At 39.9% G+C, this 288,358-nt stretch overlaps 4 protein-coding genes across 19 annotated transcripts in view; 2 read left to right on the forward strand and 2 right to left on the reverse strand.

Moving 5' to 3' along the window:
- Positions 1–981: 981 nt before the first annotated feature.
- Positions 982–11,718, reverse strand: LOC137033028 (uncharacterized). Of its 3 annotated transcripts, XM_067405086.1 has the most exons (3): positions 11,605–11,718; positions 10,114–10,157; positions 982–10,005 (listed from the first exon to the last, which is right to left on the reverse strand). In XM_067405086.1, the coding sequence occupies exon 3, from the start codon at positions 7,052–7,054 to the stop codon at positions 5,408–5,410; it is 1,647 nt and encodes a 548-aa protein (XP_067261187.1). In that variant the 5' UTR covers positions 7,055–10,005; positions 10,114–10,157; positions 11,605–11,718; the 3' UTR covers positions 982–5,407. The 3 variants fall into 3 exon arrangements, with proteins under 3 accessions (XP_067261187.1, XP_067261185.1, XP_067261188.1); XM_067405084.1 differs by having other exon boundaries at positions 982–10,157; XM_067405087.1 differs by lacking the exon at positions 11,605–11,718 and having other exon boundaries at positions 10,114–10,216.
- A 536-nt stretch (positions 11,719–12,254) lies between these two features.
- Positions 12,255–168,133, reverse strand: chst10 (carbohydrate sulfotransferase 10). 8 transcript variants are annotated; one of them, XM_067403665.1, is made up of 10 exons: positions 167,925–168,133; positions 77,572–77,712; positions 77,307–77,413; positions 76,926–77,160; positions 76,655–76,760; positions 45,853–48,232; positions 31,519–34,102; positions 29,035–29,102; positions 28,693–28,762; positions 20,954–23,313 (listed from the first exon to the last, which is right to left on the reverse strand). In XM_067403665.1, the coding sequence occupies exons 2-6, from the start codon at positions 77,669–77,671 to the stop codon at positions 47,683–47,685; spliced, it is 1,098 nt and encodes a 365-aa protein (XP_067259766.1). In that variant the 5' UTR covers positions 77,672–77,712; positions 167,925–168,133; the 3' UTR covers positions 20,954–23,313; positions 28,693–28,762; positions 29,035–29,102; positions 31,519–34,102; positions 45,853–47,682. The 8 variants fall into 8 exon arrangements, with proteins under 8 accessions (XP_067259768.1, XP_067259766.1, XP_067259763.1 ...); XM_067403667.1 differs by lacking the exons at positions 20,954–23,313; positions 28,693–28,762; positions 29,035–29,102 and adding exons at positions 12,255–13,705; positions 19,822–19,904 and having other exon boundaries at positions 32,705–34,102; XM_067403662.1 differs by having other exon boundaries at positions 20,954–28,762.
- LOC137032497 (uncharacterized) lies at positions 113,380–116,756 on the forward strand. Its single transcript, XM_067404257.1, has 5 exons — positions 113,380–114,479; positions 114,583–114,702; positions 115,232–115,366; positions 115,481–115,549; positions 116,664–116,756. The coding sequence occupies exons 1-5, from the start codon at positions 114,189–114,191 to the stop codon at positions 116,754–116,756; spliced, it is 708 nt and encodes a 235-aa protein (XP_067260358.1). The 5' UTR covers positions 113,380–114,188.
- A 115,687-nt stretch (positions 168,134–283,820) lies between the features above and the next one.
- The window catches only part of LOC137032195 (MSL complex subunit 3-like), a 435,464-nt gene continuing 430,926 nt past the window's right edge, over positions 283,821–288,358 (forward strand). For 6 of the 7 annotated variants that reach the window (XR_010896663.1, XM_067403838.1, XM_067403837.1 and 3 more), the window contains exons 1-5: positions 283,821–284,000; positions 284,851–284,933; positions 285,087–285,182; positions 287,899–287,999; positions 288,114–288,208. Coding sequence is in view for 6 of the 7 variants with exons in the window: in XM_067403838.1 (XP_067259939.1) it covers positions 283,902–284,000; positions 284,851–284,933; positions 285,087–285,182; positions 287,899–287,999; positions 288,114–288,208 (474 nt within the window). In the remaining variant the exon portion in view is untranslated. The remainder of the gene's footprint in view (positions 284,001–284,850; positions 284,934–285,086; positions 285,183–287,898; positions 288,000–288,113; positions 288,209–288,358) is intronic. The other variant, XM_067403839.1, reaches the window with a different exon arrangement.

The raw sequence follows: 288,358 nt of genomic DNA on the forward strand, positions 1-288,358 counted from the left end.
TACAGAATATTGGTCTTCTGTCCTGGAGGTTGAGTGGAGTGTCTGAGTTTGGCCACTTATTTGATAATGGTCAAATGAGGTCATTCCAGTCATTAAAGAGGAATTTAACCTGCCCAGTAATGATTTTTATAAATTTCGTCAATTACAGCACTTTTTAGAATCATACTCAAAAGAAGGTAATATGATTTGAAAACAGCTTCTCTCTTCTTTTACTCTTAAGAAGAAGATCTCAGAGTTATATGCTCTGCTATCTAATGTTGGTCCTTCAACTTTTGACTCTGAGGGTGATATGGGAAAAGGACTGTTTGTACATGTGTTTTCTCTAAAGGTGTCTCAATTTCGGCCCACGAACAAAATTATAAATTTATCCACAGGACTTATCTAACTCCAGTTCGCCTTCATAAAATATTCCCCAATTCTTCTCAATTATGTTTCAAATGTAGGACAGACATTGGCATAGTGATGCATGTGTTTTGGGATTGTGATAAAATCAAAAGTTACTGGAAAGAGACCCATACGATTATTCAAAAGATTATTGGAAGGACTTTTGCATTATCTCCAAATGTTTACCTTCTGAACTGTAAAGCTGGTCTGTGCCTTGACTATGACAAAGAAAGTGTACTGAACTTTTGTATATATTTAGCAAAAAAATGTATATTATTACTATGGTCAACTCCTCAGTTACCCTTAGTTAATATGTGGATAAGTCCGGCCGCTACTCTTTTACCTCTGTGTAACGTATATAAATATTGAAATGGTAGATGAAAATAAGGGACCAATATCAGAAGAACTAACCTCAACTCAGGGAGGAAAATGGTGTGTTCAATGAAACAAAGACACGGTTGCAGTACTCAATGGTGAAATATATAACAATGAAATAAGTTGACAACATTTACAATATTTACATATACACATAGATAGTATTGAATTCAAATTTATTAATGGACAATTCACATGATTCAAAGATTCAAGTGCTGCAATTGTATATATACCACACACAATGAAAAACTAACTTACGGTCTGCATCAAAGATCAGATGTTTTTTGGCGCACTTGGTCTTTGTGGAACTTTCTGGAAGATGTTCAGTGACTGATATATCCTTTTAATTTTTAGTGTATAAAATAACCCTGTTATTTACTTTGATATGCTCTGTTGTATTATTTTTATTATTATTATTTATTATTATTTTGTTTTTGCATTTTATATGCCTATGTATGAACATGTATATCCAAAGATTGTATGATGGTATGGCTTATATGGCTGTATGTGCTGTTATGAGATACCAGTACCACTGTGTTGTGTTATTATAATAAAATAAATAAATAAATAAATAAAATAAAGGAAAGGGTGATAAGAGATGCTGATGCAGTGACTAAAAAGTTGATAATAAGCTGATTCTTAGTGTATGTGGATGGAGCTTAACGTTTGATAAATATTAGAACTAGGGTGAACAGACCCAGCAAACATTTGGACGTTTGATTACCGTTGAAAAGATCCCTCCGATACGTCCCGTCATGGTTGAAAAATAATTCCAAAATGAAAGTTGAACCGAAGTCTTTGACATCATCTGGCCGCAAATTCCACATCTTTTCTGCGCGTCCCTGGACGTCTAAATGTGTCATATTCTGGATGTTTATAAGGTGCGTTGCTGCATAATTTAAGTGTATATATAAGCCTGCATATAAAATAATCATACACCCATTCTATAACATAGTAAAAGGCAATCAATTATGTCTTAAGGTTTACACAACTGAACTTGACAAAGATCAATCACAAAAAATAACACATCATTTGTGGACTTAAGCAAAAAAATAGAGTGATCTAATTTAGCACAACATATTTTATTGTGAATATTACATTTTTGAAAAATGTCTCCCATTTGTTAAACAGCTATTATTCAAACAAGAGAATAAAAATAGTAGAATGTGGATAATTCTGAGTCTGTGGCAATGGCATTTTAACAGCTTTATATTAATGTTAAGCAGCCGTTAATCAAACAAGAAAATAACACACATACAGGATGATAGTTAAAATGTAGCTAAATATAGCTAAAAATAGCTAAATAGTTAAATATTTTTAGAGTCTTTAAAAAAGTTGATAATAAGCTGATTCTTAGTGTTGGAGTTTAACGTTTGATAAATATAAGAACTAGGGTGAACAGACCCAGCAAACATATTATTTGAAAATATTTGAATTACTCTCATTTTCTTGGTACACGACCACCAGCTCTTCCAGAAGTGATTCATGTGTTCCACCATTGATGCATGGAAGTCAGAGCCGTGGCAGTACTACATATTTTTCCAAACAGTCTTACATTACTGTTAAACAGCCATAAATCAAACAAGTAAACAACAAAATTATGGTTAACACAGTAGAGTCTGTGAAAATTGTTTATGGTTCATTTTTTGTACCCTCAGCTCTTCCCAGAGCATGCTTCAGGTGTTGCTGCATCAATGCCTGCGTCTGTAGCATTTGGGCTTAACCTCTTCACAGCATCTGAGGGAAGAGAAAATGATTATTTAGTAAAAAAAAATGTAGGAAAAAAAAAAATTGAGGTAAATGTCATGCACTTATTTTGAAAATGTCTCTATGGTCCTACAACTAAATTTAAAATACAATGGAACAAGTTGTGTCCATTTCACGAATTAAGCATTAGAAAAATGTTATTGTTACATGTTATTTTACTGTACAATAATCTTATGTCAATAAAAGTTGTTCTGCATTAAATGTGCGTTAGATTAGTGAAAAAATGTACTCGGTTACTAACGTAACCTCAGTTCACTGAGATACGGAACGAGTACTGCGTATGGGGGAAAGGTCTCCTTTTTCCCCATTACTGAAGCCTTTTTCAATAATGCAGTGTAACTGCATCGTCATTGGTTCACTCATAGACAAGTTGTTGAACCAATGACGGCGCGGCATAGCTGCGCGGACTATGGCGACAAAGCGCGCAAATATTCAGGCCGAAATGGGTGCTGTTTAGGGCTATACAAGCAGGAGCTTCGCCATAGGATTTCAGGTCATTCGACTGAAGCGACAACACTGAAGCCGCAGCCTCGTGGCATGGCATGTAACGCAGTACTCCTTCCGTATCTCAGGGAACTGAGGTTACGTCAGTAACCGAGTACGTTCCCTTTTGATACTTCACTTGTACTGCGTATGGGGAACGAATTCAACCGCGTGTGCCACAGCAGAGAATGACTGGACTTGTCTTGGACACCGCCAGGGAACCAGAGGACAAGTGAGGAGACCGGAGCCGTCGAACCCTTGTTACACTACCAAAAGGGGAGTTAACTCCCAGAGTGGCATGAAGCGGAGCTCGATAGAGGCCACTGGATCATACCGAGAGGGCCCGAGCTTGTAAGGTTGGGACATCCAAATGATAAAATCTGACAAAAGTGGACGGCGAGGACCAGCCGGCCGGCCGCCTCACAGATGTCTTTAATCGAAACTCCACTAGACCAGGCCCAAGAGGAAGCCATTCCTCTAGTGGAGTGAGCTCTAACTCCTATGGGGCAGTTGAGACCCATAGAGGAGTAACAAAGAGTAATAGTGTCGACTATCCAATGCGCAAGACGTTGCTTTGAGACCGAAGACCCTTTGGTGCGGCCGCCAAAGCAGATAAAGAGCTGATTGGATTGCCAGAAAGGCTGTGATCGCTCAACGTAGGTCCTTAACGCCCTGACGGGGCAGAGCAATTCCAGCTCTCGCTCGTCCGACGAGGGAGGAAGCGCTGAGAGGGAAATGACCTGTGCTCTGAATGGAGTTGAGAGCACCTTAGTGACGTAGCCATGCCTAGGTTTCAAAACGACCTTGAAGTCGTTGGGCCCAAACTCAAGTCATGCAGGGCTCACGGAGAAGGCCTGCAAGTCGCCAACCAGCTTAACCAATGCTAGTGTAAGTAGCAGAGTGGTTTTGAGCATCAGGGGCCTGAGGTCAGCTGAACACAGTGGCTCAAAGGGAGACCCTTTGAGAGCTCTGAGGACCAAAGAGAGGTCCCAGGTGGGAACGGTGAGAGGACGAGGTGGATTCAATCGCCTAGAACCTCTCAAGAAACGCACCACAAGGTTGTTTCGTCCCACTGACTGGCCAGCGATAGGAGCGTGAAACGCTGCGATGGCTGCTACGTAAACTTTGACCGTTGAAGGGGTGCGACATAGTTCTAAAGGCTCCTGGAGGAAAGACAGTATCTGAGTTACATCCACTGGGTCTATGTTGCGTGCAGAACACCAGCCAACAAGGACCGACCATTTCTGGGCATAGAGGCGTCTTGTGGATGGAGCTCTCGCCTGAGAGATGGTATTCAGCACGTCCCCAGGGAGGTTAGCAGGCTCCCATCGAGGACCAGAGGTGCATAGCCCAGAGTTCTGGCTGGGGATGCCAAATCGTCCTGTTCGCCTGAGAGAGGAGGTCCCGTTTCAGGGGGATCGGCCACGGAGCATTCATGGAAAGCCTGAACAGCTCTGAGGACCAAATTTGGCTCCTCCAGAACGGGGCCACCAGGAGGACTCTGTGCTTGTCTTCCCTGATTCGTCTGATGATCTGCGAGATCAGAGCGATCAGGGGAAAAGCATAAAGGAGGGTGCTGGGCCAGACGTGAGCCAGCACATCGTCATCCTTTGAGAAATAAATTGTCTTCAGAGGCGAAGAGGTCTACCTCTGCCTTCCCTAAGAACTGTCTGGGGGTGGAGCATCCACTCGTCTGAGGGGACATTGCTCCGAGATAGCATATCTACTCCCAAGTTTGTTCTTCCGGGTATGTGAGTCGCTCTGAGCGACTGAAACCTCGGTAATGCCCATTCCAGAAGACGCTTCGCCAGAGCGCATAAGCGGCTGGACGAAAGACCTCCTGGGTGATTTATGTATGACCCTAGTACCACTGTCATGCTGTCCGATTGGACTAAGACGTGGCGTCCCGTCAGGTGTGCCTGAAACGCGTGAAGGGCTTGAATCACTGCCAACATCTCGAGGCAGTTGATGTGCAGATGGCTTTCTTCGTGAGACCACGAGCTGAACGTGAGCACCGTCCTTCTGGACACCACCTGTAGGGGTACACCTTGACTGAACCATACAGGGTTCATCCAGGGTTTCAGAGCTGTCAAACAGGTCTGATTGACCCTGAGATGCAGGCGGCCATGCCGCCAGGTGTGAGGAGGGACCCGGAACTTCAGTCAGTATTGCAGAGGCCGCATCCGCAGAAGGCCAGGCTGCAGAACTGGGAAGGCGGAAGCCATCAGCCCTAGCATCCTCTGGAAGAACTTCAGAGGGAGATAGGCTCTGTTCCTGACCGATGCCGCAAACTGCTGAAAGGCCAGAGCGCGCTCTGGTGAGACTACAGCAGTCATACAGGCTGAGTCGAAGACTGCCCCCAGGAACCGGGCAATCTGGATGTGAAAGTATGCATCTTTCATGTCCAGCGAGCAGAACCAGTCAAACCAGGGCAAACCTGCGTGAGGATCTGCTTCAGCGTTAACATCTTAAAATTCCGTCTCATGAGGGAGAGATTCAAGAGTCTGAGATCTAAGATGGGTCTGAGACCGCCATCTTTCTTGGGGACTAGAAAATAACGGCTGTAGAACCCTGAATTGCTCTCTGAGGGGGAAAGTATTTCTATAGCTCCTTTCCTCCGAAGAGACGTGACTTCGGCTTGGAGGACATGAGCGTCGTCCGTGTTGACTGAAGTCTGAAGCACCCCGCTGAAGCGCAGGGGCCTTCGGGCGAACTGAAGTGAGTAGTCTCGACTTATGGTCCCCAGGACCCAGCTTGACACTCCGGGGATGGCCTGCCAGGCCTCGGCCCACTTGACAAGGGGTTGAATGGTATCGGATGACGGGCCGCCGATCGGGGACCTGTACACCGGAGAGAGTGGAAGAGGAAATTTGCTCTTTCTTTGAGAAGGTAAAATATTTATAGTGTTCGCCATGAGAACGGCGTTTGGCATGGATGCAACACTTTTGGGCCCAGTTAGCACAACACTGAACATATCTCCCACGCCCGGAACTGAAAGAGGTGGAGGGGAGACAGAACGAAAGAGCTTTTGGGGTGGTCCGGCTTTGGCGAGACTTTGCCCCATCCTCTTCCTTCCTGAAAGCTCAGGAAGGCTTAGGAGGCGTCGGGTCCAGCGAAATCTTCGTCCGGGGTCCCTGACGTTGCCTCGGGAAGGAGGAGCGCTTTGCGGAGCTAGAACGATGACACTGTTCTGAGAGGTAGAGAGGGCAGGCTTGTTCTGCTGAGCCGGCGCAGACTTGGGGCGGCTGGAAGCAGACATAGAGCTGGAGCGTTTAGGCAGGAAGTGTTGCATGGCCTGGGACGACTTTTGTGCTGTGGTGAAGCATTCCGTAAAGCCCTCTACTGCTGGCCCGAAGAGACCGGAGGGAGAGACCGGGGCGTCCAAAAAGGCCGTCTTGTCCATCTCCTTTATCTCGGTCAGGTTGAGCCACAAGTGGCGCTCAAGCACGACCAGGTTGGCCATGGATTGTCCAATGGCCTGGGCTGTGGCCTTTGTGGCATGCAGGGCTAAGTCAGTGGCGCTGCGGAGGTCACGGAAGGCAGGTGCGTCAATGCTGGACTCGTCCAGAGAACAGAGGAGCTTCGCCTGAAACACCTGGAGAATCGCCATGGTGTGCAGCACTGAGGCAGACTGGCCCGCGCATGTGTAAGCTCCGCCAGCCAGGGCAGAGGTGGTCCTGCAGGGCTTGGATGGAAGGGCCCTCTTCGTCTTCCAGCCCACAGCCGTGGGGGGACAGAGGTGAGCCACCACTGCTTCGTTCAGGGGCGGTAGATGCTCGTAACCCTTCTCTTCAGAGCCATCCACAGAGGTGAGGGCTGAATAATGTGTAGTACGTAGGCAGGCAAAATACAGGGCGCGCCACGACTTTGTCAGCTCATCATGAACCTCTGGGAAAAATGGGGCAGAGCGTTGGCGAGGGGCCTGGCGGTGACCCGGCAGGAACCACTCATCGAGCCTGCTTCGTGATGGCTCCTCTGGTGGAGCCCATTCGAGGTCCAAATCCTCCACTGCCTTCGAGAGGATGCGGAAGAGCTCGGCATCCATACCCGGCTTGCAGTCAATGGGCTCCAGAGAGGGAAGGCGGGCGGGGTCCTCTTAACACTCTGAGGTCTGAAAACACGCCGGCGCGTTTTGCAGGTTTTTTTTCACATTGCAGCAAAACAGACTTAAAATACTCCGTCATTTTTTGTCATAGAGACATAAGTAATATATCAATTGAAACTATAGAATATCTTCTTTTATTTGTATACACTCAGAGTAAAAACAAAATGTTGTGCTTTTTGTAAAATAAAGAAAACTAATATGATGCGTGATTTCTCCTCTCCCTCTGAACAAAGTCCAATCTGATAGTTCTCAGAAAATTAACTGTAACTTAGTGAATACTAATCACAGAAAAATTACAAAAAAAATTACACTCTAAAAAAACGTTAAGATGTCAGGTTTTAAATCATGTAAGTCAAATCGAAAACAAACCTTCTGTGTTTATGTAATCTGTATGAAAAGAGAGCCATGTCAGAAGTCCGTGATTCAGTCATTATCTGCTAATGCGGCCATGCCCACGGAGCCAGCGCTATTCAGACGCAAATTCAGAGGCAATACATGCATTCATCATCTCAATCGTGTATTTATTGTCTTGAAAAGTGTTTATCTGGATGTAAAAGTCATGGTTAGCGAGCTCTAGAAGACATGCAGTTAGTTCCTGTTTTCTTTTCTTCTATAGATTAATTTTAGATGAGTTTTTGTTTCTTCAGCGCCCTCCTGCTGCTGTATGAATTGGAAACTCCATTCATGGAATAGCCTCTTCTTCTTTTAGATGAATTTGTGGACTAAAAAAGCACAGAGCGCCCTCCGACTTCAAGGATGAATTGAAAACACCAGCGCTCATAGTAATGACAGTGAATATTAAATAAAAATAACTCCTCTGTATAGAAAATTGACAAACATATGAGAATCCAATATTTCTCCAAATGTGCATGCTTTTAAACTAAAAGCCTATATTCAGACTCTTTGCATCACAGAAATACATTATATTTTAAAGTATAATATAAAACCATTACTTTATATTGTAATAATATTTTTCTGTATGTTTAATATATCATGATGAGCTTGAGACATCACAGAAGGTTTTTTTCACAGCCTACCTGACTGAAATGCCTCATTAATATGCAAGTCATTTCAACTCATTACTATCCAATTCTTTTGTCTTCTCAGGTGAGAATGGCCCATTTTCAGTGGTGATTCACGCCTCCTCGCATACTGTGTTTCTTGGCAAAAAGTGTCTTACAAAAACTAAATCAATATATTGTTTTATATGAAGGAATAGGCAGCATAATGTTCACATAATTTTGAAGCAAAAACTCTAGTCTACAACCTCCAATACCCAGAAGTCTTGTAAACACAGATTTACTATACTTTTTTTGGCCTTATTTCAGTGACTTAAGTTTTTTGTTTTTTTCAATAACCATGCATAAATGTTATTCCTTCAAAAAAACAAACATGTACATACATGTTCCTCACATATTATTGTAGCCTAGTTTGTGCTGAATACAGTGTCATGACACTTGTCATTAATATGTTTATGAACAACTGAAAAAAGCACAAATGTCAGGGAATGTCAAAACTTCTTCAAGCCCCAAATCAGCCTCAGACACCAGAGGGTTAATCACCGGCCCATGCTTCAGTTTCAGAGGCCGCGAGAGACATGGAGTCATCAAGTGGCTCGTCCTCAGAACCGCCGAAGGAGATGAGGTCGCTCGCTTCTGCCGAGGGACGCAGCTCAGGGTGGGAGAACAGGACGGGGGACTGCTCTCTCGAGGGAGAGGGTGAGGCACGCGGGGGCTGAGCCGGCGTGATCTCATCCAACTCCGTGTGCTAGTTGCTACATGGCAGTGTTATCTCATAACGTAAACTGACTAGGGGAAGCACAAGGTGTTAGCATTAGCAAACCCAGCTCACAAGATGATATAATTATTCTGGCTTTCGCTGCGGTGTACAGAGCTCATGTGGATTCATTTTGGCTTCAACTATGAAAAAACCACAAGGAGATTGACAAGAATCATGTTGTTTGCAAAATAGACCATGTTAAATCCAATACTCGGGAAACGCATTGAATCTAAGAGCTCACTTAACATCCCGACGCCATTCACGCTGCTGAGAGGCATTTCGATAGAATATGTAACATGTACTGCACACTTCAAAATAAACAACAAAAATGACAGCAGAAAGAAAGCATCTGATCATAGCGATGTGGATATGATTGCACCAGCTCTGTTCAGCACTTCAGTGAAGGCACATTTATTTTAATAGCACTTTATACAAAAGACTGCTTTAAAGCAAGAAGCTTTACAGTATTAAATATGAAAAAGTCATGCAGTCATGGAATGGACTATGCACTTTATGTTGGTAAATACTTTAGAAATTAAAAACTGATACAAAGCTATTCTGTGAACCTTTAAAACATATACACCTAAATAATCCTGCAGTCACTTTACTATTTTCCCTTTACTTATTGCACAAAATAGTGATTTGTGATATAAATGCAAACAATACTGTCTTGATTAAATAAAATGTATGCATATGCATATGCGTTTTATGCATATGGTGGTGTGTTCTTTATGACAGTTTTTTTCTAAAATTAGACCCTCTTTTCTCTTTCTTTTCAAGTTGGCCACCACCCCTCATATTGAATTTCACCATTAAGACATTTGACATGATTATTTGAAAGAAATTACTCAGGATTACTTCACCTCAGAAAAATTTCCACGTAAGGTCAATATTACAATTAACAGAAATGTGCAGCGTGGCAATTACATGCAATGTTAAAACATACACTTTCACAACCACTCATCTATGTAACAAGTACTAAGAACTTTGTCTTTATCCATGTACACAGTTTTTGTGACAAGTAATGACTGTCATTCATGACTTACACTGGAATTATATTTTGACTTCTTGTTTTCAGTCTAGCTTCAGTCATCTTGAAAATTCTGAACATCCTGAATTCAAGTAATATCAAAGGCTGGGTTTATTATTGTAGCAATTATAAATATTTTCATGAAATATTATGCAGCAATACACACAAACAATGCAAGGTAAATACTTACCTGTTCATGACAGAAGACCCACCAACTCTGGACATTTGCTGAACCTAAATGTGACAGCACAAACGAAATACTGTAATATGATATTTTAAAAATAGCACAGTTCTCTCTCTCTCTCTCTCTCTCTCTCTCTGTGTGTATGTGTGTGTATACAGCATCTCACAGAAGTGAGTACACCCCTCACATTTTTGTAAATATTTTATTATCTCTTTTAATGTTACAACACTGAAGAAATGACACTTTGCTACAATGTGAAGTAGTGAGTGTACAGCTTGTATAACAGTGTAAATTTGCTGTCCCCTCAAAATAACTCAACACACAGCCATTAATGTCTAAACCGCTGGCCACAAATGTGAGTACACCCCTAAGTGAAAATATCCAATTGGGCCCAAAGTGTCAATATTTTGTGTGGCCACCATTATTTTCCAGCACTGCCTTAACCCTCTTGGGCATGGAGTTCACCACAGCTTCAGAGGTTGCCACCGGAGTCCTCTTCCGCTCCTCCATGATGACATCATGGAGCTGGTGGATGTTAGAGACCTTGCACTCCTCCACCTTCCGTTTGAGGATGCCCCACAGATGCTCAATAGGGTTTAGGTCTGGAGACATGCTTGGCCAGTCCATCACCTTTACCCTTGGCTTCTTTAGCAAGGCAGTGGTCATCTTGGAAGTGTGTTTGTGGTCGTTATCATGTTGGAATACTGCTCTGCAGCCCAGTCCGAAGGGAGGGGATCGTGCTCTGCTCATTCATGGTTCCCTCAATGAACTGTAGCTTCACAGTGCCGGCAGCATTCATGCAGCCCCAGACCATTTCTTGTGCATCATCTTTAGAAGAAACTTCCTTCTGGGACGACAGCCATGCAGACCAATTTGATTCAATGTGTGGTGTATGGTCTGAGCACTGACAGCCTGACCCCCCACCCCTTCAACCTCTGCAGCAATGCTGGCAATACTCAAACGTCTATTTCCCAAACACAACCTCTGGATATGACGTTGAGCACGTGCACTCAACTTCTTTGGTCGACCATGGCGAGACCTGTTCAGAGTGGAACCTGTCCTGTTAAACTGCTGTATGGTCTTGGCCACCATGCTGCAGCTCAGTTTCAGGGTCTTGGCAATCTTCTTATAGTGAGTCACATGACACCAGGGAGAGAAAATGGCTATCTGGGCCCAATTTTGACTTTTTCACTTAGGGGTATACTATTTTTTTGTGGCCAGCGGTTTAGACATTAATGGCTGTGTGTTGAGTTATTTTGAGGGGACAGCAAATTTACACTGTTATACAAGCTGTACACTCACTACTTTACATTGTATCAAAGTGTAATTTCTTCAGTGTTGTAACATGAAAAGATATAATAAAATATTTACAAAAATGTGAGGGGTGTACTCACTTCTGTGAGATACTGTATATACAGAGAGAGAGAGAGAGAGAGAGAGAGAGACACTCACTCAAACATATATATACATATTCTTTATGTCACATTTCAAACTTACGCAGATCCACTTCTTTTCATCACCTATGATGTATTCTTTAAAGGGATAGTTCACCCAAAAATGAAAATTTGATGTTTATCTGCTGAGTGACATTTTTTCTTCAGTCGATCACAAATGATGATTTTTAACTGCAACCGCTGCCCTCTGTCATTCAAATAATGGCGGTTGATGGGAACTTCATCTATAAGAGTGAATAAACCTTGCTTAGACAAATCCAAATGAAACATTGCGGCTTGTGACGACACATTAATGTCCTAAGACACGAAACGATCGGTTTGTGCGAGAAACCGAACAGTATTTATATAATTTTTTACCTCTAATACACCACTATGTCCAACTCCGTTCAAGACTCCTTTAGTGATGTCTGATCGCGCTCTGTCAACGGCAGTGATGTCTCGCACATATACTTCAATGAGTGTCAGACATCACTGCCGTTGACAGAGCGTGATCAGACATCACTAAAGGAGTCCTGAACGGAGTTGGACATAGTGGTGTATTAGAGGTTCCGCCATTATTTGAATGACAGAGGGCAGCGGTTGCAGTTAAAAATCATCATTTGTGATCGACTGAAGAAAAAATGTCACCTACATCTTGGATGCACTGGGGGTAAGCAGATAAACATCAAATTTTCATTTTTGGGTGAACTATCCCTTCAAAGGATTTTAGGTCACTCTCTGAATCCACTCTCAATAGAAGATGTAGACTTGCCAGGGTCCAGAATGCCAGCTATTCACTGAAGTTCACCACCGAACAGCATGGAAAACACCTCCCTTTGGAATCCTGAAAGAAAAATTCAGTACATTAATATGTACACACACCTAGACACGACCACTTAAAAAAATTCTAAACTGAATGTCACACTTTTTGTGTTTATGCAGAGCATAAGACTTGACAGTACTAAACATACTTCTTGTTTTAAATTCCAATTCTAGCAGTTACAATAGTACCTCTACTATCCCATTCCCACCATCTGTTACAGGGAATACCAACTCTGGTACTCGAAGGCCCCTGCACTGCATGTTTTCAAACTATCCCTGCTCTACCCAACACACTGCTGATTACCTGGATCAGTTGTGTTCAGACAATTAGAAGCTGGAAGATGATTGATTTTGCCCTCCTCCACTCCAACCTCATCTGAAATGAAATTCCAGCTTCTGACTGACTGAACAGACCTGATCCAGCTAACAAGCAGTGGGTAGGGTAGAGATAGTTGGAAAACAATTAAGCCAGGGGTCCTCGAGGACCAGGGTTGGGAACCCCTGATCTATTACACTATCTTGCAGTAGCACGAAATTGCTCAGCTTAAATGTAACCCTTTTTTTTAGGCAGTGGCACGAAATTCAAATCAAGTCAAGTCAAGTCAAGTCACCTTTATTTATATAGCCCATTTTAAAATGCAGATTGTGTCAAAGCAGCTTTACATTGATAACTGGTACCTAATATGGCTGCACAGCAGCTCTTAAATAATAGTGTCAATGCAGGCAGATCAGAAGCACTGTTGAATAAATGTCAAGAATACTATTGAATATCAAATGTCAAGTGTCCCCAACTAAGCAAGCCAAAGGCGACAGCGGCAAGGAACCCAAACTCCATCAGGTGACATCAGGTGGCAAACAAGTGGCAAATAGGTGTTAAAATGGAGGAAAAAAAAATCTTGGGAGAAACCAGGCTTAGTCGGGGGGCCAGTTCTCCTCTGGCGAACAGTGCTTTGTTACAATCAGGTTGCTATCATAAGTCTGATAGGATCGCAACAATCAAAGTATTTATTTCAGTTCCATCCAGTTGAGGATCGTATTCATCATGCCGGTATGGACGGTCTGTTGAGGAACTGTGCTACTGGCTGTCGTGTCGATGAGGCCTTCACAATGGATGATCCAGTTGACTCAATCTCTGCTGATACTTCAGGGCTGCGTTGTGGTCGTGTCAAGTTGAGGATCGTATTCATCACGCCGGTATGGACGGCCTGTTGAGGAACTGTGGCACTGGCTGTCGTGTTGATGATGTCTTCACAATGGATGATCTTGTTGACTCAACCTCTGCTGATACTTCAGGTCCTTGGTCTCAGCTGGATACAGCCCAGATCCGGTTGACAACAGTAAACCTCAGGATAAACAGAAAGACTAATATTAGCGTATATGCCATTCTTCTTCTGATGTAACGAGTACATCTGGTGTTATAGGAAGCGTTCCTGGTTCCGGCTGACTTAATTTATGCAGCCTAATAATCCTTTAACAGATTTGAAAATATAAATTGATAATGTGTTATGTGTATGCCAGGTTAAAGAGATGTGTTTTTAGTCTAGATTTAAACTGACAGAGTGTGTCTGCATCCCGAACAATGCTAGGAAGATTGTTCCAGAGTTTAAGTGCCAAATAGGAGAAGGATCTACCGCCTGCGGTTGATTTTGACATTCTAGGTATTATCAGCTGGCCTGAATTCTGAGATCGCAATAAACGTAAAGGACTATAATGTATTAAGATCTCACTTAGGTACTGGGGAGCTAAACCATTTAGTGCTTTGTAAGTAATTAGCAAGATTTTAAAATCCATACAATGTTTAACAGGAAGCCAATGCAGTGATGACAGAACTGGGCTAATATGGTCATACTTCCTAGTTCTAGTAAGAACTCTAGCTGCTGCATTTTGTACGAGCTGTAGTTTATTTATCAAGCGAGCAGAACAACCACCCAGTAGAGCATTACAGTAGTCTAGCCTTGAGGTCATAAACGCATGAACTAACTGTTCTGCATTTTTCATTGAGAGCATATGTCGCAGTTTAGATATATTTTTCAGATGGAAGAATGCAGTTTTACAAATGCTAGTAACATGGCTTTCAAATGAAAGATTGGTATCAAAGAGCACACCCAGGGTCCTAGCTGACGACGTAGACTTAACAGAGCAGCCATCAAGTGTTAGACAGTATTCTAGATTATTGCGTGAAGAAGTTTTCAGTCCAAAAATTAGAATCTCTGTTTTTCCTGAATTTAGTAGTAGGAAATTACTGGTCATCAAGTTTTTTATATCAGCTATACATTCTGTTAATTTAGCGAATTGGTGATTTTCATCAGGACGCAAAGAAATATAGAGCTGAGTATCATCAGCGTAACAATGAAAACTAATGCCATGCTTCCTAATGATATCTCCCAACGGTAGCATGTACAGAGTATAAAGCAACGGTACTAGTACTGAGCATTGCGGTACTCAATATTTTACTTGTGATTGATATGACATCTCATCGTTTACTACTACAAACTGATGACAGTCAGATAAGTATGATTTGAACCATGCCAATGCAATTCCACTAATGCCAACATAATTTTTGAGTCTGTTTAGAAGAATATTGTGATCAATAGTGTCAAATGCAACACTAAGATCCAGTAACACTAATAGAGAGATACAACCACGATCTGATGATAAGAGCAAATCATTAGTAACTCTAATGAGAGCAGTCTCAGTACTATGGTATGGTCTAAATCCTGACTGGAAACTTCACAGATACTATTTCTTTCTAAAAAGGAACATAGTTGTGATGAAACTGCCTTTTCTAGTATTTTTGACAGAAAAGTGAGATTGAGATCAGCCTGTAATTGACTAATTCTCTAGGATCAAGTTGTGGTTTGTTAATAAGAGGTTTAATAACAGCCAGCTTAAAGGTTTTTTGGTATGTATCCTAGTGATAAAGATGAATTAACAATATTAAGAAGAGGATCTATAACCTCTGGAAGCATCTCTTTCAATAGCTTAGTCGGTATAGGGTCTAACATAAATGTTGTTGATTTTGATAATTTAACAAGTTTAGACAATTCTTCCTCTCCTAAAGCAATAAATGAATTGAATTCTTTAGGGACACTACAATGCACTGTCTGACACAAGACTGTAGTAGACGGTTGCATGGTTATAATTTTTTCTCTAATATTATCAATCTTGCAAGTAAAGAAGTTCATAAATTCATTACTGCTGTGCTCTTTGGAAACATCAGAAGTTGAAGCTTTATTTCTTGTTAATTTAGCCACTGTATCAAATAAATAGCTAGGGTTGTGTTTATTTTCTTCTAAAAGTTTTGAAAAATAGGCAGATCTAGCCGTTTTTAAGGCCTTTCTGTACTCAGTCATTTTCTCTCTCCACGAAATGCGAAATACTTCTAGTTTTGTTTTCTTCCAGCTGCGCTCCATTTTTCTAACTGCTGTTTTTAGGGCCCGAGTGTGCTCATTGTACCATGGTGTTGGATTCATTTCCTTAATCTTTTTTAAACGCAAAGGAGCAACTGAGTCTAATGTGCTGGAAAAGACAGAGGCAATAGTTTCTGTTGCAATATCGAGGTCTTCTAAGCTGTCTGGTATGCTAAGGCGATGAAACTGATCAGGAAGATTATTTATAAAGCAATCTTTAGTGGTAGAAGTGATGGTTGTACCATATTTATGGCAGGGAGGCAGTTTAGCCTCTTTGACTAAATGTAATATACACAAGACTAGATAATGGTCTGAGATGTCGTCACTCTTGTGACGATTTGCACAGTTATTAATCAATTTATGGGTGGAATATGAATATAATAATTCATAAGGTTTTATGAATTATTATTATGCACATACCGACCCAAGGGGGAATTAACCATATATGGTGAATTAACTACAACGAATTATAATCAATCACATATATGATTAGCTCTGTTTTAATAATTATGTAGAGAACTATCGGTCCGTCCAGCAAACCGGTAAGTTCCACAGACTCTTACGACAGAAATATTACCTTCTGGCCATGAAGATAAATTCCTATGGTAACATCCACATGTAAAGCCAGGATATTAGAATCAGAACGTTAAAGTGACTTGGTTGTTGCTAAATGAGCAAGTGAACAACATAAGCGTGGATATGATGAATTTAATACACAGAACAGGTAATACAAAGGTTATATGGATAAATGGACACAAGTAGATACAAGTACATATAGGTGAAAGTAAAGGCAGAAACGAAAGAGATGATCAAAGCATGGCAAATTGCAACAGTCACCTTTAAGAGCCAGCAAGGAAACTCAGCATTTAAGATTGTAAAATGTTAAACTTGCATAGGTTCGTTGGGGTGCTTAGAGTTTCGGAGTGCTCGGTTTGATAGTTGTTTCTTCTTCCGGAGGTTGTTTCGGCGAAGTTTCAAACGAAGGTTTAACTGTTGTAATATGACCGGAAAATAAAGAAGAGAGTCCGTCTTGACGGCAGGAACTCGTGCAGAAAACTTGGGCAGAAAACTTGTGCCCCGAAAAGACGTGTGTCCTGGTATTTTAAGGACAACAGGCCAGGACGCCTTCTTGATAACGTCCTCCAATGATAGCGTTGCAATTCGGCGGTTTTCCACATCTCTTTGTCCTGTCCAACGAGTTAATTTATGGTATGTTGAATCAGTGCATTTTCTTCATAGTATTATTAAACATTGAACGATGCATTTGACAGAAATGTAACGTACATGAGTGAGTAGCTCGGACTCACAGCTTTACGGAGAGATCAAACTTGACAGGTGTCTCTCATCCCATAAAGAAGATACACTTTCTACTCTAATACTATCGTTTAACATGAAAACTAACCTACTACAGTCAATTCTACGATTCTACATTAGTAACACATACATGCAACAAGCACCATAGTGGCAGATACATTCATATTTGCAGATATAATATTTGTGTATACAGTCTTTATGTAGGGCTTTGTATGTGTGTGTGTGTCTGTGGGTGCGTGCGTGTATTTTCCTTTTTATGACCGTTTGGAATTCGGTCCTGTCTCCTCGAAACCCGATCCGTGGGGTTCGCATCTCCTTTGAAGTCACAGAGGAGAGTTTTGGGACTTATCGAAATAGTCATAAAAAAAGAGTCTCGTGATCCATTAGTGTCTGCCGGGCCAGAATCGATGTAAGATTTACAAACCAAAGTTCCGTGAATTGAGGCTTAAACACAGTTTATGGTGGGACCTGCTCATCCTTGAGACTGTGCAGACCCTACACTCTGCTGCAGAATTTCAACGGCATCAATATCGATTCCATGTGACAATATTAGATCTAAAGTATGATTACGACAGTGAGTGGGTCCCGACATGTGTTGTCTAACACCAATAGAGTTTAGAATGTCTGTAAATGCCAATCCTAATGAGTCTTTTTTATTATCTACATGGATATTAAAATCACCAACAACAAGGACTTTATCTGCAGCTAGTACTAATTCTGATAGAAAATCGGCAATCTCTTTGATAAAGTCTGTATTGTGCCCTGGTGGCCTGTATACAGTAGCCAACACAAATGTCATCTTACATAATGTTACGTAAAGCACCATCACTTCTAAGGAATTATATTTGAAAGACTTCTGGCTGATACTGTAAATATTACTATAAATTACAGCAACACCTCCCCCTTTTCCTTTCTGTCAAGGATTGTGTTGATAATCATAACCTTGAGGACTAGACTCATTTAAAGTAGTGTTATCGTCCTGTTTTAGCCAGGTCTCTGTCAAACACAGCACATCTAGATTATTGTCTGTGATAATATCGTTTACAATAAGTGCTTTTGAAGAAAGTGATCTAATATTTAACAACCCAAGCTTTATCATTTGTTTATCATTATTATCTCTATTTTTTATTTGTTGAACATCAATTAAATTTTTACCATTAAATGGGTTTGGAAGTTTTTTGTTCTTATTAATTCGGGGTACAGACACAGTCTCTATTTGATAATATCTAATATTCTATGTGTTGGGAATTATCTGACTTCTGTAACGTGAGGCAGCTAGCAGATGGTCAGTTTGTCATGTTTTAGATCTGAGACTATGTGCCATATTACTAGAGAGAAGAGCAGCACCATCCCGGGATGGATGAATACCATCTCTTTTCAACAGGTCAGGTCTGCCCCAAAAGCTTTTCCAATTGTCTATGAAACCTATATTATTCTGCAGACACCACTTAAACAGCCAGCCATTGAGTGATGATAATCTGCTAACTATCTCATCACTCACACACACAAATTACTTCTCCTCACATTGTACTTGCGAGTTCACACACCTCTTTAATGTTATTTTTAGTGATCTCCGATTGGCGAAGTCGAACATCATTTGTGCCGACGTGAATAATAATTTTAGAGTATTTACGATTAGCATTAGCCAGCACTTTTAAATTTGCTTTGATGTCAGGTGCTCTGGCTCCCGGCAAACATGTGACTAGGGTGGCTGGTGTCTCTATTTTCACGTTCCATATAATAGAATCGCCAACTAGGGCACTTTCAACAGGATTCTCAGTGGGTGCGTCACTGAGTGGGGAGAACCTGTTTGATGTTCTTAATGGAACGGAAGAGTGGTGTTTTCCGCGGCTAGGCCGCCTCACCGTTACCCAAGTGCCCTGTTGCGCGGGCTCTACAGCCAGAACCAAACAATGTACAGAGTTCACTAAGCTAGTCGCATCCAAAACAGTATCTGAAGCCCCTGCATTCTTACTATCCTCGATTAAAGTTTGGATGCGTGTCTCTAATTCTGAGATTCTCTCTGTCAGCCTGACATTATGACATGTAAATCCCTCGTCGCTGACAGAGAGAGCTACACTGAACATGTGACAAACTGAACACAAGATAACAGTGGGAAAGGATGACATGACTCACATGTTTGTAGACTGATCCGAGTTACCACTGTAGACTGATCCGAGTTACCACAGCTGTTTGATGAACGCGTTGAAAAGGAGCGCGCAGGACTGATGACAAGTTAACAAGAGAGATGCAAACGCGTTGTAACAGCGATTTAGATTCAAAGATTACAGGCTAGTGACGTCAGATTAATGTGGTAGGCAATAATAATATAAGCAACAATGAATAAAAGTAAGAGATTCAATAAAAGTAAGAGAAAAGCTATACGGAGACGCAAACACCAGCAGCGAGGCAGAGGCAGCCAACAAACGTGAACAGTTTGGGGGCTTGGTGATTTTGCTACCAATTTCCCACCAAGAAGTTTGCTTAACTGCATAAAACAGCACAACTCAAGTGTAGAGACAATATGGTGGTTTATGCTTGCGAACTCATGCCAGCAGAGTTTCTTTTTAGGGTAAGGCCTAACGTTAATCCTACTAACTTTTAGCCTACTAGCTAATTTTAGCCAAACTCAAACTACATTTCAGTTGACAATGTGCGCATCATTTATTTTGGTTCCTTCGTGTCAAACAAGTAAAACTCAGCCACATTAATAAAATAATACAAAATGTACTTACCCAACAGAAGATATTTAATAATTCGTCAACTTTCGAAACACAACGAATCGCCCTCCTCATGTCATGTCATGTCTACTCCTCTTCTGACGTGGTCGTAGAAAAAAAAGGGAAAATGTGTTAACACTCTCTCGTGAGATATTCTATCCGGGATTTTGCTAAATCGTGAGATTCGTTACAACATCTTGGCAGCAAAGTTTTGGCAATCCAACTCAGACTTAGAATCGTGACCAGATATATATCCGTTTTATATGTATATGCATAAATTTCATAAAAATAATAAAATCATATTGTAATGTACAGAAAATAGGTCAAATAATGACATGTACAACATGTTCTGTGTTACATATTTTTATCAACTTATGACATCCTACCGCAACTATTTTGGCCAGGGACAAATGTTTGCTGGGGACTGTCTTTATGAATGAGCCACACTCATTCAAGAATGATACACAGCTCTGATATTATTTGCTCTTTGTCGTAACTTACACAAAGTGTACACAAATGTACACAACACATAGCACTGCATTTCCAAACGTCTGTATTGCACAAAATCCATTACACACGGTAACACAGTTTGTAAATCAGGAAAGGAGGAGGCAGGAACTGGTGCAAGTTCAACACTTTAATATTATGTAAAATAAACAACAAAACGAAAGTAAAAGCGACAGTCCCTCATGGACGAATGCCGCACACACATAAACAAAACATAAAAATAGTCCAGGCCTAGTCCTCTCTCATCCCTCACTGTTGTAGTGATTTTTACTTTGTCCATCCAAGGACGCAAAGTAAAATAGGGATTGGTACTCAAGTCACCGCTGACGTTGTGATTTTTGGACACACGTCTCTTAAGGTGTGGTTATGAGTACATCAGATGACCACTTCCCCCTTTTTCCCTAGTTCAGGGCACCAGTCAAGGTCTGTTACCTTGGCAGTATGAGAACACTCTCAGCAGGGGCTTTCATTCATTTAGATTAATGTAAAGTGGTTAGCTGATTTATCTGAAAGATTGGTGAAATTGCTAACTTGTAGAGCCTTTTCTGTATTATCAGCACAAGGAAGACACAAGTGTAATAAAATAAATTTTATTAACAAAAAGATAAACAAGAATAACTAACACAACTACTAAATGAATACCATGAATGATAAAGGAATAAAGTGCATAAGATACATAGAATACAAGTGATTAAGTTGAGTGTGGCTATGGAAGAGTTACGTTATCTTAGGGAAAGATAAACTGTTTCTCTGAAAATAATAAGGTGGAGAACCTTATTATGCACCAAACAAATAAACGAAGGATTATTTGTTATTAACTAACATCAGCTATATTGAATCTAATAGGAATTAGGAAACTATATACTGATAATATACAACAATGCCAAGGTCTCTGGAAAGAGGTTTGGTTAAGTGATATTTACGTTCCACTTGGTCGAGTCCGATGACGGTGACGTCTTCCACTGGTTGTGCTGGGTGACAGTGCAGTGGGGAGAGGAGCCAGAATCTGTTTCAACAGTCTTGAACACGAAGCTCTGTGGGATGCTGATCTCCTAGAGCACCAAAGGGTCCTAAAATCTGGAACACGCAGATGAGGCCCTGGTGTAGGTGCAGAAGGTCCTTAATCTGGAACACGCAGACGAAGGTACCTTGGATTGAAGGTTTGCTCTCCTGAGCTTAACCTTGTTGCAGATGTCGTCAATATCTTGCTGGACGGAAACTCTGAACGTAGTGTTTGTTGATGTCTCTTTCATCACAAGCTGGAGGCTTAGAACGTGGTCGTCTCTGTTGCTGCCTCACAAGCTGTAGACTCAGATCATGGGATCATGTTGTCTCTCTGGATGGACCAGAGGCTCAGAATGGTGTTGTATCTGTTAATATCTGTCCCCGTGCAGGACAGACTCAGAACGGTGTATCTGTTGTGTCTTTCCCTGTTTGAAGGGCAGACTCAGAACGATCTATCTGTTATGTCTATCCCCTTTGACGGACAGACTCAGAACGCTATATCTGTTACGTCTTCCCCCTTTCAAGGGCAGACTCAGAACGATGTATCTGTTGTGTCTCAGCTTCGCAAGCCGGGACTCAGAACGGTCTATCTGTTAATGTCTATCCCCTTGACGGACAGACTCAGAACAAGGAGTGTCTGTAGAAAGGGTACCTTTATCCCTTTCCGATGAGGAGGAGATTGCATTTTGACGCTTCTCCATTCGAGTGCTGTGATTGGCTGCTGGCATCAGAGGGGACACACAGAGTGTGGCCCACCCTTCTCTCCCCTGTGGAACTCATTTGCATAAAGCACAGTTGGAAGTCTTTACAGTGTCTTTAAAGTTTACCAATGCATTTCTCACTTTCCAAACCACCAACAGAATACCTTTGGCAATATTCTAAACAAATAGAGACTAAACATGATGGAAAAAGATTGAACTGTCATTCAATTGTACATTAACAGCTGTATTTGTATCAGATGTTGCACTACAAATGGCTGTCATTGAGAATACTTATTTCGGTGAATAAGTATCAAATGTATGTGTAGTTTGCATCAGTTCTAAGGTTTTCAAACATAGTTTTGAATGGATTCGGATGGATCTTTGTGATCTCTCTTTGTTTCACCCATTTCTGCTAAGGTCCCAAGGAATTTTTATGGCAGTCTCTGGCCAACTTTAGGAAATAATGTCTAGATGGGTGAAGGGCAGTAACTGCCTGTGGACCAATGAGAAGCCTTGTCCTTCCCAGGCTTGGTGCAAGAGGTCTTCTTCTTACCCTCTAAGAGAGGTCTGGATGTTGTCCTTCCATCTTTATCTGATGCCGTAGGACAGTTTGTTTGTGTTAGTCCACCGAGATCCAATCAAAATGTAGCAAACCTTTGTCCACTGTTACGGACAGAGAGAGGCCCGGCCATAAACTGGGCCCTAGAATGTGCTGTTCACTACACTGTCATCACTCCTCCCTTTATGCTCCCGGAGCTCCTCCATGAGAAACTCGAGACTGGTGCAGTGCGCAGGTGGCACTCATCAATCACGCCACCAGCCTCACCTCATTCTCACAGCCTCGTCCTGGTTGCCACAGGCCGGGGGTTCCCACAAGACTGCGCTCTACTCCCGCTGTGCCATCGAGCATGGCCATGCAGAGTCTGCTGCCATGGATGCTCAAGGTAGTGGGCTGGAGTAAGTTGCCAGGGGGCGGCGACTCCACTCCCTCCGGGTTCAAGGCAGCCGGTGGGAATCCCCTGTTCCCTGCTCCTCCACATCATGGCAGACGGCAGCAGGCTTCAGCCTCGGCAAACAGCGGCAGCGACTCTGCTCACTCATGGAGGGCAGCCGCCACACCACAACCCAGGTGGCCAGCAGCGAGTTCATCCGTCCCCCTTGCAACTCACTCCAGCCTACTGCCTCGAGCGTCCATTCATCCCCGTTCTCACAGCTCTTGGCTCTCATCCTGCTTGCCACACACACACACACTTTAAAGTGCAAGCAGCAGGATGTGTGCACCACTTGATCATGTCTAGTGTAAAAAAAAAAAAAAAGGTGAAATAAGAACAATTATGAGATGCGTAGTCTGTAATTATTCAAGCATTGAAGGCATGATTTTGAAGCTGTAAAAATGAAAAAGTTCAATTTGTGTACATGATCAACATGTTCCAAGACCACAGGCCCAGATAATTACAAAATACATTTCCTCAGTCAATTTTAAAAAGGTTCATAAAGAAACCCTGGCAGTAATCCAGGTTCTAATATGAACCCTTTTGAACCTGTTTTAAATAAGAACTGCCAAATAATGTCTTGGTTACATATGGTAACCCTCGTTCCCTGAAGGAGGGAATGGAGATGTCACGTCGGATGACCAACGAATCTACTTCGAGTATAACTAAAATAAGCCAATGCACACTGGCATGCAATGGTTTGCAGCAGCTGCTCTGCCTCGCAGCGTGGGAATATAATGAGCAGCAGGTGCATATCATCTTTAGGTTTTCACTGAGGAGCTGAGTAATCTTTGTGATCTGGCCACGCAGCAGGGTACAGTAGTTGTGGCGACAGGATGTGATGTCTCCGTTCCCTCCTTCAGTGAATGAGAGTTACCATATGTAACCGAGATGTTCCCTTTTAGTGGGTCACTCGACATCAAATCAGATGGCCGACGAATAGGAATCCGTACCAAAGGGCCACCCTATCCAGTGCCCTGAGCAAGCCTCCTTCTCCATCTTGCCTAATAGGATGACCGAACAGCCCGTAGGGCTGTACTACATATGGAAGTTACTGGGGTGACTCCAACCTCGTAAGAAGTGCGTTCTCCCAAGGGAAAAACATGGGCTTCTGTTCAGGAGCAACTGTAGAAAAAGACACATATGGTACCCAGCCTAAACCAGGCTCTCAAAGATTCAGCGGGATATAAGTCTGAGGGTGATTGGGGACTCAGCAGGGCACACCTTGTGCTTAGTAAGCCAAAGCAATGGCATCCACTGTCCAGTGGGCCAACCTCTGCTTGGAGACAGTATTTCCCTTCTGCTGGCCTCTGTAACAGACAAAGAGCTGGTCTGAGGTCCTAAGGCTTCGTCTTCTCTCTATGTACAGTCACAGAGTGCGTACCGGACAGAGCAAAGCCAGGGCTGGGTCTGCCTCCTCAAGGGACAGAGCCTGCAGGTTCACCACCTGATCCCTGAAGGGAGTGCTAGGAACCTTGGGTACATAGCCAGGCCGGGGTCTCAGTATTACATGGCTGTCACCCGTTGACCGAAAATGCCTGCAGGTCCCATACCCTCTTGATAGAGACTAATGCAACCAGTAGCAAAGTCTTCATAGACAGAATCTTTAAGTCTGCTGACTGCAAGGGCTCAAATAGAGCATTCTGAAGTACTCGGAGCACCAGAGCAAGGTCCCAAGAGGGTATGGAGGAGGGTCGAGGAGGATTTAACCATCTCACCCCCTAATGAACCTGACAACCAGGTTGTGCTTCCCAACTGACTTGCCATCTATGTGGACGTGATATGCAGATATTGCAGCAGCATGCACTTTGAGGGTTAAGGGAGACAGCCTTTGCTCAAACCCATGCTGCAGGAAGGAAAGCATGGCACTGATCGAACATCTTTTAGGTTCCTCTCAGTGACCAGTTCCACTTCAAAGCGTAAGCATATCTCGTAGATGGTGCTCATGCCAAAGTGATGATGTTAACCCCTTAACAAGCGCCCCCCTTTTTGAGTATTTATATGAAAATTCACTATCCAAACTTAAATGGTTATAATTCAAGTATGCTTTGATTGGTCTTGTTTTAATGAAGTCACTCAGCAGAATGTTGCTGAAGTGGAAGCAAAGTTATAAAAGTTTAAATTTACTGCAAATCAAATGTACTGTATTAAACATTTTATAATTTATGTAAAATATATATTTCACAGAATATGTGTTACTTTAAAATTGATATAAATGTTAAGCCACGTCTAACCAAGCTGTGTTCAAAATTCGAAGTTCCTATAACATTTTGTTTAGTCTCATCCACTCAAGTGCATATTTTTATATTTCTGCCTGAATTTGACATACCCAAGTTTAAATGTTCACCCTACACACATACAGTGGAAGAAATGTAAAATGTTGGTGTCATTGTACAGACAACTTAAAATAACATAATCAGCTATCAGCAATAATGTGTTTAAAGATTACAATATTTATAAAAAAAAAAAAAAAAAATAGGCGCATTGTGTTTTTATTTTTAAATCCTGTCTTTGAAAATCTTTAATTTAGGTTCTGCTTACTCTATTGACCAGCTGTTTGTTTTGTTTGATTCCACTAGGTAGCAGAATACACACTCTGTCATATTGTAAATATAAAATATTCAAATATAACTGCAGGGAGGTAAAATTATTTTTGCGTCTATGAGTGTCCTTTGCTAAAAAACTGATTTGACAAACTACTTTACCCCAAAAATCCTATTTTTGCTATATACTTTAGTACTTCTCTTGATAATGGATTGGTTTTCTTCATTTTATCTTTGTCTCTATTTTGTTTGTTTATTTTTATTGCCATATCAGCATCTATGGCTATTTTCATGGCAAGACCAACATTAAAAATAAATAAATAAATAAACATAATTAGCACAATAATAGTAAAAAACAACAGTTAATAAATCAACTCACATAAATATAACAAACATTTATAACACTTTTCATTTCAGTATTTGATAAAAAAAATAAGATTGTTCCTGGTGAACATTTTTTGAAAATATCTATTAAAAAACTTTCTGTGTAAAAACGTTACCTAGTGACATTCAAAGCAGTACATTCCAACAAAATGTGTTATAGACAGAGGAGTTTGATAACAATTACATACTGGTGGTACTTCACCTTTCAATAAAAACAAATGAGTAAGTCTGGAATGACCAATTCGGCATCTTGTGTAAAAAGTATGATCATGTCTACTCTCAAAAATAAAATTTACGAAACAATTTTCATTTAAGATTGGATTAACTTCATATAACTTATTATTAACAACTGTTCCATTCCATTTGCCATTTTTGATATATATAGACCCTTTTACTGTTTGTACACAATGATGACGTAGCAACGTATGCGCGTGCATTTTGGCAACGGAAGTGGTCTTGTTCCCCATAGGTTTTAACGTGTTAGCAACTCCGAAAGTGATATATATATATCTACAGCTTCACGAGCGGATTAAGCAACACAGACAGATAAAGTTATTTTAAAAAATTGACTTCATCAAATGGTATCCGGCTATCAGATCCGTGTAGTCGAGTGGATAGAAGACGTTAGCAGATGGCCAAATACAGTGGCCAGATATATATATACATAAACCAGGGCTCTCAAGTTTTAAATACAGGCAAGAATGACAAATATCCAACAACATGACATGATTTTTAAAGTGACCAATAACATCGACGATGTAATACACTATAATTTATTTAGTTCTAATAAAATTATTAAGCCTATTTGGAGAGAGAGATGTTTAATGTCACAAAATGTCAGTCATCGTGTGATAACGAAAATATAACTAGGTCTAGACTAATGAGCAGGTGTTTTCAGTCAATAGGCTGTAAAACTGTTGACTAAGTTCAGACACTCATGATAAACTGATGCTGATTATCTGGGAAACATTCTCTAACAGCAGTCAAGTTGTCATTGTTTGTGTCAAACAAGCCGTGAATTTGTTGTAACATTAAAATAGGAGATCATGACTTATTCTGTGCTCAAAGTGATGCTCAGAGCTCCAGTGTTTTCCTCTGTGGGTGAACGAGGATGATGGTGAACAATTCCAGGATATGCTTTTTTTTCATTGGTTGTTGCGTTAAATCTTACCCAGATACAATAGTACAATTTTCTGATTGGCTGCTGTGTAGCCTCCTTCTTTTTTTGATTGGCTGATAAGTGGCAGGCTACTCCAGGGGAGACGTGCTTGATTCCTGCCCGGCGCAGCGGCATATTAAATATATGAAAAATAGTTTTTCTGCGTGAGAAATACAATGTGTGGCGGGAGTGCGTGACAAAAGACCAAAATGAGTGACTGTCACGCTCAGTGCGTTACACTTGAGAGCCCTGAAAAACTTTCAGAGTTGCTAACACGTTAAAACCAATAGGCAACAACACCACTTCCGTTGCCAAAATGCGCGCGCAACTATTTGATCACGTGGGCTGTAAAAGGGTCTATACAAGTTTAGCACAGGTTTGAGATCTGATGGAGGAATTTGACAGTCTGTAATTCACCCTTATTTATATAGCGCTTTTTACAATGCAGATTGTGTCAAAGCAGCTTTACATTGATAATTGGTAATTTTTCCTTTTAAAGAATAGGGTCAATGCAGGCAGATCAAAAGCACTGTTGAATAAATGTCAAGGATACTGTTGAATATCAAATGTCAAGTCAAATTAAATTAAATTAGGGCTGCACGATTAATCGTATTTTATCATGATAACGATATCTGATTCTCTCGATTGATTTTAAATAATCATCACGATATTGGCCCGCTCTATGAAAATGAACATAATTTGGAAATATTGGAAGTAATATTAGGAATTTCGCTGTTTTATCTTTTGAAGTTCCTAAAGGTTTTACCAGTTTTCATAATGTTGATCAGCTAGAAATGATTTTTCTTTGCTTTACGAATTTGCCGGGCAATTTGAATCTGGTTTGTCTTATTGCAAACGAATTGTGTTGCTTTAAAATCTAATGTGAATACATATTACAAAGCGCTCACCAAAACCATGTTTTGTATTGATTTACCATCTAAAGAAGTTATCATTGTTGGTTAAATTTAAGTCTTTGTGCCACCTACAGGCCTTTTGGGTGAAGTGTAGGTTGGTAAAGAACTTGCAAAATAGCCATAGTTTTTTCATTACTCTTTTGAGTGAGTGTTGATGATGTAATTCTCAAAGAGAGCTTTCTTTGCTGCAGCATCTGCCTGTTCATTAACAAATAGTCCCATATGACCTGGAATCCAGCAAAAAATATCAAATCTTTTTCCTTAAAAAATAACAGTTTTGTTATTATCTTCACTAGTATAGGATGGTCAGTTTTAAAAGATTCAAGAGTGTGGAGGCAAGATTTAGAATCCGTGCAAATTAAAACTTTTTGTTGTTGTGTTCTCTCTATTTGTTCTAAAGCCAGGAGCAATGCACAAGCTTCAGCAGTAAAAACTGAGCTTTCGCTTGGAATACGGATACTAAAAATATTTTGACCAAACATTGCTGCTGCAGACACAAAATTCTCTGTCTGTCTCTGACATTCAGATCAAGTAAAATGAAAAAATGGGATAAAAGAAAGAGACCCACTACACTTTTATTACTTTTCAAATATAATTACAGTTTAGAACAGTGTCCACATCCAGCACATTTATATTATTTCACTGCTGTGTATCACTTGGATATGTGGTCTTGTGTGTCACCTTCATCTGCCCTGCTTCCTGGTGATGTGAGCCCGTCTGTGCCAAGGATTGCTGCTGATCCATTTCACATCTGAAACAAAGAAACCAGTGTTTATGCCCATACGCAGTTGTTTTATTTGTAATAATATAAATTTCACAACATCAAAATGCAGATTTACTACAACTGCGTAATTTTATTTGAGTTTGCATGAGCAGGCTTGTTGCGCACGCAGCATTGCAAGACGCACTTTCTACAAGTTTTGTCATATTATTTGCTTAGTTGATGTGTTTTCCCACTTCTAAATAATAATTATATCAAGAAAAATGTATTACACTTTTAAATTTAGAAATATAAGAGCTTACCAGTCAAATGCAGTCTCTTCCTCGACAAACGGAACCTTCAGTGTCTGTTCTCAGTTTCCGTAAGAGCGCTGCTAGCAAACAAATTATAGTTTCACTTTTAAAGTTCTTCAAACCGCTTCATTCCATGTCACTGGTGCTTATTCCTCTTCATATACCATTTTAGAAACCAAAACAATATACAAACTTTATATCCACACAGAAATCATTCTTCAAAACATGCCCTGTTGTAAGTCGCGTCATGCTTCAGGTGCACACAGGGCAGATGTGCGCCACGTTTCGACGAGAGAGCCCTCCTCACTCCTCCAATGGTTTGTCGAATATCTCAGCATCAGATTGGACTATGAACTTAATTGACATTTTTGAACGCTGACAACTTCCTCTTAAAGGCCGTGCCTGATTTGTATATCATCCGCATTATCCCAGGACGCAGGCAAGTTTGTCAAATGGTGTGAAGATTGAATAGAGATCCGGTTTCATCATTTGAGGGGATTTTCTCATTGCAGACACATGCCGACTCAACAGTGGATTATTTAGCAACAAAAGCTCACAGAAAAGTAAGAACGAGCTCATTCGAAAGAAGACATCCTAAGGTAAAAGATGATGAGTTTGTGGCTGATTTTAGTTTAGAGAATCAGTGATTGGTGTAGAAATGTGAGGTTAGTGTTTGTTTACATGCAGTGATCATATTTCACTGCGTGATTCTTGTGAAGTGTATTCGAACTACTATATTAAAACATTAAAATACACTACATAGCTGAATTCCTGAGAATGAGAGCTTTCTTATGATATGTGACTTGTCTGTTTTATGAAAAGTATATAAAAAAACGTATTCATATTAATTTTTCTTCCCCCCCATCACGTCAGGGGGGCGATTTGGGATGACTATATATTTAATCCTTAATGTGTAACATAAAAACAATAGTCTTTATATTCTATGTAAAGCTGAGATTCTAAGCTTTCAATTGGTACCATATATGGAGTTATATTAAGGCCAAAAGTGTTAAAAAGTTAAGTGTAAAATGTTATGAAGTCACACTGCGGCTCACCCACAGGCCGGTGCAGGTTAAGAGGTTAAGTACCTCAGGGGGTAAGTCACATAGAACATCCATGTCCCGTCCAGGGAGCAGACATGGAGTTTCCAGAGGTCTGGACGCAGGTGCCATAGGGTGCCCCATCTCTAAGAAAGAAGGTCCTTCCTCAGAGGAATGCACCAGGGAGGGGCTGTCACAAGGAGCATGAGTTCTGGGAACCAGGTCCGGTTGGGTGCAACTAACAAGACTTACTCCTCGTCCTCCCTGTTTTTGGGGTCTGTGTAAGTAGGCTCACTGTGGGAAACGCATAGCTGGAGCACAGCTGCGTGCCAGTGCATCCATGCCAAGTGTTCCCTTGGACAGGGAGTAAAACAGCTGGCAGTGAGAGATTTCTGGAGAGGTAAACAGGTCTACATGAGCCTCCCCGAACTCTCTCCAAATCAGCTGGACTGCCTGGGGGTGGAGTCGCCACTCTCCCGGGAGCACAGCTTGTGAAAGCCTGTTGGCCACACGGTTGAGCACACTGGGAACATGAATGACCCGAAGCAACCTCAGATGCTTCTGACTCCAGAGGAGGAGATGGAACATGTGACGAGAGAGTAGACCTCCTTGCTGGTTGATGTACGCAATGGTCGTAGTGTTGTCCGTACAGACCAGTATGTCTTTGCCCTGTAACGGCCCCTTCAGGCAGCTCGGTGCAAGATGTACTGCTAGCAACTCGAGGCAGTTGATGTGCCAATGCAGTTGGATACCCGTCCATACCCCTGACACTGCATGCCTGTTGTACGTGGCACCCCAGCCAGTGGCAGAGGCACCTGTGAACACCACAGCATGCCTGGAAACCTGTTCTAGGAGTACTCCTGCCTGAAGAAACAAGTGGTCTGACCACAGGCTGAAAGCTTGGCGGCATGCTGGAGTGATTGCCACTCGGTAAGTGCCGCGTTGCTGTAAGGACTTAGCCTATTTATTAGCTTAATTTAATTGTTACAGGGAATAAGAATTGAATCAACTGTAAATGATTCACTGTAAATGATTCAGAATTAATATTTAACACTTCATCAATTATTCGTCCAGCGAAAATTGAGGTTAGAGTATTTTACCAATTCTGTATAAAATATTCTGTGGCCAATAGTAACAATATTTTATTATGATTATTATTATTATAATTATTATATTATTATAAGCAAGAGGTAACTTGATCTTTTACGTTTAAGGCAGTAATTTGACACACAGCACAAGAAACTCGTATGTGTGAAAATCAAAACAAGGTTTATTGACTACTTCTAATGATTACAGGAAACTAAGGCTAAACACACACACACACACATACATACATGCACGCTAACTTAACTCATAACCTGAGGAAAATCACAAAAGCAGAGCTTTGGCTTGATTCTTTAGGTTTAAAAGAGTTTCACCAGTTCCAGCAAGAGAGAGAGAAGTTTGCTTGTACCTGCGTTTGCTCTGACAGCTGAGGTAATCGGGTTGTTCCGTGACTCGTGTACAGCGGAATCCCGTTCTGGATCGGCTGTCTTTCAGGTGACGTCTTCTCGGGAAAGCCCTGTGGGTTGCGCGGAAGCTTTGAAGGATGCTGCTGGCTGGTGAAGCTGTTCTGATCTGAGCGTCTGGCTTGAGCGGCTCTCTTCTTGGGAGACTTTGGTCAGGTATTTCACAGAGGGTTTTGGAGTCTGGATGTGACGGCTGTTGAATGATCAGCGCCGCAGCTCGTGTTTGAAGTCGGGTGTTAGATGGAAAATCAGCCCTGGTCAATCAGTTATCAATGACCCATGCGACTGATTGCGCTCTGACAACGGCAGTGATGTCTCACGTTCATTGAATTATATGCGCGAGACATCACTACTGTTGTCAGAGCGCAATCAGACCTCACGAATCGAGTGATGAATGCCGTTGGACATAGTGGTGTATTAGAGGTAGAAAATGATATAAATACTGTCCGGTTTCTCGCACAAACCGATCGTTTCATGTCTTAGGACATCAATGTGTCGTCACGAGCAGCAGGGTTTAATTTGGATTTGTCTGTCGTGTTTTATTTACTCTTATAGTCCAAGTTCCCGCTGACTTCCATTATACCACTGACAGACGGCAGCGGTTGGAATTAAAAATCATCATTTGTGTTCTACTGAAGAAACAAAGACACCTACATCTTGGATGCGCTGGGGGTAAGCAGATAAACATCAAATTTTCATTTTTGGGTGAACTATCCCTTTAAGCACAGGGTCTTTGTTCCTGTGAAGACTCAGAGGTCAGTTTTAGGTAGGAATATGGCAGGTTATTAAGATTAGTAAGATTTAGAAAGAAGTTACTAGAATTATTCTAGTATGACCAGTATATTTATTTAGGTCAGATATAGTATACTGTAATACATCTAACTGTTGCCTTAGTTTTTTACTTAAGTATATAGGCAAGTACTAGACTTTTCTGGGATTTATCTCTACAGGTGACCATGACAGGCAATTACTCAGGTTGTTTTATGACAAAAATAAACTGTTAAAAATTAAAACCCCATGAATTAAACTTTAAGGCCTTTCAAGGACTACTATTTAAAAAATATATGACATCTTAAGATTTGCAAATTACAAGACTTGTTTTCACTGGATAAGAATTTACTGTATATTAACCTGTTAGTGTCTTCTTCAGTTCATCTTGGAGTTTCTTCACTGATGTTGCATTTCCCCCATTGTTAACATCCAGATCCACCCAACTTAAGCCAAACTGTGGATCCAGCATGGTAGCTAAGAAGTACACAATGTGGCTAAAAGGTTCCTCTCCTCCACTCTCTTTGGCCATGTTTGTTTTGGTAAAGATTCCAGAGAATCTTTTCACCAGAGACTGACGGAGGGCTTTAACTAATGGCCGGCACTGCATTCTGGTATCCTCCATCTTGAGTAGGTGTGTATTCAAGTCCAGGACAGTTGGAACCACCATGCTGATGGTAACTGATTTATCCCCTTCTGTCTGGTCTGTTGCCTCAGAGAATGGAGCAAGGACTGCACTCAGTTCCTTCAGCTGGTTCCACTCACGAGCACTAAACATCACATTCTCATAGTCCTTACTGCACATTTCATTTAGAGATTTGTGGTCCAGAGCTGTGAGGGCCTCTACTTGTTTGAATGTGCTGTTCCAGCGTGGTGTTTGCTGCTGGAATGGTCTTATTAGAGTCAAACATAGCCTCAAACTTTTCTTTAAATTGTGAGCTGCTATGTAACAGCGTCGTGAACCGTGATGTTTTGGCTATGGTGCGGGAAATGGCCCTTACCTCCTTCATTCCGTCATTCACAACTAACTGCAGAGAGTGGGCAAAGCAGGAAAGACGTTCACCTGATGACCATGGAAATTCTGTGTCTTCCACTAAATTCATGTCCTCCCACAAGTTTTCATCATCTAGATTCTCCTCCTCACTCTCACTGTCATCAGACTGTTGTTGTGGCATGTAAACCTTGAAAGCACATTTCATATTAGCAGCATTGTCTGTGATGATATAACTTATCTTCTGACGTATACCATATTCCTCTGTGATCTCCTCAAAGGCAGAAGCAATTCGCTCCCCACTATGTCTGCCTGTAAAATGCCTACAGTCCAGCAAGTACAATTCGAGTGCATAGGAATCTGAGTCCTTCGATTTGTTGCACACATGGGCAGTCACTCCAAGGAAGGAGCGCAGCCTGCGATCAGACCAGAGATCAGTTGTTAAAGAAACAGATGACTGGGTCTCCCACTTCTTTAAAACAGTTTCCTTGACTGTCCTTACCAACACTGGTATCTGTTTCTCAGAAATTGTTCTTCTAGAGATTGGTGTGTACTTATTGTCCATAATCGCAAGAAAGTGTTTAAAATGTCCATTTTCCACAAGTGACAGAGGCAGACAAAACCCAATTATCAAATCTTGGATAATGGCTTTACTGATGGCTTGTTGTCGTGGTGAATGTAGGCTGTACACCTGCACTTTCTGTGTAAACGACGACGTTATAGTTGGCTGTGTGACATCTGTCTGTTGCCCTGCCTTGTACTCCAAGAACCTAAAAATTCAGGGAGGAACAGGTAAGATATCTGGTGATATGAACAATAATCACATTAAAAGAGCAATCTGAAAAATAAAATAAAAAATGTATCAAAACTGAATACAATTGTTAAATCATATCACATATAAAACACACAACAGTACATGCACTGCAAAGGCATTATGGAAACTATTTTTTTTTTTTTACACAAGTTACCCAAGGATATAATTGAAATGGTATGATATGGTCAAACCAGTTTATTTTCTTACCATAAGACTAAAAATAACATCATCTTTAAGGTGATTTAACTTCTATTAGCCAAGTCTCTTTTATTGAGCCTGAGGTAAGGGTGGGTGACAAATCTACATATCACGATATTTCTTATAGATGATAAAAAGTAAAGAAATATAGTGTACATTGATATAAGTTAAGTTTAAGTTAAGTTTGTGTACAGCAAGCCTACCACACTCCTGTAAAAAACTGAAGCTAAAACGCCTCGATCGCCCCCAGGTGGTTGGTCCCAATAAAGCTCATAATCCCCACCCCCTTCTGCTTGCGAGTTAGCTAATCTCGATTAATCTAGTCATTCCATATAGAGGGTATGCACATGACGTCACCATTGACCGTTACGACTGCGGTCATGTCCACTGAGTGGCAAAGGACTGAAGGGCCTCATACACTGGAAGCGAAGCTCAGTGTAACTGGTGTGAAAAATTTATTGATTTAATCTAACTTGCTTGTTTATTTCCTTCTGTATTTGTATTATTTTTATCTTTCTTCTTCTCCTAAATCGGTTTATAAATGCTATATTTTTCTACATTTGTAAAGATTGGTATAGTGAACTTCACGAAATTTTGTTCTTATATTATCGTTCACAAATGAAAATAGCACTAAAATAGAAGAACCTTTCTTTGGGAATTTGTGGAGAGGGAACGTTATCAGTGGAACACACCTGCGGGGTTTCCTCTTGTGCGACATGCGATTGCCTCAGTCTAGTCATGTTTGAGGCCGATGACGCATGTGATTTTCTCTTCTCCTCGGAAAATTATCCTGGTATGACGATGTTTCTTGTTTAAAACGTATATTTGATGCTGGAAGAATGTGATTGACTTATAGTAACATTTGATTAAGCTAGCTATGATAAAAATGTATTGTTTAATGTGTTATTTGATTTAAATCATGTATATCATGACGCTAACTAATTAGCATTGTATGCTTAGTGTGTACCAGAGTGGGAGAAGCTGTCGCCCCGTTGCTCCACTGATTATTTCTCTTAATTACAGGTATGTTCGATCAATCAGTTTTGTTTCAAAAAGAAAAGAGATTTAGTTGACTGATAATGAATGTATATTGTACAGAGTGTGTTACGGGAAAGAGAATCGGATTTAATCGTTTATGCTGTCTGTGACGCACTTTGTGCGGCCTGCACATGGTACGGTGCTGATATATCCCATGTTTTATTCTATTTTTGATACATAATGTGTGAAATATGGGTTTATATGTAACCAATGGTATTATAATTGTTTATATGTTATTATAGGAAGTTATATTGTATAAATATTTGAATTATTGTATGTGTTAATAATGTAATATAGATATTGTATTTAATATACTATTGTAATATACTAATTATTTTATATTATACACTACTGTAATATATTTATTGTAATAGAATAAGAATATTGATCTGATGTATAAGAAAAATAATATATTTATATATTTATAAGCAGTATAATTGATTTACATTTATATAATTATTTTCCATTATTGTATAATGTCATTCTAGTCATGTTTGAGGCTGATGACGCATGTGATTTTCTCTTCTCCCCGGAAAATTATCCTGTGTGTACCAGAGTGGGAGAAGCTGTCGCCCCGTTGCTCCACTGATTATTTCTCTTAATTACAGATATTCTTTGCTGAATCTCAATAAGTGTTCGTGTGGTCCTTGTGTGAGTGAGAGAGAGACCGGTCCAGACACGCTACATAATTTGGTGCCGTGACCCGGATGCGCCAGATCTGCTGCAGCCGATCGCTGGGGTTTGACAACGCTGGATCACAATGCTGGATCACAACGCTTCTGCAACTGATGGACGAAGGATCTTCATCGTTGACGCTCTAGTGGCGGTGTCTGGACATTGAACTGAACTGAGTAACTGAGCTCTCGTTCCACATTACACACACATCGGACTTTACACTTTGCGCACATTGAACTGTTTTCCACTTTTTTGACTTTTTTTTTTCCTCATTTCTGCTTGTTAAGCATACAGTAATTGTGGGGTGGCTTAATTTTTTTCCCTTGTTTATGCTTATCACTATCTAAAATTGGCAATATGGCCGAAGGGGGATGGAATGGAGATTTAGTGACGCCACACATTGGCAGGGGGCGTGGGTTGTTTGGGGTATCCGAGCCTGTAGTTGGCAAACCACGTATCTTGGTCTATGATCCTGCGACTGATCCGACTGTGCTTAATGAGTCGAGTAAACCAAAGTCTTCCACCCCTGCCAATGCTGGTCCTGACAGTGTTACGCAGCAACTGCGTGACCTTATTGGTGAGCTCGGAAGCCAGATAGGTGACTCCATTGTCACACGGTTGTTAACAAACCAGACTTCAACATCACCTGGTTCCGTTCCATTATTTGAACAGCAACCCTCTAGCACAATGCCCCTTTCTTCGAGCCTTGATCTGTCCAAATTAAACCTCATAGTCAAAGCTGACATTAAAGAACCACAAATGTTCAGAGGGGACGGTAGTGACAAATGTTCCATCTTAGAGTGGATTGAACAGATGAATGTGTATTTGTCCAAAAAGGGCTGCAGCAAAGTCGACAGGGTAGAGGAAATACTGAACCATCTCAGTGGCCGTGCAAAGAGCATTGTCAAGGTTAAACTAAAAAGTAGCCCGGTTGTTGTGCTTAGCCCTGAAGTTGTCTACGAAGTACTGCAGCGCTATTTCAGTGAGAGTCCTGGCTCGTGCCAGCCAATAGCCGATTTTTATGCAACCCATCCGAAGCATAACGAGCACCCTGTTGACTATTGGGTCAAGTTGAACGAGGCAGCTGAGCTAGCAGATGCTCACCTGCAAAGATGTGGTAGCAAGATGGAAAATATGAGCTCAGAGATAGCAATGATGTTTATCAGGAACTGTCCCAATCTTGATCTTTCCAATGTTTTCAGGTGTAAGCCCATAAGCAAATGGTCAGCTGAGGAGGTCCAAGAGGCCATCGACGAGCATGAGAGAGACTTTAAGTCACGAAATCCTCTTCCATCTGTGCCCAAAGTTGCAGTAAATCAGGTTGTTGTTGCCGAAAAGCCAATCAGCATGCAGGTAGCAGTGGGAAGCGAAAGTGCAGGTGTAACCTCTGCTGCGTGTACTGCAAGCCCACACCCTAAAACAAGTGAAGCCGCAGAATTGGGCACTTTAGAGCGCGTACTGAAAATGCTAGAAAGGGTGCTGGAACGCACAACTCAACCTGTTTCAGAACCAAAGCCTCGTATGTCACCGTGGTATCGAGCATCCCCATGTGCAGTGTGCGGAAACCGATCTCATTCAACCCGTTCACACTGCATGAGAGAAAGAAGATGCCTTGATTGTTTAGAGTTTGGACATCAGCGTAAACAGTGTCACAGAGTTGTTGGCCAAGGTGCAGCCCAGACCAGCGACGGTCAGGGAAACTAGACCACTCACACTGGGGAGAGGGCAGTGTGAGTGTTGAGAGTCAGCCTCTCACCAGCGAAGATGATCCAATGGTCGTATATAGCAACCTTTGTCAGGTTGAGTCAAGTGGCAGTATCATTTTGTTCCAAAACATCGCGAAGCTGGAAAAAGCTGACAGTTTGTTTTATACTGATGTGTTGGTGAATGATACAGTCACTTGCCAAGGCCTGTTAGACACGGGTTCTATGGCATGTACTATTAATGAGGAAATCGAGCGCAAGTTGCTGGATACATGTGGGATTCTTGAGTCTGGGCAGCCCCATGCCGATGTTTTGCTTGTAGGGTGTGGTGGTGTTCGGGTCAAACCCAAGTGTATCCATCAGCTAAAGATGTGTGTGTATGGATTCTCAGTCGTTGTGCCTAACTTGGTTGTACCAGGGCAAAAAGACCAATTAATTGTTGGTACTAACGTCATCAAGTATGTTCTCGGTCAACTTAAGCAGTCCCAAAGCTATTGGCGCGTTATGAACCAGCCAAACTCAACAGGAGAACCAGAAATTCAGCGGTTTTTGAGTATGCTGTCTGGGCATGACAGATGGGAAGGTGGTAACATCCCAACCGTTGTCGGTACCGCTAAGCTCACTCAAGCTGTCACGCTTTTACCTCAACAAGAGCACCTTGTGTGGGGCAGACTCCCGACCAGTTCCATCATTTCTGTGGGTAGTACCGTGTTAGTTGAGCCATCTAAGGCACAAACTCATAAGAAAGGTGTTCTTGTCGGGCGTGTTATAGCCACATTGCCTGGTGATAGATGGGTGCCGATTAAGTTGATTAACCCATCCAATAAGCCTGTCACTTTGAGACGTAACACTAAAATAGCAGACGTATCTCCTGTTTTAGCAGTTGAAGACCTGGACGTGCCGCCCGAACACTGTGATTTGGAGAATGTAAACGTGCAGAGCCAGTCCGTCTCCTCTAGCGTAGACGTGGGGGTGAGTTCTTCCTTGGGTATTCGTGAAGCACTGCAGAAGCTCGGTCTTAGTGATCTTGACATTGAGTCCTGCGAGGTGACTCCATATTGGAAAGACCAGCTTCTGCAGTTGATTCAGAAACAGAATGTTTTCTAAACATAAGTTAGACTGTGGTAAGGCCAAAGAATTTGTCCATAGGATCCACCTGTCTGATAACCGGCCGTTTAGACTTCCGTATCGGCGTGTTCCTCCAGCTCAGTATCAGACGCTGAGAAAAGTGCTCTCAGATATGGAAGAGCAAGAGATTATCCGAAAGTCTTGTAGTGAATGGGCATCTCCGCTGGTCCTGGTATGGAAGAAAAGCGGTGATCTTCGTGTTTGCGTTGATTACCGCTGGCTTAATGCCCGGACCATCAAAGACGCTCACCCCTTACCTCACCAAGCAGACTGCTTGGCGGCCTTGGGCGGAAACGCGATCTTTAGTGCGATGGATCTCACCTCCGGCTTTTATAATATCGCAATGGCTGAGGAGGACAAAAAGCTTACGGCCTTCACAACGCCGATGGGGCTGTTTGAGTTTAATCGGTTACCACAAGGGTTGTGCAATAGCCCCGCCAGTTTTATGCGCCTGATGACGAACATCTTTGGCGATCAAAACTTCCTGACGTTGCTTTGCTATTTGGATGACTTACTTGTGTACGCCCCAGATGAGGGAGAGGCCATAAAGAGGCTCGAGTTAGTGTTCAGTAGGCTCAGAGAGCATGGTTTAAAGTTGGCGCCCAAAAAATGTCATTTCCTCCAGAGGAGCGTGCGGTTTTTAGGGCATGTCATTGACAGTTCAGGGGTAGCGACTGACCCAGATAAGGTCAGTGCTATTGGAGCAGTGACTGAGTCTGATTTAATGATGGAAGATGGGGTAACCCCCTCCCAAAAAAAGATCAAATCGTTCCTTGGTATGGTGCTGTATTACCAGAGGTTTATCCAAAATTGCTCCACAATCGCGAAACCTCTTTTTGCTTTGACAGCTGCGCCAAGGGGCAAGAAGCCTCTGGGGAAGGGTGCTGCTGCGTTCAGAAAGCTGAGTCCTGGTGACTGGAAGGAAGAGCACAGTAGGGCCTTCCAGCAGTTAAAAGCTGCTCTGATCAATTCGGTAGTACTCACGCATCCTGATTTCTGTCGCCCGTTTATTTTGTCCACTGACGCGTCCATGGACGGTTTGGGTGCTGTGTTATCACAGGTTGCAGAGGGTGAGACTAGAGCTCGTCCGATCGCTTTTGCAAGCAAAGCCCTTACGCGCGCTCAGGCGAAGTATCCTGCTCACCGCTTAGAGTTTTTGGCTTTGAAGTGGTCCGTCTGCGACAAATTCAGCCACTGGCTGAAAGGCCACGAATTTGTTGTTTGGACGGACAACAATCCCTTAACTTACATCCTTACAAAGCCTAAACTCGACGCGTGTGAGCAGAGATGGGTTTCCAAGTTGGCGCCCTATCGTTTCAGTATCAAGTATATACCCAGCAGTAAGAACGTAGTGGCCGATGCTTTAAGCCGTCAACCCTTTGTTCATAACCGGGTCAGTCAGAGGTTGCTGAATGAACCTTACAGTGTGTTGCTTAATGAAGCAGAGCAATTTGAGAGAGAGACAGTGCAGGACGCATTCAGGCTTAGTGCTGGTATCCAGAGTGCTGAATTTTCTCCTTGTGTAACACCAAGTCGTTGTCCACTCTCCAGTGCTGAAGTGTCTGCAGTGTTGGAGGGTCACAGTGACTGGGAAGCAGGAGTTGAGTCAAGGGCAATCTCCTGGATTGCCCAAGACACCCTACATTTATTGCCTCCTGGACAGTGCCCGTTACCAGTCTTCTCGTTAGACGAGCTTCGAGACAGACAACAAAACGATCCTTGTCTGTCCAGGGTCCTGTTTTATGTCAATAGGGACAAGAGAGCCTCACGTCGTGAGCGTGCTGGTGAGACATATAAGGTGCTCAGAGTCTTGAAACAGTGGGACAAATTAAAGTTACTCGATGGTGTGCTGTATCGCGTAAGCAAAGATAACTTGACAGGAAAGAAACGGTTACAGTACATTGTCCCATCTTCTTTAATTACGCAAGTGATGACAGGCGTTCACGACGAAGCAGGGCACCAGGGCCAAGGTAGAACTATGTACCTGGCCAGACAAAGGTTCTTTTGGGTCGGGTTGGAACAATACGTCCGTAGGTACGTTAAGTGTTGTAAGCGCTGCGTCGTCAGTAAAACGCTTGAACCCGAAGGCAGAGCCCCTTTAGAGAGCGTGAAAACATCAAGTCCAATGGAGCTAGTATGCATTGATTTTTGGACAGCAGAAAGCTCAAAAGGTCGTAATGTTGATGTGCTGGTCGTGACTGACCATTTTTCTCGGATGTCTCATGCTTTCCTTTGCCGTGACCAGTCCGCAAAGCAGGTAGCACAACAATTGTGGGATCGTTATTTTTGTGTGTACGGTTTTCCTGACAGGATCCACTCGGATCAGGGGGCCAACTTTGAAAGCCAACTGATTCGAGAGTTGCTGCAGGTTGCAACTGTATATAACAACTGCCTATCATCCAATGGGAAATGGGAGCGTTGAGCGGTTCAACAGAACCTTGGGCAACATGATCAGAGCACTCCCACCAAGGTCCAAAGAAAAGTGGTCACAGTTGCTTCAGACTCTAACCTTTGCATATAACTGTACCGCGCATGAGTCCACCGGCTACGCTCCCTTTTTCTTAATGTTCGGTAGAATCCCAAAGCTGCCCGTAGATGTAATGTTCGGCAACATCGAGAGAGACTGTGATGTTGTTGATTACGACAAGTACGTAAAGAGATTAAAAGCTGACCTGAAAGAGGCACTTACTGTTGCTCATAAGAACATAGACTCCAGTCAACAACGTCAGACAGAGTTGTACAACCAAAGGACGAAGGGTCGTAACATTGAGTTGGGTGATCAAGTTCTGCTGGCCAACAAAGGTGAACGTGGGAAGAGAAAACTGGCAGACAGGTGGGAGTCCACGCCTTATAGGGTAGTTGCGTTGAACCCCCAGTGCCACATTTACCGCATACGTAACACCAGAACGGGTCAGGAGAAAACTGTTCACCGCAATTTATTGTTGCAAGCGAATTTCCTGCCACTTGAGTTGGGAGAACCTGAATTATCTGTGTATAGTGGCGGATCTGTTCTTAGCAGTAGAAGTGTGTCCATGGATGATGTTGGTCCTGCATCCGAGTTGTGTTCTTTGTCTGATCGAGTTGCCAGTTGGGTGGAAAAGACCGCAGCTTCTGAGGATTCTCAGAGGTTTTCCTGCAGTCCTGATAGTGCTGCATCATTGGACATAGTCCCCGAGTCATCGGGACAGGAGCAACCTGTGTCAAAAGATGATTGTACCGAGGAGAGCAGCAATGTAGTCAATCCAGACGAAAGTTGTGATTCTTGCAGTTTGCTTTCTGAGGCAGTTCTCCATGATGACAGTCATGTTTCACTTGCTGAAGTTGTTGAGCCACCTCCTGGTCAAGGTGAAATGGGAGTCCGGACCAGAGTGGGTAGGATTGTGAAACCCGTCAACAGATTGATAGAGAACATGACTCAATCTATCAAATCTCTGAATCCAGTTGGTGGGGTTGTAAGATCTTTATTAAAATAAGAATGTACAGTACATTAGAACTTTATTTTCTTATATCATTTTGAGTTGTACAATTAAACATCTGTGAGTTAATGTATCTCAGTACATTGTTGTTCCAGATCAGAGATGAAGTCTCATCCGAGATGAATGGTGTTTAAGGCACCCTTTGCGGGTGATTGCAGTAGGCCTGATCAACCTGCCGTACTCACCTTCCATGCGAGTGGGAAACATTCTTTGTTGCACAATATTCTGGGTAACAGTTTGTCTAATGACTCCAGTGTGTACTATCCCTGTAATAGTCAAAATGTGTGAAGTTCAGGGGGGAGAATGTAACTGGTGTGAAAAATTTATTGATTTAATCTAACTTGCTTGTTTATTTCCTTCTGTATTTGTATTATTTTTATCTTTCTTCTTCTCTTAAATCGGTTTATAAATGCTATATTTTTCTACATTTGTAAAGATTGGTATAGTGAACTTCATGAAATTTTGTTCTTATATTATCATTCACAAATGAAAATAGCACTAAAATAGAAGAACCTTTCTTTGGGAATTTGTGGAGAGGGAACGTTATCAGTGGAACACACCTGCGGGGTTTCCTCTTGTGCGACATGCGATTGCCTCAGTCTAGTCATGTTTGAGACCGATGACGCATGTGATTTTCTCTTCTCCCCGGAAAATTATCCTGGTTTGACGATGTTTCTTGTTTAAAACGTATATTTGATGCTGGAAGAATGTGATTGACTTATAGTAACATTTGATTAAGCTAGCTATGATAAAAATGTATTGTTTAATGTGTTATTTGATTTAAATCATGTATATCATGACGCTAACTAATTAGCATTGTATGCTTAGTGTGTACCAGAGTGGGAGAAGCTGTCGCCCCGTTGCTCCACTGATTATTTCTCTTAATTACAGGTATGTTCGATCAATCAGTTTTGTTTCAAAAAGAAAAGAGATTTAGTTGACTGATAATGAATGTATATTGTACAGAGTGTGTTACGGGAAAGAGAATCGGATTTAATCGTTTATGCTGTCTGTGACGCACTTTGTGCGGCCTGCACATGGTACGGTGCTGATATATCCCATGTTTTATTCTATTTTTGATACATAATGTGTGAAATATGGGTTTATATGTAACCAACGGTATTATAATTGTTTATATGTTATTATAGGAAGTTATATTGTATAAATATTTGAATTATTGTATATGTTAATAATGTAATATAGATATTGTATTTAATATACTATTGTAATATACTAATTATTTTATATTATACACTACTGTAATATATTTATTGTAATAGAATAAGAATATTGATCTGATGTATAAGAAAAATAATATATTTATATATTTATAAGCAGTATAATTGATTTACATTTATATAATTATTTTCCATTATTGTATAATGTCAGTCTAGTCATGTTTGAGGCCGATGACGCATGTGATTTTCTCTTCTCCCCGGAAAATTATCCTGTGTGTACCAGAGTGGGAGAAGCTGTCGCCCCGTTGCTCCACTGATTATTTCTCTTAATTACAGATATTCTTTGCTGAATCTCAATAAGTGTTCTTGTGGTCCTTGTGTGAGTGAGAGAGAGACCGGTCCAGACACACTACATAAGCACCGCAACACGTCTTTCAAATTCAAACACATTGTTTTCTATTGTTTTTTGAGATGTAGCTGCGGGCGCCGCGGACAGGTGCCCAATGAAAAACAATGCGTTCAAATTTTAAAGACATGGCGCTGAGCTTCGCGTCCGGTGTGCGAGTCCCTTTAAGGTGCTAAAGAAGATCTTTTCGTCGACTGAGAAACCAAAGACTGTTACTGAGTTTTTGAAATGAGCGCATGCGTAAGAACAACCCCCCTCCTTTCGAGGGAACGCCTCCAAAAACTCGTTTATATTGGAATATACTCGAGTACTGGAACACGAGTGTTCACCACCGGCATTTGCTGTGTCGTGTTAGTGGATTCATTATGTCGGACTCACCGCAGGTAACTCATAATCTGCAGTTGTTACTCCTGTCTCCGGACAAAAACATCGCATGCAGCGCCTGTGGAGTGTGGAAAGTTACTGGAGCGCGCAGCCGCGCTCGTCTCTCACAAGGAACGTCATGGCAGAGATTGACAAGCCAAAAGGCCAATCAGCGCACGTCTCTCACAAGGAACGTCATGGCAGTGATTGACAAGCCAGAGGGCCAATAGCGCACGTCTCTCACAAGGAATGTCACGGCAGTGATTGACAAGCCAGAGGGCCAATCGTTTACGCGATGATCGAGTAAACGATTGGCTGATGTTTTTAAGGTCCTACCTCGTGCACAGATGATGTATATTAATATTATTCCTTTCAGTGCACCTAATAAATAGTCTTTTATCAGTTAGTAAAGACAGTTTCAAGTAATATTACAAAAATGGATAAAACAAAACGTCCTATTTTGCACCTTTAAGAGCAGCATTGGTTTTCAGCGTGAATGTCACGAAAAACACAAAACACATCCAAAACGGGAAAGAGCTTTGCCATTTGACTGTACAAATAGCTTTGACACAAACCCTGAGGTATATATTTAAAAACTGCAGAAAGCAACAGCAAAAAGAAGCAAATGGATCACTGCAATTCACAGAAACAGCTCGACTCCAGGCAGAGAAACATGGATTTGCAGTTATCATTTTGTGTCAAATTGTTGGATTTTGAGGTAAAATCATACCGTATATATTGTATTGTTATATATTATGTTGACAACTCATCAATTAAATATTTTCCATCTTATATTCTGCATAATTGGGTGTTTTTCAATAAACAACACTGACAAAAACTATACTATAAAACTATATATGTTTTAGGGCTGGACAATATGACGATACAACATTGATATAAGTGATTACGTGGATTTAAACCTACCTCTATTGTAGTTATATAAAATATTCACAGGCAGATTTGCTTTATGTATTTCCCCGCCGTCGAAATCAGGCACATATAAATGTCAGGAAACACGACTCCTGGCTGCATGTCAATATCCATGGATTAGGTTTATTTGACAAGTTGTAAGGAACACATTCAATTCCAACCTTTAGCGTAATTCGTTAGTTTTACTCGTGTTTTCGCAGTTTCCCGTTAAATCCAGTAACACAGCAGGTTCTTTTGCCACTCAGTCCAGCTGAGGGAGCGCGCTTTCGGCGGGAAAGTGACGTCGATGCATACCCTCTATTGTCTTAACTGAATGTGAATAACAGGAGAGGGAATATGTATCATACAGATCCAAGCATTAAGTCTTGCTTAGTAGGCAAATTATTATATATTATATTATTATGTATATATATTTTTAATTTACATGTTGGTAACGTTATTGTGCAGCTTTATTGTGCAACAGGGAAGGAAACCCTGTTTTTGCATTTTTGATCAGTTTGTTTTAACAAATATCTCACATGTGATTTGACCTATGTTTTTGGTTAATATCGCCCAGCACTATATGGGAGTTTTACAGCAAAATTTGCTATCATCACTTGCACTTAGCTTACCTTTCTTTATGCTTCCATAACAGACCTCCCTCCAATGCAGCAATCGACATCTGATCCTCAGCTGGAGCCCCAAATGAAAAGCTAGGTTCCCCCATGAGAAGGACAGGCAATCCCATCCAGAAGCTGCATTGCTTGCAATGCCTTAGAGGTGATGGGGCCCTATGGGGTTGGTTCCCCAAAGGACAAGCCCTCAGCACTCAAGTCACCCTAGCTATTTCAGCGAGGACAGGAAACGACCATATCCAGAAACACAAGGGCTGAATATCATCTTTAAAAAGACGCAAGCTCAAACCCGTGTAAGCTCTTTCAGGAATCTGCTGTCTTTGGTGTTGAAGCACACAGGGGAAAAGCCGCGGCAACACCACAGGGAATAATGTAGCCTGTAGTGTGCTCTCAAGTCTCCTTGAAGGCGCAACTCTTACCAGCTGTGATTGAAGACAAGTCAACCGACCCCGCTGTAAACGCCGTCACACCAACACCTCAACAGAGGGCTTCTTCCTGTAGAGCTGACTCGTACAATAGTACACTGCTTGTAGAGAGAGCAAATATAGATCGCTTGCTAAAGATGCAGTGCACCTGCTGCTCATTATATACCTGCGCTGTGAGGCAGAGCAGCTGCTGCAAATCATTGCATGCCAATGTGCATTGGCTCTTTTTAGTTACACTTGAAGTAGATTGGCCTCTCTAGCGAGATTCCTATTTATCGGTCATCCGACGTGACTTAAAGAGTGACCGACTGAAAGGGAACCAAGGGATTTTTTTTAGAACCTGTACATTTAACTTTGATTTTTTTTTTTTTAATAGGAAAAAGTTCATAATTGCACTTTATAATTAATTTTTGAATGCTGAATGTCCTCTATCACTATATCCCAAATAATAATGTATTGAACCTGGAATATTCTTCTAATGCCACCAAATGCAAATATTGAGCACAAAATTGTCCACAGAAACAGTACATTCCTATTGATTTACATATTCATACATACTACATAAACATTCACCCCCCCCCAAAAAAAAAGGCTTTTATCATGGCGTTGAACTATTCTGCAAGGCATAATCTGATTTATACATAGCTTTGCAAAATAGAAAGATAATTGAAGAGATATTGAAGTGGTATTTTAACACTGAGTGTGTATATAAGTTTAGTTTCAAGTTAAAGGCTGATCTATAATAGGCCAAAATGAAACTGAACATTGTTGAGAACAAAATTATAAGATTTATTAAAATCTATTTTGGGATCTATCAGTACTACCATACTTCAAGCATAAAAAGATTTAAATATTATAAGTCCACAAGTAAACTTGTAAAAAAAAAAACCTGCAAGGTGTCCAAAAATAGTCAACATTTTAACTTAACTTTTTAAATACTATTTTATAATATAATATAATAGTATATACTATGTCTGAAAATCAGTTAATGAAATCCATAAAACTTTTCTAAATAATATTATGGCACTTAATCATTATATGGCAAGTACAGAAATTACCATCAAGCTTAGACTCTAAAACCAATGAAAAGTAGTCAAAACATAAACTAAAGACAAAACGGAAAGAAACTTTACTGCTGCACTGTTGGATCCTAGTAATTTATGGCTGAAGTTACCCTCTTGTGCAGATCCTTGACCAAAACAAATCCAAACATCATGTAAATACATATATATTATTATTATGTGTAAATTAACAAATTAGGTCTCAGATCAGTGCAAAAGAACAATATATACACCATCATGGAGGTCAGGCAATTGAACACTATTTTTGAGGCAACCACAATTTTATAGGTAAGCTAAAAAGTCCATAAAAATAGCCTAAAAATTATCAGGAAATCTGTACATCAGTCCAATAAGAAGGCAGGTCTCTGGTAATCAAACAGGCTGAAGTCTCCCTGGTAATGAGCATAGAGGCGACGAACATCTCGTTGGCTGATTCCAGTAAAATAGCGTTCCACCTTGGTGCGGTTGTAGCGGGTTATCCCCGGTGGGATATTGGGATATGACACCAGGTCAGCAATACCAGCAGCTTTTAGAATATAAGGAGCATCAAGCTCCAGAGTCTCATGGTGTCCCACAACATTGTAGGAAATATCACAAGGAGCACACAGCTCAGCATACGTCAGCCAGTGAATAATGTGGTCACCAAACTGCCTGTCCAAGTGCCGTCGTCCTGGCTTGTCACCTAAGTACCGAACAAAGTCTTCAAACTGAAGACCCACACTTTCACTATCATCATGGTGACTTTTGCGATATTTGCGAATGATGGCTGGGGCAATGTCATGTTTGTACCAGGGTTCAAATCTTGGGTTCTTCACAAACTTGTCCTTGAAAGCAGATATGAGGCGCTCAAATGGGTCTCTGACAATAAAAAACTTGAAATAGGAATTCAATCTGTGAAGCAAAAAGTAACACAATTTAGGACAACAGTATCTTATCAGACATGTAACAAAACATGCCACAATTTTACTTGCCATTAGTTTTGAAAATAACTATGTACAATATTTTCTCAATACTTTTTATAATAATAAACTATGTATTAAAATGATGAAAACAGAAAATAAATAAAACATTTATTTTGCAATACCAAAGTCAACCTTCATCCTAAAGGTCTTTCTTCCATATTTCACCTGCATTTACAGATGTTTGTCATTTTAAGTAGTTGTACTTTTTCTGTTTAACAACCATACTATGCAAACATTAAAAATGTTTGTGATTATCCACTAGGTTTCTCTCATTTTAAGTAGTTCCTACCAGTTAGCAACACCATAGAAACAAAATCACTACTAAATTCAGTATGTGTCCTACTGTATGGCTGAAACAATCCTGTATTATCAATTCACTAGTCTATTTTCATCTACACAACGAATGCAATAGCTTGATAATATTATGAGTGTTTCTGAGAATGCAGAACTCTTTGTGTGGACAAAGCAGGGCAAGCAGGTTGAGAAGAAGAAGTTGCCACAAGTCTTCTAAGGATTTAGGCAAATTCAGAATTACTCTGATTTGGATCTATTTGTGTTGGTGATCAATAAACAAATTAAATGAAAATAGCATCTGTTGCTTAGGGGTGGGTGATATGATCAAAATGTTATTCCTGTCATTTATATGCATCATTTACAGGTGGCTGTGATACACATGATCAAATACAGGGTTTCTACAGGTTTCAAATCTAATTTAATGCTTTTTAATGCCTTTTTTAAATTCTTTTTTTTTTTTAAATGGCATATTATATATATATATATATATATATATATATATATATATATATATATATATATCGCTAAATGTCGATAGATGACGTAATACGACAATTAGAATATTCATCATGTCAATGTTGCATGTGTGTTAGCCCTTTACATTTGTTTGCTTCTCTGGTGCTACACTTTGTGCTCACATAATTTTAGCATAAAGGACTTTTAACCCTGTTCCTGGGGCCCCACTGCCCTGCAGAGTTTAGCTCCAACCCTAATCAAACACACCTGAAGCAGCTAATCAAGCTCTTCAGCATGTTTGAAAAGCGTGACTTTTTCCCCCAAACGGTTCAGCGGAAATCCCCGCCCTGCAACCAGTTTTGTTGGCTGAGGTTACAGTGACGGGTAGGTTTAGGGATCAGGGTTGGGTGTAGGTAATCGTTATTGTGATTGACATGGCCAATGAAATGTTTAGAATCGGCTCAAGGGCTGGATTTCCGCTGAACTGGTTTGGGAAAAAAAAAAAAAAAAAAAAAAAAAATCACATGTTTGAAAATACACAAGCAGGTGAGCTAAAGCAGGTTGGAAAAACTTTGCAGGACAGTGGGTCCCCAAGAACAGAGTTGGAGACCTCTGCTCTATGGTTCTACTGTGATCTTTGTTTGAAAATATTTTCGCTGCTAAAATTAAACAAGAACAATCAATGTTCCCTCTAAAAAGTAAGTGACTTATACAGCCTATTATTATCCACTATCGATCACCACTTACACTAAATGTAATAAAATCAAGTCATTCTCGAGTTTTTGTGATTCTCAAGGTTTTTTTTTTGTTTTCGTTTTTTGGTATTGACGTTTTAATCAGGCTCCTTGGGCTGGGCAAGTAAAATTCTCTTTCACTTGCCCCTTCAACAAAAATCCACTTATCCCGGACTAATGGACAAGCGTTAATGTCAAGCCCTGACATGTTAAAGCTGTGCTATAATCCCGATTTCTAATCAAAACGTTGTCTGACAAAATCAGCATACACATAAGATAACACAATGTATCAGGATCCATCTGCCTCTCGTCTCTCTGCTTTGCAGATCAGACAAAATTGCTATGAAACCCCGAGAGAATAATACGAACATTTACATAGAGCAGGGGTGCCCAACCCTGTTCCTGGAGATCTACCTACCTGCAAAGTTTAGCTCCAACCCAGATATAACACACCTGAATCAGCTAATTAAGATCCTAATTACAGACAGGTGTGTTGAGCAGGGCTGGAGCTGAACTCTGCAGGAAGGTAGATCCCCAGGAACAAGGTTGGACACCCCCGACGTAGAGTACACTTTGCTGGCACAGACTCCTCTAGGGCAGAGTAAGATGTAATGTTTAAAAGCCTGTTTATAAGTAACCGACATCCAGCCATCAATAAACTCCTTTCACTTCTTGTTGATGTTGATCGCATGTCTGCAGCAGAGTTAAGACTGCTTGCAATGAGAGCTTGGGAGAATGAGAAAGTAAGCACAGACAAAAGGGACAGAGAATCAAGAACCCATGTTTTTGAGCTTAGAGAGGCTCTTCTTGAGTTAGAAGGATCAGAGTTCCCTCAGCCAATGGGTGCTGGTGACCGTGGCTACCCTTCTCAGTCAAAGCCCAATGACTTCAAACAGGGTGTCAAAGGCATTAACTGGGCCAAAGTATTTTGATACGTGATGCCCTACTAGATACCAGTTCAGAGATCTCTTTGATGTCAGCCAGGCTCTTTGAGGAACTTAGAACAAAAACCCATGTTCTAGGGAAATGGCTCAGAGTAGAGGATTGTCAGTTAACATAACCTACACACAGGACCAAGCCCAGGGATAACTTTCGGTGGCATGAAAGTTGTCCATCCCATTTACATTTGTTGATTTTGAGAACAGCTGCTCATTGGTCAAGACTTGCTGAACAGACTTGCACCCTTGATTGACTGCCACAACTGTCAGTTATGGGCTCACTTCCACAGCCTATTAAAGATAGCATCACTAGTCAGAGCCTATGTGAAGCAGTAGAGGTAGAAAGAGTGCCTGGCACTGAGCAGTAGGGGTGGGAAAAAAAAAAAAAAAAAAATCCATCTATGCATCGCGATTCTCTCTCCAATGATTCTGGATCGATTCAGAAGAAAGCTTATTCTTTTATTCAGATGCACGATGACGCAGAGTATGCTTTAGAAACTCCAGGATTCTGCTTGATGCCAATTACTCATGCACATACACCACTCGAACCTTCCATAAAATAATCTTTCATAAAGTTCGGAAAGGTTGAAGCGAATTACAACGACATTTGCGGGCTTCACTGCACAGGATGTGCTTTGTTTGATGTTGCTGTGCGCGGTCTCACCCGTCTGTATTTTCCTTACAAATGTTCTACGAAGGCATCATGTGTGTCATTTGGAATGCAGCAGACTTGTATATTTAAAATATGAAACTCACCTACAGAAGGCTGCTTTCAATTTTGCTGACGCTGTGTTTGTGAAGAGTGCTCGCACATGCGGCTGTGCGCGACTCCGTGTAAGTGGTTTAATGTGCTTGCGTCTCAAAATGGTTTTATGACGCAAAATTAATGTAGCCTAAACACAATCAGTTTTGTCTTAATGGATTAAATGGACAGGACAAACCACATTACTTATTATATTTCAAAAGAGATCTGTGCGTGAATGCAACTTATCAGATCTCCCGCTATCTGATGTAACAATCAAATGACAGTAAACAAAAAAATCATTCAGATAATCTTAAATACTGAAAGCACTCTGTTTATTGCTTGTTTCGTTGCTCCTCTTTATTATTTGCTACTTGCTTATATGTTTTGTTATATAAGTTATATAAGTTTAAAATTCTTAACATAGTTTTAATTAAAATCTTTCAATTTGTATTAATTTTTTAAAAAGTAGGCCTACTTATTAATTACTTATATAAATGTAAGGATTTTAAAGGTTCTTAAGTTGGTAAACTAATTAATTATTAATAATAATAATAATAATAATAATAAAAAAATATTGTTCAAGAATCGTTTTGGAATCGGATCGTGAGGTGACTAAAGACTCCCACCCCTAGTGTGCAGTCAATAGTGAGTAACCCCCACTCTCCTAAAGAAAGCCTTGATCAAGAACTGATGCCGGCTGTTAAACCTCAGTCAGCGGAAGCACCCCAAGAAAACTGGCCTTCCACACAGGTGCTGGAGAAGAGATTAATTCTTATGCGCCCTGGAACCTTGTAATACAGAGGTGTATTTTCCACACGTGTAGGCGGCATCAAGGTGACCCACAACTTGAGATTAATTACCGCTCGTCATACCTGCTTGTACAGAATCTCACAAGATGTGATATTCACATTCCCACTCACACTCCTTTAGGGAACAGCTCTTTTCATGAGTTTGAATTAGCAGTTCCAGTCATAGGAGAACTCACAGATCTGCCAAGAGTAGGGGACAGCTGTGAACAGGTGTATTTTACACTTCTGACCAGGGCTCTAAACCGGTTCAAGGAACGAAACCGGAAATGAATGAAATTTTGACTGGAACATAACCAGAAACGAAAACGAAATCAAATTTAATCGTTCTGAACAGAAACGCTTATTTGAAATGGCCATTAGGTTAGGCAAGTCATAATGGCAATACCCTGGCATTAGTTTTTCCGATGATATATATCACCAACCATCAAGCATTAGGCCTACATTTAAGTGAAAATGAATGTCAAGTAATATGCAGCTTAATGTATGTTTTGAAACCAGCTAAAATTGCAGGATAGTAGAACATGAGTTCACACATCGTCACAACACGCACCTGCAGCGCTTCTGTGAATGGAGAAAACAGAATAAAACTATACATAACATACATAAAATAAATGGGAATATTTAGGCCTACAGGCTATGCAAAATATATTTCACTTTAATAATTAGGTCATTTGAGTTTTTTTTTGGTGTAAATGTATGAATGATGTCTTGCTTTTACCTGTATAACCATAAATTACAGAGTACAGTTTACTATCTGAAGGAAAAAAAAAAAAATTCCAGTGGTCGCACCAGCACCCGCGCACACACAAATTCTTCATTGCTTCGTTTCTTCATTATGCATTGCTTACTTGATATCACTTGCCGCCTGTTAAATATTAAAATAAAGTACAGTCAACCAAACTCTGTAATACAATCTGCTGGCTAATTTTCTATGAACATAAGGAGATCTTTTCTAGAGACCCTTATGATTGCAAGGTCACAGACATCCATACAGTTCGGATCCCCTCTGACACAAATGCTTCACCCACAGTAATACAATGGTACAAATTTCCCCTCAAAGCATTTGACTCCATTCAGCAGATTATTGACTATACCTTACAACATGACTATGCTTATGTACGAATTTCCTGCTTTGGACAGCTTGGCAGAGAACAGTATAGCTCCGTATTTGGTGTGTGAACTCACAAATTCAATGTCAGCAAAAGTAATTTGTTCTGGCCCTCTTCCTGTTCGGAGTGATGAGATAGTTAGCAGGTTATCATCACTCAATGGCTGGCTGTCTAAGTGGTGTGCACAGAATAATATAGGTTTCATAGACAATTGGAAAAGCTTTTGGGGCAGACCTGATCTGTTGAAAAGAGATGGTATTCATCCCTCCCGGGATGGTGCTGCTCTTCTATCTAGAAATTTGGCAAATAGTCTTAGAGCTGAAACATGACAAACCAGGGCCCAGATCAGGACGCAGACAAACTGGCTAAACCGACCGTCTGCTAGCCGCCTCACGTCACAGAACTCAAATAATTCACAGCACATAGAAACTCTTTCACCTAGATATTATCACATAGAGACTGTGTCTGTACCTCGAACTAGTAAATACAAAAAACTTCAGAAACCTTTTAAGAGTAAAAATTTAATTGATGTTCAAAAAATGAAAATCACAGATAAATCAGATAAACAAATGATAAAGCTTGGGTTACTGAATATTAGATCTATTTCTTCAAAAGCACTTATTGTAAATGAAATTATCACAGACAATAAACTAGACTTGCTGTGTTTGACAGAAACCTGGCTAAAACCAGACGATTACATTACTTTAAATGAGTCTAATCCTCAAGGTTATGATTATCGACAATCCTCGACAGAAAGGCAAAGGGGGAGGTGTTGCTGTAATTTATAGTAATATATTCAGAATCACTCAAAAGAATTTAAAATATAATTCCTTTGAAGTGATGGTGCTTTATGTAACATTGTGTAAGTTGACATTTGTGCTGGCTACTGTATACAGGCCACCAGGGCACCATACTGACTTTATCAAAGAATTTGCTGATTTCCTATCAGAGTTAGTACTGGCTGTGGATAAAGTCCTTGTTGTTGGTGATTTTAATATCCATGTAGATAATAATAAAGACGCATTTGGATTGGCATTTGCAGACATTTTAAACTCTATTGGAGTTAGACAACACGTGTCAGGACCCACTCATTGTCGTAATCATACCCTAGATCTAATACTGTCGCATGGAATTGATATTGATGCTGTTGAAATTCTACAGCAGAGCGATGATATATCAGATCATTATCTAGTCTCGTGTATAATACAATTAGCCAAGGCTGCAAAACCACCACCCAGCCATAAATATTGTAGAACCATCACGTCTACCACTAAAGATTGCTTTATAAATAATCTCCCCGAGCAGTTTCATCGCCTTAGTATACCTGACAACTTAGAAGAACTCGATGCTGCAACAGAAACTATTGGCTCTCTCTTTTCCAGCACATTAGATGCAGTCGCTCCTTTACGTCTAAAGAAGATTAAGGAAACTAATCCAACGCCGTGGTATGATGAGCACACTCGGGCTCTAAAACGAGCTGTTAGAAAAGCTGAACGTAGTTGGAAGAAAACAAAACTAGAAGTTTTTCGCCTTTCGTGGAAAGAAAAAATGATTGAGTACAGAACGGCTATAAGAAATGCTAGATCTACTTATTTTTCAAATCTCTTAATAGAAAACAAACATAATCCTAGGTATTTATTTTACACAGTGGCTAAATTAACTAGAAACAGAGATTCAACTGCTGACGTTTCCATAGAGCACAGCAGTAATGACTTTATGAACTTCTTTACTTGCAAGATTGATAATATTAGAGAGAAAATTAAAAACATGCAACCGTCTACAGTTTCGCTTCAGACAGTGCACTGTAGTGTCCCTGAGGTAAAACTAGAATCATTCGCCTCTATAGGAGAGGAAGAATTATCTAAACTTATCAAATCATCAAAATCAACAACATGTATGTTAGACCCAATGCCGACTAAACTACTGAAAGAAATGCTTCCAGAGGTCGTAGGTCCACTTCTTGATATAATTAATTCATCCTTAACACTAGGATACGTGCCAAAAACCTTTAAGCAGGCTATTATTAAACCTCTTATTAAAAAACCTCAACTAGATCCGAGAGATTTAGTAAACTACAGGCCAATCTCGAATCTACCTTTTCTGTCAAAGATACTAGAAAAGGCAGTTTCAACACAACTGTGTTCCTTTTTAGAAAGAAATGGAATCTGTGAGGATTTCCAGTCAGGATTTAGACCAAACCATAGTACTGAGACTGCTCTCGTTAGAGTTACAAACGATCTACTCTTATCATCCGATCGTGGCTGTATTTCTCTATTAGTGTTATTAGATCTCAGTGCTGCTTTTGACACTATCACAACATTCTTCTAAAAAAGACTTGAAAACTATATTGGCATTAGTGGAATTGCTTTGGCATGGTTCAAATCGTACTTATCTGACCGTTATCAGTCTGTAGTAGTTAATGAAGAGATGTCGTATCGATCACAGGTTAAATATGGTGTACCACAAAGGCTCAGTACTAGGACCGTTGCTTTTCACTCTGTACATGCTGCCCTTAGGAGAGATAATTAGGAAGCATGGTGTTAGTTTTCACTGCTACACTGACGATACTCAGCTCTATATTTACTACTCTAAACTAGCTCTAAACAGACTACAGTTGGTCCAAAATGCGGCAGCTAGATTTCTTACTAGAACCAGAAAGTATGACTATATTAGCCCAGTTCTGTCAACATTACATTGGCTCCCTATTAAACATCGTATAGATTTTAAAATCTTGCTACTTACTTATAAAGCTCTAAATGGTTTAGCTCCCCAGTACCTAAGTGAGCTCTTAATGCATTATAGTCCTTCACATCTATTGCGATCTCAGAATTCAGGCCAGTTGATAATACCCAGAATATCAAAATCAACTGAAGGCGGCAGATCCTTTTCCTATTTAGCACCTAAACTCTGGAACAATCTTCCTAGCATTGTTCGGGAAGCAGACACACTCTGTCAGTTTAAATCTAGACTAAAAACACATCTCTTTGCTCTTGCATACACATAACACATTATCAATACATTAACATTTTTCAAATCCGTTAAAGGATTGTTACGCTGCAATATTTAGGTCGGCCGGAACCGAGAACATTTCCTATAACACTAGATATACCTGTACATCAGAATAAGAATGGCATCTCCGCTAATATCTGTCTCTCTGCTTATCCTGAGGTTTGCCGGGTGCTGGATTCAGGCCGTATCCAGATCAGATGGAGAACCTGTGTCTGGACCTGACTACAACGTAGCCCAGGAGACAATGGGCCTACAGACCCAGTTCTGGCTGCATCTATAATTCAGATTTTTAATCCCCGTATCCGCTTACATATATTTATATATAATCTATTTTTAATCTCTATAATAAAAATGTATAATTCAGATTTTGATCTCCATATCCATTTACATATATTATATATATCTTCCAAGGGGTTTTTTCCCTCCTAGGACTTTTTTCCCAGTGCTAGCACGCTGGGTTTTTCTCCTAGGGGGCTTTTTCCACCCCTGGGAGTCAGCCGACATTGGCTTAATGTAGCACCATCTTGTATATGTTATTACCACGCTTGGTTGTACAGCTTATTTTTAACCACTTCCCTTTTTCTGTGCTTCTAATATGTAAAGCTGCTTTGAACAATTACCAATTGTAAAAGCGCTATATAAATAAATTTGACTTGACTTGACTTGACGTATTTAGTACCTGTGAAACTGGAGGAGAGAGTCTTGAGACAGGCTACATTGGTAACCACCCAAACGCAACAAGTACACTTGGCCTATAGTTTGGGTAGTGCCATGACAGTCCATGTAGACTCAGAAGCTGGTGAAATTGGTTTCCAGTTAAACCTTCTAATTATTTATATTAAGATAAAATAAGAACATGCCAGTGTTTTAGTCTACGGATAGACAAAGCAGACACAAGCATACAACTTGCAACGATGAGTGAGGGTTTTTAAAATTTGTTATGAACCTCAATGCACCATGATAAACAGTGTCCAAAGCATGTAAACGCTAAACAGATGTATGCATATATATGACATCACCATAATCTATTACAAACATAAAGGTGGTGGCAACAAGCCTCTATTTAGCCTCAAAGGAAAGGCAGGATTTGATTCTAAAATAAAAACCCAGTTTCACTTTCAGTCTTTTCACCAGTTTCTGAACATGAGGGACAAAGGAAAGAGAGTCATCTTAAAATCCTGAGATACCTATACTGAGATACAAACTCAATCTCAGAACCTTGGGAAGTAGTGATTGAAAGAAGGTTATGAGGGATGGATTTTGTTTTAGGAACAACATAAGTTTTGTCAGCATTTAAAACTAGTTTTAGTTCAAATAAGTAACACTGAACAATATTAAAAGTGAGTCGAAGCACGTGAATAATAGCAAAACAGTCGCCTTTTATCAGTGCTAGTTCTTTGCCCCCACCCCTTTTTAGTCTGTCAGTCCTACATACATTATATCCATTAATACAAATATACTTGTCCAAAACAGATTTGTTTAGCCAAGTTTCAGTTAGAACAATCACATCCGCATCAGTTGACTGTACCCAGATATGGACCATATCCATTTTAGAGAATAAGCTTTGAACATTTAAATGTATAAAACCAAATCCATACATTGATTTAAAATGTTTTTAAAATGTTTGTACTACACTTGAGGCAGAGGCAGTGACTGGGCCTTGATTAGGTTGAACATTTCCTGAGATCAAAAGTAATAAAACAATCAAACACCTCTGCCTAAATTATTTAATATTATAGTCTTTGGAATTTACCTTTATTGTTTTAAAATTGCAGTGAGTACTTAAAATAAAATTATCATGTAGAGCCATAACACTGGTCAAACGGACCTGATCCACAGTGCAAAAACAAGACTAGAGGATAGGAGACAATCTGACACACGACACCTGTAGTGCAAAGCCAGATGCAGACATTCCTCTGTATGCTGTGATCAAAAGTTGAGTCAATGAATTTCAGTACTGTAATTATTAAATAGGCACAATACAAAATCCACTTCAGTTATTCGCCCTCCTGGGACAGATGAAGGTGGTACTTGATGTCAGGGGTAAACAGGAAGATAGACACAGTGAAGTAATGCTATGGGGGGAAATAAAAATAGGGTAAAATCAGGACCAACGAGGTCTAAAACAATGAAAATAAATCTTAAAGCATCACCAGAGGCAAGAAAGAAGCACTTCCCTTCACCATAAATGATTCGGACATACAGCTCTTAAAGGTGAGACAACCTCCACGTTCCAAACAGATAGAATAATCCAAGTCATCCAGAACCACCAAAGCTGTCAAAAATGCAAGCCACACTTGGCATTAGGTCCAGTAGACATAATGGAAATACTAACTGATATGCTTAGACAAAAATTGTAGGATGAAGTATGTTTTAACTGAACGTTTTAGCCTAAACTGTACTGCATAACATCAGAATTATACAAGGGTTTTATGGATGCACTTTGTTAATATTAACAAAAATGTAAAATGGCACTTTCATCAAGAAATTTACAGAAACTATCTAAATCCTCAGTCACAAAAGAAAAGTTACCTCAGACAACTCACAACGTACTACATGACTTGGTCTGCCATCTATTACTGCTATGATAATAAATCTCAGTTCTTAATAGAACCTGGAAGTATGACCATATTAGCCTGGTTCTTTCAACACTGCATTGGCTCTTGCTAATTACTTACAAAGTATTTACAATTTATAAATACTCACAATTACTTACACTAAATGGTTTAGCTCCTCAGTACTTAAAGCTGCTGTCCGCAATTTTTCCTCTTTGTTGCCATCTCTGTTTGAAACATGCGACTGCAGTCATATACGGAACAGTTATCTGTACGTGCGTTGTGCTTCGGCACAGCTCGCCAGCGCGGATGAATCTAATGCTTGCTGTCAGTCACCGCACCGGTGTGGATACTGAACTTCAGAATCACAGATTCTACGCCTTGAAAGTATGACCAATATAAGAATTTTCACTGGAAAATATCATCTGAACAAGTAAGTAACATGTTTGCCACTTTTGTTTTGACCAACTGAGGAAAAAAGCATTAGGCCTACAATAAATCGCGCTGCCAATGATGATTAAATCTAATGATCGCTTAGCTCGGATCATGCCAAACCGTGCAAATTATTATTACTGTTATATTGTTCTCAAATTGTTATTGTTAACAACATCAGCATTGCGTGACTATGTGTATTGAGTGTGTTATAGTGTTACCTGTAGATTTCAATTTCTGTAGCCACTCAACAGTCCAAGTCTTTTGCTTTTTGACTATGGGTGAATCTACAGTTGTCATTGATGATTGTCATTTGGATCTTTCTGGATTACAATCCACCATCAAAATGATAAGTTTAATTATTTCAGCTATAAAATGTGCCGCTACCGGCAGCGTCCTCACGTGATAAAACCGATTAGCCTGAACTCCTTCCTTTGTTTACGGACATGATGTAATGACGCACAGACGAACTGCTGCATGCTCAAATTTCCAGCGGAAATCCGCCATGTCGCTCTTATTATAAAACATTATTACAAGCTTACTGTTGTGAATCGAGACAAGATAATTAGATAGTTCTGAACACTGGCTGGTTATGTACTTGTTCAAAAGTTGATTTTGGATCATTTTAACCAAAAAAAGTTGCGGACTGCAGCTTCAAGCGAGCTCTTGATGCATTATACTCCTTCACATCTATTGCAATATCAAAATACCTAGAATATCAAAGTCAGCTGCAGGCAGTAGATCCTCTTCCTATTTAGCACCCAAACTCTGGAATAGTCTTCTTAGCATTGTTCAGGAAGCAGACACACTGTCATTTTAACCCTCTTTGGTCAGCGAACACGCTGGTGCATTTTGGTGGATTTTTTATTTTTTATTTTCAAATAACAGTAAAATCGACTTAAAATACTGTTTTCTGTACTCTTTTCAAAAAGCAATACATCATTCGAAACTGTAAAGGGTCTACTTTCATGTGTTCACTTACAATAATAACAAAACATTGTGCTTTCATAATATAAAGAAAACAAATCAATGAACTTTTTTTTGTACTGCGTCACAAAAATGAAACAAAACCCAGCAAATAGTTATCACACAGACATGAGCAATATAATCTATAGAAACATTTAAGTGTCTACTTTTAAATGATCTAATTCAAAACAAAATCAAATATTCTCTGTTTATGTAATCTGTATGAAAACAGAGAGATATCAAGTTGTTTGCATGTGACTTCATTACCGTTAAAGTGAACACGCCTACTAACAGAATGTGCTATTCATACGTTAATGATCTGAGGCACACCGAAGCATTTTGCTGGATTTTTTTCACATAGCAGCAAAATCAACTTAAAATACCCTGTCATTTTTTGTCATAGTGATAAAAGTAATACATTAATTACATCAATTCGAAAACAAATATTCTTTATGTAATCTGTTTGAAAAGAGAGAGATGTCAGTCATTCGTGAGTCAGCTCATTATCCGCTAATGAGGCCACGCCCACAGAGCGCACGCTCTATTAAAACAGAAAAACTGAGATGACAGAGAGTGAACACCCATATCAGCTTGGAAAAATGTATCAAGCTTAGTCAGATTCATGTACATCGTTTTAAGTGAGGAAGCACTTTCCATTGCATTTAGATCGAGTTTCAACTTGATCAAGCCGATGATTGTGAATGTTAAGTTTTTTTTATTCTTAAGTTCTTTATTCTAATTGCGATATAGTGTCTTTGAATATTAAACTGCAAAAAGACTGTTTAAATATGAATCCTGCATGTTTTGTTTGTTTCAGTGTGAATTAAAGGGGCAGATTAACAATTAACTTACATTAGTAAACTGCTGTATTGGCTATTCCCATACTATATTACTATACAGGTGCTGGTCATATAATTAGAATATCATCAAAAAGTTTATTTATTTCACTAATTCCATTCAAAAAGTGAAACTTGTATATTATATTCATTCATTACACACAGACTGATATATTTCAAATGTTTATTACTTTTAATTTTGATGATTATAACTGACAACTAAGGAAAATCCCAAATTCAATACCTCAGAAAATTAGATTATTACTTAAAGGTGCCCTAGAATTAAATATTGAATTTACCTTGGCATAGTTGAACTACAAGAGTTCAGTACATGGAAAAGACATACATTGAGTTTCAAACTCCATTGTTTCCTCCTCCTTATATAAATCTCATTTGTTTAAAAGACCTCCGAAGAACAGGCGAATCTCAACATAACACCGTCTGTTACGTAACAGTCGGGGTGTACCCCCCCAATATTTGCATATTCCAGCTCATGTTCAAGCCATTAGACAAGTGCAGAACGTCTGGATGTGCACAGCAGAATCATCAGACTAGGTAAGCAAGCAAGAACAATAGCGAAAAATGGCAGTTGGAGCAATAATAACTGACATGATCCATGATAACATGATATGTTTAGTGATATTTGTAAACTGTCTTTCTAAATGTTTCATTAGCATGTTGCTAATGTACTGTTAAATGTGGTTAAAGTTACCATCGTTTCTCACTGTATTCACGGAGACAAGAGCCGTCCCCATTTTCATTTTTAAACACTTTCAGTCTGTATAATGCATAAACACAACTTCATTCTTTATAAATCTCTCCAACAGTGTAGCATTAGCCTGTTAGCCATGGAGCACTATCAAACTCATTCAGAATCAAATTTAAACATCCAAATAAATACTATACTTACACGATTAGACATGCTGCATGACGAACACTTTGTAAAGATCCATTTTGAGGGTTATATTAGCTGTGTGAACTGTGTTTATGCTGTTTAAGGCAAGCACGAGCTCCGGGGGCAGGGGAGCACGAGAATTAAAGGGCCCGCAACCTATATATCGGTGCATAGTTAATGAAGCCCCAAAATAGGCAGTTAAAAAAATTAATTAAAAAAAATCTATGGGGTATTTTGAGCTGAAACTTCACAGGCACATTCAGGGGACACCTTAGACTTATATTACATCTTTTAAAAAGACGTTCTAGGGCACCTTTAAGACCAATACAAAGAAAGGATTTTTAGAAATCATGGGCAACTGAAAAGTATGAAAAGTATGAGCATGTACAGCACGCAATACTTAGTTGGGGCACCTTTTGCCTGAATTACTGCAGCAATGCGGCATGGCATGGAGTCGATCAGTCTGTGACACTGCTCAGGTGTTATGAGAGCCCAGGTTGCTCTGATAGTGGCCTTCAGCTCTTCTGCATTGTTGGGTCTGGCATATCGCATCTTTCTCTTCACAATACCCCATAGATTTTGTAAGGTCAGGCGAGTTTGCTGGCCAAATAAGAACAGGGATACCATGGTCCTTAAACCAGTTACTTGTAGCTTTGGCACTGTGTGCAGGTGCCAAGTCCTGTTGGAAAATGAAATCTGCATCTCCATAAAGTTGGTCAGCAGCAGGAAGCATGAAGTGCTCTAAAACTTCCTGGTATATGGCTGTGTTGACCTTGGACCTCAGAAAACACAGTGGACCAATTTTTCAATCCATTTTTTTTTTACTTTAACTTGAGTACATTTCTAATGAAAAATCTGTACTTTTACTTCACTACATTGGGCAACATTCCTCTCGTTACTTTATTTTAATGCTGTGCATGTTAAGAATTGCGTAGTTTATTCCAAGTGCCGCGCTGTCTCTTTTTTTCATGAATGATGCCCCATTCACAAATGAATCACTCTTTTGAATCGATTCTGTTCCAAGACTTGATCAAACAAGTTGGCAAAACTGTCTAAATTGGTTCGCGAATCAGTTTGAATGATTTGTTCAGTTTCTGCACGCACTGAATCGTTTGAAGCGGTTTCTCACTCTGAGTGAGTGGCAGTGGACCTACAGTGGACCTGTAGTCAATTAAAAACAAATCTGCAAATACGTCCTATTGTTTGTCAGCGATGAAGATCTTTATTATTTGTACTACGTATGCTGTCTGTGAACAATTCCACAGGTATCGATTTCATTTGATTTCAATTCATACAGTCAATAGCCTACATTTTACAACCTAACATTAGCCTAATTACACCACGATAGCAAAGTATGTAGCATTTCTTTACCGCTGTTTTGGACATATATCCTAATTTATACATTAAATAAGCTACCATTGTTCAAAAAGTATTGTAACGTTCTAAATGTTACTGTGTTGCAGATGACAAGGAGTTTAATGTAGAGGTCTGCACGGGACAGTTTTTTTTCGTCCCGCTCCCACTCACTCCCGCAATGGTTCTATTGCGCACGCACCCGCTCCCGCTCCCACCTAAAATTCACTCCGTGTTCACCCGCTATCCGCATATACAGGTGCTGGTCATATAATTAGAATATCATCAAAAAGGTGATTTATTTCACTAATTCCATTCAAAAAGTGAAACTTGTATATTATATTCATTCATTACACACAGACTGATATATTTCAAATGTTTATTTCTTTTAATTTTGATTATTATAACTGACAACTAAGGGAAATCCCAAATTCAGTATCTCAGAAAATTAGAATATTGTGAAAAGGTTCAATATTGAAGACACCTGGTGCCACACTCTAATCAGCTAATTAACTCAAAACAGCTGCAAAGGCCTTTAAATGGTCTCTTAGTCTAGTTCTGTAGGCTACACAATCATGGGCAAGACTGCTGACTTGACAGCTGTCCAAAAGACGACCATTAACACCTTGCACAAGGGGGGCAAGACACAAAAGGTCATTGCAAAAGAGGCTGGCTGTTCACAGAGCTCTGTGTCCAAGCACATTAATAGAGAGGCTAAGGGAAGGAAAAGATGTGGTAAAAAAAAAAAGTGTACAAGCAATAGGGATAACCGCACCCTGGAGGGGATTGTGAAACAAAACCCATTCAAAAATGTGGGGGAGATTCACAAAGAGTGGACTGCAGCTGGAGTCAGTGCTTCAAGAACCACTACGCACAGATGTATGCAAGACATGGGTTTCAGCTGTCGCATTCCTTGTGTCAAGACACTCTTGAACAACAGACAGCGTCAGAAGCGTCTAGCCTGGGCTGAAGACAAAAAGGACTGGATTGCTGCTGAGTGGTCCAAAGTTATGTTCTCTGATGAAAGTAAATTTTGCATTTCCTTTGGAAATCAGGGTCCCAGAGTATGGAGGAAGAGAGGAGAGGCACACAATGCACGTTGCTTGAGGTCCAGTGTAAAGTTTCCACAGTCAATGATGGTTTGGGGTGCCATGTCATCTGCTGGTGTTGGTCCACTGTGTTTTCTGAGGTCCAAGGTCAACGCAGCCGTATACCAGGAAGTTTTAGAGTTTTGTTATCATTAACAGCATTACCTGTTATAAGTACAGTTCTCTGTTCAAGTCGGGGTGTGTACGGCGTGGGTTGTGGCCTACAACAGCCCAAATAAAAACCCCTTTTCAATAGCACGTCTCGTTATTGCCTGAGAACGCTACAGTATGAAATAAACACCTCCGCCCCTAGGTAATTTGTGGGTAGTGCAGTGGCGGCACCGGCAACCTGTTCGTCTTGAAAATTAACCCTCTGGAGTCTGAGGCTGATTTGGGGCTTGGAGAAGTTTTGAAATACCCTGACATTTGTGCTTTTTTCATTTGTTCATAAACATATAAATGACAAAAGTGTCATTACACTGTATTCAGCACAATCTAGGCTACAATAATATGTGAGGAACATGTATGTACATGTTTGTGTTTTTGAAGGAATAACATTTATGCGTGGTTATTGAAAAAACAAAAAACTTAAGTCACTGAAATAAGGCCAAAAAAAGTATAGTAAATCTGTGTTCACAAGACTTCTGGGTATTGGAGGTTGTAAACTAGAGTTTTTGCTTCAAAATTATGTAAATATTATGCTGCCTACTCCATGTAAAACAATATATTGATTTAGTTTTTGTAAGACACTTTTTGCCAAGAAACACAGTATGCGAGGAGGCGTGAATCACCACTGAAAATGGGAAGACAAAAGAATTGGATAGTAATGAGCTGAAATGACTTGCATATTAATGAGGTATTTCAGTCAGGTAGGCTGTGAAAAAAACCTTCTGTGATGTCTCAAGCTCATTATGATATATGAAACATACAGAAAAATATTATTACAATATAAAGTAATGATTTTATATTATACTTTAAAATATAATGTATTTCTGTGATGCAAAGAGTCTGAATATAGGCTTTTAGTTTAAAAGCATGCACATTTGGAGAAATATTGGATTCTCATGCTTATGTCAATTTTCTATACAGAGGAGTTATATTAATTTAATATTCACTGTCATTACTATAAGCGCTGGTGTTTTCAATTCATCTTTGAAGTCGGAGGGCGCTCTGTGCATTTTAGTCCACAAATTCATCTAAAAGAAGAAGAGGCTATTCCATGAATGGAGTTTCCAATTCATACAGCAGCAGGAGGGCGCTAAAGAAACAAAAACTCATCTAAAATTCATCCATAGAAGAAAAGTAAACAGGAACTAACTGCATGTCTTCTAGAGATCGCTAACCATGACTTTTACATCCAGATAAACACTTTTCAAGACAATAAATACACGATTGAGACGATGAATGCATGTATTGCCTCTGAATTTGCGTCTGAATAGCGCTGGCTCTGTGGGCGTGGCCGCATTAGCGGATAATGAGCTGAATCACGGATTTCTGACATGGCTCTCTTTTCATACAGATTACATAGACACAGAAGGTTTGTTTTCGATTTGACTTACATGATTTAAAACCTGACATCTTAACGTTTTTTTAGACATAAGTTAAATTTTTCTGTGATTAGTATTCACTAAGTTACAGTTAATTTTCTGAGAACTATCAGATTGGACTTCTTTCAGAGGGAGAGGAGAGATCAAGCATCATGTTAGTTTTCTTTATTTTACAAAAAGCACAACATTTTGTTTTTACTTTGAGTGTATATAAATAAAAGAAAACATTCTATACTTTCAATTGATATATTACTTATGTCTCTATGACAAAAAATGACGGAGTATTTTAAGTCTGTTTTGCTGCAATGTGAAAAAAAAACTGCAAAACGCGCCGGCGCGCTTTCAGACCTCAGAGTGTTAAAGCCTTTGCATAGACGCACCTGCAGAAATATACATTTGATTACATTTTGGAGAACAGATGGAAGAAGATCCATCAATGTGTATTTGATCATTGTTTTTGTTCAGATATTCAGCAGTTATGAGCGCAAGCATATGTAAAAAGTTTTCTCTCCTTCTTCTTCCAAATGTTATTATTATACAAAGCAAAATAATGATAATTGGGCTACAGGTGCCAAAAATAATGCTAGTGTCTTCTGTGTTTGTTGCAAAGATATCTAATTATGATAATAATTATAATTTAAATATCCATCTTAATAACATGCTATTGTATTGTTGTATAGGCTACATAGCGACATACACAGCTCATAAGTTTGGGATGGGTAAGATTTTTAATGTTTTTAAAAGAAGTTTCTTCTGCTAACCAAGGCTGCATTTATTAAATTAAAAATTTAGTTTATTGTAATAAACATATTGTGAAATATTATTACAATTTAAAATAACCGTTTTCTATTTGAATGTAGTATTTTACAAAAGTAATTTATTCCTGTGATCAAAGCTGAATTTTCCGCATCATTATTCCAGTCTTCAGTGTCACAGGATCCTTCAGAAAGATGAAGAAATGAAAGATGAAGAAATGAAGAAACATTTCTGATTATTATCAATGTTGAAAACAGTTTCAGGATTCCTTGATGAATATAAAGTTCAAAAGAACAGCATTTATCTGAAATACAAAGCTTTTGTAACATTATACACTATACACTATATCTTCAAAAGTTTGGGGTCAGTAAGAATTTTTATTTTTATTTTCTTGAAAAGAAATTAATACATTTTTTCAGCAAGGATGCATTAAATCGATCAAAAGTGACAGTAAAGACATGATGAATAACGTACAAAAGATTATAATTCAAATGCTGTTCAAAATGCTTTTGAACTTTCTATTCAAAGAATCCTGAAAAAAAATAGTGTACACAAATACTTTGTACAACTGTACACAATAAATGTTTCTTGAGCAGCAAATCAGCATATTAGAATGATTTCTGAAGGATCATGTGACACTGAAGACTGGAGTAATGATACTGAAAATTCAGCTTCGCCAACACAAGAATAAATTACATTTTAAAATATTTTAAAATAGAAAACAGTTATTTTAAATTGTAATAATATTTCACAATATTACTGTTTTTACTGTGCTGTTTTTACTTTTTTACTGTACTCTGCATGAAATACAGCCTTGGTGAGCAGACGAAACTTATTTTAAAAACATTAAAAATTTTACTGATACCAAACTTTTGAGCGGTAGTGTATATACATACAAAGTAACTAGTAACTAGCTACTTGAGTAGTTTTTCATTGGATACTTTTTTTACTCTCACTCAAGTAACTATTAAGATTATTACTTTAACTTTTACTTTGAGTAAATATTTCTACAAGTACTTGTACTTTTACTTGTGTACAGTTTTTGGATACTCTACCCACCTCTAATAGTGACCAGATATTTGCCCACATTGGACTGCATGCATATGATACTGAGATCACTGACTGGATGCAGGTAAGTTTTTTTTTTTTTTTTTTTTTTCAACAGTGCAGAAACACCAAATGCCAGGTATGTGATGTTCACATGTATCTTTGAACAGGATTTATTTCCAAGTATAACTGTGTACTCTCATTTATATAGTTAACTATATTCTAAATAAACTACAAACTAAAAAATTATATATTTCTTTTGTCACTGCATTCTTAGTTTACTCAGTCACATTCCTCACTGAATGGCTCATTATGCAGCACATTAGGGGCATTGTCTTAATCTCCTTAATCTCCTCAGGTGTGAATCTCAGCATTATTCATGAAGATTCACGCCTCTTTGCATAAGGCCTGTCTAAACAAAAAGTGTCTTAGAAATTTAGAAAAATTTAGAAATTAGACATTTCTTAGAAATTTAAGAAATGTCTTAGAAATGTAACATTTAAAATTAATACATTGTTTTATGTGTCTGAGTGGGCAGGATGATTTTTACATCGTTGTGAAGCAAAAACTCTAGACTGTCTTCATCATGGCACCTGTTAGTGGGTGGGATATATTAGGCAGCAAGTGAACACTTGGTCCTCAAAGTTGATGTGTTAGAAGCAGGAAAAATGGGCAAGCGTAAGGATTTGAGCGAGTTTGGGCCAAATTGTGATGGCTGGACGACTGGATCAGAGAATCTCCAAAACTGCAAATCTTGTGGGGTGTTCCTGGTCTGCAGAGGCCAGTATCTATCAAAAGTGGTCCAAGGAAAGAACAGTGGTGAACCGGCAACAAGGTCATGAGCGGCCAAGGCTCATTGATGCACATGGGGAGCTAAGGCTGGCCCATGTGCTCCGATCCAACAGACGAGCGACTGTAGATCAAACTGCGCAAGAAGTTAATGCTGGTTCTGATAGAAAGGTGTCAGAATACACAGTTGCATAGTCGCAGACCAGTCAGGGTGCCCATGCTGACCCCTGTCCACCGCCGAATGTGCCAAGGAGCATTGGAAGAAGATGGCCTGGTCTGATGAATAACGTTTTCTTTTACATCATGTGGATGGCTGGGTACGTGTGCGTCATTTACCTGGGGAACACATGACACCAGGATGCACTATATGAAGAAGGTGGAGGCAGTGTAATGCTTTGGGCAATGTTCTGCTGGGAAACTTTGGGTCCAGCCATCCATGTGGATGTTACTTTAACACGTACCACCTAGGTATTACTGCAGACCATGTACACCCTTTCATGGTAACGGTATTCCCTGGTTGATGTGGCCTCTTTCAGAAGGATAATGTGCCCTGCCGCAAAGCAAAAATGGTTTGAAAGAAGAAAGTCATAGCCTAGGATGACTTGAGGGTGAGTAATGCTTGGGGTAATTTACGTTTGAAAGTATATTTCATGGAACACATGGGGTACTTTTTACCCCTGTGTAGTTCTCACTCTCATTTCTCTCTGACAGGCCAATTGCCACAAACTCGTAACATTAGCTGTGGTTAGGGGTGCAACGGATCGTGGTTGAACCATGATCCGTACAAACTAGGCCCCACGGTCAGGAACACATATGATTCACGGATTAACTGCATTTAGGCATTATATAGTAAAAGTTTATTACTTGCACGTGTTTGTAAGTCTTACCAACTTAAAACACTAAAGTGTTTTCTAAATTCAAATGCAGGAAGAGGCAAAATTCACAATCGCACATTTTCTGTATGCACACATTCAAAACACGCACACTCACAAAGGCGCCTTTCAGATGGCACGCAAACGCATAATCGAGCTGTTTCGCAACTCCTTGAGCTTGAACGAACACATACATAAAAAATAATCTCAAAATCACTGTCTCGACAAGTATTCTTGTATAGAGTCGGTTATAAAGTCTTAACTGAAGCTAAACAGTTGAGAAAACTTGTGAAAGAAATCAGATGTTTCATCACATTGGTTCCATGCATTTAGTGACAGCAGCCTAAAAATAACTGCTATATCATTAATTGTCAAACAACAAAACCACTTTAATAATAATTAATCTATATTTAATTTATCCAGTGAACACTATGCATGCAGTGTAATTACAATTATATTTATATTATTACATATCTGTACAGTAATACTTTTTTTAAGACCTATCATTATTTTTACCTGTTCTATAGTATTTATCCCTGTTTTAATTTGTATATTTTTATTTTTACTGCCTGATCACTTGTCTTTAATAATATCTGAACTCTATTAGTTAGGAATTTTTGCTGTGGTATCAAAGTACTTAAAGTGATCTTGGAATGGGAAGCAAAGTTACATTTGTCTTAAGTGATCCTTTTCACCACTAGCTCCGGTTCAATAGTACTTGTATTGTGCATAATTTTAGTCATTCCCGCAGGTTTCGCGCTCCTACCAAAAGCTTGTGCACCACTGATCTATATAAGTGGCATTCTCAAACAGCTCTCAAGTACCAACGTGATTTCTTTTTTCAGGCTTATTGCACTTAAACGTACAAAATTATATCAAAATGCCAATCTTGCAGAGTATTCCGGTAAATACAGTTGAGAGAAAATGCAAGCTGTGTAACAGTATATTGGATACATAAGCTCTGTTGTAAAGAAAAGAGCAAAGTGACAGCAGCCTAATAAACCTGCTGCTATCTGTCATGTTAATCAAAGAACAAAAAACAGAGAAAATCACTTGCTGCTCAACTGGATAACTTTTGTAACTTTAATTGTAACCATTAATCTGTATTTAATTTTCACAATGAAAACTATCCGGTTTTATATTACATTTGATTACTTTCATTTCTGTAGTGTTTCTTACCTGAATAGACCCACCTGAAAAACTTAAAGCCATGTTTATTTAATTTTTCTCTTTATTCTATTGTTTTTATTTGTGCTATTGTTTGCAATTTGTTTATTTGTTCTTATTTTATTACTTAATGTTTACTTGTTTACTTTTGTAAATGTAGTTCAATGATTCAAATAAAGCCTTCCTGTGTTGTGTGCAAGCTATTACAACAAAATTAACCAAATTATCAAACAATTATGAGATAATACCAAATTATCTGTATAGCAGTATATATGGAAGTTTTCCCTCTGGTTTTGAATATGGTATTAAATATTGATATTTTTCAAGGTATCGTATCGAAGTTTGAAATTCCAGTATCGTGACAACACTAGTACATACAATTTATGTTTGCAGATCTGTAATTTGTTTTGTACCATGTCTCAAAATTGTTTTTCTTATTTTGGTAAAGTTTAACAGGGCTCAACAATAAGGATGGTGTGTTTCTTACACTGGTGAGCCAGTGTAAGAAACAAATACACAGCAATTTTTCAGCAAAAGTGTGAGCAATTTATGGAGTTACAATACAGCCGTAAAAAACGTTCCCTTTCAGTCGGTCACGTTCGACGTACGTCAGTAGTGACCGACGAATTGGGATATCGCTTAGAGAGCCCTATCAGCTTAGTGTGAACTAAAACAAGCCAATGGAATTGCCGTGCGATATTTGCATAATGCGCACCGCCTCCAACAGGTGTATATAAATAGGAAGCAGATGCAATCGCATTCTGTCTTTCGCTTCGGAACCAAACACTGGTGTCCTGCTTCAAAGAAGACTTTCACAAGGTGAAACTAAAACTGCCTCAGAAGAGGAGAAACAGCGCTGTTTTGTGTTGGCAGTCAAGGCACTTCAGCGAGGTCGCAAGCTTCCGGGGAGCCTGAGCTTAAAAGCTCTCAACTGCTGTTTTAACAGCAACTCTCAAATCTTCCACCTGTCTGTGCATTGCGATTTGGGCTGGTTCCTCCAGTGATCGCTTCAGCATGAGTGAGCTGACTGTTCCCCTTCTAAAAGAGCTTTACAGACGAACCCTGACAGTATGTCATTTCGTCTGTGCGTTACTGGGTGCGGTCGTATCCTGGTCCCTGCTGATTGGCACAATCGCTGCATCGCTGTGTTTGGGCGTTCAGCACGCTGAAGCAGCTTTTGTGGATTGCGGGAATATGACTATCGCAGTGCTGAGGTCTAGACTCTCCTTCCTGAAGTCTCAGGAAGCGGGGGTCCCCTCCCCTATGCCCCGTTCGACTGTTTTTTCCGGCTCCGGTCAGAGTGACGGTTCTGCTGCGTATAGGAAGGGTGACTTGAGGATCACGGTTAGGGCTTCCCCGCCGAGCACCGCTCCGCGGGCCCCTGCCGCCTCATCAGCACTGCAACCGATCGTGACGCCGTTGGTTTCCACTAGGCCCTCTACGGACTGTCCAGCCATTACCTTTGGTGCGCCTGCAGCGGAGCAGATGTCGATGTCTGCATCGGAGGGTGAGCCAGAGTCCTCGGGGGAGGAAGATGACGGCTGTGCTTTCCCGGGCCGCTGAGTATGTCAAGCTCGTGTGGAATCCTCCACCCTGCCCCGGCCCATCTTGGTTGGATGATTGGTACTTGGGGGGGGGGGGGGGGGGGTCGCATTGGTCAAAACCAGCGTCCCGCCGCAATGCCCTTCTTCCCGGAAGTGCACGATGAGGTGACCAGGTCTTGGCAAGCACCGTATAGTGTTCGTGCAAGGCCTGGTCCCTCGTCCGCCTTCACCTCCCTGGACAGCGGGGAAGCCAGGGGATACGCGAGGATCCCACCAGTCGAGCGGTCTGTTGCGATGCAGCTGTGTCCAACGGCCACTGGCTGGCGTGGTGAGCCGCGCCTCCCGTCCCGGGCCTGTAAGTTCTCAGCCGGTCTGACTGAGAAGGCTTACAGAGCCTGTGGACAGGCTGCCTCCGCCCTGCATGCCATGGCCCTTTTGCAGGTTTACCAGGCAAAAGCGCTATCGGAAATGCCCCAGGAAGGGCTTGACCAACAGTTGCTTGGGGAGTTGCGCGCAGCCACTGACCTTGCTCTCCGGGCAACGAAGGTGACAGCGCGCTTTGTGGGTCATGCGATGTTTACTCTGGTAGTCCAGAAACGCCACCTCTGGCTGACCTTGGCGGACATGAGGGAAACTGATAAACATCGGTTCCTGGACTCCCCCGTGTCTCCGGTCGGCCTTTTCGGCGACGCAGTAGAGAGCTTTGCCCAACAGTTCTCCGCTGCACAGAAGCAGGCTGAGGCCATCAAACACGTCATGCCACGGCGGTCCGCTGCTGCCTCCACCCAGCCGCCTGTGGCTCAGCCTCAGCCTGTTCGTCGCCGAGGGCGCCCGCCTGTGTAGTCCTCCGCCCCTGCTAAGTCGGCGAAGCAGCAGCCTACACCGGCCAAACAGCAGGGTGCCGGTCGCGGACATGGTGCCCAGCCAGTCTCTGCCAAGCCAGGTGGTAAGCGGTCAAGGAAGTCACGGCCCTGGAGTGGAAGGTTCCTGCTCTTCGGGAGAGTATTCCATCATCTCTCCCACCCCCGGAGGAGGGCCGGGGGGAATTTGTGATGTCTGTCCATCTAGGATTGGTTTGCAGCGATCGACCTGAAGGATGCATACTTTCATGTCTCGATTCTGCCTTGACACAGACCCTTCCTACGGTTTGCGTTCGAGGGTCGGGCATATCAGTACAAAGTCCTACCCTTCGGGCTGGCCATGTCACCCCGCGTCTTTACGAAGGTTGCGGAGGCGGCCATTGTTCCCCTCAAGGAACAAGACATTCGTATTCTCAACCATCTCGACGACTAGTTGATCCTGGCCAGCTCGCGAGAGCAGTTGTGCGAACACAGGGACATGGTTTTAGCTCACCTCAGCCGGTTGGGTCTTCGGGTCAACTGGGACAAGAGCAAACTCGCCCCTGGGCAGAGGATCTCTTATCTCGGTCTCGAGCTAGACTCGGTCACACGGACTCTCACCGAGGTGCGCGTCCAGTCGGTGTTGAACTGCCTGAGCTCGCTCAAGCGTAGGACAGTGGCCCCACTGAAAGATTTTCAGAGGCTCCTGGGGCATATGGCATCTGCAGCCGCGGTCACGCCGCTCGGATTGCTCCATATGAGGCCGCTTCAACACTGGCTCCGCGGCCGGGTCCCGAGATGGGCGTGGCAGCGCGACACGCTCCGTGTCCCTGTGACACCGAGCTGCCGTCGCTCCCTAATCCGGTGGTCAGATCCTTCGTTCCTGCGGGCCGGAGTACCCCTCGAACAAGTGTCCAGGCATGGGATGGGGGGCCACGTACAACGGGCATGCAGTGTCGGGTCTTTGGACGGGGCCTCAGCTGCATTGGCATATCAATTGCCTGGAGTTGCTAGCAGTACGTCTTGCACTGGGCTGCTTCAAGGAGCTGCTGTCAGACAAGCACGTACTGGTCCGCTCAGACAGCACTGCGGCCGTTGCGTACATCAACCATCAAGGTGGTCTATGCTCCCGTCGCATGTCGCAACTCGCCCGCCATCTCTTGCTATGGAGTCAGATGCATCTGAGGTCGCTTCGTGCCATTCATGTCCCAGGTGTGCTCAACCGTGCAGCCGACGAACTCTCACGGCGGCCTCCACTTGCGGGCGAGTGGCGGCTCCATCCTCAGGCGGTCCAGCTGATCTGGCAGCACTTCGGCGAAGCCCAGGTAGACCTGTTTGCCTCCCCAGAGACTGCCCACTGCCAATGGTTTTATTCCCTGACCGGCGGCACGCTCGGCACGGATGCCCTGGCACACAGCTGGCCCCGGGGCCTACGCAAATATGCGCTTCCTCCAGTGAGCCTTCTCGCACAGCTCCTGTGCAAGGTCAGGGAGGACGAGGAGCAGGTTCTGATAGTGGCACCGTACTGGCCCACTCGGACCTGGTTTTCGGACCTGATGCTTCTCGCGACAGCCCCTCCTTGGCCGATTCCTCTGAGGAAGGACCTCCTGACTCAGAGACGGGGCACCCTGTGACACCCGCGTCCCGACCTGTGGAACCTCCACGTGTGGTCCCTGGACGGGATGCGGAGGTTCTGAGTGATCTCCCGCAAGCGGTCGTAGACACCATCACTTCCGATAGAGCTCCTTCCAGTGGGCGGTAAGTCCCTGGGGAAACACGATCTGATCGTCAGGTTCCTGAGGGGGGCAAGGAGACTATCCTCCTTGCCCTTCCTCTGTACCCTCTTGGGATCTGACCCTGGTTCTCTCAGCTCTCCAGGGTCATCCCTTTGAGCCTTTGCAATCAGTCGACCTGAAAGTAATGTCTCTTAAAACTGTCCTTCTGGTTGCAATGGCTTCCCTTAAGAGGGTAGGGGATCTGCATGCATTTTCGGTCGATGAATCGTGCCTGGAATTCTGGCCTGGTGATTCTCACGTCATCCTGAGACCCTGTCCTGGATATGTGCCCAAGGTTCCTACCACTCTCTTCAGAGATCAGGTAGTGAACCTGCAAGCGCTGCCTTCGGAGGAGGCAGACCCAGCCCTAGCTTCACTCTGTCCCGTCCGCGCTCGGCATGTGTATGTTGACAGAACGCGAAGCTTCAGGACCTCAGACCAGCTCTTTGTCTGTTACAGAGGCCAGCAGAAGGGAAAGGCTGTCTCCAAGCAGATGATGGCCCACTGGATAGTGGATGCCATCACCCTGGCGTATGGTTCCCAGGGTGTGCCTTGCCCGTTCGGGTTGAGAGCCCACTCCACCAGAGGAGTGGCCTCTTCCTGGGCGCTGGCTCATGGCGCCTCGCTGACAGATAGCTGCAGGCTGGGCGACACCTAACACGTTCGCTAGGTTTTATAGCCTACGTGTAGAGCCGGTATCTTCCCGTGTACTCGCTTCCACTAGTCGGTAGACGCATTGAACCTGCTCTAAGTGTCGGCTTGCAATGCCATTCCCGCCCCCTGGGCCGGATACGTGCATTGCGGAGTGTCTGATGCCAGGCCTACATCCGTCTCTGACGTTGTCTGATGGCTAGGGTCCATATGTTGTGACTCCTCTACATGAGCGGTCCCATATGTGTAATTGTCCACGGTTAAACTCCCTACGGTGAGCCCGTGTCTTCCCTTAGCAGAGCCAGCTCTGCTGTCACCTGTCAGACGTAGTCTCTCCCTACCAGGTAGAGCCGTCCCAGGGACTCCATATGCGTACTGCCCTTCCAGGCCAGTCCATATGTGTATTCCCACGTAAATTCCTCCGCGTTGAGCACTGGAAGGGGTTTTGTAACTGTGGCGCTTTAGTTGGGATCCCAATTCATCGGTCACTACTTTCGTACGTCGAAAGTGACCAACTGAAAGGGAACGTCTCGGTTACGCATGTAACCCTCGTTCCCTGAAGGAGGGAAAGGAGACGTACGTCCCCGTCACCACAGTTTCTGTACCATCGCTGTAGTGCGGACACCAGTTGTCTCCTCAGCGAAAAACAGAGTGCGATTGCATCTGCTTCCTATTTATATACACCTGTTGGAGGCAGTGCGCATTATGCAAATATCACACGCCAATTCCATTGGCTTGTTTTAGTTCACACAAAGCTGATAGGGCTCTCTAAGCGATATCCCAATTCGTCGGTCACTACTGACGTACGTCTCCATTCCCTCCTCCAGGGAATGAGGGTTACATACGTAACCGAGACGTTTTCTTTTCGTAAACAACAAAAATATGTTTAAATGAACAAAACATTGTAATGAAAACTTAGCATAAGCATTTCTAGAAAAAAATGCATTGCTTAAAATGAAAACTGATCATTCTTTTTTGGCAAGCCCACTGAAAATGTTGGAAGGGCAAGTAAAAATCTAAAAATCTTACTGGCCAGCTAATCAATTAATCAATAATAATGTTGATTGTTGAGCCCTCTTTAGTAACATTTATTTCCCAAGAAACATATCTTTACAAAAAAAATTGTAAGGTGAACTTATGTAAACCTTTGATGAATTTCTGTGTCAGTCATAGAGGACAGGCGAGGTAAACCATTTCTTTCATGGTCATGAACCAAGTTCTCTGGTATAGCTTCAACCTTTGAGAACTTTCCTAAAACACACAAAAAATGCTTTACGTTCAAGAAAGATATACAGTTAAAAGTTTAAATAAATAAAACAGGATGCTGAATTAATTTTACAGGTCTAATTTGGTTTATTTTGGTTAATTTTAGATTTATCAAATGTACAAGTTATTTAACCTGAAGACATTTCTCACCATTTAGGACAATTAGAACCTTCTTCCACTGTGTGTTTCCAACTTTGGGTGTCTGACAGAAGAGAATCTTGTGCTTGTCACACACAAAAATGCGGTCCAAGACAAACTTGCGCACATTTGTGTGGGTGAGGTTCCAAAGAGATGAATTTCTGCAAACAGTTGATAACAGCTCCAGACGCTTCTCATTCACTGACTGCCAGTCTATGGGCTCCACCACAGAGGGACTAACTGAGGACTAACAGCCACAACACATGCAGTCAACACACTTGCACATAAACATGACACCCAAAAACAGATCATATGTAATTCTTGACAATTAAATTCATTGATTTTGAATAAAACAAATAAGTAAACCCTCTGTACACAGACAAACTGTCTCACCAATATATATGGCTGTGATGCTTCCTTGTCTGGCCTCTGGACTGAAGGTAGTTTTGTTGTAACAGATGGCATGGTCCAAACAAACATGTCTGCCCTCCCAGCAAAGTCTGAAAATTTATTGAGGGGAAACTGTCAGACTGCCTTATGGACAGTGAATATAAACATGCATGTTGTGGGACTTTTTAAATGACAAATGCAACATAGGTAGAAACTTTAAACCAATCTCTCTGCACAGAAATGCTGACATAATGTGAAAAACACATACCACCTGGTATTCTGAAGCTGAAGTTGATGAACTTGCTGACGAACATAAGGATGAGCAGCACCCAGCCACAAGCACCAACCAGCAACCAATGGCGACGCATTATTGGCACATGGACAGGCAAAAAAAAAAAAAAAAAAAGTCCTACAATAAAAACATATTTGAGCTGTGAAAATGAGTTAATATTTATTATTACTATTTGCTGTTGAACGCATTAATAATAATTAACGTAATTAACACAATATCCGTCTTTTTAATTCCTGAAACAGCTATGCTAATGTATTTTTCCCCACATCCTTTAATTCAAAATTACAGAAAGCTATATTATCACGCTATCTGTTTGCTTCTCACCAGGTCTATGAAGCAACAGAGGTCAACCAGGGTGGTATGCATGTATACAGCTGCGCTCACAGCCTCCTTTTTAGCACACTTTGCAAGTCTAGCTTTTGATCCTATCAGTAATGTTCTTGTCTCTGTGACTAAGACAAGCAGGTGTAAGTTTTTAACTAATCATTTTTATTACTTATGAAAACTGTCGCCTCTGGCTTGTAAGGGTGCTCCATTTGATTGACTACCGATCGCTATCGGCCGACAATCGCTTCTAATGATTGGATCAGTGGCAAATTAAGAGGTCAATCTCATAAACCTGATCTCATGCTGACAATGCAAAAAGACACACAGCTGAAGTGAGAGCAAATGACATGCAGCGGCGCCATCTCAATCTCTGTCCAGCGCGGGTAAAACAATTATAATTCTGAAGGTGAGATCCAATTCATATTTCTTTATTAAATAACTTGCAAAGTAATTTGAAAACTTTCTGTGAGACGTAATTTCACAAACAGCATGAGTGGATCTGCGCAAGCTCTCTCTTTCCCTCTCAAACTTCGCAAATTGGCTTCACATCACCACATTGCGTCCGTCCGCACTATACACAGGCTTCACACTGCACAGGTATTTGTCTCTTGCACAATCGAGGCAGTGTCGCATTAATTAAGATCCAGCACTCCGGATCTTAATTACATTTAATAATTAAGGATAATTAATTTCCTGTCGACTGACGAAAGAAAAACATGAACATCTTAGATGACATGGGGGTGAGTAAATTATCAGGAAAATTTTATTAAAAGTGACTGATCCTTTAATTTACTAACTCCCCTGACTGCTTTGTCGGACATAATGGCGGATTTGGCATTATGATTGGTTAGATCGCCTGTCAATCAAACTCCCTGCAAAGGGTCAATTAACGTGAGAGCGCAATTCCACAAATGTGCCAATGGGAGTGGCAAGTTTTGCACATGATCTACTCTCTGGTCCTCTTTGGTCACTTTTCAATTTTTAAAAAACACAGCTTCATCAGAATGGTACGAAACTTGGTGACTTATGGCATTGGGAATGTGAACACACACACAAAAAAATCTGAGGGCAAGATTCGAGCAGGCTAAGTGGTCATAAAAAAAAAAGTCACACTTGTGGTATTCGGTCAAAAATGACCGACCATAGGAAATTAATGGGAAATCGACAAAAAAACAAGAATTCAGATAATTTTTGTGTGTACAATCTACAAATCAACCACAATGCTGAAAAAAGTACACAGCAGTGAATGGATGACACTAAAACATCAAGAGTGTGATATAGACAAACCCACTCACACATGCACACATTGCCAAATCTGGATTTTCTGTTTATGACGGAAACTTGGACTAAAGTCCTTTTTCTGAACCTGTTCCTCAAAACTGCTAATTTTTTAACTCTTCGCGATCCTCTGGTCGTGGGGGAGGATTGGCTGTTGTTTTTAAAAACTCATCAAAAAACTTTTTAAAAACCTTTCATGGCCACATTATCCCGATTATGATTATGATATCATTATGATGTCTACAAGAGTTTTGAGGTCCAAATGTCTCTAATAGACATGGCAAATCGACCCCCACAGTTTAATAATGCTTTTTTGAGTGAATTTGCAGGCTTTTTGGGGAATGTAGTAACTAGACATGTGCCGATATTTGGTAATACGATATATCACGATAATGAATATGGACTATATTGTTATCGTGGGCACTTAAAAATACAGAGAATAATTATTTATTATGAATTATTCAAATTTTTATATTACATTTTATGAATGCCTTCCCCATCAACTGTATAAAATGCACAACACCACTGTATGCGGCGTCAAAGAAGCATGCACACTGATGTAAACAAACCAACGTAACTGAGTAGCTCATGAGGGAACAAGTGAATGTAACATATGCACACTTATCAGGTCAATAAAATCTGGAATCTTCAGGATGCTTCTCGCATGCTGGACTGTGTTGTAATCTGACTTCGGCTCCGGCCGGTCCAGAAAAAACAGACACTCTGACATTTTTGTTACCCTCCGAGGTAAAGCAGAGGGCCCCATTTCCTAGCTCTTGGGACATCAAAGGGCCAGATCACATTCCAACACACACCACACACACACACACACACACACACACACACACACACACACACACACACACACACACACACACACACAAAAACACACAAACATGCTAAGAGATTGTATGTACAGCTATTCTTAAAATATAACGCATTATTATAAAATATAAAATGCATTGTTCTATTTATTTAATAATACTGTGAAGAAAGTACTCCATCTCGAAATCCGATCTGATAGCCATAAATCATGCAAATTCAGCTGGGAGACAAGACAAAGAAACTTTGCCCGCCATACAGTGCTACGCATCTATTGGCCGTTCCAACTCAGGAGGTGTTTTCGCTTGATTTTTCCATAAAAGCAAATGACACATGCTTTTCCTTTGTCTCCCGATTGTCTCTCGACTGCCCCTGAACTGCCTCAGGTGACAGCACTGTCATCACGCGCTCAGCTCCTTCCGGGACGACCATCTCCTTGGACTCTCTCTCTTCTTTCTTCTATGTCATCTTACGTGTCAGTTAAACCTTGTTTGAAAACCCCACCAGAGAAACCCTCTCGGAAAGGACCAACCAAGCCAAGCGCATTGAAACTCTGCTGCATACCGACTTGAACCATATGCAAGTATTAATTTATCTGAAATTTGTTTAAACTGATTTCTGTGCTGGCTCTCAAAAGGGTTAACTGTCATAATTTGCCATTCTTTGACCATCCTTCCTTTCCTGTCTCTACTTTCCCTTTTGTATATATTTGTATATTCTGTATTTAGACGTATAATCTCTGTACTAGTAGTTTTCATATATTAAACACATTATTCATGCTCGATTGTTCTCTTGCTCCTTCAACAAAAACCAGGTCACTTTAACGTTTTGATCCTATATCCTTGCTTTACGTTTGGATGCTTGAATAGGAAGTCTTTCTTGTGGCCAGAGAAAAATCTTCCTTTCGATAATTCCGTGAGGATTTAAAGGTTTGCTGGACAACGATTATTAAACCAGAACTAATCATATATGTAATTGATTATGATTCGTTGTAATTAATTCACAATATATGTTTAATTCCCCCTTGGGTTGATATATGCATAATAATAAATCATAAAGCTTTATTATATTCATATATCTAACTCATAAATTAATTAATTACTGTACAAAACCGCTACAGATATTTGGTGGAGAATGCGGGCAATGTTTTAAACTTAATGTTTTAAGCAGAAAGCAGTCTATCTGATTTAACGATTGATGTAAGAATTTGGAGCTGGTCACGTCCTGATGCAACGTGACCCGTAACAGCAGCGAAGCAATCCCACAAAAGTTACATATTTGTGCCGTGTGCACTAAAGTTTGCACAAAAGGGACTGATTCCCAAAGTTGTGTACCCGTGAGTAAAACGTTACATATTTGTGTCCAGTAAACTGGCACCAAAGAATCCGCTGAGGTTCTATAGTTGTAATCGTGATCGTGCAGTTAAATCAGCCGTAAAGGGTAGGACCCTACAGGCGTGCTCTTTTTTTATATCACAAATTAAAGAAGGTGGATGCAGTAACTCTGACCAGACGCCAGAGGGCAGTCTGTTCAGGTGTGGCACCCCTCCCTACTTATTGGTTGTGTGGACTCATTGACGCCACCGTGTGTACATTCTGAGTAAAAGCTGCTCTCCATACTTTGAACTGAATCGTCTCTATATTATCTTTTGCTGCTCTAGTCTGCTTGGAGTTGTAAAAGTAATTTGTTTTGATGGTTATCCTTATTGATCGTTTTTTTTTTTTTTTTGGAATGTGGTTTGCTGATTTAAATTTGATTTAAACATGTTTAAATTTGTAATTTAAAATTAAGTTGTCCTTCCAACCAGATAATTCACTTTCTGGAAGTGCTCCCCCATGTGGACACGCCCCAGATAAGTCAATTCCCTGCGTTGTTTTCCTGTGTTCACAGATTTACTCTATTCTATTCTATTGTAGGGACCCGTTCGACAGACGTTACCAAATGGCTTTATCAGCCAGAGGCATGATTGAACAAAGCTTCATTTGGTCCAAAAGATCCATTTCCTGACAGGAAAAACCTAGCCTTAACAGAAGTGATGATGCGACTTCTTTTAACAAAGGACTCTGTCTAAAGGACTTCTTTGCTCATCAGCAATAAACTAATCAGAACCTATCACGTGGGTCTGATCACATTAAATCTATTGATTCTCTCACAAAACCCTCTTGTACTATCGGACGGAACAGGAAAACACCCATCAACGGATTTAAAGACGAATCTGTCCTATCAATACCTCCCTTGTTTGAGCAATCCATCCTGACCCGGTCACTCGTGACTCCGGTCAAAGTTTAAACTATGCTTAAGGACTCAATCTTGAATCTTAAAAGGGACAATTGTCGATTACTTAAAGTATTAACTATATCCAGAATAACACTTGATATCATGTGATTCTTCTTTCTCTTATAATCATTGTTTTTAATTAGGTCAGTCTAGTAATATGTGTGTAAGAAGTGTGTCGTGTTTGAGCTCTAAATGCAGAATTTATAATTCTCTGTAATTCTGTGTGAATGAAACATTGAAATTCAGTATCAGGAAAATATTGAAACTTTATAAAGTTGTTAATAACACAGGAGAATGTTCTGCAGATATCACGCGATGTGATCAATAGACAATAGACGAGGCATGTCTAATCTCCGTAGCAACGTCTCATTGGAGGATCGCATCTGAAGGATGGAGCCAGAATTGCTCCTTTAAAACTATGCTGTCCGAACAAGCTAAAGTCAGAAATATGAAATAAGCTTAGAGTCAGAAGCTGGAAGTCAGAAGTCGGTCAGAAATACTTTGACCATGGCTGAAAAGTTGCTTGGGTCATGCTGAAAAGAAGAGGTCGAGAAGATCCTTTATCAGGGCTGATTTTCCATCTAAACAGCCGCCGATTTCAACTACGAGCCACGCCGCTGATCATTCAACAGCCGTCACATCCAGATTCCAAAACCCTCTGTGAAATATCTGACCAAAGTCTCCCAAGAAGAGAGCCGCTCAAGCCAGACGCTCAGATCAGAACAGCAACATCCTTCAAAGCTTCCGCGCAACCCACAGGGCTTTCCCGGGAAGACGTCACCTGAAAGACAGCCAATCCAGAACGGGATTCCGCTGTACACGAGTCACGGAACAACCCGACTACCTCAGCTGTCACAGTAAACGCAGGTACAAGCAAACTTCTCTCTCTCTTGCTGGAAACTGGTGAAACTCCTTTAAACCTAAAGAATCAAGCCAAAGCTCTGCTTTTGTGATTTTCCTCAGGTTATGAGTTAAGTTAGCACTGAACTTGGGACTTTTCATAACTCATCAACTCCGCGAATGTGTGTGCATGTATGTATGTGTGTGTGTGTGTGTGTGTGTGTGTGTTTAGCCTTAGTTTCCTGTAATCATTAGAAGTAGTCAATAAATCTTGTTTTGATTTTCACATATATGAGTTTCTTGTGTTGTGTGTCAAATTACTGCCTTAAACGTAAAAGATCAAGTTACCTCTTGCTTATAATATAATAATTACAATAATAACAATAATCATAATAAAATATTGTTACTGTTGGCCGCAGAATAATATTTTATCCAGAATTGGTAAAATACTCTTACCTCAATTTTGGAAGAATAATTGATGAAGTGTTGAATATTAATTCTGAATCATTTACAGTGAATCATTTACAGTTGATTAAATTCTTATTCCCTTTAACAATTTAATTGAGCTAATAAATGACCGTAAGGTACATTACACTATTTTACTTTATTTTGGTTCTACTGTGTTTTATTTCATTTCCCTTTTTGGTCTTTTCTCTCTTGAGTTATTTCTATTTTTATTTTTTCACTTTGGAAATTCTTTCCTTTTATGACTTACTGTTCTATTTTATCCACTCTTAGTCCTGTGTCCTGTTTGTTATTGTCACATTCACACGCACATCCAAGCCTCCCTTATTTTATACACTTATTTTAAATGTAATTAAATAACATTTAAAGGTGCCCAAGAACTTTTTTTTAAAAAGATGTAATATAAGTCTAAGGTGTCCCCTGAATGTGTCTGTGAAGTTTCAGCTCAAAATACCCCATAGATTTTTTTCAATTCATTTTTTTAACAGCCTATTTTTGGGCATCATTATAAATTAGCAGATTCAGGGCTACTGGCCCTTTAATTCTCGTGCTCCATGCCCACGGAGCTCACGCTTGCCTTGAACAGTGCATAAACAAAGTTTACACAGCTAATATAACCCTCAAATGGATTTTAACAAAGTGTTCATCATGCATGTGGCATGTATGCGTGGGATTATGTGAGTATTGTATACTGTTATATTGTTTACATTTGATTCTGAATGAATTTGAAGTTTACTCCATGGCTAACGGCTAATGCTACACTGTTGGAGAGATTTATAAAGAATGAAGTTGTGTTTATGCATTATACAGACTGCAAGTGTTTAAAAATGAAAATAGTGACAAATGAGATTTACATAAGGAGGAAGCAATGGAGTTTGAGACTCACTGTATGTCATTTCCATGTACTGAACTCTTGTTATTTGACTATGCCAAGATAAATTCAATTTTTCATTCGAGGGCACCTTTAATTTTAATTTAAAATTAAGTAGTGTCAATCAGTTGGCATTTTGCTTATCAAGAAGCAAGTCCCTTTAGGGAAATTCACAAATAGGGAAGGCTTTCTCCTCTCTTTGTCCCATGCTGTTCCTCTGTGCATTTATTTAAATTTAATTGAACAAAGTTTAATTCAAATTTGAATCAAGTGCCTCTGAATTGTCCCATTTTCTCCCTTCTTCCCATTCTGTAATTCTATTCACTCATTTAAATTAAATTGAACAGAGTTTAATTCAAGTTTGAATTGTTGTGGAAATTTTAAATTTTCATATGCTTTTTACCTGTATTCTTGTGAAATATGATGCTTATGGAACATGATATGATGTTTGCTTAAGTGGTAGTGTTTAACATAGTATGGGGAAATTCAAGATGTATGTTTAAAACATGTCTGTGCTAACAATGTGTGGAAAGTTACAGCCACTAAGGGATGTTCCAAATATGGTAAAAGGACAGAGGCTTCGGCCTTGGAGGTTAGAAATATAAAAGTGAGGGGAAGCTTTCGTTCTTGGTCTTACACTCTGCAGCTACTTGTGTTTCTGTATGACCTGTCTGACCTTTCTTGCAAGAAATAAAAGCTTTAACCCTCTGGAGTCTGAGGCTGATTTGGGGCCTGGAGAACTTTTGACATGCCCTGACATTTGTGCTTTTTTCAGTTGTTCATAAACATATTAATGGAAAAAGTGTCATTACACTGTATTCAGCACAAACTAGGCTACAATAATATGTGAGGAACATGTATGTACATGTTTGTGTTTTTGAAGGAATAACATTTATGCGTGGTTGTTGAAAAAACAAAAAACTTAAGTCACTGAAATAAGGCCAAAAAAAGTATAATAAATCTGTGTTCATAAGACTTTAGGGTATTGGAGGTTGTAGACTAGAGTTTTTGCTTCAAAATTATGTAAAAATTATGCTGCCTACTCCTTCATATAAAACAATATATTGATTTAGTTTTTGTAAGACACTTTTTGCCAAGAAACACAGTATGCGAGGAGGCGTGAATCACCACTGAAAATGGGCCATTCTCACCTGAGAAGACAAAAGAATTGGATAGTAATGAGCTGAAATGACTTGCATATTAATGAGGCATTTCAGTCAGGTAGGCTGTGAAAAAAAACCTGTGATGTCTCAAGCTCATTATGATATATGAAACATACAGAAAAATATTATTACAATATAAAGTAATGGTTTTATATTATACTTTAAAATATAATGTATTTCTGTGATGCAAAGAGTCTGAATATAGGCTTTTAGTTTAAAAGCATGCACATTTGGAGAAATATTGGATTCTCATATGCTTATGTCAATTTTCTATACAGAGGAGTTATATTAACTTAATATTCATTGTCATTACTATGAGCGCTAGTGTTTTCAATTCATCCTTGAAGTCGGAGGGCGCTCTGTGCATTTTAGTCCACAAATTCATCTAAAAGAAGAAGAGGCTATTCCATGAATGGAGTTTCCAATACATACAGCAGCCGGAGGGCGCTAAAGAAACAAAAACTCATCCAAACTTCATCTGTAGAAGACAAGTAAACAGGAAGTAACTGCATGTCTTCTAGAGATCGCTAACCATGACTTTTACATCCAGATAAACACTTTTCAAGACAATAAATACACGTTTGAGATAATAAATGCATGTATTGACTGAATTAGCGTCTGAATAGCGCTGGCTCCGTGGGCGTGGCCGCATTAGCAGATAATGAGCTGAATCACGGACTTCTGACATGGCTCTCTTTTCATACAGATTACATAAACAAAGAAGGTTTGTTTTCGATTTGACTTACATGATTTAAAACCTGACATCTTAACGTGTAATTTTTTTGTCATTAGTATTCACTAAGTTACAGTTCATTTTCTGAGAACTATCAGATTGGAGTTCGTTCAGAGGGAGAGGAGAAATCACGCATCATGTTAGTTTTCTTTATTTTACAAAAAGCACAACATTCTGTTTTTACTCTGAGTGTACACAAATGAAAGAAGATATTCCACAGATTAAAATGGTGTATAACTCTTAATTGTATGTGCAACATTGACGGAGTATTTTGAGTCTCTTTCACACTGATAAGAAAAAAACCACGGTGGTATCGCCGGCGATACCGTCAGACCTCAGAGTGTTAAAGACAATTGGACGTGTTTGTCTCTTATGCAGTAGAGTCGGAGTTGATTTTTGCCACAACAATTGGTGTCAGAAGTGGGATTCCTTGGATGTGCCTTTTGGACCCGAGAGCAGACGGTGACTGATCATCCTGGACTTAATAGTAGTCTCAGCCCTACCCCGAATAGATTAAGGGATGAGGGGCCGACCGCCAGGGTCCAGAGGGGTACACCACTGGAATCAGAAAACGAACCCGGGTGGCTACACGACTCTCTGGTAAGAGATAAATTTAAATTTTATGGGGAATTAAGTGTAAGGTGTGATTTGGTAAAGTTTGGAAGATTAGGAAACAGGAAAAAATTGAAAAAAATTGTGATTTAAGTGATTTAAATATGAGTTTATGTGGGTAAAATAGGTTTTTGAATAGAAAAAGTGAAAAAGGGGAATTTATGATTTGAAAATTATAATTAGGAAACAGGACAAACCATTGTGGCGACTCTGACTGACTCTGTGGTCGTGGTCCGGAGGGTTTTGGGAATTGAGGTCGGCTGCTGTGGAAAATTTCCAGGGAGAAATTTTGGGATCTTTTTTTAACATCATAAAAAAGAAGCAGTGCGAGCAAGAGGTTCCTAAAACTGACCACGTTTGGTCCGGAGGGTTTTGGGAATTGAGGTCGGCTGCTGTATAAAATTTCCAGGGAGAAATTTTGGGATCTTTTTTTAACATCATAAAAAAGAAGCAGTGCGATCAAGAGGTTCCTAAAACTGACCATGTTTGGGTATTGAGAGCACCTTCCAAGGTGGAAGGTTTGCGATCGGCGATCTAGGCTGGATCACACTGAAACAAATTTTGGGATTGAGCCCAACTACAGACGGGGTTGCTGTAGTTTATAAATTTGTGAAAGTGTGACAGTCTGAGCGCTCGAGTATATAGTGATCTGAGCAGAGAGGCTCAACCCGTCCAATTTTGGGATAAAAGTTGGATCTGGAGGAGACGTCACCAGATTATTAGGTGCGCGCTGTAAGGAAATCCACGGGAGTCAGAAAAGGAGAACCAAAATGGGGAATCGCAGAGCAAGCTTGCAAAAAAGTGTGTGTCTAGGGGACATTGATAAATTAATTAAGTATCACGATTTCCCAGCAGAAGGGACATTAAGTTTAACTCTGCTCACAATGATAAAAGCTGAAGTAGAGGCAGGAAATCAGGTGAAAGCGGGCAGCTGGAAAAGAAAACGTGTGTGTAAACTGCGCTCAGACAGTGAACTGCTGGTTGCAGGAAGCAGAAAAGAGAGAGCGGAGAGCTCTGCAGAAACAGTTAGTGCAACCGGTAGAGGAGGAAGCATAAAGAAGGATAAAGAAAAAACCTGAAGAAAAACAGAAAAATATAAAACAATAAAAATGAAGGGAAAGTTAGTTAAGTATTATGGTTTCCCAGAAGAGGGAACGTTGAGTGGTCATAAGACTTAAGGTCGTAAGGGAATGAGTTGGAGAGAACTGCGATTTGGGGATGTTGTGTTTGTGTGAGAGCAATGTGTGTGTGAAATGTAAGCAAACTAGAGATTGTAGGCTAGAGGAAGCAGACAGAAGGGAAAAAAGGTTAATGAACGTAACTTACAAAAAAGTTTTGTTTATTCATCCATTAAATGGATGCATGACATTAGATGTCTAGAGAACTACAATTTATATAAGAATGGTTGAAGGAGAAAGCAGCTATAAGGCTGTCAGTCCAACCAAGTAGTAGAAATATGATTAAAATAATATTGTGGTTCTGCATAACAGTAGAAACCATATTGATCATATGTTTTGCATCTGCAAACTAACTTTTTGATAGTGAGATAAGTGGCTGTGATGAAGTGAAATATAGCAGGAGAAAATTAATTTTATGAAAGTGAAAATGAAAAATTCTAAAAGAACTTTGGGGGAAAAAGGTTGAACAGTTTCAAGTATGTTTTTATGTGATTAGCGCCTTGCTATCAAAATGTAAAATGACTAAAATGATTTTGGACCTTTAATGTCTAAATGTTTGGTTTTTGATGGTCAAAAGTAAAATGGCAGAAAAATGAGACTGCCAGTTGTAACAAAGACTCAACCTGACTGGAAATTTGTAACCTCTAATTTCCATGATGTGTGAGTAAAAGACAAATATAAACAGTTGTTTATTTGGAAATCAATGTAATTTCTGGCAAAGTCTTAAGCTAGGCCAGAGTCAAAAGACATTAGATAAAGTTTGATTTTAAAAGTTATAAAAGACAGAGTACCAGTCCTTAAATCCTCAGTCTCTCTCTCACTCAAAGTCAGCCAAATGCTGCTATCTGAGCTTGTGTCATAAGAGATAACAAGCTATTTATAGTGAAGCACAGTGTCTCAGTTGAAAATCATGGACACAGAGATGTGAAAAGAAATGATTGCCATGAAGAGGGAAATTAACTGTTAAATGTGTTAAAGGAAAACTCAATGGGTGTAAAGAGGTCTTTAAAATAGTAATATAGACCTTGAAGGACAGAAGTGACTATTTTGATGAATTTCTTCTATGACCAGTAACTTTTTTTGTCTGATCTTTGTCACCACCATGTGCAGGGCCGAAGGCTCCAGTTATAGATGTGGCAGAACACTACACTGAATGGACAGTGAGAGTTAAATTCACTGACAACAGTCTCAGCACTGATATGTTGCTGTTGAGAGAATGCACAGTCTAATGATTTTAGTGATTAAATACTGCTGTTATTAACCTGTCTCCATGTTTTAACACTATTATTAGGCAGTCCAATGGCTCTGGTGGCTCTTGAATGCAACTTCCCTAAGCTCCAGAAAACACCTGATTCTTGTGAAGAAAACTGTCAAAGATCTGGAATGATGGGAAAGAGCGGTAACCAGTGTGCACGAGGTGATTTCTCAAAGACGGGTAAGATCCTCTTTGGCCAGACGAGGACAACCTAAGGCAGGGGGTTGCCGCCGCCACTGGGCACTTACCCTGATGGGAGGTGTTTATGTGAGATTGGTATGAGAGTTGAGCAGGATATCTGTGAGGCCAGCAGCATCATGAAGGGGGAATGACCTGTGAGAAGAACAGCAGTCTGACCCAAAAATGCTCCTCTATACCACTCACCAGAAACCGCGTTCCTGAGAGGGCTTGTTTTTCATTGTGACAAGCACCTATGCCAGGGGACAAGACCCTGAGAAAAAAAGAGTATTGATATAGAGCTGATGGGAATGAGCTTTCAAGAGCCGACTGAGAACATGAGGTGATTGTCCGTAATTTCTGGGGAGACCAGAGTAAAATTTAGTGACATGATGTTTGGTTGGCAAGAACTGTATAGAAGTTTAGATTCAGCAGTATGATGAATCCCTGAATTCATGAGGCTGTGTGATTTTGAACTAATGTGTCTCTATCATAGTTTTTACTCCTGCAGGTCATTAGACATGGCAGAGGATAATTCCAAGGCAATGGTGGTGTTAAAGATGAAGACTGATTTTGTAGATTCAAGAGAAAGTTAAGTGCATTCAGCATTTAAACTAAAGATACCCTCAAAAATGGCTACTGGCATAACATATTTTAAAGATTAAAACATTTACATTTGACCAAGGGTTATGTATGTTAATTTGATGTTAAATTCAGTCTAAGTTACAGTCTTGAGAGGCTGCTGAATTGATTATTTGTGAAGAGAGAGAGAGAGAGAGACGGCTGGGGTAGAGGCAAGGATACTCTGTCTGTCTGTTATCAGTCTGCTAAAGTTTAAACAAAACAAAGCAATGAGACTAGAACCAAAACAACCCAGCTGACTTTTGTGAAAAAGAATTAAAATGAACAGAGATGTTTTGAGACTGAATAAAAGATCATGTAAGAAACTAAGTAAAGATCTACAGAACAAATGGGAAGTTTAAAGATATGCTTTTAGAATTAACACCAAAAGCAACTTTGAAAGTAAGCAGTTTATAGTCATGTGTGTTTAGTGTGAATGAGTGTTTTATCGTTACAGATGGGTTAAGTGAAACGAGAAATTTGGAGAAGCAGATATTTGGGTTGAATCTGATGAAAAGACGATACAGAACATGGGACGAGCTTTAAGTGGATTTTTTATCCAGCTCTGTCTACTAATGGTAATTACGACCACTTTTGTCATTTATGATATTGATTTGAATTACTCTCTGGATTAAGTTTAAGTAGTTATGGAAAATTGGAATTGAGAAATTGAAGATTGCCGTCCATGAGTTAAAATCCCTTGTCTAAATTCAACTTGGGGTCTGAATTTAAACACTGTCAGTTATGTGTGATCACAATGCTAAATGTAAAATGTAGACTTGACGGCAGAGAAACAGTGACACACTGGCAGTAAACAAGATTATCCAGAGAGCCCAGTAACCTACATAGAACGAAGGATGATGAGAAGAAAGATCATTGTTGTTTGATTATCCTTGATCAAGTCTGTACACCATGACTTGACCTGCTAGATAAACCATTTGAACTGTGAGTACGTGTTGTTTGTAGATGGCTCTGTCTTCAGACACAAAACAACAGGCTGGAATGGCGAAGGATAAGTTGTGACCATGGAATGTGAAGTGTTGGTTTCAGAGCTACTGTCCTCTATTTGGCATAAGCAGATGAGTTTTGACCCTCACTGGAGGGGGTAGACTGACTGAAAGAATTGTAAATGAGTGCGCTTCAGAAGTACACCAAGCATTGGCTGAGGTACCTGCTAATTGGAGCTAAACATAAGAATAAAGTGGTCCTGTTTGTCAGAGAGTGTGTTGAGACTACAGACTGGAGTCTCAAGAAAAGAGTGACGATGTGAGTTACAGTGAGAAGTTAGGAGCTTTTATGACAGAAAACAAGGGAGAAGTCAAGGTGGAAAGAATTGTGATTATCTATACAAGTGCTCATTATTAGTTTGGGGTGGTAGACGATCTTTGGGGTGCTGTGGTTTGAATTTCTGGTTGTGCCCAAACTAATAAAAAAGTTTCTGTTTCTTTAGGAAGTGCTGGAGCAGACACAGGAGATTGTGTGTAATCTGTCATCTGAAAATAACCTTGATTTTTCTAACTCTTTACAGAGCATGCTCAGAGACAGAGAAAACTGGAGGAAATCTGGTTGTAGAATTACAGATGGATTTTAGTTTAGTGTTGATGGCAAATGTTGTTTAGAGGAACATGTCACCAACCACTATGATCAATTAATGATGAACAATGTATCAAAAAGGGGGATGGTAACTAATGAATGGATGGCTGAAAATAAGCCTGAAAATTCTAAATTAGGTTGGAAGAACCCATTTTTGGGAACTGAAGGGGCTAAACAACGAGTGGCATTAACAGAATTGTGTGAACATGACATGTTGAACTATTGCAAAGCAATGTTTTCTATTTTCTATTATGTTTTCTATTTCTATCTGTATCCTATCTAAAATTTTCATGTAGGTGAAATCAGCTCAAGGAATTCCAAATCACCACTGAGGCTGGACAATGACATCATGGGCTACAAAATGGATCTGTTGTGATAAGATGTTATAGAACCTAAATTTGCATGCTATATGTCTGTAAAATGAGGGATTTCTATGATTTGGGTGATGTATCTGAATTTGTTGTTTGTATGAAGATCAGAAATGAAGTAGAAGCAAAGAAATGTAAAATGTGACTGAGGTATTTGACTTCATGGTAAAGCCCATTCTTTATCTATCCTATTTAGCTTGCTAAAACACAGGGTCTATCCCCACAGAAAAATCCTTAAGCATTTTCTAACTTTCTTCACCTCACTGTGATGTGAAATGAAGTAGAAGTAATCATTAGTTATCAATGAATGATAAGAAGAGGGAATTGTTGTGGAAATTTTAAATTTTCATATGCTTTTTACCTGTATTCTTGTGAAATATGATGCTTATGGAACATGATATGATGTTTGCTTAAGTGGTAGTGTTTAACATAGTATGGGGAAATTCAAGATGTATGTTTAAAACATGTCTGTGCTAACAATGTGTGGAAAGTTACAGCCACTAAGGGATGTTCCAAATATGGTAAAAGGACAGAGGCTTCGGCCTTGGAGGTTAGAAATATAAAAGTGAGGGGAAGCTTTCGTTCTTGGTCTTACACTCTGCAGCTACTTGTGTTTCTGTATGACCTGTCTGACCTTTCTTGCAAGAAATAAAAGCTTTAACCCTCTGGAGTCTGAGGCTGATTTGGGGCCTGGAGAACTTTTGACATGCCCTGACATTTGTGCTTTTTTCAGTTGTTCATAAACATATTAATGGAAAAAGTGTCATTACACTGTATTCAGCACAAACTAGGCTACAATAATATGTGAGGAACATGTATGTACATGTTTGTGTTTTTGAAGGAATAACATTTATGCGTGGTTGTTGAAAAAACAAAAAACTTAAGTCACTGAAATAAGGCCAAAAAAAGTATAATAAATCTGTGTTCATAAGACTTTAGGGTATTGGAGGTTGTAGACTAGAGTTTTTGCTTCAAAATTATGTAAAAATTATGCTGCCTACTCCTTCATATAAAACAATATATTGATTTAGTTTTTGTAAGACACTTTTTGCCAAGAAACACAGTATGCGAGGAGGCGTGAATCACCACTGAAAATGGGCCATTCTCACCTGAGAAGACAAAAGAATTGGATAGTAATGAGCTGAAATGACTTGCATATTAATGAGGCATTTCAGTCAGGTAGGCTGTGAAAAAAAACCTGTGATGTCTCAAGCTCATTATGATATATGAAACATACAGAAAAATATTATTACAATATAAAGTAATGGTTTTATATTATACTTTAAAATATAATGTATTTCTGTGATGCAAAGAGTCTGAATATAGGCTTTTAGTTTAAAAGCATGCACATTTGGAGAAATATTGGATTCTCATATGCTTATGTCAATTTTCTATACAGAGGAGTTATATTAACTTAATATTCATTGTCATTACTATGAGCGCTAGTGTTTTCAATTCATCCTTGAAGTCGGAGGGCGCTCTGTGCATTTTAGTCCACAAATTCATCTAAAAGAAGAAGAGGCTATTCCATGAATGGAGTTTCCAATACATACAGCAGCCGGAGGGCGCTAAAGAAACAAAAACTCATCCAAACTTCATCTGTAGAAGACAAGTAAACAGGAAGTAACTGCATGTCTTCTAGAGATCGCTAACCATGACTTTTACATCCAGATAAACACTTTTCAAGACAATAAATACACGTTTGAGATAATAAATGCATGTATTGACTGAATTAGCGTCTGAATAGCGCTGGCTCCGTGGGCGTGGCCGCATTAGCAGATAATGAGCTGAATCACGGACTTCTGACATGGCTCTCTTTTCATACAGATTACATAAACAAAGAAGGTTTGTTTTCGATTTGACTTACATGATTTAAAACCTGACATCTTAACGTTTTTTTAGACATAAGTGTAATTTTTTTGTCATTAGTATTCACTAAGTTACAGTTCATTTTCTGAGAACTATCAGATTGGAGTTCGTTCAGAGGGAGAGGAGAAATCACGCATCATGTTAGTTTTCTTTATTTTACAAAAAGCACAACATTCTGTTTTTACTCTGAGTGTACACAAATGAAAGAAGATATTCCACAGATTAAAATGGTGTATAACTCTTAATTGTATGTGCAACATTGACGGAGTATTTTGAGTCTCTTTCACACTGATAAGAAAAAAACCACGGTGGTATCGCCGGCGATACCGTCAGACCTCAGAGTGTTAAAGACAATTGGACGTGTTTGTCTCTTATGCAGTAGAGTCGGAGTTGATTTTTGCCACAACAATTGGTGTCAGAAGTGGGATTCCTTGGATGTGCCTTTTGGACCCGAGAGCGGACGGTGACTGATCATCCTGGACTTAATAGTAGTCTCAGCCCTACCCCGAATAGATTAAGGGATGAGGGGCCGACCGCCAGGGTCCAGAGGGGTACACCACTGGAATCAGAAAACGAACCCGGGTGGCTACACGACTCTCTGGTAAGAGATAAATTTAAATTTTATGGGGAATTAAGTGTAAGGTGTGATTTGGTAAAGTTTGGAAGATTAGGAAACAGGAAAAAATTGAAAAAAATTGTGATTTAAGTGATTTAAATATGAGTTTATGTGGGTAAAATAGGTTTTTGAATAGAAAAAGTGAAAAAGGGGAATTTATGATTTGAAAATTATAATTAGGAAACAGGACAAACCATTGTGGCGACTCTGACTGACTCTGTGGTCGTGGTCCGGAGGGTTTTGGGAATTGAGGTCGGCTGCTGTGGAAAATTTCCAGGGAGAAATTTTGGGATCTTTTTTTAACATCATAAAAAAGAAGCAGTGCGAGCAAGAGGTTCCTAAAACTGACCACGTTTGGTCCGGAGGGTTTTGGGAATTGAGGTCGGCTGCTGTATAAAATTTCCAGGGAGAAATTTTGGGATCTTTTTTAACATCATAAAAAAGAAGCAGTGCGATCAAGAGGTTCCTAAAACTGACCATGTTTGGGTATTGAGAGCACCTTCCAAGGTGGAAGGTTTGCGATCGGCGATCTAGGCTGGATCACACTGAAACAAATTTTGGGATTGAGCCCAACTACAGACGGGGTTGCTGTAGTTTATAAATTTGTGAAAGTGTGACAGTCTGAGCGCTCGAGTATATAGTGATCTGAGCAGAGAGGCTCAACCCGTCCAATTTTGGGATAAAAGTTGGATCTGGAGGAGACGTCACCAGATTATTAGGTGCGCGCTGTAAGGAAATCCACGGGAGTCAGAAAAGGAGAACCAAAATGGGGAATCGCAGAGCAAGCTTGCAAAAAAGTGTGTGTCTAGGGGACATTGATAAATTAATTAAGTATCACGATTTCCCAGCAGAAGGGACATTAAGTTTAACTCTGCTCACAATGATAAAAGCTGAAGTAGAGGCAGGAAATCAGGTGAAAGCGGGCAGCTGGAAAAGAAAACGTGTGTGTAAACTGCGCTCAGACAGTGAACTGCTGGTTGCAGGAAGCAGAAAAGAGAGAGCGGAGAGCTCTGCAGAAACAGTTAGTGCAACCGGTAGAGGAGGAAGCATAAAGAAGGATAAAGAAAAAACCTGAAGAAAAACAGAAAAATATAAAACAATAAAAATGAAGGGAAAGTTAGTTAAGTATTATGGTTTCCCAGAAGAGGGAACGTTGAGTGGTCATAAGACTTAAGGTCGTAAGGGAATGAGTTGGAGAGAACTGCGATTTGGGGATGTTGTGTTTGTGTGAGAGCAATGTGTGTGTGAAATGTAAGCAAACTAGAGATTGTAGGCTAGAGGAAGCAGACAGAAGGGAAAAAAGGTTAATGAACGTAACTTACAAAAAAGTTTTGTTTATTCATCCATTAAATGGATGCATGACATTAGATGTCTAGAGAACTACAATTTATATAAGAATGGTTGAAGGAGAAAGCAGCTATAAGGCTGTCAGTCCAACCAAGTAGTAGAAATATGATTAAAATAATATTGTGGTTCTGCATAACAGTAGAAACCATATTGATCATATGTTTTGCATCTGCAAACTAACTTTTTGATAGTGAGATAAGTGGCTGTGATGAAGTGAAATATAGCAGGAGAAAATTAATTTTATGAAAGTGAAAATGAAAAATTCTAAAAGAACTTTGGGGGAAAAAGGTTGAACAGTTTCAAGTATGTTTTTATGTGATTAGCGCCTTGCTATCAAAATGTAAAATGACTAAAATGATTTTGGACCTTTAATGTCTAAATGTTTGGTTTTTGATGGTCAAAAGTAAAATGGCAGAAAAATGAGACTGCCAGTTGTAACAAAGACTCAACCTGACTGGAAATTTGTAACCTCTAATTTCCATGATGTGTGAGTAAAAGACAAATATAAACAGTTGTTTATTTGGAAATCAATGTAATTTCTGGCAAAGTCTTAAGCTAGGCCAGAGTCAAAAGACATTAGATAAAGTTTGATTTTAAAAGTTATAAAAGACAGAGTACCAGTCCTTAAATCCTCAGTCTCTCTCTCACTCAAAGTCAGCTAAATGCTGCTATCTGAGCTTGTGTCATAAGAGATAACAAGCTATTTATAGTGAAGCACAGTGTCTCAGTTGAAAATCATGGACACAGAGATGTGAAAAGAAATGATTGCCATGAAGAGGGAAATTAACTGTTAAATGTGTTAAAGGAAAACTCAATGGGTGTAAAGAGGTCTTTAAAATAGTAATATAGACCTTGAAGGACAGAAGTGACTATTTTGATGAATTTCTTCTATGACCAGTAACTTTTTTTGTCTGATCTTTGTCACCACCATGTGCAGGGCCGAAGGCTCCAGTTATAGATGTGGCAGAACACTACACTGAATGGACAGTGAGAGTTAAATTCACTGACAACAGTCTCAGCACTGATATGTTGCTGTTGAGAGAATGCACAGTCTAATGATTTTAGTGATTAAATACTGCTGTTATTAACCTGTCTCCATGTTTTAACACTATTATTAGGCAGTCCAATGGCTCTGGTGGCTCTTGAATGCAACTTCCCTAAGCTCCAGAAAACACCTGATTCTTGTGAAGAAAACTGTCAAAGATCTGGAATGATGGGAAAGAGCGGTAACCAGTGTGCACGAGGTGATTTCTCAAAGACGGGTAAGATCCTCTTTGGCCAGACGAGGACAACCTAAGGCAGGGGGTTGCCGCCGCCACTGGGCACTTACCCTGATGGGAGGTGTTTATGTGAGATTGGTATGAGAGTTGAGCAGGATATCTGTGAGGCCAGCAGCATCATGAAGGGGGAATGACCTGTGAGAAGAACAGCAGTCTGACCCAAAAATGCTCCTCTATACCACTCACCAGAAACCGCGTTCCTGAGAGGGCTTGTTTTTCATTGTGACAAGCACCTATGCCAGGGGACAAGACCCTGAGAAAAAAAGAGTATTGATATAGAGCTGATGGGAATGAGCTTTCAAGAGCCGACTGAGAACATGAGGTGATTGTCCGTAATTTCTGGGGAGACCAGAGTAAAATTTAGTGACATGATGTTTGGTTGGCAAGAACTGTATAGAAGTTTAGATTCAGCAGTATGATGAATCCCTGAATTCATGAGGCTGTGTGATTTTGAACTAATGTGTCTCTATCATAGTTTTTACTCCTGCAGGTCATTAGACATGGCAGAGGATAATTCCAAGGCAATGGTGGTGTTAAAGATGAAGACTGATTTTGTAGATTCAAGAGAAAGTTAAGTGCATTCAGCATTTAAACTAAAGATACCCTCAAAAATGGCTACTGGCATAACATATTTTAAAGATTAAAACATTTACATTTGACCAAGGGTTATGTATGTTAATTTGATGTTAAATTCAGTCTAAGTTACAGTCTTGAGAGGCTGCTGAATTGATTATTTGTGAAGAGAGAGAGAGAGAGAGACGGCTGGGGTAGAGGCAAGGATACTCTGTCTGTCTGTTATCAGTCTGCTAAAGTTTAAACAAAACAAAGCAATGAGACTAGAACCAAAACAACCCAGCTGACTTTTGTGAAAAAGAATTAAAATGAACAGAGATGTTTTGAGACTGAATAAAAGATCATGTAAGAAACTAAGTAAAGATCTACAGAACAAATGGGAAGTTTAAAGATATGCTTTTAGAATTAACACCAAAAGCAACTTTGAAAGTAAGCAGTTTATAGTCATGTGTGTTTAGTGTGAATGAGTGTTTTATCGTTACAGATGGGTTAAGTGAAACGAGAAATTTGGAGAAGCAGATATTTGGGTTGAATCTGATGAAAAGACGATACAGAACATGGGACGAGCTTTAAGTGGATTTTTTATCCAGCTCTGTCTACTAATGGTAATTACGACCACTTTTGTCATTTATGATATTGATTTGAATTACTCTCTGGATTAAGTTTAAGTAGTTATGGAAAATTGGAATTGAGAAATTGAAGATTGCCGTCCATGAGTTAAAATCCCTTGTCTAAATTCAACTTGGGGTCTGAATTTAAACACTGTCAGTTATGTGTGATCACAATGCTAAATGTAAAATGTAGACTTGACGGCAGAGAAACAGTGACACACTGGCAGTAAACAAGATTATCCAGAGAGCCCAGTAACCTACATAGAACGAAGGATGATGAGAAGAAAGATCATTGTTGTTTGATTATCCTTGATCAAGTCTGTACACCATGACTTGACCTGCTAGATAAACCATTTGAACTGTGAGTACGTGTTGTTTGTAGATGGCTCTGTCTTCAGACACAAAACAACAGGCTGGAATGGCGAAGGATAAGTTGTGACCATGGAATGTGAAGTGTTGGTTTCAGAGCTACTGTCCTCTATTTGGCATAAGCAGATGAGTTTTGACCCTCACTGGAGGGGGTAGACTGACTGAAAAATTGTAAATGAGTGCGCTTCAGAAGTACACCAAGCATTGGCTGAGGTACCTGCTAATTGGAGCTAAACATAAGAATAAAGTGGTCCTGTTTGTCAGAGAGTGTGTTGAGACTACAGACTGGAGTCTCAAGAAAAGAGTGACGATGTGAGTTACAGTGAGAAGTTAGGAGCTTTTATGACAGAAAACAAGGGAGAAGTCAAGGTGGAAAGAATTGTGATTATCTATACAAGTGCTCATTATTAGTTTGGGGTGGTAGACGATCTTTGGGGTGCTGTGGTTTGAATTTCTGGTTGTGCCCAAACTAATAAAAAAGTTTCTGTTTCTTTAGGAAGTGCTGGAGCAGACACAGGAGATTGTGTGTAATCTGTCATCTGAAAATAACCTTGATTTTTCTAACTCTTTACAGAGCATGCTCAGAGACAGAGAAAACTGGAGGAAATCTGGTTGTAGAATTACAGATGGATTTTAGTTTAGTGTTGATGGCAAATGTTGTTTAGAGGAACATGTCACCAACCACTATGATCAATTAATGATGAACAATGTATCAAAAAGGGGGATGGTAACTAACGAATGGATGGCTGAAAATAAGCCTGAAAATTCTAAATTAGGTTGGAAGAACCCATTTTTGGGAACTGAAGGGGCTAAACAACGAGTGGCATTAACAGAATTGTGTGAACATGACATGTTGAACTATTGCAAAGCAATGTTTTCTATTTTCTATTATGTTTTCTATTTCTATCTGTATCCTATCTAAAATTTTCATGTAGGTGAAATCAGCTCAAGGAATTCCAAATCACCACTGAGGCTGGACAATGACATCATGGGCTACAAAATGGATCTGTTGTGATAAGATGTTATAGAACCTAAATTTGCATGCTATATGTCTGTAAAATGAGGGATTTCTATGATTTGGGTGATGTATCTGAATTTGTTGTTTGTATGAAGATCAGAAATGAAGTAGAAGCAAAGAAATGTAAAATGTGACTGAGGTATTTGACTTCATGGTAAAGCCCATTCTTTATCTATCCTATTTAGCTTGCTAAAACACAGGGTCTATCCCCACAGAAAAATCCTTAAGCATTTTCTAACTTTCTTCACCTCACTGTGATGTGAAATGAAGTAGAAGTAATCATTAGTTATCAATGAATGATAAGAAGAGGGAATTGTTGTGGAAATTTTAAATTTTCATATGCTTTTTACCTGTATTCTTGTGAAATATGATGCTTATGGAACATGATATGATGTTTGCTTAAGTGGTAGTGTTTAACATAGTATGGGGAAATTCAAGATGTATGTTTAAAACATGTCTGTGCTAACAATGTGTGGAAAGTTACAGCCACTAAGGGATGTTCCAAATATGGTAAAAGGACAGAGGCTTCGGCCTTGGAGGTTAGAAATATAAAAGTGAGGGGAAGCTTTCGTTCTTGGTCTTACACTCTGCAGCTACTTGTGTTTCTGTATGACCTGTCTGACCTTTCTTGCAAGAAATAAAAGCTTTAACCCTCTGGAGTCTGAGGCTGATTTGGGGCCTGGAGAACTTTTGACATGCCCTGACATTTGTGCTTTTTTCAGTTGTTCATAAACATATTAATGGAAAAAGTGTCATTACACTGTATTCAGCACAAACTAGGCTACAATAATATGTGAGGAACATGTATGTACATGTTTGTGTTTTTGAAGGAATAACATTTATGCGTGGTTGTTGAAAAAACAAAAAACTTAAGTCACTGAAATAAGGCCAAAAAAAGTATAATAAATCTGTGTTCATAAGACTTTAGGGTATTGGAGGTTGTAGACTAGAGTTTTTGCTTCAAAATTATGTAAAAATTATGCTGCCTACTCCTTCATATAAAACAATATATTGATTTAGTTTTTGTAAGACACTTTTTGCCAAGAAACACAGTATGCGAGGAGGCGTGAATCACCACTGAAAATGGGCCATTCTCACCTGAGAAGACAAAAGAATTGGATAGTAATGAGCTGAAATGACTTGCATATTAATGAGGCATTTCAGTCAGGTAGGCTGTGAAAAAAAACCTGTGATGTCTCAAGCTCATTATGATATATGAAACATACAGAAAAATATTATTACAATATAAAGTAATGGTTTTATATTATACTTTAAAATATAATGTATTTCTGTGATGCAAAGAGTCTGAATATAGGCTTTTAGTTTAAAAGCATGCACATTTGGAGAAATATTGGATTCTCATATGCTTATGTCAATTTTCTATACAGAGGAGTTATATTAACTTAATATTCATTGTCATTACTATGAGCGCTAGTGTTTTCAATTCATCCTTGAAGTCGGAGGGCGCTCTGTGCATTTTAGTCCACAAATTCATCTAAAAGAAGAAGAGGCTATTCCATGAATGGAGTTTCCAATACATACAGCAGCCGGAGGGCGCTAAAGAAACAAAAACTCATCCAAACTTCATCTGTAGAAGACAAGTAAACAGGAAGTAACTGCATGTCTTCTAGAGATCGCTAACCATGACTTTTACATCCAGATAAACACTTTTCAAGACAATAAATACACGTTTGAGATAATAAATGCATGTATTGACTGAATTAGCGTCTGAATAGCGCTGGCTCCGTGGGCGTGGCCGCATTAGCAGATAATGAGCTGAATCACGGACTTCTGACATGGCTCTCTTTTCATACAGATTACATAAACAAAGAAGGTTTGTTTTCGATTTGACTTACATGATTTAAAACCTGACATCTTAACGTTTTTTTAGACATAAGTGTAATTTTTTTGTCATTAGTATTCACTAAGTTACAGTTCATTTTCTGAGAACTATCAGATTGGAGTTCGTTCAGAGGGAGAGGAGAAATCACGCATCATGTTAGTTTTCTTTATTTTACAAAAAGCACAACATTCTGTTTTTACTCTGAGTGTACACAAATGAAAGAAGATATTCCACAGATTAAAATGGTGTATAACTCTTAATTGTATGTGCAACATTGACGGAGTATTTTGAGTCTCTTTCACACTGATAAGAAAAAAACCACGGTGGTATCGCCGGCGATACCGTCAGACCTCAGAGTGTTAAAGACAATTGGACGTGTTTGTCTCTTATGCAGTAGAGTCGGAGTTGATTTTTGCCACAACAATTGGTGTCAGAAGTGGGATTCCTTGGATGTGCCTTTTGGACCCGAGAGCGGACGGTGACTGATCATCCTGGACTTAATAGTAGTCTCAGCCCTACCCCGAATAGATTAAGGGATGAGGGGCCGACCGCCAGGGTCCAGAGGGGTACACCACTGGAATCAGAAAACGAACCCGGGTGGCTACACGACTCTCTGGTAAGAGATAAATTTAAATTTTATGGGGAATTAAGTGTAAGGTGTGATTTGGTAAAGTTTGGAAGATTAGGAAACAGGAAAAAATTGAAAAAAATTGTGATTTAAGTGATTTAAATATGAGTTTATGTGGGTAAAATAGGTTTTTGAATAGAAAAAGTGAAAAAGGGGAATTTATGATTTGAAAATTATAATTAGGAAACAGGACAAACCATTGTGGCGACTCTGACTGACTCTGTGGTCGTGGTCCGGAGGGTTTTGGGAATTGAGGTCGGCTGCTGTGGAAAATTTCCAGGGAGAAATTTTGGGATCTTTTTTTAACATCATAAAAAAGAAGCAGTGCGAGCAAGAGGTTCCTAAAACTGACCACGTTTGGTCCGGAGGGTTTTGGGAATTGAGGTCGGCTGCTGTATAAAATTTCCAGGGAGAAATTATGGGATCTTTATTGAACCACATCAAAAAGAAGCAGTGCGATCAAGAGGTTCCTAAAACTGACCATGTTTGGGTATTGAGAGCACCTTCCAAGGTGGAAGGTTTGCGATCGGCGATCTAGGCTGGATCACACTGAAACAAATTTTGGGATTGAGCCCAACTACAGACGGGGTTGCTGTAGTTTATAAATTTGTGAAAGTGTGACAGTCTGAGCGCTCGAGTATATAGTGATCTGAGCAGAGAGGCTCAACCCGTCCAATTTTGGGATAAAAGTTGGATCTGGAGGAGACGTCACCAGATTATTAGGTGCGCGCTGTAAGGAAATCCACGGGAGTCAGAAAAGGAGAACCAAAATGGGGAATCGCAGAGCAAGCTTGCAAAAAAGTGTGTGTCTAGGGGACATTGATAAATTAATTAAGTATCACGATTTCCCAGCAGAAGGGACATTAAGTTTAACTCTGCTCACAATGATAAAAGCTGAAGTAGAGGCAGGAAATCAGGTGAAAGCGGGCAGCTGGAAAAGAAAACGTGTGTGTAAACTGCGCTCAGACAGTGAACTGCTGGTTGCAGGAAGCAGAAAAGAGAGAGCGGAGAGCTCTGCAGAAACAGTTAGTGCAACCGGTAGAGGAGGAAGCATAAAGAAGGATAAAGAAAAAACCTGAAGAAAAACAGAAAAATATAAAACAATAAAAATGAAGGGAAAGTTAGTTAAGTATTATGGTTTCCCAGAAGAGGGAACGTTGAGTGGTCATAAGACTTAAGGTCGTAAGGGAATGAGTTGGAGAGAACTGCGATTTGGGGATGTTGTGTTTGTGTGAGAGCAATGTGTGTGTGAAATGTAAGCAAACTAGAGATTGTAGGCTAGAGGAAGCAGACAGAAGGGAAAAAAGGTTAATGAACGTAACTTACAAAAAAGTTTTGTTTATTCATCCATTAAATGGATGCATGACATTAGATGTCTAGAGAACTACAATTTATATAAGAATGGTTGAAGGAGAAAGCAGCTATAAGGCTGTCAGTCCAACCAAGTAGTAGAAATATGATTAAAATAATATTGTGGTTCTGCATAACAGTAGAAACCATATTGATCATATGTTTTGCATCTGCAAACTAACTTTTTGATAGTGAGATAAGTGGCTGTGATGAAGTGAAATATAGCAGGAGAAAATTAATTTTATGAAAGTGAAAATGAAAAATTCTAAAAGAACTTTGGGGGAAAAAGGTTGAACAGTTTCAAGTATGTTTTTATGTGATTAGCGCCTTGCTATCAAAATGTAAAATGACTAAAATGATTTTGGACCTTTAATGTCTAAATGTTTGGTTTTTGATGGTCAAAAGTAAAATGGCAGAAAAATGAGACTGCCAGTTGTAACAAAGACTCAACCTGACTGGAAATTTGTAACCTCTAATTTCCATGATGTGTGAGTAAAAGACAAATATAAACAGTTGTTTATTTGGAAATCAATGTAATTTCTGGCAAAGTCTTAAGCTAGGCCAGAGTCAAAAGACATTAGATAAAGTTTGATTTTAAAAGTTATAAAAGACAGAGTACCAGTCCTTAAATCCTCAGTCTCTCTCTCACTCAAAGTCAGCCAAATGCTGCTATCTGAGCTTGTGTCATAAGAGATAACAAGCTATTTATAGTGAAGCACAGTGTCTCAGTTGAAAATCATGGACACAGAGATGTGAAAAGAAATGATTGCCATGAAGAGGGAAATTAACTGTTAAATGTGTTAAAGGAAAACTCAATGGGTGTAAAGAGGTCTTTAAAATAGTAATATAGACCTTGAAGGACAGAAGTGACTATTTTGATGAATTTCTTCTATGACCAGTAACTTTTTTTGTCTGATCTTTGTCACCACCATGTGCAGGGCCGAAGGCTCCAGTTATAGATGTGGCAGAACACTACACTGAATGGACAGTGAGAGTTAAATTCACTGACAACAGTCTCAGCACTGATATGTTGCTGTTGAGAGAATGCACAGTCTAATGATTTTAGTGATTAAATACTGCTGTTATTAACCTGTCTCCATGTTTTAACACTATTATTAGGCAGTCCAATGGCTCTGGTGGCTCTTGAATGCAACTTCCCTAAGCTCCAGAAAACACCTGATTCTTGTGAAGAAAACTGTCAAAGATCTGGAATGATGGGAAAGAGCGGTAACCAGTGTGCACGAGGTGATTTCTCAAAGACGGGTAAGATCCTCTTTGGCCAGACGAGGACAACCTAAGGCAGGGGGTTGCCGCCGCCACTGGGCACTTACCCTGATGGGAGGTGTTTATGTGAGATTGGTATGAGAGTTGAGCAGGATATCTGTGAGGCCAGCAGCATCATGAAGGGGGAATGACCTGTGAGAAGAACAGCAGTCTGACCCAAAAATGCTCCTCTATACCACTCACCAGAAACCGCGTTCCTGAGAGGGCTTGTTTTTCATTGTGACAAGCACCTATGCCAGGGGACAAGACCCTGAGAAAAAAAGAGTATTGATATAGAGCTGATGGGAATGAGCTTTCAAGAGCCGACTGAGAACATGAGGTGATTGTCCGTAATTTCTGGGGAGACCAGAGTAAAATTTAGTGACATGATGTTTGGTTGGCAAGAACTGTATAGAAGTTTAGATTCAGCAGTATGATGAATCCCTGAATTCATGAGGCTGTGTGATTTTGAACTAATGTGTCTCTATCATAGTTTTTACTCCTGCAGGTCATTAGACATGGCAGAGGATAATTCCAAGGCAATGGTGGTGTTAAAGATGAAGACTGATTTTGTAGATTCAAGAGAAAGTTAAGTGCATTCAGCATTTAAACTAAAGATACCCTCAAAAATGGCTACTGGCATAACATATTTTAAAGATTAAAACATTTACATTTGACCAAGGGTTATGTATGTTAATTTGATGTTAAATTCAGTCTAAGTTACAGTCTTGAGAGGCTGCTGAATTGATTATTTGTGAAGAGAGAGAGAGAGAGAGACGGCTGGGGTAGAGGCAAGGATACTCTGTCTGTCTGTTATCAGTCTGCTAAAGTTTAAACAAAACAAAGCAATGAGACTAGAACCAAAACAACCCAGCTGACTTTTGTGAAAAAGAATTAAAATGAACAGAGATGTTTTGAGACTGAATAAAAGATCATGTAAGAAACTAAGTAAAGATCTACAGAACAAATGGGAAGTTTAAAGATATGCTTTTAGAATTAACACCAAAAGCAACTTTGAAAGTAAGCAGTTTATAGTCATGTGTGTTTAGTGTGAATGAGTGTTTTATCGTTACAGATGGGTTAAGTGAAACGAGAAATTTGGAGAAGCAGATATTTGGGTTGAATCTGATGAAAAGACGATACAGAACATGGGACGAGCTTTAAGTGGATTTTTTATCCAGCTCTGTCTACTAATGGTAATTACGACCACTTTTGTCATTTATGATATTGATTTGAATTACTCTCTGGATTAAGTTTAAGTAGTTATGGAAAATTGGAATTGAGAAATTGAAGATTGCCGTCCATGAGTTAAAATCCCTTGTCTAAATTCAACTTGGGGTCTGAATTTAAACACTGTCAGTTATGTGTGATCACAATGCTAAATGTAAAATGTAGACTTGACGGCAGAGAAACAGTGACACACTGGCAGTAAACAAGATTATCCAGAGAGCCCAGTAACCTACATAGAACGAAGGATGATGAGAAGAAAGATCATTGTTGTTTGATTATCCTTGATCAAGTCTGTACACCATGACTTGACCTGCTAGATAAACCATTTGAACTGTGAGTACGTGTTGTTTGTAGATGGCTCTGTCTTCAGACACAAAACAACAGGCTGGAATGGCGAAGGATAAGTTGTGACCATGGAATGTGAAGTGTTGGTTTCAGAGCTACTGTCCTCTATTTGGCATAAGCAGATGAGTTTTGACCCTCACTGGAGGGGTAGACTGACTGAAAGAATTGTAAATGAGTGCGCTTCAGAAGTACACCAAGCATTGGCTGAGGTACCTGCTAATTGGAGCTAAACATAAGAATAAAGTGGTCCTGTTTGTCAGAGAGTGTGTTGAGACTACAGACTGGAGTCTCAAGAAAAGAGTGACGATGTGAGTTACAGTGAGAAGTTAGGAGCTTTTATGACAGAAAACAAGGGAGAAGTCAAGGTGGAAAGAATTGTGATTATCTATACAAGTGCTCATTATTAGTTTGGGGTGGTAGACGATCTTTGGGGTGCTGTGGTTTGAATTTCTGGTTGTGCCCAAACTAATAAAAAAGTTTCTGTTTCTTTAGGAAGTGCTGGAGCAGACACAGGAGATTGTGTGTAATCTGTCATCTGAAAATAACCTTGATTTTTCTAACTCTTTACAGAGCATGCTCAGAGACAGAGAAAACTGGAGGAAATCTGGTTGTAGAATTACAGATGGATTTTAGTTTAGTGTTGATGGCAAATGTTGTTTAGAGGAACATGTCACCAACCACTATGATCAATTAATGATGAACAATGTATCAAAAAGGGGGATGGTAACTAACGAATGGATGGCTGAAAATAAGCCTGAAAATTCTAAATTAGGTTGGAAGAACCCATTTTTGGGAACTGAAGGGGCTAAACAACGAGTGGCATCAACAGAATTGTGTGAACATGACATGTTGAACTATTGCAAAGCAATGTTTTCTATTTTCTATTATGTTTTCTATTTCTATCTGTATCCTATCTAAAATTTTCATGTAGGTGAAATCAGCTCAAGGAATTCCAAATCACCACTGAGGCTGGACAATGACATCATGGGCTACAAAATGGATCTGTTGTGATAAGATGTTATAGAACCTAAATTTGCATGCTATATGTCTGTAAAATGAGGGATTTCTATGATTTGGGTGATGTATCTGAATTTGTTGTTTGTATGAAGATCAGAAATGAAGTAGAAGCAAAGAAATGTAAAATGTGACTGAGGTATTTGACTTCATGGTAAAGCCCATTCTTTATCTATCCTATTTAGCTTGCTAAAACACAGGGTCTATCCCCACAGAAAAATCCTTAAGCATTTTCTAACTTTCTTCACCTCACTGTGATGTGAAATGAAGTAGAAGTAATCATTAGTTATCAATGAATGATAAGAAGAGGGAATTGTTGTGGAAATTTTAAATTTTCATATGCTTTTTACCTGTATTCTTGTGAAATATGATGCTTATGGAACATGATATGATGTTTGCTTAAGTGGTAGTGTTTAACATAGTATGGGGAAATTCAAGATGTATGTTTAAAACATGTCTGTGCTAACAATGTGTGGAAAGTTACAGCCACTAAGGGATGTTCCAAATATGGTAAAAGGACAGAGGCTTCGGCCTTGGAGGTTAGAGATATAAAAGTGAGGGGAAGCTTTCGTTCTTGGTCTTACACTCTGCAGCTACTTGTGTTTCTGTATGACCTGTCTGACCTTTCTTGCAAGAAACAAAAGCTTTAAAGACAATTGGACGTGTTTGTCTCTTATGCAGTAGAGTCGGAGTTGATTTTTGCCACAACAGAATCAAGTGCATCTGAATTGTTTTTGTTTTACTTTGCCTTTTGTTCTGCTTCTAGCTCATTTAAGACCCCTATTCCTTTTTATTTAATTTTTTTAATTTGGTTTAAACAAGATTTAAGCAGCAGGTTGGGTGTGTCGGGTGCAGGGAGGCAACGCGTCCAGGTTGATAGCAAAGGCAATTTTCCTGTTTCATAACTGCCCTTTGAGTAACTGCCTGCGGGGTCAGACTCAATTTTGACATGTCAATCTGGCCGTTGGCGTTAATACCTCGCTTGATAACGCAATTGTGCTGAGAGTCCCTGTTTGATAGGCTGTGTTGTGGTGCAAGGGGGGCAGGGCATCCGCGGACACCACAGTCGAGTGTGGGAACGTCTAGGAGAGGTTGCCCCATCATTGAGTTCTCACCTAGGCACTCACAATTCACTTCAGACCTAAATTAATGACATACAGTCACTTCACCTAATTGAAAACCACAGAATATTACATATTCTTCGATCATTCAGGTGCGGGCCAACTCTTTTACTCCTAAGCCATACCATCCCTCTATGTTTTATGACGCAACAGTGCCCTCGCCGGGCCCCGTCATAAACTTTGCTGTGATAGGAAGTTTAAGTTTCACTTCTCCCCTCTAGCCCTTCTTGTTTTATTTTATTGCTATTCTATTTTTATTCTTTTCTATTTGTTTACCGTTCTATTTCATTTAATTGCATCCATCCTGTTCTGTTCTGTTTTGCTTTTCTACTGTGTTTGTTTCTTTCAGTTCATGTAAAGGCAGAGCCTGTGAGAGCCATCATGGTAAACTGAATAATAGATAGACGACCGAGCAGCAAGAGTCATCAAAGGACTCTTAGAGCTACCGCCTGTCAAAATCTTTATTTAAATCCAGCAGTCACTCACATAAATTGACCCAAGTGAGCATTCTTGGCTATCGACAGTTAAGTGACTAGCCTACATTATTCTAACTGTCTGCATCAGTTAACTGGAATCAAAAACAAGAATTATATAATCATGCATTATCATAATTCGTTAGCCCTGCGCGTGCTTGCATTGGCTCTGTTTGTGCTGTCTTTCTCTCGCCAACAGCAAGCCAACGTGTTCAGACCAGCCAGCCCCGGCACCCACTGGGACCGACTCGAGACCTGGTTGGGCGCCCTGACCAGCACGTTCCTGCCCAACATCGCTGTGGATCCCCAGCACCTAAGCAACGAGCAGCTGGACGACAACCTGAATTGGCTGATGGCCCACGATCCGACGCCGAGCTACAAAGAATGGGCGAAAGTCATCCGAGCCATTGCCCACAACCTCAAGCTCCAGGCAGAGGATGCCCATAGGAATCAGGCCCAGACTCAACATCACCATGATCAGCAACTCGTCGAGACCCAGGACCAGCGTTGGATGAATCCAAACCCGAGCTACAGGAGGAGCTGCAAAGACTTCAAAAAGCCTTTGCAGAGCTCCACCTGGAGGTGGAGCGTAGAGTACTGCTGGAAAAGAAATCCAGAAAAGAACTAACTGGAAAACTCCAACACAGCAAAGCTCTCCTAATCAAAGCAGAGACTGAGCTGAAAGAAAGACACGCTGAAGCCAGGGCCTGTGAAAACCATCTTAAACCGGCCCGGAAAGAAATCATTGCTCTGAAACCACAAAGAGACTATTTAAAAGATGGACTTGACACTGGTTACAGATAACTGAAAAGTGGCCTGGGAGGGGAAACACACGTCACAGAGTTTCCCCTAACCAGTCAGGAATCCCTAGTGAAAAGGGGGTTAAAAGTCCACTGCCCAAAACGTCCAGCAGCCAACAACCTTTGTCAGCAGCTGTCAAATCCAACTGCCAGCAACTGCGACATGCTTTTACTCAAAAGCTTTCTGACCCTGCATCAGATCAAGGGCTCCCTGATGCCATGGACCTCAAACGGTGCAGACTGAAAAACCCATACACTTGCTACAGCCGAATGCAAAGGGTCTACTATGGAGCACGTAACCATCCAGCAAGGGAGGAAGATTTCATCTTCAAAACTCTGTCTCCCCAAAAGCTGCACCCTGCAGTGAGTGATCAGCTGGCAGGATCAGCTTGGCCTGCTCACGGAGCATGTCTACTCAGCAGCTGAGAGACCAAGCAGAGAACTGTAGAAAAAAAGACTATAGAAAATCCAACCAGTTATCCAGTCTCTGATCACTGCCCAGAAACCTGCCCTAACCTGTTTGAAAAACTGATAAATGGAGCTAAGAGACAAAATCAGACTCTCAAATCACAAAGATGTGAACTGAATGTACAGCCGCACAGTCAAAATGAGGTCCACCTTGAACACATAGCTCCCATGCACCACGCCATTGGTCGAGTGAACCTGGTACCTCCTGTGTGCGTAGCACAAATGGACATGTTTCCCTGTTTCATCCACAAACACCTGTTAGACTCCTTTGAGTCCTTATTTAACTCCAGACCGCTGAAAATCTGGGCTCAAGTGTGTGAACTTCTGCCTTTCCAGTCACCCAGACCACCTGAGCCAGACGGTCAGGTCACAGAGGTCACGGAACTGCGGGAACCCCGTCTCAGAGCACAGTTCAAGTTCGCTACCCGGCGCACTTCAACTCACCATAGACTGTAACTCCCTCTGCTCCAAGGTCACGACAGACTCACAGCTGAATGATGTAGCTACAACAGACATTATTCGCACACTGTGGGCAGACAACCCAGCCTTCAGCCACACACGGTTATGTGCTCTCAGTGAAAGAACACAGGACCTCCTATTTGCCAACAAGCACACACGCTTCCCATTCTGCTTTTGTCTGCCAACCATGATGACTGCCAAGGACACCTGCGTTTTGAACTTGAAATGGAATGACCTGCGTCTAACCCATCACTTCCTGGACTTTCCAGACCTTCTGACGCACTCTAAAGCTCATATGGACAGTGCAAATGAGTTGTTGTGGGCCGCAAGGACGGTACAGCCCCCTGTTGTTCCTGTCAACACTGCCAACTTCCTGTCAGGCCAGACCATCCAAGAGATCTGCATCCTAATCAACATACAGGAAACTGTAGTACCACCTCACACCAAAGGGGGTGCTGTTTGGCTCCACATACAGGAAACTGTAGTACCACCTTACAAAAAAGGGGGTGCTGTTTGGCTCCACATACAATGTGGTCAAACCCTAAACCACACGCTGGGCTCCTTCAGACTTTTACCTGAAGGCGTGGAACTTGGACTCTAAATGCCACACCCCTAACAGAAGTGTCACCCTATGTAGTTCACAGTTGGCTCAACGAATGCATGGTCACAGACATCAGCATTACCAAAGCCTACCATCTAGAATGTATATTGAACCACGGCCCCTATGACTTTAAACTCAGGTTAACAGTCATTAACTTAATACCAGCTGCAATGGTCCCAGAAGGAAGCTCAGACAACACAAGGTTCACAGCATTCTTCAAGATCATCTCGATCACTTCCATCAGGCCAGTACCCACAGAACAGGTGCGCAGAATGGAGCTGATGGAGGACCAACACCTTGTAGCACCCACAGTTGTTAACCAGCCTGCCTGTGAAACTCAGGAAAGCACTGCACCTCTGACAGCCAACCTGACAGCTGACACCACAACGAAGGAGCCATCCCCAAGGTTTGAGTCTAAAGGCCAACAGATTCAGAAAGATGCAAATGCCATAAAGAATGATGCAGACTGTCAAAAACTCTGACAGGTCCTGATCAAATTCAAAGTGACATTTTCCAAAGACCTTTTGAACTGTGGCATCACTAACCTTTACATGGTGCACAGTACAACACACCCAAATGCTCCTCCCACCTTCAGCAGGCAGCACAAAATTCCCATTGCCTCACATGAACCAGTGCAGGAGATTGTTTGCCCAATGGAAGAAAAATGGGTAACACTTTAGAATAACTCACGCTATGAAGCATTAGTTAAGCATTAGTAAATAGTCAATTCATCATTTATAAAACATTAATAGACATTAGTAAGCCATTTATAAATACAGCTATAAATGCTTTGTTCTTGATTTATAAGCATATCTATAATGAGTTTAATAATTGTATTTTCATACTTTATTAATGATTAATTTATCATTTCTAAATTATGTATTTCATTATTCACAAACCAGTTATTTAGGAGTTGTCAGTGGTTCATAAGATCATTTAGGAAGTGTGACTAAATGATTAATACAATATTTAAATGTACATTTATGCATCTTATTATTTAGACATATAGTAATAGTTACTTAGTGTGTTAATAAATGCTTTATTAACATATTCCTAGTGTCAAAACTTCCACGGTACTAACTTTAAAACATTAGAGAACAGCAGTGCAGAAGATCACTGAACCTTTAAATCTCATTTATAAAAGCTTTACAGAGCATAAATAGTCCTCACTTTAGATGAGCTCACAAAAATAGTTAACTGACAACTTCTAAATGTTTTATAATTACCTGAATTAATCATGAATTGCAGTAGGAATGTGTGTTAATAAAACACACTAAGTAACTATTACTATGTGTCTAAATAATAAGATGTATAAATGAATGTTTAAATAGTTTATTAATCATTTACTTACACTTCCTAAATGAACCACTGACAACTCCCAAATAACTGGTTTGTAAATAATGTAATACTTAATTTAGAAATGATACATTGATTATTAATAAAGTATGAAAATACAATTATTAAACACATTATAGATATGCTTATAAATCAAGAATAAAGCAATTATAGCTGTATTTATAAACTACTTACAAATGTCTATTAATGCTTTATAAGTGATGAAATAACTATTAACTAATGCTTAACTAATGCTTCATAGTGTGCAGTTACTATAAAGTGTTACCGAAAAATGTGTTATCTGCCCATGCAACAGCACCTATTCAGATGGCAAGTGGCGACCCACCAGCGACTTCAGGAAGCCTGTGTCATTATATCTTGATGCAACGGGAGGTGTTGTATCAAAGATTCCAGAGCAAAGCAAACGAGTTCTGTATTATGCACTTACTTTGCCTGGAAGTGGCAGAGATGCTCCACCTCTTCCTGTCTGCGAAATGCTCAGCAATGAGCACAGTATTCCAACCCTAAGTTTTTGGTTGATGCAGTTTCAGCTGAAACTGGCAAAGTACACCAGCCTTAAAATTCAAAAAGTGGAAACTGACTACAGCTGGGTTTTGATGCAAGCTGCAGTTCTGGCTTTCAATCGAGAAAGCATTGAATCCTACCTGGAGTGGGCCTATGCTGTCTGCAAGAAGAGCAAGACATGGGCAGAGATAAAGGCATGTACTGATTTGCATCTCTGCTCTGCCCACATTATCAAGGCCGTCAGTGTAAGCATCGGAAGGAAGACTAATGACAAAGGACTAAACGAGTTCTCCACTTTTGTTTTGGCCAGACTTCAGAACACAGTAAATGTAGAGACAGCCAGTGAAATTTTCAGGCACCTTTGTGTTGTGTTCCTGGCCAGCCATGTCAATGGAACAGTTAATAACAGCCTTCAATTTCTTAAAGGCCTCATTAACCAAGAAGGAGAACCGGCAATGGAAGACATCATGGATGAAGAGTACACTGACATCTGGGAAAACGAAGAAGAAAGGAGGTCAGCCAAGACAATTGTGGGAAGATCTCCATATTCAAGAGTGTTCAAGAAAGTCTTTGAGGAAGCTAAAGACAATGTTCATACAGAGGAAGAGGAAGATGAAAACAACAGAAATGTGTACTACTGTCCAGAAGTCCCCACCGTCCTAATGGATAACTACATGGGAATCTACCCACTATGGAGTGGAGTACTTCTAGGGGACTTGAGGAAATATGCATCTGACAAAGAGGACACAGGCCATGCGTCAACCTCAGAAAAGACTCGAGATACCAATTGCCATGTTGAAACATGGTTTTGAATCGTTAAAAATTCCATTCTTCACAAGAAAAAAAAATTCAGACCAGCTGAATTCATTCAAAAAATGTATGCCTCTCTCAAAGGCCGATATAGAGAGCACATTATTAATCACAATCTACCTGAAAACCTCCTTGTGAGGCCATTGAGGCCAAAGAAGAGTGTGGTGTTTGCTGAGGAAAGCTGGGCTAAACGGGAAGAGCCAGCACCAAAACAAGAAGGGAAGTCAAAGTACTACTCGATTCCAAAAAAAGAGCCCAAACCTAAAACAAAAGTAAAGTCCCCTAAAAAGGTTGATAAAACAGACAGTAGCCTGCCAAAAGACCGAAAGTTATGTGACATGAGTATTTCTGAACAGGTAATTCATGCAACAAAATAACAATAACAAATAACATCAATCATACATTTCCTTAACGATGCAAATTCTTCTCAGAAATCATTAGAATCTACCTATTTCTTAGGTGAAGTTTTTGTGGACATGTCCAGACACAGAGATGGTTGTGTCAAAGTTCCAATCGACCTACACACTGAGACATGCAGAGTTCAATACACTAAGGCCCCACGAATTGGTAAATGGCGAGGTAGGTCAGTGACATTACAAAGTGAGGAGGGAAGAATAAAGGAATAAAGAATGGAGAGAAGAGGAGGATAAGGAAAGAAGGAAGGAGGGAAGAGGAGGAGGAAGGAAGGAAGGAAGGTAGCGAGCGAAAGAAATGTAACGGGGGGAGAGAAGGAAGTAAGGAAAGAAAGGGGAGAAAAGAAGGAAGGAAGAGAAATAAAAGGAAGTGAGATGGTGAGAAAAGGAAAGAAGGTAGGGAGGCATAGAAGAATAGAGGAAGGTAACAAAAGATGGAGAGGCAGGGAGAAAGTTTTTTTTATTATTATTTGAACAGTCTTATCCCATTTTAAATTTTGGACAATTATAAAAGACACAACTTCATTCCAGTCTGAAGGTATGACATAAATTTGACGGTAATCGACTGTCAATTTTTGTGAACATTTTTAATATTAGGTCATTCAATTACATATCTTTGTGTGTATTAAACAATGGCATCTTGCAATATAATTTACCATATCGATATCATTTTAATTGTTAATTTATTGCCTCAGGCCATGGAATGTTACATGTATGTAGTGCTACATAACCAAAACAAGGCTGGTTGTCTCTACCTACTGAATCACTTTCTGACAAATGTAATTCTGCATGGCACACAACAGCAGATGGTCCGACAGGGTTTGTCAACTGTGAGTTTATTTTCAGTCCTCATTGAAACTTAAACATGAATCAATAAATTATAAATATTTTGTTATATTGTACAGCAAATGTGTGATGTACTTAATTACTTTGTGTTTTAACAGGTGAACTTCGAATCCTATGAGGGAGCAATATCCTTTGTCAATATCAACAGAAATCACTGGAAATTTGTGGTGAGTACTGAACATACAGTAAGACTATGCACTGTACTGTATTACCTGTGAAATCAGATAATGCGAATGTAAACATACACTTACATACACATTCATTGTTGATTTACACACACTCACACATTAGACTTTGCTATAATCCTGGGTAGTCTTCATAGGCAATAAAATTCATACTGTAGAAACTGTTTATTCTATCCTCTAAATTTATACATATCCACTTTTTAAAACTTAAACTAATTTTCTGCATCATTACATTTAAATAATAATAATAAAAAAAAATTGAATATTTTATTAACTCTTAACTCTTTTATAAACACGCATTGCCCTCTGCTAGGCACTTTATTTTTTTATTTTAGGAAGTATTTTTGTTTAAGCACAATGTCATTCTGACCATAATAATGTACCAAATCTAACTCGTATAAATATTACAGTAGTATAGAAAAATACTATACATATATTTATATTTAAAATTGAACTCCGAGCCTCCTGTACCCATTCTGTGACATAAAACAACTTTCCTGTGCAAAGGATCATGGGGGCCTGAAGTATCCAGCAGTTGTACCCTTACAAATCCTTCATTACGAAGGGCCCTTTGAAGTGGCCATTTTTGAGCACTTCGATTTGGAACGACCCTTCAATATGCCGGCCATGATTGTTTTCACTCCGAAGTGCCCTTCGGAGGGCGATATATCCCGTTTGGAATGCACTGATTGCTAAGTATTGTTTAGCCCTGTATCCTACCTTGTCTCTGTGTTTCTTTGCCCTTGTCTTTGTTTTTGACCCTGGACTGTTTTTCGTGTTTGATGATCGTTTGCTGCCTAACCTGACCATTGCCTGTGATTTGGATTACTCTTTTGCCTTGCCCTCTTGTATCTGTTTGCTGGTGTTTGACCTCTGCCTATACAACTATGCTCATTTTAATAAAAGCTTGCATTTGGATCTACCACCCTGTCATCTCAATTCCAAACATCACAACGAGGAACATACAGTGTCAAATATACTTAGTGTCCCCGCCCCACCCTGCCCAACACACAGACACACAAGTGCACACAAATTCATACTTTTAAAGAGTTAACGTTCCAATTTATATTATGTTTTTATTTCCTTTTGTGAGCAGTATCTTCACGCATTGTCGGAACAAATTTTTGTCGTGGATCCCTTGACGGAGGACCTTGAGGATTCGAAACAAGCTGCAAAGAAATTCCAGTAAAGCATCACAGGTTACACTTTAAATGTTATTGAGGAACAGTGGCTATGACCTGTATCTCTCGATTTATAATTTCAGAAAGTACTTCAGAATGCGCAAAAAGAGGCATGGAAAAGAAGACTGGACCAGGATAAAATGGCAGCCAGGAAAAATGAAACACACATTTCAAAAGGATGGTACCAGTTGTGGGGTATTTGTGATGGAGGTGAAATAATTAAATAAATGAATTCATTCATGAATTAATTTGTACCCACTGTGAGGAATTTAAACCACACTTTTGTGAGAAACTCTGTAAGCACTGCTGCTGCTGCAGTTGTGATTTTTTTTCCCCCAAATTCCTACAGATGGCTAAACAAACTATTGCCCAATTTCCAGACATTCCTGATGCCTTGGACATTAATCCATCAAAAGTATCCATTTCTAAGCTCCGGAGGGAAATGGCTGCATGCTTGCTATCTGCCTCAGCCTGTTTTTCACAACATATGTAAAATATTTAATTGCAAAAATGTTAGTTTTCCATGTTTTTTTTTTTTATTTATTTATTTTTTTTTTTTAACAATAGATTCAAACGATGAGTACTGTGGTGTGTGTGGGCTAAAAGAACTTCCCAAAAGAAAGAAGAGTAAAGATCCTGTCATTAACTGGGTATGTTTTTTTTCTACCATTACATGTCTGTCAACTGAAATGATGGCTTTGAAATTAAGAATTTCACTTTGTGTAGTATTAATAAGGTGTGTAGTGTTATCTTCAAAAATGTTTGTGATTGTTTTTCAGTTTTGCGAAAGTTGTGAACACTGGTCCCATGATGCCTGCATGACTTTACCTGTCCCTGACGAGCAATCTCCATGGTGTTGTGTGTTGTGCGAAAGAATAGGAAAGAAACCATAAAAATGAACAAGCAAGAAAGAATGTTAAGGATTCAAACGTGTTAATATAACACATGATGCCTGTTGACTTGAGCATCATCATTAAGACTTGGTTACCTTTTATTTGGGAATAACACATAAATCATATTATACATTGCAACATTTACAGTTTGAGAGTAATGTTTTCTTCTTTCTGTTGCACTGTTTTGCACTTTATATTATAAAGTTATTTTTTTACAGCCACGCACAATTATCTTTAAAATACTGTTTATTCTGAAAATTATTTTTAAAAAAAATAATTAAATGGGTTGCATAATGTATTTTTCTATGTATCAAAAGTGTACTCCCCTAAAACAAGCCTTGTGCATTATAGAGAATAATATTCTGAGTACTTTACAGTTTGTTTGACAGTTTTAGGCCAAACAGTGTTTAAGTTTAATGGATTTAAATGGGTTCAGTGCTGTATATGAGAAATACCAGATTAATAACTTGATAAATAAACCTTGTGCATCATAGAGAATAATATTCTGAGTAATTTACAGTTGGTTTGACAGTTTTAGGCCAAACAGTGTTTAAGTTTAATGGATTTAAATGGGTTCAGTGCTGTATATGAGAAATACCAGATTAATAACCTGATAAATAAACCTTGTGCATCATAGGGACTAATATTCTGAGTACTTTACAGCTGGTTTGACAGTTTTAGGCCAAACAGTGTTTAAGTTTAATGGATTTAAATGGGTTCAGTGCTGTATATAAAAAAAACAAATTAATAATCTGGAAAACAAGCCTTGTGCATCATAGAGAATAATATTCTGAGTACTTTACAGTTGGTTTGACAGTTTCAGATCAAATGGTGTTGTGGTTTAATGGATTTACAGTATTGTATACATTTAATAAAAAAATAAAAAAAAATATGATAAAATATGTGAAATGCTAATTCCAAAAACAGAGGCTTGTGCAATAAAGGGGATATTTTTCTGAACATTTTACCATTAGTTTGATATCATAATGTCATAGTTAAATTGATTAATTAATTTATAAGGCTAATTAATATTTATTTTATTTGGTGAAATTAAACCTTGTGCAATGCAAAGGAAACTTGTTTATGAATATCTGAGTTGGTTTGGGCTGAAAAAATGAAATGTGCTGAGAGTTTAATTAGGTATGAAACCGAATGTCTGACGAATGTCAAATGTTAAACTAACTTTACCGCCGTACTACAGTCCTCTATTACCCTGGAAAGAGTGCACAGAATTGGACCAAAGAAAGACGAGGACCGTGATAATGAGGTTTCACAACTATAAGGACAAACAGGCAGTTTACACCGCCGCACGGGAGAAAAGGGAGGCTTATTACAAAGACCATCAAGTTCGTTTCTACCCGGATTTGGCTACGGGAATTGCCCAGCTGAGGAAGAAGCTTGACCCAGTTCGCGAGGAACTACGTAAACTGGGCATTCGCCATGGAGTGTCTCATCCTGCAACCCTGCTGGTGACTTACGAGGGCAAAACTCATTATTTTAAAACCCCTGCTGAAGCACACGTTTTTCTCAAGAAAATACAGGAACACTCACATGAAGAGAGTCAGGAACACATGATGATAGAGCCAATTAATGTGATATGTGATTTGCTGTGAGTACGACACAAATAACTATAACTAGCCCATTTTTTATTTACTGTATTTTTACTATTTTATCTTACTTATTGTCAGACACGTAATCATTCTGTACTAAAGTTTGAAGTTATACATTTACAAAAGTGTAACGTACAGCAGGACTATGTACTCATATTCAACAGTGATCATACGATGTCACATTATTATGAGACAAATTATGGGTTATCAACAAGTCGAGCACTAATCGAAGTGAGCAGGAGTTATAAGTTACTTGTTAGAGTGTAGCAGTAGCAGTAGTATTTAAAGTAGGTCGGAACAAGAGAGTGGTTTGACTGATCCTCATTGGGGTGGACCGGTCTTAGCAATAACGGGAGACCAACAGGGGAGAGGGGGGTTATATTAGTTCAATGTGTTGGATGTTTGTTCTAGCATCCCAATATGTTATGCCTATAAGCAAGGATAGTTTTACATTGCAAAGCAACCTAAAAAAAAAATCTTATTTTTTATAAGTTCTGTCTTAAGAAATGAATCTTAATATTATTTCATGGAACTGCAGAGGTCTACAACGTCTTCAAAAGATAAAACAGGTCATGAATAAACTGAAAGAAATGAATGCTAAAATTGTACTGTTGCAAGAAACTCATCTTATTGATGATAGTATAAGGGTGAGAAGGAGGTGGAAGGGCACTGTGTATGCGGCACCGTTTACATCTCAAGCTAGAGGGGTTATGACACTAATTCATGAGTCGGTTCCATTCAAATTAAAAAATACTATTAAAGACAACAAGGGAAGATTTCTAATAGTTCAAGGATATTTGCTATCAGAAATGCTAAATATAACCAATGTTTATGGTCCTAATGTAGATGATAACAATTTTTATAATGACCTATTTCTCACTCTCTCAACGCTTCCAGGACTACATATTATAGCCGGAGACTTCATTTGCACATTAAACCCACAAATAGACAGATCAACTGGGGTTGACAGTTCACATAACAACTGTAGGACTACAATACATAGGTTTATGAAAGATTTAAATTTATTAGATATATGGAGAGAGAGAGAGAGAAATCCGAATATTAGAGCTTATTCCTGTCATTCGGGTACTTTTAACACATACTTTAGTATAGATTGTTTTCTTGTCTCTTCAGAATTGCAATCTAAAATTTCTGACTGCTCTTATGATGATATTGTGATCTCAGATCATGCACCATGCTGTTTGGTCTACAGAGATGACAAATTATTAAGAGATCCACCCAGATGGCATTTCCAACATAAATGGTTACAAGATGAAGACTTGGTAAAATATTTAGAAAAACAGATAGATGAGTACTTTCAAATCAACACTATACAAATTACTGCATGCGTTAGGTGGGAAGCTTTCAAGACTTTCCTGAGAGGGCATATCATCAGTTATACAGGTTCTAAATTTAAAAAAAAAAACACAGGAAACTAGATTACAGTTGGAAAATAGAATAAGAGCCCTTCAAACGAAAGTAAATAATTCTGAAAATATTAGTAATTTGCAATTGGAGAAAGAATTATTACTATTGAGAGCTGAATATGATAAGCAGTCTGCTTTTAGAGCTGCCTAAAGTCTTATGTTTGAAACAGACATTTTAGTAGCAAGATGATAGGGCTGGCAAATTGTTGGCATGGCAAATAAAACAGCTTGAAACGAAATCGCCAATCACTTCAATAATATCAAATGGGCAGACACTGTTGGATCCAAAATAAATTAATAATGCGTTTAAGGGCTATTATGAAGAATTGTATAAAGCACAAGAATCAATTAAACCTGACAGTATAAACACCTTTCTAAATAAAATAGATATACCCACTATTTCGGAGGATGATAGAGTTAATTTAAATTCAAAATTTACAATAGAAGAAATTAGACAAACCATTGATAGCATGAAATCTGGAAAAAGAGCAGGACCTGATGGCATCCCTATAGATCTGTATAAGAAATTTAAGAATAAACTTTTGGTACCTATATTGGACATGTTTGAAGAAATCTTTCAGTCGAATTTTCTTCCTCCTTATTTAAATACAGCCTTGATTACTCTCCTACCTAAGCCAGGAAAACCTTTAGATAAATGCGAAAATTTAAGACCCATTAGTCTTTTGAATTCGGATTTAAAGATAATTTCTAAATTATTAGCAAAACGATTACAAAAAGCTCTCCCCTATGTAATAAACTTAGATCAAAATGGATTCATCACAGGAAGACAGGGCTTCCACAATGTACGGAGACTATTGAATATTATTCATTATAAAAAGGATGCGCCAAATACAGCTCTTTTATCATTAGACACCGAAAAGGCTTTTGATAGGGTTAAATGGCCATATCTTTTCTGAGTATTAGAAAAATTTGGATGCGGTAACAATTTTATCAAATGGGTTAAAATATTATATTACAACCCTACTGCTGAAGTCATCACTAATAGAAATATTTCTCAACCGATAGCAATAAAACGTGGGTGCCGACAAGTTTGCCCGCTCTCGCCTTTATTATTCACGTTAGCAATAGAATCATTTGCAATTGCAATACACTCCCATCCCCAACTTAGTGGAATTACAGTAGGACCAACTGAACATAGGATTTCTCTGTTCGCAGATGATGTGATCCTATTTATTTCGAATCTGAACACATCAATACAGATCATTCTGGAAGTCATCCAGTCATTTAGTGAAATTTCAGGTTACAAGCTTAATAAAACCAAATCTTCTATTTTATTGTTAAATAAACATGAAAGAAGAAACCCAATCCCAGATGTTATACAGTTTAATGTTGTGACACAATTTGAGTACTTGGGGATACAGATTTTACCAAGTTTAGAAAAAATAATTGAGGTAAATTATAACCTATGATGGATCCAGAATGGTCAATATTCATATTCATGCACTTTTATTAATATTTATTTTTAATAATTTATGGCTTATGATTTATAAGTTTTACTTTTGCTTTCATATATTTATTTACTCATACTTTATAGATTAATTCTTATATTTTCAAGTATTTACTTGTTATTGTACCCCTATGGTTATTTTATATTTAAGAGTATGCTTGTTATGTTCGATTGTTCTTCAAGTGTTCTGGTGTGACAGGTCATGCTGACACGTTTGTGGTTAGGTATTGGACGCCTGCCAAGTATTGCAGAAGTGATGTTTTTCAGAATTATTGCTCATTTGAATCTGATCAAAATATGTCTGCAGACATTTGCAAAATTCCCTATAGGGGATAAAAACAACTATTTTTGACACTGGACCAGTAGATGACGTAATGGGTGAAATTAACCTTTTCTTTTAGAACAAAACATCAATTTGAGTGGGATGTAAATTTCCCTATATGCTCATGGTATAAAGCTGACCAAGTCATTGATAATTCAGCTTTTTCCCTCCTTTGCTCTCCTTGGCTTCTGCTTCTTGTCTCTTATCTGCAAATGTCTCAATTATTGCTCTTTTTGATCTTCATCTATTAGATACAATACTCTGGATTTTACAATACTCTAAATTGTATTATTAACTATTGACTAATACTTTATGATGGTTATTTTACCTTTTAGTGTTATTAAGTATTTTCATTATCGATTAAAGTTTGCGTGTGAGGCTAAATTTAATTGTAATGAATAAATAATTTTTCATCAACTTTATCTACTGCCTGTATCTCATTTTCACAAGTTTTTGCATCACCTATTAGTAACAGGAATACAAAATTCAGTTGATAGATGGATGCTGCTGTCAATGTCTATAATTGGGAGAGTTAATATTTTAAAAATGAACATTCTTCCAAAGCTACTATATCTGTTTCAGAATATTCCCCTACCACCCACATTTGATTTTTTCTTGCAAATGAAGAAAATGTTTATTCGTTTCCTCTGGAAAAATAAAAGGGCAAGACTTTGTTTGTCTTTAATGTACTTGCCTTATGAACATGGAGGTTTGAAATGTCCCAATTTTAAGTTGTACTATTGGGCTACGCAATTAAGGTCTATTTTGTTTTACTATACTAATAATTCACCGCATTGGATAGAAATGGAATCACAAGGATTGAATTTACCTCTTCCCTCATATTTATACTCTAATACAATAAAAAAGAAACTATTAAAAGAAACTAAAAACCCAATTCTAAAAAACATGATAAAAGTATGGAGTGATGTGAGAGCACTTCTGAAAGATCCACAATGTCTGTCTCAATTTAGTCCATTATGGGGCAACCAATGTTTTCCACCAAGCAGGGCAGATGCAACATTTAAATCATGGAATACCAAGGGACTGAGAATGGTTCGAGATGTGTATTTACCAAAATCTGACATACTTATGACCTTTCAAGAATTACAAGATAAATTTCACTTAGATAAAAAACATTTCTTTAAATATCTCCAACTTAGGAGTTTTATAAGAGCAAGTCAAAACAATATATTAACAAAACCTGCCACTTCAGATTTGGAAGAAATGTTGTTAAAAGATAGTCAAAAGAAAGGCATTATTTCTCAGTTTTATAATCTGATTATGTCTTATGTTTTGGAAAATTCTCATGATAGATTTAGAGCTTGGAAAGATGATTTGTCATCACAACTTTCAGAGGAAGACTGGCAAAATGCATGCGTTTTAGCCCACACAACATCAATACACACTCGTCTTAAAGTTATTCAATCTAAATGGTTAATGCGAACATATGTGACTCCAGTGGAACTCTGTCGATATAATGGAAACTAGTGATCGACCGATATTGATTTTTTATAACCGATACCGATTATTTGCATGTTTATGTACCCGATAACCGATATGCAGAACCGATATTGTTATACTTCTGTTTTTGACAATTATTACAACACAAATGAGCTGATCAAACCATTTTATTTATAACAATCACTCCCTCCTTGCATACAAAAAAAAAAAACTTTACTGAATAATATTAGAATATATAACATTGTCAGGAAAGTAACAAACAAAACAGCATACATCATTGCATTTTCCAACTAGTGTTATTAATTATTATGTTTTGTCGGTCTAGATCATGAAATGCATTCTGACAAAAGCTGTAACTTCTCTATGCATTTACACAAAACTATAAATTGGGCAACTCAACCGCGATCGCGTGTTGAGGTACTAAATAATTTCCACAGAGCTGCATTTATTTAGATTTGTATTAACTAAATAATGGTTATGTAGTAAATCAAATGATTATATAATCTAATTAAGTTAAACAGCACTTGTCAGTTGGCATTTTATGATCTAAATTTAATCTAACGTTAAATCATGAAATGCCAACTGACAAAGTGCTGTTTGACTATAACTTAATCAACCACGATCACGCATGGAGATAATAAATAATTAATTTCCACAAAGCGGTAGGCTATATTTATATGTGTGTTAGCAAAATAATTGTTATGTAGTAAATGATAATATAATCTAGGGTGTTTAAACAAGATAATCTTTTCAAAAGTTTCATTCAGTGGCCGTGCTTAAGCCTCCTGATCATCCGTCAGTTGCTAAGCAATATGAACAAACTTTTTCTTCTAGACTAACGGTGAGCAAATACAACAGATAGAGAATTAAATTCAGCGCTTTTATTTTCAACATGCACTCATTCACGTCTGTTTTATTTAATTCATGTAAAGTTACGTCTTTATTGGGGCAGGACATGACGAATTACACTACGTGACTCAATGAGTTTGTCTCAATTGTTTAGAAACAAGCTGCATAAATTAACTATATCAGGAATTTATGTCTCAGATCTCATTTGTGCATGTCTGTTATGTTAAATAAAGTTGATTAATTAAAGCAAACCAAGTAGAACATATACTTTACCTGTGCACTGAGTTGTTGTTGACTGATCTCCTCAGACGGAGGAAGTCTCAAAACGGCCACAAGATGGTGCCGTAAATCGGCGAATCCGATATTACAAAACCGATACCCTATTATGGAAAAATGCTTAAATATCGGGAAAAATATCGGTAAACCGATACATCGGTCGGTCACTAATGGAAACATTCCTGATGTGTGTCCAAAATGTAAAATATGTAGAGGAACACTGGTTCACTGTATGTGGCATTGTACAAAAATTACACACTTTTGGGAAGTAGTAAGAGACATTATTCAAAATATTATTTCCAAACAAATAATATTAGATCCAATTTTTTTTTTATTGGGCTTATATCCAGAGAAGCATAACTATACTAAAAATGAACGTACATTTATAGACCTTAGTCTGCTTAACGCCAAAAGATGTATAGCTTTATTTTGGAAAAAAACATACAGACCAAGAGGCACTCTATAGTTACGACAGATGCTGTCTGCTCTGCCATTAGAGAGGATTACATATGTGCTAAAAGGCAAACAGGGACTTTTTCAGAATATTTGGAGTACTTTTGATTATACCAAAGATTTGGATTTAACAGACGACAATGACTGAGATGTGTGGACACTGCAGTACACTTCTAGATAAAAATTTGTACCACCTGATTTGTATAACTCATGTATACTATTGTATATCTCATGTATACTATTGTATATTTTTACTTTAAAGATAAGTGATAAATATTTGTAAACTGTTGTTTTGTATAGAGATGGTTTTCTGATAGGCATTGTGGTTGTTTGTTTGTTTTATGTTTGTGTATGCACAAAATGTAATAAATATATTCTGGCAAAAAAAAAAAAAATTATAGACTGACATTTTTCTAATGTCTGGACTCCTTTAGTAAGGGATTATGAATATATAAATAGACGGTTTAATATGTTGCTATTAAATGCATTCTTTGAGTGTTTATATTTCAAGATTTGACTCCAAATGTCATGTCCATAACGCTGGAATAGGCCAAATGGCATAAGGACAGGTTGCAGGTGTCCTATGACATTTTAAGGGAGTATCTCTGTTTTCCAGAAAGCTGTTAAGTCTGCTAAATCTAAATTTTTCCGAGATTGTCACAACAGATTGTCACAATCACCATCGACCAAGTGTTCTATTTTCAACTAGATGCTGTTTTAAACCCTGCTGTTGATGTTTTCCCCAAAGTGTCCGATTTCTTATGTGAAAACTTTGTCTTTTGTTGTTGAGAAGACAAGGTCAAATCCACAATCATTGGTGACTTCTCATGCTTTTCCTGAAATAACTAGGTGCTCTTCTACTTGGAGCATGATTGATTTAATTTCTCTTCATACCTGTAAAGATATTATTGATCATCTGATACCTACTTTTTATCCGTATGATAGTATTCCTTCTCACTTTCTTAAAGCAAATTGTTGATATCATAGGGCCTGATCTCCAGTTTTTTATTAACATGTGTTTGAGAACTAGTAAGTACTGCCTGCCCTGACTGCCTAAAACATGCTTCAGTTACTCCTCTTCTGAAGAAACCAAATCTTGATTTGTCTGATTTAGGTAATTTCAGATCTTTAACCTTTAATTTCAATTACCAATCTTTTTATTTCAAAAATTTTGGAAAAGGTTGTACTTACTCAACTACATTCTTTCCTGAATTCATTATATGATACTTTCCAGTCAGGATTCAGAAAACTACAAAGCACCGAATCTGCTCTATTGAAAGTTACTAATGGCATTATGCTGGCTACCGATAATGGGAGTGCTGTTGCTCTGGTCCTTTTGAATCTCAGCTCAGCTTTCAATATGCTCGATCAGACAATTCTTATTTCTCGATTGGAAAATCCTGTAAGCATTCAGGGCATTGTTTTAAATTGGTTCCAGTCTTTTTTAACCAACAGGAAGTTCTCTGTATGCACTGGAAAACACCACATCTTTCCTGTGGTGTTCTGCAGGGATCTATTCTTGTTCCAAGAATATTTTCTTTATAGTTGCTGCCATTGGGTTCCATCTTTTTCAAATATAGAGTATCATTTCACTTATATGCCAATGACACCCAATTGTAAATTTAATGATTCAAGCTCCATAGAGGTCCTGCTAGCGTGTTTACAGGAAGTGAAACTATGGCTTACACACAATTTTCTGGCCTTAAAACTGAAGTAGTACGGTTTGGTCCAAGTGATCTTTATGACACGATATGGATCTTGGCAAATTAAGTTCTTATGTTACTCCATGTGTGAAAAATCTAGGTGTGTTGTTTGATTCAGGTCTCAAGTTTGATAAACGAATTAATTATGTTGTTAAATCATGTTTCTATCATTTACGACATCTCGCAAAAGTTAAATCTTTTCTCTCTCTAAAAGAACTTTGAAATAGTTATCCATGTGTTCATTACTTCATGCCTTGATTACTGCAATTTACTCTATTATGGAGCAAACCAATAATCTATTGGGCATCTTCAAATGGTTTAAAATTCTGCAGCCAGGCTATGTTGACTAATAATGCAGAAAGAAAGCTCACAGCAGTGATGTGGTGTGACACAGGGTGACACTCTAAAACATCAAGGGGTGCAAAACAGACAAACAGGAAATGAATGGCAAATCTGCAACAAACAGCAATGAGAAGTGAGCGCTGCCTCTTGGGTTTCTCAGTGCACTTGGAAGCTCAGGCTTGTTCCTTCGCACCATTCCAAGCATTCTTATGTTCTATTTATTAATTTATTTATTGCAGTAGATCTGTGACAAGAGTGTAAGTAATAAAAAAAGGAAAGGAAAAGAAATGCAGAAAAATCCAGTTTGCAAGAGACATTGTATAGTGACTAGGCTAGTGGTTAGGCTAATGCATAGGCTAGTGGTTATGTAGAGTCAGAATGTAGTTAGTATAGTTATAGTAGTTAGGGCCCGAGCACCGATGGTGTGAGGACCCTATTGGAATTGCTCCGTTTATTATTAGGGCCTGAGCACCGATGGTGTGAGGACCCTATTGGAATTGCTCCGTTTATTATTATTATTATTAGGGCCCGAGCACCGATGGTGTGAGGACCCTATTGGAATTGCTCCGTTTATTAGGGGCCAAGCACCGAAGGTGCTTAGGCACCTATTGTTATTGTTGGCGTTCCGTACGCTTATTAGGGGCCAAGCACCGTAGGTGCTTAGGCACCTATTGTTATTGTTGGCGTTCCGTACGCTTATTAGGGGCCAAGCACCGTAGGTGCTTAGGCACCTATTGTTATTGTTGGCGTTCCGTACACTTATTAGGGGCCAAGCACCGAAGGTGCGGAGGCACCTATTGTTATTGTTGGCGTTCTTTTTTTTTTTTCTTTTTTTTTAGGGGCCAAGCACCGAAGGTGCGGAGGCACCTATTGTTATTGTTGGCGTTCTTTTTTTTTTTTTTTTTTTTTTTTTTATTATTCTTCTTCTTCTTCTTCTTCCGCTCTTGAAGTCTATGGCAACCCATAGAACTGCTTGCGGGAAAGTTATGAAATTTGGCACACAGTTAGAGGACAGTCTGATCTATGACCATAGCCAATTTGGAGTCTCTAACTCAATCCCTCTAGCGCCACCAGCTGTCCAAAGCTGCACTTATGTTTATGTTAATAACTTTTGAACCGTAAGGGCTAGAAACAAAACTATTTTTTCCTCTGATTCCTTGGGTCAAGACGAATCGATCGCAAAAATTTTCCCGCCATTTTGAATTTTCTGAAAAACTTACTTTTTCGAACTCCTCCTAGGCCGTTACTCCGATTTTCATGAAAATTGAATCAGATCATCTTCACACCATGCTGACAAAAAGTTATGGAATTCAAGTTGATTCCTCAAACCGTTTTCGAAAAACTCACGAACGAATTGTACGTAGTGCTTGCGAAAACAGAAGTAAGGCTGTATCTCCGCAACGCTTTATCGTATTCAGACCAAACTTGGTACATGTCATCACAAGCATGACCTGAGGTACCATGCAGTGTTTCAGCACAGCGCCACCTACTGGTGCGGAGATATGAAAAATGGCTATTTTTGCTTATAACTTCTGATGGGTTTGACCAAAATTCATTAATTTGGTATGGGTCATCAGGACAATGCCCTGAAGCAGCCTGAGAAGTTTCGGACCAGCGCCAGCTCGTGCTCAAAAGTTATAACAAACTTGACAAAAATGCTAATAACTTTTTTTTCTAATTGCTCACTGCTGCTGTTGGTCTGATGCTCACGGCCATGTTGGCTGGCTTCTTGTGCCGTTTTTGTGCTTGGCCCCGTAATTGCGGCTTGCAGCTATATTTAGGGGCCAAGCACCGAAGGTGCGGAGGCACCTATTTTTATTGTTGGCGTTCTTTTTTTTTTTTTTTTTTTTTTCTTTTTATTATTATTATTCTTCTTCTTCCGCTCTTGAAGTCTATGGCAACCCATAGAACCGCTTGTGGGAAAGTTGTGAAATTTGGCACACAGTTAGAGGACAGTCTGACCTTTGTCCACAGCAAATTTGGAGTCTCTATCTCAATCCCTCTAGCGCCACCAGCTGTCCAAAGTTGCACTTATGTTTATGTTAATAACTTTTGAACCATAAGGGCTAGAAACAAAATTCTTTTTTCCTCTGATTCCTTGGGTCAAGACGAATCAATTGCACCATATGACGTCATTTTCCGTCATGAAAATTTTTCCGCCATTTTGAATTTTCTGAAAAACGTACTTTTTCGAACTCCTCCTAGGCCGTTACTCCAATTTTCACGAAAATTGAACCAGATCATCTTCAGACCATGCCGACAAAATGTTATGGAATTCAAGTTGATTTCTCAAACCGTTTTCGAAAAACACGCAAACGAATTGTACGTAGTGCTTGCGAAAATAGACATAAGGCTGTATCTCCGCAACGCTTTATCGTATTCAGACCAAACTTGGTAACTGTCATCACAAGCATGACCTGAGGCAACATGCAGCGTTTCGGCGCAGCGCCACCTAGTGGTGCGGAGATATGAAAAATGGCTATTTTTACTTATAACTTCTGATGGGTTTGGCCAAAAATCATGAATTTGGTCTCGTTGGATTCGGGGAATCATGCCGAGTCGAATGATATCCAATTTTCCCATATTGGACATTTTGGCCGTCGGCCATTTTAAATTTGGTGCTAAAATGCTGTATTTTACGAACGCATTAGCGTATCGTTATGAAACTCGGTATGGGTCATCAGCACAATGCCCTGAAGGAGCATAGCAAGTTTAGGACCAGCGCCACCTTGTGGTCAAAAGTTATAACAAAATTTACAAAAATGCTAATAACTTTTGACTATATTAACCGATTGTAATGAAACTGTTTTCAGTAGATTCCTTGGGTCATGCTGAGAACATAGATATCAAACTTTCCATAGTCAGCTGAACTTCCTGTCCGCCATATTGTTTTTCTTTAAAAACCTACTTTTTCGAACTCCTCCTAGACCGTTGCTCCGATTTTCACCAAAATCGAACCGTATCATCTTCAGACCATGCTGACAAAAAGTTATGGATTTCAAGTCGATAAGTCAAACCGTTTTCGTATACCAGAGCAACGAATTTGAGGCATGATGCAAAAATGACTCTTGAAGCTGTATCTCTGCAATGCTTTATCATATTCAGACCAAACTTGGTATGTGTCATCACAAGCATGACCTGAGGCATCATACAATGTTTCAGCACAGCGCCACCTACTGGAGTGGAGATATGAAAAATGGCTGTTTTTGCTTATAACTTCTGATGGGTTTGACCAAAATTCATAAATTTGGTATGGTTCATCAGGACAATGCCCTGAAGGAGCCTGAGAAGTTTCGGACCAGCACCACCTTGTGGTCAAAAGTTATAACAAAATTGACAAAAATGCTAATAACTTTTGATAATATCTACCGATTGTAATGAAACTGGTCTCAATAGATTCCTTGGGTCATGCTGAGAACATAGATATCAAATTTGCCATATTCAGCTGAACTTCCTGTCCGCCATATTGTTTTTCTTTAAAAACCTACTTTTTCAAACTCCTCCTAGACCTTTGCTCCGATTTTCACCAAAATTGAACCGTATCATCTTCAGACCATGCCGACAAAAAGTTATGGATTTCAAGTTGATAAGTCAAACCGTTTTCGTATACCGGAGCAAAGAATTTGAGAGATGATGCAAAAATTACTCTTGAAGCTGTATCTCTACAATGCTTTGACATATTCAGACCAAACTTGGTACGTGTCATCACAAGCATGACCTGAGGCATCATACAGTGTTTCGGCGCAGCGCCACCTACTGGAGTGGAGATATGAAAAATGGCTATTTTTGCTTATAACTTCTGATGGGTTTGACCAAAATTCATTAATTTGGTATGGGTCATCAGGACAATGCCCTGAAGCAGCCTGAGAAGTTTCGGACCAGTGCCACCTCGTGCTCAAAAGTTATAACAAACTTGACAAAAATGCTAATAACTTTTTTTTCTAATTGCTCACTGCTGCTGTTGGTCTGATGCTCACGGCCATGTTGGCTGGCTTCTTGTGCCGTTTTTGTGCTTGGCCCCGTAATTGCTGCTTGCAGCTATATTTAGGGGCCAAGCACCGAAGGTGCTTAGGCACCTATTGTTATTGTTGGCGTTCCGTACGCTTATTAGGGCCCAAGCGAAAATTCGCGCAGGGCCCTCTTGTTCTTCTAAGGATTATTATTATTTTTTTTATTTTTTTTTTTTTTTCCGTCTTCCGGGGCTTTTTGGGGGCCTTAACATGCTCAAAAACTCTTGAAAATTGGCACACACATTGGAATCCGCGGCCATTAGGACGCCGGAGAGGCTGGTACCCGGGCGTGGCAGGGGGGCTCGACAGCGCCCCCTTGAAAAAAGTCTGAAAATTTGGTCCATATATTAAACATGCTTGCACGTATTAGTATGAAACTCGGTACACATATAGACCTCATCGGGCCGAACAACTTTCGCGCTCTAAGTTAATCGCCACGCCAACAGGAAGTCAGCTATTAAGGGTTGTTTGAAAAACGCATGCTCTGGAATTTGATATACTCCTCCTAGACGATTAATCCGATCGCCACCAAACTCGGTCAGCATGAAGTCAAGACACTGATGATTAAAAATTGCCAGGGGATTTTTGATATCTCGAACGGTTTGGCCGTGGCGAGGCAACGAATTTATGGCGAGAAAAAGGAAACAGGAAATGTGTTATAACATCTTAATACATATATTGATCTTTATGAAACTTCACGAGTGTGTTCGTTATAGGAGTCTGATCACATGGATGTGACTATTGTGAGTCAAAGTTATAGCGCCACCAACTGGCAGCAGGAAGTGTATCACTTTTTGAAATGTTTTGAGATCACCCTCTTATTTTTACCTGATTTGCTTCAAACTTCATCAGTGTAATGTCAATACACAGCAGATGTAGACCTATGACAGGATTTTTGATATTTGAAATATTGTTGCCATGGCAACAGGTCAAACTGTAATAATATTCTTGAGTGTTTTTGAGGCTCTTAACATGCTTCAAATTGCATGAAACTCGACACACACATCAATATTGTCAACCAGTAGACATGGACAAAGCCATAGAAATGGGCGTGGTGGAGGGGCTCAGTAGCGCCACCTTTTGACAAAAGTGGGGGGGTTAGTTTTTCCTACAGTCACCAAACTCGGTACACATATTATTCTCATCAAGCCGGACAATTTTCTAATTTACATTCATTAGCTCCGACCAACAGGAAGTCAGCTATTTTGGTTTGAATGTTAATTTTTTGAAAAAACAGGCTATGAATTTTATACTACTACTCCTACAGGGTTTATCCAATTTACACCAAGCTTTTTTTAACTTGTTGCTAACACATTGAAGTTGTTTAATTGCAAACGGATTTTGGATATCTCAAACGGTTTGGCCGTGGCGAGGCAACGAATTTATGGCGAGAAAAGGGAAACAGGAAATGTGTTATAACTTCTGCATACATTGATTGATGTTTATGAAACTTCAGGAGTGTGTTGGTTGTAGTAGTCTGATCACATGGATGTAACTATTGTGAGTCAAAGTTATAGCGCCACCAAATGGCAGCAAGAAGTGTATCACTTTTAAAATGCTTTGAGATCACCCTCTTATTTTTACCTGATTTGCTTCAAACTTCATCAGTGTAATGTCAATACACAGCAGATGTAGACCTATGACAGGATTTTTGATATTTGAAATATCGTTGCCATGGCAACAGGTCAAACTGTAATAATATTCTTGAGTGTTTTTGAGGCTCTTAACATGCTTCAAATTGCATGAAACTCGACACACACATCAATATTGTCAACCAGTAGACATGGACAAAGCCATAGAAATGGGCGTGGTGGAGGGGCTCAGTAGCGCCACCTTTTGACAAAAGTGGGGGTTAGTTTTTCCTACAGTCACCAAACTCGGTACACATATTATTCTCATCAAGCCGGACAATTTTCTAATTTACATTCATTAGCTCCGACCAACAGGAAGTCAGCTATTTTGGTTTGAATGTTAATTTTTTGAAAAAACAGGCTATGAATTTTATACTACTACTCCTACAGGGTTTATCCAATTTACACCAAGCTTTTTTTAACTTGTTGCTAACACATTGAAGTTGTTTAATTGCAAACGGATTTTGGATATCTCAAACGGTTTGGCCGTGGCGAGGCAACGAATTTATGGCAAGAAAAGGGAAACAAAGTGTTATAACTTCTGCATAAATTAATTGATTTTGATGAAACTTTGGCTTAGTCTTCGTTGTACAAGGCTGATCACATGGATTTGACTATTGTGATTCAAAGTCATAGCGCCACCAACTGGAAGCAGAAAATGTGTCACTTTCAGCATACATTGAGATCACCCTCTTATTTTTACCTGATTTGCTTCAAAATTCATCAGAATAATGTTAAAACTTGGCACATGTAATCCTTTGAAAATGGGCAGGGAGGAGGGGCTCTATAGCGGCACCTTGTAGTGCAGTAAATGTGGAGTGAATTTGACATAGTCCTTTGATGTTTAACCGTTTTAAGTGCCTATTGCCCGCTGTGCACAGTTGCCCTGAAGCCACCGGGGTGGCGGTGCCACCGGGCTTGGGCCCGCCATCGCTGCTCGCAGCTATATTTATTCTTCTTCTTCTTCCGCTCTTGAAGTCTATGGCAGCCCATAGAACCGCTTGCGGGAAAGTTATGAAATTTGGCACACAGTTAGAGGACAGTCTGACCTTTGTCCATAGCAAATTTGGAGTCTCTAACTCAATCCCTTTAGCGCCACCAGCTGTCCAAATTTGCACTTATGTTTATGTTAATAACTTTTGAACCGTAAGTGCTAGAAACAAAATTCTTTCCCCCCTGATTCCGTGGGTCAAGACGAATCGATTGCATCCTATGACGTCATTTTCCTTCATGAAAATTTTTCCGCCATTTTGAATTTTCTGAAAAACCTACTTTTTCAAACTCCTCCTAGGCCGTTACTCCGATTTTCATGAAAATTTAACCAGATCATCTTCAGAGCATGCCAAGAAAAAGTTATGGAATTCAAGTCAATTCCTCAAACCGTTTTCGTAAAATAAGCGAACGAATTGTGCATGGTGCTTGCGAAAATGGACATAAGGCTGTATCTCCGCAACGCTTTATCGTATTCAGACCAAACTTTGTACATGTCATTACAAGCATGACCAGAGGCATCATGCAGTGTTGTGGTGCAGCGCCACCTACTGGTGCAGAGATATGAAAAATGGTCATTTTTGCTTATAACTTCTGATGGTTTTGTCCAAAAATCATAAATTTGGTCTCGTTAGATTCAGGGCATCATGTCGAGTCGATTGATATCCAATTTTCCCATATCGGCCATTTAGGCCGTCGGCCATTTTGAATTTTGTGCTAAAATGCTGTATTTTACGAACGCATTAGCGTATCGTTACGAAACTCGGTATGGGTCATCAGCACGACACTTGAAGCTGCATCTCTTCAGTGCTTTATCATATTCAGACCAAACTTGGTACATTTCATCACAAGCATGACCTGAGGTACCATGCAGTGTTTCGGCGCAGCGCCACCTACTGGTGCGGAGATATGAAAAATGGGTATTTTTGCTTATAACTTCTGATGGGTTTGTCCAAAAATCATAAATTTCGGAATCATGCCGAGTCGAATGATATCCAATTTTCCCAATTCGGCCATTTTGAATTTTGTGCTAAAATGCTGTATTTTACGAACGCATTAACGTATCTTTACAAAACTTGGTATGGGTCATCAGCACAATGCCCTGAAGGAGCCTGAGAAGTTTCGGCACAGCGCCGCCTTGTGGTCAAAAGTTATAACAAAATTTACAAAAATGCTAATAACTTTTGACTGTATTCACCAATTGTAATGAAACTGGTCTCAGTAGATTCCTTGGGTCATGCTGAGAACAAAGATATCAAATTTGCCATAGTCAGCTAAACTTCCTGTCCGCCATATTGTTTTTCTTTAAAAACCTACTTTTTCGAACTCCTCCTAGACCGTTGCTCCGATTTTCACCAAAATTGAACAATGTCATCGTCAGACCATGCCGACAAAAAGTTATGGATTTCAAGTCGATATGTCAAACCGTTTTCGTATACCAGAGCAAAGAATTTGAGGCATGATGCAAAAACGACTCTTGAAGCTGTATCTCTTCAGTGCTTTGACATATTCAGACCAAACTTGGTATGTGTCTTCACAAGCATGACCTGAGGCAGCATACTCTGTTTCGGCGCAGCGCCACCTACTGGAGTGGAGATATTAAAAATGCCATTTTTGCTTATAACTTCTGATGGGTTTGACCAAAATTCATAAATTTGGTATGGGTCATCAGGACAATGCACTGAAGGAGCCTGAGAAGTTTCGGACCAGCGCCACCTCGTGCTCAAAAGTTATAACAAACTTGACAAAAATGCTAATAACTTTTTTTTCTAATTGCTCACTGCTGCTGTTGGTCTGATGCTCACGGCCATGTTGGCTGGCTTCTTGTGCCGTTTTTGTGCTTGGCCCCGTAATTGCTGCTTGCAGCTATATTTATTAGGGCCCAAGCGACTTAAGCGCGCAGGGCCCTCTTGTTCTTCTAAGGATTATTATTATTTTATTTTTATTTTTTTTTTATTTTTTTCCGTCTTCCGGGGCTTTTTGGGGGCCTTAACATGCTCAAAAACTCTTGAAAATTGGCACACACATTGGAATCCGCGGCCATTAGGATGCCCCAGAGGCTGGTATCCGGGCGTGGCAGGGGGCCTCGACAGCGCCCCCTTGAAAAAAGTCTGAAAATTTGGTCCATATATTAAACATGCTTGCACGTATTAGTATGAAACTCGGTACACATATAGACCTCATCGGGCCGAACAACTTTCGCGCTCTAAGTTAATCGCCACGCCAACAGGAAGTCAGCTATTAAGGGTTGTTTGAAAAACGCATGCTCTGGAATTTGATATACTCCTCCTAGACGATTAATCCGATCGCCACCAAACTCGGTCAGCATGAAGTCAAGACACTGATGATTAAAAATTGCCAGGGGATTTTTGATATCTCGAACGGTTTGGCCGTGGCGAGGCAACGAATTTATGGCGAGAAAAAGGAAACAGGAAATGTGTTATAACATCTTAATACATATATTGATCTTTATGAAACTTCACGAGTGTGTTCGTTATAGGAGTCTGATCACATGGATGTGACTATTGTGAGTCAAAGTTATAGCGCCACCAACTGGCAGCAGGAAGTGTATCACTTTTTGAAATGTTTTGAGATCACCCTCTTATTTTTACCTGATTTGCTTCAAACTTCATCAGTGTAATGTCAATACACAGCAGATGTAGACCTATGACAGGATTTTTGATATTTGAAATATTGTTGCCATGGCAACAGGTCAAACTGTAATAATATTCTTGAGTGTTTTTGAGGCTCTTAACATGCTTCAAATTGCATGAAACTCGACACACACATCAATATTGTCAACCAGTAGACATGGACAAAGCCATAGAAATGGGCGTGGTGGAGGGGCTCAGTAGCGCCACCTTTTGACAAAAGTGGGGGGTTAGTTTTTCCTACAGTCACCAAACTCGGTACACATATTATTCTCATCAAGCCGGACAATTTTCTAATTTACATTCATTAGCTCCGACCAACAGGAAGTCAGCTATTTTGGTTTGAATGTTAATTTTTTGAAAAAACAGGCTATGAATTTTATACTACTACTCCTACAGGGTTTATCCAATTTACACCAAGCTTTTTTTAACTTGTTGCTAACACATTGAAGTTGTTTAATTGCAAACGGATTTTGGATATCTCAAACGGTTTGGCCGTGGCGAGGCAACGAATTTATGGCGAGAAAAGGGAAACAGGAAATGTGTTATAACTTCTGCATACATTGATTGATGTTTATGAAACTTCAGGAGTGTGTTGGTTGTAGTAGTCTGATCACATGGATGTAACTATTGTGAGTCAAAGTTATAGCGCCACCAAATGGCAGCAAGAAGTGTATCACTTTTAAAATGCTTTGAGATCACCCTCTTATTTTTACCTGATTTGCTTCAAACTTCATCAGTGTAATGTCAATACACAGCAGATGTAGACCTATGACAGGATTTTTGATATTTGAAATATCGTTGCCATGGCAACAGGTCAAACTGTAATAATATTCTTGAGTGTTTTTGAGGCTCTTAACATGCTTCAAATTGCATGAAACTCGACACACACATCAATATTGTCAACCAGTAGACATGGACAAAGCCATAGAAATGGGCGTGGTGGAGGGGCTCAGTAGCGCCACCTTTTGACAAAAGTGGGGGTTAGTTTTTCCTACAGTCACCAAACTCGGTACACATATTATTCTCATCAAGCCGGACAATTTTCTAATTTACATTCATTAGCTCCGACCAACAGGAAGTCAGCTATTTTGGTTTGAATGTTAATTTTTTGAAAAAACAGGCTATGAATTTTATACTACTACTCCTACAGGGTTTATCCAATTTACACCAAGCTTTTTTAACTTGTTGCTAACACATTGAAGTTGTTTAATTGCAAACGGATTTTGGATATCTCAAACGGTTTGGCCGTGGCGAGGCAACGAATTTATGGCAAGAAAAGGGAAACAAAGTGTTATAACTTCTGCATAAATTAATTGATTTTGATGAAACTTTGGCTTAGTCTTCGTTGTACAAGGCTGATCACATGGATTTGACTATTGTGATTCAAAGTCATAGCGCCACCAACTGGAAGCAGAAAATGTGTCACTTTCAGCATACATTGAGATCACCCTCTTATTTTTACCTGATTTGCTTCAAAATTCATCAGAATAATGTTAAAACTTGGCACATGTAATCCTTTGAAAATGGGCAGGGAGGAGGGGCTCTATAGCGGCACCTTGTAGTGCAGTAAATGTGGAGTGAATTTGACATAGTCCTTTGATGTTTAACCGTTTTAAGTGCCTATTGCCCGCTGTGCACAGTTGCCCTGAAGCCACCGGGGTGGCGGTGCCACCGGGCTTGGGCCCGCCATCGCTGCTCGCAGCTATATTTAGGGGCCAAGCACCGAAGGTGCTTAGGCACCTATTGTTATTGTTGGCGTTCCGTACGCTTATTATTCTTCTTCTTCTTCTTCTTCCGCTCTTGAAGTCTATGGCAGCCCATAGAACCGCTTGCGGGAAAGTTGTGAAATTTGGCACACAGTCAGAGGACAGTCTGACCTTTGTCCATAGCAAATTTGGAGTCTCTAACTCAATCCCTCTAGCGCCACCAGCTGTCCAAATTTGCACTTATATTTATGTTAATAACTTTTGAACCATAAGGGCTAGAAACACAATTCTTTTTTCCTCTTATTCCTTGCCTCAAGACGAATCGAACGCACCATATGACGTCATTTTCCGTCATGAAAATTTTTCCGCCATTTTGAATTTTCTGAAAAACTTACTTTTTCGAACTCCTCCTAGGCCGTTACTCCGATTTTCATGAAAATTGAATCAGATCATCTTCAGACCATGCTGACAAAAAGTTATGGAATTCAAGTTGATTCCTCAAACCGTTTTCGAAAAACTAACGAACGAATTGTACGTAGTGCTTGCGAAAACAGAAGTAAGGCTGTATCTCCGCAACGCTTTATTGTATTCAGACCAAACTTGGTACATGTCATCACAAGCATGACCTGAGGTACCATGCAGTGTTTCGGCGCAGCGCCACCTACTGGTGCGGAGATATGAAAAATGGGTATTTTTGCTTATAACTTCTGATGGGTTTGTCCAAAAATCATAAATTTGGTCTCGTTGGATTCGGGGAATCATGCCGAGTCGAATTATATCCAATTTTCCCAATTCGGCCATTTTGGCCGTCGGCCATTTTGAATTTTGTGCTAAAATGCTGTATTTTACGAACGTATTAACGTATCTTTACAAAACTTGGTATGGGTCATCAGCACAATGCCCTGAAGGAGCCTGAGAAGTTTCGGCACAGCGCCGCCTTGTGGTCAAAAGTTATAACAAAATTTACAAAAATGCTAATAACTTTTGACTGTATTCACCAATTGTAATGAAACTGGTCTCAGTAGATTCCTTGGGTCATGCTGAGAACAAAGATATCAAATTTGCCATAGTCAGCTAAACTTCCTGTCCGCCATATTGTTTTTCTTTAAAAACCTACTTTTTCGAATTCCTCCTAGACCGTTGCTCCGATTTTCACCAAAATTGAACCGTGTCATCGTCAGACCATGCCGACAAAAAGTTATGGATTTCAAGTCGATATGTCAAACCGTTTTCGTATACCAGAGCAAAGAATTTGAGGCATGATGCAAAAACGACTCTTGAAGCTGTATCTCTTCAGTGCTTTGACATATTCAGACCAAACTTGGTATGTGTCTTCACAAGCATGACCTGAGGCAGCATACTCTGTTTCGGCGCAGCGCCACCTACTGGAGTGGAGATATTAAAAATGCCATTTTTGCTTATAACTTCTGATGGGTTTGACCAAAATTCATAAATTTGGTATGGGTCATCAGGACAATGCACTGAAGGAGCCTGAGAAGTTTCGGACCAGCGCCAGCTTGTGGTCAAAAGATATAACAAAATTGACAAAAATGCTAATAACTTTTTTTCTAATTGCTCACTACTGCTGGTCTGATGCTCCCAGCCATGTTGGCTTGCTTCTTGTGCCATTTTTGTGCTTGGCCCCGTAATTGCTGCTTGCAGCTATATTTATTCTTCTTCTTCTTCCGCTCTTGAAGTCTATGGCAGCCCATAGAACCGCTTGCGGGAAAGTTATGAAATTTGGCACACAGTTAGAGGACAGTCTGACCTTTGTCCATAGCAAATTTGGAGTCTCTAACTCAATCCCTTTAGCGCCACCAGCTGTCCAAATTTGCACTTATGTTTATGTTAATAACTTTTGAACCGTAAGTGCTAGAAACAAAATTCTTTCCCCCCTGATTCCGTGGGTCAAGACGAATCGATTGCATCCTATGACGTCATTTTCCTTCATGAAAATTTTTCCGCCATTTTGAATTTTCTGAAAAACCTACTTTTTCAAACTCCTCCTAGGCCGTTACTCCGATTTTCATGAAAATTTAACCAGATCATCTTCAGAGCATGCCAAGAAAAAGTTATGGAATTCAAGTCAATTCCTCAAACCGTTTTCGTAAAATAAGCGAACGAATTGTGCATGGTGCTTGCGAAAATGGACATAAGGCTGTATCTCCGCAACGCTTTATCGTATTCAGACCAAACTTTGTACATGTCATTACAAGCATGACCAGAGGCATCATGCAGTGTTGTGGTGCAGCGCCACCTACTGGTGCAGAGATATGAAAAATGGTCATTTTTGCTTATAACTTCTGATGGTTTTGTCCAAAAATCATAAATTTGGTCTCGTTAGATTCAGGGCATCATGTCGAGTCGATTGATATCCAATTTTCCCATATCGGCCATTTAGGCCGTCGGCCATTTTGAATTTTGTGCTAAAATGCTGTATTTTACGAACGCATTAGCGTATCGTTACGAAACTCGGTATGGGTCATCAGCACGACACTTGAAGCTGCATCTCTTCAGTGCTTTATCATATTCAGACCAAACTTGGTACATTTCATCACAAGCATGACCTGAGGTACCATGCAGTGTTTCGGCGCAGCGCCACCTACTGGTGCGGAGATATGAAAAATGGGTATTTTTGCTTATAACTTCTGATGGGTTTGTCCAAAAATCATAAATTTCGGAATCATGCCGAGTCGAATGATATCCAATTTTCCCAATTCGGCCATTTTGAATTTTGTGCTAAAATGCTGTATTTTACGAACGCATTAACGTATCTTTACAAAACTTGGTATGGGTCATCAGCACAATGCCCTGAAGGAGCCTGAGAAGTTTCGGCACAGCGCCGCCTTGTGGTCAAAAGTTATAACAAAATTTACAAAAATGCTAATAACTTTTGACTGTATTCACCAATTGTAATGAAACTGGTCTCAGTAGATTCCTTGGGTCATGCTGAGAACAAAGATATCAAATTTGCCATAGTCAGCTAAACTTCCTGTCCGCCATATTGTTTTTCTTTAAAAACCTACTTTTTCGAACTCCTCCTAGACCGTTGCTCCGATTTTCACCAAAATTGAACCGTGTCATCGTCAGACCATGCCGACAAAAAGTTATGGATTTCAAGTCGATATGTCAAACCGTTTTCGTATACCAGAGCAAAGAATTTGAGGCATGATGCAAAAACGACTCTTGAAGCTGTATCTCTTCAGTGCTTTGACATATTCAGACCAAACTTGGTATGTGTCTTCACAAGCATGACCTGAGGCAGCATACTCTGTTTCAGCGCAGCGCCACCTACTGGAGTGGAGATATTAAAAATGCCATTTTTGCTTATAACTTCTGATGGGTTTGACCAAAATTCATAAATTTGGTATGGGTCATCAGGACAATGCACTGAAGGAGCCTGAGAAGTTTCGGACCAGCGCCACCTCGTGCTCAAAAGTTATAACAAACTTGACAAAAATGCTAATAACTTTTTTTTCTAATTGCTCACTGCTGCTGTTGGTCTGATGCTCACGGCCATGTTGGCTGGCTTCTTGTGCCGTTTTTGTGCTTGGCCCCGTAATTGCTGCTTGCAGCTATATTTATTAGGGCCCAAGCGACTTAAGCGCGCAGGGCCCTCTTGTTCTTCTAAGGATTATTATTATTTTATTTTTTATTTTTTTTTTTTTTTTTCCGTCTTCCGGGGCTTTTTGGGGGCCTTAACATGCTCAAAAACTCTTGAAAATTGGCACACACATTGGAATCCGCGGCCATTAGGATGCCCCAGAGGCTGGTATCCGGGCGTGGCAGGGGGCCTCGACAGCGCCCCCTTGAAAAAAGTCTGAAAATTTGGTCCATATATTAAACATGCTTGCACGTATTAGTATGAAACTCGGTACACATATAGACCTCATCGGGCCGAACAACTTTCGCGCTCTAAGTTAATCGCCACGCCAACAGGAAGTCAGCTATTAAGGGTTGTTTGAAAAACGCATGCTCTGGAATTTGATATACTCCTCCTAGACGATTAATCCGATCGCCACCAAACTCGGTCAGCATGAAGTCAAGACACTGATGATTAAAAATTGCCAGGGGATTTTTGATATCTCGAACGGTTTGGCCGTGGCGAGGCAACGAATTTATGGCGAGAAAAAGGAAACAGGAAATGTGTTATAACATCTTAATACATATATTGATCTTTATGAAACTTCACGAGTGTGTTCGTTATAGGAGTCTGATCACATGGATGTGACTATTGTGAGTCAAAGTTATAGCGCCACCAACTGGCAGCAGGAAGTGTATCACTTTTTGAAATGTTTTGAGATCACCCTCTTATTTTTACCTGATTTGCTTCAAACTTCATCAGTGTAATGTCAATACACAGCAGATGTAGACCTATGACAGGATTTTTGATATTTGAAATATTGTTGCCATGGCAACAGGTCAAACTGTAATAATATTCTTGAGTGTTTTTGAGGCTCTTAACATGCTTCAAATTGCATGAAACTCGACACACACATCAATATTGTCAACCAGTAGACATGGACAAAGCCATAGAAATGGGCGTGGTGGAGGGGCTCAGTAGCGCCACCTTTTGACAAAAGTGGGGGTTAGTTTTTCCTACAGTCACCAAACTCGGTACACATATTATTCTCATCAAGCCGGACAATTTTCTAATTTACATTCATTAGCTCCGACCAACAGGAAGTCAGCTATTTTGGTTTGAATGTTAATTTTTTGAAAAAACAGGCTATGAATTTTATACTACTACTCCTACAGGGTTTATCCAATTTACACCAAGCTTTTTTTAACTTGTTGCTAACACATTGAAGTTGTTTAATTGCAAACGGATTTTGGATATCTCAAACGGTTTGGCCGTGGCGAGGCAACGAATTTATGGCAAGAAAAGGGAAACAAAGTGTTATAACTTCTGCATACATTAATTGATTTTGATGAAACTTTGGCTTAGCCTTCGTTGTACAAGGCTGATCACATGGATTTGACTATTGTGATTCAAAGTCATAGCGCCACCAACTGGAAGCAGAAAATGTGTCACTTTCAGCATACATTGAGATCACCCTCTTATTTTTACCTGATTTGCTTCAAAATTCATCAGAATAATGTTAAAACTTGGCACATGTAATCCTTTGAAAATGGGAAGGGAGGAGGGGCTCTATAGCGGCACCTTGTAGTGCAGTAAATGTGGAGTGAATTTGACATAGTCCTTTGATGTTTAACCGTTTTAAGTGCCTATTGCCCGCTGTGCACAGTTGCCCTGAAGTCACCGGGGTGGCGGTGCCACCGGGCTTGGGCCCGCCATCGCTGCTCGCAGCTATATTTATTATTATTATTATTAGGGCCCAAGCGAATTAAGCGCGCAGGGCCCTCTTGTTCTTCTAAGGATTTTTATTAGGGCCCAAGCGAAAATTCGCGCAGGGCCCTCTTGTTCTTCTAAGGATTATTATTATTTTTTTTTTTTTTATTTATTTATTTATTTTTTTTTTTCGTCTTCCGGGGCTTTTTGGGGGCCTTAACATGCTCAAAAACTCTTGAAAATTGGCACACACATTGGAATCCGCGGCCATTAGGACGCCGGAGAGGCTGGTACCCGGGCGTGGCAGGGGGGCTCGACAGCGCCCCCTTGAAAAAAGTCTGAAAATTTGGTCCATATATTAAACATGCTTGCACATATTAGTATGAAACTCGGTACACATATAGACCTCATCGGGCCGAACAACTTTCGCGCTCTAAGTTAATCGCCACGCCAACAGGAAGTCAGCTATTAAGGGTTGTTTGAAAAACGCATGCTCTGGAATTTGATATACTCCTCCTAGACGATTAATCCGATCGCCACCAAACTCGGTCAGCATGAAGTCAAGACACTGATGATTAAAAATTGCCAGGGGATTTTTGATATCTCGAACGGTTTGGCCGTGGAGAGGCAACGAATTTATGGCGAGAAAAAGGAAACAGGAAATGTGTTATAACGTCTTAATACATATATTGATCTTTATGAAACTTCACGAGTGTGTTCGTTATAGGAGTCTGATCACATGGATGTGACTATTGTGAGTCAAAGTTATAGCGCCACCAACTGGCAGCAGGAAGTGTATCACTTTTTGAAATGTTTTGAGATCACCCTCTTATTTTTACCTGATTTGCTTCAAACTTCATCAGTGTAATGTCAATACACAGCAGATGTAGACCTATGACAGGATTTTTGATATTTGAAATATTGTTGCCATGGCAACAGGTCAAACTGTAATAATATTCTTGAGTGTTTTTGAGGCTCTTAACATGCTTCAAATTGCATGAAACTCGACACACACATCAATATTGTCAACCAGTAGACATGGACAAAGCCATAGAAATGGGCGTGGTGGAGGGGCTCAGTAGCGCCACCTTTTGACAAAAGTGGGGGGGTTAGTTTTTCCTACAGTCACCAAACTCGGTACACATTATTCTCATCAAGCCGGACAATTTTCTAATTTACATTCATTAGCTCCGACCAACAGGAAGTCAGCTATTTTGGTTTGAATGTTAATTTTTTGAAAAAACAGGCTATGAATTTTATACTACTACTCCTACAGGGTTTATCCAATTTACACCAAGCTTTTTTTAACTTGTTGCGAACACATTGAAGTTGTTTAGTTGCAAACGGATTTTGGATATCTCAAACGGTTTGGCCGTGGCGAGGCAACGAATTTATGGCGAGAAAAGGGAAACAGGAAATGTGTTATAACTTCTGCATACATTGATTGATGTTTATGAAACTTCAGGAGTGTGTTGGTTGTAGTAGTCTGATCACATGGATGTAACTATTGTGAGTCAAAGTTATAGCGCCACCAAATGGCAGCAAGAAGTGTATCACTTTTAAAATGCTTTGAGATCACCCTCTTATTTTTACCTGATTTGCTTCAAACTTCATCAGTGTAATGTCAATACACAGCAGATGTAGACCTACGACAGGATTTTTGATATTTGAAATATTGTTGCCATGGCAACAGGTCAAACTGTAATAATATTCTTGAGTGTTTTTGAGGCTCTTAACATGCTTCAAATTGCATGAAACTCGACACACACATCAATATTGTCAACCAGTAGACATGGACAAAGCCATAGAAATGGGCGTGGTGGAGGGGCTCAGTAGCGCCACCTTTTGACAAAAGTGGGGGGGTTAGTTTTTCCTACAGTCACCAAACTCGGTACACATATTATTCTCATCAAGCCGGACAATTTTCTAATTTACATTCATTAGCTCCGACCAACAGGAAGTCAGCTATTTTGGTTTGAATGTTAATTTTTTTTAAAAACAGGCTATGAATTTTATACTACTACTCCTACAGGGTTTATCCAATTTACACCAAGCTTTTTTTAACTTGTTGCTAACACATTGAAGTTGTTTAATTGCAAACGGATTTTGGATATCTCAAACGGTTTGGCCGTGGCGAGGCAACGAATTTATGGCAAGAAAAGGGAAACAAAGTGTTATAACTTCTGCATACATTAATTGATTTTGATGAAACTTTGGCTTAGTCTTCGTTGTACAAGGCTGATCACATGGATTTGACTATTGTGATTCAAAGTCATAGCGCCACCAACTGGAAGCAGAAAATGTGTCACTTTCAGCATACATTGAGATCACCCTCTTATTTTTACCTGATTTGCTTCAAAATTCATCAGAATAATGTTAAAACTTGGCACATGTAATCCTTTGAAAATGGGCAGGGAGGAGGGGCTCTATAATGGCACCTTGTAGTGCAGTAAATGTGGAGTGAATTTGACATAGTCCTTTGATGTTTAACCGTTTTAAGTGCCTATTGCCCGCTGTGCACAGTTGCCCTGAAGCCACCGGGGTGGCGGTGCCACCGGGCTTGGGCCCGCCATCGCTGCTCGCAGCTATATTTATTATATTATTATTATTTTTCTTCCGACTATTTGGGCATTTTTGGGGCCCTTACCATGCTCGAAAACTCTTGAAAATTTGCACACACATTGGAACCCGCGGCCATGACAGCCGGACAGAAGCTGGTTCCCGGGCGTGGCAGGGGGGCTCGACAGCTCCCCCTTGAATTGCGCCCGAAAACATGGTCTATATATCAAACACGCTTGCACATACAAGTAGGCAACAAATTTATGGCGAGGCAACAAATTTATGGCGAGAAAAGGGAAACAGGAAGTGTGTTATAACTTCTGCATACATTGATTGATCTTTATGAAACTTCACGAGTGTGTTGGTTGTAGTAGTCCGATCACATGGATGTGACTATTGTGAGTCAAAGATATAGCGCCACCAACTGGCAGCAAGAAGTGTGTCACTTTCAAAATGCTTTGAGATCATCTTATTTTTATCCGATTTCCTTCAAACTTCACCAGAATAGTGTCAAGACATGGTGAATGTAGACCTTTGAAAAGAATAGTGATATCACAAACACTGTTGCCATGGCAACGTATCAAACTTTAATATTAGTTTTGGAAGCTTTTGAGAGTCTTAACATGCTTCAAATTGCATGAAACTCAATGCACACATCAGAGATATCAACCAGCAGACATGGGCAAAACCGTAGAAACGGGCGGGGAGCAGGGCCTCTATAGCGCCACCTTTTGACAAAAGTGGGGGGGTTAGTTTAACCTACAGTCACCAAACTCGGTACACTTATTGTTCTCATTAAGCCGGATCATTTTCTAATTTACAGTCATTAGCTTCGACCAACAGGAAGTCTGCTATGTTGGTTTGAATGTGGATTTTTTGACTAAACAGGCTCTGAATTTTAAACTACTACTTCTAGGGAGTTTATTCCATTCTGACCAAACATTTTTTACATGTTGCTAAGACATTGAAGATGTAAAATTGAAAACGGATAATGGATATCTCGAACCGTCTTGCCATGGTAATAGATTGAAGTAATGTAAAAAAGGTAAACGGAATGACTCATATTCTCTATTAAGAAAAATACTATACACAATTAATTTATTTATAGAATAATATAGATGTTTGAAATAAACACATTTTATCCATTTTCTTCCAATTCAAAAAGCATGTGTACTTAAAAATAGGCAGATTAATCAATTTTTCAATCAAATATAATTAATGTCATACATAGAGTAACAACTAGAGGGCAGCATATACCTATTTTTAAAACAGGGTTGCATAAGTCAAACATATATAATCATTTTGATATATATAGAACAAATAATTTGTTTTAATTGTACTGTTTGTGCAAGTATATTTAAAAAAAAAATCAAAGACTACTTTGTCATAATTAAGATTTTTTTTTTGTTTTGTTTGTTTGTTTAAAATGATCTTCTCAGTCTGTCTCAGTCTCTCTCCCTCTCTCTCTCTCTGTCCTCCCCCATATTACCTCAGGCTCATTCGGGTGTGTGTGTGTGTGTGTGTGTGTGTGTGTGTGTGTGTGTGTGTGTGTGTGTGTGTGTGTGTGTGTGTGTGTGTGTGTGTGTGTGTGTGGGTGGGTGGGTGGATGTTGGGGGTGTCTGTGTGTGGGTCTATGTCTGTGTCACACTGTCTATATATATTTTTTTCTCTCTCTGTGTATGCATATGTGTGCTTTACAGTCTTATTTTTTTCTAAATATTGAGTTATTTATTTTTAACAATTACAATGAGAATTTTTGAATTATTTATTTACTGATATAATTCAAATTTATTAAAAAACCCTGTTTCAGTAAAATTTCACATGATTATGAAAGTGGCTGTTTAAAATAAACTTGCCTAAGTGAGCAGAAAATTCAAGATATGAACCTTATTATTACCTGAGACTGACATTAAAATTGTATTTGCAGGTTCTGTGATTTGGCTCTATTTATTATTTATTATTTTTCCATTTTATTTTTTATCTTATACCACACATATTAAAGTTAAATGAATGCATGCTTTTGGTGCATACGATTGGTGCACAAACAACAGCTCATGGAGGTCAAAAAACACATGAATAGAAGAGTGAGGATTATACAACATCAGGAATCACAGACATTCACATTATGGCTGGATTAGTTATTTCAGAGCATTGTGGAGTTTGCACAAATAACAGTATATAATTTGGTCTAGAATTTTTATAGGGTTTGTCTGAAGCCGACTTTAGACTGCATGATTTTCAAACTAGTCTGGTCACTGTCCTTTTCACACTGCATTACTTTCGCTTTCAATTCAGTCGCTGTTGTGTTCAAAATGCATGATGGATCGGCGACAGAAGGTTTCACACTGCATGAATTTAGAATAGGAAGAATTGCCGAAACATCTGTCTGGCACTCAAACTACGTTTCACAACCAAACACACGGGAGATGTGACAAGGAAACAACACAATATCACGTATGCAAGACCGGAGTTCTCAAGTGAGACTGGGTTTATTATTAAAAACGGTAACCCGCAAGAAGCTTGCAATACGAATGGCCTGTGTGCTGATTTGCAGCGAAAACAAGAAAAATAAAAGAAGAATATGGAGGAGGAAATGGTTGGACAGACTGTTACAGAGCACTCGCATAACAGAGCACTGATTTGCCTGTGATTTTGGGCATTTGTCTGCGATTTTACAAAACCTGTCTGCGAGCTAAAATCGGGGCTAAAATCATGCAGCCTGAACTCGCAATGAGAAAAAACCCAGACATTTCAGATTATGATGATATTCTGCACTCATTTGAAATAGACTTATAACATTCTGTGACATGAAAGTCATCTCAATTTAAACGATCTCATGCATGTGGCTTTTGTGGTTTGTCATCATAGGAGCATCAGCCCCTGCAGTAAATGTGGTTTGAAATTGACAGTCCTTTTATGTTTAATCGTTTTAAATGCACATTGCCCGCCGTGCACAGCTGACCTGAAGCAACCGGGGTGGCGGTGCCACCGGGCTTTGGCCCGTCATCGCTGCTCGCAGCTATATTTATTTATTTTTTTTTTTTTTCTAAGTTTTTGGGGTTTTTGGGGCCCTTACCATGACCAAAAACTCTTGAAATTTTGCACACGGGTCAGAACCCGCGGCCATGACAGCCGTACAGAGGCTGGTACCCGGGCGTGGCAGGGGGGCTCGACGGCGCCCCCTTGAATTGCGTCCGAAAACTTGGTCCATATATGAAACACGCTTGCACATGTAAGTCTAAAACTCAGTACACATATAGACCTCATCGGGCCAAACAACTTTCGTGCTCTAAGTTATACGTCACCTCAACAGGAAGTCAGCTATTATGGGTTGTTTGAAAAACGCATGCTCTGGAATTTGATATACTCCTCCTAGGAGATTATTCCGATCACCACCAAACTCGGTCAGCATGAAGTCAAGACATCGATGATGAAAAATTGCCAGCGGATTTTTGATATCTCGAACGGTTTGGCCGTGGCGAGGCAACAAATTTATGGCGAGAAAAGGGAAACAGGAAGTGTGTTATAACTTCTGCATACATTGATTGATCTTTATGAAACTTCACGAGTGTGTTGGTTGTAGTAGTCCGATCACATGGATGTGACTATTGTCAGTCAAAGTTATAGCGCCACCAACTGATAGCAAGAATTGTGTCACTTTCAAAATGCTTTGAGATCACCATCTTATTTTTATCCAATTTGCTTCAAACTTCACCAGAATAATATCAAGACATGGTGAATGTAGACCTTTGAAAGGGAATAGTGATATCACAAACACTGCTGCCATGGCAACGCATAAAACTTCAATATTAGTTTTGGAAGCTTTTGAGACTCTTAACATGCTTCAAATTGCATGAAACTCAATGCACACATCAGAGATATCAACCAGCAGACATGGGCAAAACCGTAGAAACGGGCGGGGAGCAGGGCCTCTATAGCGCCACCTTTTGACAAAAGTGGGGGGGGGTTAGTTTAACCTACAGTCACCAAACTTGGTACACTTATTGTTCTCATTAAGCCGGATAATTTTATAATTTACAGTCATAAGCTCCGACCAACAGGAAGTCTGCTATTTTGGTTTGAATGTGGATTTTTTGAATAAACAGGCTCTGAATTTTAAACTACTACTTCTAGGGAGTTTATTCCATTCAGACCAAACTTTTTTTACATATTGCTAAGACATTGAAGATGTTAAATTGAAAACGGTGTAACGCCTGGATGGATCCGTTCAGAGTCAATAAACTTTGGAGTTTTCAGAACGCTTTTAACCTGATGAACTTTGTTTCTTAATCACTAAATCGGCTCCGAACAGTCTACTAAAGATGAGCCCACTTGACACCTTTGTTGCCCTCCGAGGTAACACAGCAGGCCCAATTTCCTTGCTCTTAGGACATCAAAGGGGCCCCTCATGTGCACTACGGACTACGGGCCAGATCCACATTCCAGCACCCACACACACTGGCACACACAAAAACACACACACAGACACACATACAGAAACACACAAACATACACTTTTAACTGTATATATATATATAGATATATCTATATATCTATATCTATATCTATATATCTATATATCTATATCTATATATATATATATATATATCTATATATCTATATATATATATATATATATATATATATATATATATATATATATATATATATATATATATATATATATATATATATATATATATATATATATATATATATATATATATATATATAAACTACCACTATGCTAAAATATATGTTTCATATATTTTAGGGCCTATGCATGTTTCCTAGTGTTTAAATGAGTGTATTTGTGCTAGTGTGCATCTTAACGATATAATTTTGTCTGTAAACCATAACTTCTCTCCTATGCCTTTCTGATCCGTCGAGTTTGGTCTCTCCATAAAGCTCCGGACTCGAGCTATTTACTGAGGTGGGTCACATGGCTGACATATGCATTTTTCTATGCGTTTAATGATACTGTGAAGAAAGCACTCGAAATCCGGTCTGATGGCCATTAAGTATGCAAATTCATCTAGGAGACCAAGGAACTTTGCCCGCCAAATAGTGCTGCGCATCTATTGGCCGCTACAATTCAGGAGGTGTGTTAGTTTGGGTTTCCATAAAAACAACGACACACACCTTTTCTTTGTTCTCCCGGTGACCTCCCGATCGTCTCGTGCACGTCTCTCCGGACGCCTCAGGTGACCGCGCTTCCCAACCACGCGCGCAGCTCGGGAGGACCACTTCCTCTCTCTCTCTCTCTCTCTCTCTCTTTCTCTCTCTCTCTCTTCGGTTAAGTTACTTAAGTTTAAACCTCTTTTGAAAACCCCGCCGGAGAAACCCTCTCGGAAAGGACCAAGCCAAGCGCGTGGAAACTGCTACTCACGGACTTGAACCAATAAGCAAGTATTATCATTTACCTTAAATTTGTCTAAACTGATTTCTGTGCTGGCTCTCTCAAAAAGGTTTAACTGTGTAATTTGCCATTCTTTGATCATCTTTCTTTCCCTGTCTTTTCTTCATTTTCATTCTCGTGTATATATATATATATGTGTATTCTTGTATATATATTTAGATGTATAACCTCTGTATTCGTAGTTTGCATATATTAAAATGTTATTCACGCTCGATTGTTCTGTTTGTTCTTTCAGCTGAAAACCAAGTCACTTTAACGTTTTTCGATCGCTTTATGCTTTGATGCAAGTTATTTTCACGACCAGAGAATAACTGTTTATAATATTCTGTGAGGGACTTAGTTTGCTGGACAAACGAACAGTTTCTCTAAATAATTATTAAACCAGAACTATATGTAATCGATTACAATTCGTTGTAATTGATTCACAATATATGTTTAATTCCCCGTTGGGTCGATATATGAATCATCATTTATTCATAACCTTATGAATTATTATATTCATATTTCATCCATAAATTGATTAATAACCGCTACACATTTCGTTACAACGGATAATGGATATCTCGAACCGTCTTGCCATGGTAATAGATTGGAGTAATGTAAAAAAGGTAAACGGAATGACTCATATTCTACATTAAGAAAAACACTATACACAATTAATTTATATATAGAATAATATAGATGTTTGAAATAAACACATTTTATTCATTTTCTTCCAATTCAAAAAGCATGTGTAATTAAAAATAGGCAGATTAATCCGTTTTTCAATCAAATATAATTAATGTCATACATAGAGTAACAACTAGAGAGCAGCATATACCCATTTTTAAAACAGGGTTGGATAAGTCAAACATATATAGGGCCCTATTTTAACGATCTGAAACGCAAGTGTCAAAGCGCGAAGCGCAAGTAACTTTGTGGGCGGGTCTCGGCGCTGTTGCTATTTTCCCGGCGGGATAAATGGCTCTTGCGCCCGGCGAAAATCTAAAATGGGTTGGTCTGAAGTAGCTTCATTATTCATAGGTGTGGTTTGGGCGTAACGTGAAATAAACCAATCAGAGCGTCATCCAACATTCCCTTTAAAAGCAGGTGCGCAAGTTCCATTATGGATTGTTATTATTATGGCGCATTTACCAGGCGCACACCAGGAGCGGTTCACAGCCGAGGAGACTGATGTTCTTGTAAGAGCAGTGAAAGACAGAGAAGTTGTGTTGTATGGGGATGGGAGAAACCCACCCAAAATAGCGTCGGTTAAACAGGTTTTTTCACATCTTCGTGGCACACCACAATGATTTCCGTCATCTCATGTGTTAATATTTTTTTAGTGTAACACATGATTTGCAAAAATAACTGTTGCATCTGTGTAGATTACATGAGCAAAGTGTATGCGCGTTGTGCACGCTATACATTATGGTCAAGCATGCGCCCTTAAAATAGCATAATGAACAACGCGCCACTGACTTTAGACTAGGTTTTTTCTGGTCAGTGGCGCAATTGTTTAATGGAACAGCAAAATAGCACCAGGGATTGTTTGCGCCGGAACACGCCTCCTTTTTTGCGCTGAACTGCCCAGGGAGCGCAAGTTCATTCACTAGTTTAGCGACGTGCTTCTGTGGAGGGAAAAGCGCGCTTTGCGCGGGTGCAAAATAGGAATGACACATGCGTCGGTGTACAAAGTCAATTGCGCTGGGTGCAAGATAGGGCCCATAATCATTTTGATATATATATAGAACAAATAATTTGTTTTAATTATACTGTTTGTGCAGGTATCTAAAAAAAATTATCAAAGACTACTTTGACATAATTAAGATTTTTTTTTTTTTTGTTTGTTTAAAATGATCTTCTCAGTCTGTCTCAGTCTCTCTCCCTCTCTCTCTCTCTCTGTCCTCCCCCATATTACCTCAGGCTCATTCGGGTGTGTGTGTGTGTGGGGGGGGGGGGGGGTATATGTCTGTGTCACACTGTCTATATATATCTTTTTCTCTCTCTGTGTATGCATATGTGTGCTTTACAGTCTTATTTTTTTCTAAATATTGAGTTATTTATTTTTAACAATTACAATGATAATTTTTGAATTATTCATTTACTGATATAATTCAAATTTATTAAAAAACCCTGTTTCAGTAAAATTTCACATGATAATGAAAGTGGCTGTTTAAAATAAACTTGCATAAGTGAGCAGAAAATTCAAGATATGAACCTTATTAATACCTGAGACTGACATTAAAATTGTCTTTGCAGGTTCTGTGATTTGGCTCTATTTATTATTTATTATTTTTCCATTTTATTTTTTATCTTATACCACACATATTAAAATTAAATGAATGCATGCTTTTGGTGCATAAGATTGGTGCACAAACAACAGCTCATAGAGGTCAAAAAACACATGAATAGAAGAGTGAGGATTATACAACATCAGCAATCACAGACATTCACATTATGGCTGGATTAGTTATTTCAGAGCAATGTGGAGTTTGCACAAATAACAGTATATAATTTGGTCTAGAATTTTTATAGGGGTTGTCTGAAGCCGACTTCAGACTGCATGATTTTCAAACTAGTCTGGTCACTGTCCTTTTCACACTGCATTACTTTCGCTTTCGATTCAGTCGCTGTTGTGTTCAAAATGCATGATGGATCGGCGACAGAAGGTTTCACACTGCATGACTTTAGAATAGGAAGAATCGCCGACACATCTGTCTGGCACTCAAACTACGTTTCACAACCAAACACATGGGAGATGTGACAAGGAAACAACACAATATCACGTATGCAAGACCGGAGTTCTCAAGTGAGACTGGGTTTATTATTAAAAACGGTAACCCGCAAGAAGCTTGCAATACGAATGGCCTGTGTGCTGATTTGCAGCGAAAACAAGAGAAAAAAAAAGAAGAATATGGAGGAGGAAATGGTTGGAGAGACTGTGACAGAGCACTCGCATAACAGAGCACTGATTTGCCTGTGATTTTGGGCATTTGTCTGCGATTTCACAAAACCTGTCTGCGAGCTAAAATCGGGGCTAAAATCATGCAGCCTGAACTCGCAATGAGAAAAAACCCAGACATTTCAGATTATGATGATATTCTGCACTCATTTGAAATAGACTTATAACATACTGTGACATGAAAGTCATCTCAATTTAAACGATCTCATGCATGTGGCTTTTGTGGTTTGTTATCATAGTAGCATCAGCCGCTGCAGTGAATGTGGTTTGAAATTGACATAGTCCTTTTATGTTTAATTGTTTTAAATGCACATTGCCCGCCGTGCACAGCTGACCTGAAGCAACCAGGGTGGCGGTGCCACCGGGCTTTGGCCCGTCAACGCTGCTCGCAGCTATATTTATTATTCTTCTCCAAAGTGAATCGCATTTGAGAGGGCCTAAACGTGCTCGAAAACTCATGAAACTTTGCACACGCGTCAGAAGTGGTGAAAATTTACGTCTGTTATGGGTTTCGGAATTGGGCGTGGCAAAATGGCTCGATACAGCTAACGTACAGCCCCGCTCGCTACATTACACTAGGGTTTTGAAATTCGGTACACACATTTATCAGCCCAGTACCTACAAAAAAAATTCTCTTGGAGCGAAATCCGAAACCAAACAGGAAGTCAGATATTTTGAATTAATTCACTGTTTTTTGCATTTTCCAGAAAGTTATACTTTAACGAACTCCTCCTAGAGATTTAATCAGATCAATGTCATTTTTGGTCAGTTCAATCTAAAGACCATTGTGACGTTAAATTGCGAAGATCTAGAGTTTTCGCTGGAGGGCTTGTCCGTGGCGGCCTGACAAAGTTTGATGTTTTCGCCATGAAAAAGGAAGTTGTTGTAACTCAGACGAACAATGTCAGATCTGCCCCAAACTTCACATGTTTTATTAGAGTCCTGACCTGAAGACATCTTCATAATATTCAGTTACAGTCATAGCGCCACCTGGGGGCAACAGGAAATGACAGGTTTTACACTGTGATTAACTCCTCATGGAGATTTAACCAGATCAACATCATATGTTGTCAGTCTAATCTTAAGACCTTAGTGATGATAAATACCAAAGATCTTGAGTTTTCGCTGAAGGGCGTGTCCGTGGCGGAGTGACAAAGTCTGATGTTTCGCCATGAAAGAGGAAACTGTTGTAACTCAGGCATACTATGTCCGATCTGCTCCAAACTTCACATGTGTGATAAGAGTCCTAGCCTAAAGACGTCTATATGATAATATTCAGTTAGTCATAGCGCCACCTGCTGGCAACAGGAAGTGGCATGCTTTATACTGTAATTCACTACCAGATTCACATTTCATCATGCCACAAAGTACCAGACATGCTTGAAACACGATAAATCATGCAACACTTGGCTGAGTGCTAATGTATGCGATTAACGCCACGAAAGAAACAGGAAGTTGTTGTAACTCAGGCATACAATGTCCGATCAGCTTCAAACTTCACGTGTTCAATGATAGTCCTGGCCTGAAGACATCAACATGGCAAAATTCAGTTACGGTAAAAGCGCCACCTGTTGGCAGCAGGAAGTGTGGCATTTCGAAATGACTTTGGCATAATTCTCCTGTATTCACTCACTTAAATGCATGACGGCCACTGTTCACTGTTTTCCTGAGGCCAACGGGTGGCGGTGATCACGGGTGCGAGGGCCCTCTCAACGCTGCTTGCAGCTTTAATTAGGTTTGTAACTACTTACAACCCACATCTTCACAATTTATAGAGAGACGGTATGACTAATTCACACACGCAATCGCTCTCTCGTTAATGCATACAAATAAATGTACTGGTACTGTGCTAATTTACCTGTATCTGATTTACAACTAAAAGAAATCTGTAAGAAATGTTACGAACCATAGATAAAATGACTGCTGAAAGTGAGCCGTTATGTTGGAGCACTCTTTCATTAGGAAAAAATAAAAATATCTGACCTTTAAAGGGTTACCCTAGTGAAAAATAAACTAAATACTAAAATCTATTTCAAATACATTTATTTTATGCTAAGTGTACTACAATTGCCTTTACATTTGCATGTACTTAATGTAAATACCCTGCAATTGTAATTTTAGTATACTAAATTGGTATACTTAAAGTCTGCTAAACTGTAACAAGTATTTTTTGTGTTGAGGTCCAACTAAACTATACTTAAGTATATTTGATTATGTTAAAGTGGAACTATTGCAAGTATACTTATATATACATCTTGCATTCAAATTATACAGTGATCATACTATCCTTACTAATAGTGATATTAAACATTTTAGGCTTAATATTTAGAAATATGCATTATGCACTGTGCAATAAAGAAGAACTGCAAATAAAGTTTAATTCAAATATTTATGTCAGTATGTCTTTAAATAATCAACATTTGAAGTGGGTCAAAACCCTTCATCAAAATTGTCCTAAAACCTTCTTCTAAGGACAACTTTGATTAACTTTTTTGATCCACTTCAAATGCTGACTACTGTATATTAATGGGTTTTTAGTTTTTTTTAATGAATGTAGGCCTATTTTAAATATATTTTGGTAGGGTTTTTTCACTAGGGCAGACTCTGCATCCATAGCCTCTGACAAGTTTTCTCACGGTTACGTACTTAACTTGGAAACTCTTAAGGAAATCCAGAGATACCTAAACTCATAATTATGAGTTGGCTGATGTTCATGTACATTTTAAATACATTCTTTCTGACATGACTTGAAAACACTAAGTGCTGAAGCTAAACCTTGACCCTCATTGGCCTGCCCCAATGTCCTACTATTGGTTGAACCCCAATGATTGATAAGTTTTGAACACTCCATAAAGCCAATGCCATCACACTCACCAACAATCGGTTTTGCTGTACTTTTGTTAAACAGGCGAACTCGCTGGAGTGCACACTATTGGGAATCTGTGTTGCAGATTTTGGCACATTTGTCAGAAGGAAACTTTGGAGTCTAGAAAGTCATTGTAGCCAGACACAAGTCTGCTAATTGGCTGTAAGGGCAAAATTTTCAAACCCAACTTTTGCCTACAGCTCAGACATAACCATGAGAAATTTTTACTTCAGTAATTTATTTTTATTTTATGATTAAATGTCCAATTCAATGAACAGTATTTGAGTTCTACTTGTTTAGTATAAAAATAGTACTGGCCTAGATAAAAGTTTACAGGAAATGTATTCTGAGTTGCAAAAAATAATCATAAGTTTTATAATTATGACCTTTACCTTTTTTAATAATTTTCTCACACTTTGAATATCAGGTAGGCTGTTTAATTTAATTCAATAGCACTTTTCACAATTTTGCATGTTTGCAACAGATATGTAACTACTTTATATGTATGTATAAGTAAATATTTGTAATAATGACAAATAAAGAAGACAACATATAGTCAGTTTGAAATGGTGAAAGAAATTCACATACCTGATAAGAAGTTTTATTACATTTGTGTATTCCTAATGCACTTCAATGCACCTATTGTAATACACTTTACCCATTAATGCTACTTTAATGGCCCTTATTTGCACTTTGAAATATGGACTGCAGCCCTTTGGGTTGTCAAAATATGAGTTATTAAATTAATTATAAAAAAAAAAAAAATCAGAAAGTTAAAATGTCAAATAATTCCAGAAACGTTTACTGCATGAAAAGTAAATCATTTTATTTTATGCGTCACATAAATCTGCAGCATAATGCAAGACCACCAAATCATTTAATTGCGTTTTTGTCAGGAGCAGTTGTGGTGCAATGAGAGTTGAAGTGCGCAGAGACAATCGGCAGAGGAATGTTACGGATGATTATATTTCATCTGCACACATTGAAACAAGCAGTTCTGCACGTTCATATTTTTCCACCAATGCACAGAACTGTCTGTATTTTAGTGCGTGCACAAGTTTAAAACTTATGTGCCAGTTTATACAATTGCTTCATGTTGCGTTAATAACAGATAATGTCAGGTAAAAGGGAAGCAAAACAGTCTTTATATTTAATGTTCCGTCTAATGGTTTTATTTCTTCAACAGCTTAAAGATTAATGCACATTCATGTTGTATAGCAACAGGCTGTTTCACGTTTGTTTTCATGCACCACTTACTGTGTCTATATTAATAATTTTGTCATCGATTTACAGTCTTTTAATCAATAATTTGTGCTGTCATTAATTGTTGTCATTAATAATGTCTGCGCACTTGTAACAGTATAGAGAGAACCAAGTTACACCAGTTTAGGGTAATATATATATATGTGTGTGTGTGGTGGCGCAACAGGTAAGCCCAGTCCTCTTGTGCGACAGCGGCCCGCATGACCCAGGTTCGAATCCAGCCCGTACTGGTTCCTGCATTCAAATATATGTATATATATATATATATATATATATATATGTCTGTCTGTAAAAGGCATATTCTAAAGCTGTAACTTTATTATAAAGATTACTTTATTGTAGCCTATTTGAAGCAAACTGTAATGATGCCATTAGCACACTACAAGTTCACTTGGAATGCCATTGCAATGTGCTTTAAAATCACTAAAAGTTTGTTATCAGTATAATATTAATGTACGTTCAGCAGTCTTACAATGTAATTGAATTGCAGTTCTAATGTCACCAAAATACATTTAAAGTCAAGTAAAGTCAAGTCAAATTTATTTATATAGCGCTTTTACAATTGGTAATTGTTTCAAAGCAGCTTTACATATTAGAAGCACAGAAAAAAGGGAAGTGGTTAAAAATAAGCTGTACAAACAAGCGTGGTAATATGTAACATATACAAGATGGTGCTACATTAAGCCAATGTCGGCTGACTCCCAGGGGTCGAAAAAAACCCCTAGGAGAAAAACCCAGCGTGCTAGCACTGGGAAAAAAGTCCTAGGAGGGAAAAAAACCCTTGGAAGATATATATAATATATGTAAATGGATATGGAGATCAAAATCTGAATTATACAAAGTCTGTTGAGTGAATTCTGCATTTCAAAACTTAAAAACAAGAGTATATTTAAAGTGTACATAAGTATACTTGGAATAGTTCCACTTTAGCACAAACCAGTATATTTAATACAACTTTAGTTTTTTTACAACCAAAATGCATTTAGTACAAAATTAGTTGTTCCAATTTAGCAGACTTTAAGTATACCAATATATAGCATGCCACAAGTACATTTAGTTATACTAAAGTACATACAAATAAATTGTGCTTAAGTATACTATTTTTTCACTAGGGTAGATAACCCAAAAATGAAATTTCTGTCGTTAATTACTGCCTCTCATGTCGTTCCACACCCATAAGACCTTCGTTCATCTTCGAAACACAAATTAAGATATTTTTGATGAAATCCGAAAGTTATATGACTCATCCATAGACAGCAATATAATCAACACTTTCAAGGTCCAGAAAGGTACTAAAGACATCGTTAAAACAGTTGATTTGACTACAGTGGTTCAACCTTAATTTTATGTAGCAACGAGAATAATTTGTGTGCAAAAAACAAAAATTACGACTTTTTTCAACAATCTCTTCTCTTCCCTGTCATTATCCTCATGCAGGTGACGCAGTAAGCACAGTGACGGCTTCTGTGTTTACATCCGAATGCCGGCTCAGTATTGGCCAAAGTTGCACACGTGAGCAGCACAACATGTGTGTGATGCTGACACAGGAGCCGTCCAATAATGAGTCGCCGTTCGGACGTAGAACCTGGAAGCGTTGGACATAAACAATGTCAGAGAATGACACAGAAGAAAAAAATTTTTTAGCTTCAGATATTGATTCCATCCAGTCGGAGGATATCAAATATGTTTGATATTTTGAGCCGATTTTAGAACACACATCAGTGCACTATATGTGTTGTTGTTATATAAATACAGTACACGATACAGTCATACGCTGCCCAAACAATGCAAATCAAGGGTGCAAAGTCAAAAAAATGAGACTACTGTATAAAATCGGGTAATAAGGAAAAACTTACCTCATTCAGCGCACGAATCACAAGCTTGGCGCCTGACGAGTAATCATGGTAATCATGTTGAGACACTAAAATATACCGCTTACAGCCGCTAGATGGAGCCGCACCCGCGAGATCGCACATGACATTCATGAATGAGAAAATGCAGAATCTGCCGTTTTATATTTGTTTGCGGCAGTTTCATCACACAGACGGGTCAATACAGCTCACGTCGCTCCCAAGTAGAAAAATACGGAAATTCTTTTTCATAACGTAATAAAAAAATCACTGAAGAATAAGTGGAGCTCCACCATGATAGAAAAATTGCTTCAGTAAGTACTGTACTGTTAGCTTTGTCTTGAGAGAGTTAGCAAACCACATTCTGCGGCAAATCCGGATTCATTCATTATTAAATATGTTAATATTCATCACTATTATACATTTACGCCAGAAGAATTATTAATTATATTACATTAAATGTACATAGCGACTGATTATGATAATTGATTACATTATAGGTAACAACTTGGATATTCATAAAACTACACAATTTACCTCTAACTCCTGTTGTAATCTGTCCATACTGACTGTGTCTGACCCTGTCTATCTCCAAAAGCATTTGCCTTGCATCTTCCACTACTCATCTCTTGCATTTGTTTCGCCTGTCTGTCATGCGTCTCCTAGCAACCAAGCATGTGTTTCTGTTTGTGTTCCGAACGATTTTAAAGTCTGGTAGTGTATGATGCCCGGCTTTTCTCTGTAACCATTTACAAAGTCGGCAAGTGTATGATGCCTAGTGTTTTAAAAATCTGTTCAGATTTTAAAAATCGTGTAGTGTATCCAGCCTTTAGTTACTGTTGCTTTGTCCAACAAGCCTTGGCGCTGCACGCCACACACAGTGAAAAATACATTGCGGTAGAAAGAGGATATTGACAACACATTGACAGACAAGACAAAGCAGGTTACTTATCATATTAAACAAAGTCCCAGCTTTCAAACTGTGTAGTTTAAGAAATTCAAACAATAAACCGTTTTGTGGCTCTTTAATGTGTCGTGACCATGGTCATGACAGATTGTTGTAGCGCCTCAGCTCAAGAGGCTCGTAAACCGATCATCTCTTCCTACTAGTCCATTTATAGCATCAAATAAACATGAATGAACATGAGAATGAATGTTGTTTCAAACGTGGAAAGACATCAATACACAATTTTTCAAGTTTAACTCCACCGAGGTTAATCTTCTAACTCCTGACTGTTTTGTCAGACAAAATGGCGGATTCGGCATTCTGATTGGTTAAATCGCTTGTCAATCAAACTCCCTGCGAAGGGTCAATTATTGACAGAATTTTTCATTTTTGGGTTAACTAACCCTTTAATAATCAAGCATAGGGATGGGTACCAAAACCCGGTATTAAATTGGCCCCGGGGCTAAATTATGAAAAACCAGTGTATCGATAAGCTCTGACGTTAACGGCTCTGCTATCGGTACTGGAGAAATTATGAAGAAAAAAAAACACATACATTTATTATTGCTATATAGACATTATCTTGCAAATTCTATCTCGCCAGATTCGCCAGCTGTTTCTGTATTTAATAATTTTAGGACATTTGTCTATGATGCATTTTTGCTTTTGCAATCCAGAAGTGAGATCGCGCTCACGCAGAGGAGCTATAGCGCGCGCAGCCGCTCACAACATGAAAGCCCTAAACAAAAAGGAACTAAACAACTAAACGTCTGCTTACACTTTAGGCCTGTGATATTTAGCTCATTTTATTTCTGATTTCGATTTTGGCTTCCAAGGATCAGAAAGATGATATCTGAGATAAAACTATCAAAAACTAGCCGCGTTTTGTCTAGCACACCTTCATTCTATTCACAGCTGTGCGCGTTCATTCCTCCCTAAACCCAAACTTAACGTCAGAATCAGCAAAATCGGTGATTGTGGTAAAATACAGTCTTTACTGTTACTAAATTGCAATAAATGTTTGATAATTATTATCAACGTTTTAAAACGTTGAAAGCACAAAAATCTGCGCAATAGATGCTGTTCCCCAGGCTGAATTTTGTGTGTGCGCTCCAAAACGGATCACAAATAGACAAACAAATTACACTTTGGGCTTTACGTGCACGTCCAAACGTTCAAATACACACAAAAAAATATGTTAAAATGACCGGATTGGAGGGTGTTTAGCTACTTAAACGCAGCTTATATCGTAAGTGTACATGAACGGCTGGGAGAAGATCCGATGTGTGTTAATATTGTCTTAAAGTGAGAGCAGTCACCTTCTGACGATTATGCCATCAGTGTTAATCAAACAGCAAAATGCAAAGAGAAAATCACTCACAGCACTCCTTCTGAATATAGTTAGCTTTCATAAGCATTAATCTATTAATTTATACTGTGAAAACCATGCAGTGTTATTTTACATTTGGTTAGATTTCTTTTATAGGCTAGGCCTATATGACTTACCTGAACACATAAACAAATGAAAGCACTCATTTGTATTTTTCTTATATTTTATTTGTCAGTTTGTTTTACTTGTTTCTTTGTTCATGTTCTTACTGTATCTTATATAAAACACCAAAAATGCCGGACACTATATAATATAAAGCAATGTTAATTCAGCTCTTATATATTATATATATATATATATATATATATATATATATATATATATATAGAGATAGATAAATAAGAGCTGAATATACATCTAATATTCATCACAACGCACTTTCTTAGAAAAAAGTCAGGGGTCTGAAAAGTCGCTAAGTTGGCAACACTGATGCAGCCTTCTGTCTACAGGTCCCTGTGCGCCGCTGTCCAAACCGGCATTACGGCAATTTTGCACCAGCCAGAGGCAATTACCAAACTGGTTCCGTGTGCGTATCACACCAATGTAGATATTTTGCAACAGCAAATCAAAGTTATTAATTATTTAGGCTTTATTCAAAATAAACTGGTAGTATTATTTTTCTTCAAAACTGTCTAAAAAAGTTAATGCCTGTAGAAATAAAATTAAATGCTTTTTAATGAAATTTTTTTTTATTTTTTTAATCAATTTAATGACTTTTAATGCTTTTTAATGCCCCGCGGATACCCCGTTATTGGCTCAGACACCTCAAGAGGGTGTGACAACTTCACACTTTAAAATCACTGATCACAAGATCACACCCCCTTTCCTTTTTTTCCTGTACTGAAAATGCTGATGTGAAGATGATGCTAAGAAGCTTCTAAGGAACCCCAAGCTTGTGCCAGGCTTTGGCCTAGACCTTCCATTCACCAAAGATCCTTTGAATCCAACTGGTTCTCCATCACGACAATATCAGCAAAGATTCAACAGGAGCCTCCACAAATTGCATCAGGACAGTTTTAATTCAAATGGGTGAGACATACAAGCATCAAACTTAGTCTCATTATTTGATACCCTTAGTATCTTTACCCCTTTTAAAGAAAGGCCTGTTAAAATTAAACTGATGGTTTGCTCAAGGCTGTTGATCTGCAAACAATGCTGTAACTTCTTGCTTTCCTGTATTCTGCTTCAGCTCTCTCTTTCCCTTGGTAAACTGTATGCATGTATGTGTGTGAATGTTAGAGTAGTTAAGTGTTTAATCTAGTTAATAAAGTCTTGTTCATGTCACATGTAAAGCTGTGTTTTATGCTCACATACTGGAATCCCTATTCATGCAGATTCTGACTACATGCTCTGAGTAGTACTGTAAGTGTTGTCACGATACCAAAATTTTGACTTCGATACGATACCTAACTTAAATATCACGATACCGATACTTAAACGATACTAAGGCAAAAACCTAAAACAGCAGAAAAAATGAAAATATATAACACATATGACAGAACTTCTTTCTTCTCCAGTGTGCTGGCTGATAATTCTGGATTTGAGCTTCATTGCCATGAAGTTAGAGTTAGATTTAATATCATTTTTGATGTTTATTATTTCCATGCTCAATAAAATTGTAAATTATTTGTTATGCTTTTTTTTTTTTTTGCATTTTGTAATGCTTTTGTCATGTTGTTTTTATACATGTAAGTGTTTTTGACGGTAAGATTATTGTAAAAATTAGATTACTGTAAATACTTAGTCCAATGTTATTAAAGCATAAATTGGTTAAAAATAAATGTATATACCCTTCACATATGTATGTATTTTTAAATTAATTGTATTTTTTGCAACCAGATATCACTTATTAGACTTAGACTCAATACACCTCAGGTCTGCTTGCATGAGTAAAATAAATAATAAACACTCATTTAATGTTTGAGAGCATAAAAATAATGCTTGTATCACACTAACCTGTCGCTCTTTATTCTTTGTACAAATCGGGATGTTTGTCGGCAAGATGCCTTAATTTGCGTTATTTTGTAACATCTTTTGCAAACGGGCTTTGTGGTGTCCGTGGGCTTGCCCTGACTGTCGGCAATGTAAGCAAAATAATGCCATATTTCGCTTCGTGCATCTGCTTTCTCAACAATTTGTGGACGGTCTGCAAGAGCACCTGTATATGCAGCCATACCTCTCGTTTCGTTACCATAAAAGCAGTTGCGCAGTTGAGAGGAATAAACGCACTGAATTTGCCTTTGAAGCAGCGCGCTGCACGCACACTGCCCCCTGCTGTCGCATTTTAGGAAATACAGCTGGCACTCAAAGTACCGGTACTAATAAAATGAAGAACCGGACCATTTTTAAAAGCAGGGTATCGCGATACCTTTCTAGTACCGGTATATCGTGCAACACTACTGTACATAAGATAGTTATTTCCCATAACCTGGAAATTAACATTTCTTAGAATTAATAAGCAATTAACACTGAATGTTCATTGGCCAAACACGTTAATTGATTGTAATATTAATTTTATTACATTAAGTTAATTTTATTAACTGCTCCAAATATTTATAATTATAATTAGTTATAATTAATTATCATATGTAGCAAATTAGCTCAATATAAATATGAATAATTAATCATAACTAGTAATAATTTGGCACCCCTGGCACAAGCTTGGGGTTCCTTAGAAGCTTCTAGTGTAAGGAAAAAACAGAACTAGCGCTGAGTTCGTTCCGTAAGTAGAACAGGGAAGACGTAGGACATACAGCGCAAGCTTTTTGAAGAATACGACAGTGCGGTTTTGGCAAAAGCACATGCAAGGTGATCATTTGTGTTTATAAAGCATATACAGTTGTATTTTTTTTCAAAAATGACCGATCGTTTCGCTAGATAAGACCCTTATTCCTTGTCTGATATCATTTAAAGCCCTTTGAAGCTGCACTGAAACTGTAATTTTGACCTTCAACTGTTTGGAGGCCATTTAAGTCCACTATAAGGAGAATAATCCTGGAATGTTTTCATCAAAAACCTTAATTTCTTTTTGACTGAAGAAAGAAAGACATGAACATCTTAGATGACATGGGGGGAGGGGGGGGGGGGTAAATTATCAGGAAAAAGTTTTTTGAAAGTGAACTAATCCTTTAAAACATGAGACAACAAACCCACTCGATTTAAATAGTCTGTAACAGCTACCGCAGTATCATTTGTTCACGAAAGGACTTGCTTTAAATGACTGTCGCACGCAACTTGAAAAAAGAAACTGTTGTATTGTGGTCAGCAGATGAGGTGCAGACTCGTTGGTAGCAGAGTAGCAGATCCAATTAAATCACGTCATCACAGTCTGTGAAAATGGTCCATAAAGTAGCCTAAATCAATTAAATTAAAATAAATTAGCATTAATTCTTATTAAAGCTAATAAGTAGTTCAGTCAAGAGTAGTAAGTGATTTTCTCTTTGTCTTTTGTTGTTTGATTAACAATAATGACACAGACAGGGATAAGTAGGCTATATTAGGCTGCTGTCACTTTAAGACCTGATGGACAGATCCAATATATTGACAGAATTTTCCCCCTAACTTTTTACTTTCACCTAAGACATAACCGGCTGTGAATACAGACAATATATTTTTGTGTGCATTTCACCATGTAGAAGCATATTAAGATGTAAAAGGTGCATGCGTGCTTCAGGTATGTGCTGTCTCAGACCAGCGTGCATGTACCAAATTCATTTTTCACGTCTTATTGCATTTGAAAAATTTAAAATCACTTTCTAACTGTTCCAAGTGAAGAAACGTTTTTCGAGTGCCAAAAGCTTGAGTCTGTGTCAAGTCCGAGTAAAAGCACATCCGAGTTTGTGACAAGTGTAAATCCATTAAAAACTGGATTCAAGTCCAAGCTCAAGTACCCCAATACTAGTTAATGCAATGCATTTTTTTTTTTTTTTTTCAATTAGTGCCATTCAACATGCTCTGTTGTTTCAGAGACATTAGTCAATAATTTACTTCAATATTGCAAACTTTGGCAAATCCAGCTGAGATTTTCTTAAGTGTGCATTTGTATACTCCATAAAAACATACTCTGTACTCTGAGTAATGGTCAGTCACAGTCATTGTGAATTGTGGACAATTATCCACAGAGTGGCTGTGCAGGTGGATATGTTTTAGTCACGCTAGCAGTGTCAGTAGGCCACTCATTTGTAATGCAGACATTAAGGTAAAAACCTTGCACAATGCACTACTGGAAAAATTACAAATACTGATTCATCTCTTTTTTTCTTTCTTTCTTTTGTTTGAAACTTTGCCAAAAAAAAAAAAAAAAAAAAAAAAAAGCTGGAAAATTGTTCAAAGATCTTTTATGCCATATAGTCTACGAGTTTGGAGCAACATGTGGCATGTTTTTTTTTTTGTTTGGGGGGTGGGGGGGGGACTATTTCTTAGAGGACATATTTCTTCCGTGGACCATATTTTTCGCCCAAATGCCATCTTTACTACAGTTACTGTTACCTGTTTAAACCCATAATAAATATGACTTGATAGGATAAATATGGTGAATGTCTGTAACAACAGTTTTACTGCAGAAAGAGTAAACTAAATTAATGTAAATTAATGGTAGAATAGATTGTGCAGAAGTGCTGCATTCCCTATTTTTAGTTTAGATAGGATATAAAGGTTTTCGATTTCCACATTGTGCTTTCATTACAGGACCCGGGCTAATAAAATGGCTAAACACCAGCGAGTCATCATACAGTTTTTATGATTAAATCAGAGAAACTGAACAAGGAACGGTAGATATGGCCGCAGAAGCGCAGGCCCACACGTCACCCAGAGTCATGTATGTCTACACATTCTAAACAACCTAATCCAAACCTTTTCAGTGCAAATCTTCTGTGTCTTCTGTCATCTCCTGTTATCGGGGATCCCACAGTAATTCGGGTGTTGTGTTCCGCTGAACATTAGCTGCGTCCGTAATCAGTCACTCGTTAACATTAACTGTGCTCTGTATATGAATAGAACATATTGTCCTATATGGAGAACGAGGGAATGAAAACAGATATTCTGGAATTCTGGACGCTGACGTAATTACAGTGCGCCAGAGAAAGCTTCTACTTCTTCTTCAGTGAATTTTATTGGCAGTTTGCAATCTTTGTGCATTACCGCCATCTACTGGACTGATCACATTGGGTCGTGAGGGAGAAGGAAGAAAAAAAAAAAAGAAAAAAAGAAAAAGCAGCCTCCAGAAGAAGACTAGTAATAAATAAATCAATAATAAAATATAACTCAATAAATATAATAAGCTAAATTATTTTTGCTAAATGTGTTTCTTTTAGGAACTCTATCACTGCTTTGGTAACTGCCTGTGTTTCAGGTAGACTCAACAGGTTGCTCAAAGTAACGGAATTCCTCGTTACCCTCTTAAATATTTCTCTCTCTTCAGAATACTGTCTACAGGTCAGAAGTACACGCTTCACGGTTTCTGTACAATATGGGCACATTCCTTTCTCATGTTTCCCTATTATACCGTTACGGGATACAGGAGACGGACACAGAGGTAACAGGTAATGCTTGGTTTATTGACCACAGTAGAGCGTGCAACAACGAACAGATGAGTGAACTGGTGATAGTAGAGTTTGAGCAGGTGATATGACGAATAGTTTTGCAGGTAGAAGTACGTTGGAGCTTGAAGATCGCTGGAGTTACTTGGAGCTGGCTGACACACACCCACACAGCAGACAGGGCACACGAAGGGAAGGAGAGACGATGGAGACAGGTGAGTATACGAAGGGGAGTCCTTAAAGGTACAATATGTAAAATTTTTGCAGTAAAATATCCAAAAACAACTAGGCTAGTGTTATATATTTTGTCCAGCTGATTACAAACAATATCTCTAATGTTTTCAACTACTTGTAAATCATGAGAAAATTCCCATTCTAAACAGTGACACGGGGCAGTGCAGTCGCCTGTCAATGACGTCAGTTACCTTTGTTACCGCCTTTACTGACGTAGAAACCACTTGACAACAGTGCCGTGGACAAATGCGGAAGTAGTTTCTAGCGTCCAGCAAACCACTAGCTTGCTTCAAGCAGTTCCTTATTTACTTCTTGCACGTTTTATGGTGAATTGTGTTACTTATTTATGGAACATAATTACTGTTTGCCATCTGCCGCTGGTTCTGTCGACAAGGACAGCTCCCGTAAACTCATGACCGGAAAAGCGGAAGCGGCGCCGGCGACTGTGTCATAATAAAAGTCCCGCTGCTCGTGAGGCGTGTGTTGATCAATCGCTCCAGCTCCTCGTTCAGCTCCCGCAACACTCGGTCCTGCTCTACTTCATACTACAGTAACGTTAATAATCGCATCCACGAACATGAGTTCTTCCAGACTCCAATCCCTATTCTTTTGCACCGTCCGTTGAGATGGAGACCACATGTCCCAAGTTTCCGCTCTAAAACTTGGCGTCATCAAACTACGCCTTTGTTTTGAATAGGCTTCTAGCGACCTCTAGCGGAAAAAAATATCACAAATTGTACCTTTAAGGTAAGCATCAAATTAAGTATATGCGAACGAGACCGGACATCGAGTGCTGTGTGCGTGTGTGCTAAATAGTGGTGCTGATGAGTGAGGTGATGAGGTGCAGGTGGCGGTGATCAGTACTCTGGAGACAGCGTGCGTTGTGATTGGGTGACGTTGGAATCTGACGTGTCTGTGACATATACGTAGACCGCTATCAGTCACTGCCAGTCAAGTGGGCCGCACGTCGAAAATACACGGTCAAGCCAGCCGCACTTTTTTTTAGTTTGCGCGTCTATTCCTGCACTTACGGTATGGGTGCTGGAAACGGTCTAAATGCATTTAAAGACGGCAGTTTCCTTTATACTCTTGCAGTTAACCATAAAAAGGGCAAGAACATAACGAGACAAAAGATAAGTTATGTATTGCTTTTTCCCCATCTTATTATGACTCAAATATTTTTTTATATAAAAAAAGTATTTTATTTTCAAATATGTTCTTTGTATATGTGCTATACATCATATGTTAATGTTAATATTAATGATAATTAATATGAATCATTCATTAATTAGATTTTTGAACTTATTTTTTATTATTGATTTTAATGTTTTATATATATTATACATTAATTATTATACAATATGAATATTAATTAATGTTAAATATTTTTTATGCATAATTTATTAATTTTATTACATTTTTGTTGGATTGTCATTTTACTGTACAGTTTGGGAGAAATTTAAAGTTAAACTCACATACAATATCAAAGTGCATTCAAGCACTTGCACTGTGGCTCATTTTCAAACACTCATAAAAACCTTTTCTTTATAGGTTTGCTCATTCTGTCAACTGATATTTATTAAGGGGCACCCTGGATATTACTGTACTCATTGTCATATCATTTTACTGTACAGTTTGGGAGAAAATTGAAGTCAAACTCACCCACAATATCAAAGTGCATTCAAGCACTTGCACTGTAGCCTATATTCAAACACTCATAAAAATATTTTCTTTATAGGTTAGCTCATTCTGTCAACTGATATTTATTAAGGGGCACCCTGGATATTACTGTACTCATTGTCATATCATTTTACTGTACAGTTTGGGAGAAAATTGAAGTCAAACTCACCCACAATATCAAAGTGCATTCAAGCACTTGCACTGTGGCTCATTTTCAAACACTCATAAGTGTCTTTCCTTTATAGGTTTGCTCATTCTTTCAACTGATATTTATTAAGGGGCACCCTGGATATTACTGTACTCATTGTTGTATCATTTTACTGTATAGTTTGGGAGAAAATTAAAGTCAAACTCACCCATTATATCAAAGTGCAATCAAGCACTTGAACTGTGGCCCATATTCAAACACTCATAAAAGTATTTTCTTTATAGGTTATCTCATTCTGTCAACTGATATTTACTCAGGGTCACCCTAGATATTACTGTACTCATTGTTGTATCATTTTACTGTACAGTTTGGGAGAAAATTAAAGTCATACTCACCCATAATATCTAAGTGCATTCAAGCACTTGCACTGTAGCCTATATTCAAACACTCATAAAAATATTTTCTTTATAGGTTAGCTCATTCTGTCAACTGATATTTATTAAGGGGCACCCTGGATATTACTGTACTCATTGTTGTATCATTTTACTGTACAGTTTGGGAGAAAATTAAAGTCATACTCACCCATAATATCTAAGTGCATTCAAGCACTTGCACTGTAGCCTATATTCAAACACTCATAAAAATATTTTCTTTATAGGTTAGTTAACTCATTCAACTGGTTTTTATTCAGGGGCACCCTCGATATTACTGTACTCATTGTCATATCATTTTACTGTACAGTTTGGGAGAAAATTGAAGTCAAACTCACCCACAATAGTAGTAATTAACCTACACCAAACGTCAAAAAGTTTGATTGATGACCTCTGACCTGACCTTTGACCTGACATTTGACCTTTATGACCTTATGAATTATGATATTAGCCCTCAGGATATTTCCCCTCCCTCAAAGGTTGACCTTTGACATGGGGTATGAATGTGTCCATTGATTCCCGGGATTTTTGAAATACCTACGGTGTTGACCCCAGGGTCATTAATGATGTGGAACAAATGGATAATTTTTGAACTATGACCGTGCAAATTGGACATCCTGAGGTTAATTTTCGGGTGTTGAGGGTAACACATGTGTTGAGCAGATTTATTGAGCAGATATCTGTATTCTGGCTCATCTCTGCGTATGTGACAAAAATAAGATTTTAATGAAGAAACAGCCAGATCAAAATAACAAAAGAATAAACATGGTACATTTTATAAAATAGAACACACACACACATACACACACATACATACACGCATTTCAAAAAGTGAAAAATTCATATCTCCAAAAGATTATAACAAGATTGTAATAAGAAAATTTATTTTTACTAAATTTAATGAGATATTTATTTATTATAGTTGAATTAAAACACGGAAAATGTTTTCCATTCATCATTCCACACATCATTCCTCCAGCAATGATGTTGGGTTAACAATTGCTTTTAGCTTGAAATATAAAACACCCAAAACGTGGACATATAAGTAAAGGTATATTCATTTTAACAAGGCCGACGCAAAAGGAAATTTATGTGTAGACATGTCCAGACATGTTGGGGTTTCCATGGTTTATGTAGGGTCTACATAGACTTATTTATTTTTCTGTATAATCTGTCCTCATGTACCGTAGTAAACGTTTTCATCTTTATATTTTCAAAAATATCATTTAGTATAATTTTAAAAGGTGTTTTGCAAATGGGGGTACATTTTTGTAGTTAATTAAAAAAATCTAAAAAAAAAAAACATTTTGCTTTTAGTTTATACTGAAATCTAAATCTCTCTCTCTCTCTCTCATACACACACACGCACACACACACACACACACACACACACACGGACACACGGACACACAGAGCCTTGCATAAGACTCAAAAGTGAAAAAACATTTGTATCTCAAAGTTTCTAGCAGACTGAATAATAAAAACACTTACTAAATTTACTGAGACTGATTATTATAGTTTATAATAAAATAAAATTAAATTCAAATTCAAATAAATGAAAATAAAAATATCTTACAGTTTTTAGTGAGTAGGGAAACGTGTTCCTTCTTGATGTCCTTAACACTAAATGGTTTTCTCATTGTCTCTCCAAGTGACTTGCAACAATGCCTGATAGTGTCAGAGACAGAGGGGGGAGAGCACTGGTCAGTGGGGGTTCATGAAACAATATTTTGTTCAAGCTAACTTTTTAATTTTAAAGCATAAATGTAAAAGTTTAAATCTCATCTTTTAAAATGAAACAATTGTTCAAATGAAATCTTTTTAGTTTTTAAATTATATTTTTAAAGTCTTAATAAATCAAACTTTTGACATTTTATTATCAGTGTATGTGTAAAAATGTATGGGTCTCACAAGCCACACTGTGTAACATTTTCAATAATTCAATATGAAAATCACCAGGCATTTTCAGAGAGAAACAATGATTTCATTCAGACCCTGTGATGCCTCGGGTTAGTTCTATAAAAGGAACTTGTCTCTATTTTAAAATTAAATGATTCTTAATATAAATATCAAATATGTTGCTAAAAAAATATTTAAACAATTGAAATATAGGCTAAATGAAAATATAAATTAAAAAAAAATATATATATATATATTTTTTTTTTTAAAAAACTTACATTTTCAGAGAGCTGAAGAAGTAGTTCTCTTTTAGTAGTTCACAAGAAGTTAATTTTGCAATGGCAAAAAAGTAAAAATAAAACAAAAAGCATTAATAAAATAAAATCATTCATTAAACAGCCCCAGATCCTCCCAGGTACAAACTCCAGTGTGAATGAGAGATGGGAGGGTGGAGTCAGACAGATGAGTCTCTGTTACAGTGTGTGTTAAGACAGCTAACTCATTCCAGAGTGAATGTTTTTATTTCAAAGCACAATCTCAAAAGTTTAAAAAAGAGTCTTTTAAAATTAAAATATTGTTTAAATTAAATCTTTAAAGATTTAATAAAAAAATAAAAAAATAAATAATAATAAAAAAATATTCTTTTTCTACAGTATCAGGATAACATCTGATGCCAATGGTAGAAATGATTTTGCTTAAATTTAACCTAAAGTATACTTTTTATTAAACAACATCTGTTCAAAAACCTGTACATAGTCATCTTACATCTTATTTCTCAAAGATTCAAGTAGAAGGGTTAGGGTTAAGTTTTTGAGAAAACAGCATGTTAAAAACACTATGTTAACTAGAAATATTTAATTTGCTTTGATTAAAAAAAATAAATAAATAAAATCCAAACATGAAGGTATCTGTGTGTTTGACGACTCGCAGATGCAACTAACACGTCCCTGTAAAAACGAGGACTCGGCTTTGCTCTTATTTAGTTGCATTAAGTTGCATCTTTAAAAAAAATCACTATGCATTTTCAGAGAGGGACCCTCAACAATCATTAATGATGGCCTCTGGATATAGGCTGATGAGGTGATTTACAGATCAGTCACTTCTCTGTGCTGAGCCTGTCTGTTGCACTAGCAGGACACATGCCCCTTTGGCCCCCAACAATTTTGCATGGGTGTTAAACACCCTACTGGTAGTCATTTATTTCAACTGTGTTAATTTCAAAACAGCATTTTTAATCGAGTGAATCTACACATCTGAGGACTTTCAGAGACATCAGGATCAGTGGGTCTCATGAGAATATTTAATTGTGCTTAAAAACCAAAGATCAGGCCAAATCCCCTACATGACCACGTCCACATCAGACACGGTGCTTGAAAATATTTGTTTATATTTAAAAAACCTCACATGTAAACGTACATTTTTTTAAGGTGACGCATGTCTCATAGATCTATATGATTTATTTATTTCTATACCTTCAATTCCTAATAAATATAAAGTAAACAAAAAGAATACTGCTAACAAATATGTTTGCGGCAATGTTTTGAACAAATAGATTACTTTATTCCAAACAGTTCCTCTCACAATGAAACCATTAAGGATAGCCAAAGGTTCATGAAAATGACACATTACTACGTAAGATATGTAAGATAGTTTTACCAAAAATCAAATACTGAATTACATGTAAAAAAAAAAAAAAAAAAAAAAAGATAATAAGATAATAAGATAATATTGTTTTAAAGTTTTAATAAAAAGTTAAAAGCAAGCGTATCTTCATACCATGTGTTCTGACACAATTTTTGCATTATAAAATTCACGGTTGTTATTTCTAGGTTCATGCTACCATTATCAGCCTGTTAAATATGAAGTTAATACATGATGAAACAAGAGAATCATGTTACCAAATTCTTTTGACACAATGTTTTTAAGAAATATGTTTTTGTTTGTTTGTTTTTAAATACAACTAAACCAGATAACACAATGTTTTTCTTTTGACAGACTATTAGACAAAAATGATTTTCCCCATGGTGTTTGAACAGGCCTTATTTAAAAGTTTTGGTCATATTCAACATGCATTATACAATATTTGTACCTTAGTATCAAGGGTCCACACCATGATGGTTTTAATAATGCTTTAGATCAGAATCCAGATTTTGGCACGCAACATGCCATTACATAGTTGTACCAGTGTACAAGCGTGTCTCAACTGTTTATAACAATTTTTTTAGACTATAATTTTTTATTCAAACGATAACTGAGACATATCTAACCATTGCGCTGAAAGCTATGATTTCATCCAGTTTGAGATGGGTAAACAAAGTTACACACTGTAGTAAAGTTATAGATACATCTCAAACATGATCTTTGTACAAATTAAGTGAACATGATAAATTCAGTAAGTAAGAAAGCATCAACATCATGCAGGGCTGGACTGGGACAAAAAAATGGCCCTGGCATTTTTGCTCAGACCGGCCCACCACAATCGGTCGGACACCACCCACCAGAGTATTACAATTATTTGGTAGAGTTATTAAAAGTACACTTAGTAAGAGTAGGATTTCTAGATGGACAATGTGCTCCATGATATAAAAGCTAACCCTTAGAACGTGGATGTAGAATACTGATAATTCTATAAAGATTTTTTATTTTTTTTTCTCAATGAAACAGACAGCAGAAAAACTATAATTCACAATTACAAATATACTTTGTTTTAAAGAGCACAAACCCCTGTTTAAGAATCAAACATTTACCTCTCATTGTTTAGATACTCCCCATTAAAAACAATGAAAAAGAAAACTATACTACCAACTTACTCACAAAAAACGTCCTAATAAAATGATAAGAATGCTATATTCACTTGCCATAAACAACCAAGTGTTCACACCAGAGTAATCGGGTACAAGAGCTAAAAAACATAACTTTTTATAGCCGAAAAGTGAGCTCTAGTAGACCATAATCACGACTAACAGCTATAAATAGACACCTATAGTCTCGTTGTGAAATAAACACATCATCAGTAATATTACATTATAATAATAACCTGATTTTTTTTTTTTTTTTTGGAAAATCAAATTGCATCATTTCAGGTTTTTCTATGAGAAGGGCCGTTACTGCATAAGTGAACTCTGATAGCTACAAGGGCACTGCTAACTACAAAAAACAGTGCAAAACAACTTTTGCTGTGCTATTTGACTTTAGCTGACTGAGTGACCAGTGCAGTATAGGTGACAGTCTGACTTTATAATAACGACGACAATTATGTTGTCTTATAATATTCATTCATTTAAGCATCATCGTCGTCGTCGCATCATGAGTCCATCGCTGTTAATCATGTAACTACCCTGCTTACCGCTTCTATTATACTCTCCTGCTTACTCTGTCCCTCATTGGCTTCACTGCTCTTCTGCCTTACAGGTCTCCTCCATGTTCTTCTATGTTCACCTGTTTTTGCACGTCAGGTACTGTAAGTTTGGAAACTGAAGCTATAGTAACCGCACTAAACATGCCTGTAATTTTTGCACGTTGAGGCATCAACCTCTACATTTTTTTATTTATTTTTTTTTTGCCCACAACTTCTCCGCACCCCCCTTGCACTTGCACTTTTGTTTCTCCATCCTCCTAATCCACGGATGTTCTGGCGAAACAGAGGGGACGGGGTGGAGTCTGTTAAGAGATGTGATTGGGCCAGCCCAGTGTCAGTATGGAAAATGAACCAATGGGCCGCTGTCCCTGCTTTATGGGCCGGTCGTTGGTCAATTTTATGTTTATTAAAAAAAAAATCATATCATATAGCGGCCCCGCCCTCAAGTGCGTCGGCCCACCGAGCATTTGCCCGGTATGCCAGATTACCAGTCCAGGCCTGACATCATGTAAGAAAAGTGTCATACTGCATGCAGAAGTCCACTCTTGATTTATTGTGATAGGCATTTGTACCCCCTTCACTGGTCTTAGTCACATTATAAAGACTAACAAGATCGCTGATAGCATTTTATCTGTCGGTCTGTATATGTTTTTAGCCGGATACTCCTCTCGGGCTGCTGTCAGTGTAAGTTTCTGCAATTCGTCACATGTGTGATGAACACAGGCCATTCATTTAAGCATCTTTTAGATGTATGACTGAACTTTTGACAAAACCAATTCGGTTTAAAGTGTTTAACGAATCATTTCTTTCAACATCCCAGCATGACGTTAAAGAATGCGTGTACATATTATAGTACAGAGTTGTGTTAGAGTCTATGCCACACTGTTGTAATGCAAACTCATTTGAGAACTATAGCATTGCATACCCTTGTAAAGAAGAAATTCAAACAATCATTATACAGGTATTATATAATTTACCATGTGTGTACACATATAAGATACAATTAGCTATAATGTAAACATAATACAGAAAAGCTCTCTTCTGATCTATTGCAAAAGATTGTAAAGGCCATTTTTTCCCACTCTCAGTCGATCACCCTGCTTCCAATTTTTGTTAATTTATAATTTATTAATTTTATTAAAATACAGTTTTAGATGAAGACTACTCTCTTGAGTTTGGTCAAAAATGAACTTTCACTGTTTCACTCAAACCACCCTTGTTCACATTACTTAAAAAACTCATGCAACTACATGAACGTAATTTAACTGCGTTGTTTCTACTAAAATTGAGTATTGTCAGCTTTACTTAGTGTTTGTTCAGTCAACTTAACATTGATGTGTGAAACGCACACATTATTGTTGACATAACTGTGCAGTGGATTCATAGTTCCCAGCATGCTTTGCAAGGGACTGCATTAGGAGAGTAAATTTAGGGATTATTTTGTATATGTTTTAAATTTAGTGTTATTTTATGTGTTTTTTAGTAAAGGGAAAGATGTTGTTAGTTTATGTTAGTGTTTAATGTTCAGTTATGTTGGATATTTAGAGTAGTTTCTGTAATGTTTTTGAATTTTGTGGTTACCATCATGCAGAAGAGTGTCGCCTGTGTTTAGGCTGTGAGCGCTCATACACGCATGTTTATAGGATGAAATTCCTGCTCTCAATTCAATTGAGTTTGTTCAAGGAGTTATTTTTTGAGTGCATTTTGGGGTGAGGGGCTGCATTCTGATATGTTGTATCCTTTTTATTTAAATGCTTATTAGTGATGGGAAGTTCAGATCATTTTACTGACACGGACTTTTGAGTCTCGTTCAACAAAATGAACGAATCTTTTTTCGAATCATTTCGTTCATTTCGTTCATTTTAGCAAAATGTAATTAAAATGTTACGTGTTACTTCGCCAATACATCTACTACTTATGCAAACGTTGATCCCACTACAAACAATACAAAACTACAATGCTATAAGATTCAGAAATGATTAATTCATTCTTTACCTGGGTCTTCAGTTTATGACAGGCTGATTAAGCTCACCTCACCTCTTGTCTGAAAAGTCTTCCGGTTTAAGTCATTCCTTCATGACGTGACAGGCAGTCCCATGCTAAACCAATGCATTCTGAGCCGGTAAGAGAACTGATTAGTTCATCTCATGAGTCTTTCGGGTTTTTGAGTCGTTCCTTAAACACGTGACAGGCATACACTAAGCCAATGCATTCTGAGCCGGAAAGAGAATTGATTAGTTCTCTTCATGAGTCTTTCGGGTTTTGAGTCGTTCCTTAAACACGTGACAGACCCATACACCAAGCCAATGCATTCTGAGCCGGAAAGAGAATTGATTAGTTCTTTTTATGAGTCTTTCGGGTTTTGAGTCGTTCCTTAATCACGTGACAGACCCACGCTATTTCTGACATTTCTGTCACTGTTTTTGTTACTGTTTCTTGGGGATCTGTGGTGTGTTATTATAAATAAATAAAGTCCTGTTATAAATAAAGTATTGATTAATTTATCTTTTTGACTGTCTATCTGTAAATAAACACTAGGGTATATAATAATATAATAATCCAAGCCTACAATACAAAGTATTTATAGCCTAGTTTGTTCATTTTTACTCCAATTTTGATTTTGCTGTTATAGTAATTGCTTTTCCTAGTCAGACTTGACATATTAGTCTAATATATGTATAAGAAGATTGCTCAAAAAGGACATAATGACATAAATTAAAAGCAAATAACATTTTGAATTTGAATTATTAATGTTAGTTAAGACATCAAGGTTATGATAACTTCAGCTTTAACCCTTAAACAGGCAAGAGTGGAAAATGATAAGCAAAAAATATTTTCATGATATTTTTTATATCATCTGAGCTTAAGTAAAACATATCCAAAAGAATTTTTGAAATATTTGATATATTTTGGATTTTATGAGTTGTGACTCCCAGGTCACGTTGCCTGATTAGGGTATAAAAAAAGGACCAAGTCGTTAATCTGTTAACTGTTACTGGCCTACTTGCCACTGCATGCTTAAAACAATTATATCCTATACTTTACCTGATGTAATGTTGACAAATTATGTATCATTCAAAAGCTTACGAACGCAAGATTCAGCCTGTGAAAACAATTTTGAAATCGGACCTTGCTTTACCATAAAAATTGTACTTTAATTTCTTTTAGCAAGCTCCTCACCTAGTGGGTGGTGTCAGGTTTTGTATTACACAATTTATTTAAACTACTTTATATATAAAAAAAAAAATTCTAATCTTGACAAAACACATATCATTGGAAAATTCTGAGTCTCACGGTCCCATCTGCCAACTTTTTTTTGATATTGAGACTGAAATGTATAAATTTGATACAGGAGAATGCATTAAAAAAAAAAACACCCAGTGGCTATTTTTGGTACAACGCCTAAAAATCTCATGGGAAGTTACATTTTGTGATATTAAATTAAAATTTAGAACACAAATTGGTTAGACATATGACTTTGATTTGATAGTAATTTTAGAGTAAAAATTATTTTGTAAAATATACATTTTATATAAAATATTTACAGTACAGTCCAAAAGTTTGGAACCACTAAGATTTTTAATGTTTTTAATGTTTCGTCTGCTCACCAAGGCTGCATTCATTTAATTAAAAATACAGTAAAAACAGTAATATTGTGAAATATTATTACAATTTAAAATAACTGTGTACTATTTAAATATATTTGACAAAGTAATTTATTCCTGTGATCAAAGCTGAATTTTCAGCATCGTTACTCCAGTCTTCAGTGTCACATGACCCTTCAGAAATCATTCTAATATGCTGATCTGCTGCTCAAGAAACATTTCCGATTATTTTCAATGTTGAAAACAGTTGTGTACTTTTTTTTTCAGGATTCCTTGATGAATAGAAAGTTCAAAAGAACAGCATTTATCTGAAATACAAAGCTTCTGTAGCATTATACACTACCGTTCAAAAGTGTGGGGTCAGTAAGAATTTTTATTTTTATTTTTTTGAAAATAAATTAAAGAAATGAATACTTTTATTCAGCAAGGATGCATAAATCAATCAAAAGTTCAAAAGTGGCAGTAAAGACATTTATAATGTTTCAGATAAACACTGTTCTTTTCAACTTTCTATTCGTCAAATAATCCTGAAAAAAAATATTGTACACATATTTTGTACAATTGTACACAAATGTTAAATGTTTCTTGAGCAGCAGATCAGCATATTAGAATGATTTCTGAAGGATCATGTGACACTGAAGACTGGAGTAATGATGCTGAAAATTCAGCTTTGCCATCACAGGAATAAATTACTTTGTCAAATATATTCAAATAGAAAACAGTTATTTTAAATTGTGATAATATTTCACAATATTACTGTTTTTACTGTATTTTTAATTAAATAAATGTAGCCTTGGTGAGCAGACCAAACTTCTTTTAAAAACATTAAAAATCTTAGTGGTTCCAAACTTTTGGACTGTACTGTAGAGTACATTTGATTTACAGTAAATATAATCATTTTTTGAAGTTACTTCTAAAAAACAAGACCAAACTTATGTCTAAAACATTCTTAAATTACAACCATTTAAATTAAGTGTAGTGTTACGTATATTCTCAAAAAAGGGAGCAACAGTTTTTTTAATATGGTTACCTTAGACTTTTCCACTCTTAGGGTTAATCCCTTTTTTATACCCTAAACAGGCAACGTGACTCAGGAGTCACATACATTTCAAAACGTGCTAAATAACAACATAAACAACATATGACTTTTTTTTTTTTCTTCAGCACCCTAAGACAATGTTCAGAATTAATGTTAGCAGTAATATAATTTTTTTTTCAAAAGAAAAGTAAGTTTAATATATAATTATCTACTTCAAAATCTGAATGTTCTCCACCACTGGCAGCCATGTTGGATATAGATCAGGCTTAGTAATAGATCACTGAAAACTTGAAGCAAATCATGTGACCAGCATACTTGAGACAGACCAGGCATTGATAAATGATAAAAGGATTTAATAAAAAAAAATTTCTTATGCCCCAAAAAAGACAATAAAAACTATGTGACTCGTGAGTCACGTTGCCTGATTTAGGGTTAACAGTTGTAACACAAACTCAAACAAAACTGGAGAGTTAACGTTATTTACTAATAAATATAATGTGCTTGGGTCACACAGCATAGCGTATGGGTCTGTCACGTGATTAAGGAACGACTCAAAAACCCGAAAGACTCATAAAAAGAACTAATCAATTCTCTTTCCGGCTCAGAATGCATTGGTAGCGTATGGGTCTGTCACATGATTAAGGAACGACTCAAAAACCCGAAAGACTCATGAAATGAACTAATCAATTGAATCATCAGGTGAACTACTACTAGCAGTACAGAACCTGTAGAATATTGCACATGCGCGACTGAACGAATCACCCCCCGAGACGACTCGTTCTTCCCGAGTCACATTAAAGATTCGTTCAAAATGAACGAATCGTTCAAGAACGACACATCACTAATGCTTATTCAAAAAAATAAAAATTTGTTCACTTTACGTAATCAACATAACATTATTAAGTAAACTGCACATATAAATATTATGTAACAGTGACATTCAAATGATTAGTATTTACTCAAAGAAATTTTGTCAGCTTTATTTGAATTTATTTGAATTTCTTTTGTTCGTTCAACTAAATAGTTTTTTGTACAAATTACTCAATATTGTTGCGTGGAACCACTTGACACTTATTTTTTAAGTAAATCCAACAATTCATTTTTGAGTTTACAGGTAGTATTTATGAAAATTAACGAAAACATGAGAGATGTAGTACTGACGTTCTTTTTGATGTTCTGATCTCATCTTTCTGGTCTGTCTGCGGTCAAAGGACACATCATTTTAAACTTTAAACAAGTCTTGCTGTTTTTCTGGTACATTCTGTTACGTACTCTTACACTTAGTTACAGCATGTTACAGCTGTGAAAAAATATTGCCTCTGTATTCTAAACAAGACTTCAATAAAAAGTAACTTGATTAGTTATTTTAAGTGAAAGGTTAGTTGATTCAGGCCTGTTTATGATCAAAATTGTTTAACATCTCTTAATTTTTAATATATGCTCCTGCTTAAATATTATAACTTTGTCACATCCATGTGATCAGACTCCTATAACGAACACACCGCTGAAGTTTCATAAACATCAATCAATGTATGCATACATTATAACACATTTCCTGTGCCTCGCCACGGCCAAACCGTTCGAGATATCAAAAATCCGCTGGCAATTTTTCATCATCCATGTCTTGACTTCATGCTGACCGAGTTTGGTGGTGATCGGATTAATCGCCTAGGAAGAGTATATCAAATTCCAGAGCATGCGTTTTTCAAACAACCCTTAATAGCTGACTTCCTGTTGGGGTGGCGTTTAACTTAGAGCACGAAAGTTGTTCGGCCCGATGAGGTTTATATGTGTACTGAGTTTCATACTAATATGTGCAAGTGTGTTCAATATGTGGACCAAGTTTTCAGACTTTTTTCAAGGGGGCGCTGTCGAGCCTCCCTGCCACGCCTGGGTACCAGCCTCTGCCCAGCCCTGATGGCCGCGGATTCCAATGAGTGTGCCAATTTTCAAGAGTTTTTGAGCATGTTAAAGCCCTGTCTTCCAGACGGAAAAAAAAAATAAAAATATAGCTGCAAGCAGCGATGACGGGCCAAAGCCCGGTGGCACCGCCACCCCGGTGGCTTCAGGTCAACTGTGCACAGCGGGCAATGGGCATTTAAAACGGTTAAACATAAAAGTACTATGTCAATAACACACCACATTTAATGCAGCAGCTTTTACTTCAAACTTCAGCCATGTTTTTAGTGTTTTTGGTCCAAACAGCATATTATTAACTTTTAACCATTTCAACTACCAGAAGACTGCTATTACACTACAATTGTCCACTATAGATCAAGTTTTAGAATAACAAATATTTTCGTACATATATTTCCCTGTCAGCTCGCCTCCTTTAAGATGACAAATACATGATTTTTTTTACTCCTACTGCTACTACCTTATTAAATTTATACACATATTTTTTTCAAACCATATTAAGGCTGTGCACTATAAGTAAATGTTGTGTTATACCAAACTATTATTTTAACATTGATTATATCATAATATTTACAAATAAATAACTACACACAAAATATTGCATTGCACCCTAAACAATGCAGTTTTATTTTCCAAGTTTTAAAGTTCATTAAAACTCATACAATGAAAACATAGAATCAATCCACTTTAATCAGTGCCTAACACAGCTATTTTGTCATTCGAACTTAAGAAAACTGTTAGTCTTTGTTTTTTTTTTTTATCTTTTTACTGATCTGAAGTATAGTACCTTCATTTTAAATTCATCCAGGTTCAATTACTAAACATACAATCGTAATTTAATTTTAATCAAACAATGAGTACAAAATATCATCCTAATCTGCCATGTCTGTGTTTTTTCTCAGACAAACCCTAAAAAAATTCTAGAGCAAATTACATACTGTTATTTGTGCAAACTCCACCATGCTCTGAGAAATCTAATTTAGCCTTAATGCGAATGTCTGTGATTGCTGATGTTGTATCCACCTTATTCCAACGCCCCATGACGCTTTGCACGAATTATGGGAGTAATTTACGTTAAACTGTAAACAGTCAGTGATAGACACTATGATCTTTTTAAACTGGGTACAATAAGATGACATTATTCTACTCACCCTTCAACCAATGAACAATAAATGGACATTTAAAAGTGTGAAAGCATCAACAACGTAATTTCAACAAGCCATGTAAAGGTGTGATTTTTTTCCACAGCAATAACGGATGGGTTGAACATATGCTACAATGATATATATATGCATTATGTAATACATTGCCTTAATAAAAAAGGTCATGAACTTCAGCATTGTGTGATACCTGTGAAACAAACCTGGAAAGAGACGTGAGGCTTTGAGGAGATTCTTTGTGCATTCCAGTGAATTATTAATGGGATGTATTGTAAATTATATAGAAAGAACAGACCACAAATGTACAGTATATGCTGTCCTTTTTCATACTATTACAGCAGTATGCAAAGAGACAAAATAAAATATTCTGGAGGATAGAAAGCAGCTGCCGAAAAGAGCTCTTGCCATAGATATTTTTGTTATAACATATTACAATACCAAGCGTTATGTCATTCTCATGATGTCTGAAAATAAAACATCAAAGAAAATGACAGCTGATTCAGTCAAGCTGACAGATAAGCTTTAATTGTAGGGCAACCTACAAACCAAACGATAAGTTTCAGTTTTTTTTTATGGAATTTCACCAAACCGGAAGTGGAACCCATAATTTTAAACGCAGTAGGCTAGTCAGGAATAAGTCTAGTCAATAATCCTCACACTTCATGTTTTTTGACCTCCCTGAGCTGTTGTTTGTGCCCCAATCTCATGCACCAAAAGCGTGCTTTTGCAGTGTGTTTTTATATTTGAATTAACCCTAATTATCAAACTAATAATGTAATAATATGTTGTCAGTGGCCTACAAATGAACTGGCATGATTAGCTGCTTCAGATGTGTTTGAGTAAGGGTTGGGAATAAACTCTTAAGCACAGTGAGTCTGCAATAAAAGGGTTAACTGATCAAGGCTGTAAAACTCTCTCTGTCTCTCACTTTCACTCACACACACACACACACACACACACACACACACACACACACACACAGACACACACACAGAGGGAGGGGGTAGGGGGACTGAGACCCTACGTCGAAGAGAGCTTAAGTGTGTGCGTAAGAATGTTTGAAAAATCCACATTTAAACCAAAATATCTGACTTCCTGTTGGTCAGAGCTAATGACTGTAAATGAGAAAGTTGTCCAGTTTAATGAGAACAATAAGTGTATCGAGTTTGGTGACTGTAGGTTAAACTAAACCCCCCACTTTTGTCAAAAGTTGGCGCTGCAGAGCCCCTGCTCCCCGCCCGTTTTTTAAGGCTTTGTCCATATCTACTGTATGACAATAATGATATGTGTGTCGAGTTTCATCCAATTTGAAGCATGTTAACGGCTTCAAAAACGGCCAAGAATATTATAAAAGTTTGACGTGTTGCCAAGGCAACTATGTTTGAGATATCACAATTCTTTTCAAAGGTCTACATCTGCCATGTTTTGACATTATTGTGGTGAAGTTTGAAGCGAATCGGATAAAAATAAAATGGTGATCTCAAAGCATTTTGAAAGTGACACGCTTCCTGCTGCCAGTTGGTGGCAGTATAACTTTGACTCACAATAGTCACATCCATGTGATCTGACTATTACAACCAACACACTCATGAAGTTTCATAAAGATCAATCAATGTATGCAGAAGTTATAACACATTTCCTGTTTCCCTTTTCTCGCCATAAATTCGTTGCCTCGCCACAGCCAAACCGTTCGAGATATCAAAAATCCGCTGGCAAATTTTCATCATCAATGTCTTGACTTCATGCTGACCGAGTTTGGTGATGATCGGATTAATTGCCTAGGAGGAGTATATCAAATTCCAAAGCATGCGTTTTTCAAACAACCCATAATAACTGACTTCCTGTTGAGGTGACGTATAACTTAGAGTACGAAAGTTGTTTGGCCCGATAAAGTCTATATGTGTACCGAGTTTTATACTTGTATGTGCAAGCATGTTTGATATATGGACCATGTTTTCTGACCCTATTCAAGGGGGCGCTGTCAAGCCCCTCTGCCACGCCCGGAAACCAGCTTTTCTACGGCTGTAATGGCCACGGGTTCTGATCCGTGTCCAAAATTTCAAGAGTTTTCGAGCATGTTAAGGGCCCCAAACCCCCAAAAACGTAGAAAAAAAAAAATAAATATAGCTGCGAGCAGCGATGGCGGGCCCAAGCCCGGTGGCACCGCCACCCCGGTGGTTTCAGGGCAACTGTGCACAGCGGGCAATAGGCACTTAAAACGGTTAAACATCAAAGGACTATGTCAAATTCACTCCACATTTACTGCACTACAAGGTGCCGTTATAGAGCCCCTCCTCCCTGCCCATTTTCAAAGGATTACATGTGCCAAGTTTTAACATTATTCTGATGAATTTTGAAGCAAATCAGGTAAAAATAAGAGGGTGATCTCAATGTATGCTTAAAGTGACACATTTTCTGCTTCCAGTTGGTGGCGCTATGACTTTGAATCACAATAGTCAAATCCATGTGATCAGCCTTGTACAACGAAGACTAAGCCAAAGTTTCATCAAAATCAATTAATGTATGCAGAAGTTATAACACTTTGTTTCCCTTTTCTTGCCATAAATTCGTTGCCTCGCCACGGCCAAACCGTTTGAGATATCCAAAATCTGTTTGCAATTAAACAACTTCAATGTGTTAGCAACAAGTTAAAAAAAGCTTGGTGTAAATTGGATAAACCCTGTAGGAGTAGTAGTATAAAATTCATAGCCTGTTTTTTCAAAAAAATTAACATTCAAACCAAAATAGCTGACTTCCTGTTGGTCGGAGCTAATGAATGTAAATTAGAAAATTGTCCGGCTTGATGAGAATAATATGTGTACCGAGTTTGGTGACTGTAGGAAAAACTAACCCCCCCACTTTTGTCAAAAGGTGGCGCTACTGAGCCCCTCCACTACGCCCATTTCTATGGCTTTGTCCATGTCTACTGGTTGACAATATTGATGTGTGTGTCGAGTTTCATGCAATTTGAAGCATGTTAAGAGCCTCAAAAACACTCAAGAATATTATTACAGTTTGACCTGTTGCCATGGCAACAATATTTCAAATATCAAAAATCCTGTCATAGGTCTACATCTGCTGTGTATTGACATTACACTGATGAAGTTTGAAGCAAATCAGGTAAAAATAAGAGGGTGATCTCAAAGCATTTTAAAAGTGATACACTTCTTGCTGCCATTTGGTGGCGCTATAACTTTGACTCACAATAGTTACATCCATGTGATCAGACTACTACAACCAACACACTCCTGAAGTTTCATAAACATCAATCAATGTATGCAGAAGTTATAACACATTTCCTGTTTCCCTTTTCTCGCCATAAATTCGTTGCCTCGCCACGGCCAAACCGTTTGAGATATCCAAAATCCGTTTGCAATTAAACAACTTCAATGTGTTCGCAACAAGTTAAAAAAAGCTTGGTGTAAATTGGATAAACCCTGTAGGAGTAGTAGTATAAAATTCATAGCCTGTTTTTTCAAAAAATTTACATTCAAACCAAAATAGCTGACTTCCTGTTGGTCGGAGCTAATGAATGTAAATTAGAAAATTGTCCGGCTTGATGAGAATAATATGTGTACCGAATTTGGTGACTGTAGGAAAAACTAACCCCCCCACTTTTGTCAAAAGGTGGCGCTACTGAGCCCCTCCACCACGCCCATTTCTATGGCTTTGTCCATGTCTACTGGTTGACAATATTGATGTGTGTGTCGAGTTTCATGCAATTTGAAGCATGTTAAGAGCCTCAAAAACACTCAAGAATATTATTACAGTTTGACCTGTTGCCATGGCAACAATATTTCAAATATCAAAAATCCTGTCATAGGTCTACATCTGCTGTGTATTGACATTACACTGATGAAGTTTGAAGCAAATCAGGTAAAAATAAGAGGGTGATCTCAAAACATTTCAAAAAGTGATACACTTGCTGCTGCCATTTGGTGGCGCTATAACTTTGAATCACAATAGTCAAATCCATGTGATCAGACTACTACAACCAACACACTCGTAAAGTTTCATAAAGATCAATATATGTATGCAGACGTTATAACACATTTCCTGTTTCCTTTTTCTCGCCATAAATTTGTTGCCTCGCCACGGCCAAACCGTTTGAGATATCCAAAATCCGTTTGCAATTAAACAACTTCAATGTGTTAGCAACAAGTTAAAAAAAGCTTGGTGTAAATTAGATAAACCCTGTAGGAGTAGTAGTATAAAATTCATAGCCTGTTTTTTCAAAAAATTAACATTCAAACAAAAATAGCCGACTTCCTGTTGGTCAGACCTAATGAATGTAAATTAGAAAATTGTCCGGCTTGATGAGAAAAATATGTGTACCGAGTTTGGTGACTGTAGGAAAAACTAACCCCCCCACTTTTGACAAAAGGTGGCGCTACTGAGCCCCTCCACCACGCCCATTTCTATGGCTTTGTCCATGTCTACTGGTTGACAATATTGATGTGTGTGTCGAGTTTCATGCAATTTGAAGCATGTTAAGAGCCTCAAAAACACTCAAGAATATTATTACAGTTTGACCTGTTGCCATGGCAACAATATTTCAAATATCAAAAATCCTGTCATAGGTCTACATCTGCTGTGTATTGACATTACACTGATGAAGTTTAAAGCAAATCAGGTAAAAATAAGAGGGTGATCTCAAAGCATTTCAAAAAGTGATACACTTCCTGCTGCCAGTTGGTGGCGCTATAACTTTGACTCACAATAGTCACGTCCATGTGATCAGACTACTACATCCAACACACTCGTGAAGTTTCATAAAGATCAATATATGTATGCAGACGTTATAACACATTTCCTGTTTCCCTTTTCTCGCCATAAATTTGTTGCCTCGCCACAGCCAATCCGTTCGAGATATCAAAAATCCCCTGGCAATTTTTAATCATCAGTGTCTTGAGTTCATGCTGACCGAGTTTGGTGGCGATCGGATTAATCGTCTAGGAGGAGTATATCAAATTCCAGAGCATGCGTTTTTCAAACAACCCATAATAGCTGACTTCCTGTTGGCGTGGCGTTTAACTTAGAGTACGAAAGTTGTTCAGCCCGATGAGGTCTATATGTGTACCGAGTTTTATACTTGTATGTGCAAGCGTGTTTGATATATAGACCAAAATTTCGGACCCCATTCAAGGGGGCGCTGTCGAGCCCCCCTGCCACGCCCGGGTACCAGCTTCTGTCTGGCTGTAATGGCCGCAGGTTCTGACCTGTGTGCAAAATTTCAAGAGTTTTTGAGCATGTCAAGGGCCCCAAAAAACCCCAAAACATAGAAAAAAATAATAATAAATATAGCTGTGAGCAGCGATGACGGGCCAAAGCCCGGTGGCACCTCCACCCTGGTTGCTTCAGGTCAGCTGTGCACGGCGGGCAATGTGCATTTAAAACAATTAAACATAAAAGGACTATATCAATTTCAAACCACATTCACTGCAGCGGCTGATGCTCCTATGATGACAAACCACAAAAGCCACATGCATGAGATCATTTAAATTGAGATGACTTTCATGTCACAGAATGTTATAAGTCTATTTCAAATGAGTGCAGAATATCATCATAATCTGAAATGTCTGGGTTTTTTCTCATTGCGAGTTCAGGCTGCATGATTTTAGCCCCGATTTTAGCTCGCAGACAGGTTTTGTGAAATCGCAGACAAATGCCCGAAATCACAGGCAAATCAGTGCTCTGTTATGCGAGTGCTCTGTCACAGTCTCTCCAACCATTTCCTCCTCCATATTCTTCTTTTTTTTTCTCTTGTTTTCGCTGCAAATCAGCACACAGGCCATTCGTATTGCAAGCTTCTTGCGGGTTACCGTTTTTAATAATAAACCCAGTCTCACTTGAGAACTCCGGTCTTGCATACATGATATTGTGTTGTTTCCTTGCCACATCTCCCGTGTGTTTGGTTGTGAAACGTAGTTTGAGTGCCAGACAGATGTGTCTGCGATTCTTCCTATTCTAAATTCATGCAGTGTGAAACCTTCTGTCGCCGATCCATCATGCATTTTGAACACAACAGCGACTGAATTGAAAGCGAAAGTAATGCAGTGTGAAAAGGACAGTGACCAGACTAGTTTGAAAATCATGCAGTCTGAAGTTGGCTTCAGACAACCCCTATAAAAATTCTAGACCAAATTATATACTGTTATTTGTGCAAACTCCACAATGCTCTGAAATAACTAATCCAGCCATAATGTGAATGAGGATTATACAACATCAGCAATCACAGACACTCTTCTATTCATGTGTTTTTTGACCTCCATGAGCTGTTGTTTGTGCACCAATCTTATGCACCAAAAGCATGCATTCATTTAATTTTAATATGTGTGGTATAAGATAAAAAATAAAATGGAAAAATAATAAATAATAAATAATAAATAGAGCCAAATCACAGAACCTGCAAAGACAATTTTGATGTCAGTCTCAGGTATTAATAAGGTTCATATCTTGAATTTTCTGCTCACTTATGCAAGTTTATTTTAAACAGCCACTTTCATAATCATGTGAAATTTTACTAAAACAGGGTTTTTTAATAAATTTGAATTATATCAGTAAATAAATAATTAAAAAATTCTCATTGTAATTGTTAAAAATAAATAACTCAATATTTAGAAAAAAATAAGACTGTAAAGCACACATATGCATACACAGAGAGAGAAAAAGATATATATAGACAGTGTGACACAGACAAAGACCCACACACAGACAACCCCCCCACACACACACACCCGAATTAACCCTTTCGCACGTAAGTTTCAAATATTCTGTCTGACCCCCCAGCGTGAGTTTTTTAAGGCGACCGTTATTTAGAACGTATTGCTTTATGGTTTCCATGGTGACGCGTCATTGCTTGTTATGTGGCACACCGCAGCACTGTATGAATGATGATCTGCTTTCATTTAATGTTTCTTTTTATTCAAAATATTCACAAATTTGTTAACTATAGCATGAAATATCTAATATTCCGATTGCCAAATATGTGCAAGTGGATGTGTTTTGCTGTTTAAACACCTTTATAACGATCGCGTTAGTTGAGCCATATGAGCGATGGGCGCAGCCATGTTAGTTTGCACTGCGCAGAGAATCGGATCTGTTTGATTTATTACAACCCGTGAATTTATCCACTTCTCCCGAAATACATGAAAGTAAGTGTGCCGGTGAACTGGGGAAGAATAGAGTAAGCTTTTAAGTTACTTTCACAATGTGTATCTGATATGAATTAAACGTGTTGTCAAGTTATAATGGAAAGGGTTGTTATTTCCGCTTCTATAGACATCATTGTGTATTTTACAAACTCTAAATATATTGTTTTGTTAGTACTCATGTGTATTTAAATGTCTGAAACCTGAAATGAACATTATTTGGTTGAAAACACTGCATATATGTGATATATGAAAAGTGCTGCGTGTGTCCGTCTCTGGTTTAGCGCCAGTTAAAGCGCGCACGCACATTTGAATTTGGCAGTTGATCACGTAATGCACTGAACGTTCTAATCACACCGGTGTGATCGTACGCTCCTGGGGCCAGCCAAGACTGATCACACCGGTGTGATCGTACGCGTCAAAGGGTTAAAGCTGCAAGCAGCGTTGAGAGGGCCCTCGCACCCGGGCTCACCGCCACCGTTGGCCTCAGGAAAACAGTGAACAGTCGGCGTCATACATTTAAGTGAGTGAATACAGGAGAATTATGCCAAAGTCATTTCGAAATGCCACACTTCCTGCGACCAACAGGTGGCGCTTTTACCATAACTGAATTTTTCCATGTTGATGTCTTCAGGCCAGGACTATTTTCGAACATGTGAAGTTTGAAGCAGATCGGACATTGTATGTCTGATTTACAACAACTTCCTGTTTCTTTCGTGGCGTTAATCGCATAAATTAGCACTCAGCCAAGTGTTGCATGATTTAACGTGTTTCTAGCATGTCTGGTACTTCGTGGCATGATGAAATGTGACTCTGGTAGTGAATTACAGTATAAAGCATGCCACTTCCTGTTGCCAGCAGGTGGCGCTATGACTAACTGAATATTATCATATAGACGTCTTTAGGCTAGGACTCTTATCACACATGTGAAGTTTGGAGCAGATCGGACATAGTATGCCTGAGTTACAACAGTTTCCTCTTTCATGGCGAAACATCAGACTTTGTCAGGCCGCCACGGACACGCCCTTCAACGAAAACTCAAGATCTTTGATATTTATCATCGCTAAGGTCTTAAGATTAGACTGACAACATATGATGTTGATCTGGTTAAATTTCCATGAGGAGTTAATCACAGTGTAAAACATGTCATTTCCTGTTGCCTGCAGGTGGCGCTATGACTGTAACTGAATATTGTTATGAAGATGTCTTCAGGTCAGGACTCTAATAAAGCATGTGAAGTTTGGGGCAGATCCGACATTGTTTGTCTGAGTTACAACAACTTCCTTTTTCATGGCGAAGACATCAAACTTTGTCAGGCCGCCACGGACACGCCCTTCAGTGAAAACTCTAGATCTTCGCAATTTAACGTCACAAAGGCCTTTAGATTAGACTGACCAAAAATGACATTGATCTGATTAAATCTCTAGGAGGAGTTCGTTAAAGTACAACGTCTGGAAAATGCAAAAAACGGTGAATTAATTCAAAATATCTGACTTCCTGTTTGGTTTCGGATTTCGCTCCAAGAGAATTTTTTGTAGGTACTGGGCTGATAAATGTGTGTACCGAATTTCAAACCCATAGTGTTATGTAGCGAGCGGGGCTGTACGTTAGATGGCGCTATCGAGCCATTTTGCCACGCCCAATTCCGAAACCCATAACAGACGTAAATTTTCACCACTTCTGACGCGTGTGCAAAGTTTCATGAGTTTTCGAGCACGTTTAGGCCCTCTCAAATGCGATTCATTTTGGAGAATAATAATAATAATAATAATAATAATAATAAATATAGCTGCGAGCAGCGATGGCGGGCCCAAGCCCGGTGGCACCGCCACCCCGGTGGCTGCAGGGCAACTGTGCACAGCGGGCAATAGGCACTTAAAACGGTTAAACATCAAAGGACTATGTCAAATTCACTCCACATTTACTGCACTACAAGGTGCCGTTATAGAGCCCCTCCTCCCTGCCCATTTTCAAAGGATTACATGTGCCAAGTTTTAACATTATTCTGATGAATTTTGAAGCAAATCAGGTAAAAATAAGAGGGTGATCTCAATGTATGCTGAAAGTGACACATTTTCTGCTTCCAGTTGGTGGCGCTATGACTTTGAATCACAATAGTCAAATCCATGTGATCAGCCTTGTACAACGAAGACTAAGCCAAAGTTTCATCAAAATCAATTAATGTATGCAGAAGTTATAGCACTTTGTTTCCCTTTTCTTGCCATAAATTCGTTGCCTCGCCACGGCCAAACCGTTTGAGATATCCAAAATCCGTTTGCAATTAAACAACTTCAATGTGTTAGCAACAAGTTAAAAAAAGCTTGGTGTAAATTGGATAAACCCTGTAGGAGTAGTAGTATAAAATTCATAGCCTGTTTTTTCAAAAAATTAACATTCAAACCAAAATAGCTGACTTCCTGTTGGTCGGAGCTAATGAATGTAAATTAGAAAATTGTCCGGCTTGATGAGAATAATGTGTGTACCGAGTTTGGTGACTATAGGAAAAACTAACCCCCCCACTTTTGTCAAAAGGTGGCGCTACTGAGCCCCTCCACCACGCCCATTTCTATGGCTTTGTCCATGTCTACTGGTTGACAATATTGATGTGTGTGTCGAGTTTCATGCAATTTGAAGCATGTTAAGAGCCTCAAAAACACTCAAGAATATTATTACAGTTTGACCTGTTGCCATGGCAACAATATTTCAAATATCAAAAATCCTGTCATAGGTCTACATCTGCTGTGTATTGACATTACACTGATGAAGTTTGAAGCAAATCAGGTAAAAATAAGAGGGTGATCTCAAAGCATTTTAAAAGTGATACACTTCTTGCTGCCATTTGGTGGCGCTATAACTTTGACTCACAATAGTTACATCCATGTGATCAGACTACTACAACCAACACACTCCTGAAGTTTCATAAACATCAATCAATGTATGCAGAAGTTATAACACATTTCCTGTTTCCCTTTTCTCGCCATAAATTCGTTGCCTCGCCACGGCCAAACCGTTTGAGATATCCAAAATCCGTTTGCAATTAAACAACTTCAATGTGTTCGCAACAAGTTAAAAAAAGCTTGGTGTAAATTGGATAAACCCTGTAGGAGTAGTAGTATAAAATTCATAGCCTGTTTTTTCAAAAAATTAACATTCAAACCAAAATAGCTGACTTCCTGTTGGTCGGAGCTAATGAATGTAAATTAGAAAATTGTCCGGCTTGATGAGAATAATATGTGTACCGAGTTTGGTGACTGTAGGAAAAACTAACCCCCCCACTTTTGTCAAAAGGTGGCGCTACTGAGCCCCTCCACCACGCCCATTTCTATGGCTTTGTCCATGTCTACTGGTTGACAATATTGATGTGTGTGTCGAGTTTCATGCAATTTGAAGCATGTTAAGAGCCTCAAAAACACTCAAGAATATTATTACAGTTTGACCTGTTGCCATGGCAACAATATTTCAAATATCAAAAATCCTGTCATAGGTCTACATCTGCTGTGTATTAACATTACACTGATGAAGTTTGAAGCAAATCAGGTAAAAATAAGAGGGTGATCTCAAAACATTTCAAAAAGTGATACACTTCCTGCTGCCAGTTGGTGGCGCTATAACTTTGACTCACAATAGTCACATCCATGTGATCAGACTCCTATAACGAACACACTCGTGAAGTTTCATAAAGATCAATATATGTATTAAGACGTTATAACACATTTCCTGTTTCCTTTTTCTCGCCATAAATTCGTTGCCTCGCCACGGCCAAACCGTTCGAGATATCAAAAATCCCCTGGCAATTTTTAATCATCAGTGTCTTGACTTCATGCTGACCGAGTTTGGTGGCGATCGGATTAATCGTCTAGGAGGAGTATATCAAATTCCAGAGCATGCGTTTTTCAAACAACCCTTAATAGCTGACTTCCTGTTGGCGTGGCGATTAACTTAGAGCGCGAAAGTTGTTCGGCCCGATGAGGTCTATATGTGTACCGAGTTTCATACTAATACGTGCAAGCATGTTTAATATATGGACCAAATTTTCAGACTTTTTTCAAGGGGGCGCTGTCGAGCCCCCCTGCCACGCCCGGGTACCAGCCTCTCCGGCGTCCTAATGGCCGCGGATTCCAATGTGTGTGCCAATTTTCAAGAGTTTTTGAGCATGTTAAGGCCCCCAAAAAGCCCCGGAAGACGGAAAAAAAAAAAAAATAAAATAAAAAAAATAAAAAAAATAAAAAAATATATAGCTGCGAGCAGCGATGGCGGGCCCAAGCCCGGTGGCACCGCCACCCCGGTGGCTTCAGGGCAACTGTGCACAGCGGGCAATAGGCACTTAAAATGGTTAAACATCAAAGGACTATGTCAAATTCACTCCACATTTACTGCACTACAAGGTGCCGCTATAGAGCCCCTCCTCCCTGCCCATTTTCAAAGGATTACATGTGCCAAGTTTTAACATTATTCTGATGAATTTTGAAGCAAATCAGGTAAAAATAAGAGGGTGATCTCAATGTATGCTGAAAGTGACACATTTTCTGCTTCCAGTTGGTGGCGCTATGACTTTGAATCACAATAGTCAAATCCATGTGATCAGCCTTGTACAACGAAGACTAAGCCAAAGTTTCATCAAAATCAATTAATGTATGCAGAAGTTATAACACTTTGTTTCCCTTTTCTTGCCATAAATTTGTTGCCTCGCCATGGCCAAACCGTTTGAGATATCCAAAATCCGTTTGCAATTAAACAACTTCAATGTGTTAGCAACAAGTTAAAAAAAGCTTGGTGTAAATTGGATAAACCCTGTAGGAGTAGTAGTATAAAATTCATAGCCTGTTTTTTCAAAAAATTAACATTCAAACAAAAATAGCCGACTTCCTGTTGGTCGGAGCTAATGAATGTAAATTAGAAAATTGTCCAGCTTGATGAGTACAATATGTGTACCGAGTTTGGTGACTGTAGGAAAAACTAACCCCCCCACTTTTGTCAAAAGGTGGCGCTACTGAGCCCCTCCACCACGCCCATTTCTATGGCTTTGTCCATGTCTACTGGTTGACAATATTGATGTGTGTGTCGAGTTTCATGCAATTTGAAGCATGTTAAGAGCCTCAAAAACACTCAAGAATATTATTACAGTTTGACCTGTTGCCATGGCAACAATATTTCAAATATCAAAAATCCTGTCATAGGTCTACATCTGCTGTGTATTGACATTACACTGATGAAGTTTGAAGCAAATCAGGTAAAAATAAGAGGGTGATCTCAAAGCATTTCAAAAAGTGATACACTTCCTGCTGCCAGTTGGTGGTGCTATAACTTTGACTCACAATAGTCACATCCATGTGATCAGACTACTACAACCAACACACTCGTGAAGTTTCATAAAGATCAATATATGTATGCAGACGTTATAACACATTTCCTGTTTCCTTTTTCTCGCCATAAATTTGTTGCCTCGCCACGGCCAAACCGTTTGAGGTATCCAAAATCCGTTTGCAATTAAACAACTTCAATGTGTTAGCAACAAGTTAAAAAAGCTTGGTGTAAATTGGATAAACCCTGTAGGAGTAGTAGTATAAAATTCATAGCCTGTTTTTTCAAAAAATTAACATTCAAACAAAAATAGCCGACTTCCTGTTGGTCAGAGCTAATGAATGTAAATTAGAAAATTGTCCGGCTTGATGAGAACAATATGTGTACCGAGTTTGGTGACTGTAGGAAAAACTAACCCCCACTTTTGTCAAAAGGTGGCGCTACTGAGCCCCTCCACCACGCCCATTTCTATGGCTTTGTCCATGTCTACTGGTTGACAATATTGATGTGTGTGTTGAGTTTCATGCAATTTGAAGCATGTTAAGAGCCTCAAAAACACTCAAGAATATTATTACAGTTTGACCTGTTGCCATGGCAACAATATTTCAAATATCAAAAATCCTGTCATAGGTCTACATCTGCTGTGTATTGCCATTACATTGATGAAGTTTGAAGCAAATCAGGTAAAAATAAGAGGGTGATCTCAAAGCATTTCAAAAAGTGATACACTTCCTGCTGCCAGTTGGTGTCGCTATAACTTTGACTCACAATAGTTACATCCATGTGATCAGACTCCTATAACGAACACACTCGTGAAGTTTCATAAAGATCAATATATGTATTAAGACGTTATAACACATTTCCTGTTTCCTTTTTCTCGCCATAAATTCGTTGCCTCGCCACGGCCAAACCGTTCGAGATATCAAAAATCCCCTGGCAATTTTTAATCATCAGTGTCTTGACTTCATGCTGACCGAGTTTGGTGGCGATCGGATTAATCGTCTAGGAGGAGTATATCAAATTCCAGAGCATGCGTTTTTCAAACAACCCTTAATAGCTGACTTCCTGTTGGCGTGGCGATTAACTTAGAGCGCGAAAGTTGTTCGGCCCGATGAGGTCTATATGTGTACCGAGTTTCATACTAATACGTGCAAGCATGTTTAATATATGGACCAAATTTTCAGACTTTTTTCAAGGGGGCGCTGTCGAGCCCCCCTGCCACGCCCGGGTACCAGCCTCTCCGGCGTCCTAATGGCCGCGGATTCCAATGTGTGTGCCAATTTTCAAGAGTTTTTGAGCATGTTAAGGCCCCCAAAAAGCCCCGGAAGACGGAAAAAAAAAAATAAAATAAAAAAATAAATAAATAATAATAATAATCCTTAGAAGAACAAGAGGGCCCTGCGCGAATTTTCGCTTGGGCCCTAAAAAAAAAAAATAATAATAATCCTTAGAAGAACAAGAGGGCCCTGCGCGAATTTTCGCTTGGGCCCTAATAATAATAATAATAAACGGAGCAATTCCAATAGGGTCCTCACACCATCGGTGCTCGGGCCCTAATGAGCCTGAGGTAATATGGGGGAGGACAGAGAGAGAGAGAGGGAGAGAGACTGAGACAGACTGAGAAGATCATTTTAAACAAACAAACAAAACAAAACAAAAATCTTAATTATGACAAACCTGCACAAACAGTATAATTAAAACAAATTATTTGTTCTATATATATCAAAATGATTATATATGTTTGACTTATCCAGCCCTGTTTTAAAAATAGGTATATGCTGCCCTCTAGTTGTTACTCTATGTATTACATTAAATATAATTGATTGAAAAATGGATTAATCTGCCTATTTTTAATTACACATGTTTTTTGAATTGGAAGAAAATGAATAAAATGTGTTTATTTCAAACATGTATATTATTCTATATATAAATTAATTGTGTATAGTGTTTTTTTTAATAGAGAATATGAGTCATTCTGTTTACCTTTTTTACATTACTTCAATCTATTACCATGGCAAGACGGTTCGAGATATCCATTATCCGTTTTTAATTTAACATCTTCAATGTCTTAGCAACATGTAAAAAATGTTTGGTCTGAATGGAATAAACTCCCTAGAAGTAGTAGTTTAAAATTCAGAGCCTGTTTAGTCAAAAAATCCACATTCAAACCAAAATAGCAGACTTCCTGTTGGTCGGAGCTAATGACTGTAAATTAGAAAATTATCTGGCTTAATGAGAACAATAAGTGTACTGAGTTTGGTGACTGTAGGTTAAACGAACCTCCCCACTTTTGTCAAAAGGTGGCGCTATAGAGGCCCTGCTCCCCGCCCGTTTCTACGGTTTTGCCCATGTCTGCTGGTTGATATCTCTGATGTGTGCATTGAGTTTCATGCAATTTGAAGCATGTTAAGAGTCCCAAAATTATGTAATACATTGCCTTAATAAAAAAAGTCATGAACTTCAGCATTGTGTGATACCTGTGAAACAAACCTGGAAAGAGACGTGAGGCTTTGAGGAGATTCTTTGTGCATTCCAGTGAATTATTAATGGGATGTATTGTAAATTATATAGAGAGAACAGACCACAAATGTACAGTATATTCTGTCCTTTTTCATACTATTACAGCAGTATGCAAAGAGACAAAATAAAATATTCTGGAGGACAGAAAGCAGCTGCTGAAAAGAGCTCTTGCCATAGATATTTTTGTTGTAACATATTACAATACCAAGCGTTATGTCATTCTCATGATGTCTGAAAATAAAACATCAAAGAAATTGACAGCTGATTCAGTCAAGCTGACAGATAAGCTTTAATTGTAGGGCAACCATATGATTTGAAATGATAAGTTTCAGTTTTTTTGAATGGAAGTTCACCAAACCGGAAGTGGAACCCGTAATTTGAAACGCAGTAGGCTAGTCAGGAATAAGGCTAGTCAATAATCCTCACACTTCATGTTTTTGACCTCCCTGAGCTGTTGTTTGTGCCCCAATCTTATGCACCAAAAGCATGCTTTTGCAGTGTGTTTTTATATTTGAATTAACCCTAATTATCAAACTAATAATGTAATAATATGTTGTCAGTGGCCTACAGATGAACTGGCCTGATTAGCTGCTTCAGATGTGTTTGAGTAAGGGTTGGAAATAAACTCTTAAGCACAGTGAGTCTGGAATAAACTCTTAAGCACAGTGAGTCTGCAATAAAAGGGTTAAATAACTGATCTGAGGCTGTAAAACTCTCTCTGTCTCTCTGTCTCTCACTTTCACTCACACACACACACACACACACACACACACACACACACAGAGGGAGGGGGGTAGGGGGACTGAGACCCTACGTCTAAGAGAGCTTATGTGTGTGCGTAAGAATGTTTGAAAAATCCACATTTAAACCAAAATATCTGACTTCCTGTTGGTCAGAGCTAATGACTGTAAATGAGAAAGTTGTCCAGTTTAATGAGAACAATAAGTGTACCGAGTTTGGTGACTGTAGGTTAAACTAAACCCCCCACTTTTGTCAAAAGGTGGCGCTGCAGAGCCCCTGCTCCCCACCCGTTTCTAAATCTTTGTCCATATCTACTGTATGACAATAATGATATGTGTGTCGAGTTTCATCCAATTTGAAGCATGTTAACAGCTTCAAAAACGCCCAAGAATATTATAAAAGTTTGACGTTTTGCCAAGGCAACTATGTTTGAGATATCACAATTCTTTTCATAGGTCTACATCTGCCATGTTTTGACATTATTGTGGTGAAGTTTGAAGCAAATCGAATAAAAATAAAATGGTGATCTCAAAGCATTTTGAAAGTGATTTTTCATCATCAATGTCTTGACTTCATGCTGACCGAGTTTGGTGTCGATCAGATTAATTGCCTAGGAGTAGTATATCAAATTCCAGAGCATGCGTTTTTCAAACAACCCATAATAGCTGACTTCCTGTTGAGGTGATGTATAACTTAGAAATCTTTCATTTGAAAGTCATGTTTCTAGTATCTGTAAAACCACCTTCTTCCATCTAAAAAATATGTCTAAATTACGGCATATGCTCTCAATGACAAATGCGGAACAGTTGGTTCATGCATTCATGACCTCAAGACTAGATTATTGTAACGCTCTACTGGGTAGTTGTTCTGCTCGGCTTTTAAACAAACTACAGTTGGTCCAAAATGTGGCAGCTAGAGTTCTTACTAGAACCAGAAAGTATGACCATATTAGCCCAGTTCTGTCAACTATTAAACATCGTATAGATTTTAAAATCTTGCTACTTACTTATAAAGCTCTAAATGGTTTAGCTCCCCAGTACCTAAGTGAGCTCTTAATGCATTATAGTCCTTCACGTTTATTGCGATCTCAGAAATCAGGCCAGTTGATAATACCCAGAATATCAAAATCAACTGAAGGCGGCAGATCCTTTTCCTATTTAGCACCTAAACTCTGGAACAATCTTCCTAGCATTGTTCGGGAAGCAGACACACTCTGTCAGTTTAAATCTAGACTAAAAACACATCTCTTTGCTCTTGCATACACATAACACATTATCAATACATTAACATTTTTCAAATCCGTTAAAGGATTGTTACACTGCAATATTTAGGTCGGCCGGAACAGAGAACATTTCCTATAACACTAGATATACCTGTACATCAGAATAAGAATGGCATCTCCGCTAATATCTGTCTCTCTGCTTATCCTGAGGTTTGCCGGGTGCTGGATTCAGGCCGTATCCAGATCAGATGGAGAACCTGCGTCTGGACCTGACTACAACATAGCCCAGGAGACAATGGGCCTACAGACCCAGTTCTGGCTGCATCTATAATTCAGATTGTTAATCCCCGTATCCGCTTACATATATTTATATATAATCTATTTTTAATCTCTATAATAAAAATGTATAATTCAGATTTTGATCTCCATATCCATTTACATATATTATATATATCTTCCACTGGGTTTTTTCCCTCCTAGGACTTTTTTCCCAGTGCTAGCATGCTGGGTTTTTCTCCTAGGGGGTTTTTTCCACCCCTGGGAGTCAGCCGACATTGGCTTAATGTAGCACCATCTTGTATATGTTACATATTACCACGCTTGGTTGTACAGCTTATTTTTAACCACTTCCCTTTTTCTGTGCTTCTAATATGTAAAGCTGCTTTGAACAATTACCAATTGTAAAAGCGCTATATAAATAAATTTGACTTGACTTGACTTGACTTAGAGTACGAAAGTTGTTTGGCCCGATAAAGTCTATATGTGTACCGAGTTTTATACTTGTATGTGCAAGCGTGTTTGATATATGGACCACGTTTTCTGACCCAATTCAAGGGGGCGCTGTCGAGCCCCTCTGCCACGCCCGGGTACCAGCTTTTCTACGGCTGTCATGGCCGCGGGTTCAGACCCGTGTGCAAAATTTAAAGAGTTTTTGAGCATGTTAAGGGCCCCAAAAACCCCAAAAACTTAGAAAAAAAATAATAAATATAGCTGCGAGCAGCGATGACGGGCCAAAGCCCGGTGGCAACGCCACCCCTGTGGCTTCAGGGCAACTGTGCATGGCGGGCAATGGGCATTTAAAACAGTTAAGCATAAAAGGACTGTCAAATTCACTCCACATTTACTGCACTACAAGGTAGCGCTATAGAGCCCCTCCTCCCTGCCCGTTTCTAAGGCTTTGCCCATGTCTACTGGCTAACAATCCTGATGTGTGTGTGGAGTTTCAAACAATTTGAAGCATGCTAAGAGTCTCAAAAGCATTCAAAATCAATATAAAAGTTTGATGCGTTGCCAAGGCAACTGTGTTTGAGATATCACAATTCTTTTCAAAGGCCATCTGACATGTTTTGACATTATTTAAATGAAGTTTGAAGCAAATAGGGTAAACATAAGATGGTCATCTCAAAGCATGCTGAAAGTAACACATTTCCTGCTGCCAGTTGGTGGCGCTATAACTTTGAATCACAATAGTCACATCTATGTGATCAGCCTTGTAGAACGAAGACACAGCCGAAGATTCATCAAAATTAATTAATGTATGCAGAAGTTATAACACTTTGTTTCCCTTTTCTTGCTATTAATTTGTTGCCTCGCCACGGCCAAACCGTTCGAGATATTCAAAATCCGTTTGCAATTAAACAACTTCAATGTGTTAGCAACAAGTTAAAAAAAGCTTGGTGTAAATTGGATAAACCCTGTAGGAGTAGTAGTATAAAATTCATAGCTTGTTTTTTCAAAAAATTAACATTCAAACAAAAATAGCCGACTTCCTGTTGGTCGGAGCTAATGAATGTAAATTAGAAAATTTTCCGGCTTGATGAGAACAATATGTGTACCGAGTTTGGTGACTGTAGGAAAAACTAACCCCCCCACTTTTGTCAAAAGGTGGCGCTACTGAGCCCCTCCACCACGCCCATTTCTATGGCTTTGTCCTTGTCTACTGGTTGACAATATTGATGTGTGTGTCGAGTTTCATGCAATTTGAAGCATGTCAAGAGCCTCAAAAACACTCAAGAATATTATTACAGTTTGACCTGTTGTCATGGCAACAATATTTCAAATATCAAAAATCCTGTCATAGGTCTACATCTGCTGTGTATTGACATTACACTGATGAAGTTTGAAGCAAATCAGGTAAAAATAAGAGGGTGATCTCAAAGCATTTCAAAAAGTGATACACTTCCTGTTGCCAGTTGGTGGCGCTATAACTTTGACTCACAATAGTCACATCCATGTGATCAGACTACTACAACCAACACACTCGTGAAGTTTCATAAAGATCAATATATGTATGCAGACGTTATAACACATTTCCTGTTTCCTTTTTCTCGCCATAAATTTGTTGCCTCGCCACGGCCAAACCGTTCGAGATATCAAAAATCCCCTGGCAATTTTTAATCATCAGTGTATTGACTTCAGATGTAGGTCTACATCTGCCATGTTTTGACATTATTGTGGTGAAGTTTGAAGCAAATCGAATAAAAATAAAATGGTGATCTCAAAGCATTTTGAAAGTGATTTTTCATCATCAATGTCTTGACTTCATGCTGACCGAGTTTGGTGGCGATCGGATTAATCGTCTAGGAGGAGTATATCAAATTCCAGAGCATGCGTTTTTCAAACAACCCTTAATAGCTGACTTCCTGTTGGCGTGGCGTTTAACTTAGAGTACGAAAGTTGTTCGGTCCAATGAGGTCTATATGTGTACCGAGTTTCATACTAATACGTGCAAGCGTGTTTAATATATGGACCAAATTTTCAGACTTTTTTCAAGGGGGCGCTGTCGAGCCCCCCTGCCACGCCCGGGTACCAGCCTCTGCGGCGTCCTAATGGCCGCGGATTCCAATGTGTGTGCCAATTTTCAAGAGTTTTTGAGCATGTTAAGGCCCCCAAAAAGCCCCGGAAGACGAAAAAAAAAATATATATATATATAGCTGCGAGCAGCGATGGCGGGCCCAAGCCCAGTGGCACCGCCACCCCGGTGGCTTCAGGGCAACTGTGCACAGCTGGCAATAGGCATTTAAAATGGTTAAACATCAAAGGGCTATGTCAAATTCACTCCACATTTACTGCACTACAAGGTGCCACTATAGAGCCCCTCCTCCCTGCCCATTTTCAAATGATTACATGTGCCAAGTTTTAACATTATTCTGATGAATTTTGAAGCAAATCAGGTAAAAATAAGAGGGTGATCTCAATGTATGCTGAAAGTGACACATTTTCTGCTTCCAGTTGGTGGCGCTATAACTTTGACTCACAATAGTCACATCCATGTGATCAGCCTTGTACAACGAAGACTAAGCCAAAGTTTCATTTCATACAGTAGTGTTAACATATACCTTGTGTCACTTTTGAATGATTTATGACTTGTGCACATGATTTATTGCACCCTCATAATTCTCAGACTGACAGTTGTCAGTTGTCAGATGTCAGATGTCAGGACATATGTCAGGTAATATATGACCCATGGTGTTACATTGTGACGTGGCTATGTGACTTCCTATACCAGTGGCTGTATGACTTCCCAAGCTGTTGTCTGTACGTGTTAAAAACAGATAAAAAAACAGGGGGAGACTTTTGACTTCTCCCACCCAGCAATGATATTTTATGGTTTATTCCTTCCTTGTCTCCTGGCTCCTTCCAGTCTGATGGGCAAAGGTGTGATGTCTGCGATCGTTCATTTCTTTGATTGCGGGCTGACTTAAAAGATACCCCAAACCTAGTTTGTGTTATGCTGACACCTCACCAGGAACAGTAATGGGTTTCAATACAGTATATGTTAATTGAGTCAAAATATTTGGATCGTGACATTCAGGTAGACAATCATCCCAACAAAACAAAAGGTATGACCATTAAAATAAGTGGCCTGTTGTTTTAGAAGCCTGTATGGGGCATTAATGGTCGATAGGGTGGGGTTGGGGTCTATCATACTGGGTGATTATGCGTAGTCTACGTGACGCCTGAGGGTGATGACCCATTTATTGGGGTGATTGGGTGAAGTTTTATATATGTTAATGATGTTGTGGGCTGTACCGGCTATTTACATTTTGAGGTCTCTGTATAAAGCTCGTCAGTTTTTTGCCAGTATGTATCCAAGCATCGTGTGTGTCAGACAATCTTCGAACTAAAACAAACTATTTCATTCACACCACGGCTGTTATCGGGACGTTCGAGTGTTTTACTGTGAAGATGGCTGGTTTATTCAACAGTGAGTATGCTTATCGTTGTTGTTATTATTATTATTAAAAGAAAAAAAGAAAAAAAAAAAGTTTATTTGTGTCCGTGAGTCACGGAACTATTACATTACTTAAACAGGATCTCTACGCTTCAGGTGATGCGGACAATGCGTGTGGAAATCTTGATGATCTTGTTGAACAAATTCAATTTCTCAATCAAGCCAGTGGTATGTATAATTTTACGTTACATGCAGAACACCGCACGTCTGGTGTAATCGTCGTTATACAATATGTTTTTATTTATTCATGCATTCGTCTTTTATTTTTAATTTATATATTTAATTATTTTACCAGGAGGACCGAAAAACGGACTCAGATCTGCAACAAATCAGCCGCCATCGCGAGGCAGCACGAACAACCCGGAGCTGGGTGAGTGTTTGTAAATCATAAATCCATATAAAATGTCTTTGGTGGATTTACATTCTGCCTGAACGAAATGCTTGTTGTTCTTAAATTCACACGAAAATCGTATACATGCTGTATCGTATTTTATATAATGTGTATATTTTTAACATTGTTAACAGGAGATCCTAAACCTGAAACTAGCTCCTCGACAAATCAGCCGCCATCGCGAGGCAGCACGAACAACCCGGAGCTGGGTGAGTGTTTGTAAACCATAAGCCATATAAAATGCCTTTGGTGGATTTACATTCTGTCTGAACAATGCATGTTTGCTCTTATATCTAGACACTTGTATGTTGTTTAGCGATGGTGCAAATGTATAATGTTTTTTTTTTTTTTTTTTTTTTTTCAAATTTGTTATCAGGAGGAACGAATCCTGCGAGTACGTCATCAAAACGTGTGTGCATCCAGCCACTCAGTAAGTGTTGTAATATTTCGTTATCTACTATATGTTTTGTTTTTTGTTTTAACAGTTTTTTATTATATGTATTCCAGAAGGATTATCGAGCCCTTGTAAAAAGTATCGATACGCCGCAGTGTAGGGGTGATACAGAGAAACCTGGCTGCAGTGGGATAACGTCGAAAAACCGCCTCAAACGTAAAAACGTCGTGGGTAACTGGACAAAAGCAAAACCTCCGGTTGATTGTGAGAGAGACACCGTGTGTATTCCACAGACGCCGGATCGTAAGAGACCAAGACAATCATTTGGAGCAATAGTTGGTAAGTGTGTGAAATCGTTAGACAGTCAAGTATATGAATAAAACAATGCTGTGTTGATTTTCTGTTTAAACTGTTTGTGATGGTAACCTGTATATGTGTTTAGTATGAGCAAATAGTTTCTAAACATCGACCCTATCTATCGATGCTTGTTAGTATTACACACACACACACACACACACACAATATAATAAAATAATATACTTTCTTCTTCTTCTTAACAGCGAATGCTGATGACAACGTGGTCCCAGATGTAGATGATGTCCAGAACTGGGGTGATGGTTTGTTAGAATCGTGGGACGCCTGTGAATTCACAGTATTGCCTAAAGAAACGCAACCGCATGTTCCATCTGATGAAGATGTGGCAGTCGTGGTGGAATCAGACCCTGAGGAACTACCTTCAAATCAGGCGGCTTTCATACGGGAGTCACATCTGAATATAGATACTCAATTCATAAATACCCTTATACAGGACACCGTCAAGTCTTTATTGCTTACCTTGGAGGAGCAGCGTACGAAAATTATACAGGATACAGTCAAGTCTGTATTGCTTGCCTTGGAGGAACAGCACAGGAAAATTATACAGGACACAATCAGGACTGAACTTCTTGCCTTGGAGGAACAGCGCAGGAAAATTATACAGGACACAATCAGGACTGAACTTCTTGCTTTCGAAAGACACTTTACAGCCCTTTCACAGCGACAACAAGAACAAGGTATTTGGATTAAACAATCCATAGCTGAGCATCGCTTAAACAACGGCGTGGTCCGTCAAGTGGCCCGTGATCAAGGCCTGACAACAGATGTGTTGAGGCAGGTTGTCATCACTCTTAAAAAGCGTTATGGGTGAGTTGTAATTACTTTTTACATTGATGTGTAATTTTGTTTTTGTTTCTTTTAAAACAAATCAATGTCAAAAACAGTGTGTAATTTAGAGTGGTTGTTTAGGACCGTTGTGTTTTAAGTGTACAAACAACGTTTTTTTTTTTTTTTTTTTTTTTTTTTAATAAATAAAAAAAAAAAAAAAAAAATTTGTTTAAAATGCCAAAACGTTGTCGGGAGCCAGATGATTGTGGTCGAGGTGTGGTAGGACGGTTCAGACAAAACGATGGTCGTATGGACCCCGTCGAACTGTACTATAACACAGATGCTTTGCATTATTTATTTCGGGCTATTGAGGAGGAGGCTAATAGACCTGTATATACAACAGATAGGTTGCAGGAGTTATTAAACTACACAACACCACATAGAGAACAAGAACCAGACTGTAATTTTGAACAATTTGAAAACTTCCTGCGTATTGGTGGGTTGGCAGAACCCCATCCCAGAACCCCATCCCCACAACAATTTGTACCAGAACCAAATTATGATCTTGTACAATTTGAACAAAATTACCCAGATATTGGAATTGAACAAACTGATCCAGAACCAAATTCTGATTTTGTACAACTTGATCAAAATGACCCAGATGTTGAAATCGCACAATTTCCACACCAGTCAGGTGGTAACACTGGTACCCAGTCACAACGCACTCTTAATCTTGAAGCACCAAACATGGGTCTATCACATGACGTTATACAAACTTTGATAAGAGAGGGTGGTAATGTGGATGGGTACAGTGTGCTACCGCGCAGACGCTTCAATGGTTTGGAGATCCATAGACTACTAAATCTGAGGGAGATATCTTCTACAGATTTAGCAGACTACACTGTGTTTTTACACAACACACTTGGTGAAATAATGGCATTTTCCAGATTATTAGGTGGTGGTGATAGTTTAATCAACATCACCTTGAGTGGTCCAAGCCTGACATCAGATGTCAACACAGTCGTGGCTGGTAATGATGATGATGCATTAGATTTATTTATAAACCAGTTTGAAAAAATAATGCAAAGCAATGCTAACGTACAGTTCGATGAGAGAATGAATTTAAAAGTGTCGATAGCAAGAAGTAAACACGGCGGCGTTTATAGAAAGGTGCGTGATCTAGCACATAATGAGGTGATTGGTAAAAACAGACTCAATCTGTTTTGTCCCACAAATATTCCTAACAATCTTTGTTTCGCAATCTGTTTGGCTCATTTCCTAAATCCCCAGAAACCACACACGGAGCTTGAGTCAGTAGCGTCAACGATACAAAATTCCGCCGGATATGCTGATCATCACAAAATCGCTCTGAAAGATATTGTACAGTTTGAACGCTTGTTGAATATTAAAATAGTGGTGTTCTACAAGTCAGACACAGGGGATTTGGTGAAATATGCAAACACAGATGATCCACATCCTAAAACTGTGTTTTTGTACCTGCATGACAGTCATTATTTTATGATAAAAAAATCTGCGCGCGTTTATTGGCCAGCCGTACGTGTGTGGTTTTTGCTACAGGGGTTTCACGTGTAGAAGAGATCACAGATGTCAGTACGTTTGTGATGTATGTAATGCACCCGATTGTCAAAAGTACCCCAAAGAACCAAAACATTGCGCCGACTGTTTACGGTATTGCAAATCTGACTATTGTTTTGACATGCATAAAAAATCACCCGCTGGCATGCAACACGCACAGTGCAACGTTACCAAATATTGCCGAAAATGTAATAGGCGTTATCACGTCAGTGGTACAAACCCCAAACCCCATAATTGCACTGCAGATCGTTGCACTCACTGTAGTGAGAGTTTGGTCACTGGTGGTGAACATCAATGCTTCATTCAACCAGTTAAGCCGGAGAAACCGAATGATCGCTACATATTTTATGATTTCGAGACGCGTTATCAAAATAATCAGCACACACCCAATTTTGTGTGTGCTATCACGTTTGATGGTGAGGAGTTTGTGGCTGAAGGGCCCGATTGCGTGGATCGTCTCATTAAAAAGTTTAGACGCCCTCGTTATAGTAATTACACATGGATTGCGCATAATGCATCAGGCTTTGACAATTTTATTCTTTTGGAATACTTCACTAGAATGGGTATTGCGCCGAAAATTACGATGCGAGGCTGTCGTCTAATCTTGATGTTTGATGAGGCATACAAGCAGCGGTTTATCGACAGCTACTCTTTCATACCAATGCGATTGGCAAAAACACCTGCTGCATTTAATCTGACTAATGCTGAGAAGGGTTATTTCCCACACCACTTTAACCGTGTTGAAAATGACAATTACGTAGGCCCTTACCCCGACAAGGAATTTTACGGATACGCAACAATGTCGAATCAGGAGAGGGCAACGTTTGATGAGTGGTACAATACCATGTCTGACAAAACATTTGATTTTAAAAAAGAATTGGCAATCTATGGTAAAAATGATGTTGTTTTGCTCAGGGAGGCTTGCATGAAGTACCGCGAAGAATTCATTTTGTGCGCGGGCTTAGACCCTTTTAATTACACAACATTGGCGTCAACATGTATGGCTGTGTATAAGACACATTACATCCCAAAAGACACAGTAGCTCTGACCCGAAACGATGCGTATACCAATCAGAACAAGACGTATTCAAATGTCTCAATTGAATGGCTTGAATACATCCAAAAATCACGTTCCATAGATATCCAACATGCACTAAATGGTGGTGAAGTTTCGATTGGAAAATACTATGTGGACGGATTCCATGATGATGGTACCACGAAAAAAGCATTCGAATATCTCGGTTGTTTTTTTCATGGATGCGAACGCTGTCATAACCCCGCCGATATAAACCCTTTGACAAAATTGCCTTATTCCGTACTCCGAAGGCAGTGTGATGACAAGTTTGAAATTTTAGAGCGCGCATACAATCTTCAGATCGAACGGATTTGGCAGTGTGAATGGGAGTTCGCTAAACAGAGTGACGACGCTGTTATAGAATTCATGTCCACATACAACCGCCCTGAAAGATTGAAACCCCGCGATGCTCTGTATGGTGGTCGAACGAATGCGTTAAAGCTATACCACAAAGCTGCAGATGGTGAATTTGTTCGTTATTTTGATTTTACGTCATTATATCCGTATGTACAGGCACGAAAAACCTACCCCGTAGGCCATCCACAAATAATCCACAAGGATTTTCAAAACCTTGAAGATTATTATGGGCTAATAAAAGCTACCGTCATCCCGCCGAGAAAATTGCTTCACCCCGTACTACCGTTCAGAAGCTCGGGAAAGCTCCTTTTTCCTCTCTGTAGAACGTGTGCTGAACAGCAGAACCAGACTCAGCCATGTGTTCACAGTGATGAAGAAAGAGCCATTCACGGTTGCTGGGTTAGTATCGAGCTTTTAAAAGCTGTTGAGAAGGGGTATGTGGTATCTCAAATTCAAGAGGTCTGGCATTTCCCGCAACGATCTGACACGTTATTTTGCGATTATGTTAAGACATTTTTACAGTTCAAACAGGAGAGTTCAGGGTATCCAAAAGACGTCGTGACCGATGCAGACAAGGAGTCTTACATCAGAGACTACTTTGAGAAAGAGGACGTTAAATTGAATCCGGACAAAATCGAGTTTAACGCGGCACGCAGATCAATAATGAAACTCCTGCTGAACTCGCTTTGGGGTCGCTTCTCAATGAAAGAATCTCTTCCGACATCTGAATTAATTACAGACCCTGAACAATTCGCCCGACACATTTTTAACACAGAATATGACATCAAACATTTCTCATTTGTGTCAGACACTGTTGCACTTGTTCAGTGGGCTTACGCAGATGGGAAAGGATGTCAGACCCGTGACATCAATGTCTTTCTTGGCGCTTTTACAACAGCCCATGCACGGTTAGAACTTTATGATCTTATGGATAGGCTGGGTGATAGGGTGCTTTATTGCGACACTGATTCTGTGATATTCACATCTAAAGATGGTGAATATGAACCTCCGCTAGGGCCATACCTTGGCAATCTCACTGACGAGGTTGGTGATAACGATCACATAGTGGAATTCTGTTCAAGTGGCCCGAAAAGTTATGGATATCGCACAGCTAAGGGTAAGGTGTGTATGAAAGCCAAAGGCATCACACTAAACGCTGTAAACTCCGAGGTCATTAGGCTAGACTCTTTGATCGGACTTGTCGAACAGTATGTTCGGGGGGAGGGGCGTGATAACTATATTCTTGCACGAGCTGACGGTATTGTAAGGAACAAAAAGAAATTCACTCTTCAAAACAAGTCAGTTGGCAAGAAATTCAAGGTAGTTTACAACAAACGCGTACTGTGTTCAGACTTCACCACACTACCATATGGCTACTGACAACGTTTTTGGTCACCATGGTGTGCGAGACACCAATGGTTTTGATTTCAGATTACAATTTCCATTTGCTTGTGTATTATGTGGACCTTCCAACTCTGGCAAAACGTTTTTTGTAAAAATGTTATTAGAAAATGCTAACAGTGTGATTTCTAGAAAGATTGAGAATATCGTGATAATATACGACTGTTGGCAGCCATTGTATGATGAATTATCAAGATTGTATGATATCAAATTTATTGAAGGAATACCACAGAGCTTGAACGATGATCAGCTGTTTCCTCCCAATAAAGCTTCTCTTTTAATCCTTGATGATGTTATGAATGATGCATGTAACAACGCCGAGATTGAACGTTTATTCACTAATTATGTGCATCACAGGAATATGAGTTGCTTGTACTTAATTCAGAATCTCTTTTGTAAAGGAAAATCCAGTAGAACCATCAATTTAAACACAAGTTATTTGGTGTTGTTTAAAAACCCCAGAGACAATACCCAAATTAATGTGTTAGCACGACAGATGTATCCCAGAAACACCCAATTTTTTATGGATTGTTATCACGATGCTACCAGTGTTCCTTACGGATACCTTTTGGTTGACTTTAAAGCAGCAACCCCAGACCAGTATCGTCTCAGAACAAGTTTACTCTCAAAACATCCTGTTGTATACATTCAGAAAAAGAAAAAAAAAACACAGCCCCTGCTGTTTGTTAAAAAAAAATAAATAAATAAAAAAAAAAAATGTCTGCAAGACTTTTAAGGAACCTTCCGCTTTTAAAGCTGTTATTAAAAGCAACACCTAAACAAAGACGGATTATTTTAGAGTCCGCTGCAGACGAGCTCGTAGTAGCATTGTGTGAGGTTGCTCTTAATGTTCTTCACGGCAATATTCCGCTCACACCACAACAATATCAGAGACTGAAGAGAAGAAGATCTGATATTAAAATTATTGCAGATAAGAAGGTTGGTGTTAAAAGGAAAAGACGGTTAATCAACCAAAAAGGGGGATTTTTATTACCACTTTTAAGCATCGCGATCCCCTTCATAACAAGCTTGGTTACCTCTAAATAAGATCTGACAATGGATTATGCTGAGAAGATGTTTTTAGTACCACAACACCAGCTAGATGTGTTGAAACCCTCTAACACACGTGAGTCTATACGTCAGTTCGTGGAAAATGATTTGGACATTACTATAAAAAACATTCTGCAAAGGTCCGATCTGAATCCCTATGAAAAAGCTAAAATGTACACAGTTGTTTTGCAAAGATTTTTAACCGTAGCTAAACAAGGGGTGTAGTAAAGTTCAAAGTTCGTGGGGAAGGAAGAGGACAAGGGTCGGCTTTTGACTGCTGACTGAGCTTTATTTAGTAAAATGAAAAATGTCCAACAAAAAGTCTGCACACCGCACAACAACGAAAATAAACAATCCACAACAGGGCTTCACTCCAGAACGGTATAAACAATCCACAACAGGGCTTCACTCCAATGTGGGCTTCAATGAACCATAAGAAGGAAAATTATCAAATTTGGCATGCTTGTAGTGATAGTAATTAAAAGTAATTTGACCAACTTTGGAGTATCTAGGACTAAGTCTATAGCGCCACCACCAGTTCAAATATTCACTTTTGTAAAGGTTATAACTTTTGAACCCTTTGTTCCAGAAAAATGAATGTCAATACAACTGATTCCTCTCTTCATACTGATCACATTCAATATCTTACATGAAGACTCCACCCAGTACAGTAGTGGCCATTTTGAAAAGTACAGTATTCCATTTTTTCACTACTCCTCCTACAATTTTTGTCCAATTTTGTCCAAAATCAGCTCAGGTGATCTTTGGACCGAGCCGCACAGAAATGACTGAACGGATTTTTGATATTCGCTACCATTCCCAAGATATTCATCTCTGAATGTGACCTTGCTTGTGTTTGTTGTCTTATGCTAGTTAGCTTAGAATGCTAATTGCTTAGCATGCTAACCAGTTGTCATTCTCTTTAATGTGGCTCTTCAGCTATCAAGTTAACCATGAGCTTCATTAGCATTAAGTTAGCTTAGCATGCTAATATGGTTAGCATGCTAAGTAATGCTTTTTTGTAAATTCTTTCTTACACTAAAAGTTCTCTTCCACAGATTGTTGAATGTGCATCCTCAAGTAGCTCAATGTGTAAAGCCAGTTACCTGAAGAGCTCTGCACCCCAAGATAGTGGGTTCGAATCCCAGGTGGAGCGGTTTTATGAAATAGTGTGTTTTGATTCCTTTACTGCCTCTTGGATTAGAAATAAATGCTTTTTGTTTCATGCTGTGTTCATTTTCATCTAAGCTTATGTACATTCTGAGTTCATTTTCGCCCATAATTCTGAACCAGCTGTTTCATGTTTGTTCATTTTCTGCTGTTTTTCCTCTTCCTGCTCTGTATTGCGCTACAGCATGATGAGCTGCAGAATGATCTAAAGTAGTTATTAAATATAACATTCAGTGCAGTTTTATAAAAATTCTTCATTTTGAGTTCATTTTCACATGAACTAATGAACTTCGGCAGGTGTGCCAACATTCACCTGCACAGTGGTGCAATGAGATGAGAAATGGACACTGGACTCGGAGGTAGTGGGTTCGAATCCCGTGTTGGGTTCCTTTATACAATTGTGTGTAATGAGTCATTTGGATACCTTTTTTATCCAAATAAGCATTGTACTAATCTTTATTCCTCTTGAATGAGATACAAGTGTTTTTAGTTCATTCCCTGTTCATTCTCTGAACTTCTATTGATTTTCATTTCATTTCCACCTGTCCTTCTGAACCAGCTGTTTTGCATGTACATTCAATTTCTGCTGTTTTTGCTCTTCCTGCTCCGTATTGCGCTACTGCCCCTTCTGGGGCTTGGCCCCGAATTGCTGCTTGCAGCTATATTATTATTAGGGGCCAAGCCCCGAAGGGGCTGTAGCCCCTATTGTAATTGTACGTTTTCCCTTTTATTAGGGGCCAAGCCCCGAAGGGGCTGTAGCCCCTATTGTAATTGTACGTTTTCCCTTTTATTATTATTATTCTTCCTCCCGAATGGGAGTCTATGGCAGCCCTATCAACGGAACATGAGAAAATGATGAAATTTGGCACAGTTGTAGAGATGCTCATGAATAGTGATTGGACCAAATTTGGAGTCTCTAGAACCAACTCTATAGCGCCACCACCAGTTCAAAATTTCAACATTCTAACGGTTTTAACATTTGAACTGTTTGTCATAGAAAAATTAAATTTAGTTCATCTGATTCGTCTCTTCATGCTGATGCTATTCAACTTCTTACATTAAGTCTCCACCCATTACAGTAGCGGCCATTTTGAAAAGTACAGTATTTGTTTTTTTCGCTTCTCCTCCTTCAAAATTTGTCCAATTTTGTCCAATCTTTGATCAGATTATCTTTGGACTGAGCCGCACAGAAATGACTGAACAGATTTTTTTTATTCATCTTTGTTCAAAGGTTATGATGTCACGAAGTTAACGAGGTCGACCCGAAATTAGTATAGAGGCTGTATCTCGGCCAAACTTTGAGCAATCGAAACAAAAATTGGTACGCTTCATCAGAACCATGGTCTGAGGGTCTATGCCAAACTTGGGAACAGCGCCACCTACAGGTCATGAGATATGAAAAATGGCTATTTTGGCCAATAACTTTTGAACAGTTTGTCAGAAAATCAAGATCTTGGTGTCTATGGATTCCTTGGATCATACCGAATCCGACGATACCGATTCTGTCAATATTGGATGTATCACGTGTCCGCCATTTTGAATTTTGTCATAAATTGCAATATCTTTAAAACAATTTGACATATCTTCACAAAAATTGGTATGTATGACCTTTAGAAGGTCGTGAAGGTACCTGAGAAGTTTCAGCACAGCGCCACCTACTGTTCCACAGATGTAATGATTATTTCAAAAACGCTTATAACTTTTGAAAACACTTTCCAAAATGTGTATGCTTCATGTCATTTTATTCCCTGGCTTATGCCGATTCCGACAATGTATCATTTGCCATTTTCCTTAAATGTACCTGTCTGCCATATTGAAGTAAATGAAAAACAGTTTTTTCGCTACTCCTCCTACAAATTTTGGTCAATTTTGTCCAAAATCAGCTCAGATGATTTTTGGACCGAGCCGCACAGAAATGACTGAACAGATTTTTGATATTCACTACCATTTCCGAGATATTCATCTCTGAATGTGACCTTGCTTGTGTTTGTTGTCTTATGCTAGTTAGCTTAGCACAGTAATTGCTTAGCATGCTAAACTATTGCTATTCTTTCTAATGTGGTCTTCAGTCAACAGGTTAACCAAAACTTAGTTGGCATTAAATAACTTTGCATACTAATATGGTTAACATGCTATGAAGCTTTTTTTTTTTGTGAACTCTTTCTCACACTGAAACCTCTGCTTAGCATACTGATGAACTTGCATGGCTGATTAGCTCAATGTGTTACGCCACGGATCCCGAATGCTCTGCATCGTGGGTTCGAAACTCAGCGTGACACATGCCCAGACCGCATGAGGTACTGTGGCAGGAAAAGATGCAGAACTTGTGTCTGTTCTAGGCATTCTGCCTAAAACTGGTCTAATCTGAAGCTATCAGATGCAATTCCTTTATGTCCAAATTCGTAGTTATTCTTCTTCCCCCTGTATGGTAATCAATGAACCATAAGAAGGAAAATTATCAAATTTGGCATGCTTGTAGTGATAGTAATTAAAAGTAATTTGACCAACTTTGGAGTATCTAGGACTAAGTCTATAGCGCCTCCACCAGTTCAAATATTCACTTTTGTAAAGGTTATAACTTTTGAACCCTTTGTTCCAGAAAAATGAATGTCAATACAACTGATTCCTCTCTTCATACTGATCACATTCAATATCTTACATTAAGTCTCCACCCAGTACAGTAGTGGCCATTTTGAAAAGTACAGTATTCCGTTTTTTCGCTACTCCTCCTTCAAAATTTGTCCAATTTTGTCCAAACTTTGATCAAGTGATCTTTGGTCTGAGCCGCACAGAAATGACTGAACAGATTTTTTTTTATTCATCTTTGTTCAAAAGTTATGATGTCACGAAGTTAACGAGGTTGACCCAAAATTGCTATAGAGGCTGTATCTCGGCCAAACTTTGAGCAATCAAAACTAAAATTGGTACACTTGATCAAGACCATGATCTGAGGTTCCATGCCAAATTTGGGAACAGCGCCACCTACAGGTCATGAGATCTGAAAAATGGCTATTTTGGCCAATAACTTTTGAACACTTTATTAGAAAATCAAGATCTTGGTGTCTATGGATTCCCTGTGCCATGCCGAATCCGAGGATATCAAATTCGTCAACATCGGATGAACCACGTGTCCGCCATTTTGAATTTTGTCATAAATTGCAATAACTTTTAAACAATTTGACATATCATCACAAAATTTGGTACATATGACCATCAGAGTGTCCTGAAGGTACATGAGAAGTTTCAGCACAGCGCCACCTAGTGTTCCACAGATATAATGATTTTTTCAAAATTGCTTATAACTTTTGAAAACATTATCCAAAATTTGTCTGCTTTATGTCATTTTATTCCCTGGTTTATGCCGATTCCGACAATGTGTCATTTGTCATTTTCCTTAAATGTACCTGTCGGCCATATTGAATTAAATCAAAAACAGTTTTTTCGCTACTCCTCCCACAAATTTTGGTCAATTTTGTCCAAAATCAGCTCAGATGATCTTTGGACCGAGCTGCACAGAAATGACTGAACGGATTTTTGATATTCGCTACCATTCCCGAGATATTCATCTCTGAATGTGACCTTGCTTGTGTTTGTTGTCTTATACTAGTTATTATTATTATTATCGTTATTATTATTATTATTATTATTATTGTTGTTATCATTATCGTTATTTTAACATGATATTTATTATGTGTGATGTCGTGTTAAAAAGTACAATAATAAAAGAGTCTATGCATGAATTTTTAAAATTGTTTGAATGTTTTATTAAAAGAAATCAAGCATGGGACATAAACACATCACCTGTTTCTACAAACTGAACACATTTTAATGCATTTTCATTACATGGGGATTGCTTTATTTTTTTGACAAATGCTGACACCATTTTGTCGTTTTTAATACAATCACCAGTATACAATTTCAACACATAATCATAATCAAACCCTTTCGCCATGTTGTAGAGGAAGAATACACAGTGCTGTCCACATGTATCTGATGAGTAATCTTGGACTTGGACAGTTGAGTGTTGGACCTCCTTAGAATTCCGAGTTAAAAATTTTTTGATAAATGATGGAAAAAGAGGATGCTCTGGCTTGTTGCCAAAGCTGTCAAAAAAACATCCAACGCCATCTTCGTTGATGTAGATGGCTAGCCAATGCTGGCCCGGAAGTCCAGATATATCTGTGTTTATAATAACCGATACTGGTAGTTTCCTTAGAGCCGTTTTTGGTAGATAATCACATGGGATCACGCAGAGAAAATGAACATTGCAGGAAAGTTTATCCATGATAGAAGTGAGTTGCACAGTGTTCATTACTTATGTGCTAATAATAATCAACCAGAACCTGTCGCCGATTTGAAACTTCAATTAGACTGTCAAAGACAGAATAAATTAATAATGTGACGGTACGGGGTAGAGGTAGTCTAAAACAGGCTTGTAGTCTAATATTTCCACTCTTGATAAGTGATACATGCTGACTGCACTCCTCGTCCGGTGTAAAGTTAAATGCGTACAGTGTATAACCATGCAAAAATTCCTCCCTATCAAAAGACAGAGGCTGGTTTTTAAGATGTCTTCTGGAAGCCAGTGCTAACTGGTAAAACTCGCGCACTGCAGAACCGTTTTCATATTCAGGTTGCAAAGGTTTTGCAGGGTACTGTTGACCATCCACATAAACAGCTAGAAATTCTAAATCATAGTTTTTAAATGTAAATGGATTTTTATTATATGATCCTGTAAATGCATCATTATCAACCATCGCTATAACCATAGATTTTGGTAGCGTCCCTAAGAACAGATTTTCTTGATTGCAGACACGTGATCCTGCCGGTACTGAGAACGTCTTCATACAGACGCGTTCAATCGGATATTTGGCGGTTGTTGTAAGCAGCGCTTGTGCGTGGCCCAACCTCACAGCTGGTGACACGGACACTTTTTTCACAAACAGCGATGCAGACAGAATGTTTAATTTATAAGCTGTAGCATTGTTCCTCATTAAACAGAACTCATCTTTACCTCTGGTCAAACGAACTCGGATGTCCAAAGAATGTATTAGAAGTTTGGATTGAAAGAATATATCACTATGGATAGGAGAAAGCAGTTCAACCACATTACTAGCATTAGTAAAGGCTGATCTCTTTGTCAGGCCACGATTTTCCCCAGCAGGGTCTGCTACGTCCATATGCCCCGCAGTGTCTTTGTAAAATAGCCCTGCTGAGAAATTTGTTTCAAGGGTGTCTTTGCCATAATTGGTAAGACAATCTATTATGCAACGATAAGGATATGTGCTAGAACTCTGTGATATAAGGCGATCACCAAGTGACACATCCACTTGTGTAAATATTGTAGCCCCAGGGTAATTGATAAGACCGACCGGGTCCCCATCTGCGATATCAGTCCCATCAGGATTGGTAATTTTGAGCCGCAAAAACAGAAGTGTATTGTTTAGGTCTACGTAATCCTCACCAGCCCCCGCAATAAAAAACTCCAAAGGTGTTGAGTCAGATATTGCGGATAATGGTGGCACTTCAATATAAGTATTTCTTTCGATCGAAGTTTGGGTTGGTGGGATTGTAAACAGATCCAGCTCTGTTTTTAAACATTCTTCTGACATGTTGTTAATAAGAGACATGTTCTAAAATATTGTATTAACAGATCTCTTTGCTCTTTTTGATGCAGTGTGTTTTGCTGTCTCCTTGCGCTTGCGTTTTACAACTGGCGTTTTCTTCTGAGCGCGTTTTGTTTTCTTCTGTGTGTGGCCACTCCTCCGCACCCCTGGCGGCCTAGAAGTTCTTTTGCGAGTCATCACCATTAGACCGGACCCATCTTGAGTATCGTTGTTGTTAAAAGATCTTGATATTGTATTGCTAACAACATCGCTTAATATATTTCTCGCAGCTGATTTAAGATGCGGTTTGGCTATACTAAATCCACGTTTTAGCAGCGGTATTGCCATTCTAAAAAAACCCCGAAAAAGTCCGCCCAATCCATTACCATACATGACTCCGCCCCCGGCGTAGCCGGGTAGGCCACTGCCTGCCTGATTCTGATAGTATGCTACGTACCGCATGGGGTCTGCATTAAGATTACTGTGATAAACCATTTTTTTTTTTTTTTTTTTTTCTAACCGTGTATTAAAAAATACAATGTTTCACAGGTCTGAAGTGAAGTTTAACACACACCTTCCCGTAACTAAATCGTACGTCTTGATTTCGGTCGTCTTTCACTTGTATGCTTATATCGGTGATGGATGATTTATTAACCGGTACGTAATGCGGTCTGTCGTATCTAACACTAATGATCTTGTTATTCTCACCATCTATATGTACACATCTTAATAGTGGGACGTGATGGTCTCCAACTGATTGATATTCTATTATATCCGTATATATATAGATGGTGTAGAATCCAGCATGTATATCAGCTTGATAGGGCGCGTACGTCACAGGTGTGAACACAACACTACGGTCTTCATCACTTCGGTTGTTAGTTTCTATAGCCACCCCCGGTTTTAATCCTAAAATAACAGCCAGCTTCCCATAAAACGTCAACGCCGTCTTCGGGCTCCCTTTCAAAAAAACCTTGTTTTTAACATGATCAAAACCCAATCTCACATTTGTTGGAAGGTTCGCATTGATCTCTCTGATCAAAAAAACAACATCATCATAATAACCGGCCTTTAACCTTTGTAGTACATTTGATATTTTTTTATCCCTGATTATGAAAATCTCAGTTTCTTTGTCTTCAGCAGGGTATTCGGGGTGGGAACCCTCTCTATCTGCAGGTGTTGTTTCATCGTAGTTGATGATGAATGCGGCGTCTTCCTCATTAAACGTATACCAGCTTCTAGGGTATTCAATTTCGATCAACCCAACTTCCCATTTTCCTTTTAAGTTTAGAGTTCTTGCCAATCTGGTTGTATAACTAGATATAGTGTTTTCTGGATAAGCAGCTAATGAGGCATTGCAGGGGAGCGTAACATAAAATCCACCCTCAGCCATGTTTGTAATTAGACTAATGCACACAACCTATGTATGAGTTTGTTTTTATGGTGTTTGTACATCAACCAGCTCTTTCTGATCAACCCATGATGCAAATTTAGCAGGCCATCCGAGCCACTGTACCAGCAGTAATGTTTTACGGCCCTTCCTCTTCTTATCTAAAATTTTTTCAACTTTAAATGTTTTGTCTTTACTCACAACTATTTTTTGTAACTCTTCCGCATAAAATACACCGTCGATAACGTCACCGTCATAATCACACAATCTGTAAACAGGCGGATCACGTGGGATGCAGGCCGTAATAGTGAAAAACTCATGCGTGTAGTTTTCCTCATACCCTTTTGCAAAAGGCCCTCTTACTTTAGAAATTCTTACCACATCACCAATTTTGTATTTAAATACAGGTTTGACAGGGCTGTTTATGCTGTCACCGTATAGGTTATGTAACACAAGAGACTCGTTTTCTTTACACACATCAATAGGCCTCATCTTGATACTTCTGTGATAACTGGCATTGTATCCTTGTGTGATGTCTTGAAGTATATCGATATAGCGTTTGGTGTTTGTAGCTGTTAAATATCGCCACATTCTACATTTCAACGTTCTATTAAATCTCTCGACGACACTCGCCTTTAATTCAGTTGGTGTTGTAAAATGCGTGATGTTATATTTTTTCATCAGATTTTGAAAGTGTTTATTGTAAAATTCTTTCCCTTTATCTGTCTGTAGCCTCAACGGTGTTCGTCCGTCATTCAGTATAGATTCAAAAGCTTTAGCAACCTCTACACCACTCTTGTTTTTTAACACACGTGTCCATGCATATTTACTAAACAGGTCGATACATGTCAACAGAAAATTATTGTTGTCATTCTCCTTGGAATATGCCGACATATTAACCAGATCAGATTGAAATTGCATATCAATACCATAGACAAAGACACGATTCCTTTTGTATTTCACAGGCGCTGTTCTGTGTAGTGTGTACGCGTCCTCACCAGCGAGCCAGTCTGAAACCTGCTTATTAGATAAACGAACACCTGTTTCTTTTAAAACAGCATCTTTTAAACGTTTTTTACCACCTAAAGAACCAGGGTTAGATGGTGAGTAATAAATCTTTTTCATTTCTTCAGACATATTGTCACATCAGCCTCCACAAAGGTATAACACGGATCATTTAAGTGAATAGGATATTTATTTTTGAAACAGTGAAAGAAAACACCAGCATCATACATCATCGATATGGTGTAGAAATTGTATACACATTACAGTGTTTTTCTCAAGGATGTAATCAATCAGTGTATCAATGATTTCACAAACATCGGTCTGATCATCTCTTGACAGCATGACCACACATAAGTCTGTCACATACGTCGGTGCGGATACAGCTGTCTGTGTAGTCCACTCCGGCATAGGCCGCTGCTCCAGCTATTGTGCCAGTGTTGCCGTACGGTGTTGTAAGAAAGGTCAGATTGTGATACCCCAGATCCATGCAGAATTTATCCAACCAACTGTTGTCACATGTTTGTGGGTGGGGCTCCAATGGTATAGCATCGTCATCAGGCATCGTCACGTCAGTTTCCGCAGTGTTGTAGCAGTAGACAGTCGTAGATTCTTGAGACATAGCGTTGTCATGATACGTCACTACATCAGTTTCCGCAGTGTTGTAGCAGTAGACAGTCGTAGATTCTTGAGACATAGCGTTGTCATCAGACGTCACTACATCAGTTTCCGCAGTGTTGTAGCAGTAGACAGTCGTAGATTCTTGAGACATAGCGTTGTCATCAGACGTCACTACATCAGTTTCCGCAGTGTTGTAGCAGTAGACAGGTGTAGATTCTTGAGACATGGTGGCTGAATGTTTGTGAGCGTAGATATTTTTTGCAGGCGTATTTAATGGCTGTAATATGTGGGTGGACTTAAGAGGCGGTCTTCAGTATTGGTAACGCCCCGCTCAGGGTGAAACAATTTCACCTTCACGGATCTGTAACGATCATACATGTCACACCATCTAAACATCTTGTCAATACAGGTGAAAATATTGTCAAGCATACGTACATCCTTCCACTGAAACAATAACCTCATGTCGTAGTGCATATGATGCTCAGACTCAGGGATAGGCCATGTACGCTCGTGGAGCTTTGTCTTGTCGGTGCAACAAAAAATATAAACACAATCCTCCGGTAGCTTTTTACCATGATCTCCGACCACGCGAAATCTTGTGTTGGGGGTCACGCCATCCCACTCAGCGATGTACAGTGGATCATCACTGCAGTCATTCAAATCTCTCCAAATGTAATTGAAAAACATAAACCAGTCTTTCGCAGGGAAGATCAAACAAGGGTCTTGCCATGTAAAATCAGATCCATCATCCACAGTGTAGAGTTTCACAACACGCGCCACCTTGTCAAACACGTATCGTCCCACACGATTACCAGACATTACGAAATCACGCTTCACAAAATCCACATCTTCGTGAAGAAACTTTGTCAAACTAACATTTTGCTTCTTCCTAGGTGCAAAAGTCAGCTCATCCCTCATTTCAACAGGACCTCTTGTTGGTGAAACACACATAACCCTTCTAGGGGTTTTAGGAGTTCTCTGAGCTGCCATTGTAACAAGAATGTTGCAGAATATCTTCTGTGATCGATAGTGTAACACACCCCTACCTTATTTAAATAACAAAATTAGGATGTAGGTAGTGACGCGGGTGTGAAAATTCGCCCCTGTTTTTTTTTTATCTGTTTTTAACACGTACAGACAACAGCTTGGGAAGTCATACAGCCACTGGTATAGGAAGTCACATAGCCACGTCACAATGTAACACCATGGGTCATATATTACCTGACATATGTCCTGACATCTGACATCTGACAACTGACAACTGTCAGTCTGAGAATTATGAGGGTGCAATAAATCATGTGCATAAGTCATAAATCATTCAAAAGTGACACAAGGTATATGTTAACACTACTGGCCCCTAATAATAATCCTTAGAAGAACAAGAGGGCCCTGCGCGCTTAATTTGCTTGGGCCCTAATAAATAAATAATAATAAATATAGCTGCGAGCAACGATGACGGGCCAAAGCCCGGTGGCACCGCCACCCCTGTGGCTTCAGGGCAACTGTGCATGGCGGACAATGGGCATTTAAAACAGTTAAGCATAAAAGGACTGTCAAATTCTCTCCACATTTACTGCACTTCAAGGTAGCGCTATTGAGCCCCTCCTCCCTGCCTGTTTCTAAGGCTTTGCCCATGTCTACTGGCTAACAATCCTGATGTGTGTGTGGAGTTTCAAACAATTTAAAGCATGCTAAGAGTCTCAAAAGCATTCAAAACCAATATAAAAGTTTGATGCATTGCCAAGGCAACTGTGTTTGAGATATCACAATTCTTTTCAAAGGTCTACATCTGACATGTTTTGACATTATTTAAATGAAGTTTGAAGCAAATAGGGTAAACATAAGATGGTCATCTCAAAGCATGCTGAAAGTAACACATTTCCTGCTGCCAGTTGGTGGCGCTATAACTTTGACTCACAATAGTCACATCTATGTGATCAGCCTTGTAGAACGAAGACACAGCTGAAGATTCATCAAAACCAATTAATGTATGCAGAAGTTATAACACTTTGTTTCCCTTTTCTTGCTATTAATTCGTTGCCTCGCCACGGCCAAACCGTTTGAGATATCCAAAATCCGTTTGCAATTAAACAACTTCAATGTGTTAGCAACAAGTTAAAAAAAGCTTGGTGTAAATTGGATAAACCCTGTAGGAGTAGTAGTATAAAATTCATAGCCTGTTTTTACAAAAAACTAACATTGAAACCAAAATAGCTGACTTCCTGTTGGTCGGAGCTAATGAATGTAAATTAGAAAATTGTCCAGCTTGATGAGAACAATATGTGTACCGAGTTTGGTGATTGTAGGAAAAATGAACCCCCCCCACTTTTGTCAAAAGGTGGCGCTACTGAGCCCCTCCACCACGCCCATTTCTATGGCTTTGTCCATGTCTACTGGTTGACAATATTGATGTGTGTGTCGAGTTTCATGCAATTTGAAGCATGTTAAGAGCCTCAGAAACACTCAAGAATATTATTACAGTTTGACCTGTTGCCATGGCAACAATATTTCAAATATCAAAAATCCTGTCATAGGTCTACATCTGCTGTGTATTGACATTACACTGATGAAGTTTGAAGCAAATCAGGTAAACATAACAGAGTGAACTCAATGCATTTGGAAAGTGACACACTTCTTGCTGCCAGTTGGTGGCGCTATAACTTTGACTCACAATAGTCACATCCATGTGATCAGACTACTACAACTAACACACTCGTGAAGTTTCATAAAGATCAATATATGTATGCAGACTTTATAACACATTTCCTGTCTCCTTTTTCTCGCCATAAATTTGTTGCCTCGCCACAGCCAAACCGCTCGAGATATCAAAAATCCGCTGGCAATTTTCAATCATCAATGTCTTGTCTTCATGCTGACTGAGTTTGGTGGTGATCGGATTAATCGTCTAGGAGGAGTATATCAAATTCCAGAGCATGCGTTTTTCAAACAACCCTTAATAGCTGACTTCCTGTTGGCGTGGCGTTTAACTTAGAGTACGAAAGTTGTTTGGTTCGATGAGGTCTATATGTGTACGGAGTTTTATACTTGTATGTGCAAGCGTGTTTGATATATAGACCATGTTTTCGGACCCCATTCAAGGGGGCGCTGTCAAGCCCCCCTGCCACGCCTGGGTACCAGCTTCTGCCCGGCCCTGTTGGCCGCGGATTCCAATGTGTGTGCAAATTTTCAAGAGTTTTCGAGATGTGTTTTTGGGCCCTAATAATAATCCTAAAGAAAACAATAGGGCCTTCAGCCCCTTGGGCTTTGGCCCTAAAAAAAAAAAAAATCCTTAGAAGAACAAGAGGGCCCTGCGCGCTAATTCGCTTGGGCCCTAATAATAATCCTAAAGAAAACAAAAGGGCCTTCAGCCCCTTACAGGGCTTTGGCCCTAATAATCCTAAAGAAAACAAAAGGGCCTTCAGCCCCTTACAGGGCTTTGGCCCTAATAATATTCCTAAAGAAAACAAAAGGGCCTTCAGCCCCTTACAGGGCTTTGGCCCTAATAATCCTAAAGAAAACAAAAGGGCCTTCAGCCCCTTACAGGGCTTTGGCCCTAATAATAATCCTTAGAAGAACAAGAGGGCCCTGCGCGCTAATTCGCTTGGGCCCTAATAATAATCCTAATGAAAACAAAAGGGCCTTCAGCCCCTTACAGGGCTTTGGCCCTAATAATAATAATAATAAACGGAGCAATTCCAATAGGGTCCTCACACCATCGGTGCTCGGGCCCTAATAATCCTTAGAAGAACAAGAGGGCCCTGCACGCTAATTCGCTTGGGCCCCTAATAATTAAAGCTGCAAGCAGCGATGAAAGTGCCCTCGCACCCGGGCTCACCGCCACCCGTTGGCCTCAGGAAAACAGCGAACAGTGGGCAGCATGCATGTAAGCGAGTAAATACAGGAGAATTATGGCAAAATCATGTAAAAATGCCACACTTCCTGCTGCCAGCAGGTGGCGCTATAGCTAACTGAATATTGTCATCTACATGTATTTTGGCCAGGACTCTTATCACTAATGTGCAGTTTGGGGCAGATCAGACATAGTATGCCTGAGTTACAACAGCTTCCTCTTTCATGGCGAAACATCAGATTTGTCAGTCCGCCACGGACACGCCCTTCAACGAAAACTCAAGATATTTGATATTTATCATCGCTAAGGTCTTAAGATTAGACTGGCAACATTTGATGTTGATCTGGTTAAATCTCTATGAGGAGTTAATCACAGTGGTAAAACATGTCATTTCCTGTTGCCCCCAGGTGGCGCTATGACTGTAACAGAATATTGTCATGAAGATGTCTTCAGGTCAGGACTCTAATAAAACATGTGAAGTTTGGGGCAGATCGGACATTGTTTGTCTGAGGATGTCAAAGGACTCAATTCACCTGTAAAACGTAATAAAATTCTCAATCATTTAAAGCATTTAAACACCAAAATAGCTTTTATTCAAGAAACTCACCTTACGATTGCAGACCACTTAAAGATCAAAAGGGACTGGGTAGGCCAGCTTTACCACTCTTCTTTTTCCAGTAAGTCACGGGGCGTGGCTATTTTTATACATAGATCAGTCCCTTTTTCTATGTCCAAGGTCATCTCCGACCCAAATGGACGCTTTATTATTATCACAGGCCATATTAACGGGGTGCGGCTAGTGTTAGCGAATGTGTACAGACCAAATTGGGACAATGACGTTTTTTTCAAGAATTTCTTATTTTCCCTCCCGGATTTAAATTCTAGCCAACTCATTCTAGGTGGAGATTTTAATTGTTGTCTGAATCCTTTTTTAGATTGTTCTTCTTCAAAACCTCAAGCTCAATCTAAATCCTCAAAAGCAATTGAGCTGTTTATGAAACAATACGCAGTCTCAGATGTTTGGCGCTTTTTCAATCCCAGTGCAAAACAGTTTTCCCTTTTCTCACCTGTTCACCAAACATTCTCTTGTATTGATTATTTTCTTTTTGACTACAAATTACTTCGTCCGGGACTGTACCTACAACCCTATTGTAATTTCGGATCATGCCACAATTACAGTGGATCTCTCGCTTCCTGGTGGGGCAACATCCAGATCTTTTTGGCATCTAAATTCTTTATTACTTAACGATGTAGATTTTGTAAATGTTATTAATGACCGGATCAAACTTTTTATCTCTACAAATGTCACCCCTGATACTTCAGCTGTTACTATATGGGAAGCATGCAAAGCCTTTTTGAGAGGAGAAATTTTATCTTTTTCGGCGTTTCAGGGGAAAAAAGGCTGTGGAGAAGAAATCATCTTTATCTAGGTCTTTGGCTGAGCTACAATCAAGAGTGGTAGCTTCGCCCAGCCCAGATTTGTTTAATAAAATTCTCACAACAAAAGCTGAATTTGATCTGCTTGCAACGAGTGAAGCAGTTGAAGCTCTTCATAAATCTCGTTACAACTATTATGAATTTGGTGACAAACCAGGTAAATTGCTTGCACAACTACGTCAATCTGAATCATGAATCATATTTCTCAAATTTCTACTTCTTCCGGTCCCACAATCAATCCTCTTACCATTAATAATCAATTTAGGGATTTCTATAGTTCTTTTTATACCTCTGAAAGTTCTCTTGACATTCCCACTATTGACCCCGAATCAGCCTCTGAACTGAATGATCCCCTTACTTTAAATGAAATCAAGACCTCATTGAGCCTGCTGCAAAACGGAAAGTGTCCAGGCCCTGATGGGTTCCCCATAGAATTCTATAAGACGTTCTCAGATAAACTGTCCCCTCTTTTATTAAACATGTTTAATGAGTCTTATAAATCTGGTATTCTTCCCCAAACCTTGCACCAAGCCATCATTTCCCTGATTTTGAAAAAAGACAAAGACCCTTCTCAATGTAGCAAGTATCGCCCAATTTCTTTACTGTGCGCAGACATAAAAACTGCTAGCTAAGATACTAGCACGTAAGGAGCCACTCTTACCAACTATCATTTCACCAGACCAGACTGGTTTTATTAAAAATAGGCATTCATTCCATAACGTCAGACGTCTCTTGAATATCCTGTACTCTACTCCCCATAAAAAGATCCCAGAGTTGGTTATCTCTATGGATGCCGAAAAGGCGTTCGATAGAGTTGAGTGGGACTATTTGTTTTATACTTTAAAGAGATTTGGTATTTGTGATTCCTTCCTATCTTGGATCAGAGTTCTGTACACTTCTCCCCTAGCGTGTGTGCGCACAAACAATCATTACTCAAAGTTTTTTCCTCTTGGTAGAGGGACAAGGCAAGGTTGCCCGCTCTCCCCACTACTATTTGCTTTGGCAATTGAGCCATTAGCCATTGCTCTCAGAGGTAGTCCGATGTCAGGCATTTCCAGGGGGGGAGTGGAGCACAAATTGTCCCTATATGCGGACAACCTTTTGTTGTTTGTTTCTGAACCGGTCAACTCTATTCCTCCGGTGCTTACCTTGCTGTCAGAATTTGGTCTAATTTCTGGCTATAAGCTTAATTTGTCTAAAAGCGAACTAATGCCCATTAATAATACTGCATCTGTAGTTCCTCTATCTTCTATGCCATTCAAGGCCTCTTTACATTGCTTCAAATATTTAGGTGTACAGGTGACAAAGTGTTTTGCAGATCTGTTTCATCACAATTTCTCACCATTGCTTAGCCATCTTACAAAGGATTTTCACCGTTGGTCTCTTCTCCCTTTGTCTTTAGTAGGTAGAATTAACTGTGTGAAGATGAACGTGCTCCCAAACTTTTTATATCTTTTTCAGTGTATCCCTATTTTTATCCCAAAGTCCTTTTTTGTCACACTAGCTCTGTTTCTCAATTCATATGGAATGGCAAGACTCCAAAGATTCGAAAAAGTGTCTTGCAGAAACCAAGGCATTTGGGTGGTCTTGCCCTTCCTAATTTTCAGTTTTATTATTGGGCAGCGAATATACGGTCCATGCTATACTGGATTAAGTCCAACAATTTTGACAATCCTCCACATTGATGGGTCTTTTATGTTTTCCATTCACACTCTCTCCTTTGAAATATTTGGATAATATAATAGTGAAAAATAGTCTCAAAATGTAGACTCAATTTCTACGTAATTTTGTTTTTCAAGCTATGCCCCTGTCCTCCCCGATACATTTTAATCCATTGTTTCTCCTTTCTACCCTGGATGGTGCATATGCTTATTGGAGGAATCAAGGCGTCCACTCTGTTGCTGATCTTTACATCGAAGGCACATTTGCCTCATTTGAACAGCTGAGTCTTATGTATAACATTCCGAGAAGCCACTTTTTTAGGTTTTTACAAGTACGTGACTTTGTTCGTAAAAATTTTGCAAACTTTCCCAATGCTACGCCTCCTTCTGCAATTGATACCATACTAGGCCTTGATGTCTGTTCTAAAGGCTCAATTTCTAAATTAATCAATACTTTCGCTTCTTTACAGTCTTTCCCCGTTGATAATTTATGTATCAGTTGGTCTTCAGACCTTAATATTGAAATAGATCAGGGAACATGGGAGGAAGTGCTGGACAGGGTCCACTCCTCGTCCATTTGTGCACGTCATTGCCTTAATCAATGTAAGGTTGTTCATAGAGTTCATTGGTCAAAATGTAAGCTAGCACGAATTGATCCAACCATTGTGATAGGTGTCACTTAGGCCCAGCCACTTTAATCCACATGTTTTGGACCTGTTCAGCTCTTTCTTCGTTCTGGGGGTCAGTGTTTAATTCTCTCTCAGCTATTACATCTGTAGACATACCACCATCACCTGTCATAGGCCTTTTTGGGGTGTTGCCTGGTGGCCTTCCACTGTCCTTTCACTTCTCTAACTTTGTCGCTTTTCTCACATTGCTTGCTAGACGTGTAATCTTATTAAATCGAAGAGCCCTCAGCCACCATCACACACACGTTGGATAAAAGATGCCCTGTTTTTCATGAAACTAGAGAAGATTAGATACTCTCTACGGGGGCCTAACAGTGCTTTTAGTAAAATCTGGAAGCCTTTTCTTGCACATGTTAAAACTCTTCAGCTGGATTCGGTCTGATTAACCCTTCCCTGTTAATATTCATTCTGTCTGCGTGTTTAGTTTGTAACCCTCTGGAATCTTTAAGATTTGCTCTGGGATGTAATTATACAGGTTTACTTGCATATACTTTTCTTTTTCTGTACACCTGCTTGTGTACATTTCTAATTTTCATCACAAATTACATATTTATATTTTATTTATTTTATTTATTTATTCTTATTTATTTATTATTTTTTATTTTCTTTTTTTCCTTGTTTTGTTTTGGTATCTGTATTGTAACTCTGTCAATATCATCCTTTTTTGTGACTTATTGTTTGTAAAACATTTAAAATTAAGAAATAAATCATAAAAAAAATAATAATAATATTTGGTATAACACAACATTTACTTATAGTGCACAGCCTTGATATGGTTTGAAAGAAATATGTGTATGAATTTAATAAGGTATTAGCAGTAGGAGTAAATAAATAAATAAAAAATAAATAAAGATGTATTTGTCATCTTAAAGGAGGCAAGATGGCAGGGAAATATATGTAGGAAAATATTTTTTTATTCCAAAATGATCTATAGTGGATAACTGTAGTGTAATAGCAGTCTTCTGGCAGTTGAAATGGTTATAAGTTAATAATATGCTGTTTGGACCAAAACACTAAAAACATGCTGCTGCTGCTGCTGCTGCTGCAGTAAACATAGTCCTTTTATGTTTAACCATTTTAAATGCCCATTGCCCGCCATGCACAGTTGACCTGAAGCCAACGGGGTGGCGGTGCCACTGGGCTTTGGCCCGTTATCGCTGCTCGCAGCTATATTTATTATTTTTTTATTAAATAAATGCTTAACATGCTGAAAAACTCTTGAAATTTTGCACCCGGGTCAGAATACGCGGCTGTGGCGAGGGGGGCGTGGTTCAGCGAGGTCTGCAACGGGAGAGAGCGTCGGGAGATCTTTGGTGAGTGAGCGGGTTAAATGTAAATCACGAACACCTGTTTCTCATTCCAGTAATTGGCGCGGAGACAGGATAAAACGCTGCGAGAAGCAGGAGTGTGTGAGAGAGAGGGGAACTGCTGACTGAGCCGCTGGTGTACGAAAACACTGATGGAGTGAAGCCCATTGTGGATTGTGTATACCGAGACTGGAGTGAAGCCCTTTGTGGATTATTTGTTTTGCTGTTGTGTGTTGCACAGTTTTTCTGTTGGATGTTTGTATTTATTGAATAAAGCTCAGTCAGCAGTTAAACGCCGACCCTGTCCCCTTCCTTCCCCACGAACATTGATTGTACTACACAACATCGAAGAAGACCGCAGAGTGGGTCCAGTGCCAGGGGTCGGCGTCCGGCATCCGATAATTTTGGGAATGAATTGGCCCGCATTTAATAAATTATTGGGGTGTTTATGCTCGGATGCCTCTTGGGGGAAAAAATCGCTGGATAAGGAGGTGCGAGTACAGGTGGGAGAGACTGATCAGGGAACAGTGAGTTCAGCTTCAGGGGAACAGAGCGAAATCGGAAGACTAAAACACGCTTTTTATAAGGTCAGTACCTTCGATGGTCAGCCTCTCCAGCCTGGACGTCCGCTTTCTTATCCATATTTTGTGATCATAAAAAATAGGTTGTATCGAGTGACCCAAGACACTCAGACAAAAGAGGATACGACCCAATTGTTAGTTCCAAAGAGCCGCAGGGAAATGCTTTTCCAAGCATTTGACATTTGACACTACATTCTGCTTCGCTACTGTTCGGACGCTCTTGCTTACAGCTCCGCGCTTTGCTCTATTGCTTTTATATTTTATCTCCTAATTTTAACTTCAGCAAATCAACACAGTGCTCAAGCGACAAATCTTGGCAACAACAATCTTTTTAACTGGAAGAATTGCTACAAAAAAGGGGAATTTTTATATAACCAGCTTCCCACTGACGGCAGCCATCAGCTTACATTCCGGAGAAGGGAAAACACAGCTGCCTACATCCAAAAGGATTAGAAATAATATGCCTCCTCTGGTTGAAGAATCTACCTGCTGCACAAACTGCCACAGACTTCTACAAAGGATTGCAGTTCTTGAAACAAAGTTACTTGCGGGACTACCAAACCAGAAGGAACACACAACAGAGCTTCATCATGGACGTCCTCAGCCCACAGTCGGTGAGTCCCATGAATCTAATGCCCCTAAACAGACTGTACTCAGTGCAGGAACTGATCAGCATATTAATCGATGGCACACACAGGGAGCGAGACCCAAAGGCACTCGAGACATCAGATTGTCACGAGTATCACATATTAATGTAGCATCCTCTACCCCAAACAACAGCTCCCTACCACCGCCAATACATCTGGAGAACAGATTTGAAGTGTTAATGAATGTGGGTGAGGAATCTAATGTGGGTGAGGAATCCCCAAACATGATCGGACACAGATCAAATCAGCCAGCAGCTAACACCGATGCTAACTACCGCTCAAGGTTGAACAGTCAGCGGCACTCAGCTCAGAGAGCAGCCGAGCCCAGGACTCTGATAGTGGGTGACTCTATTATCAGAAACATTACCAGCAGGGATACAACTACATGCTGCCTTCCACAAGCAACAGTTTCTGATGTAAACAGGGAACTTAAGAGCATTCTGATGAAATATAAAACTGCAAATCGACTTATCATTCATGTGGGGAAGAATGATATTCGGAAGGAGCAGTCAGAACTCCTTAAGAGGGATTTCAATGAACTTTTTGAAATGCTTAAAAGACTAAAAGTTCAGTCGTTCATCAGTGGACCACTCCCAGCAAGAGGAACAAATAGATTTACACGGTTGCTTGGACTTAACACATGGCTGCAAAACACCTGCAACTTAAAAGGACTAAATTTCATCGACAACTTCAATCTGTTCTGGAGTCAGAGACAACTGTTCACTCATGATGGCCTGCACCCAAACAAACTGGGCTCAAGAGTGCTAAAGGACAATATCTACTTCTGCCTCCATCATCCTTCAGCAGTGTGTGCAAATCCATTTAACCTGAATGGCACAAACACACCTGGACAGAGTACAGCTGACCACAGGACTTCATTTCAGCACCTGAATGGACATGCGGTTGACACATCCGACAAGGTCAATGATAACACCACGCAGCCACAACAACCACTGCTCACGGACACAATCTTGACTGAGCCCTGCCCACAGAGCTCACCGAGAGACAGTGACGTATTAGAACTGCTCCAAAATTCAGCACCCAAGGATGACTTTCGGGAAAACAGCCAGGGAAGCCAGGACAACATATTACAGCCTCCGGTAACACCAGAGCAACAGCCCCTCTCACTGGACACGTTATCCCTCTCTCCAGCATCCCCTCTTCTGTGCTTCTCAGAGAAAATGGAGGAACTGGTGTATGCTGGAACCAAACTCTCCCACTCCTTTGCTGCGAGCCCCCGGATATCAACAAAAAAGCGTCAAGCCCCGAAACCACCAAAGCCTATGGGCCCAGCTCGCCCTCCCCCTCCTCCTGCGAGAGCTCTTCAGCCCCTGCCACAACGCCAGTGCCCTCACCCTCCTTCAACTGTTCTAGGTGAATTAAAAACAACCGATAACAGCTCTCAGTGATGTGTGTTGGGTCCCCGCTATGATAACAGTGACTTTATCAAATGTTTACAGAACAAGCGGGAACCCAGTGTGCCTGCAGCTTTCTCTATTTCTGTTTTATTACGTTATAGAAAGCCTAAGGCCTTTTCAAACCGTTTGGCAAACCCATTTAATCTGCTACCTATTACACGTCAAACTAAGATTACTGTAGAGACAGAAAGTAAGACTGTTAAGTTAGCACTTCTAAACATCCGCTCACTTAAAAATAAATCACTTCTAGTCAATGACTTAATAACCACAAACAACCTAGATTTTATGCTTCTAAATGAAACATGGCTTGAAGACAGCTGCAGTGCAACAATCCTGAATGAAACAGCCCCTCCTAACTTTACTTTTATGAGTGTCTGCAGAGCTGTTAGGAGAGGTGGAGGTGTAGCTGCTCTATTTAAAGATGTCTATCAATGCAAGCAAGTGTCATTTGGTGATTACTTGTCTTTCGAATACTTGGGTATTGTATTAAAAGGTGCTCCTCGCATTCTACTTATAGTTATCTACAGGCCTCCAAAATACTCTCCAGCCTTTTTGGAGGACTTTACAGAACTGTTATCAGCAATTTCCTCAGAGTTTGACTGTTTTGCTATTACTGGGGACTTTAACATCCACATAGAAAATGCAGAATCCAATATGGCAAAAGAAATCATAACTGTTTTGAATACTTTTGATCTGACTCAGCATGTACATGGACCCACACACAATCGTGGACACACTCTAGATTTAATTATTAGTACGGGTCTAAACATTTCATCCATTGTCATTAAGGATGTAGCGCTATCTGATCATTTCTGTATTTTCTTTGAAATATTGTTCTGTCCGACTGTTGAAGCTAGATCTGTCTCAGTCAAAAAGCGATGCTTAAATGAGAACACTAGTGCACTGTTTATGAAGGCTATATGTTTAACACCAAGCATATCTGCAGACTCTGTTGATTTTCTCCTTGATTCTTTTAACTCAAAAGTACAGAATGTTATTGATAACATTGCTCCTGTGAAAGTCAGGAAAAAAAGCAGACAAAAAGCACCATGGAGAAACTCAACAGCAGTGCAAAATATGAAAAGACAATGCAGAAAAGCTGAGCGCATGTGGCGAAAGACAAAACTTGAAATCAATTATAACATCTATAAAGATATTCTTCATGCTTTCAATGTGGAATTAGGCAAAGCTAGACAGACCTTCTTCTCAAATATTATAAACAGAAACTTAAACAACACCCGCACTCTTTTTGCTACAGTAGAGAGACTAACAAACCCCCCAAGTCAGATTCCCAGTGAAATGCTCTCAGACAGCAAATGCTGTGAGTTTGCTTCCTTCTTCTCTGAGAAAATTAATAATATCAGAAAGGCGATCAGCACATCCTTGAGCTGCACTGGGGTAAAACAAATCAGATCACAACCTCAGAAAGTAGCTATTATGTCTGATTTCGAAGCAATTGATGGTAAAATTTTGGAAGAAACAGTACAGCACCTTAAAACATCAACCTGCGCCCTTGACACACTTCCCACATCTTTTTTCAAAAGAGTGTTAAACTGTTTAGAAGCAGATCTCCTAGAAGTGGTAAATGCCTCACTTCTCTCTGGGACTTTTCCAAAATCCCTGAAAACTGCAGTTGTTAAGCCCCTCCTGAAAAAGAGCAATCTGGATAACACCATATTGAGCAACTACAGGCCAATCTCAAATCTTCCTTTCATAGGCAAGATCATTGAAAAAGTTGTTTTCAATCAGCTGAACAAGTTCTTAAGCTTGAATGGATACTTTGATAACTTTCAATCTGGTTTCCGACCGCATCACAGCACAGAGACAGCACTCATAAAGATAATAAATGATATTCGCCTTAACATAGATACAGGTAAATTAACAGTGCTGGTTCTACTTGACCTCAGTGCTGCGTTTGACACTGTCGATCACAACATTCTTCTTGACAGGCTGGAAAACTGGGTTGGGCTTTCTGGGATGGTCCTAAAATGGTTCAGGTCATACTTAGAAGGGAGAGGTTATTATGTGAGTATCGGTGACCATAAGTCTGAGTGGACATCCATGAAATGCGGAGTCCCTCAAGGTTCAATACTCGCACCCCTCCTGTTCAACCTATATATGCTGCCACTGAGCCAAATAATGAGAAAGAACCAAATTGCATATCACAGCTATGCAGATGACACCCAGATTTACCTAGCCCTATCACCTAACGACTACAGCCCCATTGACTCCCTGTGCCAGTGCATTGATGAAATTAAAAATTGGATGTGTATAAACTTCCTTCAGTTAAACAAAGACAAAACTGAAGTCATTGCGTTTGGAAACAAAGATGAAGTTTTCAAAGTGAATATGTACCTTCACTCTAAGGGTCAATCAAGTCAGGAATCTTGGTGTGATCTTGGAGTCAGACCTGAGTTTCAGTAGCCATGTAAAGACAATAACTAAATCAGCGTATTATCATCTCAAAAATATTGCAAGAATTAGATGCTTTGTCTCCAGTCAAGACTTAGAGAAACTTGTTCATGCTTTCATCACCAGCCGGGTGGATTATTGTAATGGGCTCCTCACTGGTCTTCCCAAAAAGACCATAAGACAGCTGCAGCTCGTACAGAACGCTGCTGCTAGGATTCTGAGCAGAACCCGAAAACATGAACACATCACACCAGTCCTCAGGTCCTTGCACTGGCTTCCAGTTGCATTTAGAATTGATTTTAAAGTACTGTTACTTGTTTATAAATCACTCAATGGCCTAGGACCTCAATACATTGCAGAGATGCTCATAGAATATAAACCTAACAGATCACTCAGATCATCAGGATCAAGTCATTTAGAAATACCCAGGGTTCACTCAAAGCAAGGAGAGTCTGCTTTTAGCTGTTATGCCAGCCACAGCTGGAACCAGCTTCCAGAAGAGATCAGGTGTGTTCCAACAGTAGCCACATTCAAATCCAGACTCAAAACACATCTTTTTATCTATGCATTTGCTGATTGAGCACTGTGCTATGTCCGAACTGTTTGCACTTTATTGTATACGTATTATCTTTTTATTCTTTTAATTCCTTTTCCTGTTTTTATTTCATTTTTAATGTATTTTATATCTTTTATGTATCATCTTGTTATTCTGACTTTTAATGCATTATTGCTGTCTGGTTGAAAGAGCTGGGAGAATTAGGAAGAAATTGATTAGGCCTGTTTCTTAACTGATCACTGGCTCGTCCAGGATATTCCCAAGAAACACGGGACTGGGGGACTGAGAGGTCATCCTTCATCACAGGTAAGTTGTTTTTTAATAATTTCCTGTGGTGGTAGGATTGATTGAACTCATCCCATGTTATCCTTGGATGCAGCTCTAAAGAGTTAGTCCAGGAAGATTTGTCTGGAAGGGTGCTGTTTAAACGCACAGCTACCTGGCAAATATTTTGGTAATCCCTCCGGTGCGAGGAAGATCCGTGCAGATCCGCTCTGACGGAAAATAAAGTGTTGATGGGAATATTCCGGTTGATAAATTAATAAAATTGGCTGAATAATTATAATTAAAGAATTATAAAAAGACCCCTTTGGTGTGGTGTGGCAAATTAAAAATCAAATTAAGTGAAGGATGGGTCAAAAGCAAATTAAAAATCAAATTAAGTGGTCATCCTTCATCACAGGTAAGTTGTTTTTTAATAATTTCCTGTGGTGGTAGGATTGATTGAACTCATCCCATGTTATCCTTGGATGCAGCTCTAAGAGTTAGTCCAGGAAGATTTGTCTGGAAGGGTACTGTTTAAACGCACAGCTACCTGGCAAATATTTTGGTAATCCCTCCGGTGCGAGGAAGATCCGTGCAGATCCGCTCTGACGGTTATCCGTTTAGATCCGCTCTGATGGAAAATAAAGTGTTGATGGGAATATTCCGGTTGATAAATTAATAAAACTGGCTGAATAATTATAATTAAAGAATTATAAAAATACCCCTTTGGTGTGGAGTAGTTTAGATCCAACTCTGATGGACGACAACAACAACAACAACAAACTCCCTGAGACTTCCTAGCTCTTCCATCCAGATAGCAAAATTCTCTGTTTTTACTGTTATTTCTATTCCATATGTTCTATTTTTATTATTCTTTTTTATGTAAAGCACTTTGAATTACCATTGTGTATGAAATGTGCTATACAAATAAAATTGCCTTGCCTTGCCTTAAATGTAAGTTGGTTAACCCACCGGCCACCCCAAAAGCACCTTTGCGCCTTCTCCCATTAATGCAGGTCCCCTTCGAAATAATTGAAAGAGGGCATCGCTGTGCATTAATTATTGTAGATTATGCAACGCGATATTTCGAAGCAGTGCCACTCCGCAACATTTCCGCTAAGAGTATTGCGGATGCACTGTTTAGTTTAATCTCCCAAGTGGGGATTCCGAAAGAAATCCTCACTGACCAAGGCACGGCGTTTATGTCACGCACGTTACGCGAACTTTACGAATTGTTGGGCATTAAATCGGTTCGTACCTGCGTCTTTAACCCACAAACGGATGGGCTGGTCGAACGGTTTAATCGCACGCTTAAATCCATGATTCGTAAATTCGTTCAAGAGGACGCCAAAAATTGGGATAAGTGATTAGGACCCCTGTTATCCACAGTGCGAGAAGTCCCGCAAGCCTCCACAGGGTTTTCCCCCTTCGAGCTTCTCTTCGGACGCCAGCCCCGCGGGGTATTGGACGTCCTGAGAGAGACTAGGGAGGACGGACCGTCTCAGGCAAAAACAAAATTCAGTATGTGCTGGACTTGAGAACAAATCTCCACACTTTGGGGCGGCTATTGATGGAGTATCTTATCCATCCAATAGAAAACAATTGTAGAATTTGGGTGCGTACTATAAAGGCTAGAAGTGTTGTGAGGCCCTCTTGGCCTTTGTAACTGTAAGGGTCAAACAAGTTTACTTGAGCATATTTTGTTGGTAATTTTCCACCAGACAACAGGTGGCTGCAAAATGAACAAGACCATAATTTAAGGGTGTCACGTGAAGGCTTCTTGCCTCCGGGGAGTGTTGACTGTTTTGATACAATGTTTCATTTGGCCAATGGGAAAAGGGTTGACCATCAAATTGGCAGAAGGCCCATGAGAAATGAAGTCAAAAGATGTACAGTAGCTGGAAGCTGGTCACCCTTACTAAGAAATTTCTCTTACATAAGAAACACCTGCAATTACTATGGCAGAAAGGTCGGGGAGTACATGGGAAGGAGGTGTGGGAGAAGAGCCCCGTAGATGATATCATGGAAAATAACTGTTAGGGTGAATATTACCAGCCAATGATATTACTTTGGTGTATTTTAAGAGATAAGAAAAAGCCAATGATATTAATTTGGTGTGTTTTTAAGAGATAAGAAAAATGTATAAAACTGAGCCCCAGCTAAGGGAGCCTCAGATGCGGAGCTGGCATCTCACTTTGTTGCTTGACAATAAAGTTAAATACTTCTGAGACCTGGAACTTTGATTCTGTGAGTTTTTCTTCGAGACCCAGATCTGAAGGGACAAAGAAACATCAAATCTGCCACGACATAATTGGCGAGCCAGCCAGGAGCCAGGAAGAGGTCGAGGTGGAACTGCGGTGGGTGTGCTGACATGAGGCTTCACAAAACAAAGGCGCTATACAAATAAGGTAAGCAATTTTGCTTATATTTGTTTCGTGTGGCCCCTTGTGAGCTAATGCCTGTGTGGTGACTGCCTAAGACTTCACCAAAACGAACCAAATTTAAAATGAAATGAATAAAAATTTAAATTGAAATGATTAAAATTTAAAATGAAATGAATAAAAATTTAAATTAAAATGACTAAAATTTAAAATAATTGATTGAACTGATTAAAATGAAAAGAGAAGTAACTTCCAGGTCCCAGGGGTAGCGCATGCGTGTGTCTAAGTGTAGTCTGTCTTTATACGCAAGAAGTGCGTTTTTTGTTAACCTGTGTGGGGCTCAAATGTCTGCCTGTGTGGGGCTTACATAAAATTGCCTGTGTGGGGCATAAATCAGCCTGTGTGGGGCTCAGCCTGTGTGGGGCTCAAATGTCTGCCTGTGAGGGGCTTACATAAAATTGCCTGTGTGGGGCATAAATCAGCCTGTGTGGGGCTCAAATGTCTGCCTGTGCGGGGCTTACATAAAATTGCATGTGTGGGGAATAAAATATTTATTTATACGCAAGAAGTGCGTTTTTTGTCTGCCTGAGTGGGGCACATAAATGTTATATGTCTGTATGTGAAATATGTCTGTCTGTAAGGGTGAAAAGCGCTGAAGTGTGTGATCACGCTTGTCTGTGTGGTAGCCAGAGCGGACGGGAGGACCCGGAGCTGAGCGGGGGCTCTGAGCTGGCTGCCAGATAGACAAGAACTGTTAGTTGTAAATAAAGAAGGCCTTGAGAAGGGAGGGCGATAAAAAAAGTGACTGAGATGTATAATATTGTGTATAATGCAGAATTGGGTAGAAAGTAAAATAGAATTGATTGGGTTGTTTCTAACTGCTTTTTGTTGCTTGATGTAAAATTGATAAAAGTGTAAAAGTGTGTTGTTTAAAAACATATGTAAATATTTCTGTTGGTTTTGTGAAATGGAAAAGGCAAGTTTTTAAATGGACACTGAAATCCAACATAATAAAGGGAATGTAAAATATTGTTAAAAGAACTTGAAAAAACTAAGAACATTCCCAGAAATTGGCTGTCGTTTGGTTGGACACTGACCAAACACAGCCCTTAATAAGTCAAAAGAATTAAGAAAAAAGGTATTAGAGAAAACTTTGATTTTTCCATTTTGGCAAAAATTGTTGCATATAAAATTTTTATTGATTGGTTTAAAATTGATAAAAGCATATGAGAAGTGTTGTTCGGAAGCATATGTGAATATTCCTGCAGGTTTTGTGAAATGGAAAAACAAGATTGTTAATGGACACTAAAATTCAAAATTATAAATGTGATTAAAAAATGTAAAAGAATTATATTAGAATTGATGAAAACATTCCCAGAAATTGGCTCTGTCGTTTGGTTTGACACTGACCAAACACAGCCCTTGATAAGTCAAAACAATAACGAAAAAGGTAACAGAGAAAACTGTTTTTCCATTTTAGCAAAAATTGATGTATAGTAATTTTTTATTGCTTGGTGTAAAGTTGGCAAAAGCGTATGAGAATGTTGTTTAAAAATATATGTGAATATTCCTGTTGATTTTGTGAAATGGAAAACCAAGTTTTTAATGGACACTGAAATCCAACATAACAAAAGGGAATGTAAAATATTATAAAAGAACTGTTGAAAAAACTACAAACATTCCCAGAAATTGGCTCTGTTGTTTATCTGGACACTTTCCAGACTGTAAGCGCTGCAATCCAGACAGGGAAACACAGCACTTAATAAGTCAAAACAAGTAAGCAAAAGTTCATAGAGAAAACTCTGTTTCTCCATTTTTTGCAAAAACTGGTGTACAGTAATTTTCAAAGTGTGCTGCGTGAGTGAAAACCCGGGTGTGTGATTGTTTTAAAAAGTGTGTGATTGAGCCTGCATTGTAAAAACTAGAGAGTGAAGATAGGTGAGGGGCTGACTCTGTTAGACAGAGGAGAAAACTAGAGTGAAGCTAAAGGTGGAGCTACCTCTGATAGAGAGTGGAGGAAGGTAGAGTGAAGCTAAAGGTGGAGCTACCTCTGATAGAGAGAGGAGGAAGGTAGAGTGAAGCTAAAGGTGGAGCTACCTCTGATAGAGAGAGGAGAAAACTAGAGAGTGCAGTAAAGGCGGGGCTGTGAGAGGAGAGAAGTGTGTGTGTACAGGGAGGAAGACAGAGAGAAAAAGTTCACCCTTTCTGGTTGTGACTTTTTTATAAACCAGAAAGTGGGGAACAAATTCCAACATGGACTTTGAACAACATTTTGATTATTGAACATTATTCCCACCAGTGGAATAGAGGAACTGCCTGTTTAACACTCTGAGGTCTGAAAACGCGCCAGCGCGTTTTGCAGGGTTTTTTTCACATTGCAGCAAAACAGACTTAAAATACTCCGTCATTTTTTGTCATAGAGACATAAGTAATATATTAATTGAAACTATAGAATATCTTCTTTTATTTGTATACACTCAGAGTAAAAATACAATGTTGTGCTTTTTGTAAAATAAAGAAAACTAACATGATGCGTGATTTCTCCTCTCCCTCTGAACGAAGTCCACTCTGATAGTTCTCAGAAAATGAACTGCAACTTAGTGAATACTAATCACAGAAAAAATAAACTTATGTCTAAAAATACGTTAAGATGTCAGGTTTTAAATCATGTAAGTCAAATCGAAAACAAACCTTCTGTGTTTATGTAATCTGTATGAAAAGAGAGCCATGTCAGAAGTCCGTGATTCAGCTCATTATCCGCTAATGCGGCCACCCCCATGGAGCCAGCGCTATTCAGATGCAAATTCAGAGGCAATACATGCATTCATCATCTCAATCGTGTATTTATTGTCTTGAAAAGTGTTTATCTGGATGTAAAAGTCATGGTTAGGGAGCTCTAGAAGACATGCAGTTAGTTCCTGTTTTCTTTTCTTCTATAGATGAATTTTAGATGAGTTTTTGTTTCTTAAGCGCCCTCCGGCTGCAGTATGAATTGGAAACTCCATTCATGGAATAGCCTCTTCTTCTTTTAGATGAATTTGTGGACTAAAAATGCACAGAGCGCCCTCCGACTTCAAGGATGAATTAAAAACACCAGCGCTCATAGTAATGACAATGAATATTAAATAAATATAACTCCTCTGTATAGAAAATTGACATAAGCATACGAGAATCCAACATTTCTCCAAATGTGCATGCTTTTAAACTAAAAGCCTATATTCAGATACATTATACATTATATTTTAAAGTATAATATAAAACCATTACTTTATATTGTAATAATATTTTTCTGTATGTTTCATATATCATGATGAGCTTGAGACATCACAGAAGGTTTTTTTCACAGCCTACCTGACTGAAATGCCTCATTAATATGCAAGTCATTTCAGCTCATTACTATCCAATTCTTTTGTCTTCTCAGGTGAGAATGGGCCATTATTCAGTGGTGATTCACGCCTCCTCGCATACTGTGTTTCTTGGCAAAAAGTGTCTTACAAAAACTAAATCAATATATTGTTTTATATGAAGGAGTAGGCAGCATAATTTTTACATAATTTTGAAGCAAAAACTCTAGTTTACAACCTCCAATACCCAGAAGTCTTGTAAACACAGATTTACTATAATTTTTTTGGCCTTATTTCAGTGACTTAAGTTTTTTGTTTTTTCAATAACCACGCATAAATGTTATTCCTTCAAAAACACAAACATGTACATACATGTTCCTCACATATTATGGTAGCCTAGTTTGTGCTGAATACAGTGTAAAGACACTTTTTCCATTAATATGTTTATGAACAACTGAAAAAAGCACAAATGTCAGGGCATGTCAAAACTTCTCCAGGCCCCAAATCAGCCTCAGACTCCAGAGGGTTAAAATACCTAAGAAAGACTAATCAAATATTTAAATATTGTCTCATCATTGTGGTGATAACTAGTTAAGAATAGATGCAAGCTGGGATTATAGAGGCATATAGCCTACTAAAAAAGTGTGAAACATATAGTCATAATTTAGATTATAATAGCATCAATACCTAGAGATGCCAAGGTATAGACATCAGTTACACAGATATTACTATAGGATAGCCTCCAAAAAATAGGGGAAAAGGACAAAAAGCTTAGAAACATAAGGCAAGCTAAGAAAACATTTGACGTGGTTATGTGCAGAAAAGCTAAATCATTGATTAAAAAAAAAAAAAAAAAAAAAAAAAAAAAAACATTAAAATTAGGGAGATAAGTCAAATGGAGATATAATGACAAAAAGGAAAAGGAAGCTGAAAGATCGCCTCCCCATGAACTACCTTATGGCCCTTCAGAGAAAAAGATGTCTGACATAACAGGAAGAGTAGAAGAAAGAGGTAGGGCTATACGATATTGAAGAAAAAAATGCAATATGCAATTCGATATTGATTTAAGGGTCAAAGATGAAAAAGGGTTTTCAAGCATCAAAACAATAAGTATAATACAGCTTTGAATTGTTGTTGTTTTTCAATACATCAGAATGAGTCCTGTTTAATTAATTGTTAGAACTATAATGCAAACCATAGAGGGTTAATTGTTTGTTTTTTTCTGAGCAAAAATTAAATATTAATTTTTATCATGATTTACAGAAGACACACTAAAATGTTATTCAGTGTAGCAATCTTGTAAGTGAAAAAAAAAAAATTAAAAATCTATGTGTCATATAAAAGACTAATTAATTTTACCCCAAATGCTAATTACTTGTAATTTACATTTTAAACATTGCCATTATCCTAGGATTTGCCCATTTGACAGCAAAAATATTTCATTAATTTAAAATGCAATAAAAGTTAGTATGCTCGATTATTCTTTTATGTATTTTAATGCGTACAGGTTAGAGTATGTTGTTTAAATTTTTATATAAATATAAGTGTTACACTTAATGACAATGGAATATAATTTCACCCACATTTTGACATTTTATTATTCCAAAACTTATTTGAAACCTTAAAAGTAGACATTTCACTTGCATTTAATGTGGTTTCTAGGTATATAAAATCACTTTTGTAAATTTCTATTGATGTGGACTAAACGTCTTTGACCCTTAAAGGCACAGTATGTAGTATTTTTGTCACAAGATGAAGAAGCGTATGAGGTAACACAGCGCTGTTTATCATATTAAATGTATTTGAGTTGCTGCAGAGTGTTCACTTGTTGGACACTGCAGTAAGCTAGATCGATATTAGAATATCATTAAAAACTAATATGACATAACCTACTATGCTCATATGAACACTCCGCAAGACAGATATTTAGACTTAGACTGTGGAGGGCCATGAGGGAGAACAGGAGTTGGCATTGCGCGCTGTCCAAGAGGTGGCTTTTCTGTGCATACTTTTCAGGGGGTCATGTGAGTACCGCAATGGGTTGTCACCTGCGAGGCGTGCCGGCCTCGAGTCTCTCACGGAGGAGCTCCGGAGGCATAAAAGGCCTGGTCCTCTCTCGTCCTTCACTGTAGTCGCTCCTCCTTTTATGCCTCCGGAGCTCCTCCGTGAGAGACTCGAGGCCGGCACGCCTCGCAGGTGACGCTCATTATCACTCGCGTCACCGGCCTCGCGCCGTTCCCTCACGGTTCTCGCCCGCCCTGCTCGTCACACACCTGTTTATTGTGTTTTCTGAGATTTAATAACTCTATTTTAATGTCAAGCTAATAATATATAAGTAACAGTCGTGTGCCCAGTCTATTTCCCTGCTATGTGCATTGGCCTAAAACTTTGACCTTTTACAATTTTTTGAAATGGCCAATTAAAATCATTCAGATATCACAAGCTGAAATTGTCAGGGTTCTGTCACTTCAGTCTTGTTTATTTCTTGGTTTTGTGACAGAGCTCTGACACTCCCATTCTTGTCGTGTTTTTGTGTGAGCGTACGGTCTCGAGTGTTCTCGGGGCTGTGCGCTCTCTTGTCTGCATGCCTAGCTTCATGTTGGGAGCGTGGCGTTCGGATCCCGGCACTCGTGTCTAGTTTGGTTTCGGTTTCGTGTGGGGTTTCGGACACTCGCGCTCCCAGTCCTGTCTTTATTGTGAGCGCACGGTTTGTGTGTACTTTCACTTGCCGTGCGCTCTTGTATCATGTTTTGTGTAGCACGCGGTTATTTCCACCTGCCGCGTGCTTTCATGTTTTTGGCTTGTGTTGTGTAGCACGCAGTCTGTGTTTCACGGGCTGCGTGCTCTCATGTTGTCTTGTTGTGTGTGAACACGTGGCTTATGAGTTTTCATAGTCACGTGTTCATGTCTTGTCTTGTGTAAGCACATGGCTTGTGATTTGTCTTTATTGGCCATGTGCTTGTGTCTTTGTTTTGTTTGATGTGAGCACATGGCTTGTCATGTGTTTCTTTGTGCCATGTGCTCTCATGTCTATTGTCTTGACCCCACCCACCTTGTTACCTCATTATTGGTTGATTTGCCCCACCTGTCCTCCCTTGTTACCTGCCTTGTTTGCTCTCCTATTTATTCTCCTTGTGTTTGCAGTCCTGTGCTGGTTCGTTGTCATATTTTCCCTGGTGTTTTCGTCAAGTCAAGTTAAGTTAAGCCAAGTCAAGTCAAGTCATGTCTTGTTTTTGTTATGTCTGTTTTCCCCCACGTGGTAGTTTTTGTTGTGTTTTTGTTTTTATTTTTATTATTAATAAAAAGCCCTTCCTTCCCTGCATTTGAGTCCTCGCTCCTTCCCTAAACCTGACAGAATGAACCAGCCATTATGAGGACTCAGCGGAAGAAGAGCTTCTGCCATCCACCAGCCTCCACTCTCTCCAGCCCTCTCTATGATCGCATTCTCCAGTTTAAATACTTGAGCTCCCTCCGTCAACAGGGGATTGACTTGAGGGAGTTTGCTATCAAGTTCAGCGGTGCTGCAGAAGGACTGGGGTTCAACGATCCAGCTCTCAAGGACCTATTTAATTATGCCCTTGATGAGCCCCTCAACTGGTGGAGAATGAGAGGGCTGGATCACCTGAACTTTGAGGCTTTTGTGGACTTTCTTGTTTGCCCGGGAAAGAATGCTGCAGTCTCCCCAGAGGCGATTGTTAATGCTGCTGTTTCCTCAGAGGCAGCTATCTCCATACCAGTGCCTCACCGACATAAGCGGAGGAGGAGAAGGAAGGCTTCCTCCGTCCCTCATGGCCCGGAGGCCACTCCAGAGCCCGCTCCAGCCCGTGAGTCCGCTCCAGAGCCCGCTCCAGAGCCCGGTCCAACCCGTGAGCCCGCTCCAACCCCAGAGGCCATTCTTGTGCCACTCAAGCGCCTTGCCCTGCCGGCGCCTCCCCAGCGCCTTGCCCTGCCGGCGCCACCCGAGCGCCTTGCCCTGCCGGCGCCACCCGAGCGCCTTGCCCTGCCGGCGCCACCCGAGCGGCTTGCCCTGCCGGCGCCACCCGAGCGCCTTGCCCTGCCGGCGCCACCCGAGCGCCTGCCAAGCGCCTTGCCCTGCCGCCGCCTGCCAAGCTGTCTGCCCTGCTGGAGCCTGCCAAGCTGTCTGCCCTGCTGGAGCCTGCCTGGATGGTCCCTCCAGTACCGCCCTGGTCCTTAGCCAGGACCCCAGACCAGCTGAAGCCCCCCTGGTCTGTCCCGCCGGTGCCGCCCTGGTCTGTGCCGCCCTGGTCTGTCCCGCCGGTGCCGCCCTGGTCTGTCCCGCCGGTCCCGCCCTGGTCTGTCCCTCCAGCTCCTCCCTGGCCCTCAGCTGGGACCCCAGACCTGCCTGAGCCTCCCTGGCTCAACCCTCCTGTCCCTCCCTTGTTTCTTTTAAAGACATTTTGATCCTGTTTTGTTTTGCTGGCTGACTTGGCTCCCCTCCCTCCCCTCTTTGTCTTTGTGTTCTGATGTTCCAGGTGGCGTCCCTTTAGAGGGGGGGTAGTGTCAGGGTTCTGTCACTTCAGTCTTGTTTATTTCTTGGTTTTGTGACAGAGCTCTGACACTCCCATTCTTGTCATGTTTTTGTGTGAGCGTACGGTCTCGAGTGTTCTCGGGGCTGTGCGCTCTCTTGTCTGCGTGCCTAGTTTAATGTTGGGAGCGTGGCGTTCGGATCCCGGCACTCGTGTCTAGTTTGGTTTCGGTTTCGTGTCGGGATTCGGACACTCGCGCTCCCAGTCCTGTCTTTATTGTGAGCGCACGGTTTGTGTGTACTTTCACTTGCCGTGCGCTCTTGTATCATGTTTTGTGTAGCACGCGGTTATTTCCACCTGCCGCGTGCTTTCATGTTTTTGGCTTGTGTTGTGTAGCACGCAGTCTGTGTTTCACGGGCTGCGTGCTCTCATGTTGTCTTGTTTTGTGTGAACACGTGGCTTATGAGTTTTCATAGTCACGTGTTCATGTCTTGTCTTGTGTAAGCACATGGCTTGTGATTTGTCTTCATTGGCCATGTGCTTGTGTCTTTGTTTTGTTTGATGTGAGCACATGGCTTGTCATGTGTTTCTTTGTGCCATGTGCTCTTATGTCTATTGTCTTGACCCCACCCACCTTGTTACCTCATTATTGGTTGATTTGCCCCACCTGTCCTCCCTTGTTACCTGCCTTGTTTGCTCTCCTATTTATTCTCCTTGTGTTTGCAGTCCTGTGCTGGTTCGTTGTCATATTTTCCCTGGTGTTTTCGTCAAGTTAAGTTAAGCCAAGTCAAAGTCAAGTCATGTCTTGTTTTTGTTAAGTCTGTTTTCCCCCACGTGGTAGTTTTTGTTGTGTTTTTGTTTTTATTTTTATTATTAATAAAAAGCCCTTCCTTCCCTGCATTTGAGTCCTCGCTCCTTCCCTAAACCTGACAGAAATGTAGGGTAAAGAAGAAAGAGAGATAAGCACATCAAGTTACAGGAAGAAGTTAGCAGATGCACATAGAACACATGAGGATGAAAGGGAAATCAAGCATCAAGCCATGAGGGAGTCAAGAAAAGAGATACCAAGTCTGTACAAAGAAAACCTAAAGAAAAGAGACACCTCTAATTAAAGTCTGTCTGATATAACAGAGTTAGAGTGAGGATAAAGATAAATGGATAAAGAAATGGAAGTAGGCCCTGAGAAAAGAGTTTGCAAAAATGGATTTCAGAGAAAGCAACAGACAGACAATCAAAGGTTAAAATACAATACAAGACCACCAAAGAGTTAAGTAAATGATTGTGAGCTAATGTATATTGGTTAGGAGATTTAAGGAAAAGATGTAGAGAAAACAATTATCAAATGAGTACATAAGAGTAACTCCATGAGCCCCGTATGACAAAAACTATATTTCATTCAATTTACAATGTTTGGGAACTCTCCAAGACAGGGATTTCTGTTTTTTTTTTTTCGGTTGGCCTGGTTGAGTTTCGGTGAGTTGAATTTGAATTTTGCCAGTTGTGGTAGTGGTCTCTTGTCAATGTGTTGAGCTAACATAAAGGTTTGGTTTGCCAGGCCGTATTGTCGGTATGGTTGGGTGGTTTGAACAGTGGTGAAAATTTTATCTTTCTTGCTGTCCAAAAGGTGAACAATGTCAGACTTTTGTGTTTTAGAATCGTTTAGCCAACACTGATTTTTGTCTTTGGCTTGATGGATTGACTGTGGACAGTTGGAGGTGTTCGGTGAGGGTAAATTTTTGATTTTGGAATGAGAACTCGAAAATAAGAGGCTAAATGACACAAAAGGGTAAGAAGGTCGTGTTAATCCATAATATAGCAATAGGCCCACAAGGGGCAGGAATGCATTTTGAAAAAAAAGTTAAGTTTCGAATTCCAAATTCAATTCCACATGACACTTTGTATGTAGAGGATGCCACTTAAAATATTTAGGTACAATGATGAAACGAGCATTAAAAAAAAAAGTAAATTATAAGCCATAGACGAACCTCTCAAAAACTGTATTCAAAAACAGCTGAAATACTAAGAGAAATGGAAAACAAGTACATATGTAAGATTGAAGAAAAAAGCTAAACTAGTTAGAATTAAAAGTAGGCCAATTGAACAATTACCAAGAAAGCTCCAACAAAAATATAAGAAATAACCCTGAAAGAAAATAATAATACTGCATAAATGTTAGTTGACCGGTCCATAGGGAATTAATAAGCAGGCCTGCTAACAGGGATTGATCTGGAGGATTGCACAAACTGGTGGCCACCAAAAACATTGGAGTTTTCTCCTTAGTATAAGTGGTTTGTGCAGTTCCCTGAGGAAATCCAAATAACTGACAAAAAGGATTATAGAAATACTTGAAATCAAATTAAAAATATATATATAGTAGGGGTGTAACGGTACGCGTATTTGTACCGAACCGTTTCGGTACAGGGCTTTCGGTACGGTGCACGTGTGTACCGAAGCATTACATTGCAACCAATATTCACCACCAATAACCGCAATAAGCTCTGCGTTTTGTTACTTTCGATAAGAAACAAAGTGTCATCCTTCAAATTCTGTCCACGAAATCATGAAGTTTAAACAGAAAATGCCATTTTGACGTGCTTTGATGTGGGGTGACAGATCACTGTACAGGCGCCTCAGTTCAACCGGCAGCGCGAGCGCGGAGCGCAGGTGAATGTGTTCATCTCTTCCTCCTTAATACTAGTTACAGAATAAACATGAAAGAACATCTGAAGGTATGTTGCAAGATTCAGTACAACTTACTGAAATGGTCATATCTCATGTAATCGCTCATTCAGTGTTTCAACGGTGGAAAGACATCAATGAAAGCGTCCGTATTCAACAATATGTCATGATGCATTTACCTCAGAAAAGCCATTCAGTGTTCACAGCTTGTTAGTTCGCTAGAGAAATGAACTCTTTCGCTTAATATATGCACTGTATTAGCCAATATATTCATTATTTTACTTAATCTTTTAGTGATATCCTGATTAGGCTATTTAATGTATGTTTAAATTAATCTGATGTTAAAATAACAGCCACTGTGTAGAAATGATTATATTTCAACAACGAATTGGAGTAAAAACATTTAGAAGTTAATGCAAAAACTGCCTTAGGTGCAGCTTACAGGTTTACATACAATTTGTTATTTGAGTGTTGATTATTTTATCTAAAAATAAAAAGCAATTGAATTTAGGCTAATAGTTTGGGCTTCTTTCAAGTTAGGGCTCCCTACATAGTTTATAGCATTAGCAGAGATCATTTTTTTATCCTTAAGAAACTTTTAGTTTTAATTTAATTTAATATATTTAAAGAAAACTGTACCGAACCGTGACTTCAAAACCGAGGTACGTACCGAACCGTGAGTTTTGTGTACCGTTACACCCCTAATATATAGAGATGCTAGATGTGGGTTTTATAACTATTACTGACACTGACATGTCATATGTAGACACCTGAAATTTGTATCTTGTTATCCCTGGGAGACAGTTTGAAATTTGATCCATTGCAGAGATTCTAAGATGTTGTCACAGTTCCCTCGTCTCCAGGACTCCATTTCCCATGATCCTCGTGTTTCCACACCTGCACTCAGCCGCTACACCTGACCCGCCATGGCAGTCCACTGCACCTGACCCGCCGTGGCTGCCCACTACACCTGACCCACCATGGCAGTCCACTGCACCTGACCCGCCGTGGCTGCCCACTACACCTGACCCGCCATGGCAGTCCACTGCACCTGACCCACCATGGCAGCCCGTTACACCTGACCCGCCATGGCTCATGGACCCGCCCTGGCTCGTCCATGCCTCTCCCTGCACCGGCATGAGGTCTCCAGGGCGCCCACCCCCCCTCCCCGGTGTTACATCTACGGCGCGAGGTCGTGCCTACCGGGAGGGGGCGGTACTGTCACAGTTCCCTCGTCTCCAGGACTCCATTTCCCATGATCCTCGTGTTTCCATACCTGCACTCACTTCCCTCGTCTTCTCCTCCTCATCACGGATTGCCTGCACCTGTTCCTGATTGTCAGCACACCCTTTATATTGGACTCACTCCCTTCACTCCTTGTCCGTTCTGAATGTTAGTTTATGTGTGTATTGTGTTCAACTCTCCTTTATGTGATTAAATACCCATTGTTTGTGGATATCCGACTACACCTCATCTCTCCAGCATAGTACACTGTAACAGATGTTTGAATTGTGTTAATTAAAATAACTTTGGACATTGTGTTGAATAAGCAAGATTGAGTGACCAAGCTAAACAAACATTTTTAACAGACATGTTATACAGATTTTACAACAATTAGACTCTGTAGTAGATTTAAGTTCGTAGTGGGGAAGGAAGTGGTCAGGGACGACAAACAACTGCTGACTGAGTCTTTATTGAATGTCAACAGAAGGACTGTGCAACGCACAACAACGAAAATAAACAATCCACAAAGGGCTTCACTCCAGGTTCGGCATACGCTATCCACAAGGGCTTCTCTCCAAGTTTGGTTTACACCATCCACAAGGGCTTCTCTCCACGAACCTCGACTCAGTCAACAGTTCCCCTCTCTCTCACACGCTCCTGCTTCTCACGGCGTTTTAACCTGTCTCCGCGCCAATCACTGGAATGAGAAACAGGTGTTCGTGATTTGTATCCAACCCACTCACTTACCAAGCGTCTCCCGCTATTCTCTCCGGTTGCAGACCTCGCTGAACCACGCCCCCCTCGCCACATACCCCCACCACTGGCTGTGACCGATTTCCTCTCCAGAAATGGGGGGGGGCGCAGGCCGGACGGCTCCCCGGCCTGCGCCCCCATTTCTGGAGAGGAAATCGGTCACAGCCATTCGAACACCCGGCCTGTGGACCACCTTGAACTTAAAAGGCTGTAAAGCCAGATACCAACGAGTGATCCACGCGTTGGTATCCTTCATGCGGTGGAGCCACTGCAGGGGAGCGTGGTCCGAACAGAGAGTGAATTCCCGTCCCAGGAGATAATAGCGGAGGGTGAGGACGGCCCACCTGATTGCCAAACACTCTTTTTCTATGGTACTGTACTTAGCTTCTCTCTTCGAGAGCTTACGGCTAATGTACAGTACCGGCCGCTCCTCACCCTCTATCTCCTGGGACAGGACAGCACCCAGCCCCCTGTCCGACGCGTCAGTCTGCAACAGAAAAGGGAGAGAAAAGTCAGGAGAGTGAAGCAATGGCCCGCCACATAGAGCAGCTTTTACCTGGGTGAAAGCCTGCTGGCACGGCTCCGTCCACTGGACCGTATCTGGAGCATCCTTTTTAGTTAGATCAGTCAACGAGCTGGTGAGGGCCGAATAATTAGGTACAAACCTTCTATAATATCCCGCCAGCCCGAGGAACTGTCTAACCTCCTTTTTGGTCTTGGGGCGCGGACAGGTCGCAATCGCTGCCGTCTTGTCAATTTGGGGACGCACCTGCCCATGCCCCAAGTGGAAGCCCAGATACCTTACTTCCACGCGCCCAATTGCACACTTCTTCGGGTTGGCCGTGAGCCCAGCCGCTCTCAGCGATCTCAGGACGGCTCTCACATGCTGCATATGCCGCTGCCAATCATTACTATAGATGATAATATCATCTAGATAGGCAGCCGCAAATGCAACATGGGGCCGGAGAATTTTATCCATGAGTCGCTGAAAAGTGGCCGGTGCCCCGAACAGCCCGAACGGAAGCGTAACAAATTGGTGTAATCCGAACGCCGTCGTGAAAGCTGTCTTTTCTTTGGATAAAGGCGACAAGGGGATCTGCCAGTACCCTTTCGTTAAGTCCAGTGTCGAATAAAATCGAGCCGCACCTAGCCGGTCAAGCAATTCGTCCACCCGCGGCATTGGATACGCGTCGAATTTCGACACTGCATTCACCCTGCGATAGTCCACGCAGAAACGAACCGAGCCGTCGGTCTTAGGAACCAAAACTATAGGGCTCGCCCAGTTACTGCTGGACTCTTCTATTACTCCCATTTTCAGCATTGCCTCTAATTCGTCCTGAACTACCTTTTTTTTGTGTTCAGGTAATCTATACGGCCGGCTGCGAACAACCACGCCCGGCTCCGTCTCGACATGGTGCTGAATGAGGTTGGTACGTCCCGGCAGGGGAGAGAACACGTCTGCAAATTCCTTTTGCAATTTGGATAAATCAGTGAGCTGGGAGGGCGAGAGGTGATCTCCCCCCGGGACCAGAGCGAGAGATTGAGATTTTACATTCGCCTCTGGTCCGAGATCATCCTCCCCACTAATCACCGTCGCCAGCATCACTGATTCTGCCTCATTCCATTTTTTTAGGAGGTTGAGGTGATAGATTTGACGTGCCCCCTCCTGTCGGACCGTACCACCTCGTAATCGAGCTCGCCGACTTGCCGTGTGACCTCAAAGGGTCCTTGCCACTTTGCAAGTAATTTCGAACTGGAAGTAGGGAGCAATACAAGCACTTTTTCCCCCGGTGCGAATTTACGTAGGTTAGACCGTCTGTTATACAGTTGGCTCTGTCTGTGCTGGGCCTGTAACAAATTCTCCATTGATAGCCGCCCCAAAGTGTGGAGTTTTGATCGCAAGTCCAGCACATACTGAATTTCATTTTTGGCCTGAGATGGTCCGTCCTCCCAAGTTTCTCTGAGGACATCCAGCACCCCACGGGGCTGGCGCCCAAAGAGAAGCTCGAAGGGGGAAAACCCCGTGGAGGCTTGCGGGACCTCTCGTACTGCGAATAACAGAGGTTCCAACCACTTATCCCAATTTTTGGCGTCCTCTTGAACGAACTTACGAATCATGGATTTAAGCGTGCGATTAAAACGTTCGACCAGCCCGTCCGTTTGTGGGTGAAAGACGCTGGTACGAACCGATTTAATGCCCAATAATTCGTACAGTTCGCGTAACGTGCGTGACATAAACGCCGTGCCTTGATCAGTGAGGATTTCTTTTGGAATCCCCACCCGGGAGATTAAGCGAAACAGTGCATCCGCAACACTTTTAGCAGAAATGTTGCGGAGAGCCACTGCTTCAGGATATCGTGTTGCATAATCAACAATGACTAATGCAAAGCGATGTCCCCTTGCTGATCGTTCTAATGGCCCGATGAGGTCCATACCAATTCTCTCGAAGGGGACCTGCATTAATGGAAGTGGGCGCAATGGCGCTTTTGGGGTGGCCGGTGGGTTCACCAACTGGCATTCACGACAAGACGCGCACCACCTGCGTACATTCTCGTGAATGCCCGGCCAGAAAAACCGGGTCATGAGACGATTTAGTGTCGCTGCCTGTCCCAAATGCCCCGCCATTGGATTAGAATGAGCCGCGTGGAAAAGCATTTCCCTGCGGCTCTTTGGCACTAATAACTGGGTTGTATCTTCTTTTGTCTGAGTGTCTTGGGTCACTCGATACAACCTATCTTTTATAATCGCGAAATACGGGTAAGCAAGCGGGCGTCCAGGCTGGAGAGGCTGACCATCAATCATCGAGACCCTATCAAATGCATTTTTTCATGTCTCCTCCTGAGACTGCTCCAGGGGAAAATCATCGCGTTCCGGAAGAATTAGTCTTCCGGCTTCACTCAGATCCCCTGCAGCAGAACTCTCCGGTCTCTGATCAGTCTCTCCCACCTGTACTCGCGCTTGCTCACCCCGCGTTCTTTTCCCCCAAGAGGCATCCGAGCAAAGACATCCCAATAATTGTTTAAACGCGGGCCAATCCGTTCCCAAAATTATCGGATGCCGGAGGTGCGGGTTAACTGCCACCTCAACACTATGCTTTTGTCCCCTAAATTTAATTATGACGGACATTACGGGATATTTTACCACATCCCCGTGCACGCACCGAACCCCAACCATGCGGCCTGTATCCAATGCCCCAGACGAAATCAGGCTTTGATAGAGAGAGGTTTGGTTACAGCCCGAGTCCACCAAAGCCTGATAGGTACCCCCCTTGATACTCACAGGTATTTGGTACCCGCCAGCCTGACCAGGGACGGCCTGAGGTTCGTCGGGGACCCGGATCCCCGCACCGCCAACAGGCCGGCCCAGACCTGCCCGCCGCCCCAGTGGCAGAGAGTGGGCTGAATACATGGCGCGGAGAGAGGGGAGAAGCAGGAGCGGGGTCCGTCCCGGCAGCAGGGAGTCCCGCCCCCCTGGGTGCTGCTCCGGGGTCCGACCGACCCGCTGGACGATGGCCCGCCGTAGGTCTTCATAGACCAGGAGGTTCGGGACGGGGAGCTGCTGTGCCGCCACCTGTGCTTCTCCTGAGAGGAGCGGGACCAGCCTCATCGACCACTGGTCCCGCAGCCATTTACACGCCTCCGCGGATCTCTCAAAGAGGTCTAAGAACACCTCTGGATCATCTAGTGGACCCATCTTATTTAATGGCAGGTGGACAGGCACAGCGGGTGGTTCGGTGGGCTCCCGGGGAACCTCCCGGTCAATCCAGCTCCGGAACGCCTCGCGGTCCTCCTGCTGGATTTGTAGAATGGCTTGGAAACACCGCTCCTGGTCGCCTCTTAACTCCAGCAGGGCCTGTTGTTGTTCGCGGTGCAGGACCGCGAGGGACGCGATGATGTCCGCAAATGTAGCGGAGGACGAAGATTGCATGGCGACGTGCTCACCGACTTCCTTCCCGGGTTTCGGCACCAGTGTAGTAGATTTAAGTTCGTAGTGAGGAAGGAAGTGGTCAGGGACGACAAACAACTGCTGACTGAGTCTTTATTGAATGTCAACAGAAGGACTGTGCAACGCACAACAACGAAAATAAACAATCCACAAAGGGCTTCACTCCAGGTTCGGCATACGCTATCCACAAGGGCTTCTCTCCAAGTTTGGTTTACACCATCCACAAGGGCTTCTCTCCACGAACCTCGACTCAGTCAACAGTTCCCCTCTCTCTCACACGCTCCTGCTTCTCACGGCGTTTTAACCTGTCTCCGCGCCAATCACTGGAATGAGAAACAGGTGTTCGTGATTTGTATCCAACCCACTCACTTACCAAGCGTCTCCCGCTATTCTCTCCGGTTGCAGACCTCGCTGAACCATGCCCCCCTCGCCACAGACTCATTGGTTTAACCCTAAAAGGTATCAATAATAAGAGTTATTAAAATACTATGATATATATGTGATTGAAAATAAGGCTACTCAGACAGACGGAAATGCTGCTTTTTTCTGCATTCTGCAAAGTAGAAAAGTGCTTGCTGTTTTCTGCAACAAAGAACTTGCTTTATTAACATGGCATGGGGAAACTGCTGTTATCAACCAGATGAGACTTTGTAGAATTTATAAAGGATAAATTTGATTAATGCGGTTCTCTGAGTGTTCAATCTCCAGATGACCCCAGATGACTTCTGGGACAGCTGCCTTGACAAATTAACTGAAAGCAACTGGACTGTGCAACAAGTGAGATCAAGAAGCACAAGGACATGGCTGCAGAGAGGAGGAGAGGCATTGAAATGGAAGAATTGAAGCTACAGATCCTGACATCTTTAAAAGCAGATATTTCCGTAGTGATAAGAACTGAACTTAAGAACTCCCTCGCTGACGATTTCAACTTTCTAAAGAGTGAGCTGCAAGCTGTCAGAATGGAAATTGCAAACAATGCGACGCTAATGCGCACGGACATTGAACAAATGAAAACTACCATTAAAGATATGGAAGGCAGTATGTCAACGTGGACGGATGAAGTGAACGAACTACAAGCCGTGGTGGGTACTTTAAAATTGGAATTGAAAGAGCTGCGAGACAAATCCGAAGACATGGAGGGGAGGATGCGGAGGTGCAATATTCGAATCGTAGGGGTTGCTGAGGGACCGGAATCGGCTTCCACGCAGTCGGTCTCTAAATTACTATCTGAGGTGCTGAAACTGGATAAAGAAGTTCTGGTGGACCGGTCGCATCGCGGTCTGAGACCGTTGATCCCCGGAGGGAAACCACGGGTGATAGTAGAAAAGTTACATTACTATCAGGATTGCGTCGAGGTCCTGCGTCGAGCACGCAATCAGGCCCGGATAGAGAATTCCTGGATCCGGATAAAGCCATGGCCCACGTCAAGAAGTATATTGTCGCTGGGGATGACACCGGAATATAACAGAGATTTTTTCTCTCTCTCTCTATTTTTGTTTTTATTCCCTCTGCTATATAAAACTGGTGGGAAGTTTATGATTTACCTGTTGTGATGCAGTTAAATTCGTGATTTTGTTTTGCTTTGACTCTTGTCATTAATGTTGTTGTCTCGGTCAGGACAAATTGGGTGGGAGCTCTAGCTCTGCTTAGCTTAGTTTGCTTTAAGAGCTACCCGGACAAGCACATAATGTGTAGACTCAGTTTTGGGAGTTCCTGGTTCATCATGTTCATGTTGATGACAAAGGTAGGGGTAATGTCAGACCATTTTCTTTTTTTTTATATTTCTTAAAAGTATATGGTCCAATATTGAAGTCAATGTACATCATGATATATTATTGTAACATTTTGTTCTTAGCTCCGCATGACCAATATTAATATTTCTTCTCAAGTAAATGGTTGTTCAGTTAAACTGGTGAGCTGGAATGTTAAATCTCTCAACCACCCTGATATTGCATTTCTTCAGGAGATGAATTTACGCGTCTATGATCATTGCCGGCATAGAAATAAGTGGGTGGGTCAGACATTTCACTCCAGCTTTAAATCTAAGGCTAGAGGTGTGTGTCACAGACACGTCAGGTTCCACCTCACTCCCTTACCCATGCACTCAATCACCAGCCTACTGATCACCGCCACCTGAAGCTCATCTGCACAGCAATCACCTCCAGCATTTAACCACCACACTCACACACATTCACTGTCCGGTCTCGTTTGCACTACAAACCTCTGTATGCTTACCTTAAGGACTCCAAACGTCATACTTACCTGTTCCAGTCGTCTCCTCCATCTCCTTCGTCTCCTGTTCTCCTCGTGTTCATACCTGCCTGTGTGTGTGAGTGTCTCCGTCATCATCCTCCAAAGCCAATCTCCATCTGCATCTGGAAAACACCATAAGGACAGTATCACTCTCTCTTCATCACTCAAGAACTGCTTTATCATCTCTCCATAACCATTTGCTCTGCTGTTTCTACAATAAACCTACCTGTGTTGCTTTTACGTCTGCCTCCGTGTCTCTATTGTAACAGAAGACCGGACCATAACAACAGTCAGCAGCATGAGCACCGACAACCCTTTTCAGTAGCTTGTGGATGCACTGCGCCGAGCACTCACCCCACAACCACCCTCACCGTCTTTCACCAACGCTGCAGCTTCCGCACCCACCATCACCGCTCCTTCTCCAGCGTTCACCGCCAGTCCCATGGCCAAACCGCCGCCCTACTCTGGATCGGCGGAGGAATGCAGCGGATTTCTTCTCCAATGGGAACTGGTGCTGGAGATGCAGCCACACCTCTACCCCACCGACACGGCTAAAATTGCGTTCATCATCTCACAACTGCACGGTAAGGCCCTACAATGGGCAGATTCTTTGTGGACCCAGAAAGGCTCTGTTGTAAAGTCATATCCGGCGTTCTTCCGTGAGGTGTCGGGAAACCTCTGGCGGATTCATCGACTGGTGAGAAACATTATAATCTAAAACAAGGAAATCACTCTGTTAACGAATATGCCTTGCAGTTCAGAACGCTAACCGCCACCAGCGGATGGAATGAACAAGCCCTCATCACCACCTTCCGTCAAGGATTGGAGCCTAATGTGCGGCTGCATCTCGCTGCATACGAGGACTCCATAGGACTCGAACACTTGCAATAATTCCCTCCATTCAGAAAATGAAACCACTCACTACTATTGTAATCCTTACTGCTGCAAATGCCTCTGTTACAGTGGTGGCGCTCCTCGACTCAGGTCAGCAGGAAACTTCATCTCCGGCGCCCTCTGTCGACAACTCAAGCTCAAGATATCCCCGTCTCCGGTTAACTATCAAATCCACTCCATCACGGGCAAACCCCTGAGCCGTAAAACCATCCGTCATTGTGTGGGACCACTTCAACTTCATTTGGGTATTCTTCATACGGAAAACATCCATCTGCTGGTTCTGGAGGAGTCCACCGCTGACGTGGTTCTAGGGTGCCCATGGCTTGAGCAACACAGTCCCACCATCTCCTGGCGCACGGGCGAAGTCCTGAAGTGGGGCGACCGCTGTTTTCCTGATTGCTTCCCAGCACTTCCTGCTCCGAACTCTCCACTCTCCAAGACTCTCTCCATCAACGCCACGTCCATCGGAAGTCCTGTAGAGAAGCGCTCCGTGGATGTTCCTCCGGACTACGCCCCCTTCAGTGATGTTTTCTGCCCGCAACGCGCCTCCAAGCTACCTCCACACCGGCCATGAGACTGTGCCATCGATCTGTTACCGGGTGAGCCAGTGCCCAGGGGACACATCGACCCCCTGTCAATACCGGAGGAGACGGCCATGGAGGAATACATCAAAGAGGCCCTCAGTCAAGGTTACATCCGCCCGTCTACTTCCCCTGCTGCTTCAAGTTTCTTTTTTGTGGCTAAGAAGGATGGAGGCTTACGGCCCTGCATCGATTACCGTGCCCTAAATAAAATCACCGTCAAGTTCTGCTACTCACTTCCCCTTGTCCCAGCGGCCCTGGAACATCTCCATGGTGCCACTGTGTTCACTAAGTTGGACCTCCGCAGCGCGTATAACCTCATCCGGATACGTGAGGGGGACGAGTGGAAGACCGTCTTCGTCACGCCCACCGGTCACTACGAATACCTTGTGATGCCGTATGGCCTGGTCAACGCCCCCTCCGTATTCCAGGATTTCATACACGAGGTGCTCCGGGAGTTTCTCCACATGTTTGTTCTGGTGTATATAGACGACATCCTTGTAGCGATGTACAGTTATTAATCAATTTATGGATGAAATATGAATATCATAATTCAGAAAGCTTTATGACGTTCATATATCGACCCAACGGGGAATTAAACATATATGGTGAATTAACTACAACGAATTATAATCAATCACATATATGATTAGTTCTGGTTGAATAATTATGTGGAAAACTATCAGTTCGTCCACCGAAACGGACAATTATCCACAGATTATCATGACAGAAATGTTATTCTCGGGCCGGGAGACTAACTTTCTATCATAGCCTTCAAATATAGAGCAAGGATATTAGAATCAGAACGTTAAAGTGACTCGGTTGTTGCTAAAATGAGCAAGTGAACAAAAAGCATGGATAAAATGAGTTTAATATACGAAACGGGTAATACACAGGTTATACGGCTAAATGGACACAAGTAAATACAAATACATACAAAGTAGAGGGAAAGGCAGAAACGAAAGAGATGATCAAAGCAGGTCAAATTGCAACAGTTCACCTTTAAGAGCCAGCAAGGAAACTCAGTATTTAAGATCGTAAAAACTTTATACTTGCATAGGTTAGTCAGGGTGCTTGGAGTTTCGGAGCGCTCGGTTTGATAGTTGCTTCTTCTTCCGGAGGTTGTTTCGGCGAAGTTTCAAACGAAGGTTTAACTGTTGTAATATGACCGGAAAATAAAGAAGAGAGTCCGTCTTGACGGCAGGAACTCGTGCAGAAAACTTGTGCCACCAAAAGACGCGTGTCATGGTGTTTTAAAGACAACAAACCAGAACGCCTTCTTGATAACGTCCTCCAATGCTAGCGTTGCGATTTGGCGGGTTTCCACATTCCTTTGTCCTGTCTCCCGAATAAATTTATGGTATGTTGAATCAGTGCATTTCCTTCATAGTATTATTAAACATTGAACGATGCATTTGGCAGAAATGTAACGTACATGAGTGAATAGCTCGGATTCACAGCTTTACGGAGAGATCAAACTCGACAGGTGTCTCTCGTCATATAAAGAAGATACACTTTACACTCTATTACTATCGTTTAACATGAAAACTAACCTACTACAGTCAATTCTACGATTCTACACTAGTAACACATACATGCAGCGAGCACTACAATGGCAGGTACATTCATATTTGCAGGTATAATCTTTGTGTATACAGTCTTTGTATGTGAGTGTGTGTCTGTGGGTGCGTGCGTGTATTTTCTCTTTTTATGACCGTTTGGAATTCGGGCCTGTCTTTCGAAACCCGATCCGTGGCGTTCGCATCTCCTTTGAAGTCACAGAGGAGAGGTTTGGGACTTATCGAAATAGTCATAAAAAGAAGGTCTCGTGATCCATTAGTGTCTGCCGGGCCGGAATCGATGTAAGATTTACAAACCAAAGTTCCGTGAATTGAGGCTTAAACACAGTTTATGGTGGGACCTGCTCATCCTTGAGACTGTGCAGACCCTACAGTTTCCCCCTTTCGGCCAGTGAGGTCCCCGTGCGGATCTCGTTGGACGGTAGCGAGGTCGGATGGCACAGATGTCAAACAGCAGGTGGTCCCTACTGGTCCTCGGTCTTTGGGTCGTCGAAGGGAGATACCATTTCGATGAGATTTGGTACGTTCTCCATGTTGGTGCCTCCTCTCCTTGGTTTCCTCTTGAAACCCCGGGGAAGGGCAGGCAGGCACTTGTCCATGGACGCTTGCATCCCCTTCATCCTCTTGAAAAGGATGAAGGTTAGGCCTAGGGTCAGTATGTATCCGATTGCCATGGAGAGGCAAAGGGCTGTGTCGGCGGCAGTCCAAGCTTGGGCTATAGGTGAGCTGGTCAGAATGGGCAGTCGGGAGAGTGCTTGGAGGGCGGCGTCGACAGGAGCAATGTCAATTAACTGGGACCCCCCTTTCTCAATCCTCAGTTCCAGCTCGGGGACCAAAATGAGGTTGTGGTTCATGAAAAAGGGTGGGATCTCCAGTTCTGACTGGTACTCCTCACTTGAGATGTGGTACAAGGCCAGGTCATCGAGGTGGAGGATGGCACCCAGGGGTACCTGGATCCACATGCTTTGACTGGGCAGGCTGACCCGAGTGGCAGTGTCGTGCTGATCGTAAGTCAGGGTGGCGGTGCGAGTGGGAGTGTTAACAAGCCATCGATTGCCCACAATCTCAGCTTGTGTTCCGACGATTTGGGTGCGAGGCTTGGCCTCGGCAGGGCAGCGTGTGTCGCTGATCATGGGCTGTAACCCGCAGATTCCTTCAGTATTGTCTCTGAGGAAAGGTTTGCTAGGGCAGAGGTAATGAATGTCTTTGGTCAAAACACACATGCGTAAATTGGGAGCCAGGTACAGTTGGGGGTTGCTGTCGTGGTATGCTACCACAGCTGGAGTGTGTATCTTGATGTGGGTGTTACCCTTCCAAAACCCGACATTGACAATGTCTTTGAGTCGGTAGATGTTATCTGGTTCGATGATAGGTAGGTTTAGGAGGAAGGCCAACTCCCTTTGTTCGGGGTCGACATGCAGTAGGATGGCACTACCCAGGGAGTAGGCAAGGTGGGTTTGGATAGGGTCCGTGGGTCTGACGGCAGCAGAGGCCAGCACAGTTTGTACGAGGCTCAGGGGTACGAGGTATGGGGAATCCTTCCCATGGCCAGGTTGTCCATGGAGGAGCTCACTTCCCGCAGCATGTCCGTCATTAGAGCAGTGACGAGCTGAGTTTGGGCGAAGTCATTTTGGAAGACAGTAAACAGTTGCTTCCTTGAGTTCACCGTTTGGATCAGCAGGAAACTGTGAGTATAGAGAACCACCACAATACCTTTCCGGGATTTGCAGGTGGTTCGTAGTGTTTGGCTCTGTGTTGCGAGTTGTTTTCTCAGTGGTAGGCGGAGCTTGTTGCGATGCTGATGAGGGGAGCAGGCTGTGATGAGACTCAAGTCTCCCGGTTGGTACAGGTGCAACGGCAGTGGCACCTGCCGTGCCATCAGTAGTTCCGTGGGGAACACCTGAGTTGACTCCTGTATGGTGTCTGTGATGGCCATGAGCATCAGAGGAGGTTTTACAGTCCAGTCTTTCTGGTCGACTGACCGTGGAAACGTGACTCCTCGGTTTTGCAGTGGAGCTCGGTGCTTTGCGTTTGCAGTCTGGACGTGACGGCAAACTTGACATCCTCTGGCGTGCTCTGCCACATCTTGCTGCATGCTGGGCCAGTACGCCACTTGTTTTAATGTCTCATGAGTGATTCTGGTGCCATGGTGTTTGGCACATGGTGTGTTGTGGGCGTACATCAGTTCACCCCCTTTTGGCCCTGTGGCAGTACAAGCTTTGGCGCAGTGAGGACATCAGGGACATATTTTAGAAAGTTCACTCCCACACGCAGCATGTGGTTGGACTCATGTAGTCGTTTGTGGCCAGGGGCCGTCGTGGGACCATATGCCGTGAACGGGAGGTTGGAGGGGTCTGAGTGGTGGCGCAAAACATTTCGCATGGAAGTGTTGGCAAGTTTGGTTGTCAGTGGCAGTGGCAGTAAGGCGGGAAATGTTGCAGGAACAGTCCGCTGGCTGCGGGTTGTTGTTGCCACACTGAGGGTGGGTGAATGGGGTGGGTGTGACCATAGCTTGTTATGCAGTGTGCCAGCCTTGGCAAGGGCATTAGTTTGGTCGTTCAAGCCTTTGTCACGCCCTGGTTGCTTTAAGCATCTTTTCACCTTTTCCCCGTAAGTGATCGTGTCGTGTGTTTGGGTGATGTCATCACGTGTTTGGAACATGTGTTGACGTTTCACCTGCTTGTTGCATTTAGTCTTGAAACCAGTTTGTTTCCAGCCCAGAAGATGGTATGTGAAACAAGATCTAGCATAGTGTGCGTCTGTGCACATGAGTCCTCTGATGTTATGGACAGAGGAGACTTGAAGGGTTATGAGGGTAGCTGCTGCTTCACCATACTGACGTGACTGGGGACCCCACCTGCCGTTCTGTGGTTGGCAGGGTTGGTTGTTTAACCATCGTACCCCTGCACTTGCCTGTAGGATGCCCTCATGGCTGTAGGAACGTCCATCGACGTAGGCCGTGGGCATTCCTTGGCACGCATTCTCTTTGAGGTACCTGTGACAGGTTGGTTGCTGTTGTTGGGGTACCATTATCTCAAGTGTCAATGCTGGTGTGCTGTTATAGCCGTTTTGGCAGGCAGCTGAATCTCCGCTCCGTGCAGACTTGTGCTTTCTGGCACGTCGTGGCAGTGGCACTTGCTGGTTCAGCTTCCTGAAGTCGCTGGTGGGTCGCCACTTGCTGTCTGGTTTGACAATGGACCAGGTAGGGACTGAATAGGTGCTGTTGCATGGGCAGGTGACACCTTTTTCTTCCATGAAACGACTAGTTTCCTGCACTGGTTCATGTGAGGCAATAGGACCATTGTACTGTTTGATGCAGGTGGGAGGAGTGTTTGGGTGTGTGGAAACACCCATTGTATGAAAGTTAGTGAGGCCACAGTCTAAAGAGTCTTTGGCAAATGACACTCTGGATTTGTTCAGGAACTGTTGAAGTTTTTGACAGTCTGCATCATTCTTTGGGACATTTGCATTTTTCTGGATCTGTTGGCCTTTAGGCTCAAACCTTGGGAATGGCTCCTCTGTTGTGGGGTTAGTTGTCAGGTTGGCTGTCAGTGGTGCAGCGCCTTTTTGAGTTTCGCAGGCAGGCTGGTCAGAGACTGTGGGTACTGCAAGGTGTTTGTCCTCCATCAGCTCCGTTCTGTGCACCTGTTCTGTGGGTACCAGTTTGATGGGGGTGATGGAGATGCTCTTGAAGGATGCTGTGAAACTTGTGTTGCTTAAGCTTCCTTCTGGGGCCATGGCAGCTGGTATTAAGTTAATGACTGTTAACCTGAGTTCAAAGTCATAGGGGCTGTGGTCCATTATCCATTCTAGATGATAGGCTTTGGGAATGCTGATGTCTGTGACCATGCATTCGTTGAGCCAACTGTGGACTACATAAGATGACACTTCAGTTAAGGGTGTGGCTTTTAGAGTGAGTCTAAGTTCCACGCCTTCAGGTGAAAGTGTGAAGGAGCCCAGCATGTGGCTTAAGGTTTGACCACATTGCCTGTTGAGCCAAACAGCACCCCCTTTGGTGTAAGGTGGTACTACAGTTTCCTGTGTGTGGAGCCAAACAGCACCCCCTTTGGTGTAAGGTGGTACTACCGTTTCCTGTGTGTGGAGCCAAACAGCACCCCCTTTGGTGTAAGGTGGTACTACAGTTTCCTGTGTGTGGAGCCAAACAGCACCCCCTTTGGTGTAAGGTGGTACTACAGTTTCCTGTATGTGGATCAGGATGCAGACCTCTTGGGTGGTCTGGCCTGACAGGAAGTTGGCAGTGTTGACAGGGACAACAGGAAGCTGTACAGTCATTGGGGCCCACAACAACTCATTTGCACTGTCCGTGTGAGCATTAGAGTGCATCAGGAGGTCTGGAAGGACCAGGAAGGGATGGGTTAAATGCCGGTTGTTCCATTTGCAGTTCAAAACGCAGATGTCCTTGACAGTCATCATGGTTGGCAGACGAAAGTCTAGTGGAAAGTGTGTTTGCTTGTTGACAAATGGGAGGTCCGGTGTTCCTTCACTGAGAGCACTTAACAGCGTGTGGCTGAAGGCTGAGTTGTCTGCCCACAGTGTGGGAATAATGTCTGTGGTTGTTAAGCCGTTCAGCTGCAGGTCTGGTGTGACCTTGGGGCAGAAGGAGTCAGAGTCTGTGGTGAGCTGAAAGGTGCAGAGGAGCGAACTTGAACTTTGCCCTGGTGCTGAGACGGGGTTCCCGCAGCTAGCTGTGGGGTTTCCCGTGACCTCTGTGACCTGACAGTCTGGCTCAGATGACCTGGGTGACTGGAAAGGCCGCGGTTCTCGTACTTGAGCCCAAATTTTCAGCTGTCTGAAGTCCAATAGGGGCTCAAAGCGATCTAGCAAATCTTTGCCAATGAGCAGGGGAAACGTGTCCATCGGTGAGATGTATACGGGGTGTACCAAACTCATTGGACCGATGGTTAGATGAATGGGAGCTATTTGTTCAAGTTGGATCTCAGTTTGGCTGTATGACTGCACATTTAGCTCACATTTTTGTGATTTAAGAGTTCGATTTTGTTTCTTTGCTTCATGTCTGAGTCTTTCAAAAAGGTTAGTTGACATCAAAGTTAGGTCTGCTCCCGTGTCTACAAGGGCCTCAATCCTCACATCATTTTCCACAGTGATGGCTATGTACAGCTTTCGGGCCACCCCCTTTTCGATAAGGTTTCCCAGGAGTCTTGGTACCGGGGCTTGGGTGCTGACCGATAAGCAAGTGGGGCTGGTGTTATGTGATTCGTTTGGGAGGCAGACAACCAAAACGGCACTTTCTGGTACCGTGGCGTCCTGGTCGTCGGTGGGTTGATGTGAGCTGGTTTGCTCGGAGTGTGCGGTTGTTGGCTGAGGTGACTGTGTGATGAGGTCACTCTGTGATGTACTAACTGACTGTGTGGTAAGTCTCTGGTCAACTGTGAGTTGGGTGTGAGGTTGTGTTAAAGGGCTGTCAGGGCAGACGTTAGGGGCAGACCTTGCTTCTAGTCATAAGGAGTCTGACTTGTCCTTCTTTTTGGGCTTTTTCTGGATCAGCTCTTTCAGGACTTTCAGAATCTCCGCAGACTCAGACATAACTGCGTTGCTCGACTCCTGTGAGGGCTCGGACTTGGACTTGTTTGATGCACATCGAGAGGCCTTCTGTCTTTGGCGATTGGGGCTTGAGGCTCTATCCGATGAAGGCCTGCCATTTCTGGGTCGCCGGCTGGTCTCCCATGCGGCCCCGCCCCTTTGGTTGCTGGCTGGATGTGGCCTGTCCCAGAATCTTTCAGAGTGTCCGCTCTGGTGCTTGGGACGGGCGCCCTCGTGGTGAGGCTGCCCTCTGCTGGCTGGGAACTGTCTTGCCTCTCGGTTGAACGGTCTGTCACTGTGGTGTGTGTGTGCGCCCTCTAGGACCAGTTCTGGGCAGTGATCAGAGACCGGGTAGATGGTTGGATTTTTAACAGTCTTTTCAGATATGGCCCTTTGCTTGGAATAAGCTTTGTAGGCTAAATCTCGCAGCTGTTGAATAGACATACTTCGTGGGCAGGCCAGGACTCCCAGATGATGACTTACTGCAGTGTGCAGGTTTCTAAGAAACAAAGTCTTAAAGTTGAAATCTTCCTCCATTCCTGGTTCGTTGCGTGCTCCGAAGTAGGCCTTTCGTATACGGTTGTAATATGCTTGTGGAGTTTCCAGTCGGCCCTGTTTAAGATCCATGGCCGCGAGGAGCCCTTGGTCCGATTCAGGGTCAGAAAACTCTTTGATCAGAGCCTGTCGCAGCAGCTGGTAGTCTGCTTTGACAGCTTCTGGCTGCCGATCCAGGAAGCTGCGCACGTCACGGCTGGACGTGATGCGGAGTAGATACAACTTGTCCCATGCACTCACGTTGGCCACATTTTGCAACAGGAAGTCAATGTCTTGCAAATACGCGTGCACGTCGACACCCCCTGCTGGGTTTGGAGTGAAAGTGGGGATATTCTTTGCTAGCTTGTCCAGCTCTTTGGGAATCACGCCATAGCTCGCAGCGCGGCTTTTCTGGGGTGGCTCCCATCCCTTTGCTCCTGACCATGGTTCTTGGAGGCTGGATGTTTTTGGCAGTGGGCTTTCACCCCCTCGCGAACTAGGGACTCTTGACTGGGGCACTTAGGTCCAGTGGCTAGAGGGAGCTGCATGGCATGCAAGTCTCCTCCCAATTCGCTTTGCAGTTTATAGGAATGCTTTGGTTCTCGGTGCACAGTGTCCAATTCATCTCTAAGATAGTCTCTTTGCTGTTTCAGAGCAGTGATCTCACTTCGGGCCAGTTTAAGGTGATTTTCACAGGCCCGGGCTTTAGCATCTCTTTCTTTCAGTTCAATCTCTGCTCTTGCTAGGAGAGCTTCACCTTGCTGGAGTTTTCCAGTTAGTTCCTCTATGGATTGCTTTTCCATCTGCTCTCTGCGCCCCGTCTCCAAGTGGAGCTCTTCGAGGGCCTTTTGGAGTCTCTCGACTTCCTCCTGTAGCTCAGGATCAGATTTCTCCGCTGTCCTACGCTGATCTGGGGTTTCGAGGAGTAGCTGATCAAGACGATGTTGGGTCTGAGCCTGGTTCCTCCGGGCTTCCTCAGCCTGGAGCTTGAGCGCCGCGACTTCCTGCTCCAGAAGTGCGTTGCTCCTTTCATTGAGCCTTGCCTGGGCGATGAGGTTGTGGGCGAGGCCTCCGATGAGTCTTGCCCATTCTTTGTGACTGTAGCTCTGCATCAGATCGTGGGCCATCAGTCGATTCAAGTCCCCGTCCAGCTGCTCGCGGCTCAGATGCTGGAGGTCGCCGGCGGCATTGGGCAGGAACGGGTTGGTCATGACGCCCAGCCAGGTCTCGAGATGGTCCCAGTGGGTGTCAGGGCTGGATGCTCGTGACATAGTGGCTTCTACTGTTGACGAGAGAAAAACAGCACAACAAAGACAAGAACCAATGCAAGCTTGTGCAGGGATTAGCGGTTACGTAATACGTAATTAGATAATTCTTTTGTGTGGTTCCAGTTAACTGGTGCAGACAGTTAGTGGAAGGTAGGTTTGACACTTAATTGTCAAACCAAGAAGGACCACGTAGGTCAATTTGTGTGAGTGAGTGCCGGATTTAACTATAGATTTTGACAGGCGGTAGTTCTAAGAGTCCTTTGGCGACTCTCGCTGCTCGGTCGTCTATCTATTACTCAGTTTTCCGTGGTGGCTCTCACAGGTTCTGCTTCTACGTGAACTGAAAGAAACAAACACAGCAGAAAAGAAAACAGAACAGAGTGGATGCAATTAAATGAGAAATAGAGCAGTAAACAAAATAGAAAGGAATAGACGTAGAATAGCAATAAAACAAAATGTGAAGGGCTAAAGGGGAGAAATTGAGCTTAAACTTCCTATCGCCTCTGGGATTATGACGGGGCCAGGCGAGGGCGCCGTTGAGTCATAAAACTGAGAGGGAGGGTATGGCTTAAAAGTAACAGCGTTGGCCAGAACCTAAAGGAATGAAAGATATGTAATATCTTGTAGTTTTCACTAAGGGAAGGGACTGTACGTTGTTACTCTAGGCCTGGGGTGAATTGCGAGTGCCCAGATGAGAACTCAGTGACGGGGCAGCCTCTCCTAGACGTTCCCACACCCGACTGCGGTGTCCGCGGACGTCCTGTCCTTCTTGCACCACGACGCAGCCTCTCAAACAGTGACCTTCAGCACAATTGCGTTTTCAGGCGAGGTATTAACGCCGACGGCCAGATTGGCAGGTCAAAATTGAATTTTTCCCAACCCCTGAGTCTGACCCCGCAGGCAGTTACTCAAAGGGCGGTTCTGTCGAGCAGAAACAGGGAAATTAAACAAAATTGCCTTGGGTTCCAACTGGACTCGTCGCCTCCCTGCACCTGACACACCCAACCTGCTAATGTCTCTGCGTGCTGCCCGTGGTGTGAGGCCAGAAACGTCCTGCGATTCACACACAGGCACGTGTCAGATTCGCCAGGCCAGGCAACTCCACTTCACTGGAACCCACTGGAACAACCGTCAACTCACCACCGGGTGCTAGAGGGCCTTGTCTGCGAGTACACAAACAGTCAAGTAAACACAACTTAATTGTACATTCAAATCTCAATTTAAATCTTGTTTAAACCAAATTTAAATAATCAAGTGTGTAGGATAACAGGATAGGGGTCTTAACTGAGCTGGAAGCCAGACAAAAGGCAAAATAAAACAAAACAATTCAGATGCATTTGATTCAAATTTGAATTAAAGCCTGTTCAATTAAATTTAAACCAGTGCATAGAAATAGAATGGGAAAGGAGAGAGAAAAGAAAAACACAATTCAGAGGCACTTGATTCAAACTTGAATTGAACTCTTGCTCAATTAAATTGAAATAAATGCACAGAAGAACAGCGTGGGGCAAAGAGAGGAGAAAGCCTTCCCTATTTGTGAATTCCCTAAAGCGGAGTGCTTCTTGGTAAGCAGAATGCCAACTGATTGACACTACTTAATCTTAAATTACAATTGAATGTTGTTCAATTAAATTTAAAAATAAGTGTATGAAATAAGGGAGGCTTGGGTGTGTGTGTGTATGTTATTGCCAGCCAATAACATACAGGACACCGGACTAAGAGTGAATAGAATACAGCATTAAGTAATACAAGGGAAAGAATTTCCGAAGTAAATAACGCAAAATAAATAAACAAACAAACAAAAAAACAATTACTAATAAAATAACATAAAATAAAATAAAATAATAACTCAAGAGAAAGAGAGGGAGAAGAACCAACAAAACTGAGTTAAACCAAAGGAGTAGAATGGAGTAACATAAAATAAAAATAGAATAGAATAGAATAGAATAAGTCTGTGACCAAAGGAACCAAGGAGAGGAAAGGACACACAGATGGCAGGGAATTGACTTCCGGATCCGTCCACACGGGGGAGCACTTCCAGGAAGTGAATTCTCTGGTTGGAAGGGCAACTTAATCTAAATTAAAAATTTAAAACGTGTTTAAACCAAATTTAAATAAGTAAACCACCTTCCAAAAACGATTGGAAAGCATAACCATCAACAAACAGTTATAACAGCAACGTTGAAGTAGTCACGGGCGAATTTGGAGACAATTCAGTTCAAAGTACGGAGAGCAGCTTTAACTCAGAACGTCCACACGGTGGCGTTACTGAGTCCACACAACAGTGAAGTAGGGGGGGGTGCCCCACCTGGACAGACTGCCCTCTGGCGTCTGGTCAGCGTTACTTCATCCACCTCTGTGATATTTTTAAATTAGCGTTTCAGCTGATCTAACTGCACATATCACATACAAACTCTTTTTAGAATCTCGGCGGATTCTTCTGTGCCAGTTCACTGGACTGGTGCAACCTTTTATCCTAAGTATAAAACTTTGGAACCTCGGGGTTTAGTGACCCCGTTTTTGCACAAATTTTAGTGCACAAATATGTAACTGCAGGATAATTCACTGCTGTTATTAGTCACGCTGGATCAGGGCGTTTTTTCGACTGGCTCCAACTTTACAAGTCAAATCGGATAAAGCAGGTAAACTGTTTTCTGATTAGACTTGTATTTGGTAACGTCTTTTGGGTAGCTAGTCCAATTAGTTACCAAGGGAGCGAGACGCTATTTTTGAATAATTGGACGACACAAATAATTCAATTAAAATAGCGGCAGATAAGGCCTTTTGCAGAGATTAAATAGGAAACTCGCTACAAAATCTCGTTTCAGAACACGCTTAATGACGATCAATTCGTTTCATTCAAGCGGAAATTAATATTCAAAACTGTAACTTACTGCAAAGATTGTCGTCCTTCACAGATAAGAGCTTGACATATTAATGGACTGCAGTGTATTTCACGTTCAACAATTTACTACCGTGTTTTTAGACACAAAAGCAGCTTGTTAACGGTGAGTAGTGTGAGGACTCGTGCGTCTTCTCACTGAATAAAGCGCGCATGAACATTAAATCACACACCAATTATTCTACCTTGCTTTTTTTTCAACAACCAAGTTTAAAACGATGCTCGCGAATACTCCACCAAATAAATGTAGCGATGTACAGTTATTAATCAATTTATGGATGAAATATGAATATCATAATTCAGAAAGCTTTATGACGTTCATATATCGACCCAACGGGGAATTAAACATATATGGTGAATTAACTACAACGAATTATAATCAATCACATATATGATTAGTTCTGGTTGAATAATTATGTGGAAAACTATCAGTTCGTCCACCGAAACGGACAATTATCCACAGATTATCATGACAGAAATGTTATTCTCGGGCCGGGAGACTAACTTTCTATCATAGCCTTCAAATATAGAGCAAGGATATTAGAATCAGAACGTTAAAGTGACTCGGTTGTTGCTAAAATGAGCAAGTGAACAAAAAGCATGGATAAAATGAGTTTAATATACGAAACGGGTAATACACAGGTTATACGGCTAAATGGACACAAGTAAATACAAATACATACAAAGTAGAGGGAAAGGCAGAAACGAAAGAGATGATCAAAGCAGGTCAAATTGCAACAGTTCACCTTTAAGAGCCAGCAAGGAAACTCAGTATTTAAGATCGTAAAAACTTTATACTTGCATAGGTTAGTCAGGGTGCTTGGAGTTTCGGAGCGCTCGGTTTGATAGTTGCTTCTTCTTCCGGAGGTTGTTTCGGCGAAGTTTCAAACGAAGGTTTAACTGTTGTAATATGACCGGAAAATAAAGAAGAGAGTCCGTCTTGACGGCAGGAACTCGTGCAGAAAACTTGTGCCACCAAAAGACGCGTGTCATGGTGTTTTAAAGACAACAAACCAGAACGCCTTCTTGATAACGTCCTCCAATGCTAGCGTTGCGATTTGGCGGGTTTCCACATTCCTTTGTCCTGTCTCCCGAATAAATTTATGGTATGTTGAATCAGTGCATTTCCTTCATAGTATTATTAAACATTGAACGATGCATTTGGCAGAAATGTAACGTACATGAGTGAATAGCTCGGATTCACAGCTTTACGGAGAGATCAAACTCGACAGGTGTCTCTCGTCATATAAAGAAGATACACTTTACACTCTATTACTATCGTTTAACATGAAAACTAACCTACTACAGTCAATTCTACGATTCTACACTAGTAACACATACATGCAGCGAGCACTACAATGGCAGGTACATTCATATTTGCAGGTATAATCTTTGTGTATACAGTCTTTGTATGTGAGTGTGTGTCTGTGGGTGCGTGCGTGTATTTTCTCTTTTTATGACCGTTTGGAATTCGGGCCTGTCTTTCGAAACCCGATCCGTGGCGTTCGCATCTCCTTTGAAGTCACAGAGGAGAGGTTTGGGACTTATCGAAATAGTCATAAAAAGAAGGTCTCGTGATCCATTAGTGTCTGCCGGGCCGGAATCGATGTAAGATTTACAAACCAAAGTTCCGTGAATTGAGGCTTAAACACAGTTTATGGTGGGACCTGCTCATCCTTGAGACTGTGCAGACCCTACATCCTCATCTACTCCCGGAGCTTGGCCGAACATCGCTACCACGTTGCGGAGGTCCTCCAAGGCTTACGGCAATTCCATCTCTTCCTCAAAGCTGAAAAGTGCTCCTTTCACCAGCCCTCAGTCCAGTTCCTGAGGTACGTAATTGACCACAGTGGCATCCGGATGGACGAGGGGAAGGTTTCCGCTATCCAGACCTGGCCCACTTCAACAACTATCAAAGAACTCCAGCGCTTCCTCAGATTCTCCAATTTCTACCGTTGTTTCATCAGAGATTACAGTACCATCGTCAGTCCACTCACCAACCTGCTCCGTCACCAGCCTGTAGTGATTTTGGACTAGTCTCACTCGAGGGTACCACAAATTTAGTGGTTTATGGTCTTAAATATTAATATTATTTTTTTTATTAATATTAATATTGAGTCAGATGATTCCTTTCAATATTTTCGGGGCACCAGTCAAGTTTCACCGTGACAATAAAGAACAATCATGGAAGATTGTTGACTGAATTACAATTATATGAATTGGAGGAAGTTCATCATCTGACCAATCTGAAGGATTTGTGAGATATTGTTAACTTGTAGAGCCTCTTACTGTATTATCAACACAAGGAAGACACAAGTGTAATAAATGGATTTTATTAACAAAAGGATAGACAAGAGTAACTAACAACTGCTGAATGGATAAAGTGCAAAAAGACTGATAAATGCAAGTGGATGAGTTGAATGTTACTAAGGCAGTTACAAGTTAATCTTATGGAAAGATAAACTGTAGTTTCTCTAGAAGAAATAAGGCAAACCTTATTCTGAATTCGACAAATAAACCGAGAGATTATTTGTTATCAACTGATATCAGCTATGCAAGATCTAATGCAAATTAGATAATCATATACTGACAGTATACACTAATGCCAAGGTCTCTAGAAAGAGGTTTGGTAAGTGATATTTACGTCTGCCTGGTCGTGCTGAATCCGAAGGTGACGTCTTCCACTTGTTGAGCTGAGCAGCGTTGCAGTGGGAAGAAAGGATTTGGAATCCGGTTCACAGACTTGAACACGAAGTACTTGTGAACGTTGAACTCCTGGAGCACAGAGAAGGTCTTTTCCTGGAACACGCAGAAGAAGAAGCCTTGAAGAAGCCTTGAAGGTTCTGATGTCTGTGCAGATGATCCTTATTCTCTGGAACACACAGACGGAAGAACCTTTAGATTATGAAGTAGAGTGCAGATCCGGAACACGCAGATCTGGAGGATCTCTGATGAGAGGATTAAAGTTGGTACAGAAGATATCTTGAAGATGGGGGGCTAAGCTTGTAGTCGTTGTCTCTGTTGCAGTTTTCAAACACCCCAAATTCACTTCTTGCAGAACTTCCTTGTTTCTCTCTTTAGAGCTTCAGAGTCTTGAGAGAGCAACTTCACAACTCACCGTCAGCCTGTCATCTGGATACCATCCTCAGTCGAACAGGCAGACGGAACGGAAGATTCAGGAGATAGGCCGCTTCCTGCGTACCTTCTGTCACGACGACTCCTGGAACCAGTACCTAGGTTGGGCCGAGTACGCACAAAATTCCCTCCGCCAAGCCACAACTGGACTAACACCGTTTCAGTGCGTACTCGGCTACCAACCCCCACTGTTCCCCTGGGATGGGGAACCCTCCAACGTTCCGGCAGTCAACTACTGGTTCCGGGAGAGCGAGAGGGTTTGGGACTCGGCTCACCACCAACTGCAGAGAGCCCTGTGCAGACGCAAGATGACAGCCGACCTTCGGCGCTCCGACGCTCCAGTCTACCAACCGGGACAGAAGGTCTGGCTGTCCACCAGGGACATCAGAATGCATCTGCCCTGCAAGAAGCTGAGTCCCCACTTCATTGGCCCGTTCACCATCGTCCGACAGATCAACCCCGTCACTTATCGCCTCCAGCTTCCTGCACAGTACAGTAGAATTCATCCCACATTCCATGTTTCACTGCTAAAGCCTCACCACCCTTCTGTTCTTCCCTCCACAGAACCTGACGTGGCAGCCGCCGAGCCCCCCCTTCCACTCATCCTGGATGATGGCACTGCTTACGTGGTTCAAGAGATTCTGGATTCCCGGCGCCGTGGTGGTCAATTGGAATATCTGGTCGACTGGGAAGGCTATGGCCCTGAGGAACGCTCATGGGTTCCCAAGAATGATATCCTTGATCCTATTCTGTTACTGACCTTCCACACCAACCACTCGGACAGACCTGCCCCACGCCCTAGAGGACGACCACCACGACGTCGGGGTCCGCGGCCCTCAGGAGCGGGCTGTGGGAGGGGGGGTACTGTCACAGACATGTCAGGTTCCACCTCACTCCCTTACCCACGCACTCAATCACCAGCCTACTGATCACCGCCACCTGAAGCTCATCTGCACAGCAATCACCTCCAGCATTTAACCACCACACTCACACACATTCACTGTCCGGTCTCGTTTGCACTACAAACCTCTGTATGCTTACCTTAAGGACTCCAAACGCCATACTTACCTGTTCCAGTCGTCTCCTCCATCTCCTTCGTCTCCTGTTCTCCTCGTGTGCCTACCTGCCTGTGTGTGTGAGTGTCTCCGTCATCATCCTCCAAAGCCAATCTCCATCTGCATCTGGAAAACACCATAAGGACAGTATCACTCTCTCTTCATCACTCAAGAACTGCTTTATCATCTATCCATAACCATTTGCTCTGCTGTTTCTACAATAAACCTACCTGTGTTGCTTTTACGTCTGCCTCCGTGTCTCTATTGTAACATAGGTAGGCTGTGAAAAAAACCTCTGTAATCATGTTTCAGCTCAATTTAAAATAATGGTATTCTATTATATTCTTTAAAATATAATGTATTTCTGTGATGCACACAGTCTGAATATAGACTTTTAGTTTAAAAGCATGCACATTTGGAGACATATTGATGGATTCTCATATGTTTATGTCAATTTTCTATACAGAGTTATATTTATTCTATATTCATTGTCATAAATATGAGAGCTGGTGTTTTCAGGTGATACTTGCAGCTGGAGGGCGCTCTGTACACCTTTAGGCCACAAATTATTGTAAAGAAGAAGAGGACATTTCAGGAATGGTGTTTTCAATTCATACTTGTAGCCGGAGGGCGCTCTCTGTACACATTTAGTCTACAGAAGAAGAGGACATATCAGGAACTAACGGCATGTCTTCCAAAGGTCGTTAACCATGGCTTTTACATACAGATAAACACTTTTCAAGACAATAAATACACGATTGAGACGATGAATGCCTGTATTGACTCATAATTTGCCTCTGAATAGTGCTCGCTCCGTGGGCATGGCCGCATTATGCAGATAATGAGCTGAATCACTGACTTCTGACATGTGTCTCTTTTCATACAGATTACATAAACACAGAATTTTTGTTTTCGATATGACTTACACCAGTGGTTCTCAACTCCAGTCCTCGGGATTTTGTATGTCTCATTTATCTGACACACTCAATTCAGTTCATGCAGACTCTCCTAATGAGCTGATGATCTAAATCAGGTGTGTTAAATAAGGGATACATACAAAATGTGCAGAGCAGTGGGTCACGAGGACTGGAGTTGAGAAACACTGACTTACACGATTTAAAACCTGACATTTCAACGTGTCTTTAGACATAAGTGTAATTTTTTTGTGTGATTAGTATTCACTAAGTTATAGTTTATTTTCTGAGAACTATCAGATTAGACTTTGTTCAGAGGGAGAGGACAGATCATGCATCATTTTAGTTTTCTTTATTTTACAAAACGCACAACATTTTGTTTTAACTCTGAGTGTATACAAATAAAAGATTTTCTATAGTTTCAATTGATATATTACTTATGTCTCTATGACAAAAAAATGACAGAGTATTTTAAGTCTGTTTTGCAGCAATGTGAAAAAAAAACTGCAAAACGCGTCGGCGCGTTTTCAGACCTCAGTGAGTTAAGGAGATTGAGGTGGTAAATCTGACGTGCTCCTCTCCTATCGGAATGTACAACCTCATAATCGAGCTCGCCAACTTGCTGTGTAATCACAAACAGTCCTTGCCACTTTGCAAGTAATTTCGAGCTTGAAGTGGGGAGCAATACAAGTACTTTATCTCCTTGCATAAATTAGTCCCCCTGTCATACAGCTGGCTCTGTCTGTGCTGGGCTTGCAACAAATTCTCCATAGATAGTGTCGTGGCAGATTTGATGTTTCTTTGTCCCTTCAGATCTGGGTCTCGAAGAAAAACTCACAGAGTCTTAGTTTCAGGTCTCAGAAAAACTCACAGAATCGAAGTTCCAGGTCTCAGAAGTATTTAACTTTATTGTCAAGCAACAAAGTGAGATGCCAGCTCCGCATCTGAGGCTCCCTTAGCTGGGGCTCAGTTTTATACATTTTTCTTATCTCTTAAAAACACACCAAATTAATATCATTGGCTTTTTCTTATCTCTTAAAATACACCAAAGTAATATCATTGGCTGGTAATATTCACCCTAACAGTTATTTTCCATGATATCATCTACGGGGCTCTTCTCCCACACCTCCTTCCCATGTACTCCCCGACCTTTCTGCCATAGTAATTGCAGGTGCTTCTTATGTAAGAGAAATTTCTTAGTAAGGCTACTGTACATCTTTTGACTTCATTTCTCATGGGCCTTCTGCCAATTTGATGTTTAACCCTTTTCCCATTGGCCAAATGAAACATTGTATCAAAACAGTCAACACTCCCCGGAGGCAAGAAGCCTTCACGTGACACCCTTAAATTATGGTCTTGTTCATTTTGCAGCCACCTGTTGTCTGGTGGAAAATTACCAACAAAATATGCAACCAAATTCTACAATTGTTTTCTATTGGATGGATAAAATACTCTATCATATCCCCCCTCTGGGAATCTCTTAATTCCCACTTCCATTTCCCTTTTCCCAGAGTGCAACCTCACAAGTCAGCCCTCTCATCTTCCATCTCAGGACCAATAGTGGTCCTCCCTTTCACTACCACATGGCTTCCTTATGTGACTGCACTCCAGAAGAGGTCAGAGTCAAACATCACTGCCCACAATTTTTACTAGGGAAGTGTAAAAGGCTCCGCCTCTCTAACTAAACACTCTAGGGGGTCAACAAAATCAAACATAAATCAACAATTTGTGTTAAAACATGTGCGTGGAAAATCTTGGCCTTGCCCATGGTTGTCATGGTTATGTAGAATATATCAGTGATTAAACTCATTATGGTTAATATAGATTATTATTTAAAACCACTGGTTCTCCCATGGTGTCAGAGGAACTCTCAGGCGCTTCCGGTGGCCTGGAGCGCTATCTGGGCTGCTCCACCATTGCCAGAGGTACCCTGGTCCTGCCTAGGGCACTATCTGGTGTTGGGGCTGACAGCGGGTTTTTAAACCACCAGTAGAGTCTGCCCAGGCTGCCAAGCACTGTTGTGCTCGTCGATCCTTTCTTCTTTTGAGTTCCATTGGACTTTTCAGTAGGTTAGTGAGTACACCTTATAACTTCAAAGTAATGATGAGTAAATAAATGAGTATAGTAATAAATGAAATATTAGAAAACATTCTTTGTCATTTCCCTTTAAATCTGGTTGCATCACCTCGTAACACGGGCAATAACCTGCTTCAGACCCTCAGTCGTCCCCTCTCATTCAGGTAGTATAATACAAGTATAATAACTCGAAAAAATAAAATAATAATAATAATAATAATAATAAAAGATAAAAATGAAAATAAAAACAGGAAGGGGTTTTTAAGCCAAAATAATAAACAAAACACCCACTTACTAACTGCCTATTCTACCCATGTTCTAAATTACTTCCTTTTTTTACCCAAAGAAAAGACATAATGTGGCTAACTCCCTTTCTCACCAAAAACATTATCAAACTTTGTGATAAAAATAAAAAAGGCACCCCTTCCATCTCTTTATGTAGTTGGTCTTACAGAAACTCATCCAGTTCATCCAGACCTTGACCAATTGGATACACTCTAGTGTTGGTGCATCCGATATCGACTCCAGTTCATCTTACAAATACATTGATCATCTGTTTGGCAGCTGCACTGGCCATCATTGATCTGAGAAAAGGCACAATACAACAGAACAACAAAACAAAAATAGCAATAGCCACTGTCATTATTATTCTAACTTTAGTAAATCATTTATCCCGTAATTCAAATATTTTATCAAACTAGTTCCCAATATGCTTATATCCTTCATTTTCAGTGATTTCTTCCCTTATTAGCTACTCAGTTTCTTAATTGCCTCGTTGAATGATCCACCAGGAGCTGTAAAATTTGGAATGTAAGTACAACAGTTAGCTTCATATACTTCACAAACACCTCCTTTCTTCTGCGAATAACCAATTTAATATTAGTCTGATTTGCCATGTCCTTTTGTTTATGGGTCTCCAACTGTTCTCCCAAGGCTCTTAATGCATCTTCAGCATGGTTAATGAGCTTCTGTTAATCACAATAAATGTAATTCATATTTTTTCATAAATTATACACACAAACATACTCAAATTCTGATTTTACTTCATCTCCATCCATAAGTTAATTTGGTATTCCCCTTGGTTGACCATTCAGATCCATGTACACACCTTTTCTGACATTGTTTTTGGACACAAATGTTGCATTTGGCTAAAAAATAAAAAATATCAATCTTTTTTTTAAAAAAACCATCAAATCATCTGTCAGTAACTTTGTCACTTCAAATCATCTGCCACTGCCCCCCTTGCGCAATGGTTAAAAACCATGCGCATCTATGAGTTGCTGATCTAATCATGGGTCATCTTATATCTCATTTGTCCATCAATCTAAGTTGAAAGTGTTTTCATCAATAAAGTTGAGGTGTTTTAGAGTTTGCCTCCTAATTGACTCATCAATATTTCTTTAATTTTATATGCAATTTTACCATCCTAAATATCAAGGTTCGAATACCACTAATACTAAATTAGTAGCAAAATTCTAATGACATGATCTACTGAACATAGGCCATGTGGCATTCCCCATTTGACAGTGTCTAAATGTTTCCAATAATACAGCTGATCAGTATTAGTTACCATGTAGTTGTGTTAAACACCATAGTCATAAACCACAAATGTTCCAGTTATCTAATAATTCAAATGATCTGCTAAGTCTGGGACATATCGCAGTGTTAAAGGTTAAAGAACCGATTTCAATTTCTCAAAGCTAATTTGTCATTCATCTGTTAATTTAATCTTTTGTCTTAAGCCTTTTTTCCTGTTAGTCATAAGCTGCTCTTTGAATTCACTTTAGATTTCACCATTATTTTGAATTGATGACCAACAATACAGTATTAACATCATGCAATCCTTGGTAATGACAGCCTTTGTGATATCATACATTTGTAATTTTGAAAATACTACTTTAGATCTAGCTCACAAACTTCACTATGAACAAAGATGGAGTTACCAGTACCATAGCTTTATCATCCACATTTTTTTAAGTACATTATTGTCACAGTCACATGGACTTTCAGTTTGTTGTCATCTGTCACATGTTCCTTTGTTCTAGTTTCCCGCCACAATCAGTATCTGTTAGATCAAAATCTCAATAATAGGTAGAATATTTGTAATTCCAGTCATCAGTTAAGAAACAGGCGCCTAAACCCCTGTGATGTGTGGCAGCAGCAGCACGAGGCCTCGGGAGAATGACCAAGCAGACTAAGATCAAGTGTGGTACAAAGCATTCTCAGATTTATTCAGGAAGAAGGGTCATATTTATAGACATAGGTTAAACAACAATCTCCAGGATGGCTTGAGCATCCAATCATACGACTTAAGAATCAAACCTTACCATGTATGGCATTTCAAGAAAAATAATAACAAATAAGAAAATGTATGTGCGTAAATGTGTGTGTGTCTTCAACTTCTGGTTGTGTGTGAGAGTGTCAGTGTGTCCAAGGACTGCTATTTCTTGTTTTGTCTAGGTGGGTACATAAGCTGCACAATGGAAAAATCCCAAGACACAGAGAAAGTCAGAAAGTGAAGCCCAAGAAATAAGAAAATATTTAACAATATGGCCACTTTAAATCACGTATGATTTGGTGCTTCCCTTTAAAGAAAATTGATCAATCTGTTTTTCAAATAATAGCAAGCAAAATCTAAACACATAATCATAATCTAATACTGTGATCTTGTCTTAATCATTCCCTGTAAGGATTGTAATATGCATGAAGCCAAACATAAAAGTAGTAAAATCATTTGTAGAACAGGAAACAACAAATTAAAGTATGTCACCCAGTTAGAGAACCATTGTCTCATCCCTTTACCCCAGTCATATGCTTCAGGTGGATCAACAATTATGATTTTCATGTGATTTATCAAGTCAAGAATATAGTTGTAGTAATCTGGAATGGAAAAACAGCATGACAAATCCAACATTTTGCATAGTCCTCCGGCCTTAGCTGTTAAAAGGTCTAAGGTCATTCTTTTCTGAATTACAGCACTTCTTATTGCTCTCATTTCATCATTTAACAGAGTGATAGAATCAGCAGTGTCATTCTTCATTTGTTCTAACATCAAAGCCAGTTCATTTATCTTTTGCAAGGCAGCAACCACTCCCCCAAAGGGGAAAATTCCCCAACCTGCACTCGTCGCTTGTGATGTCAATGGATCTGCAAGGATGTATCCTCTGTATGTAGGCATTTCTCTCTTCTGTCTGAACAAAGGGTGTGAACTTGGTAATTCAACAAAATGAATTCCTGGTGCTACTATCAGGATAGCAGCATCCAATCCAGGCAAAGTCCTTGGGAAAAGTAGTAACTCCTTTATCACCGCACACCCAGTATAGAGGTGTCTTTTCTGATGTAAACAGTTCACTGAATGGGCAGTACCCAGAGACATTCATCTCTCTGATTGAACATTTCAGTCCATTTTTGGTTCGTGTGATGTCAATCGTCATTTTGCAGACTGAATTTCCCATTTTGTGTTTACCATTCTGACTACACACACAAGTGTCCCCCATCTCCCATTGCACCCTAACTTCTTCTAGGTCAGTTCGCCTTGTTGAAGGTTCACATTCATTTGAAACAGTCACAGCTCCATTATTCTTATTCCATAGCTGAGGTCCTCCTCTATGCCAGTCTCCTAATGCTAAAATCTTTATAATCCATATTTTATTTTAATTTCTGTACCTAAATACTACTGTTTGACCTACCTGTAAAACTTTAAGCATTGTTTTATTTCATTTGTTTGATCTTTGTTGTATTGTATTTGTTTGTCCTATTGCTTGAAATTTGTTTATTTGTTCTAATACTGACTATTCACTTGTCTTCAATAATGTTTGAACTTTATAGTAGTTTTTGCTGTGGTATTGAAATTGGAATCAATAATTGTGAAATTTCACTGGTATCTAAAATAAACAAACAAACAATTGGCAAAGTGTTTTATGGTTTGATAAAACCAAACCAAACTTTTGAGCCATAATTTTAAAAGGTTGTTTGGCACAAAAACAAGACCTGTTTATCACCCAAACAACACCATACCCATAATGAAGCATGGTGATGCAAGCATCATAAGGCTGCTTCTATTCACCCAGGACTGGGGCAGTAGTCAATATAGAATGAATCGTGTACACAGGAGATCCCCCTGCAATATCAGTCTGGAGGTCTTTTGCAAGGAAAAGTGAAAAGAAAAATATAAGTTGTCACTGGCTGCTGTATTAAAAGCAAAAGGTGTTTCACGCAATTAGACTATTATGTTTCTATTTGTTTGTTACATGAATGTTGGTTTACATTAAAAAGTTGGTAAAAGGTCTTACATGATTTTACTTGGATTCAAACCTAAAAGCTGTAATTTTTTTTCTTTTACAGTGGTGCATAGACTTTTTATTATACACACTGCATATACTCCACTTGAAAGGCCCACATAGCAATAGGGAATACCGTAATTATGATTTCTGAAACACTAATCTTAAACATAGACAATAACATATAATTTATATGTTAGGATTATTGAGCTGCAAGCAAGTGAATGGTGTAATGAATGAATCTCTCAACTTTCACCATTTACTTGCACAAGCTGTTAGACAATAAGCAATAAAACAGTTTTTCATCATTTTGAATTTAGATAGTTGTTCACAATAATATTTTCAGGCTACTGCTATGTAATGTTTCTGACTTTCGTAATAACGGACCCCCAACTTGGAGATAGGAGATTTACAGACCTATGAAACTTTATTGTGCACTTGAATGCAGCAGATAATGCATATATGAATTTGTTTTACTTTTCTTGACATGACATTGCAATGCTAAATTCTTCAAATCTTTGTGTGGAATCAAAAGACAGAGAAAAACATGAAATTGTCCAACGAATCTATTTTATTATGCCAAAAATCCCCATTTAACGCACATCTGGTCATAATTACAAATTTCCGAACTCTAAGTAGGGACTTCCCAGTTGAGAACATAAATAAACGTCATTTTTTTTTTTTTTTTTTTTGCGCACAGCTCTCTCTATCTTCCTCAACAAGGTATGCAACGGGTTAAGGAGCGGGGCTTCAGAGTCCTCTTCTCTTGTTCGCCACGATGAACAAATGAACTCTTGGGGAATGAAATTTAAATTCCATAAAGGAGAAAAAGTTCTCTGTTTTGAACCTGACCCATCCAAGGCCAAGGTGCTCTACGATGCAAAGGTAAATATACAGTAAGATCATGTTGCTACACATTTGTCTTTTAACAGCTTGTTTTGGTGTGTTAAACACAGTAACGTACATATTGCCTTAACGCATATGGATATTTATTGTTCCCCCCCCCCCTCACATTTCCTCAAATACATTTTTCGGCATAGTCGTGAAACTGGAGTGAATTGCTATTACAGTCTCTAAGGATCACCAACATAATCAGTTTTAATAACATGTAATATATTCGTTCTTAGTGTGCGTTAAACGGATTTATATTATTAAAAGTCCAAGGTGTTGCGTGGTTAAGAAACAGGAAAAGTTATAGCACGTTAGCTCGCTGAAGTAGCTAGCGCTCCATCCGCCCTATCCGAGGCCTCTTCATCATGCCAGATCAAGCAAAACATTTCAATAACATGAATTACATCACTAAATTTAAAGTATCCGCGTTACACCAGTAACCCCTAATATCAACTGAAATAAAATTGCGTGCACACGATTAAACTCAGTCAACTTAGCAACAGATGTGACGTCAGCATTATGCGCCGCACAAGCTGCTGCGATGGCAAACTGGGGGAAGGGCAGAGGATGAGTCTTTACTAGCCAGTAAATACAGTGTGTGTGTATATATATATATATATATATATATATATATATATATATATATATATAATATATATATGTATGTATATATATATATATATATAAAATATATAATATATAATATATAAATATGTATGTATGTATGCATGTATGTATGTATGTATGTATGTATACATGCATGCATGTTATTTATCTATTTTAGATTCCACACATTTTGTCGCGGGAGTCCTAAATTTGTGTTTATTTGCGTTTTGCATTTTAGGTTGTTGACATAGCAACAGTAAAAGATGACAAGGGAAGAAGGGTCCCAAATTATCTGATTCATTTCAGTGGTTGGAACAGAAGGTAAGAAGAGGACGCATTTTTGGCTTTTAACATTATTGTTTAATTATTTGACATTTTAGCGTTACAAAGTAAACGAATGAAATTACTAAAGTTAGCAACGCTCACTGCCTTAATCGGTGTCACTGCGGCATTTGTTGTTTTGCTGTTTTGCAGTTGGGATCGCTGGGCTGCAGAAGATCATGTGCTCAGAGATTCTGAAAATAATCGCATATTACAACGTAAACTGGCACGCAAAGCTTTGGCTCGCATGTGAGTTTCAATAAGCCGCTGCTTGTTCGCATTGTTCAGTTGTGTAAAATGTTTTGTCTGCTAATGGTATTTCAAATACAGTTGATTGACCTTATGAATGATAATGGAATGATAATGAAACTACCATTGATGATACAATGAAGATCTTTTGTTGTTATTATTATTTTTATTTTTATAGATGTATCTATAATATCTGCTAGCTTTAAAGGGTTAGTTAATACAAAAATGAAAATTGTCACCCTTATTTGACTCTTGACTCACCCTTATTCACACCCTTCTCTAAACACATGAGACTTTTGATCACCTTGAAGCACAGACATTTTTATATTTTCCTCATAATTTTTGTCCTTCAATTGAAAGTCCACCCATCCAAAAATTTCAAGCTCTAAAAGTACATAAAGACATCGCAAAAGTAATGTCTTGAGCAGTTTAATCGAATTACTCTGAAAAGGGAATTCATTCAGATGATAACCAGATTTGAAAGATACATTCTCTCTTTCTGTGCTACAGACCCATGCAAAGTCATGATGTGACAACTGAAGCTGACAAACTTTGTCCAATCAAATACTTTCTAGAACAAAAATGCCCTTTTCCCCACAAAATTAAGTGGCATTTGGCAGTTTCAGTATGAATAAATAAAAGTATCAGGCTTTTATTTTTACATTTAGATACATATGTAAGGCAGAAAGCCATGTGACAAAAGGGATTCAGGGTTTTCCTCTTAAAGGGATTTTTCACCCAAAAATGAAAATTTGATGTTTATCTGCTTACCCCAGGGCATCCAAGATGTAGGTGACTTTGTTTCTTCAGTAGAACACAAATTATGATTTTTAACTCCAACCTTTACGGTCTGTCAGTCGTATAATACATGGCAATGGGAACGCCATCTATAAGAGTAAAAAAAAAACATGCACAGAAAAATCTGGAAATTTAATTTGGATTTGTCTGTGGAATAAAATTATGGAAAAAAATGTCTGGTCAAAAAACTGTTTATTTAGTCTGAGTCCTAAGTATATGACAGATAAAAATAATTTTGTGCTTTCTCATTTTCTATAGCATTTTAGCGAAAGTATATATCTATTTTACTACTCACTGTGTTTTTGCTACTATCAAAGCCACCTTTATTTATACAACACTTTTTACAATGCAGATTGTGTCAAAGTAGCTTTACAGTGATAACTGTTATATAATTTTGGCTGCACAGCAGCTCTTAAAGAAAATGGTGTCAGTATCCATCTTAAGTAAATTCAGTATTGATTCATTCCGATGTAAGAATCAATAGTTATTAATTTAGTTAATGTATCTATATCAGCACTGGAGTAAAGAGTTATGTCATCATTCTGCTAAGTTCAGTTCGCATACAATGGTGTCAATGCAGGCAGATCAAAACACTGTTGAATAGCAAATGTCAAGTGTCCCCAACTAAGCAAGCCAAAGGCTGGATCCGGTCTATATCCAGATCAGATAGTGGACCCTGTTCCTACACACGACCATAAACGTCCCTGAATGTCAGCAGAGACCAAAGGCGTTTCTCAATGTCAAGGATACTTCCTTGGCAGGACTGGTCCTTCCAAGTCAATTTCTTTAGAGGCTAGGAGAGGCTCCTCTTTAGCATTTGGAGAACACATAAATGGAACAGACTAGCAAGTGCACGTCATTGCGTCATTACCCCCCGGTAAACAGCTGCTTGTTTTCTACACGGAGACCTATGATAGCCTCTGTTCGTTCCTTGGTCCCTGTTAAAATAGACGAGAAAGCTATGAATAACGCTGTGAATGGTATAATGGTATAATATTAACGTTAAATTACTTTGGACAACTTAACTAGTTATTTATAAAAGAAATGCCGGTGACGGCAACCAAGCTAACAATTGTTAAATGACGGTCCGGTTCAGTTAGCCATCAGTAACGTAATTTGTATTTGTATAATTTATAATATCAATACGGTAGTAATTTGTACTGACATTTAAACATTAAACTTTATTTATCTGACATATTTACTACAGTTATAACAAATGTTTGGTAACGTAAATATACTTACATTTGAAAGCATATTGCCCACTAACGTCCAACATATTTTTGAACAAGATTGCAAAGCTGCACGCATAGGATTGTGGGTGATTTGAGAGCGCGAAGGCTACACATATGCATCCTTTCCTGTGTATGGGATATTTTTCGAACGAAGGACTCAGTCCTTGTTTGAAATTCCGAGGATCCTCGACATTGGAACAGTCCTTTGACGAATGTCGATGATGTAGCATCCTCGAAAAAATTCTGGCTTCCGAGGATCCTTCTTTGACATTGAGAAACGCCTCAAGACTACTTTTACAATACTGCAAGAGATCAAGCTACTATTACAATACTGTTAATGTGGCACTTTAACATCTTTAGTGGGAGAAAGAATCAACACACACAGAACGGAAAGGGGTTGAATGAAGCGTGTTTGGCTCTAGATAAATATATCAGAGGATATAGCCCTGAAAGATCATTACCATAAACGATCCTGAGTGCTTGTGGTGTGAACCATTCCATTGTTTTGATGTGTGGCTCACTTTAAACTAGAAACAGTAAAATGGTGTTACAGTTGTCATTTTGTCCATTATTTGAGGATGCCTGTTCTAGTTCTTATGTGACTACTTGAGGACAATTAGATTCAGCAGAATCAGTGAATCAGTGTATATATATATATATATTTATTTTTATTATTTCCTGCACAGGAGGAAAAAGGGATGGAAGAAGCGACGCTGTCGTCTGCCAGGTGTTAACCCAATCTTGAAGACCCTGACTGAAGAGGAAAAGGAGAAGAGTGATGATGCTTGTGAGTATTTAATGTTTACTAGAGGTTGTTTGAGTATCCACCTGCATGCAAACAAAAAAAGATTTTGTTAAATGTAAATGCTAACCAAAAATCCTCTATTCTGTATTTTCACAGCTTTGATCTCACCATCTGATGATAGTGACGAAGACATTTCAGACCAGGCCTCTTTAAAAAGTGAGAGTGACTCATCTGAGGATTTAAACAACATGGTAAGAGATTGCATCATTTTTGAGCATATTATAGAGTCAAGTCTCCTTTTTTTATATAGCTCTTTATACAATAGAGATTGTTTCTAAGCAGCTTTACAGTGATAACAGGAAATTTATACATTTTAGCTGTTGGTCAGCTGAAGTCATTTC

This window comes from Chanodichthys erythropterus, chromosome 12, assembly GCF_024489055.1.
Source record: "Chanodichthys erythropterus isolate Z2021 chromosome 12, ASM2448905v1, whole genome shotgun sequence".
Classification (NCBI taxonomy): domain Eukaryota; kingdom Metazoa; phylum Chordata; class Actinopteri; order Cypriniformes; family Xenocyprididae; genus Chanodichthys; species Chanodichthys erythropterus.

Excerpts from the sequence above, each read along its gene's own strand:
- LOC137033028 (XM_067405086.1), bottom strand. The coding sequence starts at position 7,054 with ATGGATGCCGAGCTCTTCCGCATCCTCTCGAAGGCAGTGGAGGATTTG.
- chst10 (XM_067403667.1), bottom strand. The coding sequence starts at position 77,671 with ATGCGTCGCCATTGGTTGCTGGTTGGTGCTTGTGGCTGGGTGCTGCTC. Across the intron at positions 77,414-77,571 it reads CAGCTTCAGAATACCAGGTG|ACTTTGCTGGGAGGGCAGAC; the intron begins GTATGTGTTTTT and ends ATAAATTTTCAG. Across the intron at positions 76,761-76,925 it reads GGTTCTAATTGTCCTAAATG|GAAAGTTCTCAAAGGTTGAA; the intron begins GTGAGAAATGTC and ends TGTGTGTTTTAG.
- LOC137032497 (XM_067404257.1), top strand. The coding sequence starts at position 114,189 with ATGTATGCCTCTCTCAAAGGCCGATATAGAGAGCACATTATTAATCAC. Across the intron at positions 115,367-115,480 it reads TCCGACAGGGTTTGTCAACT|GTGAACTTCGAATCCTATGA; the intron begins GTGAGTTTATTT and ends GTGTTTTAACAG. Across the intron at positions 115,550-116,663 it reads GAAATCACTGGAAATTTGTG|TATCTTCACGCATTGTCGGA; the intron begins GTGAGTACTGAA and ends TTTTGTGAGCAG.